At 41.1% G+C, this 288,358-nt stretch overlaps 1 protein-coding gene across 1 annotated transcript; it reads right to left on the bottom strand.

Annotated features, from left to right (window-relative positions):
- Positions 1 to 95,691: 95,691 nt before the first annotated feature.
- Positions 95,692 to 284,721, bottom strand: luzp2 (leucine zipper protein 2). The gene is made up of 12 exons (XM_069657841.1): positions 284,485 to 284,721; positions 193,569 to 193,686; positions 187,059 to 187,129; positions 182,246 to 182,327; positions 175,103 to 175,165; positions 144,744 to 144,806; positions 128,702 to 128,764; positions 122,669 to 122,743; positions 120,843 to 121,010; positions 108,022 to 108,126; positions 103,739 to 103,813; positions 95,692 to 96,619 (listed from the first exon to the last, which is right to left on the bottom strand). Exons 1-12 carry the CDS (start codon positions 284,544 to 284,546, stop codon positions 96,512 to 96,514), a joined length of 1,053 nt encoding a protein of 350 aa, XP_069513942.1. The 5' UTR covers positions 284,547 to 284,721; the 3' UTR covers positions 95,692 to 96,511.
- Positions 284,722 to 288,358: the final 3,637 nt, after the last annotated feature.

The raw sequence follows: 288,358 nt of genomic DNA, 5'->3' as shown, positions 1-288,358 counted from the left end.
GTGTTACACTGTTAGGGCCCAATTTCTTTCACAGTGGTTTTCTTGCAGTGGTTAAGTGGAAGTAATGCAATAAGTACAACCAATTATCTTAGAATTTAGCAATTTAGCATTGTGTTGGATGATCTCTTCACTGGCAATGGTGGCCACTGTGTGGCTGACTTTCATGCTGTAGAAACTGTTCAAATCCTGCCTCAGATCTCAGATTAATGCTCATGATTGTGTTGAGTTCTGAGTTATGTTATCCATCCATCCATCCATCCATCCATCCATCCATCCTCTATAGCCTACCGCCTATCCTGTTCAGGGTCATGAGGGTCTGGAGCCAATCCCTGTCATTGGGTGAGAGGCGGGGTACACCCTGGACTGACCGCCAGTCAATCATAGGGCGGACACAGAGACAGACGACCTTTCACGCTCACACCCACAACCAAGGGCAATTCAAAGTCTCCAATAAACCTGACAAGCATGTCTTTGGACCGTGGGAGGAAGCTGGAGTACCCGGAGGGAACCCACGCATGCACGGGGAGAACATGCAAACTCCACAAAGTTTGATCTGAGGCCCATCTTGGCACGGCTTTTGCAATTTCGCTTGTAGGCTAAAAAATGTGCTGTTTACTGTCTACGCTTTCCATTCTGGTCCCTATACAAATACATATTGTATAGAAATATACAGATCAACCATCACCACAAACATTCCCTGTAGTTAACAATAGGTTCCTTACTTCATTTCCATTACCCAGGTCTGAGATTTCAGCCGCCTGATTCTGTATTCTTGTCTGACATTAAGGTTTTGTCAGAAAGATGGCTGTTCTTGCATGCTGACAAAATGGATAGAGCGCACAAAGTGAATTATGCTGCAAGAGTTAGTAAAAGAATGTAATACTTTAACTGAGTGAGTGTTTCATACTAACACAAAACAGCTCTGACAGAGAATCCTTGTATCGCGCGCCGCTCTTCTTGTTAAGTAAAGCAGCCTCATACAGCATTCGAGTCAAACCAACATGTCTCCCATGCAGTCCAACAAAAGCTGAATATTTTAACCTTTTTTTAAAAGGTCTTAATCGTAATGTTGTTGAACTGGGCTTTAATATAGTGTGGGGGTTTTACCTTGTCTTTTATGTCTATGTAACTCACTAAGTACAAGTGAGCAGAAAGCACTCACTTCTCCAGCGACCTCTCCAGTGCTCTGCTGTGACATTGGCTCTACCAATAGTCACAAGTAAGAGCTGGCAAATCTAAACACAAACTCACTGAAAGCATGCAACTCTATTTTTTAGGCTTCCCTTCTAAAATGTATGAAGCTGTTTGTCCACTGCAGCATTTACCCTTTATTGCTGAGCAGCTCAAACTGAGGGTAGAAGACCAGGAGGGTTGTATTTAAAGGGTTTTCTTCTCCAATTATGGCCAGCCAGTGACTTTTCTAAGCCAGCGACTCTGGTTCTGGCACAGGAATTGTTAAGTCATTGGTATTGATTACAAGCCCTTCAAACCCTGCTGATATAATCTAATGTTTGAATTCACTTTTCTCCCTTGGGGCATAAAATTGTGCCTGATAGATGTTAAGTTAATTTAAAATGTCAGCGTTTAATAATCCTTCAGTTATCAAGTATGCGCTTTACGTATGTGAAGAGTATATTTGGATATGTGAAGATATGAATATAAAATTCAAAGGACCAATGACTTCAGGAGGTGTAAACTGGTGACATATTGAGACAGTTAGCGTCCTCTCGGTTCATCAAGGTTGTTGTGTTTGGAATGTGCGTTCTAGACTTTGTGAGACAATGTCAAAAAGGAGAAGGCGCACTTATATATTTCATTGAAGTAAAAAGGACACTATGAGCTAATAAAGTAATCCAATTGAAAGTCATACATTCAAATTACATTCAGTAACAAATATAAAAGTATTAGTACAAGCATTAATAGGATGTTAATATACTTGTGCAGTCATGTCACAGTTTATTTGATCATATTAGTTCTCCAACATATTAAACCAAATTCAGTCAGGAAAACTCTCGTCATAAATTTAAAGACCCTCCAGTGCAAATCAAGTGTTTAACCTTGTAAACATCTCCATGTTGTGTTATTCATGTGCTACAAGACATATCAGGGACAACATCAGCAGTCATCTCCATGGCTGGGCCTGTCTGCTTTTAAACTGCAGTGTACCAAGGACAGGCTGAACGACACGTTTTCAGATTGGCAGGTTTGAGACGTCACAAAGCTAAGGAGCCAATCCTGTTAATGGACGGGGTGACGTTATGCATATCATTATGTGCAACCTATGGCAACCACTTCAGCGATGTGCGAGCCGGCTGTAACCATCATCGTAATTTTTGCAAACTCACTACTGACTACTAACGTTAACGTTACTGCTACTAATTACTACATTTCAAGCTAGCTAAGTTTCAACAAGTTGCCACTGAACGATGGCAGAGGCGAGTTTTGTTTTCGTGACGGGGCGGGTGTTGGAAATGTGCATAGTGGGCGGGGACTATGCAGTTTGGGGAATTTTTAATGGAGGGAGAAGTAGGAGACGCCTCGGGAGGATTTGTACAAGGTAATTAAACGTATTTTGCAGACACAGTTATTTATTTCAAGCAGAGCATTTTATATGTCGTGAAACATGACTGGAGCTGCTCTTTAAGTATTTATTCCCAAATGGAAATGCAGTTATGCTTGGTGCTTGCTTCTTGGGTCAGCCGAGCAGCATGGAGTGCAATGCAAAACCCCCCTTGGGTATAAAGAGTGGGCAAAAGGCTTCCAAACAGAACGAAGGATTGTACAACAGACCTGCACTGTTCACTGCTCTTTTTTTGGTGAGGACAGTCTCAAAGTTTTAAAGTTGCACAGTACTAACTATGCAAATAGGTCAGAAATGTGCTCCAAATACAGACTTTTGTTTCTTTTTATTCTACATAAATCTACAGAGTGCCTTGGATTGTTTTTTAAAGGACGTTTGCATTTTTACATTTTTGATTGAGCTCACTTTTTCATCCTTGCAATGACCCCTTCACAGATGAATTAAGCACAGTAAACCCGAAGTATCCAGCGAGCACCTGTATGATTACGCCAAAGACCATGCAGCACTTCACACCAGATTTCTGTTTTTTCTTCATTAAACAAGTATAAGGTCTCCAAAGAAAGCACGTCTTTGTAGTAGCGTGATACAGCTGTAGAGTAAATATACTTGTTTACTTTACACCATGTGCTACAAGACATATCAGGGACATAATATCTAATAAGCTTCATATGTAAACAGATATATTAGTAACAGTAGACTTAATATGCTCTTTGGTCGAGAGCAGAGACGAGTATCCCCAAGAAGATAATGTGAAAAAAGTCGAGTCCATGTTTCCTGTCAAAACACCCAAGAGGAGGACATGTTAGACCCCCCTCCTACCAAACACACACACCATCTCATGCGCTCTTTGAAGCTCGGGTACATTGAGTCAACATACAGTACATGCGAGTTTCAGGGCTGTTTTAAATTAAAACAACCCTCGTGAGCATCAACAGACACATCTTATCTCCCGTGGCACCGCAGCGCAAGCACGCTTTACTCCATGGAAACAGCTCTATCTGTTTAATTACCCTCCTCTGAGGCATCAACACATCTCAACTGCCACCCCCACCACTCATGAATTAATGATGCACATCTCTGCTTGTTATTAGTAAGCTGCGTTGGGAAACAGACTGGTCGAAGTTAATTTGAGATTCAGCTTTAGAAAACCTGAGGTGGTTGTTGTTTTCCACTGTAGTGACTGTTAAAACAACAAATACACTCCTTCATTTGTTCCAACAAGATGTGTGGGTCTTCAGGGGCCGCGCTGCGCTCTTTGGATACCAGGCCAGCTGGCACAGACAATCCTCCTGTCTTTGTCACGGTGGATATACATGTAGTCTAAATGAAAAACTGAATTCATCTATAACAAGAACCTTGGAGGTGGTGAAGTGGTCCGGCGTGAATTGAGGATTATTTCTATGTCAGTGTGTGAACGTCAACATGATTGAGTTCGTGTTTGGGGCGAAGACAATGGTTGTAATTACAACACCAACGACATATTGTTTGATGACATTGTTTTATTGTATTTTGTTTATTTTATTAGTTCTCATTAAAATTTCAGAGTCAGCATGGAGGCTGTTTCTTTTTAAGCTTTAATACTCATTGTTTCACGCTCAGAGGAAGTGTGTATTGCCCAGTCTTATTTCACATTGAACATTTGCTATTCATGCTAAGCTGTTTGATATTAGAGTTAATCTCTAAGGCCCTGTGTCCACATTGCGCTGGCAGGGCGCTTGTGCGTTGAGGGGAAAAAAACGCTGCACGGGTTTTGTTTCTATGACTACAATAAGTTTAACTTACTACACAGCTAACAACAAGTTTTCAACGGCGATAAAAGCCTAACACTTCGCAGCAACATTTAACGTCCGTCTCATCTCCCACAGGTCGGCTTTTTGATCTTTATTGTGATACTGTTCATATCATGGTCATATCGTACTGCTCCGGGTAGACAGAAACGGCCAAAACAAGTTTCTCCTCCATGTGCCAGGGCGACGAGTGGCGCCCCATCTGATTGGTTGCCTGAAAACAGGGGCGATGATGACACCAGTGCCTTTCTGAAAAGTTTTTCAACTTGAAGCGCTCGGAGCGGCCGCACAAAGAAGGTGAATTTTCTCTGGGCGGCTGCTCTATACACTCTGTCCTCATTGGGAACAAAAGACACTTGCGCATTGAAAAAGGCGCTATGTGGACAGGGGGCCAATGACTGTCTTTAGTCAAATTTCCACTTTTAATCATATTCATGGGTGTATTTGATCTTTCACTGACAGAGACCGCCCTTTCTGTCTGGCACAGGATTATAATTTCACAAACAAAACAACAAAATATATGCACACCCTTGATGTGGTGCAGAAGACAAAAGCTCATGCATGCAACACATTTCTTGTACAGTGGACAGCAGAGTGCATTCATCAACTACTTCTTCACAGTATTCTTTAGACGTTTTAAACATTGAGCAGTCCTCATAAGCTCATTGCATGTTTGGCTGTGCTTCAAACAGGTTACATGTAGGCAAACATTATTTTGTGGAACATTTGTGTAGCCACTTAAGGCAGTGACTTACAGTGTAATTTCAAACTAAGCACAGGAAGTGAGCTAAACTTGCATTGCTTCAATACACGGCCAATTACTGCCAGTAACAACAGTAAGGAAGACTCTGAAAACAACATTTCTCAGTCAGCCTGAGAGTCTGAAAAGTTTGTTTGTTTATAGTGTTAAACTCTTAAAGGGATAGTTTGGTTTGTTTGAAGTGGGGTTGTATGGCACACTTATCAATAGCAAGTGTATTACATACAGTGGATGCCGGTCAGCACGGAGGCTAGGCTGTATGCCGCTGCAGATAGGGTCAATTCCACACGTAATTTATCCACTTATAAGGACGTCACTTATAATTCACCGCGTTTCACTTTTCAGTAAGAGCGCCTCTTTATTTGGCACTACTTTGTGTGGACCGCAACACGTATGTGTTACTACGCCTGCAGCGTCCGGTGTCGGATCAGCCGTTCGGGTCAGGCTGTGCTGACCCGTGTATTGATAAGCACCGCATACAACCCCACTTCAAACAAACCGAACTATCCCTTTAATAACTCTAAAATAGTTTTATTTTTGTTGCTTTATATGAATTATAATTAATATTGTGAAAATGTGCATAGAACATTTGAAGCCTTTATAGAAGCATCAAAGTGGAAAAAGAGCAATTTGTTAACTTTTGTTTCACTTGTTTTTTTGTTTTTTTTTAATCGGCGCTCTTTTTGTCTTTCCTGCTTCTGTCAGCTGCCGTCATTGCAACGACTTTCGCTGGACTTTGTAGCTTCAGCACGGCTCACTGTCGGCTCCACTCGGTGCCGTGTTTACTGCACAGAATGTCACAGGCAGGCAAAGATTGATCAAGAATAATTGGTTCTTTTTTTGCATCTCGTTGTTTCAATTTGATAAATCAGAATATTTTCCCTTGAAGATAATGGGAAAATGGGAGCTACGGCAGGATTTGCAGATCTTTTATCACCTTCATGTGGGACAGCACTCGTGGGTAAAGCCTTTGTGTGATTATGCGGAGGTGATACATTTGCCAGATTACCTGGTTACCCGTAATGCAGGCAGATGTTATTCATTACAAACCTAACACATTATAAAAAAGGAGACATTTCTGAGGAACAGTGAACTCAGATCTTCCTGAGCTTCAGTGTCGGTGCACAATTTTTCTAACAGCCCATCTGTTTTCGATACTAGGACATGCAGTTCTTTGAAGTGTTGTGTTTCTGCAGGGTTAAGCTGCTCTCACTGTAGATGCTGTGTATCTCTCGAGAGGTGTCTAATGCATCGTAATTACTTACAGGAGAGCACTCGGAATCGATGGCGGCGTAGCGGCTGTGTAATACGCGAAGGATGTTTTCTCACTGAGAGTCTAATATGATTAAAATTAGCGGATGGACAGCTTGCTGAATAATAAGCAGGATGTCATAACATCAAAGGCATCGAGTGCTTGTTTGTTGCACTGTGTCTGTTGACCCTCTGCTTTCTGCCGGCTAAATGGACAAAGATGAAGGAGCAAAGTTTCTGCTTTTGATGCATGAACTGTGGAGATGCTGATCAAATCGCAGATATAATAAGACAAGCATTGTTTTATATTTTATAGTGCAAATACAAGCTGAAAAAAACCAACAAACCAGCCGGTTTAATTTCATGAAACAGATTCTTTTCTGTGTTTGTATAAAGAAACATACACACACTGTTCTGCAGCTATAGTGGGCATGTTTGAGCAAAACAGCATCTAAGCTTCAAGTCTCTTTGTGGGCATTTCCTGCAGAAGTGTTTGACTGACACTTGAGAGCTGGCGTTGCTATGAGACGAGCTGTCAGCCTCCGTGATGTCTTACCAACAGTCCTGTAAATCCTTCAAATGTATATAAAAGATGTTTTTCCCCTCCTGACGTTCAGCAAACAAACATACATGGTTTGCTCTCTGCTTTAAGACATAAACAGCAGACACTAATTGCTTAACATAAAACTTAATTTTGATTTCAGTTTGACTTTTTGTGTATTTCCTAAAATAGCTGGGCACAGTGTTTGTCGGAACAAAAAGAGCATTTGTTAGGGACTATTTTCAGATGTGGATGAACACATGTTTGTGTATCTGAGTGTGTCATTTTTAGGCAGCAACCTCTAGTGGCCATTCAAATTGTGATGGAGGCAAAGGAGGAAGTTACATAAATGGCAAATGGACTACCCTTATATAACGCCTTTCTAGTTTTCCAACCACTTAAGGCGCTTTTACACGACATGTCACATTCACACATTAACACACTAATGTAGTGCCATGGGAGGCCACTAATCGGCTAATCATTCACACACCGCAGGCTTTGCCTTCGGGAGCAATTTGGGGTTCAGTATCTTGTTGATGCTTCGACGTTAAGACAGAAGGAGCTGGGGATCAAACCGCCAACGTTCTGGTTGGAGGGCGACCCACTCTACCTATGAGTCACAGCCACCCATAGAGTGGTAAAAAATTATGATGTCCTCAATTGCAGGGCTCTTAAATGTAACCAAAGTGCAACCACTTCCCAATGTTAACATGTTGCAGGTGTTTGTCTGGGAAACCTGTGGCTGGTAATCTCCAACAATCATAAATGGAGTGACGCTTCACATTTGACACGCGTCATTCTCCACAATAACCTGACAAACACTTCTTCCCAGTTTGGTGTCTATTTAAGCTGCAAGATTTCCTGTCTCTGCTCTCCCTCTGCTCTGTCACTGCCACCGCTGCCCTGCACCAGTACTGTGCTCACACTTTCAGCCCCAGCATCTACCTGCAGGATCCGGCTACGGGGCTTTAAGATATCATCTCATCACTCTTCATTGTAAAATAAATCAGCGAGGAGCGATGAGGTCGAAGCCTAGACGCCGAACACAAGCTATGTTCTGCTGCTGCAATAAACATTTCAAACTATTACAAATGTGAGTTGTCTGACTGAAATGTTGTTTTGGGAGTTATTGAAAATCAACTTGTTCTGTCATTTATGTAAAAAGACATGCTGTAGTTACAAATCACTGCTGGTTTTAGTCTTTACATTAGATTTAATTCCTTTAAAGATGTAATCTTGAAGATTTTCATTTGAATAAATGTCTGTGTCGCCGAATGAGGTAACACAATGGTGATTGAGCCTATGGCCCACTGATGAAAGCCTTTGCATTTGCAGTTTTACAGACTGGGTGTCTGGTGCGACTTTCGCTGAAAAAATCACAAGTAGCGCCCGGTTAGTGACGCGTTTTCCATCACCCAGCAGTGGCTGGTCTGCCAGAGAGGGTAGGCGGAGCTAAGCGGCTGCTTTTCCGGTCTAACAAGTGTTGCGAGTAAACAGTAATCTACTATGGCTGAACAAACAAAGAAAAGATCGATGGCCACAGATACAACTTCAAAAATAAGTGAAAATCCAAAGAAAAAGAAACAAACTCGATGCTCAGATGAGGAGTGATAATCAGAGTCAACCGTGGACGTCACACATGAAACACTGTCTGGATATCTTGGAAGAGTGCTCCCGCAATTTCCGTTTATCGCCATCGGTGCCGCCAAAGAGAACGAAACTGAGATCTTCGAGATTACATCTTTAACCCACAACCGATAATTTACAGTAAATCGAAATCACTTTTTTGTAACTGTGTCATACACCATGAGTGTGGAATATGAATTTAAACTACATTCAGTATAGATAGATTAAACTAGCACTCTTACCAATTAAATAATTATTATTTATAATGAAGAAATTTAAAATGTGACCTGGAAAACTCAAATGTGGGCTTTTTATGGGGGGCTGTTTTGCAGTCACTAGATCGTCTCCGGGCCAGCCCAGCATGACAGTTTGAACAAATAAATATAAGCAAAGCAACACGGTCTTGTCTTTGCTACAGAGCCTCAAGAAAAGCTTGAGTGACTTGGCATTTTTCCTTATCAATTTTTCCCTGATGCTGAAGGAGAATTAGGATGGAGGAAAAAGGCCAAAGTCATTCATGCCTATCTATTTTGCTGTGTGCAAAACACATTACAATTCAAGGCCGGACTGGCAGCAAGTACCCTTGATTACTCTCTCATTTAAAATAGCCTGAAAAACCTCACTAAAATTACAACTCACAAGGTGCACTTGAATATTAAAAACACGGCGACTTTACACTTGCCAGGGTTACAACAGGATCAATGTTATTGTGAGTCCATCAGGGTCACTTTAATATATTCTCCCTCCTTTATTTTGGCTTTGCTTTAATCCACGAACAATGAACAAGGACAATGTCACATTCCTATACGTGAATATTAACAAACACGACGCTTATCTAACAAATTCTCAGGCTGCAGATCAGCTAGAGACCGACCGTTCCCGTGAAACTGCGGGGAGATAAAAGCAAAGGTCAGAGATAATATCCTTGCAACAGATTTTAAACTACTCTGTTGCTTATAATGAAATTCACCTAAGTTAACTCCCCACAGTGGTAGACTTCTGAGGGGGGAAAAATCCTATTGATCGAGAGGGTTGTGGATATTCTCCCAAGCATTTTCACAGCACATTTCACCGCATCAGCACTGCCTCGGGGCATCATAGTGAAAGCAGCAGAGTAGTGTAGCTCTCGAGAAGCAGGGTGGAGGGAACTTGATACAGGTGAAGTGAATATAATGACTTAGCTTTTGACATACCGGGGAGACAGGAGTACTTGAGGGCTCGGTAACAACATCCCCATGCCTTGATCCCTTGTTATAGACTATTGATCCCATGTGTTAGCGCCTGTATTTTAAGGGCATGGAGTTTAAAAGATGTCAGAATATATTTATAGTGTTCTACTGTCTCATTTTGTCATCACTGAAGCTCTGCATGTTTCATATTTCTGCCATTGCTTCCTTTATTCCACTGCACTGCAAAGTCTGTATTGATTAATTAGCATGTCTTGGTGTTTGCAGTGAGAGTAGCAGAGGTAGTCACGGTTGTGTCAGTGGTTTTAATTAGCAGAAACAGGTAGCATTGAAAGCTCTAGAGAGGTTGGCACTATAGTAACAGCTCTTTATCCTGCAGATATACAGTATATCTTCCGTATGGGGATCTGTTTTGGGTGACAGCTGCAGCACCTCCCTCTTCAGCTTGAGACTTTCTTCCTTACTCTGAGCTGTATATTCGTCCAGACATGTTCTTGATAGTAAATTTTATCTGTTGCCATCAGGAGCATCGTTAGCTTTTACCTGCTAGTAAAAGTAACCGTTACCTTAAAACGTTCACCCCCTCTGCAATTCGACTGCTAAGTGCTAGAGTAGGTTCTCTTTATGTTAAAAGACTGATCACTTTATTGTGCTAGCAATTTTTATTTTACTGATTATTTTACATAATTAGCTCTATTGCATCATTTATTAGGGCCCGAGCACTGACTGCGGTGCGAGGACTCTACTGCATGCGAAGAATTCGTTCTTTCTTTCTTTGTCTGAAAGAATCACATTTCTGGAGGCTTAACATGGCCGACATCTCATGAATTTTTTGCACACGCTTTTTATATGCCCCAGGCATGAGTTCGGCAAAATGGCTCCATAGCACCCACTAGAAATTTTTAGAAAGGGCTCCCCATAGAGGTTACTTTCACCTACATGTATGAAATCTGGTATGCATATTTACCATATTAAGACTTACAAAAAATCCTCTAGCACCCATACCTAAAAACCAACAGGAAGTCAGCCATTTTAGTTTGAATTTCAAAATAAGGCGTATTTTTGGCCATACTTTAACAAACTTCTCCTAGGGACTTCATTTGTTGTGTTACAATTTGTGCAAAAGGTGTAAGGGTATGATTCTCGCTTCGAATGCCAGGGGTCTCGGGTTCACATCCTGGACGAGCCCCTGTTATTATGTTACAGCTGGCTCAGACACCGGACATAATAATGGACACAAAAGCAAGAGAGTAGCTTATTACATTTTAGTTTATTTGAATAAATGGATATAGAACTCATAACCGCATACCACAAAGGTGTTGCTGCAGCAGGGTGGAGAGAGAGACAGAGAGAGAGAGAGCTGAACAAAGGCCCAGCCTAAATAGCACTCAACAGGAAACACAGAAATAAAACAGGATGTGGAAGCGAGGGGTAGGACCTAAATTGAGACATCACACTGCAGGATGACTTCAGAGACTAATTGGAGAGTTAGGCTTGTATAAGGTGTGGGCAACAGGCTGGCAGGCAAGCAGGAAACTCTACAGCAAAAATAACACAAGGCAAACAAGCAACAAGGCAGCTAGGACGAACTAGCAATGGCATGTTAAGGGTTCTATACATGGAGCAAGGCTGATGAGTGGGGATACATGAGCTGGTGAGTAGATGTTTTCGGCAGTGTGGGGAAAGGATCTCTGGGGAATGGATTGGAAGTTGCGGTGTCAAGACCAGGGGAGGAACAGGAGGACAGAGAGCGTTTTCTGAACAAGCCTCTACAAACAAATGACCACAAAGGGAATTATTAAAGGTGTTTGTATTGTGTACTGTATTGTAGGGTCTTCCTCCCACAGTCCAAAGACATGCTTGTTAGCTTCATTATTGACTCTTAATTGCTCGTAGGCGTGAATGTAAGCATAAAAGATCTGTCCCAGTGTGTCAGCCCTGTGATAGGATGTACCTCCACCTATCGCCCAGTGACAGCTGGGATAGGCTCCAGCTCCCCGCGACCCTGAGACCCATGAGATAACGGCACAGAGAAAATGAGCACCATAGTGTCTGAAAGTGTTTTTAATTTCGCAAATAAGTTCATAACGTAGGTCTCTACGTTGAAGGGAGTAGTGTAAGGAATGAGAGAATGATTTCGAGCACACAACCAGAGTTTCAGCTGTGCCCGCTTGCCTGTATACCTGCCTGTAAGCAGATACTGATGTATCTATGAGCAGACTCCCTGCCTCTGCCCGCACAGCCTACTATATCGGAGTTAAACATTAAAACAGTAGAGAGTCCCTCTCTGCTGAGTTTGTGAAAGTTTACGTGCGACGACTCTGCTCTCAGTCTGCATGTGTAAAAGTAAGAGAGCTGGTAGCTGTAATAAAAACACTGTAGTGATAACAATGTGAGCTGCATTAATAATGCCAGCTCCGGAGCAGTAATGTGTCATAATAGAAATATAGCAGTAGCATTGGCAATAAAATGTGATCTGTAAGCAACACCAAAACTTCCTGGGTCAGTCGCACTGGCTACATCCCAGCGGGAAGCTACGCTACGTTTCATACTACACCAGATATGTTTAGGTGTTACATTTTAGCGGATATCTGGACTCTATGAAGCCAAAACATATGAGACGGTAAAAATAAGGCATCGTAGCAGTTGGAGAAAGATCTAAAACAGTGCTTAAAAATACATCATGTCTATGTTATGAGCGACAGAACCAGTGTAATCAGTGTTTCTAAGATGCTAAATCCGTGTCTGAAGTGGATTTGTCGCCTGCTGCTCAGTAAACATTTATCAAAGATGTCTTCAATACTACTGTGATAAATGGCTTTAAAGGGTGTTACAACACAATTATATTTTGCAAGAAATAACTTTTTTAGCACAATAATCTCCTACTTGGAGCTACAAGTTGGCACTGATTACTGCTGGCAAAGCAATAAAAGGAAACCCTTGCTGACAAATGCCACGACCCAAAGGTTAAGCAAAACAGTGCTGGCCCCAGAATGGAGCATGAAGACGCATAATAACCAATGCAGAGTAAACAGTTTCTGTCTTGGGTGGCACAAATGAGCAGCCTATCACAGCCATGGCGATACCAAGCTCATCTCCCAGTCTATCAATTACAATAAGATAATTAATCAAATCTGAGGGTGGGTTCGGGTCAAGCAGCGCTAACACTGAACACTTACTGGAGTGTGCATTTATCAGATGATAATTAGTAACCAAGAGAATAGTGCTTCCAATGATATGTGGTGCACAAAAGCCTCTGCAGCCCCCAAATAGAACCAGGATCCCAATTTACACTTGTAATTTAAGTGTCTGCTATCCGGATGACATTTAAGACACTTTAATTTGCACTTGTATGTGTATGTACAACAAACATGCGTCTCCATTGGCCTGATCAAATATTTGTCTGCATTCGATTTTAGTTTTACTTCATGCAGGTCGGCTCTAATCCAGTGGAGGAGTTGTAGTAATGCACATAAAGCTTTGGTACCTGCAACCCCAGAGGAAGAAGAACTTCTGCAGTTCAGCTCCTTCCACACGTATTATTCATTGGTTGCACCGATCACGGCTCACATTAATGCTCCAACACCTCAGTGCACCTTCAGGACGACCATATGTGTGGAAGTCACTGGAGGCATTTATTCCACCGCTTCAACAGAGACAGAGAACAATGGCTAATTCAGTGGAATTAAACTGTAGCTTTAGCTGCTGTTATCGCAGGGGAAAGACCCTACAGAGCCCATTTTCTCTGAATGCTTACTGGCGTGAGGGGTGAAGCTTAGGATGCATTTACAATCATTTACTTTCAATATCAGGTTAAAAGTATTTTAATTTCAATCCATCTTCCTTCTTGGTTACATTAAAGTCTCGATTTTTTTAAATCAGCTCAAGCAGACGAAGGGTAAATGTAGTCAGAGTCAGAAAATGAGCTATGAGCGTCTGTATTGAAACAATAAAGTGTAACAGGAAATTGCTCACTGCAGTGTTACTCATTGAAGTAACTATAGAGATAATTATATCTAAAAGAAAAGAGTCAAGACGGCCTATTTCACTGAAATTGATTCAAAGTGTTTTAACAAGTCAGCCTGGAAGTAAATCATGATGGTAGCAGGGAACCGATGTGCTGATGATTGCACAGTTAATGATCTTTCAGAGAGAACGATCAGGACACAGTCGGCCCAGAGACGACAAAGTGAAACGGGCAAAAGAGGTAAGTTAAGAAAAATGTAATCAAAGTCCAGATGATCCGATTTATATTTCCTGGATGGAGTAATAATCTGCACAGCTGGCTGAAATCATTAACAGATCCATCGTAGGGGAGGCGGCTCTGCTGGCACTCAAACTGACAAAAAAGACAGTTCTTTGGGATGTTCATTACAGACATGAGAGCACACAGTGTGCTTACGTTGTGTAATAGCTGCCATAAAAGAGGAATAAAATAACAATACGCACGTGATCAAAGAGAGAAATGGATGCTCCATTTAAAGAGTGTTTGGACTCAGAGCACGAGCAAGGTTTTGGCATGTCTTTTCATTTTAATTAAAAGTGCGATTGAGAAAAGTACGACAGAAACTCAGCGGTGAAGCTCTCTGCTGTCATTTAGTGCAAGAAAAGACAATTTATAGAGACTGTAAAAAAGTAGAGAGTAGATAAGGGAGGCGTGCAGCTACACAAAATGGTCAAAGTAAATGCTATGCCATTAAAACAAATAGCATTTAATTTAAAATCTACATTAAGCAGGGCCAAAGGAGCTCAGACCGTCCGCTGTTTGCACTTCATCGACCAGGCAGTAAAGAAAGTGAGCAGAGTTCAAATTTAAAGGCTTACTGTATCAACCCATTCAGATTAGCTTAAAAGAAACTTGAATTTTTGTGCTTACAGCCACAACCAGTAAGTCAGCACTGAAGGGAAAAGGAGTCTGAGTTTCTCTACCTGTTCTGCTCCCTGCTCTGTGCTTTGTCTCAGGCCTGAGGCCGTCTGTTGATCGCTGCCTTCCCGACAGTCCCACTCCACCGACCTATGAGTCACATTACTTAGATTTTCTTTTAGCCACGCCACTGACCGGCACTGCTTCTCACAACATGCAACCCTCCAGAGAGACTGTCCTCCCAAGGAAAACACCAGCGAGAGTCCCAAAACAACATGTGTTTACACTCAAGTGACAAAAGGCCTCCAGCAGCATTTATTGTGAAGGGAGCTGAGGAAGGTGACGTTTCCTATTGAGTGATGAAGCCCACACAGGGAGGTCAGTGGAACAGTGAAGCCCTGTAGATACAGGCGTTTGTTTACCCTTTAAACTGACAGCCAGTGTTGTTTTATTAAAGAAAAGTAACTGTACCTGCTATAAAGGGTCCCTAACCTTAAAGAGGGGGTATTTTGCTGTTTCACATTTTAAGACATACGTATAATTTTACAGTGTTGGATGTCCGGACTAAACCTGGGCGAAGTTTCAAATCTCCAGGCATCTCAGCTCAGTCTGCTGTGAACGCCAGGTTTCACACAGTTTTTTCTACACGCTACACTTTGTGATGTCACAGAGTGCAGCCTCGGCAGACTTCGGAGAGCTAGCCAATCAGAAGACAGCGGGCTTGTAGGGGCGGGTTCTCTTAAAGGGACAGAGCTTGCTGAGTCGTTTCAGGCAGAGGCTGTATGAGGGCCTGCAAATGAGAAGGTTTTTAAACTGTAAATTATGCTAAGCTACTCGACAGGTATCACAGCTTGAAATATGAAGCTTGAAATTAGCATAATGCCCCCTTTAACAAAGGAGTCATGTTAAACCAAACCATGATGTTGTTCCCTTAACAAAGTACTCATTCATAAACAAACTGAGATCATCGCCAGGGCCGACTCCAGCCTTATTGGTGCAAAGAAGTGCATCACGATGAAGTGCAATACATACCATATCATAAATCAACAGCTAACTTCTTACTGTTCCGTCTCTTTTGGAACAATCACAATAGAGTCGTGTTTTTTCCACCTGCACCTGAACATCCCAGCATCTATCCTCTCTTTCAGCTGCAACTTTCATCATGCAGTGTGTAGTGACTGAGTGGTTAAGCAAGAGAGAAAGCGAGCTGTGAAAATAATGGAGCAAAGGAAAGCGTTAAAAGTGGAGTTGATAATCTGGCAGTTATAGGTTTACATTTAACAACATATTCCAGGCCACAGTAGAAATGTTGAGGCTTAAGCCAACACCTTCACCTATATCGACTACGCTTTACGCCAGCACTGATCACTGCCTTGGCTTAATCAAGTTTTTTTTGTTGTGCCTAAATTTAACCAAACATTAATCACAGCTTTGTCACATTATAGCCTGATTTAATTTTCAGCATCAATTTGTAACAGTTTTGGAAAGCAGGGACAAATGATGTGTGTTGTTCTCGAAAACTTTAGACAAACAACACACTTTGTCTTAATTATGATCCAGAGGACTTGCTGCTCAACAAGCGCCTAAGCTTCTACACACAAAAGCAAAGCAGGCGGCCTCACAGCGGACAGACCAGAGTGAGCTACATGTTGTGTTTCGAAACAAAAGTCTAAAAAATGGCATATGTTCTCGGACACCTTAACACAGTAGATTAACATTATTGGTTAAATCCCTGTTTCCAAAATAATACTTCATTGTTTACATGATGCAGTTTTACTTTGACGAGGTGTCAATTCTGATAAACAGAAAAAAATCTTCCACATACTGTAAATGCAGCTGTTTGTAAATGCATCCAACCAGGTCAGCAGAGGGCTGGAGCCTATCCCAGCTGTCATTGGATGAGAGGTGGGGTACACCCTGGACTGATTGCCAGTCAATCACAGCATGTCTTTGTACTGTGGGAGGAAGCCGGAGTACCTGGAGGGAACCCAAACATGCACAGGGAGAACATGCAAACTCAGAGAAAGGCCCCCTTCATCTGAGCCAGGACTCAAACTAGGAACCTTCTGGCTGTGAGGCAACAGCGCTAACCACTGCATCATCATTTAGCCTGTTCCCTTCATGTTAAAGACCCCCTCCGGTGAAAATCATGTGTAAACCGTGTAAACATCTCCATGTGGTGTTTTTCATGTGCTACAAGAAATATCAGGGACAACATAATCAATCAATCAAATTGTATTTATATAGCCATAACCAACATCAGCAGTCATCTCCATGGCTTGGCCTGTCTGCTTTTAAACTGCAGTGTACCAAGGACAGGCTGAGCAACACGTTTTCAGATTGGCAGGTTTGAGACGTCACAAACCTAAGGAGCCAATCCCGTTAATGGACGGGGTGACGCTATGCATATCATTATGTGTAACCTATGGCAACCACTTTGGCGATGCACGAGCCAGCTGTAACCGTCGTCGTAATTTTTGCAAACTCACTACTGACTACTAACGTTAACGTTTCTACTACTAATTACTACATTTCAAGCTCGCTATGTTTCAACAAGTTGCCTCTAAACAATGGCTGTTTTGTTGTTGTGACGGAGGGGCCGGTTGGAAATTTGCATAGTGGGCGGGGCCAATGCAGATTCTGGAATTTTTAATGAGGGGGAAGGAGGAGATGTCTCGGGAGGATTAACGTATTATGCAAAGAAAAGATATCAGACACAATTTATTATTTCAAGCAGAGCATATTATGTGTCTTAAAACAGGACTGGAGCCGGTCTTTAATACACCCACACATTCACACACACATCTACACATTCCCAGAATACAAGCCCCTGGCTGAAATTAGTTTGTGATATTAGATTAAAAGTAATTTTGTTTTGAAATATGTGGATATGTTCAATAGCCCAACAGACACGATAAGTCTTTAAAGGGTGCTGCTTATACTACCTTTCTTTAAGGCCCAGTCACAGAGTAGAGAGTTGCAGTTCATATAAAGTTCTAAGAGGGAGCTAAAAAAAGTTTGATTAATACTGTTGAAAATTACAAGTTTCACTTTGGTTTAACAGCAGTTGTACGATATGTCTTTTAATACATTTCACAGCACTATAAATAGAAAGTAAAATTGCCTCCATGACTCGCAAATGAAAATTAAAAAAGAAACAGCCATAAGTTATTTGATTAAATTTGCAAGTGAAGTTCAAGTGCCACATCATCCTCACATGACTAACAAATTAAATTAAGTTCCTGACATGCAATATGTATCTGAGATTTTTCCATTAGTGTGCAGTCCAGAGGTCGTGAAAGTGATATAACTCCTACATGTGCACATCCCCTGTCGTTGATCACGTCGGAGCGCTCGCCAATTTCCTCTTCCCGTGACACACGAGTTTGTCTCTGCTGTGTTTTGTGTGTCTCCTGCCTCGAGCTAGATTTTAGTTTTGCAATTCAAGAGGAAAAGGAAAGCATGTGTAGAATTTTAACTCTCTCTATTTCCCATGAACGTGTCGCTACAATTTCCCAGGAACTCTTTTGTCTGGTGATTTTTATTACTGTTTTACTACTCTATGTAATGTACTTCACTTTTAACCCCTGCTGTATCAGGAAGTCATATTTGTATTGTCACTCCCCTTTCTGTAATCTGCAAAAAGCTGCACACAGATTAACCCTCCACCTAATCACCTAAACATTCTTACATATCTTGACATAGTCCTGAATTTAGCGATGAACTAGTTCGACCTAAAGCAGATTTGTCTTCATACACATCATGTCCACGTCTACTTCTCTGCCTCACTTCTTTTTTTTTTCTGCCCTCGGGTGATTTTACTGCCCGAAGAACGTCTTCCTCTTCCCAACAAAGTCAGGAGAGTCAGCTTTCTCATTGCTTTCAAATCCCTTCCCTTAAATATCCCTCATGTAACGCTGCAAGGTCCCACCTCAATCTGCTGCTCTTCCCCGTCTTGTCTCTGGAAAGTTTGCTTTCAATGCAACGGTGGCCGAAAAAATACTGTCCTCATAAAATCTAATGCCCAGTGTCAGTCAGCCTGGTGAAGTCATCCATCATTCCAACCCACTTTTGTGGGTCCTAAAAATGTTCACTCATTTGTCGAGCGTTGCAGAAAATGCCATTTCTCTAAGGTTATTTCAATTTAGTTTTTCAGATGAACAAAGTGCTTACTGCTGTATGGAGCTAATAGAGGTGGTTTTACATTGGATTAAGGCTGTGAAGGACCACTAAATTATGTTTTGGTAACGTGAGCACTTTGGAGAGATCATGGTTTCAGTTAGCGTAAAATCCAGAATATGAGGTGCAGTCTGTTTTGGGGGGGATACCAGAGGGGAAAAGGTTTTCTATATCTATTTATTAATACAAATAGGTATACAAGTTAATTCAACACTATTTCAATTTATTTTCATTTAAAATACATTCACAACACACATAAATTACTATGGTGCAAGATAAAATTAACACTATTGAGAGGCCGAGGGTGACTATATCCTTGCTGAAGCCAGCTACTGATCTGGCCAATGATAAGCCAGTGCTGGTAGCTGCCATTCATTCGACCAGGGCGGCAAGTCATGCATCTAACATAGCAACTCAATGAATCAGCTACGGGCTAGGCTGGTCATGAGCTTCCGAGGCTGGCGACTAGCATGCCGAAGCTAGCAACCCATTGGATCGGCTACTGGCTAGGCTGGTCATTAGCTTCCAAGGCTGGCAACTAGCAAGCCAAAGCTAGCAACCCATTGGATCGGCTACTGGCTAGGCTGGTCATTAGCTTCCGAGGCTGGCGACTAGCATGCCGAAGCTAGCAACCCATTGTATTGGCTACTGGCTAGGCTGGTCATGAGCTTCCGAGGCTAGCAACAAGCAGGGCAAAGCTAGCAACCCATTGGATTGGCTATTGGCTAGGCTGGTCATTAGCTTCCGAGGCTGGCAACTATCACTCCGAAGCAAGCAACCCATTGGATCGGCTACTGGCTAGGCTGGTCATTAGCTTCCGAGGCTGGCGACTAGCATGGCAAAGCTAGCAACCCAATGTATCAGCTACTGGCTAGGCTGGGAATTAGCTTCTGAGGCTGGCGACTAGCACGGCAAAGCTAGCAACCCACTGGATCGGCTACTGGCTAGGCTGGTCATTAGCTTCCGAGGCTGGCGACTAGCATGGCAAAGCTAGCAACCCAATGTATCAGCTACTGGCTAGGCTGGGAATTAGCTTCCGAGGCTGGCAACTAGCACGCCGAAGCTAGCAACCCAATGGATCAGCTACTGGCTAGGCTGGGAATTAGCTTCCGAGGCTAGCACAGCGGAGCTAGTTCTTATAACGCAGCAAGTCAATGCGTAAAAAATGAGGTAAGAAGATGTTTTGATTTGCAGCCCCGCAGCCCCCTTTGTTCCCTGCCTCATGTGACTCCTTTATTTGTTGCATCTTGTTGGAAAAAAGCTTTCCTGTGTTGTAACTGTCAAACAACCAAAACTTAATCAGCTGCTGCAACTTTATACTTGGCATTACATATTTCTTATTATATTTCTTATATTTATGCATTGGTTATTCAGTCAGTAGTAGCTCCTAATGTCGCTCTAGATTTATTTGTAAATGAGGAGAACCATTATATTAACTTTATAGGGTTGTTTCCAGAGCTTAAAAGATTAGGGTAATGAATGAAGATCTACATAAGACCATAGCAATTCCACCACTGATTGATGGTGTCCGGATGACTTGAGGTAATGGTGATGCACACAGCAGGACAGAAAGGTCCCACAGTTTCTGGCCTTACAGTTTTATAATGGCTCAGTGTTTTGCAGTAAAGAGAGCCTATTAGACAGAAAACATCTCTAATCAGGATGACAGCAAACTGGCCAACTGCCTAAATGTGTGCTGCACAAAACACACGGAGTCTGTTGGACAGCAGATCTAATTACAACACATTCTGGATAACAATTGTTCATTACAGCTAACCCACTGAGCTGGTTCTGTGTTGTGCCATGTTACAGGGAAATGTTCGACTCATAGGAATCTTGTAAATGCTGCAATAAAACCTCTGCCTCTGCATTTCCCTGAGCCTAATAGGAAGATGGTAAGGAGGACATCACAGTAAGAAGGTGCTCAACTTTTGTTGCCCTCTGAACAGATGGCATCAATTATTTCCATCTACTATAGGAACGAGAACGTATCCCAACAAGAAAACCACTGAAGGTGCTGTTAAGAGGAATCCGCCAAATGGATAAACAGCAAAAGATTTCCTTTCCTTCATAATGAGTCCAGTGGATCGTTTTATCTGGAGTTTGCTTTACATTACTTGGATGAATAAGATCCCTCTTTACAGACTGGAGCACACTGAATCCCGTCTCAACTATAACTAATTCATCTCATTAAAAAAAGCAGTGCAGTATTTCCCACAGTATCATGGCTGTACGTGCCAACAGCGCCTGGCTTGGTGTTGCTATATGTTTGAAATCTCTGCTTCATGCCTGCACTCAGCTTCCCAACCAATGACTGTAAATATAGATGGACAACACCTCTCCATTTGCTCACATTATACAAAGTTGAACCAAAAATAGCCCCCGTGTCCGGCGTTGCCATCTTGTGATGGTGATGTCATTTGGAGCCAGAGTTGCACAGTAGAGATCAGCAAGTGGAGCCGCCGTAGCCACTTCTGCTAACCAAAACACACACTTAAATGAAAGAAAAAACCCAACAAAGATCCCACACGTCAGCGTGTTTAACAGCAGAACAGCTTCTTGTGTTGGTCTGAAGCAGACGTTCACAGATATACAACTTCAGTGACTGTAGTGATTGTTTTAGTTACGTCTCCTCTTGTCGATCCTCCTCTACTCTGCTAATCAGGAACAGATAGTCTGCAGGAGCCGTATTGGTCAACAGAGCTGTCAATCATCTTTTTAACAGCATCAAATAAAAAAAAAAAAGAAAAATGAACACTAAATCAGCATGTTAAGAACTAAATATAATGACAGAAACCATGTTTCAGAAAAATGTATTTGGTGTGTATTTTAATTTTATATTTTGACTCATGTCCCATCTGTTAACATGGAGGAGGTGGGCTTTATCACCTATACTGCAGCCAGTCAGCAGAGGGCGCTCGAAATGTTTCGCCTTCACTTTCAGGGAGCTGGCATGTCGTCCATCTTTTTTACAGTCTATGTTCCCAACATTAAAGGTTCTGGCAGAGTATGTTCACCCGGTTAACCCCCGTCCTCACTCGCCCTCGATGTTCACCAAACGTTTCTAATTTATTTATAGGAAAACCTGATGGTGCACTATTTTCTGCTTTGGTGTGACTCTGCGTTCTGCCTCTCTCTGTCACTGTCAACAGTATATTTTGTCCCTATACAATCTTTATTTTTCTCTGTATGTGTCACTTTATCAGTTTGAATATAAAGTTACAGTCAGCAGTTCATTCACAGGAAGTCAGTCGACAACTTAACTGATGACTTCAACTCAATTCTTTACAACACCAGGGCCATTGTTGTGCCCCACAGTGTACGGCACTGTAGTAGCTCATTCAATTCAGATCCCGTGCATAATTGTCTCAGTGAGATTCATCTAATGACTGCTGTGAATATTGCTGCTGACAGCTGTTGGAAGACCATGCAACAATAATAATAGTAATAGCTGATGGGAGGGAGAAGAGCCAACCGAGGATGTAATGGGCTTGCAACCCTCAAGAGCTGCAGTCAAGGCTGGTTCATCGTCTGCTTAAAGCACATCTAATACAGACCATGTGAAGAGTTTAGAAGGAACAGTTTGAGTCTCTTCTTAGATTACAAAATGCAAGAATAAAGAGGAGAAGAGAGAGGAGAAAAAGGGCCAAACACTTTAAGGAAAAGGGGATTAAAAAAAGGTAAAACATGGACCTCACATTGATCAGTAAATCTAAAGAAGTCAAACATTAAAGTTCAGTTAAACATAGCATACTAAGCTGTAGATACAAATGCCAAAATACAAGGGCTATAGGTTCAAGAGTTCAAGCAGCCGAAGCAGGAAAAGACCAGCAGGTATAGAAGCATCCAGAGAAAAATGGCCTTGGGCGACTGACAAAAGGGAATGGTGTAACCTGCTCGCAAACAGCACCAGACAGGCTAAAAGGAAGACTTGAGAGCCGAGGAGATAACATGGAGCATGTCGTCTGTTGTCATACAGTATATGACTCATGAGCAGGAAGGTGGGGAGTTCACAAAAACAAAGAGGCAACATCAGAGCAAAGTGGTGTAAGCGACAGCAAACAGTTGTACTGTGGAAGGGAGAGACAGCTCGGAAAGGCCACAGAGAGGAAGATCACAAAGATCAGAGTAGATGTGTCAATAAACTCCAAGTGAACAAAGCAGCATTTGATAGAACTGACTAGAGGGAGCCTTTGAGGGAAATGAAAAAAAGAGAGAGGACAAAGAAGAAAGGAGTTTACAAGCATCCCTTTAAATATGTAGAGCTGCTCATGAAAGGAAAAAGCTGGTGTTATTTTCTTCTTTTCATTATTAACAACTCTTCCCCCGCAGAGACTAACGCTGTGTCTCGGTGTGGATTCTTCTTTAGTACACTTCCCTGCACTGTGCTCACTGTGTTCAAGTCGTACCTGGGTAAAGCTTTATCGCCAACGTTTGACCGATAATGTCATCTACCAAAATATCTGCCAGCTTGTTTGCTGTTTGTTTAAAGGCAAATAAAAATGTGTTTCTCCCAGTCCGTCTGTCTGTCTCTATCATTCTCTGTCTGTCTGTTTCTCCCTCTATACCTAAGTTAACTTTCTTGGCCCGTCCTGTCGAGGCAGATGGCTTTCGACCAATGACTCTTGTTCTGCTTGAGGTTTCTGCCTGTTAAAAGGAAGTTTTCTTGCCACTGTTGCCAAATGCTCACTTATGGTGGATTAATGTTGGGTCTCTGTAAATAATATAACAAAGAGTCGGTCTAGAGGGGCTCTTTATGTAAAATACAGCGGCTCGTTCAGTCGCCATAAGTGCTGTAAGTGTCTCTCTGGTGATTTATAAGATGATGACCCCTAGCTTATTGTTTTGATGTTGCATTGAAGTCAGGTGATGTAGTATGAAGAGTCTGGTTGGGGCGGGGAAGGATGAGTCACAAGCCTTTTTTACACTGCGGTTCCGCCTCAGCGCTGTAACGAAGCGGCGTCCTCATACCACCTTTGTCATTCTACATTGCACCACGCAACGCCAGCGTAAAGCCGTCCCAGTGTGTGTTTCTAAATAGCGCTCCGGCATTGTGCCGCGAGGTGCAAACGAACACTGCGTGCTTCGCATACACACACACTGCGCTGTTCCGCCCTGCTGGCTCTGCTGTTTACACAGGCGCCCTTTCACCTCTGTTACTACCTCCGATGCCGGTTCAGAGTCGGAACGACTTCGCCCCACCATTCCACCTTCGTGCATTCTACATAGAAGACAGAACGTAACAGAGGCGTAATAATACCGCCTTGAACTGGCAGTGTGTAAGGGCTAAAGAAACACAGGACTATCATCCACGGGATCAGGGTTTGATTCCAGTGGGACCAAATAGTCAATGCTGACTTCTTTCTATCTAATGTGCATACGCAAGCTACATCGTACATGGTGCATTAGCTACGTAACTTATGCCAGTTAACAAAAGTTAAAGTTAGTACTATATTTTCCCAAACCACAAACTTTTTTTCAGAAACCGAACCAACTAGTTTTGGTGCCTAAAATAACCCAACTTGGACCATTTTTCAATGTTAACAATATGTTAATGACTGCTGTCGAAATGTCATAATAAGTGAGATATTTGTCAGCAAGCCATCGAACAAAGAGCTGCACCAAGAGTGGCCTAACGTCACCCAACAGCCCTGTGACAGACTCGTGGAGAGCACGCCAAAACGCATGAAGCTTTAGTTAAAAATCAGGTTATTCCACCAAATATGGGGCGACGCCTGCTAGCTAGTTTAGGCAGACAACTCGAGCTGCACTGATTTAATAATTGATATACGTCACTTCCACATCACCTGACAAACACTTCCTCCCAATTGGCGCTGTAACCAAAGTGCAACCACTTCCCAGTGTTACCACTTTGCAGGTATTTGTCTGGGAAACTGGTGGCTGGTAATGGCCAACAATCATAAATGGACGCTTCACACTTGACACACGTCATTCTCCACAATCACCTGACAAACACTTCTTCCCAGTTTGGTGTCTATTTAAGCTGCAAGATTTCCTGTCTCTCCCTCCGCTCTGTCACTGCCACCGCTGCCCTGCACCAGTACTGTGCTCTTACTTTCAGCCCCACCACCACCCCAGCATCCACCCCAGCATCCTGCAGGCTCCGAATAGGGGGGTTTAAGATATCATCTCATCACTCCTCAATTTCTGCATGTAAAATAAATCAGCGAGGAGTGATGAGGTCAGAGCCTAGACGCCAAACGAGCTATGTTCTGATGCTGCAATAAACATTTCAAACTATAACAACGAGAGTTGTCTGACTGATATTGATTTCTGAATCTCTCACATTATTCGAGGTCTGAAAGACCTTTTTGATTTTCTTAACCGGTTGTCAATTTCTGCGGACAAAAGACCTCAATGAGGATATTTTATTTGGGAACCTTAATAGGACAAGAGAAAAGCATATTTTTGCAGTGGTGTCTTCATCCTTTCCAGAGCTGTATGTTATCGCTGGCTGGACTGCCTTATGTTGAAAGTCTAATAGGAAGTTGCATATTTATTATTGCTAACTTGAACGCAGAGCCCTGAACATGCTGACTGACCCCAGAGTGGTTACTACAGCATCATCTTTTCATATTTTGACACTGACCGGGCTGCAATATTTAACAAGATGTGAATGAAAACAAGTTAATTTTGATATCTTGTAAATGTGTTTTCTTACATAATAAGAATGCATTTCAAAGATATGACCAATGTTTTCCTAAAGACTTTCTTAGAAACAAAACTTTTTTCCTGAAAAGCTGGAGTGTAGTATAGTCAGGAGCGTCTATAGTCGATGTATATTCAAGGCTTTTTCAGGCTCCCTTTGAGCTTTCTTGTGAATAAAGTTACTGTTTACACTCAGCGTTGTGTCCTTGCCGAGTCCTTGAAGCTTTAAAAAAAATGCAATGAATGCATCGACTTTCTCAAAAACACACGCAAGCTGATTTTTTTTGTGTGCAAATTTTAACAGGTTTTTGAACAAACAAAACGTGGGCTCACATATTAAAGCATGCAGCACAGCCCTGCAGCAGCCAGAAGCTCTACAGGGTCCTTTAGAAACAGTTTTACAGTGCAGGGTTACCTTGACATTTCAATGAACTTATTCATGCCTCTGCTTTCTCATGAGCGACTCCTTCGTAGGTGGTCATTCAAAATAGAACAAAGCCCGGCGATATCATACCTGCAGTATGCTAGAAATGGTCTCGCTTTCTGATTATGATCTCATAGTAACACTGTGTATTAATAAATGAAAAAGTGCCCCAGAGGCTGAGGCAATACTGCAAAATCCAGCAAAAATACAGTCTACCCAGAGGCAGCTTGTTTCAGCCGGCAGAGAAACCAGCTCGCCACCTCTGAGCTGCTGCTCTGACACTCAGCTCGTCTGTCGATCTACCACCACTCCATCAATGCGTCTCTCTCTGTGTCTGATCCTCTCTTTACTTTCTGCCACTGCTGGACACCATGAAGCTGCTTCTTCGCACATATTTCTCCCTTTAAAACCTCCGGACGCACAAAAAGAAATACGCACTTACTAATACTTTATTCAACATATTGATACAGGAATTTAGGGGATTGAATATACTCGGATACAATAAGTTCATATATAATACATATGCAATCTCTGGAAATGCTTTTATAAATATACTATTGTACTATATTATAATATACTAGCGGTAGCCGGCAGCCTATAGTAACGTTGATTGTTGTGAGGGTGGCGGCTGCTATGGCGATCATGACGGTGCATGTTCATGACGAAGCGTTAGCAACAATCAAGTAAGTCCAACAGCGATTAAAACACAACAGCTATGCAGCATATTGTAGGAGATGTTGTAGTCCAGTTTAATGCAGAGGTGTGACATCACCACTCAACTGACAACTTAAGCTAGATTATAGCATATATTGGTCGCACTTGTATAAAGGATGCAGCCCACCTTTAACATGAAAAAGTGTATTAAAAGTGCATAAGCCCTATCCCCAGGGACTAGTATCACCTGGGGACCTGTAGTAATTTGTAATAGTTGCGGAGGTCGTCTTTGATCTTAATTCCATACGAATCAGTCATGTCCGCAATTTGTAATGTAAAAATTTCCAGCGCAAATTACCCACCAAAGTTTGGCAAACACTGAGGTCATCTGATAATATGTGAATCGGCAGCTCCGTAATTTGCGGTTGAATATTTTTGTTATCTCCGTGCCTTTTTCCCGCCTCTTTCCCAGTTGAGAATTATGGAGGCTGTGGTGGAAATTATAAACAAAAGTTTTGACAGCATTTTGGGTGCAAATTCAGGAGGCTCATCTCGCTACACAGCATGGGAAGCCATGCACAGACAGGACCCAACACAAGAGCGAAAGACGATGAGATGGATGATATGCATGGCAACATGCGGTGAGGAACGTTTTTCTAGCTTTCAACAGGCTTAAGGCTTTAAGCAGATGTTGTGTGAAGCCTTGACATTATCAATCATATCCGGGGGGGATAATGTCTGTAAATTGTAGTAACATACAGAGTTTGCTTATCCTGTGTGAATACGAAACACAGACGTGAGGGGGTCATTTCTAAATCACACGAGGTCCCAAGGTAATTCTCGTCCCGTGCGAGGAGGGCTTTACACACCAAATTTTACGCTATATAATGTAAAAGATTGTAAAAATGCCATGTATGCCATGCTATTTACTGAGAGACACTCCCACAGCAGAATCATTTCCCACACCTGTGCACACAAAATTGTTCCAGCATTTTCTATTTATAATTGTTGTAATTGTAGCAACACTTGAAGAAGGCACAGAGGAAAACATTTGAATGAATGATTCATACATGGTGATGCTGGGCAGGTACAAAGTGAGTGGGATGGTACATTTCTAACCACTTATGTGAAACTCTAAGACACACCTGTATATGAGCTAGTCGGATGTGTGATTATCTCCTATGGAACGTACCGATGCAACCCCTGACACATGAGAGATGTGTGCTGCAACTATAGCACAGTTGGGTTGATGATGAAAGCATTGGGAAAGTTCCCAATTTCATTGATCTGGTCTTGGATTAAATTGGTTTGCACTGGTTTTTATGAGCATCAGAAAAAACAGATATTTCTCAAACTAATAAATGTTTTAATTCCACCAGCAAACCTGGCAACATTCAGGCTCCTGTTTCAGTTACCCGCCTGGGAACTACCAATGAGAATAACTCTGTATTTTTACACTGATGTTCATTAATGTGCTCTATCCCTAACAAATAGAGAAATAAATAAATTAGCAGAGGTATGGCATGTCCTGGTTATCAATTTGCTTTTCAGCCAATGAGGGAAAAGAGCAGCATGGTCTTTATGAGGATAAAAGACAAATAACAAGAGGCACAAATGCCACAGTCGCATCTGTCACATGGTTTACTGCTGAAACTACTGAGCCACAGCAACATAGACCATTACCCAGTGTGTGTGTGTGTGTGTGTGTGTGTGTGTGTGTGTGTATCCATTTCACAGGTTTGCTTATGATCACTTTGGTTGTCGTTGTCAGCTGCATGTGTCATTATTGGCTGGTGTTCTTTGTGAAGAAATATATGTCAAACTCACTTTTACCAGCACTGTCCACAGAGAAGAAAAGGATCAGACATAAAGTAGGACGTGTGCTTGTGCCAACTACTTGGAAAAGACACAAGAAAAAGTATAAAACCCAACAGCAGCTTGTTCCTATAACTAAGCAGAGCAAGTGCAGCATATTAAATCTTGGTATCCAAAATGTACTGTGTGACCACTCTACTAAATCAGGCGCCTGTGCCTCTACTCCCATTTTGGCACACTTAAGTTCAAGGTGACTTACTGATTCCAAACAGGTGCAGGGAGGATTAAAAAAAAAGAAAGAGCCTTTAGTGTGCCTGATGAAAATGCTACTTTTTTACTGGCACCAATCTTCATCAAGCACCTTCGCTCATAAAGTATCATAAAGTTGGACAGCGTCAGTAACAGCCTTGTATGAAGCTGCCAACACATGAAAAGTGACAGTTATTTTCCCAAGCGGAGATATGTGACACTGAATTCACAACTGCGCTGTCCTTGGCCTCAAACTAGCTGTGAGAGCTTGTTTGCAGCTCACCTTTCAAAGTGTGATCATTGAGCTTATGTTGTGAAACAAGCAGGAGGAGAGAAATACAGTTGTTCATGCCAGAACGTGAGTATGATCATATTACAGCTTTATTATGATAAAAACACGATGCTTGAAGCAATGTCGCTACTCTCAGGGGGCTAACAGGTTAGCTATAGTTAAGGTTTTGAATTGTTTGCATCTTTTCATCGCTTAATGAGCAAAAGTTTGGTGTTTGATCAATTGTATTTTCATATTAACTGATCCATTTATCACTAGGTTGCCTTTAATTCAAAGAACCTTGACCTCTGGTTTACTTTTACCAACATATACACACATGTATAGATTTCATTTTTAATCTCAGAGTTGTACAATTAAATTAACCAATTAGATGTTAGCTAGCTCAACCCACCCATCATAAAAACACATATTTACTTCTTATTGCACTAAAGGCACACATGAAACATATTCCTGTATCAATGACGCTGTTCCATTAAAGGGGACATATTATAGCTATGCAATTAATTTTCTATTATTCTAATGTGTTTTTGAATCACGTTGGTAAAGTTTGTTTCGTTTTTTAAAATTGTTTACATATTTTAATTAAATTATTTTTCAGAGCCTCTCCTTCAAACAAACAAGCCGCTTTGCCATTCAAAGGTCAGACCTGAGCCACGATTGGCTGACAGGATTTGGAGTGACCGCATAGCCCCTCCTCCACATGCGTGAGCGGCACTATCACTCCAAAGTTGGAGAAAACATGGCTGCTCTAGGATTGGTTATTCGGCCTTATATGTACAAGCGAGAATCGCCGGGGGGTATCGGAACGATAAGTTGAAATCCTGACAACGACTCGACTACAAGCAGGTGCAAGAAGGCGGCCTGAGGTGAATGACGGTGAATGGCGATTGGTCGATTTCAGCAAAAGCCAGGTTCTACGTAGAAACCTGCAGCTGCTCTGAACGGCCCATTTCAGAGGCGACCTTTTCAAACACGTAATTCTGGAAAAACTTGAACAATAAAAACCCACAAATGTGAAACCTGTGCAAAATGTGAGAATATCCATTCAAATGTTGTGCCAGTAAGCCAGGTCTATGAACACGTATGCACATTACCAGGACTCTGCAAGTGACATGAAGAAATGCATTTGTTATGAATCCTATTATTTTAATCTGTGCTTTCCCGTTATGACAAGGGCACATTTTTTCTTTGTAAAGAAAAATAAAAGGTCCATTAACTTGTGGGTTGTAGTAATTAGCAGAACAACATTGATCGGAGGTGTGGATTGAAGGTGGCTAATCTAACAATGAGGGTGAGGGAGGTGTGAGGATCCAGCAGTCTTTCACAGCTCCATATCACTGCTTATGGCTACAACAAGCTCACTTATGACTGATCCCAATACATTTCAAGGATTTCAACTGAATTCATTCTGTAACTATATACTAACGTAGATATTGCTGGTATAGTCTTTAAGACGCTTTTCCTTAATAATTACTTTGTGCTGTTTTTAAATACTGCATGACATTATCATATGGAAACATTGTGTTACTATTGTGATCTTTGTTAAGGCAGGGTTGAGACTTGCAGTATACTATTAATATTTCTCCATCCATGATCTATACCACTTATCCTTTTGAGGGTTGTGGTCAGGCTGGAGCCTATCCCAGCTGTCTCTGGCGTTCAGTCTAGGACAGAGGTGGGCAACCCTGCTCCTGGAGGCCCACCTTCCTGCATGTTTTAGGTTTCTCTGCACTCTAACTGCTCGTTATCAACCAACTGAAGCGTCTCAGGGGATTGGTAACGAGCGAAACATTCGAATCAGGTGTGTTAGAGTGCGGAGAAACCTAAAACATGCAGGAAGGTGGTCCTCCAGGAGCAGGGTTGCCCACCCCTGGTACCTAACCTCTTGGCCAGTCAATCACAGGGCTGACACACAGACACAGATCACCTTTTACACTCACATTCACACCTATGGGCACTTTAGAGTGACCAGTTAACCTAACGAGCATGTCTTTGGACTGTAGGAGCAGGCCGGAGTACCCGGAGGGAACCCACACGGATTCAAACCAGGAGCCTTCTAGCTGTGAGGCAAAAGTGCTCACCACTGCACCGACATGCAGGTATACGACGGTTGAAACCCGAATGTCTACCTGATTGAAAAGTTCCTACAATCCACAAAAATGTCAGTGTTGAAGACATTATCTTATAAGACAGAGTTGCAGCGTAACAAAACTATTTACTGATAACAGAAGCTAGTGCACTTATCAGCTCTGGAAACAAAGTGCAGTCGGTCCAGAATAAGAACAAACACACAGCACCAACCAGAGTCAATCTCCTCACCATCCTGATATCTATGATGCTCCACCTGCAGCTGCTTACTGCAGCATCCCTTTTAAACCAAGCACAGAGGCTGTCAGCACCCTGCCGACAGAATAATGACAAGGTGGGGACAAAGGTCAAAGATGGTGGTGGAAATGAAGACAGAGAAGACGTAGGAGCATGATGGAGTAGTAAATGACACAGGTTTGTGGTTTACTAAGAGCAAAGGGGCGGTAAGGACACATCAGAGAATTGGCTGGTGTGCTGTTAGGGCATGAATGGCAAAAGGCTAACTCCTAAGTAACATCTCATACAGCTGGCTGCTGCTTGGATACATCTGTCAGTGTGCAGTGACTGGCGCAATGTCAGATCAGAGCGGAAAACCTATTATTATGGCGGTTGCTATGTATTTGATAGGGGACTATCAACTTTCCATTCCCCTTTTTAGATGGCCTGCTGGGTGCTTGCTATCTGTGACTCTGCACTTTAAATTACAGGAAGTCCAACTTCATGAGCTAAAATTGGTTCCTGGAAAGCATCAGGTCACTGGTCTGTGCTGTGTCCCCGAAAAAACATCCATTCCTTAATTTTCCAACTGAATTCCCACTAATGAAAACTTTAATATTTCAATTACAGTGCAGCACTCTTCTGGAGGCTCAAATTATTTTGCAATTAAAGCATCAATCCTCATTTTCTAACTATATTAGGCTATGTATCTCTAAGTGATTCAATACAGCCTAATGCTGACTCTGCATCTTAAGTGTCCTTGCACAGTGTGCTACCGTATGACCTCTAAACTCTGAGCTACATAAATGTGTTTGAAAAGACTTTGGGAAAACTTGAGGCAACCTGCCTCCTTCTTAAACCACTCGTCCATGCTTGGGTACAAATTTAGTTGAAATTGACATACCTGAGGTCAGTTGAACTTATCCACTGCATGACATGAAATGTGTTCAAACCACTACCACACCTGGTGCAAGCACATACTAAAGATGAATTTGATCACATTTAAAAAAAGTGGAATTTCTTGACACTGCACATGCAAATGTACAGTAGCTGAACTCTAGCCGCCCTCTCACAGCAAACAACCATGAGAAAAAGAAGTGGTGAATAAATTGACTCTGACAGTTGAACCAAGCTGAGGTTCCTCCTGGTTCAGCTGCTTTTCATTTTAGCATGCCAAGTACAGTACACTTAACCAAAAAAGCTACAGACCTGTAAAATACTTACGGTACTGCAGCTAATCGTGGGTTACAGCTTCACTGTAGGAAATTGCAGCTAACTTGGCACATGTGGCTCTGTGAATAAGAGAGAGAAACTCATCTTTTTTCTGGGATGGAAGGTTTCCCAGGAGCTGGATTTTCCTGCAGATCTCGCAGCTAATTGATGTCAGAATCTCTGCAGCTTCAAAGACAATTATGCTGTGATTAAAGAGATGATCGAGACTTATAAAGATTTAAGTACAATCATTGTTTTAAATCTTTTAATGTGCGTGTAAGTTTTTCTTGATGATTAAAATCTGTTCAATTTAGTGAGAATTGACTCGAACAGATTTTTTAAAGTCGAGCTAAGAGATGGAATAAAATAAATGAAGACCTTCAAGTCCTCAACTTTAAAATCATATTGGGAAGCACATGAGCATCACTTTCTGTCTGTGCAGTAATGATCTGTTCACAGAGAAGAAAAAAGTCATTCTGGTGAATTCAAATTGCCATCCATCCATCCATCTATCAATCTGTCATCCATCCATCCATCCATCCATCTATCAATCTATCATCCATCCATCCATCCATCCATCTATCAATCTATCATCCATCCATCCATCTATCAATCTATCATCCATCCATCAATCATCAATCTATCATCCATCCATCCATCAATCTATCATCCATTCATCAATCTATCATCCATCCATCCATCCATCTATCAATCTATTGCCCATCCATCCATCAATCATCCATCTATCAATCTATCATCCATTCATCAATCTATCATCCATCCATCCATCCATCCATCTGTCAATCTATCGCCCATCCATCCATCTATTAATCTATCATCCATCCATCCATCTACCAATCTATCATCCATCCATCCATCCATCCATCAATCTATCATCCATCCATCCATCCATCAATCTATTATCCATCCACCCATCCATCAATCTATCATCCATCCATCCATCCATCAATCTATTATCCATCCATCCATCCATCAATCTATCCATCCATCCATCAATCTATCATCCATCAATCATCCATCTATCAATCTATCATCCATCAATCAATCTATCATCCATCCATCAATCTATCATCCATCCATCCATCCATCCATCCATCCATCCATCCATCAATTAATTAATCTATCATCAGCCATCCATCAATCAATCATCCATCGATCTATTACTCTATCAATCCATCCATCCATCCATCCTTCCATCCATCCTTCCATCCATCAGCATGAAGACACTTGGTTGGCACAGTCCTTGCCCTTCTCTGTTACTCACATTGGAATAGTTTGGATTTAACTTGGTAACAGGAATCTTGATTGCAGGAACAAAGTGACACCTCTTCAGCACTTGAACATATTTTAGGAAACCTGAGTGCTCTCAATAAATGTGTAAAAGTGTACGAATAAAGAGTTGAATGGAGGCTTATGCACTGAAGTGATTAAGAGGTTTCTACGAATGCTCAAAAATACCTTTTAATCAGGGAAATTGTGACACTTCTGGGATGAGGTGACAGCAGATGCTCTCTTTAGTGAAAGAGTGTTCTCCAGACCTTTTATAGCCACCTGTCAAGTGGCTCTGCAGCTGTGCTGAGTGTTTTATATTTAAAAGAGCGGATTTTATGTGGATTATCAGTTTAACTTGTCAGGTAGAGTCAGGAAATACAGTATTACATGATATACATGACAATGTGCCGGGATATATGAAAACCATGAGGTATCTCATCTCTGTAGACACCTCAGAGTATATAACCACTTCTTGACCAAGGCCACTTTTCTTTAATGACTTCACAACATTTTTTTAAATAGGAGCTGAAATAAGATTGGTATGACTGTCCTGTTTATATGATCATTTAGACATGACCATAAGCTGCCATATTAGGGTGGCTGTGGCTCAGTGGTAGAGTCGGTCGTCTCTGAACTGGAAGGTTGGAGGTTCAATCCCTGCCTGCTACGGTCACATGTTGAAGTGTCCTTGGGCAAGACACTGAACCCCAGATTGCTCCTGAAGGCAAAGTCTATCAGGTATGAATGACAATAGATCCTGATTGGAGATTGGAACCAAGGCCTTTGTGATCAATGCGCGAATGTGACATGTCGTGTAAAGGCGCTTTGAGTGTCCGGAAGACAAGAAAAGCGTTTTATGAGTACAGTCCATTTACCATTTATATAACGTAGCTTAGCACAAAGATAAGAAACATGGGGAAACATTACTTAGCTCTTTCCAAAAGCAAACTCTGCCACCTTAAATTTTTTCATCTAATTAAAGTTTAGTTAATAAGCATATTTCCCAAAGTTTAAAACTTTTCCTTTGTAAGTTTGCTCTTAGTTAGCTCGTGTGTTTGACCAGAAAGAGTCAGTGCAGTAAGTTTGCCATGGATATACAGTCTAAAAGTTATTTTGGAATTCACAACAGAGGTTTTAACTGTGGACAGGAACTATGTGACACTTTTTAAATGGACACCTGCCAGGCCATCAAACGCCCACCGAACAAAGATTTAGAGGAAGAGTAAAATATGGTTCAACTGACTGCACATGATGCTTTCACACGCTGCAAAAGGTACAACAGTGGCAGAGGACAAATGTTCCAGCGGTTGCCAATTCCCTCCAGATTGTTGATTGCTGCGGGCCAATCTCCATTACCCAGACAAACAGATACATAGCAATGTGTACATCCATCAAAACTTAAATTGTTACTCTGGCATTCAATTCATTTACAAAGTATGGCACACACACACTTCGGCCAAACCCCTGTCATGTACCAAACCCTGTCTGGCATTCCCTTAATTTGTCACTTGGCCTTTCAAATAATGGTTTGCAGGGACAGAGCGATGAGCAAATCATTTGATTAAAGTGGGACATTACAGGGACTGTGGTAATCGGGCTGACAGGGAAATGTCCCAGATGTTACCGTTTGTACAATGAATATGCAGAGGGGGGGTGAGTCTCCTGGCAGTTGGCACAGGTTCATTCCCCGCATTCAGATGGCCTCATTCCTGTCAGAGCCACAGCCACACAATGTCCGTTTGGAGAGCTAAAAATAGTGACAGAGGCAAAGAACAGTGGAGAATTCTGCTCTCTTGAGGCTGCACTGACCTGACATTCAACTAAGTTGCACTCTCATACATTCGGATCTTGTCCTTACACAGGGTTGGTGTAGAAATCTGTAAAAGTGACCAGACCGGGCAGAAATCTGGAGACCACACATTTGAAGCTACAAAATGTCTTCTTCCATAATGACTTGTAGGAAAAAAAAAAATACAAGAAATTCCCCTCACTATCTTGTGTCTGGAGATGTTTCTACACCATGTTTTCCATCCCAAAATCGCAAACACAACACTCTGTTACTGTTGTTGTTTGCGATTGAAACCAATGATTTACTTTAAGATAGACTTTGGGGGGCTAATTATCTTGGTATTGGTCATGGTCCTCTATGGTATTGGATCCGTGCATTGACTGGCTCACTCGACATCACCTGATAAAGCATTTTAGGCAGTATTGGAGGCGGATACTGGTATTGGAACAACTCCATCTGCTTGGTCCACAGATCACTCATCCTGATCATTACGTCTGCAACATTTGAGCTTATTCAACGGCCTCTTGCCTTCAGCTCTCTCTCTCCAAGTTTTCAGGAGCAGCCATCTCTCAGGTGTGCACGCTGCAGACAGCCGTAAAATGTCCAGCCAGCCCAAGCATCATCGCTACAGTGGTTTTAAGGAATTTGTGCCGCTTTCTTAGGTCAACTTAAGTTACACGATTGGTATTCTTGGCTGAGACAGTAGATTTCCTGCTGCCATTCTCCCTCTGTGCAGATAGAATCTGTTTCATTCTTCACCACCTGCTTGAAGGACCCCCTCCGGTCAAGGTCATTTTGGCTTTCAACCAGATAGTAAAGTGAATAGTTTGGAAGCTGTTAAGTGTTTTTCCTCTGCCACTACCTGCCCCAGTCAATCATGGCACAGTTGAACTTGCTGAGGGGCATCACGTCGCTTTAACTTCCTGTCGCCCCTCAAACTAAAGTGAGATTTCCTAAACTTTATCAGTAGACACAGGCAGCATATGGCTCCTGCTGAAAACCTCAGCCATCCCGAGTGCTGAGATCAAACTACCAGTCTGACTGACAAACATGGCGTGCAGGGAAAGGAGGAATGACTTTTTCAGGCTAGGTTTAACACAAAGCAGCAACAACAAAGCACAAAGAAACAAGTAACTAAAAGTGTTTGGTATGAAGTGAAAGCATGACGTGGGATAGAAACTAAAAAAAGACTGTACTTCTTGGACGCTTCACTAGGCGCAGGTGGAAAGACCTTCTCCTTTGCACGCCATGCAGGGCATGAAGCGTGGTAATAAATGGCCGCAAGGTAAAACTAGTCAGGGTTTGTTTAGTCTGACATGCCTCTGGGCCAAGTGACGGCAGAGCAAGGACCTCTAAATCTGACACTGTGACCATGTGAGAAAATATATAAATGTTTTGTTTTCTGAGTCTGGCATAAGAAACCAGTGAAATGTCTGTCCAAACTAATGAAGGAGAGATTTTAGGTCCTCTACCCAGGGCTTTTGTGGCTCTGACAGCTCTAAACACTGAGAGAAACAATTTTCCAGATGTTCTTTCCTAAGCTTCACAATAGTCTCCCAATATGCCTGATGTCTGTGGATTATCTGGAGCTTAAATCCCAATCAGCCATTTAGGAAGCATGCTCTCATGTTTTTCTTTGTCTGCTCCCCTTGTAAATTTTATTTTTGTTGCGATTTGATTTCATTTATTTGAAGCACTTTTCGACTTGTGTCTGTCATCGGTGCTCTTTAAAGTAGCTTTGCCTGCTTGCTGGTTGATTAACGTCATGCACAGCTCTGTGTAGAGTTTATGTGTGCAACTCGCAGATGCAGCCTAATCTAGCTGATAGCCGGTGTCAGATTGATGGATTTGTAAGAAGAAATGAGTGTTTTAATGTGATTTACTAGTTGTGGTGTGATTTACTGGCAATCATAAACCAGGCATCTCCTCTTCATCTTATTTTAATATACTTGATTATAATCCAGATTGCCACACAGTGCAGGTGCCTGTGCGTGAACATTATCCTGTGTAATACTACAGTAAGAGTTTTTAAGTGTGTGTGCTTTGTTGGCAAACAGCATGCATTTCACAGACCAACAGTATTAAGTTGAGGCTCTGGTGGTCCCTGCTGCTGTGTGTAGGCTCACAGGCCTCTGTCCTATATCTGTGATGGATGACAGCCTCATCTTTTATACCTCTGAGAGAAGGACTCTGCAGAGATGAAGTAAACATTAGAGGAAGTAGAGTTTCTGTGCATGCGGGCGTGCTCTTTTATAATCTGTTTGTGTGTCAGAAAGCAAACTTTGCAAAAAGTTTACGTTGCGGCAAAATATATTCCAAATCTTCTACTATTAGATTATACATTATAGTCCCTTATGTTTCCAGCATAGACGGTATCTATAGATCTGTAAAGTGCTGTCAGAGATTTTATTTAATTGCATTGTGTTTAAGGAAGAACTGAAGAGTATTGGGACCTACTTCTAGTTTGGGGTTTGAGTTCTGTCATTCAGCATATGAGCTTGGTGTAGTCATATTTGGACTGATTATCACACATTTATTAAATGGGCCTTTTTGATCATCCGTGTGTTTTTTGACTAGCTGTAGATTTGTAAGATATTTTAATGAATGTTAATTAAAGCCTTCAGTGTGCAAAAGTCATTTATTTGTCCTTGCCTTTTCGGGAAAATTTGAAATTTGAATCAAAGCATTGAGTTGGAAATCTGAGTTGATACACGAGGAAATGAATACAAGTTAAGAAATTATTTTCTCTTACAGCTGCAATTCACTCTTTAACCATCAGAACAATCCTGGAGCCACCACCAATAGTTTGGCAGGACAACATGATGTTCTCAGAGGCCAGAAGCTTTGACATCAATGCATAAATACGGTACAAGTAAAAAAAAACATGCTTAAAGATATAATAAGTAGGATTTTTCCTTGCATTTTGTCAACAACACATTCAAACTGGGCCCCTCCTCCTGCGCTCTTCGTCACCAGAAGCTCACTCTCACGCTCTCGTGCGAGAACACGCCCACCCCGCCGAGCTAACACCAACAGCATCACAGTTAGCTTTGTGCTAGGTTAGCTTGTCCTACCCAGTTTGAGGCACCTACCTGTCCAACAGAAAGAAGGCCAACTCTGCATCACTCTTTCGCCATGTTCGCCGGTCTGAATGGGGCCCAGTTTGAACCACTCCCACATTCACCTAAAGGCTACGCTGTGATTGGCTCAGGGAACCACAACAGCGCCCCTCCTAAAAATGTCCCGTGCAAAGCAAGACAACAGAATGGATGCAGAGGGAAGGGTCTCACAAGGGTCTGCACACACACTCACACACTTGGACTGGTTACAGCGCCAGGCTTGACCTCCACACTGTGTCTCCATTAGTCTGTTGTCTCCCAATGGAGGAACATCGTTTGCCTCTGAGCCACAGTGAGGCAGGTTAATATCTGTCCACCAATCTCTTATGGTGCCCTGTTTTTGGCTAAGGGCAGGTTTTTGGTGGAACCTTACCTTAGGCATATATCTTTCGTGGAAAAAAGGTAGGTTGCAACTCAGTTGAGTCAAAGGTGATTCTCTAAATAAGATAAAAAAGGTACTAAAATTACTTTTTTAAATCATAAGTTAAGAAGTTTGATGTCAGTGTCTTTGAGTTAAGCAGAGAGTCAAGATGTGTTTAGCCTAGCTTAGCATAACATTTGGAGACGGAGTGATATTGGCAGTCTGCCTCTTTTCAAAGTGATTAAACAGTCAAACGATATGCAAATACCAGAACTCCTCATTCATATAAGATGAAACGGTGAGACAGAGGCTTTCAGTGTATATCAAACTATTTTGTAGCATTTACATGAATTATTACTCTCTGTAGTAATGACATGCATAAAGCAAAGTCTATCATTCTGATCTAAATCTAACTGGGCTTTTAGATAAAGATCAAAGACATCAAAATCATGCATCTAATTCTCAGAAACACACACACATACACACGCACACACACGGCCTGCATTTCATCTGCCGCTCTGAGCCACAGAGGGCCTCACACAGGAAAAAACTTTAGGAAGGGCCCAAATATGAAGTGATGCAATCTATCTGACACATCCTTCAATAGGTGTGATTGAGAGAGCCAACTATTCACTCGTCTTTTTTTTTCCTGCTTGAAGCCTCGCGCTCGTTCCTCTCCCCGCTCTCCCAAAGCCTGGGTGATGCGGGTGCAGCGAGCATTAAAGGCCCGCTTTGAACAAAAAGATTCACTATGAAAAGGAATGGGATATTAGGCACCATGGAGCTGCAGTTCTGCCTCCCTTGAAGCTGTCATATAATTAGATAAAGGTAGACGCTCTGCTGCGAGTCCATCCCCGTTGAGAATTCCCGGCGACCCAGAGGTCATGCCGCAGATAGAACGGGAGCGGGAATGCAAGATGTGTCTACCTTCATGTCAAGGTGACATCACCTCACAACAATGAGGGGGAAGAGGAGAGAGGAACACTCTTAAGAATACTGTATGAGGATAATTTGATGATAATAGAAAAGAGAAGAAACGAGGGCACATCTGAAAGGTAAAAGCAGACACATTGAAGTTGTCTCACTCGTTCCCCTGTGCAGCCGGCTGCTCTGTCACTACAAGTCACAGTGTGCTGATGTCTGTGGCCTCTTTTAACATAAAGTGAGGATTCATTCATTCAAGCTATGTGCTGAGGCAATGTGAATGAGAAATATTTGGTTAAAAACTTCTCGGCGTCTGTAATCTCTCAGATCTCGGCTTCTGCTGTTCTCTGAGAGCAATCGATGTGATGCTCACTGAAATATCTTTATCTAACACTCTCAAAATATAAATGTTCTTGGCCTCAAGTTAGACGCCCCGTGTAGTTCAATCAATCCCCGAGTCTGACGCGCTTTAATAAGCATAGGTGCACATTTTCCACTTCCAAATCTTTTGCCTCATTCTGACCCACTTTTCACAAATTGTGGTGGATGTGCTGACAGGCAAACCCCTCTGCTGCGCACAAAACTGCTCTGAAAGTTGGGAAATTGCAGTCGATGCAGGCCTTTAGGCGCTTGTTTTCTTGGGATAAGTGATTTAAAATCCTGGATATTTAGTGCAGCAAAACATGGAAATAAACCGTAAATCTATTGTAAAACACAACATTTCATATCACTATTATAAGTCAGTTTAAATGAGAAGTAAAGCGAAACAGATATGTGAGGTAAGTTTGCCTCACTGTGTAGGAGGCTGAAGCTGTGATGAAAGTTTACCCCTGAATGAGCTTCCATTCTTCATTATCGTGTGGCAGAAAATGCACTCACATCCTTATTGCCCATAAAAATGATCTCTTATTTCATAATGTTCTGCATAAAGTTTTCCTTTACGACTCTGAGCTGTAGATATTAGGTTTTGGTGTCTTGTTCCTGTGATAGAAAGACTCTTAAGTATATTAATTCTACTGTAACTGAGCTCGCCGACATCTTAGTCATCGAGTATCTAGTTTATAAAATAATTCTTCTTTTTGAAATATGAAATGAAATAAAACACACATCCAGTATGTTGAAATTCTATATATTCAGAATGTGTTCAAATTAAATGACCAAATTTTGACCGACCAACTTCACATTGGTCAGAAGCAGCAAAAGTCAAACAACAAGTGTAGCTGGTTCTTGAGCGAAATGATCAGGAAAATGTGTTTTGTATCTTTTTGGACAAATTAATTTCAATGTCACAGTTTTGAATATTATCCATCCATCCATTATCGATACCGCTTATCCTGTTCATGGTCGCGAGGGGGCTGGAGCCTATCCCAGCTGTCATTGGGCGAAGGGCGGGGTTACACCCTGGACTGGTCGCCAGTCAATCACAGGGCTGACACATAGGGACAGACAACCTTTCACACTCACACCCACACGCAATTTAGAGTCACCAATTAACCTTACAAGCATGTCTTTGGACCGTGGGAGGAAGTCGGAGACCCCGCAGAGAACACGGGGAGAACGTGCAAACTCCACACAGAAAGGCCTCCCTTTACATGCTGCCTAAGTGAAGCAACACCTGCGAGCTTGTTCAGGCAGCCAACTCGAGCTGCGCTGTTTCACACTTGACATGTGTCATTCTCCACAATCACCTGACAAACACTTCCTCCCAGGTCTATTTAAGCTGCAACATTTCCAGTCTCTCCCTCTGCTCTGTCGCTGCCACCGCCACCCTGCACCAGTACTGTGCAGCCCAGCATCCACCTGCAGGCTCCGGCTAGGGGGTCTGACTGAACTGTTTCAATGAATATTAAGTTGTTAATTATTATATAATTCTCTAAATATGAGTGATCATTGTGCCGGACAAATTGTCCGGTATGGTTTATAAACTGTTCTATTTGACAAGCACAGACGTCATACAGACTATTATTAATGATGGTTCTGTTCCAATTAGGTTCCCCATTAAGCCATGCCAGTTATCAAACATGCATCATAGCAGGGAACCAACATTTTAATGTGGTTTTCATTAACGTTTCTTACAATATTAATTAAAACTGAAAGCACCGTTGCACAGGCCCGCACACCTCCGGGCACACCTGTGAGTGCTGCAGATGTGGCGTGATCAGTGTCATTGTGAATGACTTGTTTTAAGTTAATTTGGAAAATGAACAGGTAAATATCCGATACCTTAATATTCATGTTATAAGTGTCCGTCACTTACCTCATGGCTGGGCTGTTTGGCCGAAAAATAAAATCGGAATGTTTTTCACACCAAACCAGGCTAATAACAATTCAACCGATGCACCTTTTTCTCAAGATGCATCATCAAGATCTCCAGGTTTTTCTGAACACATGAAGTGTTTTAGTCAAGAAGAGGCACAGAAAGTATACAGACATGTCGTTCCTGGTTGCCTGTAAGTGGCTTTATGACTGGAAACAAGTTTGGATTAGACGGAACGTAGAATTCAGTAACAACAACTTCCTGCTTGTGGGTGAAACACGAGCTGTGTCTCAATTCAGGGGCTGCATCCTTAGAAGGACGCCGTCTACTAAGGATGAGTCATTCAAAGTCTGCGTAGACCGATAAGGCCTGAAACTGAAATGAGATGGTCTGGTCTACGGAGGATGTCCTGTTTCTATCACCAGCTGTTCCCGGCCTTACCTTGTGTCACCAAAATACTGCTCCTGTCACCTAGCAACAGTTAGCTAGCTAGCTAATTAGCTATCATAACTAACATCACATAACTTAACCTGTTTTTCAAAGATAATTTGTTTCAAAGCCCCTTTAACATTTGTATCTCTAGCTATTTGATGGAGTTGAAACCAAAAACTTTTCAATTTAAAAGTTTATTCCTCTGCAGCTTAAGAATCAGAATCAGAATCTGTGTTTGACAAGAGTCATTTCGTTTGAAATGTCACGCAATTAATCTCAGGATGCGGTGAGCTGCGAAGGATGCACCCAATGGATCCTTCATGGCCCGGGAAAAGGAGGTCACATTTGTAGGCTGCCTCAGAAGGAGACTTCGAAATGGGACAGCCTTCGACGCGCCGCTGTGACGCAATCAGCCTTCAAATACGGCCTTCGAAGGATGCACCCCCATGGTCACAACATGTGGTGAAAACTCAGGATTTAGACATTTATTAAGGTTAATTCTAGATGAAAAACACTTCTGAGATTGGTAAATGATTGAGGACAATTTGATAGAGAATGACCCTGTAAATGGCAAAAAAACCAGTATCATCTAGGTGAAACATACTGCAGGGGCTACTTCATTGAATTGTGTAGGGGGAGTTATGAAGCCATCTTGCTGCGTCTGCATGTGCAGTCTTTTGTGGATTTCCGTGCACGATAACTCCTCAAAAACATTTTTCATTCGGACAAAGATGAAGGACAGAAAGAGACAGGAAATGAACAGTCCTGCACCAGTCGCTGCTCCGGCTCTTATAATCTGTGCCTCCCTTGCGATGACATGTCAGAATGTTGCTGTGAAAAGGTCTAAAGGCATGGACTCTCAGGAAAAGAAACAATGGGGTGCCACTGCTCCTTTGATGCTTGGGCTTCTGGTAATGATCAAAAGTAGAAGATCTCCACCATTGATCTCCATCCTTTTTGTTCTTAAAAGGGTTCTGGGGCTCGACAGCACAAAGAAATAGGAAAGTTAAATAAATTTGACTTTTTTTTTACGTTTTTTATTTTCATGTTTTGGGGAGGAAACCCATCTTCATTTGTGAACTGAGTGCAGTGTGAGTTATAAATATGCACAAAAAAGCAGCCAAAAGACTTCAGTGGAAAGTTTTTTCACTTGGCCGTGCATGAGGAAGTTTTTGATTCTTTACTTCAATGTTTAAAGTTGGGTTTAAGTTACTCAACTCAGGTTTTTGCTATGATAGCCCTTTTACCTGAATGCTCCATTCAATTGAAAACTTTGTGACAGACTTAAGGCCCAGGTAAAAGAGAAGATGATAAACACAATCATGTTTTAAAATGTATATAAAAATGAATAATTAATGACGTGGGTGTGAGTGTGAAAGGTTGTCTGTCTCTATGTGTCAGACTGGCGACCAGTCCAGGCCGCCTTTCACCCAGTGACAGCTGGGATAAGCTCCAGCCCCCCCCGAACAGGATAAGCTAATATATAGATGATGAATGGATGGACTTATATGGAGGCAACTGCACCTGCGTCTCCAGAGCTGGGATAGGTAGCGTGTACTACATCTGATGTTTAACAAAACCAAGATAATCTCATTCTTTGAGGCATTGAGATGGCAAATAAATTTAAACATGAGATTTTGTGACACAGTCTGGAAAGTACTGCCGCGTACAGCCACTAACTTCCCTTGCACAACACCATCTAGGTCGCTTCAGCTGCCCTGTGAGTATTTTATGCAACGTTTGGTGAAGCTCATAAGCTGATTGTTGCATCAAGTGTGACCGACCTCCATGATTTCCCCTGTCATTGTACCAAACGTTGTGTAGTGGGTGTATGGTTTAATATCTTTAAAGTAATGAGCACACAGTGGCAGGTAAGTAGCAGATGTTAGGATGCTCGCTCTTATGAATGACTAGTTTTAAGTAAATTTGTAAAAAAAAACAATAAACAAATTAAGATAGCTTAATATTCACGTTAAAAGGGTCCGTTTTAGTCCATCTGAAATTAAGCAGCATCTTTTGTCTGCTACAGAATACTTACCTCAGGGCTGGGCTGTTTGACCTAAAAATAAAATCTGAATGTTTTTCACACCAAACACCAGACTTAGAATAATAATTAATCTGATGCACCTATTATTATCTGCCCTTTAGCAGGTGTTTCTGTGCTGCCACAGTTCGGTGCAACACTCTTCTCCCTTTCTGTATATTGCAGTTTTAAAGCTGGATGAAAAACATTCTGGCCTCTGTGGTAGAATTTTCCTTATTCAGGGGCTGCATCCTTAGATGCTCTAAGTAAGGAGATATTAGTTAAAGCATCCGCTGAGGCTCAAACGGACTCAGAGGTCAGAGCAAGGAGATAGTATTCCCAAGGTTCAGGGTGACCCTATAACACTGTAGATCGTAAATCCTACTGTGTGCTGATGAAGATATGCACCATCCGCGGGTTGGCCTTCAAGGACAGATTGGCTCCATACCCAGATTACTCCTAACACTTGTTCCCGTCCCTCTGTACGTTTGAGACTGTCTGTCTTTTGTAACTATAAGTGATATTGCTTGTAACTCTAAGATAAGAACTATTGGCTCCAGTGAGGTCCTTGTATGGTAGATAGTAGCTAGACACCATGTCAACCGAAGGGTTAAATACCGAGCATGAGGAGTGGTCTGTTCGAATTGACTTGGCATTACACTACGCCTCAAAGTGTATTGTTTCTGTCACTCCTCCTTGATCAAGTATATAAACTCTTCAATCAAAGCCATCCGAGTCTCCTGAGTCTTCTTCCGCTATACACGAATTCCGTCACAGCCTGTACACTTTTTTCAGTTCATACAAGCAATTGCTAGATACTTAAAAAAAACTTTCAAAGACAGTAACTACCCACGTTAGCTCCAATGCTAAAGTCCCTTTATTTATACCAGTACAGACCTGAACAAAGGTCTTGTCCTGCACCTTAACTTGTTGGATGTGTTGAACTCCGCTAAGGACAAGTGTGCTGCTAACTTCAGTCAGCAAGCGAGACGGCTAATAATACCCTCATGAACAGCACAGAGCACTTGGCAAAGTACCTGCACATGACGCTGGTACGGTCATTACTCTTCAGTCGCTAACAACACACTGTCATGTGTCTCATCACATGAAGACGACAGCACAAGTGTGTTTAATTAGTCTCGAGCTCCCCACAGTGTAACAAGAGCACGCTGGCATCCTGCCAACTGCTGTCACTTACACACCAACACACCCCCCTGCCAGCTGAGAGATAATTAGCATTTCTGATATTCCCACAACCTTTTTTTCCCCCTTTGTCAGTGAAAAGCTATTATGTATTTATTTTATCTCTTACTTCAAAATGTGATCTCAGTTGGTCTCTAAGGTTAATGCAGCTCTTCCACCCACGACTATCTGCAGCCAAATTCACATTCAGGCAGATTGCAAATAAATTGCCTTTTCATTTGGAATCAATCAGGGAAAGATATGTTATTACCAATTACATTGTTACTCTTAATTTCTTAAAAGAAAGTGGACTAAAAAGCCGAAAATATTAAGGCTGGCTCCTCCTTAAAATCTAATGGGAACTGTGCCTTAAAATGAGCAATAATCAGTTTGGTTAGGTTTTGGAGCACATCCATTAGAACTACATGGTGTTTTGATGACATCTTATTCCCAGAATTCATAGCTCCAACCAACCTCAACCAAAGTTTAGGTTCAATCAGCCAGAATAGCAGAAGACTTAAAGTGTTTCTCGAACATTTCAGTTTCGTTCTCTTTGGCGGTACCTATGGCGATAAACTGTAATTGCGGGAGCACACGTCCCAAATATCCAGACAGTGTTTCATGTGTGACGTCCATGGTTGGCTCCGGTTGTCACTCCTCATCTGAGCGTCAAGTTTGTTTCTTTATCTTTGGATTTTCACTTCTTTTTGAAGTTGTATCTGTAGTCATCGATCTTTTCTTTGTTTGTTCAGCCATAGTAGATTACTGTTTACTCGCAACACTTGCAGAGACCGGAAAAGCAGCTGCTTAGCTCCGCCTACCCTCTCTGGCAGACCAACCACTGCTGGCTGATGGAATACACGTCACTAACTGGGCACCGATTGGGATTATTTCCACGAAAGTCGCCACCATAATTTGGCAAATGCAAAGGCTTTCATCAGTGGGCCATAGGCCCATTCACCATTGTGTTACCTCATTCAGAGATAGATAATGACTTAACAGATATTTATTTAAATGAAAATCTTTGTGCTCTCTAACTGCTGCTTTGGCTCGGCAGTGAAAATATCCCACTAGTTCCTACTGTGGTGACCAGCAACAGATTGTTTTAAGCAGTTTAACAAGTGGCAACTGCTGTCGTCTTATTCTGCCAATGTACTGTATATAAATGAAACTCAAATAATAAAGCAATAATGCCATGAAACTTTTGTATGGCAGCTTGGCAGAACATAACACAATTCAGTGTAGATGGAAAAAGAAAAGCTTGGCAATGTCTTCTGAAAACAACTTTATTAAAAGAGTTTCTGTATTTTATCCTAAATGGAACATGTGAGAAAGCTCAGCCTCCTGTTCAAGGACTATAAATGTAGTCATTATGTGAGTTAAAGCTGAATTATTTGAGACATTAACAAGTAATGGTTGTTGATTAAGAAATGCTCGAGGTCACTTTATTGCTTGAGGCATGTCTCAAAATAAAAATACACAAGTAGGGAGTAAAAGCTGCTCCTCTGTCTTGTACAATATTCATCAAATTAAACCTGTCTTAAAAGGGAGGTTTTGCCTACTAATCACTGCAGTTTTGTTTCTCTTTACTTATACTGTATTGTCACAGTACAGAGCTCATCCTATCATGCATCCTTAATGGTTTAATTCCTAAAAAGGAGTGTATATAAAGCTAAGAGACACTTGTATCCAAAGCTCAACATGCTTTAAAACCCCTCGTGGAGATTTGGCTCTGGGTATCACCACCCACTAACAGCATCCTTCAGAGGGTCGGACATTCATGTGCAGGGAACTGTAAAACCTGCCTCTCCAAAGTATAAAAAATCTGTCTAATAATAACTAAGACAGATGCTTCAATTTATCATATGAAGGCAGTGTTGTGCAAGCTAAATTAGGTAGTCACTTGGTCCCGCTGTATTTATATATTTTACATAATTGGAGCTATTGTTTGCCGTTGCAGCGTGGTTCATTAAATGCTGAATTGGCTGTTTTAAGACGACAAATTCAGGTGTTCCATTAGTGTTTGATTGCCAGAACAAAACCCATTGTGTTACCAAGATTTATGTTGGACTCGGAAAATATTGTCCATGGATTGGGGCAGTGGTGAATTTAGGATTAGATGCAGTGTCGGTTCAGTGGTGTGTTTACCTGATCACTATTTGGAGGATGTGAAAGGTTTATCGTGTTGGGAATTACGGCTGTTTGAAGGGAGTCGGATCTTATGGCTCCGTTCCTTTCCGAGAGCCGTTTGAAAGAACCATAAGAACGGCTCTCGGAAAGGAACGGAGCCATAAGATCCAAGGTGAGAAAGTAGTCAGACTCGCAAACATGCCTGCCCTATATTCTCAAGTGTCAACACGTGCTTATTTAAAATTCTGCACTTTTAAAATTGTAAAAAAAAAACAGAATAATGTCGGAACAATTAATCAACGTCATTGATTTGCCAATAATGTCTGATATAACTCTAGATGACTACAGAGATGTCAACAAAAAAACAACAAACTTAGCGGAGGGTTATGATGTTGCTCACTGTCGGCACTACATTGTGGCGACATGATCGTTCGAACCAAAGAGACGTTCAGAAGAATTGGATCATTCGAGATTGTCACGGCACTAAAGGGTTACGTGCTTAGTACACGCTGAATATGATCTACAACAGACCTAACATTGCTGGCACATTATGCCCAATTCATGATCCGATCTTCACTGTAAAGGGCTTTGAATGAAACAGTGTGGGCTAACAATAAATTAGCTCTTTTCCAAGTAGAAATGGGATGAACAACCCCAATCAAAACCACAAACGTGTTAAAGTTTTTAGAATTATATTTAAAAAAAGAAATTATAACAAAACAAAACAAAAAAACTTGTTTCCATTTACCACTGTTTCTGCTGAGTCTTAATTGTGGTCACTTACAGATGCTATAGGGCGCTCACCACTTGGTCAATCACGGTTTTGAACGCAAATTACACTCGGAGGTTCTCCACTTGCTCACTTGCATGAAAATGAGTCGTCACAGCAGTTTAATTGCATGCTTTTATGCTAATCAGGTTCAGCCACATCCTCTTGGTTCAATAGTTGTATTCCTGTTAAACATATACAGCCCTTGAATACAGACACAAGGCCAATTGTAACCTGTGTTTAACATGCTGACATGGAGTGATGAAGCAAATAAATAGCCTATAGAAGAATAGCACTGTGAGAAAATAATGAACACACTGTTTGTGACTGGGAATGCAGTGATAATCTGCGAAATATAATCGCTGTAGGCTCCCAAGCCTATATGTAACTTTAATTATCTTTCTGATTAAATACAAATTTATGGATGTAACTTGGTTATTGTTTAATTAATAATGGATTTAGGTTTAGGTACTTAACTCCTGCATACATTAAAACTAAACAGTGACAATAATCTATATGTTTTACATCTCTAGTAATCACCTTATCTTTTCATTCTTGATTCTTGCTTCGGCTCTGTTTAAGTAAGGCATCTCTCCACGCAACAAGAATGAGGAGAATGGCACTCGCAGCTTCGGGCTAATTTAGCACAGGGTGGGAAGTTAAGAAATGCTTTCAGTGGGCCTTAAATAATGAGAGTCAAACAGCACTTTCTGGGTTTGTAAATCACACAGTTGGAGTGATTTGATTAATCCCAGCACTTATTTTAGTGATTTACAACTGACAAACCCTAAATTTAATATTAATCAGGAAAAATGAACCTCTCATCATCAGTCTTCGTTCCTGGCATCCAATATGTTTGAGCACCTGGTCTGCGGATTATTTCTCCATAAATAGGGCAATAAAATGCTCCTCATTCTGCTGAGTGTTTACAAGATCTGAGTTTAGTTAGTAGGATAAAGACTTAAAGTGGACTTTTGAAAGTAAGTAAATACCAAGTGAATGTCTGAGACGCTGCGCCACCATTCACTTATTTATCTATGTATTTTATCCTCGCTTATACACTATATGTGTTTACTCTGCGATAGAAGTGGTCCACTTGTGCAAACATTGCAATTTATATTTATTTAGTATTTTTAAATGCTTATATACCTGATATCTGAACAACTTTAGCTAAGAGGATGTGTAAATCAATGAAATATATCAATCTTTATTCAAAGATAATAATTCATATTAGTATTGAAACTCTTGTCTTTCAGATGTGTTTTTTTTGTGCTAAGACACTTTAATAGTTTCATCTGCAACACAAGTGTCTTCAAATGCTTCATGTCCCTTAAATCAGTAAAGAGATGTAAGTAATGCTCGAGCTATTTCTGCTTTGGATCAGTGTAAACAGGATTATGTAAACATGGTCTCCTGCGGTAGGGCATGGCCTCCCGTACACAGCAAGTATCTTGACATAATGGTTTCAAAATGAAGCGTTCAATAAAAGACGGATGACAGGAAGTTGAAAGCATTAGCTTTCTGCTGCAACAAGAATGAGCGCTCGAGGTATGGTGGGTTTAATTTGAGATCAATCTAAACAGGATTATGCAAAAAAAAAAGCTTGTTTGACCTTCTGTTGGAGGTCCCTTTTTTAAAGCGTCTTCAGCATTCCACATATACTTTTCAGAACTGACAAAAAGACATGGCATTTTTGGGGAACAAAAACTGGGCCCTGAATGTAGCACTGCAACTTTAGAGGGGGGAAATGCCTGAAAAAAAAGACAAATTGCTTGATTATCTGGCTTATTTGCATACCTGGTTTATACATTTCCTAAAGAGCATCTGATTTTCTCATCAAAGTCTTATCTGAAAGATTGAAAGAGCTTGGTGTAATTTTGCACCTTGTTGCCTGATGAATATGTGACAGACTGACAGGAATCAGGATTAAATATTTAAATGTGAAAAATACCAGATCTTTAATACTATAAACAGCATCTCTGTTATGCGTCTTTATATTTTATGAAACTCAAAATGCTATCGGTGAGCGTGTGGTTTGTTTGGTTGTCCCCCTTTCTTTGATCTTTTTAGTCATGCCATTATTATTCCTTAATTATTATTAATCTGTCCTGCGTAAGGGAAGTTTCAACAAAAGATGTTGATGGATGAGTACAGTTGGAATTGTCATCATTGTCTTGTTTCAGGACTAAAACTAATGCTACTATAGAAAATGTAGCTCCTCTTACAGCTGGTTCTAACACAACAACATCCTGTTAATAATCCTTTTGTGTAGTCGTTCCAGACATCAGAGGATTAAACAGCATAGGCCTACTTTTGGAGCCTTTTATCCAGGGATTGCAAACAGATTTTGGGACACGGGTTTGTAATTGGTATTCATGGATTGTGTCTACAGTATGTTATTTATTGTATATTAAAAATATCCTCTCCGAGATTCCGCGAAAACACAAACTCGTCTGCAGCTGGTTCAGACAATGCCGCATTCTTGGAGCGCTGTGACAGGGGCGGGTTCGGTGTGCTGTGAGGCTGCAGCACTTTGGAAGGAGGCGAGAACAGTAGACTCCTTGTTTCCATGGTAACCCTTGTGTGTGTGTTACGAGAGTGTGAGTGTAAAGGAGGGTGAGCGGTGAAGATGCCTGAGGTGAGTTCATGATGCAAAATGATATGACCACGTTAAACTCTTCCCTAAATAACTGGTGGAATCTAAATTGTCTGCTTTGAATCTTTCTTGTGTTTTATTGACTTCTAGCTCTTATTTTGGCCCACACTTAACCTTAGCTCCACATAGTTTCATTCTTGAGGGTGAAGGTTGCTGATGGTACATTCAAGGTGGAATACTGACACGTCTGATGAGGATATCTTCCCTTTTTTTTCCCCATCCCTCATTATTTCAGAAAGAGGAAGGGCTTTGATCTGTAAGGAAATCCTCCAGAGAGTTGCGAAGAGCGCGTATGTGATGCATAATATATTTAAACTTACCGAATCTCCAAAGACCTACTTAGAAAGTCTTTTATTCATCTCCTATGACCTCTATAAAACTAACATGACTGCACTGTTGTTGCTATATGTTTGTGGCATATGGAACATCAACTGTAAACAGTTCATGTACAGGGTGAAAAAAATATTTAAACTTGACCATATGACCTTTTGACTCTTGTAAATATTAGACCTGCTTGCCAGAGTATATAAATTGCTATACATGTTTCTGAAGTGTCAAGCATGTTAATGTTAAAAAGTTACTTTGTGTTGACTCTTGAGGTTATTTTTTTCAAGTTTGTTACGAATAATAAAAAAAGGAAATAAGTTGGAAGTATGTATCATCGTTCCAGAAATGATGATGATAATTGCTAACATGGATGGGGCATGGTATTGCCAACATAAAAAAAAACAAATAAGAAAAAAACGTAAGCTGATAATCTACTTCTGTCATTTGTTACGAGCCTCAGGCTAATGTAAGCTAACTATTGTGGAGAACCTAAGGGCCTGTGTCCACTAACAGCATTTTTTGTGCTGGCAGCGGCCACAACCTTCATTTCAGGGCGCTTCTCACTGGCGCTTACTGTTGCTAGGTTACGAATGTTGTCTGGCAACACTTCCACTTCCCTCAGTAGTGATCGTTAAGTGCGTTTTAAACCGTTCTGTGTGCTTAATATTTGCTTTTATTGAAGGAAATTTTACAAAGAGTGTGGCGGTGTTCCGAAAGTTGAACTATTTTCAACTTAGAGCAACAAAACAAGAGTATACAAAAAAAAAGGCGCTGCCAGTGCAAAAAATGCCGTAAGTGGACACAGGCCCCAACTTTTGTCGGTGTAAAAACGCAGGGGAGTGGATGATTGGATGACTCACTGACTGCTAACTCCAGCATTGATTATGCTAATTACTAACTTGGGACTTCATATCACCAAACATGGAGGCAAATGAGGACAATAAGGAGGATGGAGGCGACTGTATGCATTAGTATTGTAGTGTAGTGAGCTGAAAGAAAGCTATGTCTGTCATGTGCTGTGTGCCTCGGGCTAACGTTAGCTACAGATAGCATGAGTTGTGTATGGCTGTTTTCATAGTAGATGAATTTAGTTCGGTTAGGTGACTTTATTATTTACCTGTAGGTAGATTTGGTTTACAGTGAGTGAGTCTGCCTCCTTTTACACACACAATCAGCAGCACAAGACAGACAAGTAAACTGTTAAACTGCTAAATTTTCTTTATAATGTATAATTTTGCCAAATCGACAGTCATTTTGCTCCAAACTGCAGTAATTGAAATGATTTCTTAATCCTCAGATGCTTTTTGTGGTGACTTTAATTTGGAGTGTGATTGTTCCTGGTGAAATTAAATATTTAATGATCACAGATTATGAATTTTCTAAAAATGGTGCCATTTATATGCAAATAAGGTGATTAAATTGTCTCCAGAGAAAAGAGAAGTTAAAAGAAATCTTTGACAGTTCAGCTATTCTCTCTGCTTTTCAAGTTGATGAAGAATAGAAAAAGTCAAAAGGAAATAAATAATGAAAGAAAACTCCTTTGTCTAATTTAGGGGTCACAAGCTTAAAAGGTTGAAACCACTGGAGAATTAGCCTCGTGCCAATCAGCTGTCAGACACCAACAGCTAGTCCTTCAGGGTTCACTGAAGTGCTGCTGTTTCATCCCTCCAGCTTTTGGAGAATAATTTAGCTGTCCCTTAGCTTTTAAATTAGAGCATGGTACATTAGGTACAGTTTTGTGTCCGCTCCCCTTGTTGTTGCTGCTCATGCAGTACAACAAATGCTCCGTGCTCATTTGGCTCCACTGCAGGAGAGCAATAAAACGCGCTTTCTAGACATAACTAGTTGGCTTGATGTGGCCTCACCAGGCTGTGCAGATGCAGTTGTCTTAAAAAGCTTCTGGATTTTGTTCGGGAAAGAGACCAAAGTACTTCAAAAGTCCATCTGGAGGCAAATATAGCAGATGGGAATGTTTTTGCAGTGCAATTAACATATGAAAATGTTAATCCTTAGGCCAGATTCAGCCATCATCGGGGCACCATTTATGTATAAATGATTATTGTTTGGAGTGTGCAAGTTGAGATCAAAGAACTGACTTTGAGGTAACACACTGAGTTGTGTTGGGAAAAGCATGGCCGCCCAGCAGTAGGAAACCTAACATAGATTAGAAAAGTAGCAGATGAAAGGGTAAAACAAACACTTTGTTTCAGCATTTTTCTTTGTTCTCTCTTGAGTAACAGGGATGTTGCTGCTTTCTCACGCTCCCACCCACACTCCCATTACAAGATGGGTGCTGTGTTGTTGTTGATGTTTATTGCTCTAGCTGCTGGCCATGTAGCGCTGAGAACTGCGGCTCATCCCTCACCAACACAAAAATCCTGCTCTGAGTTCCCTTTAATGTGCACCCAAAGGACCCAACTTTATCAGAAGGTGCTGCACCATGAGACTTTCTACCGAAGGTGATGTAGAGCTTTGGTGGTGGCAGGGGGAATTTTTATTAAGGATCAACAATTGTGGGATGGAGAGGCTAGGGGTGTCTCAAGCTCACATAGAAAAAGCCTAAGCCCCCACATTGTCCCCCAGTAATTTTGTGATGAAAAATATTTATGGAATTATATTATGTGTTATATTTTTGGATATGAAGACATCAAACTGGTGCTGAACAAACGTATACACAAAGTTGGTCGGTCTTCTCTGACACAGAGGCGTCATAAACACGTTTTATCTATGAATCCCTTATTGGACATTCACTGCCCTACATAAGATCCATGCTGAACTGGACCACTGAAACCCACATAACTCTCTACTGACTGCGTTTACTCTGAACCTGGAAAATCAGCCTTTAGTTTTTGTGCTCCAAATATGTGGAATTACTTAAAACACTCTCAGGACCGACACTCTAATTTCTCTTTGACAAATGCAGGCGATGACCTCAAACTACTTCACCTCAGCTTGCAATTGTTTTTACTGCGTGTTGTGTTTTTGGTTGTTTTAATTGTGTCATTATCTGTATCTAGACATCCTTGCAAATGAGGAAAACCTCAATGATTTTCGAGGCTGAAATGAAGGTTTCGAAATAGTTGAATTATATAAAACTATCATAATATTTGTCTTTTACATAATGATGTTCGAGTAAAAAGAGTGATGATGAATGTTCCCTCGCTGCTGCTTATGGTGATTGTTGGATTCATAACGCTAAAAGTCTGATAGCATGTATCGATTAACATTAACATATGTTTGTCAAAAAGTTTCCCGTCAAGTATGAAATGAAAGTGTCAAGTCAATGTGGTAGAAACCAGTGTTGTGACCAAGTCATCTTTGTTCAAGTCCTAAATAAGTCTCAAGCCATTTTTTCTTGGGCAAGTCAAGTCACAGGTCATGTCAAGTCAAGTCGAGTCCTTAGTTAAGGCAAGTCAAGTCCCGAGTCAAGTCACTTTTTTCCACCCCAGATACAGCACTTTTACCTGTAGTATCCAGTCTTTATAAAGAGAAAAGACAAGGTGTTAGTAGCCCATCTTATAATAATAATATTATTGGCCAATTTATAAAACCTGTTCAAAAAGTATGACAATGAATTGTATCTGTATTATCTTGGCACAGACACAGCCATGATGACGGTCTGGTCAGAGACAGCATTGAGTAGTAACGAGTACAACTGATGAGGCTTCTCTTCAGGGGCTTTGATGTTGCGTGTTGCCATAACGAGGAGTTTGACTGACAGCCAGTCCTCCAATCATGACAATCATGATTCCCAGTTTGCGCTGCGTACATACTTGGTAGTTTGACAGAAACTTGACAACATTGAATTATATCATTTTATATTTATCAGCTAACATTCAAACTAATGAAAACTCGCAAGTCATCCGAGTCATCTTGCCTCAAGTCAAGTCAAGTCAAGTCTACAGTCATTAACTTGCAAGTCCAAGGTTGAGTCTCAGGTCATTTATTTTTTGTCAAGTCGCAGGTCATCAAATTAGTGACTCCAAGTCTCTGCTAAGACTAAGTCTCAAGTCCACATCTTTGGTAGAAAAGTTAGTTTCTGTGTTTTAGAGTTAAAACTAAATAGGTGATTATGGACAATGCTAATTAAGTTATTGCAAAAAAATGGATGATGGATGTGGATGATGTTGCTGGTGATCCTTCACAGACTGTGTTTCCCAGCAATGAGAATGCCGATGGAAAGTTAATTTGCTTATTTTTCCAAGTAATGTTATATGAATTTGCTTAACCATATCTGACTCTTGCAGTGCTGTTATTGTATTTGCATACAGCTGAAGTATTTAAATCCACAATTGCTCTTTGCTGTTAGATGGTCATTTTTCATGGTTGTTGTCAAATCAATTGTGCCTTTATTGGACATTAAGTTATGTCCATTTTCATTTTTATGTCCCGGACAATTCAAATTATTTTTCCTGTAGTTATATTATCTTTTATTGTTTGTTGGTCAAAAATCTTTAACACCTGCTATTAAAATCCAGCCCCCAATTGTTCCCCTCGTGACAATTCTCGGGCACGTCGGCTGTTTAGGATCATGAAATTCTTGGAAGGGAATTGCTTAAAAAAGTTAATATTAGTATTTTACAGTGTGATTCCATTACTCTTGTAGCCAATAAACAGGCATATAATACTGAAATCGAAACAACACCTCCCTCAAGCAACTCTGCACCAACTGGTCCTTCTTGGCCTCATTATAGAGCAAACTCTACTCCAAGGCTCCTCAGATAATAACATTGTAAGTCAGATGAGACCTCATACCTATTGGTCTGTTGCTGAGAGCTCATTGTGTTATTCCATGATGTCCTTGGCTTCTATCACACCAAGACAGTAATGTTGTAGTTTTGGGCTTTTGATTGACAGGGTACGATGAACCATGCAGTCTCTTCTCAGTGTTTGTTATCTCTGCGAGAAAACTTCACAGCGCTTTTGTGTCACCATCTTATTTGGTTTGATCTCATGTCTGATTGCAGTGCACCGTGCTGCTTATGCCAACACAAGCAGATAATTATCACAGTGTGCAGTGCAAATATTGGGGCCCTCTCCTTTAGCAGCCTCAGTTTCATTACATTCAGTGTGACATTTCCCTGCACATTAACCTCTATCAGAACTTCACTGCTGCTGCACCAAACAACATTGTCACTTTACCGATGAGTCAACTTGCTCTTTGACACATTAATGATTTTGCTGTGGCTGAGGCTGAACATAATGCATTACCACTGCTCTTTGGTGTAAGTGCAACCGTGTCTCCAGTTTGAAACTGATGTATTTCGATACTCTGTAATTGCATGCTGGTTTCATTAAGATCAATTTATCAAACTCGGCTGTCTCTCCTATCAGTGTGAGACATGTCTTTGGTATTCTGTTTGATCTTAGAAATCAGCACTTCTGCAAGGAAATGAAACGTCTCTTGGTACGAATGTTTCCATGAATGCAAAAAAAAAAAAAAAGTTTAGGTACGGAGGCAGAAAGGTTCTCAATACAGAAAAGAAGCCTTTTGATTTCACACAAATGAAAGCAGTTCAGTCACGCTTATTCTTGTCTTATGAACTGACAGACTGTCATGTAAAACGTGAACATCCTCCAGTATTTATAAATGAATGTTGTCACTTGGGGTGCCGCTTTAGCTCAGTTGGTATGTATGTACAGAGACTAAGTTCTGCCGCAGCGACCCTGGGGTCAACTCGAGCCCTCCATCCTTTGTTGCATGTCATCCCCACTCTCCTCCACATATTTCTTGTCTCGATCCACTGTCCTATCTATCCATCCATCCATCATCTACACCGCTTATCCTGTTCACGGTGACAGTGGGGCTGGAGCCTATCCCTGCTGTTATTAGGCAACAGGTGGGTTAGAACCTGGACTGATCGCCAGTCAATCACAGGGCTGACACAGAGAGACAGACAACCGGGCAATTTAGAGAGTCACCAAATAAAATAATGAGCATGTCTTTGGCCTGTGGGAGGAAGACACACATGCGCGGGGGAGAACACACAAACTCCACACAGAAAGGCCTCCCACGTTCAAACCGAGATTTGAACCAGGAACCTGTGAGGCGACAGCGCCAACCACTGGCCCACCGTGCAGCTCTGTCCCATCTAAAGAAGGCAAATCCCAAAACATAATGGACGATTGTATTCCTTTTAATGTGCATAGATTTCACATTCTTCAACCTGCATTTACTAGATTTTTTGGCCATTTGGGGTCATCAGAAACAAGCTGTAAACAAACACATCTTAACACTTAATAGAAATAGAAAACAGTGGCTTCTTTTTTTAGCTTTTGGTCTCTACCAACTCTTAAAGGGAGTATGTGGTGTTTAGATGCTAAATGATCTACTGTGTTCAAGAGCCACTTGCTAACTGTGTCCGTTTGCTGTTTGGAACAGGTAGAGCATAGAGGAATAGGAGTTGGGTATTAAATCAGTTAATTTGTCAAAATGAGTGACCAGCTTCACTTGCAAGCGGTCATTGGAGCTGTTTTTACATTCAAAATGTCAATTCACACTTTAATTTACTGAATGTCCTGCACAATATGCAAGAGAAGTCTTTACTTTTTACCTTTTCCACATTACAAACAACATGAAGGACTTGACTTCAGGCTCTACCCAGAGGTGCCTGTAAACCACTAAAAGTATGGCGGGATCTTTATCCGTACATGATCGGAGGTAACACACCTTTGTGGAACAGCCTGTTTTTAAGGGCTTGGTCTTCTACTTGGAATCTGTAGCACATATTCTCTGGCAGACTAAGCATCTCATTTACTTTATTTCAAAGCTGCAGCTTTGAAGGTAAAGGGGGAAAAAAACCCATTGAATTAGTAACATTTCGTATCATCTTCAACAGCAATAAATCCACCTATATTCTCTGTGGATCTGAGTAATTCAGCAGTAACCATACAAATTAGCTTTTTTTAATACCCATGTCTTTTGGGAATCCAATATAAGATAATTAAAAACAAGATGATTGATCTTCTTTCAATCCACTCTGTTGGAGAAGTTGATGTCTAAATGTAATAAATATTAATCTCAGGTCAGGCCCGGCTCTAGCCATTTTGGGGCCCAAGGCAACATTAGGATTTTGTGCCCCCTCCCTAATTTCAGTACGGGTCTGTAACTCTACGTGATGGCTAAACAAGTCCTCAACCCTCCGTGGTAGGTGTAAATCATCAAATGTTAAGCAGCAGAGGGAGAGGTTATCAGGGATTTTGTGATGTTGGCAGTAGGTCTACATTTAACAAAAGACTCTAAGCTACATTCAAAACATCTGAGGCTTCGAGCTGCCCCTCAGAACTTGGCACCCTAGGCGACCGCCTATAACGCCTGTGCCTTAAGCCGGCCCTGTGTCAGGTTGCTGTAAGCTGAAACTGGCGGCAAAATTGATACTTGAATGAAGAAAACAGGGCCAGAAACTAACATGTAGGTTTTTTAACTTTGAAGACTTTGGTGGTTGCTCATACTATAAATAAGGCCTAGATTACAATGTTATATTTGACATCATGTGAACCTTTATTAAGTATGAACAATGAGGTACAAATAGTAGATTAGATTAAAGACAAGCAGCTCCACAGCACTTGGGTGTTGATTCAGATAATCCCCTCGTCTGAAGTCTTCACCAAACACTTCTGATTGTGTGTGCGTTCAGAGGAAGAACAAGCGTCTTCTGTGAATCAAATAACCTTGATGAATTAGAGTACATGCACACAGAGATCTGAGACAGGGTACTTGAAAGATAACAGTAACGTCCATATGCGCATTAAGAATTCTCTGCATGAATATCGCAGCAGTCATGACACACGCACACCCTCCAGGCAGAGGTGGCAGAAGTACACACATTCTGTACTTAAGTAGAAGTACAGATACTTAAAAAAAAAGGCTTTGATTCAACTACTTTACTTAAGTAAACGTAAGAAAGTACAGGCTCTGAAATGTACTTAAGAAAGATACAAAAGAAAAAAGTATTCCTCTGAAGGACATTTTACTGACCACTTCTGTGCAAAGCGAACTAAACCTCACAATAATAATAATAATGATAATGATAATTCAAAGATGATTAAACTTCTAGCTTAAAATAAAATAAAACTATATACTGCCAACAATGAACATTAACTTTGTTCTAGAGTTGTAACAACATCAGAATTGTGAACACACGATACCTCTTTTGTTAACTGGGCAAAACAAAAAAAGTCTATTATCACTGGACACTGTCGGGTTTTGCTGCAAGCCACATTTCAGACAGAATAATAAAGACTGAACCAAACTTAGGTCCCTGAGCACCTGGATAATTTTTTACAGCTTTGAAATCAGTCTTGTTGTTGGGAAGGCAGCGTGCAGAGACCAAAGTAAAAAAAACAACATAATTCCCCTCACATGCATTCAAACTTAAGTAATGAGCTTGTTATGAGAATGTAAGGATCCCAAAGCACAGATTATTGTGTTCAAATGTCGGGAGTAAAAGTTGCCCGAAAAATAAATACTCAAGCACAGACTGAAAAATCTACTGAAGTACAGTAACAAAGTATTTGTACTTGTTCTTCCCACCTCTGCCTCCAGGTACATGAAGGGTTCATGTGATTGATCAGTGAGGCAGACCCCATGCTTCCATGTATGCAATTATTATTAACAGCAGTCTTTAGATACTCATGACAATTACTTTCAAAGGAGCCTACATGAGTGTTATATTCCTTCTTTATTGTTCTGGAAATCTCTGCAGTTGAAATGTTCCTTTTCATCACCAGATTTCTCCCTGCTGACCTTTTGAGCATAACTCAAATAAAATTATAGATTCAATTTCCACTTCTCCATCTTTGGTTAGTAGATTTGGGACTTCAAATCTTACTTCAGTTGCAATGAGCCCAGTAATTTCAGTTAACTACGCTGATTGCTCCACTGATTGTTCCATCCAGCCATCAGTTGGCAGGAGCCACATTGTATGCTGAAACGTTAATATTAGCTAGCTCTCATTCACTGCCAACACTGAGAGCTTAAGCGCCAGACCAAAGAAATTTTTAAATCTCATCAAGTGTTACTTCATATAAAGATTCGCTGATGCTTGCTTGCTTGCTTGGTTAAAGGAAGTGAACAGATGGAAATGTATTCAGCTCACCATCACAAAAGTCTTTACGAGCATATAGCTGTCCAAGGCCATGTTTGGCTGGGTGAGCCCTGAGTGCTCCACGGAAGAGGAGAATCGTATATATCATCTAATCAACACCAACCAGCGAAATCTTTGGGGGACTTTTTAAAACATTTTTCGAGTTATTCTGAGATTTCTTGGGACATTTTGCCCTTTACACTCCTTGATTCCTGATTTTGAAATGTTATTTTTTGTCAGACCTACAGTCAATAACTCAAATATTTTTGAAGTATAAAAGAAGACAAACCTATCTTATAAATATCTTTAAGTTGGAAAAGATGTTACCATTAAATGTTAGCAACAGTTGCTTAAATAATTACTTAAACAACGAATCCATCCATGAATTAATCAAGCGCTGGCGGACGTCCACACTTAGACGGTGTAGAATTGTAGTGCACTGTATGATTATTACACGGCTGTGGTTGGTTAATTATGGCATTCCACGTTGTTATGAAGAACAGAACGTTGCTAAGGATGCGGCTCTAATCACACAATCCAGAGGACTAACTGTAATCAAATCAATCCACCGAAAGAAGTCCGGTAAATTTTGACGTCTGCTTGTTTACAGAGAGAAAAGAGACAAATAGCAGAGAGAAAGCAATGAAGGTTAAAAGACTCAAAAAGTGAACGATACGACAGAGAGATCTACATAACTGAAGACAGTACATGACGTAAACATTAAACAGAACACAGTGCGGGATACGGTGGTGTTTAAAGACGGTGAATGGAAAAGAAAATGGATAACCTCGATCAGGTGCTGCGATGATTCCTGTGGTCTCGTTCACCGTGTCTTATTTTACCATCAGTGGAAATGTTTCTATTTAATATGTAAAAACAGCTAGCTCAGCTCATTTTAAGAAGGCTACAGAGTTAACCAATGGACGCAGCTCTCACTGTGAGTGTAACAGACTATTTTTAAACGCAAAACAGAAATATCATCATTTTTAAAAAATATTAAAATAATTTCCAAATCAATATTTCGTGTCAATTAATTGATTTCGTTAATAAAAAGCCGTGTAATAAGCGGGATAATGTGGGGCTCCATTCTGCAATAACAACCTGCTCACTACATTATCTATTACCTGTGGTTGTGTGTGAATGGCTGCCACTTGGCCTGATCCTTAAATTAAAATTATTTCAGACAGCATGCATTTGTATTTGTCTTAGTACCTTCTCAATGGGTAAGACAGCAAAGCTGTGTTTTTGTTACCAGTCAAACTGACTCATGTCAAAGTCTTCATCAAATACAGAGGCAAAGATATAAGAAGGTGTTTCATTTAATATCCTGCTGAAATGACCGCAGCTGTCTCAGTTTGACTGATCAGCACATTCACGTCTCCACTAAAGAGCAGGTGCACATGTGAGGTTTTCTGATAGGAAGGCTTCTGATTGCAGTGGCTTCAGTTATTTGTACAAAATGGACACATGCTGTGTATCACACATAGATGTGCTGATAGAGTCCAACGCTGAATCTCATTTCAGATAACTGAAAAACACATTGTCGGAGGATACCCATTAAGCAGTCAAGAAGCGCTCAAAGACGATCCAGTGCTTTCAAACAGCCTCCTCATTCACACTCTGTAATAGTCAGGCTCCCTGCTGGCTGACATTTTCCGCTTCCATTTAGACCATTGCAAACACTGCACAATATCCCAGCTGCTATTGGAGGCTATGATTCAGGGCCGGGAACTTCAAACAAATTATAGTCCTATTGCCCATTTCTGACACAGAGGCAGATGATTCCTACATGACTTTAATGATAATACAGTCGCAGTCTGCTACACGGAAAGGTGAATTGGAGAGGTGCAGGTTGAGGACAGCAAGTCAACTGAGGATACAGACAGGCGACTCTGTACACTGCAGTGATGCACCAACCCAATATTAATTCCCATGTTACCCAATATTAATGCCATCGCCATACGCCCCTGTGTGGTTAACTAAATAAGTTGGAGTGTGTGCTGGACAAGACCGATTGGTGTCGGCCCAGAACGATGCACCAATCAGAGAAGAGCACTGCCGTCGCCACTGGTTTGGATGGTAAAGTTTAGTTAGGTATAGGTTATATATTTCTATTTACTTCTTAGAAACATTTGTCTTTCTTAGCCCCAGTTTATAGTCCTCTATTTGTTATAATTATTTATTGATTTGAGCAGCACCCACAGGCCCTTTTTCAGTTTGCATTTTGCCTTTTGTTGTGAAACAATCACACTTTTTTTTTTTTTTACCAAGAACTGCTTTTATGTTGCTTCTTTTATCCCTCATGAGCAGAGTCGTAACAGAAACTTTTTTAGATGGTAACATAAGGCCGGAGATAAGTGTAGCGCTAAAACTGAGTAAATTCACTCTCACAATTATTACATTTTAGCAGAAACACTCAATCGTATAATGACATTAACAGTGCAACAATCCGTTCAAATGGCCGGTGTCGCACAGTTACAATCCAATATATCTGATTAATCTGCAGATGAAGGCACTGTATCAAGTTGGAGATAGTTGGTTGCATGGTTGGACATGATATTCAGATATTGATTCACAGAGTGCCACGTTGTGAGCGACTGTGATTTCCAACGTTCTGCCAAGTTATCTATAAAACTAAAATCGGTTTGATGTTGTTTTTAATACTGGCAGGAAATTGGTTGATTTTATTTGATAATCATCTTCACTCTGCAATGTAGTATTCATCACCGATAAGGACAGTAAGACAATAATGCACTTTAACATACACAAGACAAACCACGCACACATACGAAAGGCTAGAGAATAGTAAGAATAAGTAAAGTAAAGAAATTAAACCTTAAAAAGAAAGTAAAGAATAGTTGTGCTTAAGTGGTCCACACTCATATCTTACAAGTGGCCACAAATACTTGAGTAAACATCCTGTGAAGGACTCCTTTAAGTTGCATGCTCATGATTGGGCAGCAAAATAAAGACTTTGACTGATAAAAAGTAGGGATGCACGGATTGAGAAAATCAGGGCTGATACCGATGTTTAAAACAACAGCTTTGCCGATGGCCGAGGTTTTTTTCAATAGCTGTAATTTTTGTAATTATTAATGCCCTCATCCAGAGACCAGAGACTTCCAGAGACTTATGTCTGTCCCACGCTCTCGGACTACGTGTTATGGGGACAGGGCTTTCCCTGTCACAGCTCCAAAACTGTGGAATTCTCTTCCTCCATCCATCAGAATCTCCCCAACTATTGACATTTTCAAGACTAACCTTAAAACCCACCTGTTCTTGTTAGCTTTCAACTGTCCCTAACTTATCTATCCCAGGTGTTTCCTTTATATTGCTCTGTAGGTTATTACCATTACTTGTTTTTTTTCATCATTATTAGTGGTGGTGGTACTCAATCTGCTTTTCCTCTATCCTCTTCTGTTTTTGTTTTTAAATGTGAAGCACTTTGGATCAACTATGTTGTGTGTAAGGTGCTATATAAATAAAGTTGAGTTGAGCTGAGTTGGATAAGGGGCCAAAAAATAATTATTAAAAAATAAATGTATTCAGGCCTTCATCACACTCTTTGAAAAAGGCCTGAATTAAATCTTTAAAATCCCCAACAGATCTTTTTATTTCAACTTCTTTCACATAAAAATCATCTTTTCTCAGAGAATAACTGCCTCTTTAGCCTCTTCAGCCTGTTGTAGAATCACCTGGTCATAGTACATTTTTCAGTGCTTACATAGCCTCATAAAAATCTTTCTGAAAATATAAATACTTTGTTACAATTAAATTTACTGCACAATTAAAGCAGTTAAATAATAAAAATATCGTCTGCTGCCATCCGCGCATGCCACCTTATTCCGATGTTCTGCCGGCGCATCCCTAGTAAAGAGCACACGAAAACACTGCAAAATTAGCTGAGCTACTGATTGTTGTATTTCTCAGTGTCTTCAATTACTGGAAAGAAGCTTTTTTTTTGTGGTCAGATTCAACACATGGGCTTAATGACGTGTTCGTATTGATCCTGTCAACAAGAGACTGACAAGGGAGTGACTGCAAACAGCACTTCAAATGGACTGTGTCCACTACAAGCAGTGGAGGAGTAATCAAGGCAATTGCGGGAAGCTGGGACTGAAACAACTCAGGATGTGACATATGAAGCAGAGGAGCCAGCCATGGCAGCTTCATAATGGAACATATAGTGCAGGACTTGCAGCTAAATTGGGACAGCAGGGTCTCTGTGCTGAGTGGCACGTTTACTTCAGTTAAGGAAAGAAAAATGTTTGAGTGTATTTCTTTTGTTTATTATTTTTACCCCCCAGAAAATCCAAGAATCTGCTGATGTTCCAGATTTTAGATTCAATTTAAAATTGCAATAATATCAGTGATCATCCCGGGAGGATGTGATTGTTTGGACACGCAGCAGATGGAAAATCAGTGCTGCCGTCTTAAATCCAGTTATTATAAGTCAAATGGGAAAATCTAGAGCTTTACACACACTGTACACTTACTGAACACGTCCTGCTGCAGCACATCGTTCAAAAGCCATCTCTTGATTTCCCCTTGTAAACACCTTTTTTCCATCAGCTTCCCACCTCTGTTTTCATCTCCCCCTGCATGACTTGAGTGAATGAAATCAGTGAAACCGACAAAGAGCGGCAGCTTTCTTTTTCCGCACAGAGCCGCTTCCCTCCATGCTTTGTTCGCTCGCTGTACTGTTGTGTTGTGGTCGTGCAACAGAACAAACAAACACACATTTCAAATCAAACAAAAAAACAACTTTCATGGAGCGGGGATGTTATTAACACCCAAGGTTTTTTCTGTTGTCAGAAGGTCACAACACAGTGACCCTGCTAAAGAGGCTTTGTGATTACTGCTGAATTCTGCCCTGAAGGAAGTACAGCTGCAGTTCAAGGTACTTCTATTTATTTATTTATGTTTTAACATATAGACGAGAAATGAGAAGGCAATGTGAGGAGGAAAGGCCCCGGCTGGGTGCTATGAATCCAGAGTGAGTATCTTTAAATCCATCAAGACTACCATCAGCTGTTTGTGTGCAGATCATTTCCTCTATTAACGGCTTGTCTCTAAAACGTCATGTAGTCGTAATAACTGCCTATTATTGGGATTATGTACTAATATTTTCCCTTGTCAGTGATACAATCCTCGACATTTAGAAGGTCTAACGAGGTAATCTTGTCATTTTAGTTCAAATAAATGACACAACTATTAATATATTTGTGGTTCATAATTGTAGTATTTTCTTTAGAAGATGTAAAACCATTATTGTTCCATCCAGACACCAATCGACCAGAACAAATGTCTGTTATATTACCAGCACACATTTGTGCCAGTGAAGACCGTCTGTGTCGCATCATTATCCAATTATTGCCAAAAACAAAATGGTGTCACAGTGGGTGGCAGGAATGAGGGGATTGTGTGTGTGTGTGTGTGTGTGTGTGTGTGTGTGTGTGTGTGTGTGTGTGTGTAGGAGGCGTTTACAGTCCTCTTTCTGTCGGTCCAGTCAGTGACAATACATCATTATGGGCTTTCATATTGTGAGACAAACCAATAAAGGCTGTTCAGCACTCTGCAGCACAGACTCAGCTCACGGATGGTTGTATACTGCACTTCACCTCCAAACCCCACAGAGGATCTTTGTCTTTCCAAGTCACACGAGGTTCCACATTGTGAGGCACCTTTATCACAATGCTCCAACCTAATTCTGTAAACTTTTTATTTAGAATTTAAATCCAATAAATCAAGTCAAGTCAAATTTACAAACACAGTGAGCTGACCAAAGTGCTTTACAGACAGTGGCAGATAAAACTGTGTAGAAAGACAACTAATTATGAAGATCACACACAAGTATAAAGATAATAAACACAAATTTAAACAGGACATTTAAACAAATTTAGGTAATTTCAAAGGCTCACTAAAAGGAGGTGGGCTTTGAATCGAGTTGGCAATGTGTTCCACAAATGGGGGCCCACAACTGAAAAGGCGCGGTTACCCTGTAGTTTCCTCTGAGCCCGAAGCCCGATCGGAGTGCTCGTGGTGGGGTATAAGGGATTAGAAAGATCAGAGAGGTATGAGGGAACCGATCCATAAAGCGACTTAAAAACAAGTGATACAATTTTAATTTTAAAGTTGACAGGGAGCCAGTGGACGGAGGCGAGTACAGAGAGAGGAGATATGCTCCTCCTGAAATGAACATTCAAAGGTCAGACCTTAGCCACGATTGGAGTCACCGCTCCCCTACGTGGGATCGCATACATGGGGGAGCAGCCACACTGTCACTCCAAAGTTGTAGAAAACATGGCTGCTCTAGGATCTAGGATCGGTTATTCGGCCTTATATGTAAGAGCCAGAATCGCCAAGAGGTATCGGAAAGGTAAGTTGAAATCTTGACAATGACTTGACTACAAGCGAGTGCAAGAAGGCAGCCTGAGGTGAATGACGGTGAATGACGATTGGTCGATCTCAGCGAAAGGAAGGTTCTACGTAGAAACCTACAGCTGTTCTGAACAGCCCATTTCAGAGGCGACCTTTTTAAAAATGTGATTCTGAAAAAACAGAATTATGCAGTTTTCACTTTTTCACTGTGAACAATAAACACCTTAAAATGCGAAACCCATGAAAATATGAGAATATCAATTTAAAAGATACAGCCTCTTTAAAGCTGGCAGCAGGGTTTGGCGCATACTGAAGACATAAGAGGGAGGACTGACTGATCCCGACGTACAGGGAGTTGCAAGCGAGAAGCGATAAAACCATGAATGAGTTTTTCGGTATCATTGAATGTTGGGAGCGGCTTGACTTTGGCTCAGGCTCTCAGTTGGAGGAAGCAGTTTGTTTGTTTGTGGAATTCAAACGATCAATCCAAAATCGCCCCAAGGTTTTTTGCAGAGGATTTTACACACGTTGACAGTGGGCCAAGCTTATGACAGACTGGCTGGTGGAGTCATGGTATATGGAAATAGTATATACTTATCCTTGCAACACTAATAAACATGATATCTATGCATAAATGTCTATATGTGTTACATTGTGTTTGAACAGAGGCATGTTTTTGCCTGCCTCTCATTCAGTCTTGTTTCTTCTGAACGTTCCAAATGGCAGCTGAAACGGGAGCTGCTGCCTGATGCTTTGTCTCGTGGTTCCACCACCCAAAAGTCTCCTGAAGAGAAGTTCAAACATAACGAGGTCATAAAGGTGTGTATCCTGAGAAGAGCTAATGGAAGAATTTGGCACCAGCCTTTTGGTTTAGAAAACCACAGAGAGAAAAAAAAAGGGAAACCACGTACGATATCACTGCGATGTGACTTTTCAGTACACTGAGGCGTGTTGGCACTGGGCCTCGTTCATTGTTTCAGCAGCACCTGAAAGCAGGTGGCAACAGTGCCCACACAATAACAATCTGTTCTCCCATTGTCGGAATATTAAATGTTCTATCTTCTCTTTGTACAAATTTAATTTAAGCGAACAAAGTAACTCAGAATGACAAATTAAGCAATGTAAGGATTTGAATTGTCCTTCATGTCCACACCGGTTATTAACGGATGCTACCAGTTTGTAATTTATATTCAGGAACCCTCACAAAGTTTACCTCTCACACCTGCTGGGCGTCACGGAGCCTGACTCTCTGTGAACATTTTAATAAAGCCTGGAAGTCAAAGCTGGGGAGGTGGGAGCTCTGCTGTGATACGACGCCTGCATCAAGCCGCCTACTTACTGCCAGACTGTCTCAACAAAACACCAGGTATCTGTCAATTAATTCCCCCAGCTGAAGACAGTCTTTTAGGTATGAAAGAGGTAAACAGGTACGTCTTCAGCAGCTTGTTTGTGAAATTATCTCAGCTGGTGCTTAAGTGAGTTTGTGTTGGAATTTATTTCCCTCAGCTTAATTAAAGTCAATCCAATTTATTCTTCTACTGCACAAAAATAACTTCTCCTTTTCAGAAGTCAGTTGACATAAGTCTCCATCTCACAATTATTTTTACTATTACTTTTTCCTTCTTTAATTAAACACGGTCAGAAAATAGTTTATATCTTCCTCGGTCTCGGAACCCATCAGCCGTAGCCCGACGACAATATAGCCTGTGGGGGCAATGGCGAACATTTCAGGCATTCTAGCGTGGCCAGCGTTTAGTGATAAACGACTTCCAGCCAAGACTTCCTTTTCTGCCCGCAGCATTTCTTTACAGTCCAGTTAGCAACCCGAGAAGCGCCCGCGTGTTCAGATCAAAAGTGAAGCGAAATGATCCCCTACAGGTATGTCTGCAAAAAAACCAAAAACTGCGTCATTTCTTGATTCATTAAATCCCACGTTGGAGCGCCTGTTCATCTGTTTCAGGTGAGGTCCGTCCTCGAGAGGAGAAGGAAATAACTTTTTTTTTTTTTTTTTAAGTCAAGCAGATTCGTCTTTCTGCTGAAATGTTTGATCTCGAGCTGATTGTTAGCTGAACTTGCTCCAGATGTCTGTTTATAGAGATTAATAAGAAGCTTAATCGTTATCAAATGATGCCGATGGGAGCCGGGATGGCATTACGGTGCATTACTTCTGTCTGTTGTTGCTCTCCACACGGACTGTTTTTCCTGCATACCCCGCAGCCTGCTGATACGTGATTGGTCAATACTACTCGGGTGACAAATGCTCTACAAATAACCAGAACACTTCCTGTACTAAAATCCGGTCGCGTGCCTACAGATTCCACATTTTCATGTAGAATCTGTAAATAAAGATTGGTTTCTTTTCATCCTATTTAAGACAGAAAAGCTTCAATTCACCATATTGTGCATTACATTTTTTTATGACTACCTAAATAATTAGAATTTTAAGATGATTGATTTATTAATAGATTGATCGATGGTCAACAGGTCACAGAACCTTTCAGATACGTTGAGCAACAAATCTCCCACTGCTGCTAGAATTAATATAAGACATCCCAAACTGATATATTAAAATATGAGCATAACAAAATAAATTGGTCTGTAGACGTGAGTGACGTTCAGTCAGGTCAGGAAATATGTATTTATATATATTTTACATTCCATGTAACTTATTTAGGTCCAGCAGAGGGCTTTATCTGGATTTCTGCTGGAAACATGAGATGATTTATATTCATTTTTGCCTCGAGCTGCAACTAAGAGTCAGTTGCAATTACCGACTGTGCCTGTGAGGTCAAGAAATGAATACGTCCTCAGTGAATAGATCTCTGTGCAGCTTTGGGAAGCAGGTGTGAAGCAAAGCGGTTTAAAAAAAGCAAACTCTTCTGCAGAATACTACATACTAAAATATGTAGCTCATGCACAAACAGTTTTAAGGTAGAATGAAACATTGCAAAACATTTAAGTTAAGGCACAATTGCTTCTTTCAGGTTTTAACAATTCAAATCATGTTTTTTGCTCATGATTGGTCAGATTAAAAATAAATGCTCAATGGATGAAAACACTCAAATCCCAGACTTTGGGCTGTGGGTTTTTGTTAATGCAACTTAAAAGGTTTAAGGTAATCAGTTTCGTCAATTGAAATGAGTCGACACAGCAGAGTTTTAAGTTGAGATAAACTACGTAACCAAGTTCATCTTACTTAATTGATTAGTTCAGAATACTAATTTTAAGTTCAATACACTGAATGGAGTGGGTACTGTTTACTTCATTCATTTAAGTAACCTTAACAATAAATAACAGAGTTGGTTTCTTCAAATGGTTCTTTAAAAAAAAAGTACAGCTAACTCAAATAATGCATGCTCATTCTAAACACATAATCATTTCACATGACTTAATACAGCTCAGTTCTTTTACTGACTTTTCCCAAGGTAATCGGTTTTCTATTATTTTTAAGTAAACTTAACTTGTTAGAGTTGACATTGTACTCGGCAGAAAACCATCTCAAATGTTGGACCTCACTTTGATTTCAGATGCAAATAAACAGATTTTACCCAGCTCATATGAAAAAGCACTCACGGCCAATATTTCCGGGCTTCCGGTGTAGCTACAGGAAAACCAGATAAGATTGTATTGGATATCCACGCTGACACTTCCTCTGCTATTCACTGGTCATTGTTTACAGACTGTCTAACATCATGAAAAGCAAAAAAGGAGTTGGAGTTAAGAGATGACATCTACAACTGGATGAATAAATCAGACAGTAATAAATAAAGACAAATAGCCGATGTGTTCTGGGACCATTCATTTTGTCTATTCCACATGAGCAGTTTCATGCACACAATCAAAGCCTGCTCAATAGAACTCAGCCACCAAAAATGTTGTCCCTCACTCACAGATGTTGCATCCATATGCATACATGTTGTTCTCAGAGATCACACCAGAGGAGGTTGTGACCAGGGAGGTTAAAAGAGCATGACCTAGCCCGGTACCTGTGGACATCCCTCTACTAATACATATGACCTTTAAAAGTCATCAGCCCAGCGGCGTCAAAGATTAAAATGTCCTTTTTTTCTGGATGCACGGCTGCTTGCCGTCCAAATAAAATGTTAGATTGTTTTTCTCTTTCAGCCGAGTTAGTGAGGATGAACAAAGTGGAAGAGACACTGAAATGGTAAGGCTTTGTTCATCTTAGCCAATTTGATGCCAAAATAAGGGCTATAAATAAGGGTTGGATGGGCTGTCGCTGTAGGTCTGGGATCAAATAGCCCATCAGAGGTGGGACATTGAGTTTAGAAAGAGGGACGAAGACGAAGTCCTCTTGACCCAGAAGCTGAACTTTAGTAAATGATGCTTTTCTATGAACTCAGTTTGAACCCAGACAACACAAAGTTGCCAGTCTCCAGAACTGGCCACCTAGTAGAGAGTAGTATGCTGAGAGAGCACAGACGTGGGCCTTTGAATTATTAACTGATGTAAAACAGCTTATAAAAACAGGGTCAACCAGCCCTGGTGTCCAGGGAATAAGATCTAACAGAGTACGGTGAAGACCTGCTCTATCTGTGAAGTGTCCTAAGATGACTTTTATGATTTGGCCTTATTTAAATAAAAAAATGATTGCTTGAATATGCTTTTATGATTTGTCACATAAATATGTTGTATTCAGAACTCTAGGGCCGTAGCTGAAAGTTAAATATTTTTACTTAATGGTTATCAAATAATACCGTTGGTGCATAAAGGACACCAAATTACACAAATGGCAATCACATGTTTGAGTTGGCCTTTCTGAATGTTTGTTTACGACTGATAATTGAGAATTTAATATCCTGGTTATGATGAGGTCTTTCAGGTATTGGGGGTTTTGTGTTGCACCTGAAAGATGTACATGTGACCTGCAGTACCGAGACAGAAACCAGAACACTGGGGCACCTTACCCCTGGATTCCACAGGATCCCTCTCTGGTGCGTTCTGTGTGCGCCGCGACCTCCGGAGTCGATCGCGCCCATTAAAGTCAATGCTTGTGATTCCACAGCACGTGCCGCAGTCTGTCTCCGGCGCGTATCTTTAGCGGAGCAGAGTGGAGGCACACTTCTGGGACGCGCCGGAGACGGACTGCGGCGCGTGCTGTGGAATCACAAGCATTTAGCAGGGTTTATTTTTGACGGAGGCCGCTTCAAACAGCTGCTAAAACGCGTTCTGTCTGATCGGGCCCTTGCTCATGTTTCTGGACATTCTTTGTTGGTACCAAACATAGTGACTAAGCTGGTTAGAAATCAAGACACAACTGTACACAGATAAGACACCTGGAGCTTGTGTAACACAAAGATAAAAGATCAAAACGAACAGTTAATAATCATTATTATTGCATAATACAATTCTCATAGATTGTCAGTTTAATGGCTTTTAGCTCAACAGAACCGTCATGTCACCCATTAATAAAATGTGATAATTTAATACTATAGTGCTCCAATTTATTGATCCAAACAGGCAGAAATAAAGCTGTTTTCGGGTTTATGGTTTAATGTTTCATTAACTGCTCCTGCTACTCCTTCTTAGGGCTGTCATTTCAAAGAAACACATGTCTGAACCACCTTAAGCAAACAGGAACTCCCAGCGCTAATACACCACTTCAGTAGGTCCGTTTTGAGTTCAAACTAGTCATTACCCATTTCCCATGTTTAAATTAAAGTTTAAATTAAACATCTCCTCTCATCAATCATCTTGTACAGTGACAAAGCTGTAGCTGAAGTTGACATTTAGACTCGTTCATGAAGTTACATAATTAACAATGACTGGACTGGAGTTTTTAATACACCTGGGATTTTTAGGTGTTTGAGGCCATGTGTACACGTACGCGGGTAATTTTCAAAATGTAGTTTTTCCTCTGCGTTTTGTCCTTTTGTCCACACACAAACGCCGCTTTAGGTCAAAAGCTCCAGCCAGGGTGAAGACTTTTAGAAACTCCTTTTCCACGGAGACGTGTAGACGGGGTAAACAACGTTTTTTACTCGTGACGTTGTGGGCGTTTTCTCCTTAGTGAGGCGTCACAAATGAGGCCACATTACTTGCAAAATGACGGACGTGACAAAAACTGTGATGCTTCCAACCCTGCTAACAGGACTTTTAACATGTTTACACATGGGGTTAGGGTTAGGGGTTAGGGTTACTCGTCCACTATATTGAGGAACAGAGGCGTCGGGATGCACTACGCCATTGCAGCCCGCCAGGTAGTCTTCCGGCGATGGATTTTTTCAGACATTTCATTTTTCTTCTCTGCCTCTTCTCTGCTTGTTTTTGTCAGCCAATTAAGAATCATTGGAAGTCGATACAGATGAATGTCATCACATATCATTATTACCAACTGAAAACTGTAACAATTTACTCAGTGAAGGATTACAGACTTAAAAGATCAAGTCTCATCTGCAGGTAATTAATCGTAATTATACATACATCGAATACATAGCTTAATGCTTAATTTAAATTTTATTGACATATATCCCAGCTCTTACAAATAAACACTGGGATATACGTCAATGATAATAATATTCCTCCTGCGCAGCGAGAGCGGATGCCAGGATTAATGGGCTGCCAGGTTTGTGTTTGTTTTGTTAATGTTAAGTGATATAAAGCAAATGAGGATTAATTCAGCACAATAAACACTAATCAACACACGTTCCAATGGGGCTTCTTTAAATGCTTGTGTCTGCCGAATAGTAAGACTCCTTAAATTCTCCGTGAGAGCTGCTTTATATTTAAGTTTTCAATATAAGCAACCTCTTCTGGCTATAAAATAATCTTGTGCTCACAGAGAGGTAACAATGTAAGCAGCATGATGTTATTTTACCACAGTGAAACCTCCAAGGATCGCTCCTTTGAGGTTACGGTAGAGGTTAGGAGGTCAGGCGTCTAACCAGAAACCAATGTTTACATTGTGTAATGAAGCTTTTATTTTGTCCAAAACCACAACCGTTCTCTAACTTGACAAATAATTTTAGTTGCCCAAGCTGAAACACTCAGTTCAAGTTCACTAGTCATGTGTAATGTTGGTGGATGGTCATAAACGCTTCTGTCCTGCTGACATCATCAGGGGTTAATATTGCATCATTGTTTATGTCATAAATTGCATTTGTAGTTGAAACACTCTCTCCTGCCAATTTAAGATACCCTGATGTATTGTCACAGCCCTTTTGCAACATGTAGGGACCATACGGTACACCTGTTGCGGATTATACAGAAGCAAATGGCACTTTCTGTTTTCTGTGTAACATAACATGTTTGCTTAGGTTAAGGCAAAATGGTCATGAAACAGAGGCCCAATCCCAATCTCCACACTCACAGACTCACGGTTAAGTGTGTGGGTGCTGTCAGATCAGCAAGTGTGTGAGGGCTCTGATGCGGACTTTACAACGCCAAATTACGTTATCTGCAGACATATCTGCAGACTTTCCTGTGGAACTTACCCAGGGTTCATAGCGAACTTGGTGACGTATACAAACGTGATTGTCCAGCCCCCCGCTAAATGTAAACAAATGTTCGTACATTGAACATGTATTCAATAAAGTTTGACCAAAACATAATAAATGTAAACAGTGCGAGCATGGACGGTGACAGGAACCGCAAATACGTTTATCTGTAAGTGACAACAATTAAATATTCGCAAATGATTAACATTAATGCCTTTTTGACTTTTGATAGTTTGTTAAATAAAGCTTATCTTAAAATAATTAAACACACCAATACATGCTGCAGGTCAGCTTGTTTACTTATGACATTTAATGGCCCATCTGGTTGCCAGGCAACGTGATGCCATGATTGTGTGTCCCATTCCTCATTTTTAGGCCATTAAGGCCATTAAAGTCTGTGAGTGATCAGTGTTCAGGCTTTAGGGTGGAGATTGGGATTGGGCGACAATGGAGGAGAAAGCTACAAACGTGTAGTTTAGTTTTGGATTCACACAGAACTCGAACCCTTGTCTCCTGGGAGAAGACCTTGTGTTGTTTGGCCCAACCACTGCCCCCCCCAGCTGCCACCCAAAGCAGACTTTCTCTGCCTTACTACGTTAATAGGAGCAGTTTCTCTGAGCATCTTATATGGTCGCGGATCAGTTCACATCACATTTAGTTCAAAGCTTGGTGTGTTTCATGCAGATACTGAAGGGGATGTTTTGGGTCTGTATGAGACGCCCGGAGCTGTAACCAACACCTTTGGAATGAGAATGCGCTAGTTTTTTAAAACGCTAAGCTAATGCTCTCCAGGGAAGTCAACTGACCTTAAGGATATGTTTGCACAGCCATAACAGTGATTGTCTTCAACATGTTTTCATGCATACACATCACGGCCACTCAGAGTCTAGACTGTCTTGGCGCAGCGGTCCTGACTTCTGCTCTCTCTAAGAACCACAGGTGGTAAAGAAAACATCATATTTGGAAGATTTCATGCTGAACAGCCTAGAAAACACTTTTGACACAGTAGAAAATGTTGTTTCCACAAACTGAATCTAAAGAGGCTTTTGAAAATACATTACTGGATAGTATACAGTTCATATACTTAAGTTTAAAAGGTATGGGGAGGCTATCTTGTTTCAAGGGTCACAGCTGAAACAGACGAGCCTGCTTCTCTTATCTTGACATCCCATCAAGAACAATTTGTTTCACAGTGTGGCTTACGGTCTCTTTTCTCGCACATGTTAACTGTGAGCGGAAAAAACATTCAGTGATCTTGGTTGACCTTCTCACCTCGAAACATCTCTTACAGTATGAAATCTATTTGAGTCTCCAGATTTTATGCAGTCCAGAACATTGAAATTACTTTGCTGTTTCCTCTGGCTTCCTCAGTATCTGCCTGTTTTTGTTGTTTTATTCCTGACAGTGGGAAAGCTGTGCAATGTTTTCTGCATGTTTTTTGTGCACAGAGCTTGTTTGTTTTTGAAGTCACTGGGTTAATTTCCTAAAATATGGGAGACCATGCTGTGCAGGACTGCAGTATCTGCGGGTCTTCTGCATATTTTTAAAATTCAAATCTACAATTCCATCAAAACAAAAGCAGATGCATTGCATCATTATGCAGTTTTTATTTGTCTCGCTAACAACATCATCACGAACAACGGAAAATATTTGATTACACCTGAGACTCAAAGGGGAGGGGGTCAGGTTGCTTTTGTTTCGTACTGCAGTTTGTGAAAGAGTGTAAAATCTGCTCTGCTATTCAAGTTTACAGTGCATTCATTCAAACAGCCTTAAAGCTGCATTGATCAATATTTCAATGTTAGTAACATTAGTGTAAAAGAGGTTACTTAGACAGTAACCACATACTTCTGCAGGTGTATAGTGCATTTATACCCTGCCATTGTATTTTGGACAACTAGTTATTTTATAGTTTAGTGTCACCACACTGTTTTCTGGCAAAAACAAGCAAATAAAAACACTATTATATTTCCTGTATCTAGCACAAAAGGCAGACAACATTGGTAAATGGTCAGAAGAGTGGCTAAAAAAAAAAATACACCCATATAAACATGTGAAGTAGCCAAAAATCAAACTTTAAGTGGACGATAATGTTGCTCTGCATCTGCTGAACTCTAGAGCTGAAACTAACAATTATATTTACATTGATTAATCTGATAAATAATATCAGTATTATGGATGAATCATTTTGGCTAAAAATAGTGAAGATTTAAGGTGACTGCACCCTGCCCAGACAATGCTATCATACATTTTCCAACACTAGGGACATAGGGCCTTTATAAAAATGAGACATGGTGTCTCCAAATTGGCACGACCAACCCACTGGCTCATGGACTAATTCTAAAGTTGGCAGTTGCTGGTTTCAACCTTTAGAATGTTCTGAAAACCAACAGCCAGCTCCACACTGCCCAGACATCAGCTGACAGGACAGACTTTCGTTGCCTACTTTTTCTTATTTAAGTTTTTGTTTTATTCTGATGTTACGCACGCACGTATAGGCTAGTTGTCAAGGGAACGCACTCTCAGAATGTTGCGGTTTGTTGGGAAAGGGCGCACATTGGTCCACCTTCACCACCAAACCCGACTGGACATGTCAAACTCGAACAACTCCATCCGACAAACGCAGACCGTCGCTGCACACTGACCCGACAGTTGGTGTTGGCTGGAGTTGGTCGGCGTTTGTCTGGGCAGTGTGCAGCCACCTTTAGAAATGTCAGTTAAAATATTCCTCAGCGAAAAGGTGAACTTTTTAGATGGCTTCTTTAAAATAACTAATCCAAAACCAAATACAGTGCTCTGTACTATCATACAGAACAAAGAAAAGCACCAAATTCTGACATTTGAGAAGCTGGAACGAGAGAATGTTTGGCATTTGGAAGGATTTATTGGTTATTACATTTGTGGAGGTAGGAATTGATCCACCTATGACTTATTAATCAGTGCTGCTCTTTTGGTCTCATACATAAGTAAACGTTTGGGAGCTGTAAACTTTGGGCTACACTACCAGAGGTTGGGTCTACCAGTCTGCTTTTGGCGTTCTGGTGCACCACTGTGGCAAAACATCACAAACATCAAAACTCAGCATAAATACAAGGTTTGTACTGTGCTCAGTGTACAGTGTGAATGGAACAACCCTGAGGGCTCTGCAGAAAGCAGCTGTTACGCTGAACAACTAATCAGTTTGTTCTTGTTCCTTCATGTTCACTTATTAGCACTAAAAAATTGGATTTCTGCAGATCCCAGCCATGAGTAAGTTCTGTGTTAAGTTTCATCATGTGAAGCTGATTGTCTGTTTCTGTATTTTGGTTGAGTTGCCTGATTCGACAGCCGCTTAAACCCAGCCTCCTTTTAGGAAACCGTTATTTTCTGTACCCGACACTCTGCACAGTTTTCTCACAAAACATTTTTACTAACAAATAGCTTTTTTATGACCTGGCAAAAACATGCTAATGCCTTCTCACAGCTGCAGCCAGCACTCAGAGGCTCCAGTGCACAACAAGGCAAACGGTTTGTCGAGCTGCTGCTTGATAAAACTTCCATATTAGCTTCATTGGTTTGTGCCTATGAAATATTTAATCTGATATTTTTTGTTCCTGTGATTTAAAGACCTGTAGCTCCTCTTAAAGTAAACATATAATCCTTAAAACATAATGCTGTTAGCCTCTACCACATGAGACATAATATACAAATACACAGTGTTATCTGTTTGACTTATCGTTTGCTTTGTGCTCACAGTATTAAGAAAAGAGACATATTGACCATCACAGTGTTTTGCTGTGCATTGGACCAGTGGAGGTAGCGGTGGACACTGTTCTTACAGTGGTACATAAATGAGGGAGCTGACAGTTGTTATATGTTTGGGACAGCTGAGGGGCCTAATGAGCATTTTCACAGCATCTAAGACAGAGGTGCGCAATTTCCCACTGAGACCTGTAACTGTTGTTTGTGAATTATTCAGAAAGGGTTTGAGCTGCAGCCTATTTTTGAACAGAGTCTTTGGAGAAGGTCTGCTATTAGTGAAATATGGTATTCATCCAAACTTTAATGGTGCCTTGTTGTTTGCTAAGAATATTCAGACTGCTCTCAGGGAGCGCCTGATTATAAAACATTCTCACTGAGAGCTGGACCCTCCGCAGCCTTTTATTCTAACCCTCAGAGAACTTTTGGTCCGACTAAGTGAAAGTGCATCTTCTGGCTGCCTGTTCTTAAGGGCGTCAAAGTGGAGGCTGGCTAATTAAAGAGCAGAAACATGCAAATCATGTAATATTCAAACGGTTTTGCCTGGAGCTGAAAAGGGTTGTTAGTTGATTGATTCACCTCGAGCCTGAATGTTTCTGATTGTTAATGGTGATTAAAGCAGCTCAAGTATCTCAACTTTCACTTTTCAAACAAAGCCAAACATTTCCAAGTTCTCATATGTGATGATTTGATGCTTTTGTTGTCTATAAATGGTATTACATTCATTAAGTTTGAAGGGCTTTTGGAAGGGCTGCATGGTGGTGCAGGGGTTAGCGTGGTTAATCACAGTTCGGGCCTTTCTGTGTGGATGTTCTCCCCGTGCATGCGTGGGTACTCCGGCTTCCTCTCACAGTCCAAAGACCATGCATTGGTGACTCTAAAATTGCCCGTATGTGTGAATGTGAATGGTTGCCTGTCTCTATGCGTCAGCCCCGTGATGGACTGGCCATCAGTCCAGGATGTACACCACCTCTCGCCCAATGACAGCTGGGATAGGCTCCAGCCCCCTGCGACAGGATAACAGGATAATTAGCATAGATAATGGATGGATGGGTTTTTGGACTGTTGTTGGATAAAGTTTGAAAATGGCATCGTGAACTCTGGGGTGGGGTTTTATTTAATTTTTAAATACTTTATTTAAAGATACAATCTTAATATTTTTGTACTCTTGGGCGCCTCCCACTGGAAGTAATTAATATTTAAAAGAGCACTCGTCCCAGTTTATCCAGGCGTCTACTGCTGGCTTCCTTTGTCATGGTTCTAACTCTTGATTTTCCTCGCTTTCGTTTGTAGACTGTTTCTGTGAATGTCGCACCAGACACCCAGTCTGTAATACTGCAAATGCAAAGGCTTTCATCAGTGGGCCATAGGCTCAATCACCATTGTGTTACCTCATTCAGTGATAGATAGTGACTCAACAGAATTTACATGAAAAAGTTCGAGATTGTTACTTAAAATTTAAAGAAAGTTTTATAATAAAGCTTTACAGACGTGTCCAAGGCCCTTAGCAACATCCGTTGTCTCAGTACCATATAATACATGGTTTTGAACTTCACAGGTCAGGAGGAGAGTTTAATTCAGTTCCAAAGTAGTTTAAAGACCGGAAAACGAGTTATGAAAGCCAGAAATGTAACTCGCCTCATTGCTATTGATCAATGAACCTAACCAACCCCGGCAGATATATGAAGGTCATTTTGTGCTTTGAGGCGGTTAAACCTTGAAAAAGCTTCTTTGATATAAGCCGTGCCAGAATCCTGTCAATGCTGTTGCAGCTCCTTGGTCACGAAATGAGGATGATGATCGTTCCTGTCTTACATAACGTCCCCGTGGAGGCTTTTCATCATGGACAGGTTCATTCAGAAGCCGTCCTTGCAATTATAACTCAGTTTGTTGGCCTTGGATTTTAATTTTATCTGAAAGAGTAACTGCACACGTTAGGGAACAAAATTACATCGTGAAATTCATAAGAAAATCAAGAATGTTAACACCTGTCAATCACCACGCTCATTTTCAAATATATCCTGACCGAGACACATCCTTCACTAGTGTTTACACTATATTTGCTAGCACACTGTACATTAGCCTTCTAGCTAACGTTACATTACCATTAAGAGACTGCGCCCATTCTCTCTTCAGAATCAGAAATAACTAACAGGACACGCGGTCGGGAAACGCGCACTTGCGTTGCCTCGGCTCCGAAAGCTCCGGCTTCAGGCATTAGTGGGGCTGGAGCCAACGGCTGGGACTGATAGGGCTCAGGACCACCACACTGAAGTGATCCCACTTAGGGCATTTTTCAAAATTAGTTAGTTATGATCAGACCTGTGGGTGCAGTTACACTTTAATCATGTCAATTGTTTTGTGTTAAATCACATTCATTTTTTGCTTAGTTTTCTCCAATGCTACTGTCCATGCTGTCTCCAAGCCACTTAAGTCAGACATGAGGCAGGGTCAGAAGGTTTCACAGGCCTCAGGTCCATGAGCAGGAACATGCTGCTCTCTGAGAACAGCCACGGTACACTCTGCTACAACAAATGAACTGTTTTTACATGAATGAATCCAGAACATCAGAGCGGAGCCGAGTAGCAGCCTAATGTTTTAAAAACACTCTGAAAATGATTATTATGAGTCTCTTTTGCCTTTCATAGCTCATTTGAAAAGGATACTTCATTTTGTGAGAGCGTCCATTTGCATTAATTGAGGAAAGTGCTCATCACTGATGCTTCAGAAATTCTCAAGGCTGGGAAATGTGTGTGTATTTAACAATGTCAGGCGTAGCTGGTGTGCTTTGAAATGTGAGTTTATGAAAGCAAAATGTGGGGGTGGAGCTGTGACGCAGTTGCAGTTACAGGGGCTTAAGGAGGTATGTTTGTGATACAACTACATTTGTTTGTTGCTGTTTCTGTGTGAAACTAATATCTAACTATGATGTCATGTTATACACATTTTTCTTTTCTTTTCCTAAAACTCTGAGATAAATTAGCTTTAATGTTTGATCAGAAACTAGTGGAAAGGTCAGATGTAGGCCTCGGTGTTTACATTGCACAAAGTTTCCTACAGATCACAAATAATGGTTCAAGCTGAGGCTTTGACATGCAAAGATGAAAAGGGTTTTTATTAAGGTCAGGTTCATTTCTGGCATATGTCCAAAGCAGATGGTCCAGGAGCAGAGAGACAGAGGGGCACTTGGGCTGATCACAGAGGCTCTAAGGTGGCTCAGGTGGCTCTCTGATGTCACATTTAAGCAGTGTGTCATTCGGGCACAAACATATCTTAGTTGAACCAATGGTGTCGCAGAAGAGTCGTGCATGCAAAACCCCCACACATACTTCACTTCAGCCGGAGCAGTACTGGTCATTTGAGGTTGACAGACAGTTGCAGACAGTTTCATCTCAGGTCGTCAAATTCAGATTTCAGAAAAGCATGTCAAGCAGATCATGTGGAAGCGTTCTTTTTTCCCCTAATGGGGTTAATGTAAAATGGCCAGTTCAGATAGGCACAAACAAGTCATGTAATGGGAGAGGTTTAAACAATAACCTCCGACCACAACCCAAATAGCCATTTAATGGCCTTTCTATCTTGCACTAGGAGCAGTTTATCAGAGTGGATGGATCGATTTAAAACATCAGAGTAAACTTAAAGCCTGGGGCTCTCGTGCAGATGCTGCAGATGCATCTGTATGAGGCGCCGAGGGCCTGAGAGAGGGTTAACAAAGATTTTAAAGAGGTGTTAACAACAGATGCACATAGAAATGAGTATTTAAAGGGAAACCACTCAGAGCAATGAGACGTGTGACATAGTGGTCAGCTGCTAGGCTAGGAGAGCTAGCTCAAACATCCAACTTATACAGCTTCTAGTTCAACATAATGCAACAGGCGTTTGCTTTGATTTACTTTAACACTTACCATGTGTCTGTAGCTTGGATAAACATCCAGTTCATTTTCCTGACGTGGTCGTGAATTCAGAATGTTCCACATCAGCGGCAGCCATCTTGTTTTTCAATGAACGGTGCCTTAATGGTGACTTTGTCACATAGTGTATCACAGCCGCCCTTTCAGGCTGGATGGAAATCTGTACAGAACAATCTACGAGAGCAAATTAAAGCAGAATTAAAAGTTTGATATTTCAGCTGACAGTGATTTTTGGATCAAAAACAACATTTTTTTTCAGTATGCAGATTAATAAATAAAGATGTGTGTTATAGGAAACTCACATAAAAGGGGGTCACCAACTGACCCCATGTTCTTCTTCTTCTTCCTTGGTGTTTTACGGCAGCTGGGATCCATGAAGTTGCACTACTGCCCCCTACAGGTTTTACTTTCTCAGTTTCTAATTATTTTAAATCCGTTTGTCAACTCCAATCCTCTTTCAAAAGATATATATCCACTTTCTTCCTTGTGTACCGTTTCCACTCCTAAAATACTTTCAATATTGTCCTCTACTCGCCCCATTGTAATCTACTCATCATTAAATGTCTCTGGTGTATATATTCTGTGCATGTTAAGAGGCCACATGGATCAAACGAAAGCTTTAAATACTTCCTGGTCAAACCACAATGCTACTAGCAAGGGTAAAATGTTAAAGACTGTTAAAGCTATTATAAATATGTGTAGCTTCAATCTTTCTATTTAGGCATTCAAAAGAGCAATAGCTCTACAACATAGTCCTCAAGCCGAAGTTTCTTTTACTACAGCGGGTTTAAAAAGAAGCACAGAAAGGGAAAGCATTGCATCCCCCCCCATCCCAAAGTGTCACTTGGTACAGTCCACATTGCCAACACCTGGTGGAGCAAGGGGCATTTAGGTGCATGCGTTCATGAGAGCGCAATCCTCAACCAGGAAGTGGACCTCAAAGAGAAAAACTATAAGAAACTTAAACACAAGAAAACAGGGAAACAAATACTGGATAGAAGCACATGTATTAATCAACTACATACACATTTTGAAAACAACTCATATCGCATAATAAAAACCTAAATATTCAACTAAATCATGGTAACAATAATAAACATGTGATCAATGTTGTGAAACACTGGTTGTTTGGTTATGTTGAGGCATCCAAAGTTTGTGGTTAGGTTAGGAAAGAAACGTGATTTTAGTTAAAATATGATACTTGAAAGAAACTATAAAGGAAGTCTCTTTAATGTATGTTACGTTACATGAGACTCAAATTCAAACAAAGGTTCAGTAAGAAACTAAACATTGACTTTAGGTCTCATACAAGGTTCAAGGTAACTTTATTATCCCCGAGGGGCAATTCACTGTACAGCCAGCAGTGACCACACAACAATTAACACAGCACACCACACAAAACATCATTAAATAATAAGTAGTATAAACATACCACAAGAACCGCAGTAAGTACAAATCTATGTTGTTTAACCATTTCAAAAGCCAATGGCAGCAGGGACAAAGGAGTGTTTGTGTGTGTTGATTCTACATCCCGGCATAATATATCTGCGGCCTGACGGAAGCAGCAAGAACTCACTGGCCAAGGGGTGGCTCGGATCAGCTAAAACCCAACGGGCCTTTCTTAGAGTTGTGACCTTGTGCAGGTCTGTGAGGTCGTTCAGGTTAATACCTGCAATTCTGCCGCACACTTTTACAATACCCTGCAGTCTGTTTTTGTTTTAGAAGGAAAAAACAGATTTGATTAAAACAACAATAAAACGTCTTCATAAAAGTGCTGTCAACATTAAAACATTGAAGTTTCCTATAAAAATACATACGCTGATGTGCTTTCTTACACACAGCATCAACATGGAAATCAAAGGACAGCTTGTCATCAATGTTGGTGCAGAGGTATTTATAATTATGCACCAACTCAACTGCCTGGTTTGCAATAATAACAGGAGAGGTGACTGAAGGATTCTTCCTAAAATCAATGAGCATCTCTTTTGTTTTGGAAACATTAATGTCCAAAAAGGACGACCTGCACCAGTCAGTGAATTCCCCCACTACAGGACCATGATCGGTCAACACTGCTGAGCAAGGACACAATGACAGAATCATCCGCAAATGTAATAATATGACGCCCAACATGTTGGCTTCGGCACTCATTTGTGTACAGGACAGATAAAAGCGGACAGGCGGGGTTATTACAGGACTTGAACCTGCGTCTGCTGGGTGAAAGTGGTGAAAGCACTTTGAAGGGAGCCAGATCTTGTGGCTCCGTTCCTTTCTGTCGTTCTTTTTTTTTATAGGTTACTAGGTTTGTCTGCAAAATAATCACTAGGATAATGATAGGGTAAGATGTGGATTAGATTCGAACTTAGACATCCCACCTATATAATTTCAATTCACATGTGTGGACTAGGTTTCGCAGCACTAAATTACTTGACCTGCAGGCGGGGAAATTTGGGCAACTATAAAAAGAACGGCTCTCGCCTTCGTCTCGGTTCCCGTCGTTCGCACCAAAGAGCCGTTCAAAAGAATCAGATCGTTCGCGAAAGTCACAGCATTAAAAAGTGGTGTGTTTGTTTAACCCATTCATTCAACCCAACCAACTCCTAGTGCGTCTTCCCAGCTCTTTATTTACCTCATATCTGAATGACAACTGTAAAGGCCATTTAATGGGCCGATAACCCCAGAATCAGCCGCATTAGATATTCTTGCCTACGTCTACTCCGTGTGTCAAAGATAATGCTCACACTTTGAATTTAGCAGAAACCAGAATGCTTTTGTTTCCGGAGTCCTTGCCTCTGGTGGCAGCATCATTAATCTGAATTTTAATGTGAGATAAAGGGGCTTCTGAGCAGTTAAAGGTCACGTATCACACGCTGCTTTAAAACTTGTCAAATCAGAACAGCGGGGAGGATCTTCGGCATCGCAGTAATTTGAATAGTGATTGACCCTGTAAATCTCTTCACCATCTTCTCCTTGACTTGAGAAAGATGGTGTTAAAAGGCCTTTTACAGTCGGACAGGGAGCGAGGGTGGGGAGTGGGAAAGTGCTGATATTTGCAAAAGCAGAGTAGTAGAGATGGATTGAAGTGACATCATACTTAAATAGATATGGGAGAAGATCAAAAACCAGTCGGGTCAGCAAGTAGAGAGACGGCTGACAGAGAGGTTGGATGTGTTTGGTCCAATTTAACTTCATTGTTTTCAGGGACAAGATGCTGAGCTCCGCTTAAATGTTGTCTTAAAAAAACATTCCTTCTTTCAGGAACAATTTTTGCTGCCTTTTGTGACAGAAAAGGTTCGGTTTCAAAATTAGAAAATAATGACTTTCATAAAAAAGTAAACAACCTAAATAATGCCACATAAAGCTGATGTTTTCATATGTCAATATTTAAAGTAACTTCAGATGCACAGCATAAATGTCAGACCAACACACACAGCCATTTCATAACTTAAAGAGGGGGTATTATGCTGTTTCGTACTTCAAGACATACATATAATGTTACAATGTACGATGTCAATGTGGGTGAAGTTTCAAATCTGGAGGTAAAAGTATGTTGGAGTAATCCCCAGGCTTCTCAGTTCAGTCTGCAGGCTGCTGTGAGCGCCAGGTTTCACACAGCTGCACTTTGTGACACCACAAAGGCTTGTCGGGGCGGGGTTTCTTAAAGGGACAGAGCTGACTGAGTCGTTTCAGGCAGAGGCTGTATGAGGGCCTGCACAGAGCACCAGTGTGTTAAAAGTTTTTTAACTGTAAATTGTGCTAAGCTACTCCACAGGTGTCGCAGTGTGAAATATGAAGCTTGGAATTAGCATAATGTGCCCCCTTTAAGGCTGGCCCACACTAAAATGTGTTGAAAATGTGAGAGACCCCACACATGACAAATAATGATAGATTTAACAGTTTTGATCCTGTTGTGTGTGGAGAGCAACGATATGACCCAAACAGCACACCACACACTTACAGATTCATTCACCAAAAACCAGAGTCCGACTCTGTCGGGGTTTGTGGTAAACCAAAAAGGTGAGGACCCAGATGCAGACTTGGATATTTTATGATTTAATTAACAAAAGGCAAAAACAAAATCTAAATACCAACAAAAGACAAAACAAGGAAAATCACAAGGCAGAGCAAAAAGTCTTACAAACAAATACAGGAAACAGATAATCCAAGGGAACACGAGGAGCCACAAGGAAACTAGGAGCAGGTACAAGACGAGGTAGATGTATGTTGGTTACGCAAAGACAAGGAACCAGCCCTGAGTGAAAACAATAAGGGCAGGACACATAATCAAACAAGTGGGAAACACAAAGGCAGGAAGTGGACCAACACAAGAACCAAGGTGACAAGGTAAAACAGGAAATGATCTAACCAAAGAGGCACAAGTGAAATACTTAACTACAAGACTAAATTGTGACCAGAACATGGAATACACTAAACACAAAACTAAACAATAAGAATACAAGACAACAAGAGACAAAGTGACCAAGTAAAACAGGAAATAATATCTGAACCCCAAAATACAAATCAAAACCAGAACTAAACTAGAATTTTTACTGAAAATTTAACAAAAAAACCCAGTGAAGTTGTGGAGACGGCGTATCGGAGGACTTAAAATCACTCTTTATTTATGTCTTTATTTATTTGGCCTTTTATTCCTTTATTAAGAGAGAGAGAGGACAGAGAATAATGTCAAAAACAGGGGAGGAGAGAGTGTAGCCTCTGTATAAGAGACGTGTGATTTAACCACTGAGCTAAACTGGCACCCTAGTGAAATTACTGTTAACATACCTCTCAACACAGAACAATCTGGGAAGATACTCTTTGGAACCATCAAACAATCTGTACTTTTTGTCAGAAAGTATCAGCTTGATCATGTTGTCGTGTGTACCCCGCGTTATCAGATAATAAGTAAACGTTTGACTAACCTGAAAAAAGGTCAATTCTGAGAATATATCCCACAAATCGTCAGATTTATAACACGCAAAAACATTGTGTTTAAATCAGCCGCCTCGTTCAGGATAAATGACCTCAATTAAATTCTGTTTGTTCCTACGAAGGAAGAGAAATTAAATTCTTATCTGCAACCCGTGTCCTGCTAATAATTTTGCCTAATTGGTTGGAGCTCCTGATAAACTGAATACATTTGAGGAAATGAACACATTTTTACCACCTGGGGTTCTGGGAGGTAGAAGAAATTTGTATTTGTAAATAGTTTCCTACTGCTGGGGTTTAATTAGGTGCCAAGTGGTCGCTGTTTGCCAAATGGGAGTCCTTCTGCTAATGAGTGCTCGACAGGAATAGGAGAATATTAGAAGTCAGTCAGTGCTAATCTGTGACTGACTTCTAACCACTGGGCTCGTGCTTATGTGGTCCTTATTCTGGCACTCGACCCAAGTTTGAAATAACTGCTTAGAAAAATGTATCCGCACCGCTTTTTAACCCGTGTTTACTTCCACACCGTTTAGAATTGATGGCGGCGCAAAGCAGCTCCTCCATCACAACCCTCCACCTCATTAAAATCATTTACTCTCTCAGCGCATTAGCAAGCCGAGTTTTAAGAGCTGTGGATAAAAGAGCAGATGAAGAGGGCCATCTTTAGACACTTGTGCACGCTCTGTAAAGATTTTGCATTCGTTCGTGTGTGTCTCAATCCAGCGTGAACCCTGAACAGAAGAAGAGGCAGCTCCGGGCTGTGCGAGTGTTTAATTAGATCTGTGTGCTTAAGCAGTCGGGGCTATTCACTGTCATAATACAGCTGACCTTTGCGGTCTTGAGACTTAGCCGCACACCTAGTTCCACATTTGTAATTGTAATAGAATCCTATTCTGTAATGGAGACTTGGGGGGCAGGTGTGCTCCCATTCCTATGCACACATTCAGGGTTGATTTAATTAAAGCAGTACAGCTGTATAAGTACTTATGCATATTTAATGATCCAGTTAGATAGAAAATTGCATGCAAAACACACAAAATTGAACTTAAAGTTTGAGCCAGTCAAAGATTTGCTCTTTTCCAGCCACTTGCTCGGTCGCTCTCTTTTCTTTGTTGCGGCAACATCCTTTTCAGCACCTCTGCCATGATGTCTGTACTAAGAAAACAGAGCTTAGGCCGGTAACAGGAGGTGTTTGCCTTCAGGTGTTTGCCATTCTCTTCCCAGGAGATCATCACGTTCTCCACCACAGTTATACAGCACAAGGACAGGCGTTCAAGTCTCGCAGTGGGGATGAAAGAGGCTCCATTCTCCCCAAAAAAAGTCTGAAGTCAAATCTGAAGCTGTTATTTAATGTTTTAAAACAGGAAGAGCATCACTTCACTTCATGACTCTGGGTTATGAAACATCTTGTTCACTCATGATGCTGGCACCATTGTGAGTCATATAGCAGCGCTGGATGGTTAACACTGACTTCTACAAGGCCTCATGCCTGGATCCCGGAGGATCCGCGTCCGGCAGCTGGATTCGCGAGATCACAAGCTCGCGGGAGAATTGCAACACCACGCTATAACATCAATGTTAAACAGAGCAACGCACAAACAACAGTTCAGTTTACATCTGCTTTTTTTTATCTGCTCATTTGGAGATCATTCTGCGATTTTTGTGCTTCTTCCATGGCTGAGTACACCACTTAATTAAAAGTGCTCTTTTTTCAAGATGTGTTGTTGTTATCAAAACGGAAAAAAACGGGAGTCTGTACATGGTGTTTTATTTCGAAATGACCGGATGCTGTATGCTGTTTTCGTGTATGACTTCCTGTTTGGAACAATCTGCTCTGTTCAGATTAACGCGTGCTTGAAGCGGCCTCCGTCAAAAATAGACCCGGCACAGACCCAGAGCAGAGCGGAGAGAAGCTTCTGGGACGCGCCGTAGATGGACCGCGGCGCTTGCTGTGGAATCCCAAGCATTGACTTGAATGGGCGGGATCGACTCCGGAGGTCGCGGCGCACACGGAACGCGCCGGAGATGGATCCTGTGGAATTGGAGCGTCAGGATAGCTCTGGTTACATTTGTAAGGGCTTTAAACCTGCTGTTAGCCAAGTGCAGGGCACCGGACACACCTGATGTGAGGTTGCACAAGCTAGACAACTCAGACAGGGTGTACTGCGGGGAGGGGGTTTACACCACATCACGAGGCAGATGTAGATGGAGGAAAGAGAGATAAAGTAAACTCCTCTGAAATTTCACTGACATTTGACACAGAGTAAGGAAGCCATAAAAATATCTACAGAGAGCTACATAGTTAACTGAAAATACAGCCATGGTCTTTAGCTAACAGAAATCTAGGGGGAAGAAAACTAAACACTGTTTTTACTGCAATTCAAAGGAAACAGCCATGACACACGAGAACCTTACCACAGGATATGTTTGCTCTAAGAGCCTTGTTTCACAGGAGACCTTTTGGAAGGTCACAAAGGAATAACACAAGTATAAATACTAATATGAATAATGGCTGAATTCCATTCAGCTGCTTCTGTTTCAAGGCCCTGGTATTGTGCTGCATGCTGGCTCACTGTCATGGCTGCCTGTGTCGCTTTTATTCAGCAGGGAAATTGTTACTGATATTATTGAAACCTTGATTTTCTTTCTATGAGAAGTTAAAATGTGGGCCGTGAAAAAGGCCTGTTTACTTCATAACTGAAACATTCTGAAGGGATAGTTCGGGTTTTTTAAAGTGGGGTTGTATGAGGTGCTTATCAATAGTAAGTGTACTATGTGCAGTACATTACAGCTGTTCAGGTGTGCTGCTTGTGTACGTATACAGGGCAGTTGAGTAAGACATTACTCTTGCACTGTAACTCTTATCTTGTATTTAACTTTATTCTGGCTGTTAAATTTAATTCTAACACTCATATTTAGATCACCTTAGAGCCAGCATTTAATCTTTATTATTATTACACATATTGACATATTTCTTACTTCTATTTGTACGCCCTATATCTCTTTATGCTTCTCTCTGTATCAGAGAAACTGATATCCGTATTTCTGATTCTGACATAGTACTGAGGGAAAGGGCCGTCTGACGTAGATGTGAAGCGGTGACAAAAAACTAGAACAGTGCACACATGAACTGAAATGTTTGTTTATATCTAGGACTCATTTAAGTGCATAATGTATGCGTGCTCACCCTGTCTGCAGCTATGCTTAGCTCTGCTTAGCTTAAATTCAGGAACTCCGGCCGGCTTCTCCTGACAGGGCCGTGCTAACTGTTATCTGCTGTAGTGCACTTACTATTGATAAGTACCTCATACAACCCCACTTTAAAAAATCCAAACTATCCCTTTAGTGCAACTTGAAGAATTCACCCAGGGAGATGTGAAGAAGAAGAAGATATACTTCATTAGTCCCGGAGGAGAAATGCAATGTTTTCACTGTATTACAAACATACTGCACACACATAGGCCCGAAATACACACACGCACAAACAGGACTCTATGGACATGCATTAGTTTAGAGGTATCAGAGTGAGGGGGCTGCACATGGACATGCAGCACGAGCAGTTGGGGGATACGGTGCCTTGCTCAAGGAAATAACACAGCACCTCTCCAGCTACGAGCCCCAATGCCATGTGTGGGCTGTACCGGTACTTGAACTGGCCACCTTCCGGTTCCCAAGCCAAGTCCCTACAGACAGAGCGACATCCACCCCAGAAGTTTTCCACTAAAGTATTCGTGACTGCACAATTAGCTTGTGTGTGTGTGTAAGTGTGTGTGTGTGCATTGGAATAAATGGAAAATAAATAATTAATTGGAATAAATGTGATTGCAGTCCACTAATTCTACAGCTAATCATGTTGAAATGTTTTCCCTTCATTCAACTCAGTGGCTCTGATACAAAGCTGGTGATAAAAAAAGGTTACCTGTATCCTCAGTTGTGCCTTTTATGTAAGAAGTTCAAAGCTTCCACCAGTGATGAAGGGGTTAAGGTTTGTTGGCCCTGATACTGATACGAGTTCTCTGATGTTTGGTACATCTTACACTCAGCACAATATGATACTTACATTAACTGGATCCACTTGATTTTTGAACAGAGGCTTTCAGTGTTTGGATCTTGGAGCTTGTGAAAAATCAGGTGTGTCACATTTAGTGGCTTCAGCTGTTATTCCAAAGTGTCCGGTACACCTTTAATCAACATTTTGCTTAAATTATTGCTATCATCAGTGGGAGAATGTGACTCCTAACATTTATGAGAAGAGATCCGCTGCAGAGAGGTCGTTTTATTCTTTTGGGACTACGGAAACTCTGTTCACTCTGCGTTGTACAGCAGTTTTAAAGAGTGATGCATCTCTTACCTACTAAACAATCTTTGGCAGAGAGCAGACACCAGCTTGCAGAGAGCACACAAACCGACAACAGCCAAGTTTCTCTTTGGCCTCACATCAAGGTGCTCACTCAATTAATGTTAATTAGCAGCAGCTGAGCCAAAGCCACTGACTTTTGTCAGTTTAACAGGTGAAAGCAGCAGTCTGCTCTGACAATAATGGAGAAGTCCAAGTTGATGTTTCTCTTTTCACATACTTTTTCACATCAAAACACTTCAGTTTTCGTTCACATATGTGTTAGTGTTTTAAAAAGAGCAGCGCTGCAACAATAGCAGGTTGACATGAACAAAACACAGTGAACTTAAGATTTTGTCTGCTGTTTTTTTTAGCCGATATCGATCCATTGCAATATGCATGAATCTGCCCCGATACCAATTCTTAGGCTCGGTTTGGGACGTCTTTAGCTTCCACACATAACTTCTCAGGTGGTTTGCTATTGTAATAATTCATTCAGCACCGCTCGCTAGTTTCCACCGCTGTGCTTTCAGGATGAGAACAACAACATCTTTTTTTAATGATCGAGTAAGAGGACTCGGGAATAGGTCAGACTGACCCCCCCCTGGAGTACAAGGAGCGGCCTGTTGCACTTGTTCTATAAATCCTTAGCTTGGGTGGAATCGTCAGGGATTAAATACTTGACTTTATTTTTTGACAGATGACTTCAGTTTAAGAGGGAAAGTTCAATCCTGCATTAATGCCTTTTTTTCTCAGGTCTCTATGACTCTATACTAAGTTAGTAGTCAGTCATTGAACACTGCCACAGTCCATACTGTGTTTCGTTTAGTGTTTACTTCATGTGTCTTTTTATACTCAGTCCATGTCCCTGCCCTCCTCGTCTTTGTGTCTACTTGTTTTCCTCTCTTTGCTTTTCTTTCTAGTCACAGTGTAAAAAGGCTAAAGTCAAATTTAACAGTTTCAAAGAGCTGTTCTTTCATTAGCGGATTGCTAAGCGGATGCCAACCTTAAAATGCTATTAATGACCAATCAGAACGGTAGAGGCATAAAGAGTGCAAAAATTGTTTGCAACTAAAAGTAAAAGGTAGCTCAGTTAAAAAGTACTTAAAGTAAAAGTTACTTTCTTACCCCGCTGAGTTTTATGGTGTTTTCACATTAGGCACGATTGTACCGTACCCTGCCAGTCAGCTTTCACTTAAGTAATTTCGTTCCGTACCCGTAAAGACTGCGAACCAAAAGGTGGCGGTAATGCACCTCAAAAACAGGGAGAAGAAGATAATACGATTAGCCTGTTTTTGATGCGATGCATTTGATTGGTGTCTGGTCCAAGTGAGTTTTTCTATATCCGTAGATACACATTTTGCTCAGTAACGGATGGAGTACTCTACAAAGGGGTGTGGTAAATAGAGCCGAACAACGTGAAGGCCGTGGGCTCTTTAACGCTCTCAGCACTGCACGTGTGAATGTGCTCACTGAGCGGGAGTCCACCACCTTCTTTTGTAATCCTATCATATTGTGCAAAGAGAACCTCTCAGGATTTGATGCTAATTTGAGGCGTCTTATGACTCATCTCTCCGTAATAGTTAAGCAAATGAAATTCATCATCTCTACAACAGGCAGTGTTTGTAATGCATGAAACCATTGAGATGAAACAGAAACCATTTTCCCATTGGCTGCTTGCATTTAAAACCAGGTTTCCAGCGTAGCTCAGCAAGAAATTAAGTCTGAGTGATTGTCCTGAAAAGAAAAAATTTTAAAAAAGCATTTCACAAGCTGTGACTGTGAGGCACTAAAATGAAGATGGCACACACAAACCACACTGTCACTTTGATCACGTCCCAAGCCTGTTTACTTCATAGCGAGCTCGAGCATCTTTCTTCTCTCCTATCGCTCCGGCCACTGGCAGCTTTGAGGTTTAATGGCAGCGTTTGCAAGATCTGCCGTCGCTTTCCAAATCCTGGCGACAGGCCCTTTTGTTTGCTGCTCAGCAAGACGTAGACCCGACCTGTAGGAGGCTCTCCAACTTGGAAAAGAAAAGATGGATTACAGGCCTTAAAATAGAGCCGTGCACCTGTCGCCTAACATTTTCCAGCACGGACACTGTTGGAAGCAGTGACCGCACCAAATGTCACGAAGAGAGGAAGCTGTGAACACAAAGCTCATTAAATAAGTTGGTAGAATTCAAAACCAAGAGAGAAGCTAGAGAAATAATAATGGACTCAGAATATGAGTGTGATTTTATTATAAAGCTGGGGAATGATGGGTTTTAAGGTGTAAAGACATTTGAAGGTGAAGGAGTGTCTTTGCCTTCATGCTATTTTCCCTCTTTATTTGCACAGTTTCTCTGAGCTGAACTACTTTTTAATTCTTTGTTTATCCACCTGTGTTTATTGTGTGACTGCTCTGTTTTTCTGAAGGATCCAAGAACTCCCCTGAGAACTGCTGTTCTTCTGTTTCCTCCAGTTTTATTTTCCTTTTTTTCTCCTGCAAGACTTTTAAAAAATGAAGACAAACATCTTTGGAATAAGCAAATATTTTTTTTTGCTAAATTTGAAGACAATTTTAATGGTAAGTCCTTGGCAAAGTCTGTGCCTTGCATGGGTTATTCAGCGAACAATCAGGACTCCTTTTAAATTTGTATTAGTGCAAAATGAGATTTATTTTTGTGAAGTTTTATGTTGCAGAAATAATTTTAATTAAGGGTAAACATATTTATTTAAATGGTATTCTGTTCCTTTTATTCTGAAAGGTAACTACTTGACAGGGTGCAGTCTACCTGTAATGTTTCTGTTGATTAAGATTGGGGGAGTGACATGGTTTAGCACAGTGAAGTGAGGTATCACAGTTGTCCTGCGGTCGAGACGGACATTCAATTTGTACCAAGACACGCAGCAGATGTCGTCCCTGTGCTCTTGCTTTACCCACATCCCAAAGGTATACTTAATTTAAAATATAAAGTTAATATAGTTAACGCTAAGGTAACCCAGTGATATTCAGTTTCCCAGCATTTCACGGGGGCGGCGTAGATACATTAATGTGTTAATTATACTTGTTTGTTCACAATTCCAATCGTATAAATAGATTATCATGGGCTCAAGAGCTGCAATAAATTTCTCTTTCTGTTAGTTGATTGACCGAGACTATTTTGTTGATCCATTAGTTGTTGAGCTCATTTGTAAAACCTTACTCCTGATCATTTATTGTTTCCAGCTTCCTTAAAAGTGAGAACTTTTTGATTTCCTTTGTCTTACAGGAGAGTCGAACGCTTTTTAAAAACAAGACAATCGATCACATCCCCCTGGGCTCTTTGATTTAGTGAAGAGCATATTTCTTATTTTATGTTTTCTACAGCAAGTGATTAATCCGATTATTGAAAAAATACCCAACAGATTTACAGAATTAATAGTTAGTTACAGCTCAAATGGACATATTGTGCATGACTACATGCAGGATATATGGAGCGACGCCTGCAAGCTTAACTCAAGGTGCACTGTTGAACACACTTGACATGTCTCATTTTGCCTCCCAATTGGCCGGTCTTTTTAAGCTGCAAAATTTCAAAGTCATTGCCACCGCTGCCCTGCACCAGTACTGCTTTCAGCCTCTCAGTCCACCACCACCCCAGCATCCACCTGTGGTCTCGGGCTAGGAGGGGGGTGGGGGTTACGCTATAATCTCATCACTCCTCAAATTTCTGCTTGTAAAACAAATCAGTGAGGAGGGATGAGGTCGGCGCCTAGACGCCAAAGTCAAACATCGTTCTGCTGCTGCATTAAACATTTCTAACGTGAGTTTTCTGACTGCAATAAATGAACGCCTGCATTCGGCTGGTGTCAAACTTTTACTGTAGTGTTTTACAGATCAGTAATGTTTCAGTGATCAGAACCGTAAAAATTACAGTCTGTGAAATGGAGCTTATAAGACCATTTCAATAACTTGTGCATGAAGATTCAAAGTCATTCAGGTCAAAGAATGTCGAGAAGTACTCGACAAAAGAAGCTGGATTTGTAGTTTGAAAACAGTTTGACGTCCTGGATGAGTTCCCTTTTGAAAAATTTGGATTTGTTCTGACCTCAGATGTCACGCCTCTCTGCTAACCTCTCTTAGTCACATGTAATTAATATTTACGAGCCATAAGTTTGGATTGCACTCTGCTCCGCGTAACCTTTTCCTCCGTTGTTCACAAACATATTCACTCATTTCTTTCCCACAAAGAACCATTTATTCTTCACACATTTACTGAAAATTACAGTTTATTGAAAGGACACAGAAAGGTCAGAGAACACAGATACATGTAGCTAGGAGTTACTACTCAGTGCATGGCACATTCTCAGGGAGACGACCCATTGTGAGTCTTTGGCTCTTTGCCTCAGGAGTGTTAAAGGCAGAAAGAGTGCTGAAATATTAAATGTTGAACAGTTGGCCAGCCAACTTGAGCCTCTATATTTCAAAATGTGGAGGAGTAAATTAACCTTGCTACAATGAGTGACAAACAATATTCTAAGTTGGGTAGTAGAAGTAGTAGTAGTAGTAGTAAGAGTAGTAGTAGGAGTACTTTTTTATTTGTCAATTGATATACTTATCACAGGATACAGTGTCAGACCTCACCAGTGCAAAGGGAATTTTCTAGAAAGATCACACATTTAGAAAGCAGTGTCCTCACTCAGAATAAAACTCAGATAAGTAAACAACAAATGAACAATCATGAAACAAGTTACCAGTGCCATTGCTACCTTTTAAAAAAGAAACTTCTAGAATGCATGCCATTTTACTATGGAAGTTTTCAGATGACAGTTGTTGACAATTCCAGTGTCTCAGCTTTTGCAAACAATGCAGACTTGAGTTTGTGTAGCAGTGTATGTGTGTGTGAGTGTTTGAAAGTATGTCTGTGTGTCTGTATGTGTGTGTGAGAGAGAGAGAGAGCGCACATATGTTTTGTGAGAGTGCGCCAGTGTGTGCTCTTAGAAAGATCCTCCAGGCGATGCAGGAGCTCTGCATTTTGGATGATCGGCCGTCCGCTCAGTCGGATTTATGCTGCTCTGTCTTTTTGCTGCCGCCTCCCTCTGGCTCCTTGCTGTCGTCTGAGAGCTTCGTGTCGACTTTCCCGGTCTGCGTTTGGATCCTTTGCTGTTCAGAAGATAAAGACTGATAATCAGCAAGACTGATGCAACAATATTCCACACGTGATGATTTGTAAGTCAAGCAGGAAAAGCTCCTAAATATCTGTGGGATGCAAAGGAAGTAGAAAGATGTATTTGTTGCTTATAGATTAAACTGATTACAATCAGACAGTTCCTGATTCCTCTGTCAGTCATGATTCTCATAACCACACAACTTTTGTACCATTTCAGGGCCTTTAACTTCGGCTGATGCAGCCAGAGAAGGTGCTGCCTTTGAAAGATTGAATGCTATTACGCTGAACTCTCTTATCCTCCCTGAACAGGATGATTGGAAAAATTCACCATAGTGTTGTTTGCTTTTCCTCAGCAGCACAGATTTCTAAAGTTAATAGTGCATTAAGGCAATCATCTTCGGTTGAAATGGAAACTTGGCCAGAAAGTTGCAATAAACAGACAACATCAACCTGAAAATGCCCTTTTCATTCTATAAACAAAAGCTCTGTTTACATTCATCGCTACACTGGGGAAACGTTGCTCTGGGCCAATAAACTGACAATGGCAGTGTTAGCGATGATATCCGGTGCTCTACATGTTTGGCAATGACGCTCATTGTCTGCAGCGGCGTGACTACCATTGATGCAGGTAATGCTACTGTGAAGGGGCCCGCGGCAGAGGAGGGCCCAGAATCGGATAATCTCTATTTACAGATTGTACATAGAAATGTAGAATCTGTAGGCAGGGACGTGGATTTCTGGGAAGGCAAGTGTTCTGTTTGAACTACGCTTGTAGTCCGAGTAATATTGACCAATCACGCATCAGCAGGCTGCAGCGTATGCGGGGAAAACAGTCTGTGAGGAGAGCAAAAGCAGGCAGAACGTAATTCGCCGTAATGACATCCCAGCTCCCATCAGCATCATCTGACGATGATTTACCTTCTTATTAATTCTTACAAATCTGCATCATGATGTTGAAATTTTGGCAAAGGTAAGACCCGTTAAAAATTACGAGAAAACAGTGTCTCTTCCTGTAACAATGACGCACACAGAAAAGGAAGTCTTGACGGGAAGTCGATTATAGCTTACCGCCCGGCACGTTCACCGGTGTGACTATAGCTGATGGGATCCGAGATTGAGAATATGATGGTCGGGCTGTTGTTTTAAGCTGCATTTTTACACTTCTTACATTCGTTGCTGACATTACCTTATGTCACATCTGATAGTGATATTGTGAGATTGAGCAGGCTGCTGGTGAGCAGCGCAAAGGGCCACTGATGGCTAATTTATGCATTAATCATGCTTTATTCACTTGTCATGATGTAAAACAAACTTGAGGACAGAACTGCTGAGCTTTCAGGCGCTGTCCGTGGTGCTGAAGTTGTAAATGCACAGAAACAGGTTTATGAAACAGTCTCTAACATTCTATCTATTCTGTCTAACATTTATGAAGTATGTTTATGACATTCTTTAAAATGTATTCAGACTAAATTTTATGTGAGATAAGGCTGTTATCGTAACTGAACAATCTGTACTTAAGGGCGGGGGAGAGGCAAACTGACAGGAGAACATTATGATGCATTGTGACTGACATGACCTGCTTTTAGCCTTGCATTGGGGCCCGGAGCTGACATGTTGTGCCACTGATCGTCTGTAAAGCTTAAACTGACAGTCTCGAAGATTTCAGTTCGGTCTCTTGGGCGCTGCCTAACGGCGATATACAGTGATTGAGGGAGGACACTTCCCAATTTACACATGTCCACAGTTGCCTCCCTTTGTTACGGTTGTAATTCTTAATCTGAGCGGCGAATTTGTTTCTTTTTCTTTGGATTTTCACTTACTTTTGGAAGTTGTATCTGTAGTCATCGATCTTTTCTCTGTTTGTTCAGCCATAGTAGATTATTGTTTACTCGCAATACTTGCAGAGACCGAAAAAGCAGCCGCTTAGCTCCGTCTACCCTCTCTGGCAGACCAACCACTGCTGGGTGATGGAAAACGTGTCACTAACTGGGCGCTGCCTGTGATGTTTTCCTTTAATGTCGCCACAGACACCCAGTTCATAATAATACTATATACTGCAAATGCAAAGGCGCAGTGGGCCATAGGCTCAATCACAATGATGTTACCTCAGCGATTGATAGTGACTTAGACATTTATTTAAATGAAAATGTTGTGCATGTTCTTTATCGTGTTCACAAATAAAACGGAGGCCCACTCATGTAAACACTGACCCATGGCACCACGAGAGGTCAAAAGTCCACAGGCGGCCTTTAAGTTCAATGGCTGCCGAGTTTACAGTGCAAATTGTGATATTTTACATAACTTATGGTTTGAGCAGCCCCCCTTTACAAATTCCAAGAATTGGGGTTAACAAGATGTTACCTTGTTAATTTGTGGGCGTGAAGAACAAGCACATTTCATTATCTCATTCTTTGCGCACAAGGAAGCAAAACTTGACTTTCTTTGTAAAGGCCAAATAAATACAGTCTTTTAAAGTTTAATTGAGTGGGAAACAGCTAAAGGTTCCTGCTGGTTTTTATGCTAGCTATCAAGAAAATGAGTTACACTTTGGAGAGAATGCAATTAAGTACCTGGTGAGATGGAAAACCTTCTCACAGTTTTGAGGAACGATGACAGCAGTCTCTTTTTAATTCGGTGGCACATTGAAACACAACGCAGGTTAAGAAAATGTGTGTTTGTGTGATTTGCATTATAGATATCCTGCTGTTTTCACACATTCAAGGATCCATTTTAAAGATAATTATTGGGCTCCAGTGCACTTTTTTAATAGAATACAATTTTCTTTGTTTTTCTAAATACTTTGTCTTTTCAGCAATGGCATGTTTAAGTACTGCACACAGGCATTGGAAGCCAATTCCCCAAGCAAAGCATCTGTTTGTGTTTACCAATGTCACTTTGGAGAATGCCTCCAGGCGTTCTGGCTGCTTGCAAATTATCCAGTTACACATCACTCTGCGTGGCACTGGGTTACAGCTCTATCACCTGGCTGGGAGCTGTGTGATTACAAAAAACAAGCAGTATGTTTGTGGCTGAGCCTTGGTATTCTACGACTCTCACTTCCATCTGCAGGCACACCATGCCTCACTTAATGCACTCTCATGGCTGCTTGCCAAACTCAGTTGCCGCCCACTTTGATGTGGGTTTGGGATTTTCCTTCTTTGTTTGTATCTTATTTATCGCAGCAAAAAAAACCCTTAAGGACATCCAGAAGATTTTGTGACAAGGCGGATTTTTGGAAAAACTTTCAGCAGCTTTGTTGGTCCCAGCAGCAGCCCTCCCAATGTCGGCTGTCAAGTTGATTTAAAACAAATGTGTTATATATCTGAGTCAGATTCTGACCTTAGTTTGACCCATGTTGTCACTGTGTTTAATTTATGAATACCAAGAAAACTAGAGTGCAACCGGTATGGGCTTTTTGAGACAATATACCAAGTCTGATTTGACACAAAAAGTCACATTTATGAGCTGCAATGAAAGTAGACCTTTACTTTAGGGAGTGGGTGCAACTGTTTTCGGGTGACTGCAGCGGTGCTGAGTGTATTATAAACTATGGAGTTGGGGCACCGTCAACAGTACAAACTGCATGTCCCCAGGCATGGTTTGCAGCATTATATATTATAAATAAGTTTTTATATCGTTGCATAATGGAAAACATATATGCCTTTACTGATATACAGTATGTATGTGATAGACACATATAAGACCAATATTGGCTGACTGATAAATCCAATCCACTTTTTTATACAGCACATTTAAAAATTTTTTTTGTAAACTGACAGAAGGCCCGCCTCTCCTTTCATCTGACTGGATAATGAGAAAAAACACCTATGACGTCGAGCGCTTTTCTGCGTTGAGTTGAAGTTTTTTCAACTCGAGGTGCTCGGAGCGTTTCCTCAAAAATGCGAGATGCACAGAGCGGAAAAACGCGAGGCGCTCAGCAACGCAAAAGCGGCGCGCAAAAAGTGTCCCTCTCATTGAAAACAACGACAAAAAGCCGCCCCCAGCTGCTAAAACAAGCTCTGTCAGATCGGGTCCTGAGAGTGCTGAAGTGATGCAGAGTTGTATATTTTTGATTTAATAAATAAAAACAGAAACGTTACTCTCAGTGAATCTTAATGATGGATACACCTCATTTCAATGAATGTTCGACAGGTTAGATTGCATACTGTTGGTTGTACAGCCTGCATAGTGTATTCAGAAGGATGTAACAGTGTTATTGTTTCTCTTGTTGAAACTCCCTGACGGCCGCGTTTTATTGCTCTGTTAGACTGTCGATGTCGAGGCCACTTTGATACGAAGTCTGATCAGTCTATCTGGGGACACTGATCAGAAAAAAGAGACGTAATATTCTGTCTGACACCTTAAAAGTGCACATGTGCCTCTGCTTTCATCCAAATCGTTGCACAACAGGTGCAGCTCTACAAGAAGAGCTTCTTTTTCCCCGAGAACATTCGAACAGAAGGACCGATGCCACTCAGGTTCAGTCTCACAAATCGAACAGGAGAACACATAATGAAGGAGGAGCAGTGACAGGAATGGAGGGCACTTTAATGCAGATTGATCCACCGAGACCGAAATGCCAATCATTACTAATCAAATTGTTTACTAGTCTGAGGGAAAGAGAGTCGATTGTAGATTCAGGGCTGCAACACAATGTGAGAATTTACCAATTAATGAGACATATATAAAAGTGACAGTCTGGAAAGTCGCATCACAAGTCGTCGCTCCTTATTTGTGAAGCTTGCTGCCGCTCTTAAAAACCTGAATAATTAAAAGGAAAAGTTGAACTTTAAAGAAACTTCTGATAAGATATACAATGTTGACTCAGATTTCTCCCTCTGATTGTATTTTCTGCTCCTCTTGCATCTTGTTGTGATACACAGCCGAACGCCGCGGGGACTTAACTGCTCCTGACTTCAAAAACATGTAACATAATATGTACAACTGTTCCACCACATTGAATCTTAAACAGAATACTATTATCTTGTCCCGCTTTGAATCGCTGACACATTGCGATGTTGTACTTCTTGCAATTGTCAGACTCCCTCACTGAGAATCTGTCTGGCAGGAAGCAAACCAGTGAAGTCAAATCTGCACCATTTTGTCGAGATCTCCTTTGAAATAATCTCACATTCTGGTGCAAATAGTCTGTGTGTTTCTAAAAATGGATCAATGCCACTTGGAATGCAAGACAGTCGCTCAGTTACACAGTATTGCACAGCGCTCAAATGAGATGCATTGTTTTTGTTGTACCATCTGCCACCGCCAAACAGGTGTGACTCAATTCAATAATAAGATGAGGGAGGCAGTTATGCATCGGCCTTGGCAGGGCGCTGAATATCACACACTATATGTGACACTGGCACACTGAATATTAGGTTTTAGGAGATTGGTTATTTTTCAGGGATGTGATGCAGGCGGTGTTTGTCTTCCCATCACTTTGTATCATTTGCATTGCTTTGTTTCACTTCTTTTGTGTCGTACTTTGATGCACACTGAGCTGAATCTTTCAAAGTTATTAGTTGTCAGTCACTGTGTGGTTAAACTGAGGAGGGAACATCTGGACAAAGTCCTTTAAAACTTGCTTGTCAAGGCACATCATTTTCATATGTTGATAATCACATTGTTGTGTAAAGCATCAATTATATCTTAAAAATTGCAAAAAATTAAATTGCTTATTGTCAAGAATCCGCATCCAAAGATTTTCTTCTGAAGAATAATAAAATGTGCCATTTTTATTTCCCTGTGTAGATAACACCTGATACAGCTCATTCCTCTGTGCCTGTTCTGTTCCTCATAGAGCTCCATTATTGTCCAAAAACCATTGAAACGAGGGATGCACCGATGCAGAGGCCGACCATCAGAATCGGCCCTGTTGACAGACATCGGCCCATCTGCAAATAAGGTGGCACGTGTTGATGTTTTTCTTAAATTGTGCAGGAGATGTGATTGTAACATAAAAGCATTTATGTTTTTAGAAATATTTTTGTGAGGTTATGTAAGCACTGAAAAATGTTTGTACTCTGACCGGGTGATTCTAAAAACTCTGAAGAGGCTTTTCAGGTTATTCTTTGAAAAAAGAAGATTTTTAACTGAAAGAAGTTTAAATAAAAACATGTTTTGGGAATTTGACAGATTGAATTCATGCTTTTTCAAAGACTGTGATGAAGGCCTGAATAAGTTTTTAAGTATATAATTAAAGTTAATTTTGGCCCCTTATCCAGACGAGAGCATGAATAATTACAAAAATTACAGTTATTGAAAACACATCGGTATCGGCCCTGATTTTCTCAATCGGTGCATTCCTAATTGAAACACATCAATTGGCCACAAAGTAGCAGTGGCGACCTTCTTTATCATTGCCATGAACGCACACTCTGTACTCACTGACATTAATACTGATGCCTCTATACGACCTACAAAAGCAAACAAGACCATCAGCGACAAGATTGATTATATCTCAACAGTTATTTTTGATGCCCGTAAGCACTGCCAGAGGGGTAGGTGTCAGACAAGGCCATTAACTTAGCGCTGATAAATCAGCCTTTTTCTGTATTTCCCATGCTAAAGATTCACAGCAAGTGATACGTTTGAATGTGAAAAGAAAGCAGGATGAGATATTCTGTTAAAAAACACGTCTGACACATGTACAGGACAAGATCAGCAAAGAGAAAAGAGATATCACTTTGTCCACAGGGGGCGCCAGAATCAACACAAACTGAAAGTTCCTCACAGGAGCTTTAAGCAGTGCACCACAGTAATCCACAACAGAAAATAGTGCCCAACAATTTTTTTAAAGGAGCCATTTAAAAAAATTACACTTTTTATTTCTGACCCAGTTTTAAAGGGTTCCATAGTAGTGGCTGAGTGCCACAGACGGGAGAGGGAAGTCATAGTTAGCAGGAAGTAATTATAGTTGTTTTTTTATGTAGTAAATTGGTAACAAGAAAAATACAGAACACACCAGCCTTTACTACGTGAGACAAATCCCCTGATGAACTGATTAAAATGTTCTGTGAGGGCATGAACCAGAAGTCACAGCATCAGCCTGCCTAAATGTTCAAAATGCCTGCATCTGTCATTATTTGCACTTAAATCCGAGCGGGGCTCACCTGCTCTGGCTCTGGTAGCTTTTTACTCTCCGGGGCTGATTCCTCCGTCTGATTCTTGGAGCAGTCGCCCCCGGCCTGGAGGAGTAGAGGGAAAACATCTCGGATCAGAGCAAGAGAGTGCATGCTGGGAAGTTGTGTCGACTTCCCAGCTGTGTGTATTCAATGAAAACACATGACATGAATAGTCCCATAGCGAAGACGTGAATGTGCCATTTAATTTGACTAAAAAGCTGAGTGAAGTTTCACTGACTTCTTCTTACCATAGAATCATCCAATTAACTCTCTCATTCAGTTAATCACAGTCATTTTGTACACTGTTTACATGTTTATGGGCTCAAATCTGCTTTGAGGGTTATTTTTCAGTCAGTTAACAGAAAATGTAGTAAAAACAAGACAGAATGATGATTGTGAACAAGAAGCGATATGCTGCTAACATGATAAATGGAATACCTTTGGGTTTTCTGGTTTTGTCGAGCGGAAAACAACGAGCAATTTGAAGACGTCACCTCGGGCTCTCTGAATTTGAGATGCTCATTTTTCGGCTTTTCTGACATTTTATGGATTAAACAATTAATCATGAAGCAATCAATAGAGAAAAAATCATTAACAGAAGCCCTACAGGATGTGTTATTCTTTAAAGTATTGTACATCTGGCTACAGGCTATGTCCATCATTTCTCTGTTGTGGTGAAGCCATTTTACACCCATGTAGAAATGTTGCTCTCCTGTTAAACTGCTGCGAAACGCTTGGAACTTTACACGGGAAGAACACAAAATAATGTCACTACAGAGTCCATTAAATACTCATGAATTAAGTACTTATAGCTCGCTCTGTTAACAAGAATATTTGGATGTATCCGACCACATGCAGGAGAAGAGATGAGTGTTGGGATACTTGGTACCATAATAAGTGTCACTGTGAAGCCTAATGCACACTGTATGAAATTTATGTTTCAAATAGTTAAGGTCCTATTTAAGAGTCTATTAATAGTTAAGAGACATAAACCCTTCAGCATTAATGTAAGACACTCAGAGAAACTGCTGTTAGCAGAAAGACAGAGAAAGTCTGTAGAGGGCGGAGATTGGGGGCGATGGAGGGCTAAACAACTCTTTAATCAGGAGACCGGGAATCGACTCCCGTGTGAAACAGCTTGAAATTATGTTATCGTTTAAATCATAGACTGTATAAAAGGAAAAGAAGCTCCCCAAAAGTGAAGCCAAAACCCTCTCTATCGCCCCCTGCTGACTGGCTGCAGTATAGCTCATAAAGCCCGCCTCCTCCATGTTAACAGATGGGACATGAGTCAAACTATAAAATCAAAACACAAGTCAAATAAATGTTTCTCAAACATGGTTTCTGTCATTTTAGTTAGTTATTATCATGCTGATTTATTTTTCTGACAAGTGTATTTTTAATTAGTTATTTGATGCTGTCAAAAGGATGATTGACAGCTCTGCTGACAAATCTGGCTCCTGCAGCCGATCTGTTCCGGATTAGCAGAGTGGAGGAGGAACGGCGAGAGGAAACATAACCAACACTAACACTACAGTCACTGAACTTTCCATAACTGTGAATATCTGCTTCAGCAGAAGGGGCAGGACGTTATTACCGTGGCTCCACCAGCTGATCTCTACTGCGCAGACTCTGGCTCCAAACACGTGACAGACAAAAGAATATGTGCGCTACCATTTGCCTCTGAATGACACACAATGCACATGACCTGGGGCGTCTGTGTAAGAAAGCAAATAATTCGTTGATTTGCAGACAGACAAATTTCATTCCCAAACTGAGGCAGAGACTGTTCACACTCACACAGTGTCCCTCCTCATTTCCTCCCTTCCTACAGGGGGGGAGGGGGATGGGTGTGTGTGTGTGTGTGTGTGTGTGATGTGGCAGTGTTCACCAGCAAACAATATCTGAGTGTCTGTTTCAAATATGTCTCCTCTTATCTGGATCAGAATGTTTCCCTCTCTTGCTGCAGGATTTTTACAACCCAGCCAAAATTATATAATCAATTTTGGGACACCAGCGAACATTGTTTTTGGCACAATTTCATTAAAGAACAATCTCTTGGACACGGTTTCCACAGAGGGTAATTTCCTCTCTGGGTGGGATCCCTCCATACTCCCCTGTCTGCAGCGCTCTATCAGCTTATATCTGTAATAGTTCTTGATAGCCACTTGTCAGAAATCCTTATGGACCCTGTTCGCTTCCCCTTCTTTCTTCACATCCTCTTACTTTTGACAGGCTCGGAGACACTCATTCGGAGTTTCCCTGATAGCTGAGTGCCCCGGATGCTTGGATCTTAGAGAAGTAACTCTGCGACTATCAGGTACCAAAGACCTTCACCAATAATCTGAATTGCAGAGGTCACAGACTTATTCCCTCTTTCCTCCCACAATAACTGCTTTCGAAGAGCCGGCGAGGCACTCAGCTCCGTTCCAATGAAGATCCTCGGTGGAAAACTATGTTTGCACTGTGGGAAAGTACTAGTGAGTGAGAGTGTCTGAGGAGTGAGTGAGAAGGTGCAAACTGTATCTTCGCTGAAATTACAGAACTTCTCCATGCAGATGAAGTTAGTGAGCTTTAAAGCTGCACCAAACAATCATTCTTAGATGTAAATGTTTTTATGATTGATTCACTAATGTACCAACAAATTGCACAATCACTAGGCCTCTCAGCCCCAAATGATGTCTTTCGATTGGGTTTTGTAATGTTGGTCAGGTAAAATGAACAAAGATGTGCAATTTACAATGTTAAAAGAAAAGAGGACACAAAATCAGACACAAAATAAATTGTGTCTGATATGATTTACAACCGCCCCCACCGTCACGAAAACAAAACACGTCTCTGCTGTCGTTTAGTGGCAACTTGTTGTAACTTAGCTAGCTTGAAATGTAGTAATTAGTAGTAGTAACGTTAATGTTAGTAGTCGGTAGTGAGTTTGCAAAAATGACGCTGACGGTTACAGCTGGCTTGCGCATCTCGGAAGTGGTTGCCATAGGTTACACATAATGATATGCATAGCGTCACCCAATCCATTAACGGGATTGGCTCCTTAGGTTTTTGACGTCTCAAACCTGCCAATCTGAAAACGTGTTGTTCAGCCTGTCCTTGGTACATTGCAGTTTAAAAGCAGACAGGCCCAGCCATGGAGTTGCACACTTTGTCAAACATTTCTATGAACTACGTATAGTTTCTACGGAAACCCTGAGGGGTCACTGCCAGACATTTTTTCAGGGATACTTTCCCTCTCAATATATATTGCGTTACCTCCTTCTCCTTCTGAGCAATACATCCACTTCCGCCCAGCTCCTCCCAGTGCAGCGCACCAGTATGTATCAGCTCATTGAATTTTACTTTGAACTAGGCATTAAGTATGATATAGCATACTTAATTGCAAGCTAACGCAAAACCATTGAGAGAGGACGCAATGGTATCCCTCAAAAAGATTCTCCCCGTGGACCCCTAGTGCTGAAACTACGCTCCCTGATATGATAGTAGTCAATGTTTGATATTCCATAAATAATTAAGCTACATTAAAGTCATGTAGGGAGGCGCAGTCGTGCTGTGGTTAGCGCTGACGCCTCACAGCTAGAAGGTTCCTGGTTTGAATTTCTGTTCGGACATAGTGGGCCTTTCTGTGTGGACACAGACATGCTCGTTAGGTTCACTGGTGACTCTAAATTGCCCGTTGGTGTGAATGTGAGCGTGAAAAGGTTGTCTCTATGTGTCAGCCCTGTGACTGAGTGGCGAGTCCACACAGGGCTGTCCACACAGGACTGTCAGTCCACGGTGTACCCCACTCGCCCAATGACAGCTGGGATAGTTCTCCAGCCCTGTGTAACCCTGAACAGGATAAGCAGTATAGATGATTGATTGATGGAAATGTCATGGAAGAAAAAGTTCTTCAAACAACTGTATTTTTTAAACCCTAAGACAATTCAACTTTTGTGTTTGTTTGCTTGAATAATGACTTTATTTGGACACATTTGCTATTATTCAACAAATACACTAATTATTTTACCACCAGTGAGACACAAAAGTTAACCAAACATTTTAATTTAAGAATGTGTCATTAAGTTGAAACTTGTCGCCCTTCTTGCACAACCTCTTTAGACTAATGAACCTAATGAAGACTCTTGGAGTCAAACTGGAGTCAGAGTGGCTTGTCTGATTTCTGATGAGGGACTCGAGCATGAATTCAGTGAACAGATGAACGTCGTGGAGACGGGCCCTCGGGTCACCCAGGCCATTTCAGTTTAATTACTCCAAAGGCTCACCTTTTCCATCTGGCACTCTTTAGCTCCGCCACTCTCTCTCCTCATTACTCCGATGTTCACGGGTGATTTACTGGCTGTGACAATTCTCTGAACTTTAGAGATATCCTGTCAAAGAAAAGAGAGAGAACATTTCAACAGGGGGGTTAAAACGTAAATGTGCAAACGGCTTGTTGATGCAGAAGAGACTCTGGGCTTCTTTAAAACAGTTCTGACTCCGATGTTCACAGCTGTTTATATTATACTTTCTCCATTCAGACTAATTCAGCTTATTTATTTGTAGTAAATAAATCATGTCTGGAATAACTGCTTTTGCCCTTCATGCTGCTTTTTATGAAAGAGAGTGCTGACTAACTAAAAAGAGAATTATTGAAATACTACTGCACTGAGACTCATAGAGAGTTATAAGTGGTAGCATACAGACGTATTCAGATCATACAAGTTTCTCACTGAGCTTGGAGGTGAACCCAGAAATATTCAACATCACACATCCAGCACAGAGATCAAAAACCTTTCCTCACTCAGATTTTACTTTTCAAATATGAACCACTGCAGTCAGAAAGAAGTCGCCATGCGGGCTGGATAATCTGCTTGAAATAAATTGAAAATCATCTCAAACTAAACAACGACTGGGATTATACATTCTTCTTTGATCAGTTACATTGAAACAAGGCTGTACTCAGCCACAGCCGTGCCCAGAGTAACATACTAAGGCCCACAGAGACACATTTGCAATGCAATAAAGCACGATCAAACATAAGTTGAATCTCCTCCATGCCAACGCAATGTCTCCTTTTTGTCAGACTTTTAACAAGCCAACATTTGCTCACAATAAAAAACAAAAAGAACATCTTGGGCTGATGGGAATATCATTAGTTTTGCAGATATTGGGGCATAAACTAAAATACTGGACAAAGTGGATTTTTCTCCTGTTGATGGCGTTAGAAGAAAAGTCATTAGTTAACCACAGTGATAACAACTCATCTGACTGCTGCACAATTAACAAACATATTAAAATCACAGTTTGGCCAGATGCAATATCCTAATCCCAGAAGCAGCAAAGTAAAGTAGAAAAGTAAATTGTGTCACTAAACAGCTTCATAATGAGGCACTGCAGTGCTGCGCAGATGCCCTAGCCTGACAACCCTGTTCTCCAGATGACAAAAACATGTTTGTTTGTTTTTACAGACCCCGACAAATCTAATATCATCATTATTTTACCAGTGAAACAAAAAATGTGAAACACATTGCCACTAATAGTGAATAATAATTGAGTCATACTCTAGTTCCTCCTGAAGCAGACAGCCATTAAAAAGTTGTTGAAACATTTGAGTGTGGACTGAAGCGGTCGAACACCTGGAAGGACCATCTGTGGTAATCTGGGTCGTGTTCTACGGTAGCTCAGTCTGGAGGGACTTGGCTCAGGAACCAGAGGGTAGCCGGTTCAAGTCCCGGTGCGGACCAAGCGTGGAATTGTGGCTGGTAGCTGGAGAGGTGCCAGTTCCTTTCCTGGGCTCCGTCCAGGTGTCCTTGAGCAAGACACAGAATTCCCCACCGCTCGGAGCGCATGTCCATGTACAGCCCCCTCACTCTGACATCTCTCTATTAGTGCATGTCCATGAGATCCTGTTGCATGTGTGTAGTTCGGGCCTTTGTGTGTGTAGCATGTTTGTAAAAAACAGTGAAAAGATTGAATTTCTCGGGGATTAATAAAGTACACCTTTTTCTTCTTTCTGATCGGATGGTTGGTGGTTCGCTGCCACTCCCCTCCAGTCAACATGTCAAAGTGTCCTTCATGAAGACACTGAACCCCGAATTAATGAGTGTGTGAATGATTAGCAAAGTTCCTGATGGGCAGGAACTTATCTACTCTGATGCATAGCAGTCTCTCCTATTATTGTGTAAGTGTAATTGTGAGTGGTTGGAGGACTTTATAACTCAACCAACATTGTCGTCTTTAGAGCCAGACTGTTAGCGTGGATAGAAAAAAAATCACCTCATCTACACATTACATGACGTGCCTCTATTTAAGTTTAGAATGTCACCTGTCAAAAATACCACCTGCATTTTTCCACGTTATGAATGAGACGATGATATTGGCTGGATTGTCTGTGAAGGTTCTCAGTCATTCAGGTCATGGCAATGCAAGCATTTATTCCAAAAGGCTGCTGGACTTGATTGAAGTTCTTGAAGACAGCTCCTCTCCTTCACTTCTAAAGTTTAGTTCTCAGGCTTAGAAGTGAAGAAGCCTTTAGGATGAGAGCCAATCATATTCAAGAACTTCAACAAAGTCCAGCTGCCTTTTGGATAAAACCTTTGAATTATTGGCTGGATGGGGATTTAACTTTTTTAATGGTAAAGTAAAAACAAGAACATATATGAACTTGCTCATTCATTAAATCTAGTTGTCCAGGTTTTTAGAAGCAAAGAACGCAAATGGTTGGTGCTGTTAATGTGTAATTTAGTTATGAAGACTGAATCAGAGTCACAGGTGCAGGGCCTTTAAACCAGCATGCAATCCAAGTCTTGATAAACATAGACAGATCGGCTCTGAGTGAGAAGTGAGCATATTTCAGAGCAGCAGATTTGGGATTTTCTGCTGTGAGAGCTGCACATGATGGACAATGATGCTTCAGTGAACTGAGCCAGCGCGAAAACAGCCGAAGATGGTGGGAGGAAAACAAGATTGACAGTCAGAGATGAGAATGTTCTCTCTGGAGATTGTGGAGCAATCTATATCACTACCACCTGAAATGTTGTCCAAATGATAAAACATGACTCCAGCAGGATGTGCTTTGAATCAGCAGTGTCGGAAACGCTCTGTTCCAGGAGACAAAAAGTAGTAAATGAAAACTCTGCAGGAAGATATCGTATCATATATCGGCAGTCGAATAATGATGAGCATTGTTACGGCTTTACTCTGGAAACTTCTCTCTTACTGGGAATCGACACCGACACTGCAGCGTCAGACGGACGTGCATCTATTTTGCAATGTACACCGGCTGCGACTACAGCAAAGATGAGTCTCAAATTCAGCCAATGGTAGTTGCAATTCCTGGCCATAAATAGGGGTGGCAATGACGCCAGTGAGTGTGCAGTCTGCCGGAAACAGTACAAGAGGAAAACTTTGCAACCGACTTGTAGACTTATTTCTGAATTGTGCATAAACGTTGTATTTATGGAAGTCAAATGAGAATGAATTAATAGGACTGGTACCCACATGTTGAGGAAATGTCATTGCTCTTTGAAATCAATCTTGCCTCCTCATGTAGCCGATCAATAACGTCAATAGGAAACGGAAGTTTGCCAAAATGAAGAGATCACATTGTTTAACATGATTCCTTGGTTGTGGGCGTGTGTTTACATAGCAGCAGAGCAGGCCCTGACCAACTTGGTGCCCGAGGCAAGATTTCAGCTGGCGCCAAAACACTCTGCCCAAAATAATGGGCATAACTCATGAACAGTCGGAGCGAGAAGCTTCAAATCAGTTCTAGAACAATCCTAACACACGTGCAATTTTCAGCATTGAGTTTGTTTTCTCGATCATATGGTTTGTAGGATGGTTTTCAATAAAATATAGACTGATATAGGCTGATATCCCTTATTATAGTGTAGTGAACTTTCTATTGAGTGACATATACAGTTAGCTGAGGTTCTGATTCTGGGAATATGTGACACATGATGACTGTAAAAAGTGACAACGTTCCGTCTGCACCGTGGTTCTGGTCCATCAGACGGCGCGAGCCCTCGCCCACAGGAAGCTTCTGATCCACAGTGGAGCGGAGCGCTGGCCCAAGCAGCTGGATTGCGAAATCACGCGATAACATCAATGTTAAACAGAGCAACACACAAACAACATTTCAGTTTGCACCTCCGAGGTTGATTATCTGCTCGTTTGGGGATCATTATGTGATTTTTGTGCTTTGTGTGCAGCATACGCCGCTGGTGGAAACAGCAGCATTGAATAACATTGTAGCGGTTCTGTCCCGGCACATGCGTGTCACAACTACTTCTTCAAATACATTGCCTGTGTAGATCCCCCTTCAGGCAGGTGTCAGACTTCTTCAAGGGGCCCTCAATGTGTGTGTGACTATATATTTCTGTTTCCTTTTGTTTCAATGAACTCCTAATATGGCTTGAAATCATTTTTAAAGCCTTTTTTTGCATAATATTCCAGAACAATGGACAGAACATTTTATAACTTATCTGCCCTCGCTGGAAGTAGGATTAAAATATACTTCAACAGAAATCTTCATGGCAAATAGGGTCAAGGCTGTATTAAACTTCAGAATTACATAATTTATCCTTGGGGTCTTTATAAGGATAGAAGACGCACAGCAGCAGCGTAACCGAAGGCCAGATACTGCTTTTTGGAGACCTTGGACTTCATGCAAAGAGACATCATTGAGAACAGTGTCGTTCCATACTGACTGACTCCCTTGGCAACTTTTCGTGTTGATGTTTTGAAGAGCAACCTCCAATGCAAAAAGGTTAGTGGACATTCTTAGCCTGCGGACTCTCCGACAGTGTGTTTTGGAGAAGGCTTTTGGCCCTGAGTGCAGCCGGTGCCATCTGCTTGACCCTCTTGCATGGAGAATGTTGACATTATTTGGGGTCAGCTCAACATCTTCACTCACAACGACTAACAAACTGCTCACTACTCCAGCTACAAGCCATGGGAAAGTCAGAAGCGTATATTTGGAGCACTCTGTTCGCGCTAACTGTGCTGTCGATCTATAAGTCAGTGACTCATGTAGGCGTCGAGACCAAAATATGACACTACAAAGGCCATCCTGTCAACTGACATTTACAGGCAGCGCAGAAAATGTACATCTTTGACTTTTCCTTCTTCTTTTTATTGACTCACATCATACATGGCCATCCTCTATTTACGTAACACCAACAGTATTATTTGGACACTGTTTCAACAGCTTCCAGACTCAGTCATAGAAAAACAATCGAACAGTATAACACAAAGGTCATAGAAGAACTTATGCTTGGATCTGCCGTCTGAATCAAATTGTCAAGTGAGCACCAAACAGTTGAAGATAAACTGACTTCCTAAAGCACATATCTTTCTAAAAGTTGAGTCTGTCCGCTGCAGTCAGTCTCCAGCACAGGGGCTACTACATCGTGACTTCCTTAACTGGGTCAAAAGTGGCCTCCTGAGAGCACAAAGCAAGATGGTTCCAAGATGAACACCCTGTCGCTGTCAGCCTCCATTCTTACGTTGTCAGCTGAAACAACATGTTTTTAGACAGCTTTGGCGGAATTGGCTGAACTTGTGGAAGTGACCACTTTTGGGTGAAGATTTCATGCATTATTTCTCAACTTTGACAGCAACCGTCTGAATTTTACAGTACAGAGATACAAGAGCAAGGTCTCCACGAGGCCAGGCATCCTCCAGTGGAAACGCGATAAAGAACTTAAACTGGCAACAAATATGAACATGGGATGTTCTATTAAAATATATAATATATATCCATTAAAAAACAATTGAGAGACATGTTATATAATTCATTAAAAGTACTAGAAAATAACTTTTAATCTAAATTCAAAATATAGTCATTTAAAAACTTTCCTGATAGTGGGGTTTGAATCAGCCGTGGCTGAGATAAGATATTTATTACAAAAATGACGCCAAGCGTCGCCCTCGGGTGATTAACAGGTAGGTTTTGAGTGTGAACTGCAGTTGTCTATTTTCAGCTGCTGGAGTTCAGTGCGGGCAGCAGATGATCCATGTCAAGTGACAGACAAGAGCAGAGATTGTTTGGCTCCTTGATATCGTATATAGATAGATGTTTATTGCTATTTGCACAGGTACAGGACAGTACAGGTACTTCAGAATTTCTGTGTTCTCATCAAGCCAGCTTTACAAAATATAAAATAAGATAGAAGAGCATCAGAATAAATACACTTAATTAGAATAGAATAAAGAATAAAAAGTATACACTATGTAAAAAATACACACTTTCTAAAATATAAAAGTAGAGACTGTATAAAACTATAAAAAAAAATAGAGGTACTCTTGCCCTATGAAAACTTTGCATATCTGTTGTCGCACATCATATTTTAACAATTGCTTCGGCTACATAGTCATCGTTTAGCATTGCATAGCTTTGAGAGCAAATGGGGCATCACAGCTAATGCTACATGTGGATGCTAACTAGGTAGCCAAGCATTTTGTAACTCACAATTCAAATGAATAAATGGTGAATGAATCATTCTCAGATGGCAGGGCTGACGACTCAAACACACTGTGCTCATACGTGCTTCACAACCTTGATTTTTTTGTTTCCCACACAGGAAGCAAACTACGTTTTTAGTATTGAAGGTTAATTTTCACTCTTTCTTATGGATGCTTAATGAGATTTGTAACTTTAATATCACTTGTGCATTTTTACTATTTTAAGCCACATGTCACAAACACCATATTTAGTTAGCTGATTTTCAACCTCAGTCCTATCATGCTATTATGGGACGCTAAAGCCATTATGTAACGAAAAAATGCAGTTTCACTCTGTGCCTTTGGAGGATGCTATCCGCTTCTCCAACGAGCCCTGGAAAACCTCCAACAGACCACGTAAAATGCGTCATCTGGCGGAGGCCAGGGAGCTGGCTAAACTACACTTCCTCAGTCTAGGACGCCCGCCTCTGATGTCACATCTCGTTCAGAATCGTCAGGTTTGAAATGTAGACTGCAGACCTGAAGATTTATTAGACCAGATCCACCGGTATATTCTCATCATATTTTGGATTCTGTCCCGCTCTGAGCCATTGCCTGCAGCAAAACGGTAGTATTTCACTCCAGCGTCTGGCTGGGACGTTCCTTTCAGAGGGAGGGGCGCAATGCATGCTGGGTGTTGTAGGAATGTAGAATTGGCGAAACCACGAGCTGTTTGTACAACTTTCTCCACAGCTATGGCGCCAATTTCAAACATTATTGTTTCTATTGATTACAAAGAACATCAGCTTTCACTGACAGAGGCTTTTTCCAGGGGTGGATTGCTCCTTTAAGAATTACATTTAAAGACAGAGCGTCATTACAAACCAATAAGTAAATGTACTTTGAAGAAACATTTGATGTGCATGATGCACACATAATTCTACCATCCAAATTCAGCTGATAAAATCTTGCAGCCACATTTTTTGCACTGTCAACCACCTATTATCCTGTCCCTGTGTGGCAGAGATGAATATCCCTTCGATTTATACAGACAAGGAAACAATCATAAAAGTAAATAGCAAGTGCTGAGAGCAGGGCAATGAAATGCCTGCTTCCCCCTCCGGCACGGTGCTCCCAGCATCTTAGGCATCATCTCCCATTACTCTGATGAAAATTGCATGCTATCGGACCACAAGCCTTGGCTCTCTCCCCGAGACTGTTAAATATGAAGCAACTTCCACTCCAATCTTGCTGATCTCTGCATCCTCACACTAATGAATCTTTCACCAGCAACAGCAGAGCTTTGTGCGAGTGTGTGTGTGAGAGGCGAGGTCTGGGAGAGTCTTATCTGTAGCGTCTACCAGAGCTTAAGGCCCATTATGTTAAGTCAAACTAGGAGTGTGACGCTAAAAGTGGTGTCAGTGAGTGCTTGAACAAACATCCCTGCACTTACCCAATCTAAGTTTCCAAAACACAAAGCACATTTTACTCTGAGTGTATTCAGGAAACCCAAATGTATGTTTCATAAGCTGGTTAGTAGATAAAGGCTTTCCCATATGCTTCCTCCATTATTCTTTTCACAGCGGCAGCAGTGCTTTAACACCCTGCTGGGTGTGCAATAATTGCCTTTTGATTACCAACAATGATTAGCATGATGATTAGCAATGCGTTTTCAGAGATAGACTAATGCACTGCCTGCTAATACAGTGCCTTGCACACGTATTTACCCCCTTTGAACTTAAACATATGTTTTGCAAATTAAAAGTGATTATATTGCTGTTGTATGTGTGAATTAAAGTATGAAAATCTTTGACTGCTTTGCTGTGAAGCCTCTAACTTAGATCAGATGCAACCACTTGCTTCAGGTTAGCTTGTGCATCCAACTGATACAGCTTTTTGGACTACTTTTATTTGTTATTCAAACAATAAAAAGGCCAAATTCAACCGTTTGATTTCTGGGTTGTAACGCTGTTAAATGTGGAAAAGTCCACAGGATATGAATAATTATCCAAAGCACTGTATGTCAGGTTCAAAACTAAACAAAAGAAACACGGCTAACGGATGTAATAATCACACTTCTGAGCACTTTCATGCTGTCAATGAGCATAATGAGGAACACCATGTGGTCATCAAAAAGCCCAGTTCTTGACATTTGCCTCTCTGTCAGTGGATTGTTCCCTTACCTCTCCGCTGTTTGGCTGTTTCACGCGCAGTAAGAGCTATCGTGTGTTGTTTTTCTACAGTTTCATTTGAGATAAATTTGGCAGCGATTGAAACGAGATCTGACACACCTCCACACACACGCGGGCAGGAGTGGACAGATGGAGCACCACAGTCATCTTTACAGTGAGGGCCGGTCAGATTTATCAGACTGTCAGAGCGTGCAGAGGCAATGGGAGACAATGGAGCTAGCAACTGCTCACAAATGGAGTGCTGCTGTTTGTATGCTAATGAAGTGAGAAGTCTAAACTTCATTAGCATAAAGAAATCAACCCACACCCACCTTCACTTCCTGTACGTGTGTTTTCTACTGTGAGACGTTTGTTTCGTCCATGTGCTTGAATTTATTTGCTTCACAGTAATGAAGGGAAGACGACGGGGAAACACACACTTGTTGAAATGGGATTGTCTTGTTTCCTGTTTTTTCCACACACGCTGACAAAAGCTTGAATATGCAAAGGATATTGTTTTGTATGATGCAACAGTGGAGGGACAGTGGTGATGCTGCAACTTAAACATGGTGAGAAATAATGTAAAGTAAATCCCCTAAGTAGCATGTCAAATCTCTTGGACGCCATGAAAGGGACGCAGAGGAAATCGTGACTGCTTTAAGGAGAGCAAAGCCTCTTAAAGGCAGAATTGCTCACCAGGATCATGGCAGATAAGGCACGGCGCCGCTGTGGCCGACTTGATGATTACAAAGTGACTGCAGCGACTGCTTTTCAGAAATCAGAACGAACACATTCTGTGATTGGGGATGACATGACTGCTGGCTGGAGGGGGGAAATAACTGTAGGTACTATGAAGTATATTTTGAAGAAACAAAAGTGATGTCTACATTCTGCTGCTTTTCACTTCTGTTTTGTTTTCTTGGTCAATTGAGTCGCAGAAATACTCGTTTTAAAAGCGCAAAAAGAACAAGGAGATATTGACTGTGTAAAACCTTGACACGCATTAGTTTGAAAATGTCAGAGTGTTTTACTGGAGAAACAAGAAGCAATATCTACACTGAAGGCATAATCCTATTTTTAACAAATCCACTCTGCAGTCGCCTTTTTTTTACTCCTAAAAGGGATTAAATCCTGAGCCCTGACTTGAGTCTATTGTGACCTTGACTTTGAGAGGCTCCAAACAAAGGCTGTGTCACATTGAGTTAATCATTTCATAGAGAATAAACTAAGTCCAACATACCAAAAGTCACACAATGCCCTCAAGCAAGTGGGCTTTACCTCCAAAGCTGCAGGACCGTAGAATATAAAGAATGACATAAATTACTTTGAGTGCTTCTTGATTTCAACATGTTGTTATCCGGAACAACCTCTGCAAATGTGTTTGCCCGACTGTTATATTTGGTGGTAATTATTTCCTGGGTGATTTCTCCCTGGAGAGTGATTCGCAGGGCATCAGATTGACAAATAGGTGCTCGAAAAAGGAGGTAATAATGGGCCAACACTTAAACACTTAAATTCATATCACACACAGTGCATGTGTGCTGTGATGTGCAGTGAGGTGAGTATTTTGGCACCAGGTGATACTCCATGATGTCATCACGCTCAGAGTGACAGTGTGAAATGAATTTCAATCTGTGTTTACAGAAGAGAGAAAGACGAGCAGGAAAACTAGCAGCATGCTTTATCTTATCTGGAGAGTCACGGCGAATATTATACCTCGCCATTACAGACGCAAATCCCAAATCCAGCTTACTTCCATTTTCACTTTGCAAAACAAACTTATCTCATTTCCATCCTGAGACATTGGGTCTGTTGTGTTCAAACTGAGGTCACTGACAATCAAAATGCACAGATATTGTGCAGCAAAGTCAACACTATAGGCCTGTTCCCCATTGCAAAACCTTTGACATGCAGAGCAAGAAAACCACAGGTGGAGTTAATAAGATTAATAAGAGCTGCACTCCATTTAACTCCAACTGCTCCAGGGCAGTACCACTTTGCATGCTGGCTCTCTGACATGGCCTGCACTTAATGGAATGGAGCCATTGTGATTAATTGGTATATATGCACCTGTGCTTTCCCTGCTATGGCGAGTCAAAAGGTTCTCTTTGATAAAAGGCCCACAGGTCATGTTTGTGGTAACATCAAAGCGCTGAGGAAATGCTTTTTGCATATAGTCGGCACTTAATTCAAAGCCTCTGTGAATGAAGCTGCCTTAATTAAAAAGGAAAGGTTCCACTTTGCAATCAACCATAATTAGGATACATAATGGACTGTATTTATCGCAAAAAGTGTATGTGCAGAAGGTGGGAATTGAGGGTGAAATCGTGTAACCCCAAACTGATCTCTTGCTGTTATTGTGTACTTCTGTAATGTGTCACCAGGACTAATGTTGTTTCCATAAAAACTAAAAAAGAGTCTAGACTGAGCCATTATGCAAATATTTATATATTTTGCACATGCAATAATGTCAGATTTGAAAGGTGTTGTTTAAGTGCTATTTGGTGTGTGTATTTCTTTTGCTAAATTCAATTTAAAGTTATGATCTCAAAGATCTCAGTTTCGTTCTCTTTGGCGGCATCGATGGTGATAAACAGTAATTGCAGGAGCACACTTCCCAGATATCCAGACAGTGTTGCATGTGTGACGTCCACGGTTGGCTCCGGTTGTAACTCTTGATTTTCCTTGCTGACGGTCGCTTTCCTTTTTAGACTGTTTGCCTTCATCTGAGCGTCGAGTTTGTTTCTTTTTCTTTGGATTTTCACTTATTTTTGAAGTTGTATCTGTAGTCATCCATCTTTTCTTTGTTTGTTCAACCATAGTAGATTACTGTTTACTCGCAACACTTGCAGAGACGGGAAAAGCAGCCGCTTAGCTCCGCCTACCCTCTCTGGCAGACCAACCACTGCTGGGTGATGGAAAACCTGTCACTAACTGGGCGCCGCTTGTGACACTCTGTAATACTGCAAAAGCAAAGGCTTTCATCAGTGGGCCATCGGCTCAATCACCATTGTGTTGCCTCATTCGGCGATAGATAGTGACTTAACAGACATTTATTTAGATGAAAATCTTCGAGATTATTACTTTAAAGTGACAACTTTAACAATTATTAACTAAATGAAACAAACAGAGATCTTAATTTTGTCCCTACAAGTTTACAGTATACAACTACAAATGTTCTTATGGATTAAAAATTTGCTGGGTTTTTTTTTATAATATAGTGAATAGATGGTGAAAATAAGGTTAACTAAAACGATTTCTCAACCAAGGCTAAATTATTTGCCTCACAATCAGTGATTCATCATGATTTTTATAAAAAAAAACTAGTTTCTGTCATTTTGTCTCAAACAACATCTGTCCTTTATTTAAAACAAAGCAGGAAAACGTGAAACATCTGAAACTTCCAGGACTGGTGCTCTACTTTTACTACTTTTGGTTTGAGCTCATTCTGTTATTACAGCCAAATTCTCCCTCATATTTCTTAATATTAATTATTGTACACAGAACAACGCAGGAGCAACAGCATGGCTCGCTCTTAACTTTAAAAACCAAGTCTCAGAATGACCACAAACCACGAAACCTTTTTTGATAAAAGCACAGAAGCGTGATGGAAACAGAGAGCAGCGTGACGCCGGGCGGTGTGAGGCAGAGCAGAGCGGCTCCAGTCTGATAGCTGCTCCGACTCTCTCTGCTCAGGTGACGACTGTCACTGACTGTTGGACAAACAACTTTTAACCAGATGGCGGTAGCTACAACTTGCTCTGCTGTCTTCCACTGTGAGAGACAGTTCGAGCGACAGCGCTGTCAGGACAGACTCCAGGCTGAGGTGGGATTTGTTACTGAATAAGAGCAGATGGCAAACTTTTACCTTCTCTAATAGTGTGGAAATCTGATGCTCTGATGACACTGATGATGGAGAAAGGTGTGAAAACATGAGCCTTAATAGAAGTTGAGGCTGTATTGGTTTAGTTTACTTTAGTGTGGCACTGGTGTGAAGAAAAGGAAAGATAGCTTGCAGGAGGGATCTTTACATTGTGATCGAATTGTTCGTGTATTTGCTTGCAATGCTCACCTCCATCGTCAATATGTGTGAGGTTAATTTTTCAGGTGTGTGTGCTCTCAGTTCTTTTGAGCCATCTTCACATCAAGACAAGTCGGACTGTAAGCATGTTAGACATGTTCGTCAAGGCGTTTACACGGCTTATTCTCTCCATGGTGAACAATATAAACACTTCACATTGTATAAATGTTAAATTTAGATGCTTGTCCTTGTGTCACCTGAACAATGTTGACACATGTTGACCTCTTTCAATAGGACGTTACGCTGGTTGAAGGACAGCAGGACCTTTTTCAATGGCAGATAAGTGGTGGGCTGCGCATATCACTCGAATTATTCATCTAATACAAAAAAAGGATCTTAAAACGAACACAGGCCTGCTTCTGGATAAACATGAAATAAGATGGAAGTGAGCAGAATGCTGAATTACCTTGGCATGTGGCTGCTGAAAGGTGACTCTGGAGCTGTTGATGAGCGATGAGTATCTGAACAAGTGGGTGGGGGAGGTGGGAAATCTGTGGCTGCTGCTGGGCTGGTTGTGCAGGACAGCTGAGAAGCAGATGTGAACTGTGTCCTTCAGCGCCTTCAGCTGAGACTCCTGTCCCCAAACACGATAACACACACACACACACACACGCACACACACACACAGAAGAAGATTTGTGAATCCCTCCATCCCTCCTTTTATGCATCCACATGAGAAATTTACTTAAGCATTAAAGCCATCTGAGGGCACGCTTTAAAGTGACTTTAAAACAGCTGGGAAGCATCGTTAGGCGAGACATGAAGCGGAACTCACCGGGGTAATAAAGCAGAAGTAATGCTCAAAAGATCATTTACTTTTAATCAATAATAATAAGGGACAGAATGATTGGTTTAATTATTCTGCAGCCTCTGATGCCAAATCTCCTGAGCTGAGTCCGGGAAGCTCCTGTTTTCCTAATCAGCACTTTTCTGCCCCTGCATTTTTAACTCATCTAACGCGCCTCCAGTGATGGAGTGTCAATAACCACATACAAAAATAACATCATAACCTCATAAATTAAAGCTGCTGCATGCGTTCAACCTGCTGAGGCTAAACATTTAGAAAATACATCCTCGGTATTAAGAAATGTGCCATGAAAATGCTGATTTTGTGTTATTTTACCTTGAAAGTGACCCACCGTCCTGAAAGCTATACTCTCTGACAGTATTATTACACATACACTGTTCTGTGCTTGCATTTTAGGTTTAAATCGGTCAAATGAGAGAGACGAGATGAGGTCAAAGTTGTACATCCGATAGGAATAAAGAAATTATTATAAAGTATTACGATTTGACTAACTGACTAAGCCCCTCTCTTAAAAGGCCACTGTCCAATCCTATGTTAGCAACCGTAACTAGTCGCGGGAGGACTGTCAAGCTCTCACAACAAGGAGAAATGCAGAAACGGTATGCATACTGAATCTGCAAGTCCAACAGCAGATATCCTCAAAGTTTAGAGCGGGGTGTCATATTTTTCGCTTTTCCGAAGCCAAAATACGTAAGAGGAGATGGATTAAAACTTGTTGAAGACCGCACTCGCAGCTTAGGTCAACAGCTGTTTGCTCCAAGGTAAGACGCTAACTAACTTGGCTAGGTTAGCATGTTAGCAAACAAAGACGGTTGAATATTAATTATAAGATCCAGATCCAATTTTTGGAATAAGCCCACGATATGCGAGCAATATCCTGACGCGCTTTAAACTAAATGAAAAAGTGGGATAAATTAGTTTTGCTAGCAATGGGCTAAAACATATTAGATAATGAAAGTTATAGGGAGACATAACTAAACATTAGCTTAAAATAAAACAATATATTGACCTGCTGTGCAAGAACATTGTTGTTCCTGTATATGACTGTCCTTAACATGAATAGTCAAAACGTGGGGTGCCTGACGCTTGCATTGGGACCGGTGAGCTCATGCCTCCATTTTTATGTCCTCTTCATTCTCAACACTCCGCTGACACATTATATTCTGGATGCAGTTTTCAAATGCGTGTTGTCGTCCTTTCTGTCGACCTCTCTCTGATATTTGGGAGCTATTTTTTCAGAAATTTGCTATTATTTCCCTTGGAACATCTCTAGTTGAAAACGCCATAATATTTAGATGCCGGTGCGAACACTTGACAGGCATAGCAACAGTAACCAAGGGGGGGTGACTTAGCACAGGGTCAGTTACAGCATGGGAAATGTCATAAAAGCATTACTTATCCGTGTTATTTCCCCTGTTGTTCACCTTGTCCAGTGCTGTCTTCTCCAGCTCCTCCTTTGCGATGGTTAATTTGTGCTCCAGGTCCATTAGCTGCTGCCCCTGTGAAAAGACATGACTTTTAAATCAGCTGAACCCTCTTTGTTCTGTGCAAACAAAGCATTTCTCCATCCCCACCTCGTCCTCCCAGCACCATCAATAACACAGATCTATAGCCCAAAAGGATTGAGACTCCTCTTATTATTTTGCCAATCTTCACTTTTGTCCTGACTTTTTAAATCTGCATTTCACACACACTCATACTCATTGATCCAGCACTAAAACTCGTGTACATTATGCGCCCTTAGCACTCGATGATCCTCTTTTCTATAAACAGGAGTGTACTGGGATCTCATAAAGCTTCATAATCACATCTGTATTCTATTGAAAAGGCCTTCATTTAAGTAGTAAAATGCTTTAGTGCATATTACCTCTGGTCGAATCTCTATTTACAGGTTCTACATAGAAATGTAGAATCAGCAGGCAAGGACGTGGATTTTAGGGATGGCAAGTGTTCTGGTTTCCGTTTGTAGTATGCTTGTAGTCCGAATAATATTGACCAATCAACAGTCCGTGTGGAGAGCAAAAGCAGGTGCCGTAATGACATCCCGGCTCCCATCAGCGTCATCTGAAGATGATTTAGCTTCTGATTAATCTCTATCAACAGACATCTGCATGCTAACAGCTAACAATCGGTTCTAGAAATAAAATTCAACTTGAGATAAATTCACTCACGCTCTATCACAATAGCCGTTCGGCGTTCAGATTTCCGGACTTCCTCGAATGCATCAGAAATGATCGATCCGACCTCCGTTCAACAAACGAGCATTTTAAAAGTAGTTTTCTTCTCCTCTTGAGGACAGACCTGACAAAGCTTCATTTTTACTTGTTACTAATCTGTATCATGATGTTGAAATTTTGGCAAAGGTAAGACCCGTTAATTAAAATCAATCACAAGAAAAATTGTTTCTTTTTCTGTCAAGAATGCAGCACGCAGAAAAAGGAAGTCTTGACTGGAAGACGTTACCCGCTGGCTACACGCCCGGCATGTTCACCGTTGTCCCCAGAGGCTATATCGTCGTCAGACTATAGCTGATGGGATCTGAGATAGTACTTTTCTGTTCTATGAAACAGACCAGAGGCAGAATCCAGAGGGTAAATTCAGATAAGCATACGTTAATTCCAACCCACATTCAAAGAGATCAAATCTGTCCTTTACAGAGCAGAAAGGTTTAGTCCTGACAGCTCTGAAAGCAGGCCCCCTGAAACCATCAAAGCCCTTAATGAGCATCATTGCTACAGTTTAATCTGAACAACACACACAAAAAGACTTCTTTTCTCTGTAAATGAGCCCATCTAACCCCGCATGAGGATCAGCAGAGGTCCCACTGAGGATCTTTTATTATTGATAGATTCATCAGCGTGAAGAAAAGAAACTCTTATTGGGATAATTTGCATGCAGTCTGTGTGAAAGCGGACTCGGTGATGGACTCTGAGCCATGAACTTTTATTGGGTGTCTTTTACAGGCCTCTCAAAATGATAAAGTGCACGGGCTTAGACTCTTCAAACACTCAAGGTCAGCTTACCCAACAAACTGCATCCACAAACTCCGGGAAAAATGTGTATGAAAATTTACAGATGGGCAATAAGCCCGACTGATGGGTTTCAGCGAGTTTTACAGACTTATGAGGTACCTCGTTGCGTTTTGTGACACAAGCAGTGGGGACACTTGGCATGTTTGTTCATTCCATCTCATTTCCATCCTCTTTTCTGCCACCAGTCTGGTGATTCTTATGATGAACGTGTCTGTCACTTCCACCACTCTACAGGGCGACTTGGACCCATGCTTAAGTTTTCCCTGACAGATGAGTCGTGCAGTGACAGTCAAGGACAGGGCAACATTCAACCACTCTGGGTTTTCAAAGGAGCCAAAGAATCAGATCCATCTCTCAGAAGTTCCTTCTTCATTTCAGAGTTTGGAACAATCGCACGGAGTCATTTGTCGCTGTCGGGCTGAGCTCAAGAGGGAATCCAAAGGTAATAAAGTTTGAGGAACAGATCTTTAATCATGGACACAAAGGCTGGTGTGTTATCTCTTTGTGTCAAATGGCAAATGAAGTGTATACGTGTTCGCTGATACTGATCATTAGTCACTGATTGAGGATGCTGAAGGGTACTGATACAGACTCAAGACATATTTTTGGATGTTTCCCACTGAAGTGCAGACAGTGGCTATTACAGTATGATGTTACAAGTGGCCAAAATATTTTCCACTATTCTTCAGAATATAGCATAAACCTGCACTCTATCTACCCCTGAGGAGAGGATAAAGCCGGATTTATACTTCTGGGTTGAATCTAAGCCATCGGTACACTTGTACCCGAGGACCCGACACTGTCGTTTCAAAGCAGCCTCGTGCACCTACACAAAAATGTAACTTAACAAGGCAGCGATGCAGACAGCAACAAAAGTGATTTGTCCGCTTGCACCAAAACAATAGAAGACGCTGTGCTTGATGATGGTTTGTGAGAAGCTATTACAGCCTGTTAGCTCCCACATGAAACTTGAATGATGACTGCACCTTCTCAATGTCTATAAATGTGTTGTGTGTGCATATTTTTGGAATTGCAGTATTAAATATAAAAGTTACACAACACACGGATAGAAACTTACAGTGCATAAAAACCTCACCCCTCGCTGTCTGATGTAGTTGTTGAGCGGCTCAGACACACGACCGCAAAAGTATAAATGCTCACTGTGACGTTAGCTCTGCATAGATTCAGCGCGCAGTTATTGATCCTGCTTTGAATGCATTAAGCAAAGATGGATGATTTACTTTTCCAAAGTTGTTCAATCCCTTGAATGACATGTATTGCAAATTACACTGTAAAACCATACAGTCTCTCTTAATAACTTGAATGATTATTGTTGTACTTAATCATTTTGAGTGGTACTCATTTTGGAAACACTTTAAGCTGATTACAGTTAGTTACATTAACTTAATTAGTCAAAGAAGTGCGGTAGCTAGCGGTAGCTGGCAGCCTATGGTTATGTTGATTGTTGTAAGGGTGACGGCTGCAATGGTGATCATGACGGTGCATGTCCACTGAAAAATTGTTTTAAAAAAATGTTTACAATTTTACATAAAAATATTAATATAAAGTATTTGCAGCAATCAAATCCAATACAATGAGGTGTGTCTTATTTGTCCGAGTATTAACATCTGACATTGATTTCACGCTATTGAAAAAAAACTATAAATGTTTCTATAAATAGATTTTAAAAATTTGATTAAAAGTGCATCTTATACATTGTTACGAATTTTACAGTTTTTGTTTTGTGTTAATGCAACTTCAAAGGTTTAAGTTGACATAATCTACTTAAGTTCATCTTACTTCATTGATTAGTTCAGAATACTCATTTTAAGTGCAATACACTGAATGGAATGGGTACTGTTTACTTCATTTATTTAAGCTATCTTAACAGTAAATAAAATAATTAGTTTCTTCAAATGGTTTCATTCAGTGCTCACATCCTTAAAAAGCACAGCTAACTCAAATAACACATGTTCATTCTAAACACAATCATTTCACATGACTTAAAACAGTTAAGTTCTTTTACTTTCTAGGTTTTTTTTAAAGTAAAATTTACAGTTTACAAAAATACTAATAATGCCCAAACATCCAGTGACTACAGCCAGACTACTAGCAAAGAAGTCAGAGTCTTCTCTGCAGGACAAATTATTTGATGGCTTAGTTTCTTATTTAATCAAGCGTCTTTTTCTGCATTCTGGTGTTTAAAAAATGAAAGCTATGATTTAGCTGCACATATATAAAAGGCTAATATGGTATTTAATCTGCCCTACGTGCCTCCCTTGCACTGAATAGTCAAGAGTCCAGGTTGTATTGACTCAAAAGCATGCAAAAAAAAAATCTGCCTGCTCTTATTTTCTCTTATAAAAGGATCTGAAGAATGTGTGTGTTTGTTCTTGCATGCATGAGTGTGATGCATTACAGTAGCGAGCCATTACATCCATTACACAAAGCATCATCAGCACAGAGTCCTCTGAGGACTGCGGGCGTACGGCCGCTGACCCAGAAATGCTGACTTTCAGGGTTAGTGCCTCTAAGTCTGAAGCTCCATATTGCTGTGCTGAGTCCATTATAAAGGTGTGGGGTCAGTCGGGTACTCGCCGCTGCCAGACAAGGCGTGCAACTACATCAAGCCGTCATTTTTCTTTTCTGATTTTTTTCCCCCTCCAAGCTGGAGGAGAAACAGCTCAGGGGGTCCATTTAAAAGTGGACTGACTGAAGGGAGAGGATGTGAAGGATGAATGCGGCTCCTCTGCCAAAAATATTGTCTCGTAGGGAAACGCTGGGAAGGCGCCGTCAGTTTCTCTGAAGGCTTTAATGTTACGGCTGAGCAGGCGAGGGGGAACCTGTCTGTGTACTGTTTACAGTTAAGTAGTGGGACTGCAGGGTTTGGAGACTCTTTTTTAAGTTGTCCTTCAAATCTGAGGACTATTAATGGAAAATTATCCGCTGGAGAAGAAATTGTCAGAGTGTCTTATTTTCTGCTACTGTAGCTGCAGTGTGTCCTCATTTCTGAATCTGCGTTGTTGCATTTTTCGCCTCCTGAGGTTTCACAACCCTTTTCCTTTCATGGCCGTACCTGTCAATTCTAAGAAACACTGAATAGTTCCCAATATAAAATAATTATGTTCTGAGTCTCCCGTCTTGTCAGGTGGTTGTATTTTTGTGCACTGTGACATCGGGCTGCAAAATGCAGTTTGATTTTGTTACAACAGTTGTCACAACCATCTCAGTTGCCTCCCGGTCAAGGTGCCTTGACTGACATCCCCCCTGTGAAGCTGATGACATTTCTGTATCTTGAGTGACTCTGCTCGGTGCCTCCTGCTCCCTCATCGCACCGCTGGGCTTTTGATCACTGCACATGTGGAATACATATGAGTTTTCAAGGAAAAGTCAGAGGGGGTCAGAGGGACATGATGCATTTCCCTCTGACGTATCCATCAGGAAAAAAAAAACCCTGACTGTGTGTGTCATTCCCCAGAGATGACAGATTCGACAAGACAAAGAGTGTGATCGCATCAATCTAATCCTTCTGCAAGAACATAATGTTTTAAAAAGGTCCACATTAAATGCATGCTGACATTGAGCAATAAGGTTGTGTTTTCTAAGTGACTGATGCAATTTAGAGACAGAGATTTACGAACAGCAAACAAGTCAATGCATCCATCATTCACGGGGCTGGAAATAGAACAACCAACAGCACATCCAGGGACAATATATTCAGGCACCGGGCTTGAAGCCGAAAATTCAGTCTGTGAGGATTGAGCCCTTTTTCTATTCATTTATGGGTGACACAGCTTTACGAATGATGGGTCTGAGAGATCCAAACATACATTTAAGAAGTGGAATTACAGGGAATTCTGGCAGAAGAGACGACTGACATTTTAACACCGCGAACAAGGCCGTAAAGGTCAGGCCATGTAGCTGTAAATGCCAATAAATATTATGTAAGCACTCAGTTTTAAGAATATTTAGTCCTCGAAATACAAGAAGCAGTGGAGAATGCACAATACAGAACATTTTCCTTTTGGAAGAATGTGAGGAGGAGACACATTTCTGGTGCCCGCTGAATTCCAGCGATGCACAGTGTCATCTGTGATTTGAGCCTTTGAGATTCCCTTATATGATCTAATGCATAATTCTGTATGAACCTCCTCCACTGCTGTCCGCTTCATTTACCCACATAGTTCCCGTGATTAAAAGGGAAGGGGTGGATGTTGCAGAGGGGAAAACAGAGGACAGCAGTATGAGAAATAAAGGATGGTCAATTGACTCTGCAGGCTGCTGATTTGAAGGCACTTTGTAATTGCAGCCCGACTTAATTGGAGTATTCCCTGTGATGGGATCATCGCTTCAAGGTGGTCTGAGTTACCTGTTTACTCCTAGCAACCATAAAGCCCCCCAACTCCCCTTCAGTTTTTAACTTACCTTAAAAATTAAATCCTTTTTCCCGTACCGCAGTTCTTTCAGTTGAGCCTGGATTTTTTTGGACTGCAAGAGAAAGATAAGGAAATAAGTGTTAGCTTATTCAAATAGCGAAATTGGTTTTAGATCACGTAGCTGGATTCTGCCAGCTGCAGCAGAAGACTCCTTTGTGAGTGTTCCCTGGGCAAAGCTCTGGCTTAAAGCAAAAGGCTCTGGTGAGAGGAAGAAAATATCAAATCTCCCCTTCACTGAACTGCATAGTCCACACAATGATGCAGTCATGCACTGGCTTCTTGCCCACTGTTTAAACCTGAATTCTCCCTCCCACTACACACATTACCGCCAACATCGCCACACACATGCAGGTTCCTAGGTTACACCGTGCTCTCGCCTGTCATCTGTAAGCAGCGCGCACACACACACACACACACACACACACACACACTCGCGCCCAAACAGAGCAGATCTTCACTGCCGCCCCCAAACAGACACGGTGACCAGCTCTGCCTGACATTCACTCTGCGGCTCCACATCAGTGGGCACATGGAGCACAGAGGCTGCCTCCTAGATAGCTTGATACACAGCCGTCCTCAAAGCTGCTCATGATGTAAGCGTGAACACTGAAAGCCTCCACACGGGAGTCTGCAGCCGTTCGCAGTGTTTCTCTCTGTGTCTTTAGTTAGGCTGGAGGATGTTTCACAGAGGTTTCATACTGAGGGCGTTATTGTGAAGCCTTGCAGGACTTTGATTAAGTATGCAAATAAAATGGCTCTAACTTCAAGTTATAAATGACAAGAATGAAAGGTTAGGGCTTCATATTTCATGCCCTGTGAGAGGTGATTGAAAGAATATAATGTAATAAAACAGTGATATAAATCTATCCTTCCGCTTTGTGTGTTTAAGTCAGCCTTTCTACATTTCATTTCAATCCATCTACATCTCTTTTTTACACTTCCCTATTTATATTTCCTGCTCTGTATCTGTACAGACATTTTTTTCCATCCATTTTAAATGTGCACAGAAATAGCATTAATAGTAACTCTGAAAATTTGAAATAAAATACCAGAATATCCCAGAAAGGTTTTCACCAAGATTCTGTATCTCTTATCTGTATTCACATAAAATGACCTTGACTTGAAGTTTCAAAAGAAAAGAATAAAAGTTAAGCACATCATATTTCAGGCATTATGAGAGATTATCATAATATAGTGTTATACATCCTTATACATCCAGCTATCCAGAGAGTTTATGTCACTTTTAGTCAACAGCTTTCTAATTTCCATCTACAGTTCTTCTGAAGCTGCTCCTGAACCTCTCTCCAGATATATCCAAAGACAGGACAGTCAGAGCGTCACTAGGAGCATCATGAACGGCATCGTGGATCTAAATCTGGACAACAATGCCAGCTATAAAAACTTTCCTTACTTTGAAGGGGTGTGCATAAGACTGACATGACATGACACCTGTCATTAACATGAATGAGTCCTTATGAATGTTCAGTACTGTTGTCATTAAGTGTCATTCGGTCGATTGTGTCATTTTTAATGCAAAGTTTAACTCAAATTGATCTCAAACAAAGTCAGCTTTACATTAAAAGTGACATAATTGATCGAATGACACTCAATGACAACAGTCATGAACTTTCATAAAGACTTTCAAAACAAATGTGAGATGCTGGCTCAAAGCAAATCAGCATTTTAGCTTATTGTATTTTAGAGGGTTCCTAAACACAACAGTACAGTAAAGACTCATTTACAGCAAGAGAAACATAATACGATCATTAAAACTATACAAAATGTGACAAACAAACTGGAGACAGAAACAATAAGATGATACGCCAAGCAGAGCAAAAACCGGATCATTCATTCATGGATCATGTAAGTCAGTATGTAGGTGGGTAGGTCAGTAGGTCAGTGATAGCATTTGGTAATAAAGCAACAGCAATGGAGCGTGAGTAAGCTTTAGATTTGGATTTTCATGACACTGTATACATAAAGGCTCAACCAGGGACAAGAGATGAAAATGAGCAGAAGCTATCAACTCTCTGTGCAACACATCGTGCTCTGTACTTCGACTATGTCAAATTACATCGTCCCTATCAAATCAAATCAATTCAACTCACTCGGCTACCTCTACCTCCTGCTGTGTTTCTATCTGTACGGGCCACATGGCCCTATGCTGCAGTATGATGATGTAGGCTCCCGTAGTGTCAGATTTTAGTGTAAAATGAAGTTAACAACAACAAATATGCAACTTTTTATTTTATTTTGATCCTCTTCTATTTGTATGTGCCTTCTTGCTAATTGTCTTTGGGCTGTTGCAACAACTGAATTCCCCCTCTGGGGATCAATAAAGTACTGTCTATCATATCTTATCTTAACTTCTACAAATAAATAAGCAACTTCTGTTTAAATGTCATAATAAAGCTTGCTGAAAAACATTTTAATCATGATTAATCGCATTTTGCTCCATTAGGCCACCGTCCAAGCTGCCGCACTGGAAAATTACGGAGTAACAACGGATGTGAATAAAAGTTTCTATCCAATTATTTTGATTTTGCATTTTCAGTTGGAGAAGAAAAAGTCACAATCATGATCAAAAAAAAAAAGTTTACATAAAGTTCTCACGCCTGGCTAAGGTGGAAAAGTTGGTATGCAACAGATAACAAAATGGGACAGAGTGCGATGGAAACAATTTCAGGGAATAAATCACAGCATGGATGATGCATCCGACTTCTGCTGCGTTCACATGGATTCAGGCAGTTGGACAACACCTTTTGGACGGCATGGGAAAGCAAACAAACACTCCGACGGAATGGCAGGCCGCTTGATGTTGCTATGGTGATGTTGAATAAACTATGTGATCAATACATTTATTTAGTGTCATCATTTTATGTAATTATCCTAATATTTGTAGCTATAAATGCAGCTTTCTCTTGGTATTCTATTGCAAACATAAAATTATTGTTAGATTGACAGGAGAACTGCACTTAGTGCATCCCTTGTTTATCTTTGTCTGAAACAGAGATAACAAAAACAAAAGCGCATATGGGCTCACCCTATTCTGCAAGAGTGCAGAATACACGGGGAATTTCATCAGCTCATCCAGGAGCTGAAGATGGATGAAGACCGGTTTCATGCACATTTTCTCAGCTCAGCAACTTGCTCCATCTGCAGGATTTTAAACGCTGGTCATAAAGTTCCGGGTGTTGTTGTGCCAAAATGATCAGCTTCTCGTTGTCCAGATCGCCCATGTTTTCTTGCGGTGTGAGGGAGGTACGTAAAAAGTTGCTGTCTACCGTTGCCGGCAACCTCTGCCGGCCTCACCACATTTTACCGTCCCTCTCTCGTCCACTAAAATGATATCCGGTTGGTCGTCTACCGTCTGCCTGAACCCATGTGAACGCAGCGTTAAACATCACACGGATTTACACTGAAGAGACGGGGGAAAAAAAGCCATCTCATCTGTGGATGGATTTAGAGACTGCAATGTTCCTCTACTAAAAGCATGAAGCACATGCAGACGTGATATTTCCATCACGCTTCCACATGGTTTTCCTTTGTTTACTTTGGAGCTCTTCCAACTATTTAATTCCATTGCACCATCTTACCGCAAGGGTTTAATGGGAAGCGACTGATTGGTGCCAACTGTGCATTTCATGAAATTTGCTTACATTTGAATGTCAACATAAAACGTCTCTCTCTTTGTTACGACCCATCTGTCTATATCTCCATCTTTATATCTATATACTCCTACCAATCTGCTGTATATCTGTGTTTCTATCTGGCTGTCGATCTCTATAAACCTCTCCTACTCCCTTTCTATCTATCTGTCTCTTTCCATCTCTGTGCTCCCTCGACACAGGCAGTAAAAATGTGACATGAGGTCTAATCTTTCACCAAAGCACACCGAACACGCTGCTGAGGGACAAATTCACTTCAAAGGGTTTTGTGTACTTGACAAGCACCTGTGCCTTTTTTATTTTTATGAGAATCTTTATCTTGTTATTCCTCTTCCCAGGGTGCCTCCATGTCCCAAGACACCCATCTCTGTCAAGTGTAACTGGATTCAAAAACTGCATCCTGAGGCTCCTCATAAAAGAAGGCAAGGTTAAACAAACACTGAGCTCTTAAAAACCCAACTCACAGAGGACAAGCCGTGTATTTGACTTGAGATGGTTAAGTCTGGTTTTCATTGGCCATAAAATCTTAACAAATTAATTGTTTGTATCCGTTACGTGGAGCCTTTGAGAGACTCTCCTGTAATAGAATGAATCTTATTAAGAGGCAACTGAGTCACACTGTCGAGTGTTAACTTATAAATGCAAATATCTGACTCTCCAAATGTGCTGAGCGCTCAGAATTGCCAAAGCATCGGTCTATTATTTACTCAGAATAAATCATGTGCGCTGTCTGCTCGGCCCGGGGGAATCACAGCAGCATCTCTGCCTTGTTGTTGCTGATGGTTTCAGTCCTGCGAGGGTGGGGTCTGCATTTCAAAATGTACAGAATAAAAAAATAGTGTCACAGTATTTTATGATGCTGGTGCAGTTTAATAGCTCTCCCTAACCCTGTCAAATATTTTTATGATGTATCACTGTGAGTCATCGGGTTTTTGTGAGAATGCTTCCAACATTGTGAAATTTCAGTCCCCAAGACAGACAGACTTGTCAAAACAGACATGTTTTTGACAATTGTTTTTTCTGGCTTGGTATATTAAGTGTTAATTCCATTAAGGAAAACTCTGACGAGACAAATGTTTTGTTGCCATTAACGAGGCGAGATGGGACTAAAACATTAGCGGTAGGCTGACATATAAAATCCATCACATTTCCCCCAACTGAGCGTCTACTCTGTCTGTCCACGTACAAGCAATGCATTCCTGTAACTAGCTGTACAGGTTGAGGGGCGTGTGCAGAAACCCTAAATCCGACCCAACCATAGTGATGACGTCCGAAAGCGGCAGAAACAGGTTTGGTTGGAAAAAAAAGCAGATAGACACACTTTTCATTTAATGAAATGTACTGTAGTAACATGAGACGGAGAGACGCCATGTGCCTACAAATTAGGTGGAAGTAAGTCGTGCTAAGATTGTACTTACTTATTTGCATGAATGCTGTTTGCTCATATATTCTGCCTAGAAAATGATTGTTATGTATTCATTTTATAATTATTATTCATTATTACTTCCTCTTTTTTTTTTTCTTGTTACTGCCATTCTAGTGTTGTATGATTATCTGTGTGTAAGGCAAATACACAGTGACTAATTGTTTGACTGATATTGTTTGAGGAGTATATTATGGTGGGGACGAAATTGATTGGTGGATTGGTTGATTTAATTATTTTAAAGTAAAAAGTAAAGACTAAAATGTGATGACTTTTTATTGACTAAAACTGGACTAAAAGGTTTAAAGTTGTCGTCAACTTAAACTAGACTAACTATACTGTGTAAAAATGACTCAAATGTGACTCAAACTAAAAAACATTTTCGTCGAAAGACTAAATCTAAAACAGCTGCACACTGGTTTATTATTTATCTGGTCTTAACGAGAAGAACTGACAAACAGAAGATGCATCAGTCTGACACATTCTGGAAGGATGCGGTCTTCTGAGATTCTTATATATCTTTATTATTTATGCACTCTTGTTAACTGTCAGCTGAACCAACTCTTTTAACTTACTTAACTTCCTGCAACTTAGTATATTGTGTAGCTATATAAATGAAAGTTTATAAACCTTCAATGTATCTTTTTTTCCACTTTGGGACGTTGCAACAAAATAAATACCCCTAAAAAGTTGATGTAGCAAACATGCTAGCAGACTGTTGCCTAATTACATATCCAGCAGCATGAGCAACGTTAGCATTCATCTACAATCACATCTTTGTCTGTCCCACAATTAATACAAGTAATGGTAATTCTTCTTCTACTGTTGTACTCCTGATAAATGCTGCACTTTGTTCAGCAGCTAGTTGCTAACTGAGTGCTCCTGACTCTCGGTGCTGGGCCTGTGGTGAATGTGGGTTTATCAGAGGTGGAAACAGCTTCCTGCCTCTGCTGCAAAAGCAATCCCAAAGAGAGCAGCGAGGTTAGCTAAAAGGCGCTAAAAGGCCCTGTCGAGTTCAGGGGAAGGGCAGAGATGGTTGATAATGGTCTGCAGAGTCATTAGTATTTTTACTATTATTACAGCTGTGCTTTTAACATTGCACAAGCCACAGGATATTTCATCCCTCAGTTTTTTTTAAAAATATAGCTGCCTGGGCATCTTAAACTTCCTTAATGGAAATGTTTCTGAACCCACAAGAAAGTAGGCATTGTTAGGTCATTGTTATCCAACAGCATCCAAATGTTTAATCTATTTTTAACCTTTAATTCTCTTTTTCCTTCTTCATCAGTCACGTTTCCTCTGCTTTTCCTCACAATCTAGACACATTGTATCCGCTAGTTTGTCAAAATCCATTTCAGTTTTCAAACATTGTCAATAACTTTGAGTCAAAGCTGAGCCACACCATCCAGCTCTGCATCTTAAGACATATTTCCAAAAGTATGGCTCAGATGCCTTTTAAGGGTTTCTCATTATCCAAGTTCAAATAGCCTGCGGTATATAGGACACCAAGTGTGAGAGCATCTTGAATTGGAAGCATGGAGATCATTAAAAAATAGCGGTTAGAATAAAAAAAAAAACAAGTACAATCATGCAGAGGCAGGCAGAGCTCGGTTTGGTCACGAAGCAATTTTTGTCAGGTAGATGAGATACTGTCAAAACTTAAATAAGAGGATGTGTTTCGTCAGTATTGTGACGTCTTTAAAAATGTTTGTTCATCTCGTGTCAAAGCTTTCCGTCAGGAAGGACAACCAACAAATGGCTTACATTGTTACAGGGAAACATGAAAGACAAAGCTTGGTTCACTTTTGGCAAAGAATAGATCTGTTGTTATCTATTGTTCCATAAACCCTCAGTGTTAGAGAACAACACAGCAGCTCCATGTTCTATAAAAGCAGAGACAAACAGGTGACATGACACCACAGGGAGGGTGCAAAAGCCTCCCAACATGCTCAGCATACATCTGTATGTGCATTCAGCATCATCGACCTGCTTGGTCTCACAGTTCAAACACATTGCCCTGTTTGTGAGGTGTGTCTGATTGGCTGAAGCTTACGAGCTAAGGTAGAGCGAGGGCTGGCTGGCAGCCAAAACTTAACTGAGTGAGGTATATATTTTATTTCAATCATTCCGCTCAGGGTAATTCTCCTCATTCGATATGGAGAGTAATTGAAGTAGAGCAGCACGGTAATACATCTGTTTTATTTAAAGGATCTGCTCCTTGTGCACACAGCTAATTGTATTGTAGGTATATCACTGAAGCTGGGAGCACACAAAAACAAGGTTCAATCAAAGAGGCCAAACATCAAACATTAACGTGCAGAAACTCTGCTTTCCTTATTTCTGATCACCGGCTGAGGCCTGAGAAACTCTAATTTGACATGGCAGGTAACTACACATAGGCTATGTAATGTTTTTACTGCTTCCAGGTAGGGTAGAAAAATGTGTCTGATTTGTTTTTCTAAGGCATAGAGCTGCATATTGGGAGAGACAGTTAAGACACATGAGGTCATGTGACCAACACAGCAACTCTGAATGTCAGTGGTGATCTTTCTCTCCTGGCTCTCATATAACACCCACAACCACCATCCTGTTCTGTCCAAGTTTATTGTTGTTATTTTAATCAATTTAGATTTTTTGCTTTCACTAAAACTTCCTGTTTTTCTTTGCCTGTGCTGCTTTAAAGTCGTACCAAAGCATGTTGCCTGCCCTGGGAGATGAAGCTGCACTAGAAATTGACGGATACTCGTAGTTTGATATTGTTTTAGGGGTGCACTAAAAACATAGTTAAGATTTGTTAATTTTTGTACATGTTTAAAATTGTTGTAAGCCAAAATACAACAGAAGCAGGCGCTGGCTGTCCCGCTCCTTCCACTTACCAAAAAAACTTGCAAATTAGCGTATTCAACAGCAGAACAGCTTCTTGTGTTGGTCTGAGGTTAACGTTAACAGATATGGAAACTTCAGTGACTGTGGTGATTGTTTTAGTTACGTCTCCTCTCACTGATCCTCCTCTGCTCTGCTAATCAGGAACGGATCGGCTGCAGGAGCCTGATTTGTCAACAGAGCTGTCAATCATCATTTTTACAGCATCAAATAACTAATTAAAAATAAACTTGTCAGAAAAATTAACACTTGGACGTAAATCAGCATGATAAGAATGAGCTAATGACAGAAACCATGTTTGAGAAACATTTATTTGGCTTGTGTTTTGATTTTATGGTTTGACTCATGTCCCATCTGTTAACATGGAGGAGGCGGGCTTTATGACCTATACTGCAGCCAGTCAGCAGGGGGCGATAGAGAGGGTTTTGGCTTCACTTTTAGGGAGCTGTCATGTCGTCCATAAAATAAAAAAAATAATGATAATGTGACAAAACATATATCAGACCCACGCCGATACTAGCATCTCCATTCTACTACATGCTGTGAACATGACTAGTGCTTCAACTAAAGCATTTCATTGATTGTGATTACATGCACATGCACGTCACAGATACACAATGACTTTAGTTCCATCTCTATCCAGCAAACATTGGAATTAGATTTTAGAATAAATATTAATTTAAGATCACCAGCAGGCAGTGTGTTTAAGCACAGAACATACTGTATAACTGTCTCTCTCTCTCTCTCCCACACATCTGAAGTCTACAGACTAATGGGATCTGTTTGCTCGATCGTTAATCACCCCTTCAAGACACAAGATGACGATGGCATTCTGCTCCATTCCAAAGGCCCTGTCGAACTAATAACACAGTGCCTCTCACCTTGAAATCCGTCATTACAGGAAAACCTCCCAAATCCAGCGTGCTATATTTTATCTGCATACAGTTCAGGTAACTTGATGTTCCCATTAAATCCTGATGCAAGATCGAAATGTAATTCAAGTCATAGCTGATCTGAAATATTGGAGCGTAACAACCTCCTCCACCCGACTGACGACTCTGCAGAAACACCATAAATTTGTCTGAACAGAAAATCTGCAGATTAAATGCCACGGGTCACTCTCCTTGACTGAACGGTCTTAACCTTGACTTTGACTCGGGGTTTTCCGAGCTTCCAGACGTTTCCCCTGCGGACATCACCCTCTGCTTCAGAAAAGGTTGCATGGAAAATTTCCAATGAAGCGGATAAAGAGCAAAAATGGGCAGATAGGTATGGCATTTAGCGTCAGCTAATAGCAGCAGCATTCTGAACAGCAGCACAGACCTGGAGAGATTTGTTATCTAAATGGACAAATACAATGTGTTTTATTCTAAATATTTTTCAATTTTATTATCAATTACATGCTTGCTTGCTTACTTATTTAGACTATTATACATATATACTATCATGTACCTTCTTTGGTAACTACTTTATGTATACTTTCGGCTATTTGGGCAGATGTCAGCACAGAGGATTGGATTTCTCGGTAACTTTGGGATTGGATTGGGAGGATCGGGTATGTTTTTTGTGTTGTATTGTTTGGTTGGTGGTTCTTGTTTTGTGTATTTTCATTCCATTTTTTTTGTCTATCACTGCCTGAGCTTAGTTTGTGGGGTTAGAGGCTGGGGGTTGGATGGGATGGTGGAACGCGAACAAGAAATATTAAGGGCAAGGAAACGGTGGAGGTTTGCTCTACTTGCCTTCTGACAAGTTGGTGACTGTGATGCTTTCATACTTTCTTTGTTTCCTTGCATAAACGATTAATAATTTACAATAAAAAAAGAGTTAAAATGGCCGGATATGTATAGCAGGCAGCAGTAGCTTCACCAGCAGCAGCAGCAGCTGGAAAGCAGCAGAGACCTGGTTGGTTTTCTTTCCATTTTAAATGGACTGCTGAATTTGTCAAGTGTTTGTGATTGTTGAAGTGAACAAACACACAGCTGAGTCAGGCCTGTGGCTGCCTGCCAGCTCTGCTAAGCCTGTGATACATTTTTCTTAGTGACCTATCCCCATTCAAACGGTCATGTTTGAACATTTACAATTCGTCTATTGTCTTTCCAAATTGTTTTTCAGATTCACAAAAGAAACCGGCAAGGACGAGTGCTTCCATCCGTCCTGCTATAAAATATCTCTCCGAGGTTTACAAAATACAACCATTCTTAATGGTCTGAAATCCTTTTAGTGCAAACAATGACACATCCTTGAACTGCCTTCACGGAGGCTATGGCAACTGGGATAACAAGGCCAGAGCCTATTAGCCCTGTTAACCCCCATAGCAGCTAATGAAGTCCAAACTGATCCTGAGAGATGAAATGAGTTTGAACCAACAGACCAACAACTTGGCAACAACACAATGGTTTGACCATTCTTAAAGCCCCCCATGCTCTCACAAAGGCTAAACAAAATGAGACATGAAGATTAAACAATATTAAAGACATGAGGCAGAGAGGTTAAATGGTGATTAACTCTTTGATAGCGGTGGAAGCAATTTGCTGCTTTCAAACCTGTGATTTATGCTTCTAACTTATAGATGATGCAGTTCTGTGGATAAATGATAAAACCCTTCTGTGCTCTTAACATGAAACAGTTAATCAGTTATTTATTCGACAGAAAATTAACTATTTTGATAATATTTCTTTATTTTTCAGGTAACAAAGCCAAATATTCTGTGCTTCTAGATTTTGTTTGTAGTTTGTAGGATTTGCAAGTTTTTGTGATGGTGAATTGAACAGATTTGTTGCTTTTTCAACTTAATGTTCAATGTTGTGCACATATTTCATCTTTCAGCAATTAAAATAGTTTTTTAATGTTAGTCGGACCAAGAAGATCAACTTCAAGTACATTTCATGGTATTGATTTTTCCATTTTCCACTTGGTTCCACACAAAATAACATCGTTACTATTCCCTGTCCCCTATCCCCAAATAATATCCAATTTAATGTGGAGTCAGGCAACTACACTAAGTTATCAATTTACCAGTTTGTGAAGATAAAGGATTAGCATGTTACTGTAACAGCAACCTTCTTCTCAGCGTTGTTAAAATGTAATTTTAGCAGTTTAAAGCCCGGTCCTCCACCTCACACAGCAAGCAAAAAGCAAAGCAGCTTTCTAAAAGCGATTACCTCACCACATGAAATGTGTTCCTGTTCACAATGCAGGAATTCCCAAAGCAAATTTTCACAAGATGAGGACGCAAATAACCCATAAAGGAAAGCTGCTGATTACTCATACAGAAATCTTAAACTGCGTCATGAGCAGCTCGTGCATAGAAAGTTTATCCAGCTGAAATATATCGGGGCCTAATCTCAGTTCTTGGCCACGGCTTCAAAGAAGTGATTTAAGATTCAAAGATTTTATCACAAGGATCTTTTTTTTTTAGCTCTGACTCACACGAAGCTCTGAGGAAATCTCTAATTGAAAATATCTCTGAAGCATGAAAGGATGATTTCTAGAACACAATTCAGAGAAAGTTTAAGGGTAAACATGTTCGTGAGGTTAATCTGAGTTTAATCGGGGCGCGTCCACTGTCTTGACTTTTGTAAAACTCAATTGTACAATAGCTTCATAAAAACTGCTCATACATACTGTTTTATCCAGGCAGGGCATATGTTAGAATCTAGACTGCATAAACAGGAGCTATGTTTGACTTCCTTACCAACAGACTCACTCGTAGGAGAATAATGTTGTTTGCAATTTCCTGGTCTGGTGGCCATTGTTTTGCAGCTTTAGTATCCGTTTCTTTCTGTCAGACTGCAGTAATTGCAGTGTGATTACAGGTTCAGTCTGTAACCTTTTCGTTTAAACATAAATAACCTTCCTGGATTAAAGTAGAGCCATGGAACAATGCTCCTCTCACTGATTTACTTCAACTTTTATAGCCTCCTGTGGGAATTGAAGACAGTGACCTCCAATGATCTACCCGTGTTTGAGAGAATTCTTGTAGCTACTCGCTCCCTAAAGACCTTGAAGTCTACCTGCCTTGATAACAAGAGAGGAGACAGGAAAGGCAGTGGACAAGAACAAATCCCACTATTACAGAGCACTCAGAGTGAGGTATTATCCTCTACAATTACAAAAGCCAGCCAGACATATTTTATAGGCATAAAGATAATTTCCTGTCCTGTTGCTGGGAAAATTCTGGCTCGGCGTCGGCTGACCGACAACTTCAATCAGGACCTCTTCATAGCCTTTGTGCTCCTTCCAACTCGCGAAGTGTTATAATCAGACTCGGCTGCACAGCTGCCAAATGTTCCATCATCTCATCTCAGAGTTTGAATATGTGATGATGGCTTGGATGAGCTTAGCTTTGGTGAAATGTCAGGGATGTTCAGCTGGAGGATTTGCGGCCAGTAGGAGGAGTGGGTTTTTAAAACACCAATTTCCCGCATCTCAATAGGAGCTAAAAAATAATCCCTGTGGTGGAGTGAACTTCAGGGTCCATGAAAAGCTCTTCAACATCAAGAGCTTCCAAACACTACATTTTCTTTGTGGTTCTCTGCGTTGTGGTGTGAATATATCAATACGAATTTTTACACCGATTGGATTCTGGGCTCAAGACACAACAGTAGATGAAGACTTTCGCTCCTGAGTCTATTTATTCTCCTGTATTAATCATGTTGCATACCCTCAGATAAACAATTCTTGTCCTTAAGTTAATTCACTTAGTTAAATAATAGCCTTCAGTTATTGTAACAACAAGAGCTGAGGTCACAGTTTGTGGTTCGCGAGGTCAGTTAGGGAAAGCAGCCATGCTAAACAGACAGTTAGCAGCTCAGTGCTGAGGAGGCCAGCTAATTATTAAACTAATATCCTTAAGGGTTACCCTTTCTTAACGTTTGTCCTTGTCTGTTTCACACACTGCTTTCAAGCTTCACTGGATATTGTGCAGCACTCTTTGCTGTTAGTTTTGGCTGCCAGGGGATGAATACAGCTATGCTAATTGCTGAACAAAACAAAACATGGGAGCTGATCAGTCCTGGATAATGTAATGACATCAAATTAATTGGACCTAGAACATTATTTAGCCAAGTATTGAAACATGAAAGTGCCTTGGGCACTTGAAGCACAATAGAGAGGCCTGTTTTTAAGCTAATGTGTGTTAGCATCTGTCTGACTTTGTACACTAAGTTGCCAGTTAATAAGGCACACCTAGCTAAAAGCCAACAATTATTCATTCCTCCATGAAGGCTATAATGTTCTGCCTTTGTTGAAACAAACTGTTTTGGAGCGGTGTCTCAAAGATATGATTATTATCAAGGTTGTAGTTGGTGGTGCTGTTAGCTTGTAGCCTATTGCAGAGGTACAATTTAGCCCACCCTATGTGCTATATTATACAATTCAACAGCAACGCTAAATTTAGCTTCAAAATGCTAAAATGACAAAGTTAAATGAACACATCTGTAATACTTTCACCAAAAAAGGAACATTAGAATCTTCATAGAGGTAACATTTATTGAAGGACTGCTATGTTAAGCTAGGTGTACCTAGCATTTTCATTTTGGAACAGAACACGGTGAATTTTAAGAGTTGCTCAAATTGAACAGAAAACATAGACAGTCGGAGACCCAAAAGTTAATGAAAGAAAGGCTAATCTCATAACTGATGTAATGTGCTATATGTGGATGGCAACCTCTGCCACATGCACTATCTCCAAGGACCTGAAGTGGACCTCTCACACTATCAGGAAAAAGGCCCACCAGAGGATGTACTTCCCGAGACAGCTCGGGAAGTTCAACCTGCCTCAGGAGCTGCCGATCCAATTCTACTCTCGCCTTATTCAGTCTGTTATCTGCACGTCCGTCACTGTTTGGTTTGGATCTGCCACCAAACAGGACAGCAACAGACTACAACGGACAATCAGGTCTGCAGAGAGGATCATTGGAACCGACCTGCCCTCTATTCAGGACTTATACCGGTCCAGGGTCAGGAAGCGGGCAGGTAACATCACTGCAGACCCATCACTGCCTTGACACAAACTGTTTTGAACTCCCCTCTGGTAGACGTTACAGAGCAGCATCTACCTCTTGTACATAACAACCTGATCCATAACATTATTTATCTCAGCACCTTTCCTTGGATGTGCCCACACACTTGGCCAATTAAACTGATTCTGATTCTGAGATGCACATGGGAGATGCCAGCTAGAACAGGCTCAAAAACACCGCAATAAGACATTTTGAGGTAAAAGCCAAATTGGAATACACAATAAACTTAATTAAAATGACAAATCCCAAATGAAGCAAGAGAAATAAAAAATAATCTATTATGATCACTTAACTTTACAGGGATGTTTTTTCATTGCTAAAATATAGGAAAAATAATAATATCAACTGTCAACTAAACTTGAGAGAACTTACACTTGCAGAATGAATTACCACTATAGAGAATGAACAATATAATCTACATTTCATTTGGGATTGCGGAGGATGTTTTTAAATGAATCCGCAATCAGCAGTTTCCCTGACATCATTAGTCAGAGCTGAAAGACAAGCAGATCTAACGGCACAGGTTGGGGAATATTCATAAGTACCTCAATGTAGATTTTTTTTTCCAAGAGGGTATTTTTTATTGCACCACAGTGCTGGCACAGTTGGAAAGTTTTTGTGTATGTCAGTCAAAAGTAAGGTGTGTAGGCACCAAAGAAAGATGTGCATCTGGTATGGAAAGACGGGGCGGGGGGACTTATTTTAAAAGGGTACGGATGACTAATTTGAGGGACTTAGATATCACATCAATTTCCCATTGGATACCTGCCAGGCTGCATACTTGCTTGTCTACACCTGGAAATTCAAACTACTAACAATTGTTCTGCCATTCAAAAACCTTGACAACATCCTCTGTAGCATCGATCGAACAAGCCTCAGCTGCCTCGGGGGACGTCTAGCCCAGGGTCTCTGTATAGAAAAATACCCATCTCCGTGCAAAGGTTCCCATCCATCAATCTGTTTCTGTTCTATGTTGTAAAGTTGGAAAAAAAAATTCAACATACTGTGGCCTGGAAATAGGAAATTTCTTGGAATCACCAACTTCCCAACTGCATACCTGCTGAACCCCATGATTAAACAGCACCAGCTGCACTCCCTTGGTCATGTCATCATGACGCCTGGAGGACCCGCTGCCTTGTAAGAAGCTGCGTGGCTGAATTACAGCATGACCATTGGTCAGCATGAAGGCAAAAGCAAGAGTTCAAAGCTCAGCTCAAGGCTTCACTAAGGATGTGCAGCTGCTGGACGCTGCTGACCGTAACGACCGGCAGCAGAAGAGAAAAGTAGAAAAAGAGGAAAAGTAGGTGACAGCAGAAATGACACAGGCGGAATGTACTCGAGGTGCTCTCACTACAACCTAAAAATTGCGCTGTACCGCCATCAAAGAGCTCGCTGTTGGACACAAGTTGCTCTGAGATTCACTGAGCAGCCAAAATCAAGCAAGTGTGTGTGTGTGTGTGTGTGTGCGTGTGTAAGAGCAACAGAGAGAGAGGGACAGGAATGGGCTCTTTCTTACATTTAGGCGTCTTTTTGTGAATTTTTTCACCATGCACGAGTTCTCTAATCGTTAATGCCCTTGCACATAGGAAACATGGTGTAGGAAAATGTTCGTGTTAGGATCATGTAAATTACACTTTTCTATATGTAGTCCATATTTTGCAGTTAGTTAGTAAATGTAATTACATGCTGAAAATGGGGAATTCATGTGTATTTTCTTTTCTGAAAGGGTGATTTAAATAATAGTGAATCATTTAATATTAAGGCATAATACAAAATACAGACGGTGGATTATTATAATTACAGTAATAAAACACTTATTTCACTTTCATTGATGGTGATTTCTGCATTCAGTTCTCATTTAGTACAGTAATTAGTATTTTGCTAACATCACTTTGCTCGTAAGAGAACCTAATTTTTCTCTGCATCTTATCGTGAATTGCACCTATTCTGCAAACAATGAACAATTAAGTAGCCGGAGCAGAGAAATAATTATGCATGTGATAAAAACAGAATGTACTGATTGAAAACCCTTACCTCTTCAGCATAGGCGTCACAAAGTTTGTGTCCCGACAGCAGCTTATTTTTCAAGCTCTTATTCTGAAAGAGAGAACAGAGGGAAAGAAGTGATGCCATTGGTGTTTATTCTGTGTTCTGCACTGCATGTTCCCTTAACATTTCTCCGGGTTTATAAAAAGAACTATTGACTCGGAGGGCCTCGGTTTTACCAGCAGGGCATTTGGCTGTTGAGGAGCTCTGACAGCAAGTGCTTGGTTGCCTCTTGATTTGAGACGAGACCGAGGAGCAGACAGGAGTGCCCTGTCTGAGCATCTGAAAGTGCACTCGGGCTCACAGGCATCAGAAAGGTCAGACATGAAGCTCAGGGCCAGACCCCCAGTGAACTTTAAACGTGATCAGTAAAGCCTCACAATCAGTGACTGGCAGCCGGTGGAGTGATGCCAGAGCAGAGGTCATAGGTCTTCTTGTTTGTGCCATTTAAGACGCTCGCTGCAGTTTTAAAAACAATATGGCCGCCTGAGAGTGATTCGTGACCTAGAAAGCTTTACAGTGTCTTACAATGATTTACATGAGATCATAATGATTTTGTCCAGGTTACATGGGGATCTGGGGAATTTGTCTTAGTAATTTGGTGCCAAACGAAAAACAGCCATACTCTTCTGTCAGAATAAACCATAATAACGAAAGAATATAATAAAAAATATGTCCAATATATCATTTTTGTTATGTAAATGAAGAGTTGTTAGTGCAGGAATGTGCAAGATGATTCCATGGAAGTGTGCAAAAGTTGGCATTGTGATATAGATAATAAAAAGAGACAGTAGTCCAGTGTGCGTCAGTGTAGCAGAGTCAGATGTAGAGGCTAAAAGTTAATGTAACGTTAAGGAAACAAGCACCGTATCGACAGTGCAGCCCCGGTTTCTATTAGGGAAGGCAGCAGCCAACACAGGGGTTTCCAGCCACAGCCTCGGTGTAAGAGGCAATGCGACTGGGATCTTTATGTGTAAATTCAGTCTGAGTCAAAGGCACAACAATATATTTGACAGAAAAGTCGGCCAATGACCAAGAGGGGCATGTAAAAACACAGGAGAATGGGGTCTAAGGGCAATAACAGCATTCGAGGGGAAGGGATTTTCCTTTTTAATTGACAATGATCTGTTAGTAAGATTGGCCTCAAACCAACTTAACGTTCCACCCAAAGTGCCCATCCAGATCTCAAGATGACCCAATAAAACAGCACAATGGACCATGACAAAAAGCTTGGCTGCGGTCTAAAAGAACTAAAATTGTGCAGTCTCCTGCATTGGCAGTTAAGAGAAGGTCATTGGAGGCAGAATGTCTCTGCTGTGATTTAAAACAAGCCTGACTGTCGCAGCAATGTAATTACATTGCAAAAGGTACAGTACACAGTACAGTGCTATGCACTAAAGACAACAAACTGCACTATTAAACATAATGTATGCAACAAAAATGATACATATGGTGATGATATTTGATGATGCATGAGGGTGTTTGAGGGCACGCTTGGTTATGTTGCTATGTGAAAAAAATAAAAATAAAAGAAAACATCAAACTGTGGAATTCACTTCACACTCGCATATACATCCTTAAAATTGTTTACAACAGCTCGGTGCAGGCCTGCAGAATTTTTACACTGCTTCTTAGAATATGAACATGGGTAGATTCAAACAATAACACGTCGATTTCACATGGGACTCAATCCTCTTCTGCAGCTTCTGCATTGTTTGGCCCTTCCATCGCCCCTTACCTCCAACCTATAGGGGCCTTCCTTGGTTTTTCTACTATATCACAAAATGCAGTTTCCCTGAGTATCTAATATTGACACAAAAGGGATTATGTAACAGTCAGTTTAAATATGGTGTGTCTAACAAAGACACTTAACATAAAAATAAATTAAAATAGTGTTGAAATAACTTGTATACACGTTTTTATTCATCTGGGATGCCCGCAAAAGCGTCTGCGTCTCATATTCCAGTGCGATTTATATTCTGGATTTTACAGTACATTGTATTTGATAGAAAGACATTCACTGACATTCACAGTAACTGAAGTACAGGGGAAATATCACGCATTAAGCATTAACAAATGTTTAGGGTGATAAGGGGACTAAAGTTACCCCATTGGCTCAGGAAACCTAAAGAAGGTCTCATATTGGATGGCAGGAATTTGCCTCCACTGTTACCTTACTTAGCTTGATGTCACTTCTGTTTTATCTAGAGAAACAAATGTAATTGGATGCAACTTCATCAACAGAACCAGTGAAGATTTATTAACCCTTTTCATCGACTCAGCAGCACATTTTCAAATTCTTAATGAGTTTATCAATGGGCTAATTACCTGTAGCTCAGGGTCTATTCTTCAAACCCAACCAGCAGAACTCAAGTGACAGCAATGAATATTCATCGAAGACAACTAAACTCTACTATCCAGAGAACAGAAATAGAAACCATGCATAAGAAGTTGGCTGTTGCTCTTCTTAGACATACAAACAGTATGCTACATAAACAAGTGTATGCCACAGCAACTACTTTTCCACATGTTTTGCATGTGAAGGATTACAGTGCATGGGCTTAGAGTTTGATCTAACAGACTTTGAAACAGCATGACGGCTGATGCCAGGAGGGTGGTCCTGAGCGAGGCCAAGACTGTGCTGTCTCTGGGCTTTTCAGAGGCAGTAATCTGCTAACTGTGCAGAGAATGGACCAGAAAACCTCATCACAATGTGGGCTCTGTGGGAGGCAGGCCTGGACAGATCCACATGGGAGATGACGGGTGGAACAGGCTATAAACAGTTCATCTTCATGCCACAGTATGACAATGTGGGCAACAGTCGGCTTGGGACCACACAATGCACTTCATTAAAATGACAAATATCAGATAAAGGAAGGAAAATCACTTATGTGATGTTCTTATCATGCCGACAATCAGGGAAAAAACGATTTAAACTTTCATAAAACTTGAGAGAACTAAAACCTCAAGAGTTAATTAACAGAGAATGAACAATATGAACTACTTTTCTTTTGGGATTGTGGAGGATGTTTAAAAACCAGAAATCAGAAATCAGATGTTTTCCTGTTTTCATGAATCAGAATTAAAAGACAAGCAGATCTAACAACACAGATTGGGGAATATTCATGAGTGCTGACAGCAAGTTTTTGTAATTTTTTGAAACAGACTTTTTTATTGCAACACATTTCAGGCACAGTTGGGAAGTCTGTCTGCATGTCAGCCTGCTCTCCAGAATCAGCTGCAGTTGGTGCGATTCTGGCTGCAGTGCAAGTGAAGTTTGTTTTTATCAACACGTCACACCACTTGTAGCAGCCATTATTGAAAATATGATACTGCCATAAGCAATTACGGCTTATAAATGGTGCATTAAATTAATTTAGGTGGAGATAACACATTTGGCTATTATGTCGCTGTGCTCTGGTGATAGATTTGCTGCTTGATGTTGGAGACAGCTCAATGTTATTAGGTGTCGAGCTGGCTGTGAAGCTCGGGGACAGTGTGGATACAGATGGAGAGGAGTACTGCGCATCCACCAGCTGGCCCCTTGACATCTACTTATAAATGATGACACCACCTCCACAATTCTCAATCTGTGTCGTGGCACAAACTGACTGCATTAGGGCTTAATACTGAATGACAATCATTCACAACACAGCTGCAACTCAATCAGTTTGTCACATATCATCAGCCATGCTAGCTTCATGGTTAGCATGGCTGGTTGTTTGGTCGAGATCAAAATATATATCCAACTAGTCATCAGGTTGACACTAAAATGTGTACAAAAAGCAATGTTCCAAAGCTGTTGTATTCAACTAACTTTGTTGATCCCTTCAGCAACACCATGAGGTAATGTATTCAGTGGAATGTCTCAGCAACTATTGGTTGTATTGCTACGGTTTTAGAATTGGTAGGCTACAGACAACCCTGATTACTAGTAAGCAAATGTTAGCAAGCTACCACTCTACACTTATATAGTGAATATGGCATAGCTGCTAAACATCAGCATTATTGACATTGTGAGCCTGTTGTAATGCTAGCTTTAGCATTTTGCTCAAAATACTGCTATGCCAAAGTACAGCATCACAGAGCCATTAGCCTGGCTTTAGACCCTTAGACTCGTTTCAACTTAAGATTTAGATAGTATACAACAAGTGGATGTAGCCACCTACACGCCATCGGTTGTTTTGTGAACCCCCCCTTTTGAAGCAGTGTGTCATTGTGGCCGTCGCCATCTTGTTTTTTTTTTAAACCAGAAGTGAAACCTATTGGACGATTAGGATGCATCTGTATCCTGGTTGAGAGGCTGCCATGTCAGGGGCTAGTCAATCACAGGTGGCAATGTGAAACTGTTTATTGTGCTGATGAATCCAATTTAGAAGTAGGTTCATTTTACCTTCTGGTTCATACAATCAGACTTCTTTTTGCCACCAATGGAGTTGACCAGGGCTGCACGGTGGTGCAGTGGTTAGCGCTGTTGCCTCACAGCTAATCTAATTGGCACCTCACTGCTGCCAATTAGAAGGAAGGTTTAAGGTATGTTTGAGGCATTGGCTTTACTTTAGCGGTTTCATTTACTCCTATATAAAGTCTATGACATATATTATTGTCAAAGTGGCTTGTACCATGACCAGCTGGTTCAGACTAGAGACCAGATAAGAGAGCATCGTCTACTCTTTAGGACAGTACATATACTTCAGCCACACATAACTATTTTGTATTTTATTTTATTTGCACATAAACACACATACAAAAAGAGACGATAACAATATTAGTAAAAAAATTAACATTGTGCCGGAGAGGTTAGAAGCCAAAAAACACTTGTGAAGATACCTCCCCTAGTAAATATCAATAAAAGATAAAAAACTAAAAATTCCTAAGTGATCAAAATTTTGAGACTAAGCTGTAGTAATACAACGTTATTAAAGATATATTGACTTGACTGAAGATTGTTTTTTACACAGTGGAATGCATTAAAATGATATCCATAAAGTGTTGAAAGCCTTGGCTGAGCTACTATCAACTGATAAAACAGCCACAGAAACTTGAACATGGTGCTGAAACAAGCTACAGGGTGAGAGTACCATAATTTTGCAGGCAGCAAAAAGCTACATTCAGTTTAAAAAGTGGCAGTTTCTCACACACAAGACATTCTGGCCTCTGAATCGTTCCTTTGCAATTCAATTCTCACTCCCACTCACACCTGTACAGTGCACTATACAGTACAGTACATGCACACTGAGCAGAGGTAACGAGCTGGGAATGCTGTTGTTGTGAGATTCAGTGGGGCAAAACTGGCCGAGAATCAGTCCTTTACTGTTTCACCTCCCTCATGCGTACAGACGGACCACCTCTCGAGGACGTGTAGAACTGGCAGCTGTCATAAAATGTGATGTATTTAAGCCTCAGGGCGCACTCAGAGTGCAAATAAGATCCTCTGGAGCTTATGTGTCACGGTGCATTATGCCAAATTAGATACACTGAGCCACATATGTCTTCACTTGTTGTTTTCACAGTGCTGTCATGGGCATATAGGAATGTTTTCACATTTACATGCTGCTCATATTTTTTCATTTAGATAAAATCATGCACACACACACACACTACAAAACAGATCCATGACTATTGAGGTGTCTTTGACTGCAAACCACACAAAGGAATAATGCGCTGCTCGTGTTGTTATGACGATGAGAGGATCTTAAATGCACATCTCGTTTAGTTTTATCTCTAGCACGATTTGCATAAATGAACAATAAAAGTTGTGTGAAATAAAATTAAAAGTAAATAACAAAATCGCAGGGATAAACAGCAATCTCTAACCATCGAGTGGACATCTGCACTCACAACATGCCTATCTGGCTCAACTCACCAGAATTACTTTCACACTTTCAAAGCGCTGATGTGTCGACAGCCCCCGAGTGTTGATATTTACTGTCCATCTAGGTCAGCTTTCTCACTTCACCACACATCAGCGTTGGCTCCTTTTAGCCTTGTGATAACACGTTTCATTATTTAATTCTGGTCAAAACTTTCCCACATTAACACCATGGAGTGTAAATGTGTCATTAGCTCTGCCTAATTACATATTCATGTCTTAAACGGATTCAATTTCTCCGTGCATGCAGCTCCTGCCCCTTCTGCAACTACTAAGTTTAAACGAATCACTGATAGTACGGTTGGAGTTGACATTTTTATTTTCTACTTGTAGGGTCACCCTGGGCATGGCAGCCACATGGCCTGACACCACTCAGGGGTGTAAGTGGGGCACAGTTGTCACAACGTATTTCAGCTTAAAAGGTCAATAATCTTCATTGTGGAGACGGAAAAACCAAGATGACAAAATGTTTCTGTTGCATCGCTGCTTTGACAGCTTTCACGTCTCAACTGTTAAAATATGACTTCATTATTTCAATTTTTGTCAATTAAAGGCCAAAATGAACTGAGCCCACATGACGACACTGTTTATACTGGATGTTAATTAAAGGAAAAAGATCACAAAGTTTTTTCAAAGGTTCGGTTTAGTTATGAAAACACATATTTTAGCAATACAATCAATTTTCTATCATTCTGTTTTTGAATCATGTTCGTGAAGTTTGTTTGGTTTTCAAAGTTGTACACATATTTTAATCAAATTATTTTTCGGAGCATTTCCTTCCTCCTGAAATGAACAAGCCGTTTTGCCATTCAAAGGTTAGACCTGAGCCACGACCAGGCTCGGACTGGCAATCTGGACACTCTGGCAAATATGCCCACATAGTGGGCTGCCAGGCCACCATAAATGTGTGTGGGAGGAAAGAAATCGACTTGCCAGTCGCAGGCCCACTACTCTAAAAAGACACCGCAGTTCAGGCTGGATTACAGAGCTTCTGAAAGGGGTAGGATCGCACCGGAGCGCTAATTGGAACGGCACAACGGTAACGGTCTGCTCTCCGGTCTCTTCAAAAGTAGCCCAACTCCGGTGGAACCGCGGACCTGGCAACCCTGGCAACCCTGGCTTCGCATCACATGACGTGATATGAAACTTTGTTTGATCATGCCCCTCAACAGCTCTGTGTTTGTGAAATATATGAACTACACAGCATATGGACATATGACAGCCTGTGGAGACGATGTTTATACTTTAACTGTGCGCGAAAAATACGGACAGATCGCGATGTTACTGATTCAGGTACAGAGCATCAAAACACACACATAAGCACATCTGTGTCATATCTGCTCCTCTCCTAACGTCTGTCTCCTCCCTGCGCTCATGATAACTCTGTTAAACTACGCATGGATCACCTCCAGCTTTCTTTATAAAGGTTGTTCACAGAAATACAGGAGCGATCGTGACCCTATTGAGTCAGGGGCAGAGCATGAGTACCACACACAGATCGGTGTCCTCACTGCACTGCATGATTAGAAACTGCTCACTGCTGGATCACACTGTTATAAATTCCACTAAACTGCTCTTAGATCACACCCTGGATCAACTGTCTCTGACCACGATTGGCTGACAGTATTTGGAGTGGCCACACTGCACTGTCTCTCCAAAGTTGTAGAAAACATGGCTGCTCTAGGATCGGTTATTCTGCCTTAAATGCACGAGCCAGATTCCCCAGGAGATATCAGACTGGTAAGTTGAAATCTTGACGACGACTTTACCACAAGCTCGTGCAAGAAGGCAGCCTGAGGTGAATGACGGTGAATAATGATTGGTCGATTTAGGCGAAAGCAAGGTTCTACGTAGAAACCTGCAGCTGTTCTGAACGGCCCATTTCAGAGGCAACCTTTTTTTCCTCATTCTGGAAAAACACAGAATTACACAGTTTTCGCTTTTTCACTGTGATCAATTAACAGCCAAAACCCATGCAAAATATGAGAATCCATTCAAAAGATACTGCCCCTTTAAGAGATTTATGTTTTACAAGTTTCTTCAGAAAGAGGTGCTTCAACACCTAGAAGCAGTGGAGGCAGAGAAAGCTGCATCTTTAACCCCGAGCAGTATCAAATGAACAAAGGCTGTTGTACTGATGGTTCATGGGAAACACACCACTCGTGTATGACTTACTTTGCATACGTTCTGCTGGATGAGACCCAAGAAAAGGAGCTCGCTAAACCTGTCTTGTCATTTAAAAGATTTGCTATGAAAGAATCCAACAGCTTTGAAGCGTGCGTCTCTTATTCACTTTGTTGAGTCACAGTGGTGGGAGTGATGTTTGATACAAATCTGGCTAGAGAGAAAAAAACAGTCTCCCTACAGATGGACCTGGAAAGACTCGAGCCACAAAGCAATTTTAGAATATTTCTCAAATGATTAAAATCATGTAGAATTGCTGCTCAACTTTTCTGCTCTCTAAGTTTTGACATGAGCCATGTTTAATGAGGGCGGTTGATCAAGCAGAATGTACTTTGGAAAAGAAGCAGTAACTTGGCCTGTCGTTCAATGTCAGCTCAGATATGAACTCCTAAAACTTAATCATAAATAATTAGGATAAAATAATACCCAGGGGATCTTCTATGTACAGGGTCTCCATAATGGTACTTGTGAATTGCAGATAAAGTCAACTGACTTTTCAGCCTGGGTCTTGATCTTACTTATAGGTCAAAAGTGCATTAATATAATAGAATAAAATCCCATTCCGGGCTCTTTCTATTTGGCAGCCTCTGTCATATATTAATGAGCAGCCTCCACACACAACATAATCAATTACAGTCTCTGTCTGTACATCCAGCAGGCTTGTCTGCTTTCTCAAGGCAAGAGAAAAAATAAACTCACATCACAGGAAAATAGTGGCGGGGCAGTTATCTCGCTGTTGAACGCGTTTTAAATAAATTACTTGCATTAGCAAAGCAAACGTTCAGCGTGGATGAGCTATTAAATATGACATACCCCCAGACATCTGAGGAGGCTTTTGGCAGCCTGAGCTGAGCGCGTCTTGGCAGTTTCTTAAGGACTCTTTAGGTCAAAGGGGGGATTATACATAAGTGAATAGATTGCTTTCTCGTATCCGTTTCATTGTGTTGACACATCATCGTATACATGAGGCATGCATTGGAAGCATGGTGGTCTAGTGGTTGGAAGATTTCCACATACTTGTCATTGCTCTCGGTTTACATTCGAGTAAGATATTGGACCGCTTTATGAACCCAAGCAGAGGGCGTACATGTGAGCGAAACACTGCACGATCAAACATTGCTCTAATTTGTTTAGCTATGATCTCATAATCTCTTGCTTATAACTGTGCCAGAACATTAAGGAGAAATACTGAAGTGCAAGACACGAGCCAAGATATCTGTAAAATTTCCTGTCCCCAGAAGACATTCAGCCTTCTGCTTTTCCAACCTTAAATTAGTTTATTCATTATTCTTTTAGATGTACATCCCATCATGTGATTAGCTGTTTCTTAACTCACTCATTTGCATATGAGGTTGCAGACCCGCAGACTGAGATGTGGTTTGTCAATATCTCATAGCATAGATAGTTTGTCTAGATAGATGCCACATATATTGTTTTTTTATTTATTACAAAAAAAGCTATAATTGTGCACAAGGTGTTACATCTTTACACTGTAAAGATCCGGACGGGAGGAAGCTACAGCAATTCTTAATTTTGCTAATGCTCATCAAAAGGTTTGGTTTTACTTTCCAGGATTACATTAAAGTAATTATTCATTAAACCTTTAATCTCGAAGATCTCAGTTTCGTTCTCTTTGGCGGCACTATGGTGTTAAACGGTAATTACGGGAACACACTTCCCAGATATCCAGACAGTGTCGCATGTGTGACGTCCACAAATCTGATTTTCCTCGCTGATGGTCGCTTTCCTTTTTAGACTGTTTGCCTTCATCTGAGCGTCCAATTTGTTTCTTTTTCTTTGGATTTTCACTTATTGTTGAAGTTGTATCTGTAGTCATCGATCTTTTCTTTGTTTGTTCAGCCATAGTAGATTACTGTTTACTCGCAACACTTGCAGAGACCGGAAAAGCAGCCGCTTAGCTCCGCCTACCCTCCCTGGCAGACCAACCACTGCTGGGTGATGGAAAACGCGTCACTAACTGGGCGCCGCTTGTGATTTTTGTCGCCACAGACACCCAGTCTGTAATACTGCAAATGCAAAGGCTTTCATCAGTGGGCCATAGGCTCAATCACCATTGTGTTACCTCATTCGGAGATAGATAGAGACTTAACAGACATTTATTCAAATGAAAATCTTTGAGATTATTACTTTAAGGTAAAGCAAGACAGCTTAATTCAGAAAGCATAGTTCAAACACACAAGACATTTTTAAAACATAATTATTTGAATCTTTAAGCCTTTAAGTCTAAACTGCATTTAATGTATCAAGTGAATTTGCTTGTCTAATCTCAGACTGGTGTAAAGTAATGAATGTACCTTAGCACATATTAAAGGTACTAGTATTTAACATCACTATTTTTCTCTTTGATATGACCTTATACTCCTACTTCACCACAGTCCAGATGAAAGCATTGTCCTTTCCCTCCACCACATTTAACTGTGAGCTGTGGTTATCACTTCCTCTACAGATCATCCTTTTACATTCAAAGCATATGAGCTCATAAAACAGGATGCACTGGTATAGATAATGCATCACATTTTACCAGCAGTCATTTTATATGACCACCCAACAGTAGCTGAATGGAATTATTCGCCTCAACCAACTTTAACAGCAAAATGCTACAAACATATTAACGCATCAGTTGAACAAATAGTATGTCAGAGAACACGAACAGGGCGAGTTTCTTAATTATGAACACTTTTACTTTTATAATAAGATTCATCAATTCGACACTAATATGGTTGTGATACATTTTGAATGCAGGACATATACTTGTATTTTTTGATATTGCAGTATTTCTACTTTAAATGAAGGTTGTGATTACTTCCTCCACCGCTGCCATAGGTTGAATAAAACTATTACAGCATGCACTCCATGCTGCAGACAGTAGAGTAAAAAGTTATCTGTCTTTTTCAGAGTGTTTTAGGTGTCTGTCAGTCTGGATGCACTGCTCTATTATTATCATGCATGAGATTTTGCTTTGATGGAAATATTGCCCACATCCTCATTTGACCTGACCACATGTGTCAGATTAGTTTTTCTTTATACATATTGCCTCTCCCCATCCCTCATCAAATAGCTGTTGAGTAGTTGTGTAAGATGCTTGACAAGGCTTCAGGCTATTCGGAGAAGAGAGATAAGATGAACTCTATTGATCTTCGCAGGGAAATTGGGAACGCCTGGCGTTTCAAAGAAGAGATGAAATATTCCATGTGAAGTAGACTGAATTACTGTCAGCATAATAATAGAGCCCATCCCTGCACCAACCCTCCCACCTGAACACTAATGTTTTCTGGCCATCGGAATCATTAGCATTCCTCGCATTTGTTTCAGCGGAATTAAATAAAATTGGCCAAACAATCTGATGTCCGATGGAAACAATGATAGTGAAGCCTCTTATGCTGAGTGTCAATTGTAAGTCAAGTAATGCACTACAACTGTAAAATAGGAGGAATGCCTATACAAATTGATGTTATGATATCCCTCCATGCATCCATTATCTATACCATTTATCATCTTAAGGGTCGCAGGACGCTGGAGGCTATCCCAGCTGTCATTGGGCGAGAGGCGGGGTACACACTGTACTGGTCGCCATTCAATCACAGGGCTGACACACGGAGACAGACAACCTTTCACACTCAATGTGATGACATGTCAAATTAAAAGATTCAAACTCTGACATCCATGATCGGTCAAAAGCATTGCTGTGTACTCTGCATATAAGGCGGAACAAAAAGCTCTAATGATGCCTCGCATTGGCCCACTCGACACTTTGTTGGTTGTTTGAGAAAATAGGCTCGTACGAGATGAGCGAGGCCTGTGCAGAATCGATCGCCGCCTTGCCAAGCACATTGCATGACTGTTAGAATGTTGTCCGACTGTCCGAGCTGAAGTTGCTCTCCACCGACTGCACAACTGCGTGCATGATGGGAAACGACTTGCTCTGGTTTGAGTGAAGCGCCTACTGGCTGAAAAAGCTTTGACACCCCCCACAAGGAAGTGGTGAGACTTCTGTCTTATTCATCATTATTCATTAAACTTCATGAAGTGTCAGACAGACACCGAACTGTTTTAACAAAGTACTCACAATGTAATGCTTTACACATGCATATCTCCAATGGTGTTTATATTATTGAAATAACTGTCAAAACCCCTGAATAAAATATAATGAGCAATTATTTGAAGGTCTTGGTATACAAACTTGTGTATCCAATTAAAATAATAATAACAACAACACCAAATGAAGACTTTATTCAAATCAATTTGCAGTGAGGTGTTTGTATTATAGATGCTCGACTAGGCGAGCTGCAAGTTGGTTAACAAAGAAGCGTCTGACTTTATGACTCCTCCCCCGACTGCAATTGGCAACTCTCGCCTGTTGTCGAGGCGAGCCGGCAGTCATCTGGAACGAGCCTATTGCCTCAACCTGCCCTATATTAGACAAACAGTTATGATTGGTCTGACCTGAATTAGGGCAGGTGGATATCTGTCTAAACAGGAAGGGGGCTGGACCGATCTACCCGAGCAAATGAAACTCATCTTGCTTCCCAGATCAAGGCAATAAAAGATGCTTATGTTGTAAAGATAGCCAACATTTCAAAATTCCTGTACTGGCATTTGAAAATGCTACATCCTGAACTTTGTATGCAGAATTGTCCAACATAAGGGAAGGCCTGGGTTTGATACTTTGCCAAAATTGCTCAGGAGTAATTGCAAATCAGAGTTTGGAACCATTTATGGACAACTGATTTAATGGTTTGAGCATTCATGTGGCTACAAAGTTTTTAAATACCTCAGGTTTTAAAACTGCCCTGATCAATAAGCTGAAGATGTGAGTATTGATTATGCTTAATGGCGTTTAAAAAAATCTTCTGCTCTGATACCAAAAGATAATATTCTGTTCAGTTTGTTTCATTACGAGAAACGTTGATAACATGAGTTGGAATAACAACGGCAGCATCTGTGGGTGTGATGTGGTCTCACTACGGTGTACTGTACAGTAAGACAGTACATTACTTCCTTCTACTTAACAACAGCCTAATGACCCTCTTGCTTACAAGGGTGTCATGTAACATCACATGGAAAGTAAACTAATTGAATGTACTAAGTGAGGCACTAAGCTGGTGATGTCAAGAGATGTGACAACAATTCCTGTCGCCGTGCTCATTATGTAAATGGCGCTGCTTCTCATTGAGAACTGAGCTGTTTGTTTATGAGCTACACAACAATATTTGCAAGCAGAAAATAAAGAATAGAAGTCAACACGATTGGCTTTGTGTTTTCAGTTATGATGGTGCATCAGCAAAAGGATCTTATTGTCATCAGTGAGCAGCGTAATGTGACCACCATCATCTTGAATTGAGTTTTAAATCACAGCTGTGCTTGTTGTTCCAACACTGTGTAAAGGACCCAAAGTGAACGATATGTAAGAACGAAAAATAACTTAACTAATATATTTTGTTGTTTTAAGACAAAAATTGTAAAATAAGTTTTTATTGTCATTAAAGACAGTTCACAGTAATAGTTATATCAAAGAAAATTCATAGTCCTTCAGGTTGCTTTCACACCTGACGACTTTAGTCCGGACTTTGGGACTGTACTCGGAAAGTCTGGTTCGTTTGGACAGGTGAGAACACGCATTCAAACTCTGGTGCAGACCAAACCACCGGACCATGTTCCACCAGAAAAGATGCGACCTGGTCCGTTTCCAAATGAACCATGGCCTGGTTCGATTCAGGTTAGAACATAAACAGACTTAAAGTAGGACCTAATATAGGAAGCAAACCAAAACACTGTGCATTGTGGGTTGTTAACAGATGCTGACACTTGCAGAGAGAGATGCAGCCATGCAGCAAGATGAGTAGAGGTCAGACGTGGGGGAGCGACGAGGTGAGGGCTCTAACAGAAATATGGTGACCAAACTATTTCACAAATGCTTGTGGAAACGCACAAGAAAACGGAGGTTTTCAAACTGTTCAGTGAAAACTAAAGGAGATCGAGCTGTGGAAAAATGTCGGTTAACAGAAAAAGCTCTCCCTTCATGTTTACATCAGGGAGTTTGCCCACGTGGAAATTCTGACCAATCAGAGAGCAGTTTCCTCACGCATCAAAACTTTCAGTCCGCTGGTAAAAGCTGCCGTCTGAACACAAACCAAACTCGAGACAAAATGCAACATAGTAACAATTTGGTCTTTGATTCGGCTCAAACTTTAGGTGTGACAGCACCCTGAGAGAAGAGGCATGAAGAAGTAGTTTTGCTCATGTTGACACAGTTTGGGTTTAAAAGCTTACACTTGCAAGATATTTTTGGCCACTTGGGGGCCGCATAAAAAAGTTTTTATATCAGCATTTTTTGATGTTGACTCAGAAAATGGAGCAACATTATCTTTCACTTGGCGTCGGAGTTGTTGGCAACCTTGCAATTGCATGTTGAATATTCACCATATTTAAGTGTTTTGTCCCCACCAACACATATCTTGATTTTTCTTAACACTCCACTGTGTTCAGCAGGTCGTCTGTTACTGTGTCTGTCTGCATTATAGGGCTAAGGAGGTAATGTACTGTTAAGTCAATTGCAGGCCATTTCACTAACCAATGAGCTGAAGCTGGTTATTCATTTTCTTAGGTTCATTGCTACAAGCGACGCCTCTCACATCTTTGAATTTTGTTATTTTATATATTAATTATAGCCTTTGTAAGCTCTACATGCTCTATAGACTACCTGAGGATGTATGCGACTCAAAAAGTTGAGTCTACATTTATGATCAGTGTGGTTTATTTACACAGGATACATAAATATGTGTTTCCGTCAAATAAATAGCAGAAATACAAATGACTATCTCTGGCTGTGACGGCAAAATAAAAGCACTAAAAACAGCTTCAATAATTGTCAAACAAGGAGAGGAAAAACGTGTGACAATACCAAGACAGCCAATTCTCACAGGTAACACTTTTAGATGACTCTGTCTTCAGTCTTGTTTCCACGTAATCATTCACGCTGGATTTACACGGGATACGATAAATCTTGGTAGATGGGAGCATGGCCAATATTTTATCATCATTACCTCACTTGAATATCAATGTCATTCCATTTTCCAGCTTCAGCCTGAGTAAACGCGACTGTGCAAACAAAACAAAGTGATAATTATCTCACAGTTTTACCAATTACAAAGTCACATTGAACCAAAATTTTTACTTCAATGAGCAAAGGCACACAATCTGCATGCTTGGACATGAGTCTATTCATGAGTCATTTACTCCTCTAATGCTGGTCCATGATCTGGAGGTCCAGCTGTCAGTGTCCAGCACAGCCTCCGTAGTGATGTAGAAGAAGAGTTAGGCAAACGTGGAAATGGTAGCTTCATGGTTGATGTCTTTATATGGGACGCCATCAGATTAATCTGTTTGTTTCAGACAAACAGAACGTAGTAACATGGCACTGTTCCAAATAAAATAAAACGCAAAACTAAAATATTTGTTTCTGAACAAGAAATATCTAAAACGGCAGCCTTCATAAGTCCTGTAGGGCTTGGATGTATTTCTGTATAAAAAATGCACCATCCAATTTATAATGTCACAGCGGAATATCACAGAAAACCGGTCACTTGTCTGGAAGCCGAGGGCCAGAAATCAATATCCAGTCAGGCTGTGTGGAATAAGGCAAAGCTGCTAAGTGACAGCATGACACCAGTCCCCTGAACACATGCGGCCTGTCTGTAGCGCTCTCAAACAAGTTTCTATGATTCGGGTTCAGCTCCAGTATCCATGAAACCGCACAGGGTGAAAATTTGGTATTATGTGCAAAACAATGTGGAGAGTGACACAAATTTAATCCCACTCCTAGAAGAAATTCAAAGACTTATGCATAAATGTAGGAGCTGCCAGCAGGTGGCTGAGTTGCCCCGACAGACATCCCACACAGTGCAAATGAGGAAGTATAATTTTTCACTTCAAGTTGACGCAAAGCTCAGACAGAAGCGTCTCTGTGATGGCGGGGGAACTTTGGGGCTGATTGTTACCTCACTTTCAGTGTGCAGCCGAGGGTCGATATGATTCGGAGTTCTCTGATGGCTTCAAAATGCGACAGTATGTTAAACTCTGGATCATCAAAGCCTCTTTGCTAAAATCAGGCTGTCTGCTCTGCAGTCAGAGTTCCTACTGTGTAAATAGGGACATTTGACTATACATCACAGAAAGTACTGAACTGGTGATTTGCAGGTCAAAAGATGTCTAGACGCTGAGGTTAAAGCAGACTACGTTTTAAAATTGTGGGTCTGTAAAGAATATGAAGTCCTTTCAAAAGTCCTTTCACTACAATTCAAAGAGTTTGGATCTTCTTTCAACAAGAATGAAGTCATTTAAATGCTGTTGAGACAACATTTATATGTATCCTACGGGTCCATTGTCCAACTAATCCCAAACTTTTAGGACTGAGCAGGAGTTAAGATTGTCCTAGTCGACCAGCGGTCTTTAGTTTAAGCCAGTAGTCGATTGGTTGTCGCTCATCTTTAAATAGATCATCTCCAGGTCTGAAAAAGAATGTTATAGCCTAAGTAACATTGTTTACACTGTTCTGCATTACAGGGAAATAGAAAGCTGAATTAATCAGCCTCTACTCACGTTAATGTCAAATCTTGAAAGTTAATGACTCTGAATATGTCGGAAAAATCAACAAGGAGACTTAACATTACATTAAGGAAGTATAACACAGCTTGCCTGCCCTGCCCCTGCTTTGGCCCTCTTAACTCTAGTTGGGAGTCCCCTGGTTTCTCTGGGCTGATTGAGTTGGCTTTGGTTTGGCTTGTAGCTGCTACCTAGCCAACATAATAAATGTCATAAGATGTGTTAATGTTTCAAAAACCAGGTTCTTTAGTCACTCAGTGCAGCGGTCCCAACACAAAGCCCTTTTAAAGTAAGATATGAAAAGCATACTCCCACTTTCCTGTACATCACACAATCACACTGCAATTCCCGACCACTGAAAACTTGGCCGACGTTTGGTCCCCTTTCAGGGCGCAGTGATTGGAGCAAGTAGAACTTCATGTATCTGCAGTTATTGCACTCATTATATGCATTGTAAAGCTGCAGAAGAGGGAATGAGAGCATCTTTCATCTCAGAAGTCTGTATCTATCGGCTGTATGGTAAAATGAGGCTGTGATAGTTTATGTTCTGCCTTACCCACAACAGAAAATGTAATGTTTCCTTCTGATTGTTTCATATGAAACTGCAGAGACAATTAAGGATCCGAAGAGTTCTATGTGTAAGAGGGAACATTTTGGAACAGCAAGTGCTGCTAAATGTGGAATATTCTTTGGAAGTAACAATTCATTATATATGAAGCTTCCCCTCGGCTGTACGTGCAGGGCGACAATAGATGAGAGACTTGTTCCTGTGATTGCTAATATTGTTAGGAAATGGTTTATAGTTTCAAAGTAATTGGACAATCCCAGGCTATGAGAATAATATGGGAATTCTGAAAGTGAGAAATATTACCTGTAAATAAAAGGAGATTGCTGTGTTGGCTGCATCACAGACGGTAATTTGTCTTTTGCATATTACAGCACATTGGCAGTGTTGGGAGGAAATGCAGATTGAATAGAAGCCGCCCCCCCGGCTCTCCCGTAGGAACACGCCCTCTTGTTGGAGACACTGAACCAGCACGCTCTGCTTTCAGGTTTACCTGCTACTCCAGATTTCAACACAGACAAGCTAGTGCAGGATTACTGTACTTCATGGTTTGCATATTCTCTAAATAGGCTTTTCCCCTCTCACAGGCTCTGTTACATTTACTCACTGTGTACAAACTCTGTGCTCATGGAAGACCCAATGTTTAGTTCTCATGCAGGGATTTTATAAGCCCTTACTATATTTGGCTGTTCCCTGGCTTAAGGTTATCAGTTCTAATTAAAACAGCACATTACAAAGTTACTCACCCTGACGTCATCTCTTGCATAAGAGGCCCTGCTGATAATGAATTAACAAACAACAATGCCAGAAAACATCTCCAGCACAGCAGCCCCTCTAGACGCCTCTGCTATAGATGACAGTGTCGCAGTCTAAGCATGGACTAAATAAAAGAAGCGGATGTAGTCACCACGACAACGCCCATTGGTTTGTGAAATCCCCCTTTAAAGCCTTCTGTATTTTGGCTGTTGCCATCTTGATTTTTGTTTTTTTTATCGCAGCCAGGACTGAACGTGTTGAAAGACGGGTTGATATGCATTGTTACCTCTGTATCCTGGTTGACAGCCCCCGTTTGTGGCAACCTGTCAAAGGGCTAAACTTGAGATCATACATGCATTAGGAAATGTTTACTGAAGTAATAAATCGAGGGAGAAGAAGGCCCATTTTAATATCTTGTTTCATACAATCAGACTGCTTTTTGCAACCATTGTAGACGCCCCCTGCTGGCCATTAGACAGAATGCAGGTTTAAGACACTAGCATGGTCTACTGTATGCCCACTTTATAAGCCGTCAATGAGCCTAACCCATCTCATAAAAACACTCGCTTTAGAATCCACTGAGGTTACATTATACATAATGCTACTATCGCTTATATCTAACCCTAACCCTCACCCTAACCCTACAGTATATCCAAACAGGACAACAACTAAATCCATAAATACATCATTCCATCATCTATACCACTTATCCTCTTCAGGGTCGTGGGGGGCTGGAGCCTATCCCAGCTGTCATTGGGCGAGAAGCGGGGTACACCCTGGACTGACCGCCAGTCAATCACAGGGCTGACACACAGGGACAGACAACCTTTCACTCACATTCACACCTACGGGGCAATTTAGAATCACACATTAACCTAATGAGCATGTCTTTGGACTGTGGGAGGAAGCCAAAGTACCTGGAGCGAACCCACGCATGCATGGGGAGAACATGCAAACTCACACACAGAAAGGCCCACTTCGCCTGGACTGGGGTTCGTACTAGGAAGCTTCTAGCTGTGAGGTGACAGCGCTAACCACTGCATCACCGTGCAGCCCTCCATAAATACAGTGAAAGGAAATGTTCCCACCTTTAATGTGAATGTGGTATGTGTTGGGTGTGTGCTATACCAACAGAGATAGCTGAGTTCTCCTGCTCATAGAGCTCAGCTAGAGTTGCCAACATGTCCCAGGATGCATTGCTTGTTAGCATCTGCAACAGCAGCCTTGTTCTGCTGCGTTCTTTTGGCCTTAAACCAGCCAAGTTAAGTCAAGTTAACCGAGCCAACGTCAAATGTATCCTTGTCCACAACACCCTGCAGACCACCTGCTGCTGTCAACCTGCTTGACGCACACCACTACTATTATTATTGATATATGTCAAACCTGACCTGAGGTTGTACCAAAACCTGTCCCTCACTCTGTCTCTCTCTCACTGTCTCGGCCCAGCCGGTCAAGGCAGATGGCCGTCTGCCAATGAGTCTGGTTGTGCTCGAGGTTTCTGCCTCTTAAAAGGCAGTTTGTCCTTGCCACTGTTTTAAGTGCTTGTTCAGTGGTGGATTAATGTTGGGTCTCTGGTCTAGACAGTCTAGACCTACTCTATATGTTAATACGTTTTTGCGCTATAAGAATAAAACAGATTGCTGCTAGTTCATAATACAAGCAAAGGTGGAGACTACAAATCCAAGCTTAGACAGCCTGTTGCTCTTCAAAGCCAACAACTAGCTGGTGACCAGAAGAAATACAGATTTTGCAGCTGCATTGAACTGCACCCCATTTCCCCCATTTTCATTTTATAAACTGAGAAATGTAGCGATAATTTTGTTTCCTCCAGCAGTGATTTCAGCACTGCCCTTATACAGTGCTGCAGGAGACAGTGGGAGTGCTTCCCCATTTGGAACAAGCTTCCTGGTGATGCTAGAAGGCAAACACTGACTCATTACTTTAGCTTGAATTCTAGACTCATTTATTTAATGCAGCACACAGTAAAAAGTGGTTCCATGATTCCAACAAAACCATTCTCTCTCGTCTTCACCCGGCTCGACAGTAAAAGAGCAGCATCACCAGAGTAGCTCAAGGAGCTGTCGGGTGTTTGATTCAAATTAGCAGACAATAATGTGAATTTTCTCCTGAACACGTCTTTGACACGGATTGAGTAGAAGAGACAGGTCCACAATCTGTTAACCCACTGGCTCACCCCAGAGCCACATTCAATCAAACTCTAAGCTGTCCAATGAAAAGGCGAAAAACACAGATCCACTTACAAGCTTTTTGAGTTTCATGCTGATCTCAGTGGAGAAAGAATCAATGCTCCATGTGGAGGAAGCTTAGATCAGAGCTGGTTTGATGCTGGAAAGTGTGTGAAATGAGCATGATGTCAGAAATTACAAGAACATGCTCACTGTGAAAGACATGGAAAGGGATTATGTGAAAGAAAGAGGTCTGACACTGAACTAGCAGGATGATAGGCTGTCGGACATACGGTGCACTCATCGGCCTTCGATTCGCACACATCCTAAAACTCGATTCTATGATATATTACTCCCAATCAAAGGTTAAGTTTACTGATCATACCCTTGCACATTTGGCTTTTACTTCCATCTTACCATCAGCTCCATAAAATGTCATCAATAGATGTTGATTGAAGCAATGTTTGTTTCCTACTAAATTCTATCTTCATTTCTTGGCTGCGTGCAGGACAGATCTGGCTGTTATCTCTGATGTCTGATTGACGGTCATTTGGCAGTTAAACTTTTTGTGTCAGTTTTTGCTCGGGCTGTTGAGGGCTCATCTGGCTAGCTTATGTCTGTGAGATTCTTGTGCTTCTTCCACACTGTGCGCCATGTTTGCATATTGCTATAGCAACCTAGGACACTTGGATTTGTTGCCCTGATTTTATTTGCATCTAAATGAAATGCCCATACCGTCCCAGCGTCTAGAGTTCAGTGAGAGCAGTCAGGATGAACTGAGTTTTTGCTGATACTTGTTCATGTATATCCACATCGGTACGGGGGGAAATAGTTCTACATCATATTATCTGTACATTTTGCTTGATGTTTTTGCCTGGGTCCAACCGATCAGCGCCACATGTGGGATTAACGACACTGTCAAGGAGTTGTCAAGCTGTGTGTTTGAACCAAGGAGGAGTTATAACAACAAAGGCGACCGCTATGGACAAGATAGACGCTGCATATTGCCCAACATCAAAGTCTGTAGTCTGAAGTTTGTCCTTCCCTCAGCTCCACTTTAAAACCCAGAGAAACCAGAACTTGTGCAAGGTAAGGTATAAGTTTCCACTTACATTGACATTAGATGTAAGCGGATACGTTGGTCCCTACTGATTGGTTAATGCAAATCAAACCCACCCACACTGAAATGGTTCAGAGTGGAGGTGATGGGAGAATATAATAACGTTTGGATTCGCATCGCACCGTGTGGATTTTGCATGTTCTTCCCCTGCATGCGTGGGTTCCCTCCAGCTTCCTCCCACAGTTCAAAGACATGCTCGTTAGGGTTTCTGGTGACTCTAAATTGCCCGTAGATGTGAGGGTGAGGCTGAAGCTGCCATACACGGGCTGCAGCCTTCAAAGGAGGCGGTCCACGGAGGATGCTCCATTCATAGCCTGTGTACACTGTCAAAGCCGAGCTAAAATGAGCCTGGTCTACCCTTGCGTCACCAAACGGCGCTCCTGTCGTCTAGCAACAGGTAGCTAGTGGGCTAACTAGCTAATTCATTCGAATTAGCGCACAATGCATCTTGGCATATGGTGGGCCGCGAATCCGCGGATGTACCCGATGGATCCTTTGCGGCCGGAAAACTGGAGGACGCATTTGTCGGCCACATCTGAAGGAGCCTTCGAATTGGGACAGCCTTCGACGCGCATCGCAATCGGCCTTCAAATACGGCCTTCAACGGCTGCGGCCACTGGATTGGGACACAGCTTGAGTGTGAAAGGTTGTCTGTCTCTATGTGTCAGCCCTGTGATTGACTGGAGATCAGTGCAGGGTGTAACCTTGCCTCTCGCTCAATGACAGCTGGGATAGACTCCAGCCCCCCCTGACCGTGAACAGGATAAGCGGTATAGATAATAGATGGATGGATCATGTAATTATTTTAAGGTATCATTTTTAGTCCCCATTTTTGTATGTGTGCTTTCTTCTAATGTTAAGTGCCCAAAGCATACTAATGTCTACATGGGTTTCAGTTGCACAGATCTATCACCACATGCTTTTGGGGGACGTTGGCAACATTTTACTAGTTCACATTTTACTAGTTTACGTCTGAAGAAAAAAAGGAAGACACTGTACATAGTTTAGCTAAGTAGCTGTAGGGGTTGGGTTCAAGGGGTCAAAAGGTATATCAAGGGGTTATGAGATTATTGACAGCACAGGGTCGAGAAAGAAAATGGAGCGACACCTGCGAGCTAGTTCAGGCAGGCAACTCGACCTGCGCTGACTTCACACTTGACATGCGTCATTCTCCACAATCACCTGACAAGCACTCCCTTCCAATGTGGTGGTCTATTTAAGCTGCAAGATTTCCAGTGTCTCTCTCGCTGCTCTGTCACTGCCACTGCTGCCCCGCACAGGTACTGCGCTCATACTTGCTCATTACAAATTTCTGCATGTAAAACAAATCTGCGAGGAGAGATGAGGTCGGACACCAAACACGGTAGTGCAGTAAACATCTCAAACTATTACAAACAAGGGTTGTCAGACTGAACTATATTTCTGACACAAAAAAGGTGGCTTCAGTCTTTGCATTAGTGAATAACTGGATAAATTGAAATCATCATGCCTGTAAAACTTCATCACCTTAACATTTGTAGACCATTGCAACATGCAAGCAAGGGCAGCAAATGGACTTTGCTTTGTTTTAAGGAGTCACAAGCTTAAAAGCGACACACATCTATTGCAAAGTATTACTGTGTACCATTATAAAGTTGCTGATGAAGCCAAAAACTCAGCACCAGCTTACATTACATTGTCAGTAAATGAAATACCTGCAGAGTTCAGCAGGCAGTAACATAAGAGGTAAATCCAACATTTTGCTGCACTTCAGTTCAATGGCAATGATAGATTACAGCTTTCTCATTCACAAAAAAAGTCTCCCACTCTTGCCAGATGTCAGGTACACCATTGCTCTTGCGTAAAAAGTCGGGTCTGCTGTCTCTGATATGCGACAGTGGACGATCAGGCTGTACATCACCTGTCTGTTCTGTGCAAAATGTGACATCACCTGTCATCACCCGCCTCACCCCATTTCACTGAAAGCTCCTTTTCTGTCTGCAAACTCTTGCTCTTATTGCATGTCGGTGATCATACGTGTGGAAAAAAGTCCCCGACGGAGTCTTGATGGTGTTGAGAGTGGTTGAATAATGCACTTGAGGAGCAGGGAGGTGGACAGTTATTTTTCAAGGCCATGCAGCTTGGTGATTATTATAGTTAAGTTGTTTAATAAGACGGAAAGTGCAGACATTTAGTGCCAAGAAAGAAGGTGACACTGGGTTTAATGTGTTACGGTACACATTGCCTTTGCTTAGTAAATTTAATCTGTGCATCTGCTATATTTTTATAATCAGCCATCACATCATTCTAAATGTTGGTGTTTAATGTCGGTTTCATCACATTCTGAAGATCACAAACAAGAAACTTTATGCCATCATTCAGGGGTAATAACTACAATTTGCAATACCACAATATTAAAGTTGTAATCTCGAAGATCTCAGTTTCGTTCTCTTTGGCGGCACCTATGATGATAAACGGTAATTGCGGGAGCACACTTCCCAGATATCCGGACAGTGTTGCATGTGTGACGTCCACGGTTGGCTCCGGTTGTAACTCTTGACTTTCCTCGCTGACGGTCGCTTTCCTTTTCAGACTATTTGCTTCATCTGAGCGTCCAATTTGTTTCTTTTTCTTTGGATTTTCACTTATTTTTGAAGACGTATCTGTAGTCATCGATCTTTTCTTTGTTTGTTCAGCCCAATGATGTATATATAGATGGATGACATCACTTGGAGCTAGAATCTGCGCAGTAGAGATCGGCAGGTGGCGCCGCTGTAGCCACTTCCGCTAACCCAAACACACACTTAACTTACCGAGAAGACAGCAAGGATCCAGCACACCGGTGTGTTTAACAGCAGAACAGCTTCTCTGTGTTGGTCTGAGGTTAACGTTCACAGGTATGGAAACTTCAGTGACTGTAGTGATCGTTTTAGTTAAGTTTCCTCTCGCCGATCCTCCTCTACTCTGCTAATCAGGAACAGATCGGCTGCAGGAGCCGCATTTGTCAACAGAGCTGTCAATCATCCTTTTTACAGTATCAAATAACTAATTAAAAGTAAACTTGTAAGAAAAAATTATTTGGCGTGTATTTTGATTTTATAGTTTGACTCATGTCCCATCTGTTAACATGGAGGAGGCGGGCTTTATGAGCTATACTGCAGCCAGTCAGCAGGGCGCGCTTGAACTGTTCTGGCTTCACTTTTAGGGAGCTGTCGTGTCGTCCATCTTTTTATACAGTCTATGGCCATAGTAGATTAGTGTTTACTCGCAACACTTGCAGAGACTGGAAAAGCAGTCGCTTAGCTCCGCCTACCCTCTCTGGCAGACCAACCACTGCTGGCTGATGGAAAACGCGTCACTAACTGGGCCCCGCTTGTGATTTTTTTCACCCAGTCTGTAACACTGCAAATGCAAAGGCTTTCATCAGTGGGCCATAGGCTCAGTCACCATTGTGTTACCTCATTCGGCGATAGATAGTGACTTAACAGACATTTGTTTAAATGAAAATCTTCGAGAATATACCTTTGAGATTGTATTTACTTTAATGGTTTCATCTGCTTTGTCTTTGTCGACGCACATAATGATAAGGTGTCAGTTCTCTGCCTCCATTCACCTTCCTGTCACTTTGTCCCCGTAAGATCATCGCAGAGAGATCCAGTAAACGCCCCGCTGCATGATATTTTGCCACCATTTAGCCGGTTAAATGACATCAGGAAGACATGAAAGGAAGACAGTGTCGGAAAGCCATTTTAGCCTGAAAAACATCAGCAGCGTGGAGCGGAGCGGAGTGTGGCAAAGCTGTCTATTACAATGCTCCGTTAGAATCTGATGAATGCCAGCAGGATCCGAGTCTGTCTGTAAATCTTTCTCCCTGAAAATACTCATAATAAGCCCTGAAAGCAAATCATTGATGATGACTTCACAGTGGATTGCGGCCGTAAAGATTCCCCGCTGACACCAAATCACAACTCACAGTGATGTGCAACATAAAAAAACATTTTAAAAACTAATACTGGTGTAAAGACAGGATACTGTGGCTTACAGATATTCACTTCAGCTCTATCAGGGATTTGTACACCCATGGCTCAGAATAATAACTCGGAATAATGTTATTATAAGACAACAATACCTTCAGTCTGAGTTAAAGGGAACAATTTATTACACACATTGTTTGTTATATGGAGGGATATTTCAAGAGCACCACAAACCGCAACATATGACAAAGTTGAATCAAAACTCTCTCAGATGTGAAAATATTCAAAAGTTTTTATGTATATTCTTTTATTTTTAGCTGAAGAGGGGCTGTTTTTTCTGTGGCATTACTTGAAAACATAAATTAGCACTGCTCAAAACTGCTGAAACAACAGCATGGCAGCCTGCAAACGTAATAAACACAGTCGCCAAACTGAGCGGTGTGATAGCAGGAAGCGTTACTCTAGTCTGTTGGCTGCTCTGAGGCGACTGGCAGTGACGTTGGAACCACTTTTAAATCTGTCGATGGTAACTCCATTTCCACTGAGTGACTCATCGACAGCTTTTTCATAGTTTTAAATAATTAACGTTACATACATTCTATAGCAGCAGTAAGCAGCAGTAGTTATTTGACGCAATAAAAAGAGTCGAACACCATGATTGACAGCTCTATATCTTGCACTACAGTCATTAAACTTTCCATATCCGTTAATATCTGCTTCAGACTATAGACTGTATAAAAAGATGGACGACACGACAACTCCCTAAAAGTGAAGCCAAAACAGTTTGAGCGCCCCCTGCTGACTGGCTGCAATATAGGTCATAAAGCCCGCCTCCTCCATGTTAATAGATGGGACATGAGTCAAACTATAAAATCAAAATACACGCCAGATAATTTTTTCTCAAACATGGTTTCTGTCATTATAGTTAGTTCTTATCATGCTGATTTACGTCCAAGTGTTCATTTTTCTGACAAGTGTATTTTTAATTAGTTATTTGATGCTGTAAAAAGGATGATTGACAGCTCTGTTGACAAATACGGCTCCTGCAGCCGATCTGTTCCTGATTAGCAGAGTGGAGGACGATCCGCAAGAGAAAAGTGGCTACGGGGGCACCACCCGCCGATCTCTACTGTGCAGTCTCTAGCTCCGAAATGACGTCACCATCGCAAGATGGCAGCGCCTATCACGGGGGCTATTTTGGCATTTGGCACTTTCGTACAATAGGAGCAGATGGAGTCGTCCATCTATATATACAGTCATTGCTTCAGACCAACATATAAAGCTGTTCTGATGTTGACTGCGCCGATGTGAGGGATCTTGGTTAGCGGCAGATGAGGTAGGTCAATACCGCGGCTCTACCAGCCGATCCCTACTGCGCAGACTGGCAGACTGGCTCTAAAGGTGCAAGATGGCAGCGCCTGCTGCGGGGCGTATTTTGGCTTCACTTAGTACAATGAGAGGAGGTGGAGACACGTCATTGTGCTGTATGCGTTGCTGTGACTAACAGTCTATACCCCAACAACTGTAGCTTTTAAAGCAAGATGGAATACCTTATGTGTCTCCACCAGCTTTATTATTAACATATTTTAGCCTATATGGTCTTATTTTTTTTTAATATTATTTTGTATGCCAGCTGTGTTGTTTTAACTTCATTGCATTGCAACAAATGTCTTTGCACAGGACCTTTAACCTTCCTCTGTGCATGACACCCAAACTGCTCCTTATTTCTGCTCTCAAGAAGTTCTAATTTTCTAAATTTTCTTCTCAACTGACTCATGATTCCCCGCATCTAGTAGCAGCGTAAATGTCAGTGTGTCACAGGCGTCAGGGAGGTTCCCAGACTTCTGTTGGCCGCAAATGACCTCTTCAGTGTGTAATTATAAAGGCCCTCAAACCTAGAGAGGCCTTTCTCTGAGATATGCAAATCTGGAGGAGAGAAAGGCAAAGCTCAAAATCTCAACAAAGATACAGTCATCCGATAGGGGAGCAGCGGGTCTATGAGAAGTGCTTCTCCCTCTTCCTACCTGTACAGTAAATCCCAGTAACTAAGGAAAGGTGTTTACATGGTAATTACACCTAAAAACTATTGTTATTATTTTGAGTCTCCTCAATTACACTTCTGCTCACTCTAATTCAGGTCAAATTGTTGGCACTGCTATTCGCCAGCTCTTTGTTTTGGCAGGATTAGAGTGAACATTGAGGATTGACTTATGCTAATAAGGTTGAGCAGAAGTGCGTGTGACAAACATTGGAGCAAAGATCATTTTCTTGTCTCCTTGTCAGTGTCTCAGCACTTGTTCTATTTCCAGATCAGGATGTTTAAGAGTAAAGGAATCCCTAATTGTTCATTAGAAAGTCAAATCATGGCCTGCTTTATGGGTCATTTAGTCTGTTAAAGGGATCTGCCAACATATCCGACCTCCCACTGTGAAAACCACTTGACTGATTAAGGAAGTGCCTCTACATTTACCTCTGATTACCCCCCACAGAGCGAGCATGCAAGTACAAATTTAATACCTAACAGTCACAGAGATTCATTTAAATTTGAGCGCTACCTGAGAGATGACTTTTTAAATGCCTTCATAAAAATCTTTCAGGGCTCATCTGCTTTGAATCTTAAATCTTTGTCTTCACTGGAGTTACACAATGACAGCCAATGATCCCATGATACGGTGGTTCACTGCAGAAGGGACTCTTGTTATGGTTACATAATGAAAACTTGTGCATCAAAGTGGAGAAGATGGATGTTAAAATGAAGGTGAAGATCCACTCAGTGGCATTACAAGTAAAAATCATGGCTGTTTAAGACGTTGGTTTCTATATCACTTAAATGTAACAAACTGCTTTGTCTTTGCCATTTATAGTGTAATCAGAATCAGCTTAGTAAAGCAGACAGTTGTGCACAAGACAAATAAATAGGGATTGACTCATTGTTACGGCCATAACAAAGGAAATGTTTGGCTCACCATGTGGCCAGTAACACATGAAGCAGGACGCCATAAACGAGTACAAGTTTCAAAAAGATAAGGAGTTTTTATTTACGAAGAAACAATACTTTGATAATTACCAAAACTATGGGAGTCTGGGCCAACCACACAATGGGCCGTAGGACCCAGCTCTTCCCCCCCAACCTGGTAAAAGTTCTTAGTAAACTAAACTGGAAAGGAAGCCGCGAAAACTAGACTACCAGACCTCCAGCATCAAAAGGAAAAGAAAAACCCAAAGTAACTTAGGTTCTGAACTAGCGTGGTGTGCAGGCTTGCAGGATCAGGGAGAGAGACTGAGCTCCTGCTCCCGCCTCCCTTATATAGGAGGGGCAGGGCCAACAGCAAGGGGCAGCATCACAGCTAGAATGTTCCTGGTTCGAATCCCAGTTCAGACGTAGGGGGCCTTCTATGTTCTCCCTGTCCAACTTCCTTCCACAGTCCAAGGACATGCTGTTACTAATTTGAGGTGTGAATGTGAGCGTGACAGGTTGTCTGTCTCTAAGTGTCAGCTCTGTGAGTGACTGCCAATCAGTCAAGAGTGTACCCCGCCTCTCACCCAATGACAGCCGCGACCCTGAACAGGATAAGCGGTGGAGATAACGGATGGAACCTGATATTATGATTTTGACAGAAACACATTTAAAAAAAAAACTACACATCTTACCTAAGTGGGTAACATCAAGAAGATTCATGTGATCTGTCCCACTGTCTAATTGTGAAATTCAAACCTGTGATTTGGCAGGTACTACACCATAAAGTTTGATTGCAGGAAATTGATGTTATTATGTGGGTTGGGTTCTGCATTCAGAGCCTTAATCAGGTTACAAATGCAGAATTCAGTCACAATTGGTGTCAAATTAATTCGAACATCTGGCAAAAGTCAGTTTTCTCACTGCAGCAGAGAGCAACATGGCACGGTGTCGCCATTGTCAATAGCCTGCCTGCTTTTCAAAGCGCCGATGAAAAGGAAAAGAAACAAAACAACAAAAACGTCTAGTGTACTGTGACCCTGAGGTGTCATATTTAAGTGTCCTGTTTTTTTCAAATTCCAGATGACATGTTAATCACCTGAAAGGCCTATCAACTTAAAAACACAACATATGCAGCTGAAGCTTCAATTCCGTTGCTTTTCTTCATCTGAAAAATGACTCAAATGATAAAAAATGATATAAAAAGCTGTCTGATTCAGCAACGGGCTTTATATAACGGGTCTACCGTCAAATCAATAAAGTAGGCAGCACTGCGTGATTTCATTTCATTTGTCACAGTGTTGGTCTGCTGACGTTTCATTTTGACATTTGTCTTCTGCTTGTTTCATGTTACATAGCTGTCAGACAAAGATAACAATGCAAACATCCAGCCTTAATGTGTGAGTGTCTTTAAAGGCAGCTGTTGCAGATGCAGCTACAGTATGTTGCATTTAATGGGCCCATGTTGTTTTGATGTTTTTTTGTTGGTGTGTTTTTTTTTCTCTCCTCTTACAGATAACAAGCCAAACAGTAGATAATGTGGTGTCACATATTTTCAGTGCAGCTATAATGGTATTTTCCAGCAGAACTTTTTCTCAGCTGTCTGAGGCATCAGCCGTATATGTCAGATTTCGGTGTCAGCCCCTCAGAATCAAAGAGAAAAAACTTCTTTTTAGGCAAACTATGCTGCACTGATGTTCAACAATCATGCAGGAAGAAATCCACGGCAGAAGAGAAAGAAGAGGAAGAAGAAGAGAGATCAATTTCAGAACCAACACAAGCCACGACAGTTGTGATCACAATCATGATCAAAGGCACACTCCAGTGTTTGCAAAGTGCTCGCTAAAATAGATGTATTCCTGCCAGCACATGTCCACCTTTGATTGAAAGCAACCAGCTCTCCCCCGACTGTCCCTGGAGATTTCAGAGGGCTTTTGGCAGACATGAAAATCATTACAAAGGAAATATGAAAGGACGAGGGCAGGGAAATGTGCTCCTGCTCGGTAAATTAGAGTAAAGTCCTCCTATGTGGCCGCATATATAAAATGAAATGATCAACCGAGAACTCATAATGTGGAATGTAGGATATTTTTTATATCCAAACCAGTGTGGAATGAAACTTTGATGACTCACCTCTTGCTGTAAATCCTTGATGATTTTGGTCTTTTTCTCCATCTCCACTTTCAGAAATTTGATCTGGAGAGAAAAAGGACAAAAGTCAGATTCTCCTAGTGAATGAAAAGATTCTTTTTGTGTGTGTTTTTCAAACGTTGTGAACATACTATATGACGATGTTGGGCATGGTGATTTTAGAGGTCTATGTCAATTTAAGTGCGTTGATTTATGGTGATTATATCAATTAACAAGGAGGCCAGTCAGTGTCTGATAAACTATCCTACACGATTTAAAGGGGGTATTATGCTAATTTCAAGCTTCATATTTCACTCTGTGATACCCGTGGAGTACCTTAGCATAATTTAGAGTTTAAAAAACTCCTAACCTTTCTCACACTGGTGCTCTGTGCAGGCCCTCATACAGCCTCTGCCTGAAACAACTCAGTCAGCTCTGTTTCTTTAAGAAAGCCTGCCTCTACAAGCCCTCTTTCTTCTGACTGGCCAGTTACAGCGTTGTCGGCAAGGAGTAAGCTTCACCTTTTGGATTTGAAATGAATGTCTGGTGCTCTTGTCCTTTGGAAAAGTAAACACTGATGTCTTTCTGTCAGAGCCAAAGAAACACTTTCTCCAAGACATTCTTAATCGACTTGACGAGCAGAGCCGTTGAGCAGAGCGGTAGAGTGAAAGACATTTCCGAGGCAGACTGAGCTGCTGGGTGGGCGTGTCCTTGAACTGTGCCAGCGGCAGGAAGTTCTGTGGCAGATGCCCAAATATAGAGTTCCTCCACTTTGTGACATCACAGTCTGTCTGAAAGCTAGCGTTCACAGCAGCCTGCACACTGAGACTTTTTAGCTGGGGATTACTCCAACATACTTTTACCTACAGATTTGAAACTACACCCACGTTTAGTTTGGACATCAAACATTGTAACATTGTATACATGTGTTAAACTGTGAAACAGCATAATACCCCCTCTTTAAGTAAAAGGCAGGGAATACTCTGTATTTTTTGTCAACAGACTGCATGAATGCACCAGTCCCAAAATACTGTCCAACATCCCCAGCATGTGGTGAGTGCCACTGCAGTCTAATGGCTTATCGAGCAACAGCTTATAACAAACATTAACCAAACCTGATACAGAAAAATCTACTTTTTACTGCTGGTAGATTGTGTGTTTTTGGAGGACTAGTTTCAGTGACAGATAAATCCACAGTTGTTCATCTATCAGATAAACAACTGCAGAACGACGTATACGGGATTGACTCAGAATACACTACAGTGCTGGCATTCATCGTAATGAAGAAACATGTCATTCAGTGCAACAGTGAAGCTTATTGATGTGACGTTTGTTTAGAGTCTCTGGATAACAATACAGCTTTATGGCACAGAAGAAAATGCTACACCAGGCTTTGGACAAACACGACACTTGTTATAGAATCAAATGATTGTTGGTTTGGTCTTTACATAGGTCGGTCCACAACATTAAACATATAATATCACCAGACTTATCCACCTCTTTTACTGTTCTACAATGAGTGTCATCATGTCGTGCAGGGGCACGTCACCCGAAGCAAACGTCACTCCACTTTTTAGTCTCACTTTTTTTTTTTTTACTTTCTAGCAAAGCACCCGGAGGATCTGTGAACCAGACCGCGTATGTTGACTCACCTCCCCAGCAGGGCATTATAATATCAAACGTCATGTTCAGTCACTGCCCCCAAAACACAGACTCACAGAACATTCTTGCGCAACATTTACTGTAGTTTGCTAATTAATTTCAGTGGAGAAAAAAGGAGGATTAAAGCAGCCTCTTTGCATTAAAGTGAACTGAAGCCTTGTGACGATTCCAGTGCTAGTAGCAAAAGCAGCGTTAGCATTTGATTTATGGTCTTTAATTTAACCAGTATGGGTGGTGTTTACATTCAGGCAATATATTGAGCCTCCTATCATAAATGAAACTGTTTCTTATATGATGACAGAGGCGCAGAGGCCCCCTCACTGTAATGAAACCACTTTTTCAGCCGGCCACCCATCAGGCGTTAAAAACCTCCGTCACATATTATCTCCCTCTCTTTGCTGACAAAGATAGTTTAATATTAAAGTGTTCAGAATTGTTCCGTCTGAGAATCTCTGATTGCGGCACATATGATCCTCCGAGGCATGTATTCCTGCAGTGAGCGACTCACCATTTCCTCTGTGTGCCTGATTTAATAGACCATACGCTTATCATGCCAGAGTGATATCTTTGTTTATCGCAGTCCTTCTATCATGAGCTCAGCACGTCTTGCTGGTGCAGGCCTGTGGCTCGATTTTGTGCAGCCAGACAGAGGTTCAAACACCAACTGCGGATGGGAAACCTTGGCTGCCATGGGCTACAGTATATATTTAAAAGATTGAATTCTCTGTGTGCAAGAGAGAAAGCCAGCCCAAGGTTTCTCCTTTATTTCCTGTATTTTATTCTGAAGAGACGTTTTTAATGCGCCGTGTGTCCTTGAGAGAGGTCATCGAGATAGGAGGACAAAAAGGGAAAAAGATTCACGGGGCTGGTGACCTCAGAGCAGGTATGCACCTCAGGGAACTGTAAACTAAGCCTCGCCAGTTGACTCACATACCCGAGCAGGCATGATAACATCAGGGTTTGATGTTTGAGCCTTCAGTCAGCGCCAGAGCCCCTGGCAATGGTTAAAAAACACATCCTGCTGCAGCATTTGGGTTTTTAGTTAAAAGGGGCAAATCGTGGAGCAACATAACAACTGCTCCTGTGCATTAGCGGCTCAGTGTGCTGAATGCAACTGTTTTTGTCATTATATAAAGGAATTCTAATCTACAAAAATCAGCCCGCCCCGGCAGCTCCTACAGTAATGGATTTTGAAATGTAAGCGTAAAGGTGAGTAGAAAAATAATGCATTGCATGAGGTGATGTGAGACTGTTCCACTTGGGCTGTTGAGCCGGACTAAATGAAACAAAAACATTGGTCTAATTTTGCCTGAAATATAAGTTCTGTGGTGATGAAATGTTTTTTGTTCAAGTAATATATGGAAGTCAATTTCCAGAAAAATGTATCTACAACTATTTTGAATCATTAGACATTAATTAAACATTAAATAGCTATGCTGCTGTACTTAAAGTGATAATCTCAAAGATTTTCATTTAACTAATGTCTGTTAAGTCTCTATCTATCGCCGAATGAGGTAACACAATGGTGACTGAGCCTATGGCCCACTGATGAAAGCCTTTGCATTTGCAGTATCACAGACTGGGTGTCTGGTGCGACTTTTGCGGAGAAAATCACAAGCAGCGCCCAGTAAGTAACGTGTTTTCCATCAGCCAGCAGTGGTTTGTCTGCCAGAGAGGGTAGGCGGAGCTAAGCGGCTGCTTTTCCTGTCTCTGCAAGTGTTGCGAGTTAACAGTAATCTACTATGGCTGAACAAACAAAGAAAAGATCTCTGACTACAGATACAACTTCAAAAATAAGTGAAAATTCAAAGTAAAAGAAACATATTGGACGCTCAGATGAAGCAAACAGTCTAAAAAGGAAAGCAACCGCCAGCGAGGAAAATCAAGAGTTACAACCGGAGCCAACCGTGGATGTCTGGATATCTGGGAAGTGTGCTCCTGAAATGACCGTTTATCGCCATAGGTGCCCCCAAAGAGAGCGAGACTGAGATTTTCAAGATTACAACTTTAAGCACAGTGTTGGCTTTGAACGATATGCTTACATCGGCATGCGGACATGCTAACAATGACTGCTAACATACTGTGATTGTAGGCATGTTAGCCTGCTAAGTAGGACTACAGACAGCTAAGGCTCATTGGCAATTATAAACAGAAAGTATTGGATTAATTGTTTTTCCATCCAACACTTGATGAGACATTTCAGTACTGATCAAAGTAGGGGACACTAGGCAACAGACTAATGAGCCGAACATCTGCTTTTATGTATCATTGTTGTTTGATATCGTTCAGTTCATGGCTGTTAAATCACTAATATTAAAATGGCAAGTGACACAAAATATCTTGTGTGAAAAATTGATGTCCAAGGTCAATGAAAATAGTGCAGCACTAAAATTGTTTCATATGCTCTTTTTGACTCTAGCATTATAAAACTAGAAGTTAGAAAGGCACCTTGCTTGCTAAACTAAAAATATTTGTTGCATATTCTGATGTGCAGAATCACACCACACTCTGAAATCTTCCTCATGCAAGTTGAGACAGATTTCCAATCTCGTTGCTCACACTTATCAGCATATTTTAACACTTTTCCCTCTTCTGCTTCACGTCTTCTTTTTTGGCTATTTTTTGCACAACATAATCCGCAATAAATATTTACATTTTAACAAGAAGGTGCTTTTAATATCTTTGATTCACCCTGGGAGCCCAGTTTTCCCACAGAATCCCACAGCATGTGAGAATTCTGAAGCGGATACAGTATTTCAGTGTTATGCTAAACGTCTGTGGCATTTGCATGCTGCAGGGTGTTCATTTTAATCTTGTATCTCGGCAGGTGTGATAAATACCATTTAACAGAACATAAATGTCAAATGCACACTATAAAACGTGCAACAGGGATTTGCCAGAGGTCTTGGGAAAATGGCAGGAATGTCACTTTAAACGTTGCTGGACTATTGTTTTTCTCAGTTTAGCCGGTTTGGATGATGAACAGAAAACCATGTGACTGTGCATAATAATATTAATAATAACAGGAGTAATATATTTTATAGTACAAGAAGTGCAGCTCCAAGGACTTTACAATGAGGAAAATACATGCACCATGCACTCCAGAGAAAAGGGGAAATAATGAACATAACACTGGGTCGAAAGCCATGATTAATGGAAAATAAAACCCACATGATAGTAATAGAAACATTACATGCACCAAGTGCTTCATGTAAGAAGCAAGGACGATTACAGGACAGGCTTTTCATTAGCATGCATTGAAAGTCCCAGAAGAATTCCAGGGCTACTGTTGCGCTCTCAATGCAGCCAAACAGGCTTCATGCAGATTTGTTGATAAGCAGTTTAGTAGCAGAACAAGCCGTGTTCTTTATGAATAGTATGAGGATACCAATTTGGGACAATACAGTAAAATAGAGCATGTGCATTACCAATAACACAACATCTCCGCAGTGGATGTTTCTACCAGCCGACTTGGGCTCCGGTTTAGACACAGCAGCTTGCAGCTGTTTGGTGTAAGATTCTGTTTGAGCTCAGTTTATTCAACAGACATCCAGATGTGCCTGTGAAGCATGACCACTTTCCTGCAAAGCCACATTGGCAACAGGAGCGCCATTTAACGTGATTTTATGTCTTGGATGTATCAGTAGTTATTTATGTTTTATTTTGAGATCATTTTTCTTGGCTTTTGCCTTTATTTATAGGACAGCTGCAGAGAGACAGGACGTGGTGGGAGTAGAGAGTGGGGGGATGACATGCACCAAATGATCGGCAGACCGGGAGTCGAGCCTGCGCCCAGTGCTTCGAGGACTGTATCCTCTGTTTATGGGACACCTGCTCTACCAACTGAGCGAAAAAAAGTGCCCCATTTATTAGTATTTACATGCATATTCATATGCTTTCACTATAATTACTGTTCCTTCTGGGTTTCAAGCAGAAAAACAATCTACTTTTATGTGCCATTTAAATTCTATTAGAAGACAGATTTTATGAAAGCAACAAGATCATTTCTAAAATGATGAAAATCAACCTGTTTTCCGTGTCGTACTGCTGACAACAAAAGTCGGACAGGTTTTAATTATATTTGTCATAATTGCCAGAATGAGTAAAGTGAACATTTCCTGTTGCCACTGAATGCCTCTCATGAATTGAGTTATTACACTTTCTAAAACCTAAATCAAAATAACCTATCATTACGAGCAGAGTATCATCTGCATGCGTAGTTATCTTTTTGTCGACAACAAAAGCTTTGGTTTACACATAATTGCACTTGAAATGACTGGAGCTCAAATCATAACTTGATAAATTGATTTGTAGCTCAATGGAAAAACTAATCAGCAAATGTTTTGACATAATAATAATCACTTCTCATTAGGCACAAACATGTCAAACATTCACTGATTCCAGCTCCTCAAATGTGACGATTTGCTTCTTTTTCTTAAATGACAGTAACCTTAAAAGGCCAGTTCGCTGATTTTTAACCTCACTCCTATCATGCTAGTATGGGGAGCTAATGCCGTTATGGTGGAAAAAAACGCAATTTCACTCTTTGCCTTTGGAGGACGCTAAACACCTCTCCAATGGGCCCAAGAAAACCTCCACCAGACTACGTAAAACGCACCATCTGGCGGAGGCCAGGGAGCTTGCTAAACACCCGCCAGTGACTTCATGTCTTGTTCAAAATCGTCAGGTTTTTAGATCCACCGGAATATTCTCGTCGTATTTTGAATTCTGTACCGCTCTGACCTATTGCCTGCAGCGAAACGGTAGTATTTCACTCCAGCGTCTCTCGCTGGGCTGTTCCCTTTAGAGAGAGGGGCGCAATGCATTCTGGGTGTTGTAGAATGGGTGAAACCACAAGCTGGTTTTACAACTTTCTCCACAGCTATGGCGCCAATTTCAAATATTATTGCTTCTATCGATTATAGAGAACACCAGCTTTGACTGACAGAGGCTTTTTCCAGGGGTGAATTGCTTCTTTAATATCTTTGGGTTTTTACTGCTGGTGAAACAAAAGAAGCTGCTTCAACACATCAGCTTTGGCTCTTAGAAGTGGTGACAGCAATTTTCAACATTTTATTTTTAGATTGTTATAATAAATTGATTTAATTTGCCGAATAGCTTTTAAGATACCTGTTTGACTATAATCAGAATTACAGGGACGGTCCAGTGGGTAGCATAGATGAATAGATAATGAAGATACTGTGGCTGGAATGCCAGGTAGATAGATGATAGATAAGTACATGTGCTCGGCTTATTATGCCTTTGTCCAATCTTATTAATTTTTGTGTGGGGGGTTGGGGGAGGAGGAGAAGGACACAAAGCTTTCTACAGCTATTCCTGAGAGTTTCAATTAAGTGTTGAGGCGAGGAGGCGAGAGAGCCGGCTGCTGGGTGATGAGCGTGGATCACTGAGGGGCTCGTGTGACAGGTGACGGAGCTGGTTAGTGCAGGCCGGATGTTGATGGTCAGGTCAGCTCTGTCTTACCGTGGCCTGCTGCTTCTCCGCTCTCTCATTTGCCTCATCCAGCTGCTTCTGCAAGGCTGCCTGGAGGGACTTCATCTCCTCTCTGTCAAGTGAGAGAGAAGTGAGAAACACTCGGTTAGCACAGCCTCCTCTCACCCTCAGAGGCCTCCACCACACTGCTATAAAATGACTTTCTTAAATATATAACTGTTGAGAGACACTTCACTCTTACGTTAACTTCTGTTAAAAAAACCCCACAGAAATCTATTACATTGCATGAAATCACGTCTTGTTTTTTAACAACACATTTTGGTTTTACCTTTCCACACAGTGCTCGGGCCACACTACCAACCCTTAGCTGTGTTTGATGGCTAACAAGCTGAACTGTTGACTCTCCCATGTGTGTGAGCTGCAAGCCCTATCCTAGTTTGCCTTTGATAAGAGCCATTAAGAACCAAATGTCTTGTTTAATCTCATTATAAACTCATGAGGTTTTTTTTTCTTTGAGTCAGTGACAGAATCAGCTTTATTTTCCAAGTAATTGTTCAAATACAAGGCATTTTAGTCCAGTTTAACTTTAGCTCTTTGGACACTTAAGACAAGGACAACAAGCTGAACAAGGTAACACAATCAATAAAAATAACATTACTATGTACAAGCCTACAAATAAAAATGTATTTAATAACAGTTCCTCTCTGGTGAATGTGACCAGAGAGGAGAGCAGGAGACAAATGTACAAAAACACAAAAATTACAAGAAAGTGCAGCACTGAGGCTGTGTCCCAACCAAGGGGCTGCAGCCTTCAAAGGAGGCGGTCTACTGAGGATGCTCCATTCGTAGCCTGCATAGATCGCTAAAGCCGAACTGAAATGAGACGGTCTGGTCTACGGAGGATTTCCTGTTCGTGTCACCAGCTTCTCCTGCCCTTATCCTTACATCACCAAACGCTACTCCTGTCGCCTAGCAACAGGTAGCTAAAGGGCTAACTAGCTAGCATAACTAACGTTATGTAACTTGACCTATTGTTTTAAAGATAATGTGTTTTGGGGCAAGTTGAAACCAAAATATTTTACATCTAAAGTGTATTCCTCGGCCGCGTAAGAGTCCACCATCTCGTTTGAAATGGTGCCCAATGCATCTCTGGATAGGTTGGGCATCCTCTTTTTCCCAGGCCGCAAAGGATCCATCAGGTGCATCCTTTGTGGCCCAACAAAAGGACGCATTTGTCAGCCGCATCGGAAGGACAGCCTTCGATGTGCCACTGTGACGCAATCAGCCTTCAAATACAGCCTTCGAAGGCTGCAGCCCCTGGATTGGGACACAGCTATAGACTTGTAACATTAGTGAAAGGTGCGATATTGGTGGTATGATAACAATCTGAGTAACCAAACTCATTTTCAAATTTCTGCTGAGTATTCTGCAGGAAAAATATGTTTTGTGTGAGCCATAGCGCTCTGAAATGAAAACTAAGAGATTCTGTGACGTACAGCCGCTGCTCAGGTTTGCAGCTAAACCTTTTGCCAAGAGTTGCTTTTGTCTCATTGTCTAATCCTCATTTAAATTCACGTTTTAAAATCTGAAAGACTTTTGTAACATTTTTCTTTCTTTGGTCCTAAGACGTCATGTTTGAAACTTTAATGTGTCCATGTTTACTTTAAAGGTCGAGCTGCAGCTAACCTTTCACACAAACGGCTGGCTATACCCAACATAATGCACTGATTAACAAACTCACCAAGACAAATAAAGCCCACATGGAAAAGACGACTACATTTAAGTTTAATGTATAAAGAAAATACAGTGTGCAGTTTTCATTGTGTTGCATAATGTAGCAGCCTTTGAGCATTTGTCACACTCCACACTGATTTTATGCATTCTGTATGAAGAGTGCTTCTGCATTCATTATGCCTTTAACATAAATGTTAATGCATTTGAATGCAATTGGTATTTCAGCGCCGTTTGAAGCTCCTGTGCAGGGATAACAGCAATGCACACTGAATTATGAATCAAGTGGGCAAGTGATGTGGGTCAGTGGATTCAAAAACGCTTGTAGAAATCACATCACAAGGCAGCCCAGTTAAATTCGAGGTAACAGTCTATTTACTGTTTCCAAGCCTGGCTGTAAGTTTGAAAGTATGTGACGTGGCTGCAGACGGGCAGCGGTGTAGTCATGCGGAAGCCTCTTTGAAGGGAATACAGCAACACTCAATGTTTGTGTGGAAAGGATCTCACTGCTCAACAGCCAGATACTCTTACATTTCATATGCCAATGGGCTTGTCTCTTGGCATAAGTTCAGCCTAGCAAACATTTTTCTCCACGGCGACCAGCCAACCACCCCTGCTTTGGCATTTCATTGATATTCCTATCTGCTGCATCCAAGGCTTGGAAACATTTTGCATAAACAAGATTCACACTGGCCAAACTGACAGGAAAGGGCACAGTAAAATGTGAGATTGAGTAGCGATTATACAACAAGTGAGTACAAACAGATTGACAGCTGGTTGAAAATCGCAGCTGAATAAATTGATTCTATTTTAAAACCTTAACATGTATATTTTTACTGTCTGCACCGTCTCTGTGGGGAAATATTTTTGTTGCTTTACAGTTTGTAGCAAAATTATTCCCAGAAAGCAATCAAACACCCGTTAAGAGTTGTCAAAAATAAACGAGTTGCAATGAATCACCTGTCTGAATCCCCCATGATGCAGTCAGCTGGTAATCACACTTGGCAGACATGGAACTCCAAAGATGGATTAATACCACTTTGAAAAAATAGCACCTCACAAATGCTAGCTAGGCAACATTGACTAAAGCTGCTGCTTTATGGTTTTTAGCTTGATGACATGTGAGAGCTGCCACGGGCCGTTGATAGGCTATTGATTGGCTATCAAGATACTGCACACAGGAGGGCTGGACTTCAATCTGGCTGACATTACAGAGAGCATGAAGGCCACAAATGACTCCTAATCATTAAAAGTCTCATTACACACAACATTAATCAGACAAGCCTAACAGGTAAAGCACTTTAGGTAAACACTTTTAAAGATCACCTGCGAGAAGATAAAGCGCCTGATGTTTCATGCGCTTATTCATGAAAAAGGAGGCACTTGTTTTATTTCATACTAGAAGGTTTTATGATTGGAAGACATTGCCCACCTGCATGTGTGTGTAAACTGCCTTGTATAAGCAGAGCAGGTAACACCTTAGAACAGCACTAACAATGAATGGTCCATTATTTAAAGGCGCTGAAACCTTATTTTGTCAACCTGTTTCTTGCCTCAAGTGATACAATCTAATAAAACCACTCGACTTTCTCCCAAAGGTACAACAATGTTGTTTATTTTACATTTGAAGGGGTCGGGAGGCCGTTAGACAACAGTGATGTCACTTACTTGCACTCACTGAAAGGATTTACCAACATTTGAATCAGAATGTGATGGTCGTTGTGGTGTAGTTGATGCCAGGGCAATATTAATTAACTTTTGATCAGATATTTGATGATATTAAGATTTTGTTGTTGTTTGTGGAGTACAGGACCCCCCCCCTTCCTCAGGGGTTCCTCAGGGAGTTCTGTGTGGTCCTCAGCTATTTATTTGTTTCAAAAATTCCAGCCTTTGGTACCACTATGACAGAATGTAGGAATATTTTGGTCACTGGTTCAATATACTTGCTGTGATAAAATATCTTAAAGCAAAATCCTTTAAATGTGGGATCATGACACACATTTTTACCAAGTACAGATTAAATGTGTGTGTTTAGAGGTCTTTGAGGTGAAAAAGTTTGAAAACCGTCTGGTTGTTGAACTGCACTGACATATCCATGTTGTATTAACAGTATTTTGTGACTGATTGCGACCAGCAAATTCAGCACTTTATACTTGCAATTGGATGATTGGAAAATGTCAACATGGGACCAATGTTGTTTTTCCTGAGTCTGCAACATGCAATGACCTCCCTTTGACACACCCTATGTAGGCTCTTTGTAGTTTATCGTCTTGTGTCTGTGTCTCCCTGCAAGGCCAATTGCCCTTTGGGGACAAATAAAGTTTACAGTGAAAGAGGAAGACCACACACACACACACACACACACACACAGAGCCCTGAAGAAACAGACTACCTGAGTTAACATAGAAATATACGACTCTCCTGGACAATGTAACAAACCTGTAGGTATTATGGTTTAAACATCGGTTTAACTCCTTCAGTTTGATGTCTGAGAAATCGTGTTTTTCTGTGGCGGCTTTGACGGCCCAAAACACAACAGAAACCGTGAGCTTTGGCTGCTTCCACCAGCTGTTAGCCATGTCTGCAACACATTTTTAAACTTTGATTGGATGCGTCTTGAAGTAATGCATCTTGGGAAACATAGCTGACGTCTACCCTGAAGTTTTTATGTAACCAGACTTTTACCTCTGACTTTTTATCAAAGGACCAGATATTTTCTGAAACCTTTGTTCATCTTTGGTACAGATGACTCAAGCTGGAGAGTTTCATGCCAATCCAAGCTGTGAAAAGCTCCATCTGTGAGTCATGTAACATTGTCTGACTTTTGGATCCAGGTGTGTCTAAAATAGCTCCGTCTTCTTCACAGCTCTATCGAGATTTTGTTGGGATTTGAAGCAAAGTTTTTGCAGGTTTAAATATGTTATAACTACAATGTAACGCTTGCATAACACTTAATTCACAGTGGAGGTGCTGATGTTGCTTTAGATTTAAATAATTCATCAGCCATTACGGAGGGTGTAATAAATTCCTAACCTACATTGAGACGACATTTGTAAGCAGCACGGTACTGTTGGTAACTCGTGTCAAAGTCATTCATGTTGCCTCACTTTACCTCTGTTTGTGGCTGAGCTCCAGAATCCTCTGCACATCCTTCTTGGCCACTGAGTCATCATTTTTCAGCGACTGAAAGAGAACAGAAGACACGCTGTCATGTAATATGCAGAAGTATGTGTTTCCTAGAAAACAAACTCCAAAATAGGAGTTATTTCAAAGCACCTACAGTAGACAGGGCGGGGTAAATATACTGCACTCGCTTGCCTTGAAGTGTAAAGTAAATGTTTCCAAATTTAACCAGGTTTCTTCAAGGTTGCAAGTTCCTTCAAGGAACATTAGAAAGCTTCTGTGTTAACTGTGCGAGTCATCAGGGGATTTAAAAACTGTAACGCAATGTCAAAAGCACAGAAACATGAAGTAATTGAACCAGATATTGTAAAATAATGAAGCAGATGTAAAATGTTGTTGATGCCTGAAAACATCACATAGCCTATAACAATCTGGAAAGCTAACGAGGGCGCAGGCAGGCGAGCAGACCGGGTTCACATGGCGCCTCAGCACCTGCCTGATGGGTAATTATAGATTAGTGAAGTCTCTGATCGCCCAACAAGCCCTCCAAGATATTTTGTATTTGTTATGAGCTGAACAGTAATTTCCAGACTTCTGAGAAAATGTGGACTCAAAGGGAGTGATATCTTCTCTTTAAATTGTGCTTGAAGGAGGTAATTAACACCGCATTTCCATAAACCCTGTTCCCTCCTGTCGCAGAGGAGATGTTTCTCCCCCTCCCTCCCCCATCCCTCGTTTCACTTCATCTACATTTATGTTAAAGAGTAAGAATAGTGAAAGGAGCCAACTCTGTACTGTATATTCCCTTCAGATAAGTTCATGTTATGCTGAAACCGTGCAGTTAGATATAAAAACACTTTGGGATTGATATTAAAATCAGTTCCTGTCTTCGCTCTCTGGCGATATCCTCTGAAATTCAATGATTTGTATCATTAGTCGTAGAGTCCCTCCTGCATCACCGTCAACAAAACATTTTATAGTTTTTAACAAGGCTTTTTTGGCTTCTGAAAACTGCTTACTGTTGCCAAAAAGTTTACAGTTTGGATGTCAGAATCCCTCAAATATACATTCTGGACATTTTCCAATGCAGACCATAGATTGGTGGAGTGAAGCAGTCAACAAGCTCACAGAGAGCTCATGGTGTCATGATGTCAAACCAACCATCCATCCTGCTTATCCTGTTCAGGGTTATGGGGGGGCTGGAGCCTATCCCAGCTGTCATTGGGCGAGTGGGGGTTGTACACCCTGGACTGATCTCCAGTCAATCACAGGGCTGACACATAGAGAGATGCTGTGTTTCGAAATGCCATACTATACTAGCAGTACGTCCTGATGTAGTATGCAGTATGCAAACAAAAGCAAAATGTGCAGTATGCCAAAAATGCCAGGATGTTGTACTGATTGAGTAGTGAGATAATCTCCAGTATGCATCGGACCAGTCTACCTCGCCTGCTGTATCCCACAATGCAAAGCGCTGGAACTTTACAGCAGCAGTTGAAATGAGGGACAGCAGCAGCATTCCAGCAGAAGGGGGCGCTATAGCTAAACAAGTGGCATTATTGTTTACTTCCGCCTGGCGTAGAATACTGCAAAATTAATTTGAAAAGCTCCTCCATACTACAGACTACCGCTGAACGCAGTGTGCAGTATATAGCATATAGTGTATAGTATGTAGTATATAGTACGGCATTTCGAACACAGCCACAGACAACCTTACACACTCACTCTCACACCTGCGGGCAATTTAGAATCACTAATGAACCTAACGAGCATCTTTGGACTGTGGGAGGAAGCCGGAGGGAACCCACACATGCACGGAGAGGACATGCAAACTCCACACAGAAAGGCCCACTGTGTGAGAACTGGGATTCAAACTAGGAACCTTCTAGCTGTGAGGCGACAGAGCTAACCACTGCACCACTATGCAGCCACATTCCACTGTCATGAAATTTAAATCATAGTTAAAGCATGCTAGATATCTTCAGCATAAATTATTGTAGTTTTTTGATATTTTTCATGTGTTGTAGTTATTTTAGTTGCGTGATTTCAGTGTTTAATCATGTTGGCAGTTCCTTAAAAACCTCTTCTTATTGAGTTGTAGTGCTTTGAAAGTCCAACATAAAAGAAATGAAGTGTTAATTACCTGTTTTAAGTACAGTTTTGAGGAACTGAAGATTGTTGTGACTTCAATGAGTACTTAGTTGTGAGTATGTGCTGATAATTTCAGTTTCATTGTTTTTTTTTTAAGTTTACTGGATCACATAACTAAGTCAGTCAGTCAGTAAGTAAAGCTTTATTTATAGAGCACTTTTTAAAACACCAGGTTACAAAGTGCTTTACAAACACAGGAATAAAAACACAACACAAATCAAGTTAAACAAGGAAAAAAATAAGAAAAACAAGAACAAACTTAAACACAACAAAGGGATGGAGAGCTACAAGAAGGCTTGTCTATACAAATGAGTTTTTAGCAGCTTCTTGAAACTGTCCACAGATTCAGCAGATCTGATGGATTGTGGGAGATGATTCCAGAGAGTCGGGGTTAAAACAACAAATGCGCGATCACCTTTTGTTCTGGTATTAGAACGTCGGATTGATAGCAGGCCGAGGCTAGAGGATCGGAGTAGAATATGGGACGAGAAGGTCCTGAAATGTAACTGGGGGCGAGGTCATGCAGGGCTTTATATGTAATTGACAGTAGTTTATTCTGAATTTTACAGGAAGCCTCCAATGCATCCCTCCATTGGCTTCTTATATGTGCTTGTCCATCACATATATCGCTGTTCTATTGTCATACTCCTGTTTGTTGAAAGTACACGAGGATCTTCTTCATAAGACTGAAGAGGTAGTGGCCCCTAAAGGAAGGGTCTACAATCTCTTTCATGCGCAAATCCCTGCAGGCTACGTGACTACGACATTGAATATCACCGTCAAGACAGCTACTTTTAACTTCCGTGCACATGTCACATGAAGTTACTTCTCAAAGTACAATCCAAATTGTTGCTTAAGCCTGCAGTAAGGTGCGGGGTGAAAGAAGTCCTGTTATTGTACTTGCTTCATAAGATCTCACCCCCGAGCTGCTGCCAAGACTGATTCCCCATCACACAGGGCTTCATTATTAGGGTCCCTGACCTCCACCTGTGGGCAACTCATTAAAACTATAAACACTTGCTCCATCAAATCTTTCCAGAAATACTTAATGCCTCCCCCTGTTGACTTGACTCTCTTTTTAAAGTTGATTATTTTTATGTAGATGATGTTTCCCCCCCTGAAGAATAGATTAATTCACCAGCACACTTTCCAAATCTGAACCAACCTCTGGCCTGCCCAGCGTGCTGGCTCAGGGCCCGGGGCCAAGATGGATGCCAACCCAGCAAGCCTGGAGTGAATAGACATCAAAGCGTGCCCCGGGGATGATGATAGCCAGACTACATGATCTGTTTCCCCAACGCACGGGTCATCTCACCCAAACACACACACACACACACACATGCAGGAAAAAAAAAGTCTGCATATCAATTTTCTGATTATTGATTTTCCGACAATTCTATTGGCCGTAAAAAGTTGCCTGAAGCCTGAAAACATCAACACCCTGCAAAGACGAAAACATCAGTCGAAGTGCAGCTTTGGGAGCGATGCACAGAAATTGCTCCCAAGGGCTAAATGTCAAACAGGGAAGCATGTTTTGCAAGATCATTGTTGCGTAAACTAACACGACCCCAAAATACTAAATGATTAAATATCTGAATGTTTAATTGGGTTTCTGTTCATTTCTTGTCATTGCCAAGAGCTGTAATGAAGTTGACCTAAAGTGACTGGTGAGAAGTGATGTGCAGTATCTGGCACAGAGATAATTGTATTTTGCAAAATGCTCACAGAATTGTAATATCTACAGTATAATAAGGTGCTTTACTTGATAAAATGTCCAAGCCTGGTATTTGGGGGAACCAACAGATTCCTCCCTCTGCAGCCGGGTTAGTAATCCTCATTATCCTCCAACTAAATTTGTCTTAACAACCTATTTTTATTCTTTATGCAAAATCACCCTCTCGCTGTGAGAGGTGGGTATATATTTTTGTTTTCAGGCTGAATTTAATAAGGCCAAAAACATTCGTAGCACAGATGTAAGTAGGGTTTGGTTGTATGAAAAACACTTTTAATTTAACACTAGAACCGCCAACGGGTAAAATTTACCCGCAGCTGTCTTTTGATTGTTTGTAACTTTTTTTCCAGGACATATTCAAGCCCCACCAGTGTTTGACTTTTCCTAAAAGTGTGTTCAGTAGCGCCCCCTATTGTTAAAAAATGTCAACATAAAGCCAGATTTTAAATTTATACCTATAACTGCCAGCGGGTCAAATTTACCCAGATGTAGAACGCTGTCATTTTCACGCTATTCAGTTCATGCGTCTAGATTGATACATTGTCTGTTGCTATGGCAACGCCTTTATTTCTACTACTGCATGTCATCAAGTTGCTCGTCAAGTCATAAACTCCAATTCAGCATGGATAAGAGGAAGAGATGCATGAATGTAAATCAGGCCTCAGATTGACTCCGTGCTTTGAGTGAAGGTGAGTCTGATGGTGGGGAGCTCTCTGGACTGTCTGCTGTTCCTTGGTTTGTTCTCTGCGAAGCACCTTGTTCACAAAGTGCTTTGCAAATAAAGTTTGTTATATATATATTTAATTGTCATGTTGTCGTTTTGTAAGCTGCATAAAGACACCACATCTAGCATTTCATTACACAACTTTGTGATGTAAAATGATAAATAAATGAACCTTGTACCTTGAAAATCAATACATTCTAATAGTGGGTAAATTTTACCCATTGGAGGTTTTAAGTATACTGAGACCCCTGGCGGTTCTAGTATAATTAAAATAAAACATAAAAAAGTTAAAATTGTATTTTAATTTTAAATCATGTTTTTTAGAATACATGTGTACCATTCAGCTTCCTGGTTCCAATCCCGGGTCTGACACGGGGGGCCTTTCTGTGTAGAGTTAGCATGTTCTCTCCGTGCATTCATGCGTTCCCTCCTGGTACTCCAGCATCCTCCCACAGTGCAAAGACATGCTCATTAGGTAAATTAGTGACTCTAAAATAATTGCCCGTAGGTGTTAATGGTTGTCTGTCTCTTTGCATCAGCCCTGTGATTGATAGGTGTACCCCACCTCTCACCCAGTGAAAGCTAGGACAGGCTCCAGCCCCCTGCGACCCTGAACAGGAAAAGCGGTATAGATAATGGACGGATGTGTACCATTCATTAATGAGAAATACAAGATATCTACACTTTTGAACATCCATGGCTTTTAGAGCTTTTTAAAGTAAAATCCGATCTAAATCTGATCTAGTTATTTACAATAACTGGTGTGTGCAGTGGCCCTCATGATGCCAGGTTGAGCTTACACCAGAGGTGGAACATAACAAAAAAACCTTTTCATTATCGTGACTCATCAGTCAGCCAAGCTCCACACAGTCTGGTATAATATCAGGAGACAAACAACTATGATGATTGGATTGTTTCATTGCAAATCAAATGACTGACTGTGTATCGGAAACATGAGATAATGTTGAAAACGATGAATAAATACCTTCATTTTCTTTACCTTGACAAGAGAAAAGCTAAAAGTAGCAGTTTCAGAACTTTCTAGACTCACGACATCTTGGGTATTATTTTTGTTGCTCAAACCATCAGTTTATGATATCATCTTTTCCTCAAAGGCGCCAGCTAAGAAGAGGTCACACAGGGCAAGAAACAAGTTGTTAAATCACACCACTGCATGTAAACAAGCAGACAGTTATATAAGACTTTTAAATATGAGAACTGAAAGGGATTGGACAAGTAATGCCGCTAATTATCCTTCATTTCAGAGGTGACACATGAACACAACACAACTATGTGTTGCAGATCAAAGTTGAACAAAAGTTGGGATGCAGACGCGTTTGAATGGCCAATTAGTGGTGATGCTATGTTCATAGAACTTTGCAATTATTTTGGTGAGGACAATGAAACTGATGAAGCTTTAAAAATAAAACACAAGTTGTAGAAACCGATAGTTTCCTTCTTGATGCAGTGTTAATATTTAAAGTTTAAGACTTTGAGGCCCTGCCAATCTTTCCCATTTCCTCTTTCATTCCCCTCTTCTCTAGAGCTCCTTGTTACTCCTGTTTTATTCAGGGCTAGAAAAGGTGGCTCACTACTAATTGATCTTCTTTCCCATCTGTGCATTGCTTATTCAGCAGCTCCATTTCCAGTAACATATCACATACAAAACAATGAGAGGGCTTACCAAATTGAAAAACATTTACACATTAATATTTTATGACAGCGAGTTCTTGTACAGCAGGTTGATTGGAAAATAAGCGAGAAGAGGCATTGGTTTCCTCAGACCACAGATGAAAACAGAGGCCGGTTATTATCTCCGGCCCAGAACTCGCGTCCTTCTAAGCCTTCTGGCTTTGCTGTATCTTTCAAAAGGAAACAGTAAAAAGTCCAACCTGAAGGTTGCCTTTTATGCTGTCCAACTCCTTTGATGTCTTGGAGAGCTGGTGCAGGATGCTGCTTCGTTCACTGAAGACTTCCTTTAGCTTCTTCTCCAGCCCATCGTAGCTTTGTCTGTGGAGAGAATGAGGGAGAGAGAATTCGCCATTAAACGGGTGCCACCGGCTGAGAGAATTGGTTCTTTATTGGCACCCTTGGGAGAAAAGGTGTTTTAAACTGGATTAAAAGCACCATCGTTAAAGCTAAAGGCTAGAGCAATAGGGGAGAAAACTAATATCTACTCAGCACAGTCCCAGGATGAATAAAAGAGGAAAAAAAAAAAGTCTTCCTTTCAATCAACCAATTTAGTGAGGGCTCGTTTTACAGAGATAGGTCTTTTGACCAGAGGTATGCCCCTTCAGATCCTTTTAAATATTCATGTAGTCCATCCAATTATTAAGAGAAAAACTGTACGAGGCACATTTTTCTTTTTGCAGAACCAAACTCCTTTTGAATGGCCTGCAAAGTTCTTGTCTTTTGTTTCTGAACTTCCAGAGAGGCTTCTATCACTCGCTATCATGCTTGTAGGAAGTGTATATAGCAATTATAAAAGATGTTCTTTTATTGTGAAGGACGTCCTGTTATCTCCACTGAGTGATGTACAGAAAAACTGGGCACAAAGAACCTCAGGGCACTAAAATAAGAGCTCAAGGGACCGGGTGTGCCGTGAGTGAACAGACAGAAGGAAGGAAAGGTCAGGAGTTGGCTAAAATATGACCCGACACATTTGGCATTTGGTGGCTCCGTTTCCTTTTTACCCTTTTAATTGACTCGATCGGAGATAAAGAGTTTACGAGTTACCATATGTTTCCTTTCACTGCCTGACACTAATATAAAAACTGAAGAATCTGTTTTTGGTTTAATCTGACATCCTTGTTTACTGACTCAAGGACAGCAGCAGCTCATCAGGGAGGTGTTTGTATCTGAATGTGGTTACTGGGCTAATAAAAAGAGCCTCCAAAGCTATAAATTTCCCCTAACGCCCATCAATTTGATTACTTTGAAGAGCCTTCTTATTGTAATTTTTTATATTAGCAGAAAAGACCCCTTCCACTCTTGTGTTCTGCAGATATCAGGGAGCTGACATGTAAAAAGAAAGGTCACGCACAAGTGACAGAATGTAATCCTGATAATAGAACTGGAATCAATTTGTTTTTTATGCTAGAAACTAGGTGTGTTTATGAGGAGAGAGGTGATTGAGGACAATTGCTCTCCCTCACAATCATCCTCATAAACGTCCTTTTCTTTTGGCCGTCGCTCTGCAACTATCGAAGAACAAACCTGACGGACAGCTCACGCAAAATGAGCCCCTGATCGAGGTGCACAAAGAATAAGCTCATTTCTCTTTCCATTTGGTCTGACACATAACATATTATTTAAATTAGAGAATGACGTATTGGGAAATACGCACACATCTGCTGTGTACATGAACCTCTTAGAAACATTCTTTACAAACATATCCCCACATATTGTAGGGATATTTCACCAACTTCTCAGTTTGGGATCAGTAAAGTCCATCCAGCCATCTGTCCATCTCTGCATATTAAATATATCAATGGTGGTTTTGCGCTGTTTCAGTATATCTTTACTTTCATACTTATTCTACCCTGATTGTTATAGCTTTATGATAAAATGTGGTCTACTTGCATTTCTATCAGTGTTAGATCGTCATATTTCCATTATTGATCTGTGTTCGATTGTCGTTTATTTCCAGCATAGTTTATAGATTATTCATATTTATATTGTGTTTCTTTACCGTAACCTTTCTGTAAGTTTTCATTTAATTTTTCAGGGTCACCTTTCATTTACTCGTGTGTTCATTTCTTGTTTAGTTTGGTTGACCTTTAGATTTTTTATATTTGTGACATTTGGTAACATTGACATTCATGTTTTAAACCTTCTTTTCTTTAAAATTTCTTCTTCTTTTCTTAGTCATGTGACCGGTGTCACACGACTTGATCAGGGTTAAATTGCTGCAGCTAGCAGCTTTTTTCATTTATGTCCTGATGAAGACTCTGCTGAGTCGAAACGCGTTGACTTAATCCAAGTTATAATAAAGGATCTTTATTCTACACCAGAGTGCCTCAGAGGCCTGTTGACAGCCTCGCCACACCTTGGATTTATTTACCGTCAGATAGCTGGACAGTCATTTTTTCTTTGTCTCTATCAAATATATTGATGTTGAAGATTTTGCTTACCAAACAGGCAAATGACAAATATTTTCATAAAATGCGATTTAATGGCATATTAATGTTATTACTAGCAAACAGGGTTGAGACTATAGTAAACCCAATTGGGGTGCACCATATAGACTCTTTTCAGCCAATACCGATACTGATCGGTATTGGCTGAAAAGATGAGATGAGATGAGAGAACAGATATTTCACATTTCAAAATAAGTTGATAACCAGTAGTGCTGATTTGAGGGTCAGAAAAGGTCAAGATGTAGGGAGCAAAGATGGAGGATTTCATATTTCATGCAGAATGTGCAGCCTTTAAGTGAAAATGACTGTTCTCCTCAGAAACTGTAAAAAGCATCCACATTTTGTTAGAGGACAACTAATCTTGCAACTCCCTTCCTTATTCACTCAAGCATATGTTTATGCACTATGGTGTAACAGAAGAAGTAAATACATAAGTTCATGTGGGACAACATATTATCAGGTATCAACATATACCAACCTAACTGTAATAAAGGTCAATAATTCATGTCCTGATATGGTTCAGTCTGAATACCCAATCAAAGCTCAAAGTGTTAGTTATTGATGAAGACATAACCACAACCCCGGCACGCACCAACAGCTTGTTTAATATTCACTTCTTTCTATATAACAAAATTCAAACGATCAGAAGCATCCTCTGTGTTTACCCTCTTATGTAATCATAAACTCCAAATGACAGCAGCAGCTTTAAGCAAAGCATCTGTACTTGATAGAGCTGAATAATTCCTCACTAGATCCGTGCTGGTGGTCACAAACACTCTCACTGATAGGAGAATCTGGCTGACCGTTTCTCACTTCTTACTCGCCATCTTAAAAAAAAAAAAAGAAAACGTACATGCACACGGATGAGTCCAAGTGCTGCCACATAACTCAGCGTCCATGGCTTTGTTTCAGCCCGGGCTGCCTTCCAAAAACCCTGCACCCCCCATGTCAGAGATGCCAGCAGCAGATCATACACAATAACACATAAATCACTGATAAAAAAAGCAACACCTGGGAAATAAATAAATAACACGGCACACTGAATCCCACACTCGACTCGCCACCATATGGCATTGGCGGGGAATTTATTGCAGGTTCATGCAACGGTGGAAGATGAGGTGAGAGATTCCTCCCTGTCTGCCATATTATTCATCATCCAATGGAACAGGCCCTGGGGTATCTGTGGAATAAATAAGACCCGTCATTTGGGGCCCACTGACACAGAAACGCGTACATCACAAGGTTCTTAGATAAAGTCTGGATTTTTTTTCTGCAAATCCACTATAAACGGCTCATTAGAAACTAACACTTGGTACCAGCTGCATGATTACACCATGACCTCCTAAGGGTCCAATGTTCCAGCAGCCTCCTCCCAAACAAAGACCCCCCTTTTCAAGACAGAGGGGAGTAATACTGAGGACCAGAACGCCTGACAAAAAGGCTTATGATCAGAAATGGCACCACCAGGCACTTGGTCATAAAGCAGCAGTGATGAGATAATGAAATCTTTCATTTCAGACATCTGCCGTTTGAAATCAGTCCCCGACCGTCCTCACAAAACTCATCAAACTCCCGACACTGAGTGGGAGGCATCATTTATTGGATCCGATTGAGAACAAATATTTCTTTACCCTTGGAGTCACAGCAGGTCTCTGAGTTATATGAGGCTGACCCTGCAGTGTGAAATAGAACCGCTGAGGCTAAAGGAAATGCCACTGAACACTACAGTCAACAATCAAGCAATGGCTCAATAAAGGAAGCCAAGGCTGTGGCATCAGGACCCACAGAGAGAGCTGCAGGAGCTCATGGTCCATTGTGGACAAAGGTTAACCTGTAAATACTGTGAACGTGTACAAATACTGTTACAGTGCACATATCGTAAAACAGTAGTGCAGCTTTTATGGACAGCCTCATTACGTATTTTCAACTACTCAGATACCCTGGACACTCTAATAAGGTCTTTGATAGAGACTCAAATCACAAGATTCAGTCTTATGTCCAGAGAGTGTAAGTAAAAGTCGTAGTAGCCACCTGGATGTCACCCATTGGTTTGTGGACAATGATTTTGTAGCCTTGAGTTGGGCATCTGGCCCTCGCCTTCTTGTTTTTTTGAAGACTAATTTTTGGACAAGAGGGTGGAGCTGGAGAGGTGCAAGGGGTTAGCGAACGCTAGTTAACTGCTAATGCGAGAGCTAGTTTAGTTAGCAAGGTGTATCTGTATTTCAAAGTAACTGTGATCAACAAAAACACGCTATATAGTTACAGACAAACATAACATAGACAGCCTAATCCCAAGTGTGTCTTTTAGTACAAACAAGGTTTCAGGTTGTTTTGGTAGTCACAAGTTACTGCCCCAAAGCACACTCTGCTTTATCATTTATTTATCCCTAAAAATGGTCATCCATCCTTCCATTATGTATACCGCTTATCCTGTTCAGGGTCGGGTGGGTTCAGTCAATCACAGGGCTGACACATAGAGACAGAGAACCTTTCACGCTCACATTCACAACGACGGGCAATTTAAAGTCACCAATGAACCTGATGAGCATGTCTTTGGACTGTGGGAGGAAGTCACGCACGGGGAGAACATGCAAACTCCACACAGAAAGTCTGGACCAGGGTTCGAACTTTCTAGGAACCTTCTAAGCTGTGAGGCAACAGTGCTAACCACCGCACCACTGTACAGCCCTAAAAATGGTCATCATTAACAAAATGGAACATGGAAAGAGGAAATAAGGGAGACCATCTAATTACCGACCTCTCAGACAACCACTATTTTACATCCCGCTAACAGACATTTTCTTAAAGTAAGACTGTAATATGTAAGAAGGCAAAGGTGCTATGCTTGGAAGGCTAGAAGGTAAAGGTAAATGTCTCATCTCATTCTGTTGATACTAAAATTAATTAATGGATTAATAAAAAGTTGTTTATACACTCATAAAAAGATGGCGCCGCATTTGCAGAGACCGGTTAAACTTAACACAAGGGCATTCATGATATCACCCGCCGTCTTCCTGCTCAGCAATTAGCTGCAGTAAAATAATCATGGCGGAGCCGAGTGTGGAAGCAGGTTGAGTAATCAGACGTCTCCGCCTCTCAGACATAAACTCTCGCTGCTATTTTTGGAGAGTTTGCAGGAGACAGTCGAGGGGGTTCAGAGAAGGACAAATTAAAGGATTCCCCTGGGCTCTGTGTCTTTGGAGGCCCCTTCACTACCAGGCCTGTTTTTTTTTCTAATACCCACCCAGAGCTATCAATCATTCATCTCACACGTCATATAATCCAATGACCGTGACAAACACACGCCAAGTATCAGTTTTGCATATTTGTGTGGCGCCTCTGAAACAAAGCAAGTTACTCTCCAACCTTACTCTGCCTCTCTGGCTTTTCTGTTGTTAGTAGTGAAACAGCTATGATGCTAAACAAATTTAGAACATCTAAAACTACATTTCCCATGAGCTGTTTGAGAAAATAAGCCTTGTAGCTGCAAACCAAACCCTACTTCATATTTCAGTTATTTAGTTTGAAACCACCTCACTGCTATGGCTCTGTCAGCAGCAGTTCATGTAATCTTACTTGAGAAATCTAAATCTGATCACATTTTATGTAACTTATTTAGTCTTATTTCAGGAAGCACTACTTGGTCGGGTCAATTCAGGGCAAGAAAGTCTCTTAAATAAACTCTGTTATCCTTGAAGTCGACCCTCAAAGTGCCGCCAGGAAGCCTTGAAGCCAGCTTCTCCCTCTGGGGTTATGTGCTGTCCCAGTGCATCCTTGGTTATCAATTTATGAACCAGAGTCACCAAATGCAGCACACAGGGACAGAAAACAATATTTCCCCTCAGTTATTAAACCAATTTTAGATCTAAATTGTGCAATACATGCTGTAATTTGTTTTTGGATGAGTTGTGATTGAACAGAAATGAGTTTGAATGCGGAAAAACAAAGCTACGCTTAGGAGCTGCAGCCACATGTAGTCCCAATCTTCACTCTTTCATTACATGAACATCTAATGAAAGTGAATGTGCCGGTCTTCATCAGAGGCTCCAGTGACCACAGTTCCAAGACTTGAAAGTGAAAACACAGCACAAACAGTGAGTGCACAGCCAGTGTTAAGCACGCTAACGCAGCGCACCACGCCCCTGATATCGGATCAAAGTTAAATATTCAATATTTCACAAGGCAACAGCCACAGAAAGCAACAGCTAGCGAGCATAAAAGGCGTTTATTTGCCGTCATGCAGATTATAGGCAGACAGCGGTTTATGTGGTACTTCCAATTTCAGGCTGGATTAATTATGCCATTAGGAGGGGGAAAATAAATAGTTTTAATAAGGGGGACTGCCCAAGGCCTGTCAGCAAATTAATATATTCCTCTAGCAGAGCATGACCACCATCCAACATCTGCATCCAAAGGCAGCCATGTTTACCAACTGTTGTCTAAACATGGCAGACGGCAGGGAATATTAATTGTATGCATGTCGGGGGACGTCTGGCGTTAAATCTTTAATTGTTAAGTGGTGGTGGGGGGGGCAACTGATGGAGAGTAAACCGATCTCTGCTTTGTCAACTGAGGTCAACGTGACAAATGACATGCAAAGGACATCGACTGAACACATATGAAGACTTCCACTGCAAAAGAACAGAAAAACATCAGAAAACCTGAGCAGTTAAATGATACGAAACAAGTGTAATGTGAGATGCCGCTTGTGTTATTTGTACCGAATGCAAAGTCTTTTCATTCCCTCAAACTTTTGCCCTTTTCTCGCTTATGCCGCCGTGTTTTTGGCAAATTTAAGATGATTATCCCTCTTTCATCATGTATTTTATCCAGCTGAGTGCAAACCACATCAAAGAAATCATTTATGTTCTTGCAGCGCCTAAAACTTCTAAAATTATCCCTCAGCTTGGCTTGTTTGGAGGTTTTTCACAGGGAGTTTTGGCATTTATGGACACCGTTGGACTTGATAACAAAGTAAGAGCATGTAATTTGAGGAAACTTATTTCCTTTTCATGTGTTACCGGCTGCATTCTTTGCCACAATTATGGGTAATTGTGTGTTTTGACAGGCATTATCTCACTATGGTATGCCCCCCTTGGGTATAATTGCCGCACTGTGTTGGATAGCACAATGTTCCCAGCAGGTCGTGGACTCTGAAATAGTTGAGAATTATTTCCTCTTTTCAGCCCCGACTAAAGAAGCGCTTAGATTAAAGGATCCGTTAACATTTAATTCCACTGAACAAATGATTTAAGTGAAAAATGTTTAATATATCTTGATAAAGCGGAGCGGCGAAATAGTAAATTGTTTCAAATCAGTCGAGTTAAAATGTCAATGTAATCATAGTCAAAATAATGATTTGAAAATAAGTACCATCCAACAGCGAGAGCCAGGATGCATCCATTACTAAATAATTAAGTGCAAAGCATTCAAGTATTTTATCATTTAGAAAGATGGAATTAAAGTAGTGTAAACCAATTTTACACATGAGCAACAAATGCAGTTATGTGCGTGTGTCGCCCTTTCTTAAATTACAGCGTTGAAATTGAAAACGTGCAGAAAAGTAATGAATTCACTGGTTTAAAGATCACAGGAGAGAAATGTGACCTCTGGTTAAACACTTGTCCAGTGAGCATCTAACCGCACTTTATATATTTAGCGTGGCAGCGAATTGTGATACGAAAATGATATAAGATCCCTCCATTTTCTGATCCTTGAAAAGTGAGTCCTTCTAATTTGTTCATCACTTAAGTTATGTAATTTTCCACTGAGGGAGGTTTAAGGCATCGAAATAGAAATAGTTAGCATATTAAATGAATAATTCAATGATTACTCGGAGGCATTTTCATGCATAAGTAGATGCCAATTACTTTCCCTCGACATTTTAACACTCTATCATTCTCTGCCTGTACTTGGGAACAATATTGTTTTCCAGACAGATCGGCACTTTCCAGCCAAACCAAATGCAACCGTCAAAGAAGTACAAATGAGACGAAATACGTTTCAGAAGCTTAAGCTTGAAACTCAAATTAAAAGCACATCAATTTATAAAAAAATCCACTCACAGACACAGAATGATGCCTACATGACGCTCGCTCGTCACTGTGAAACATGAATTTCAGTCTCGCAGCAATAATAAATAAAACACGTCCACGTCTCGTGCTTTCGCCTTCAGCCGTACGCAAAGAGAAAAGTAAATCCCCTGTGTATTTCTCTATTTTCTGCCTCAGCTGAGCTCATCACACAATCCACTTTGCTCCCACCGTTGTCATGTACAATCCAAATCATTTCCACTGTGACATGACACCCTCTCAATCAGTCTACCAGCGAGCCTGGAAGAGCTGCATTTGATTTAAAATTAACCAGGTCAAAACCAAACCCCCTTTATTTTCTGGCTGATTATCCATTCACACGTTGTTTGTTTTCCACACATCCCTGTATTCTACATAAAACATACATTTGGCATTATGAGTTTCTTCAGCTTGATGTACGATGTTGACTCATTCTGTCTTCCTATGGCAGAATCTCTCATCTCAGGCCCTGAATCACACAAATTACAGCTTTAAAAGCATCCAAGGATCCTCTTATGGTTGCCAGACTCAATTAAATCCAGGATTTGAGTGTATCTAATGCAATTCCGCCCCATCCTTGCTTTTCAAAGCTGTGCAAAAACAGCATTTCCAGCTTCAGTAATTGTTGTGCTATAATCAAGCTGGATTGAGCTCGGACTTTTTTGTTTACTCTGAAAGGCCTCCTCTGCCAGACATCGATGCTTAGTGCCACTGCGAACGATTAAGCAATCGCTTTCTGTGTTGGAGAGCCTCACCTTTTCCCTCTGAGACACTTTATGACAACATCTAATCCAGCTTTGTTTCCAGTGTAGTCAGAAACGCTACAAGAAGTAAGCTGTTCCACACCGGAGGGAACATCCTCAGGACATTAACTCTACAAGTTCAATGCTGAATGTTTACATCTCAGTCTGTTGGAGCAGCAGCAAAGTGAGACAAAGTGCCCAACATGAGAGACACTACAACATTTGGCACAGCGCTCCGCAGATCCAGGCCAACACATAATCCAGTCTTATTGTATGTAAATGTAAACGTGATCTGACGCAAGTCCTCTAAAATAACACCCTGTATAATTTAAATGTCCTGTCAATCATTCATGAAGAGCACGCGCCATGCAATGATGTGATTTACCCAGTTCAGGGTGGGTAAAGTGCTGTTTGATGTAGTTTGTGGCAGGGTAAGACAGGAGAAGACGAGCAAAACACTTAGCATCACAAAATAATGAATTTTTCACTAAGCTCTGATATCATTTAAGGACGCTTAAAAACATCTTCAACTCAAACCTTCAGATGATGTTCAACATGGATTTGCAACGTTTTCCCCTCCGGATATAGGTTAGAAGTGGAAAGTGGATTTATAGCCACAGGATGACTCAAAGCACTTCTTAAAGTTGTAATCTTGAAGATCTCAGTTTCGTTCTCTTTGGCAGCACCTATAGCGATAAACAGTAATTGCGGGAGCACACTTCCCAGAAATCCAGACAGTGTTGCATGTGTGACCTCCACGGTTGGCTTTCCTGGCTGACGGTCGCTTTCCTTTTTTTGCCTTCATCTGAGCGTCCAATTATTTCTTCTTCTTTGGATTTTCACTTATTTTTGAAGTTGTATCTGTAGTCATCCATCTTTTCTTTGTTTGTTCAGCCATAGTAGATTACTGTTTACTCGCAACACATGCAGAGACCGGAAAAGCAGCTCCGCCTACCCTCTCTGGCAGACCAATCACTGCTGGCTGATGGAAAACGCGTCACTAACTGGGCGCCGCTTGTGATTTTTTTCTGTGAAAGTCGCCACAGACACCCAGTCTGTAATACTGCAAATGCAAAGGCTTTCATCAGTGGGCCATAGGCTCAATCACCATTGTGTTACCTCATTCGGAGATAGTGACTTAACAGACATTAACACAACAACACAGAGCGACCGTCTCCAGCAGGTCAACATGAACTGTAAGAACAGGTACGTTTTATATTATGTCGGTAAATAGGGCAAATCCAGCGCTGTCACCTCAAGGTTCCTGGTTCCAATCCCAGTTTGGAAATAGGGAGCCTTTGTGTGTGGAGTTTGCATGTTCTCCCTGTGCATGCGTGGGTTCCCTCCAGGTACCCTGGCTTCCTTCCACAGTCCAAAGACATGCTTGTTAGGTTTGTTGGTGACTCCAAAAATTAAATGTGAAATGTTGTCTGTCTCTGTGTGCCAGCCCTGTGATTGACTGGCAACCAGTCCAGGGTGTACCCCGCCTCTTGCCCAATGACAGCTGGGACAGGCTCCACCCCCCCTGCGACCCTGAACAGGATAAGCGGTGTAGATAATGGATGGATGGATGGATGGAATAGGGCAAATCCTGCATCACATTTCCAAAAGCCCAAGGATAGGAGTTGTTTAGATACTGATACCAGTCTCAGTGGCCTCTGACAACATAAAATGCAATATTAGGTATTGAGGACTTCCCCTATCAGCCACCAGAGAGATCTACTGGTTTCAGGTCATGTGTCATCACAGTTATCATGTGATAATAACAAACGTACAAAGTGTACAGTATGCAAAGCTTGAAAAATGTGAGCATACAACATTTCTATATCAAAAAAATTAAACACTTTGCACTGGCATCAGCGAGGTATTCTGTATAGGAATCTAAGTGATATTTGTAAGACAAAAATGGGATCAGATTGTTTTATCCGACTTACAGCCCAGAACCAAAAGTATTCTGTTTCCTATCATATAAGAGAAAGAAAGGCAGGAAATCCTAACAAATGAGAAATGTCTTAAATGATTACTGAAAATAATTAATGGACTAATTGTGTCAGCTCCAGTATTAATGTCCTCTGATGTCAGCGAAGACGCTCTTCATTTAAGGCTGGGCAGTACACCTTCATTCCAATACACTGTAGGAGCCCCTAATTTGTATTGTGGCACATAAAATGGGGTGGTAATGGTGAAAAATAACGCTGGTCCACCAGCAGCTCGGTGCCTCTTTGTCTTGTTTCCCCTCCGTCTGACCAACGACTTAGAAGTTTGGAACTGGCAACACGCAGGCAGATGCATCTGATTCACATCAAGGGCAATCAGTGAAGCTGCTCCCCAACTTCCAAGTGTCACTCAGGGAAAACACAAGAGGACGAGTTAAGCCAGGCGGAGGCGGAGGGAGGCGGGGGGGGAGTGTGAGGTGGAGAATTTGGAATTGGATGACGGATGTGACTTGATTGCTGGTTAACTACCCTGCTGGTGCACCACTCCGATCTGGATGAGAAACCTGCTGGCGGCTGGATTATCAATTTGGAGTAGGCAAGACTCTATTCGAATCTATTGTTTCATTCCAGGCAGGCTGACAGTAACAGGGCATCTTCCTTTGACTGATTGTACGAGTTGGCTATCCGGCTTTTACTTGCCTCGGTGATTTTCCACCTCACCAGCTCTTTAATAAAATCTCCCATCGAGCTTTTCATCAAATTTATTGGGTGTGCTAGTTTATTGATGCACCTGCACCTGGCGCAAGAGTCTGGTTCCTACATAAACCAGCTAACAGCAACATGATGCAAGTGGAGCATCATGTTGTGAGTGAAACAGGCGGGGAGGACTCTGTTCTTACCGCAGCCAACTTAAAGAGGAAAGTTGGAAAGAATGAGATGGCTGACAAACGGAGATTTTGATCAGCTTTAAAATCACAAATTCAGACAGACGGGGACTCAAGTTTTGTCTGATATATTCTACGAACCATGACTTACAGTCTATTTTCTGATAAAGCTGGTCCAACCGAAGTTCACTGAGGAGGATCACAGAAACCTCTACAATCAGAGAGCCTTCTTGAAGAGAATATATCTCTATGAAGAAGACATTTGGTGAATACATGACGGGTGTGAACAGTTTGGGAGAAAGAGATTAAAAGAAAGTATTTTCAAGTGTTCATATTTAACAGTACAGGCCTGGATCATACATCCATCCAGCCAGAATCTAATATAACACATTTTTAAAACAGACCTAAGCTAGAGAACGTCCTGCACCAAGAACGACAGCATCAGCTGTTTGATTCAGTGCCGCAAACATCATATGTTACGAGGTCAAGTGACACAACTCCCCAGTGGCTGTGGTGATTATGACAGGGGGCAGAGCAAGTCAGGTGATGTTGTTAAAGAACGGCGAAATCTGTGCTGGCAGGAGGTCGGGGTGGATGAGCGGGTCAACAAAACATCGGACCTGAACATGGGAGGACAACTGGAAGGCCCAGACCAATAACTTCAACCTGCCGATACGGAGCATCAGATAAGAAGACACAATATAAGTGTCTGCCTCGAGGGCATGGATGGAGACTTTATTTGCTGTTTATCTTGGAGGACTCTTTGGAACGTATAGTGATTATACATTTGGCTTCAATCTCAGTTTTTCTTTTCTCTTCTTTTTACATAGAAAGCCTGAGAAAAACAATGATGTCTTCAATGGCTCCCGAGCAGCTGTGACTCGTGGCTGTGTCCAAAATCACTTCCTTATTCACTCGTTGACTATTCCCTATGTCCTGTGTCTGTGTGGTTGGTCTGTCAAAGAGGGTAGGCAGCTGCTTTTTCGACGCTCAGATGAAGGCAAACAGTCTAAAAAGGAAAGCGACTGTCGGCCAGGAAAATCAAGAGTTAAAACCGGAGCCAACCGTGAACGTCACACTGACTGGATATCTGGGAAGTGTTCTCCTGTAATTACCGTTTATCACCATAGGTGCCGCCAAAGAGAACGAAACTGAGATCTTTACCGCTCTAATGAACACATGATCGTTACATGAGCATTATATTTAGATTTTTGACGACTGTCTGTTGTCATTTACATTAATAACAGACAACATTGCAATGTGGGATAGGTAGCAGAAAGTATTGACACATTTTTGGCTGTACTGTGGGGGTCACTCAGGCCGCTCAGTAGTGCATATCACACTGGAATATAAGGCAGGCAGTTCATGCAGTACACTTTAGCAAACAGGGATTTTGAAAAGAGCCTGTCTGAGAAAATAACTCGTCCTGTAATTGAGGCTATCTCAGGTTTGGCTTAGAGAAAACAAATGTTTTACTAAGCGCCTTTGGAACAAATAGGTGTAGTTTGGAAGAGAAGAGCACTTACAGAGGGGGTAAATGCTCTTTCAAGTGACATTATGGGAAATGTAAGGTTCTGTTGTTTTAGGAGAATAATGTGGACTGTAAGTCAGGGTGTCTGTTGTTAGCCGGAGTAGCCGTCTTTGTCGAGCTATTTCTGAAAAAAGGGTAAAAAAAAAATCTCTTTCCATCAGGGAAAATAACAAATATTACATAAATATATAAAATATTGAGATGTAATTTATTTTGACATATCGCCCAGCTCTACAACACATGCTTTGCTTTGCTGTGTTGGGAATGAGCCATGGCCTTAAACACCCACATGCGTACCACCCTGGAAGGGATTTATGCTTACAATTATCAGAAGAAAAAAACTTGTGTCAGAAAAAGATGTTATAACCTTGTGTCTTTCCCACTAGCCTTCCTACAGTACTCCTGCAAGTTCATTCTCATTCCTCCTCTGTTACAAATCGTATTAAATGTGCTGTTTTTAAGCTCCAGAAAGCTGCGCTGTCTCTGGTGGATACTTGTTTGGGTATATTGTCTCTGATGTTGTTGCTAGTTTTCCAAAAAATCCTCCTCAGGCAAAGAACCAACCTACACACAAGTAGCAGGACTGTGATTTCATCAACACTTACAAGCTTAAAGCTGCTTTTTGTCTCACCTCAACAGCAGATTTGACATTGCTTCAGCTGCTAATTGAGTGTTCTGAGTTTACAGGCATTTCACAAAGGACGCTCATCTGTTGAGTTCATAAAAACATCAAATCACTGGATTTAATTCAACATTTATTAACATAAAACTGCATTTCTGAGATCGGCTAATTAGGTAAGAAATGATACTCTAGTCAGTCTGGCACTGATAAACAGCAAGTGTATATGATGCTGCCAGCAGTGTTGCCAGATCAGATTGACAGTTTCCAGCTCAATTCATTAAAAAACAGCCCAAATCATAACCTTGCCAGAAACCCATGTAAAACGTTAAAACCATTACATATGCAAGAAAACAAATTATAAATATAGCAAAGCTTCATATCTGCCTCAAATAACCAAAGATAAAATGTTAGATAAATACGCTATTGAAACCAAAAAAAGAGTGCAGCCATGAAATTTGAGCAACAAAATCCAACCTATTTAAAGACTATATGATTATGGAGGAATGAAACTGGCAAAATCATCCATCCATTATCTATACCGCTTATCCTGTTCAGGGTTGCGGCAGGGCTGGAGCCTATCCCAGCTGTCATTGGGCAGAAGGCGGGAACACCCTGGACTGGTCGCCAGTCAATCACAGGGCGGACACATAGAGACAGACAACCTTTCGCACCCACACCTACGGGCAATTTAGAGTCACCAATAAACCTTACGAGCATGTCTTTGGACTGTGGGAGGAAGCCGGAGTACCTGGAGAGAACCCACGCATGCACGGGGAGAACATGCACACTCCACACAGAAAGTTTGCCAACAAACCGGGATTTGAACCAGTGACCTTCTAGCTGTCAGGCAACGGCCAAAATCAAACATAAATCAATCAAAAATATAATAGAATATGCCATGATGGTTACGTCTAAGCAAATAGGTCCTCCCTTATTCATACACTTGTATACAAGTCGTGTCAATCAAAAGGGTAAACAATGAATGAACGAACAATTTTGACCATAAAATAACTGATTGTTTGGTGTTCAAAACCCCGCCAAATGTTGACAGAAGCAGCCCAAAATGTATCTACCAGCCCAACCCTATGTTCCCCAGCCCCAGGGTAATCAAAAGACGCCCAATTGGGTGGAAACCCGCCCAATCTGGCAACACTGACTGCCAGTTGACAGAGAACATACATAATCCAGTGGAAGGCAGTTTATAACCTTAAAATAGATTATACCAGATAAGGATTTGCACAGATTATAATTTCCATTCCAATGCTTATTTTGTATTACTAGTGCTTCATGGTGTACTGAATGGGAACACGTGTAAGCAATCAACAACCACTACAGCTGCTGCAGGATCTGTGTATTTAACACAACATGAATGTTAGCATGGATTGGGAGGTTGATTAGATATTTGCCCGCTGGAAAAAATCTGTTTCTCTGTAGGAGTCATGGTGCGTTTGTCCCCATACTGTGATGTTGCTTTTACATTAAACACAGCAACAGGAATAACACAGAAAAACCTTAACTAACAACTGTTTGTATGTAAGACAAATCATAATCATAGCCTGGAATATCTCTCAGCTTATCTGAACCATCTCATGTATACAATAATTATGCTATAAACTGGGATCAAGCAGACTTCAGGTGATGGCGGGGATGATGACACGGTTTCTGAAGTGCGCCTTTAATGCACAGCTGTGCGCCTCTGCTGTTCAGGGACTCAGAAGGTAGGTGGAGGGTGGGGGAGGTGGGGGCATTATGATGACACCTGTTAAACACCAAAGGGTTTCATATCAAAGTGTTGCTGTAAAAAAGAGCGCATTTTGTTTCATTAATGCATTGATGCAGCCATTGCAGTCAGACAAGCTTTCCCCCAGCAGAGCACTCATGTCCTCAAGCTCTAAAGTGATGCGGGTGAGTACGGAATATTGTGACTATAGGGTTCGCCAATGTCTACCAAAGTGCTGTCAATATCCAGAGTGAAACATCGCCATGGACAATGATATTATTGCATTTTAAAGGAGGGGGGCTTTGACAGTGCAAGCAGCAGCACAACAGGCAGTAAACTTTACAAACCAAGAAACAAAGGCAAAGAAGGACAATGCTACTCCAGGCTGTCTGCTGCTCCGACACTCTCTGCTCAGGCAATGCTCGAACCAGATTTAAGGCCAGGCCCAGACTCAGCCACATTTGAACCAGATGGTGGTTACATTATGTTCAGTAATGTTATAACCTTCTCCACTGCCATCCGATGCTCCTTATAGTGGGCAGTGCAGTCAGCAAACTAGCAAGCTAGCACGCTCCAAGGTGGGCTGGGATTGTATAACTGAATACAAGCAAGATGCACACTTTTTAAATGTCCCTGTGAGTAAGTCTGATTATGTGGAAATGATGAACAAAGCCATTAAAACAAAAATATACTCTAAAGCAAGCTGATAAAGGAGTAAAGTCTGGTGCTGTTCTGGATCGTCAGTGGGCCAAACCTTAATTCTGATCTGTTGACCAGGAACCAAAGATTTAAGCCCGGGGTTTAAGCCAACAAAAACACTGTGAACCACTAACTAACATCCAGAATAAAGTGGAAATATTTTTGTCCAGATTGTGTGACTTTAACAAAATCTAATTTGTATTGGAGGAACATCATGTTCACGACACAATCTCTGGCTCCTTCAAATGTGTGTGACTGTGTGGCTCTTAAACTGCCTGTTGGTGATTATGTACACACAGTGTTTCTGCTAAAAGGAGGCTCCTGGGAGGCTGCACAAACTGTTCAAAGCGTCTCATTAAAGTGCTGACCAGGACGAGCTATTGTCTGATGAGTGCGATGACAGACGGCTGCGTGCTGATACAGGCATTCAGGTCAGAGGGACAACCTTGATGTAAGCATGTAAACAGCAACAAATCACCTCAACCTTCAACAAAAGCCATTTTCCAGGGACCAAAGCCATCAGTCATTTAGGTGAAAGCAGGTTATTGTGATGCAAACACGCAAACATTGCCCAATCTCCCTTTTAATTCAAGACATGTTCAGGGAACTTCTATTAAAAGTGACAAACTGGCAGTGAAATAAGACACACTCAGTGTGGTGATAAATGACATGGAAAAGGAAAAGATTCCCCACTTAAGCTGCATGGATTTCCTATCAAGTTTATAATTACACTTATTAGCATATTAAGTACAAAATTCAACTCTAATCTGCAGGTCATTTGCATTGCTTTTCATGAACTGGGCCACATTATGCTGCATTAAAACAGAAATTATCTAATGTGCCTACAAATACGAGCGATCTGACGAAGGAGTGAAATGAACTGAGGTTAATGGAGGTCCCTGCCCTCAGTTGATAAGAAGGAAAGTGAGCATCTGTGGCATTGCGCAATGTGACAGGAAAACCATTGAAAAATATGATTTCTATTATGGCCGTACTTAGATAATTATCCAGCTTCCATGATACGTTGCTTCATATGAAATATATTAGACAAAGCGATGACAGCCATGGGGTCGTCTGATCATTGGTGAATACCAGCAGAGTTTTTACAGTAACTCAAGTGTACAAGACATAAGTCTTATTCAAATTGACTATTTTAAGAGCAGACAGAGAAGGAATAAGAACATAACAAAAAAAAAACATGGCTCATCATCCTTTAACAGTCTGGATTAAAACAAAACCATTTGAGGACGAGCTTCAAACAGCATATCAAACGCTACTTCGTAGTATTTTTAGAAGACATCCATAAAAACCCAATACAGAGAATTACATTGACCCAAATACTGTCACTGAGTATACACAGACGATTCGTTCCACAAATCATTGGGAGAATAAATACGACTCCAGTGTTAATGGTTTTTGTTGAACTGCAAGTTCGGAAGATCTTTTGTCTTTCAGGAGAAGTCTACCAGAGATGTTTTGAACAACTACTGAGAGGCACCTGAGTGTGGAGCTGCTTTTGTCAGTCAGAAACAGTAATGATGAAAACTGTGAAACACAAAAGCAAATGGTTGCTTTCAGGCAGACATTTTCAGGTAGTTTCCTCAGCACAAAGCACATTTCTCACTGCCTTTGTGTCGGCATAACTCATAGCTCCTGTTTATTGTGCTATTTCAGGGAAACCGTCGATCAAACCGTTTGTTGCTATGCTCTCAGGTACCTGGCCTCTCAAGCTTTGCCATCTGTTAACATGCTTAATGTGCTGGATTCTCTTCCAGCTTGACCCTGTCTCAAAACACATTTCTGCATTGAAAAAGCATCCATCTCTTTGTGTTGCTGGCTCAGTATCTTTTTCACTTGAGTAACGCTGCGATGGAAGTTTTCTCGGAAGAATAAACCACTACTTGATTATTTTTGTTGGGGGGAAGCCACTTTGCCCTGAGGCAGGCAGTTTGAAATGGGTTCATCATTCATTTCTCTGAATCTCCTGCAAAAGCCCTTCTTGTCCATGAATATTAATAGCATAAAAAAATATCATATCTTGCAGCTAAACGCTAATGAAAATGCAATTTCAGTGTCCATTTGCATAACAGTGAGGTAGGATATGGGCCTCATGTGCTGTCTAACCGGGCATGAAACAGGATTAGACAGACTTATTTCTAAATGGAAAGATTATGGTCACACTTATTTGCTGGATTAGATTTTATAGTATAAACCCACACGTTGTATATGATTACTTGAGGTGTTCTAGTGATCACTTGCAGACAGATATTATACTCCATGTGAACCTCCTGTTTTTGTCATTTTACGTCAATACACCATGGACGTTGAGGTACATATATTATTTAAAGTCATAATCTCGACTGTTAAGTCACTATCTATTGCTGAATGAGGTAACACAGTGGTGATTGAGCCTATGGCCCACTGATGAAAGCCTTTGCATTTGCAGTATTACACACTGGGTGTCTGGTGCGACTTTCGCAGAAAAAATCACAAGCAGCGCCCAGTTAGTGACGTGTTTCATCACCCAGCAGTGGTTGGTCTGCCAGAGAGGGTAGGCGGAGCTTAGCGGCTGCTTTTCCGGTCTCTGCAAGTGTTGCGAGTAAACAGTAATCTACCATGGCTGAACAAACAAAGAAAAGATGGATGACTACAGATACAACTTCAAAAATAAGTGAAAATCCAAAGAAAAAGAAACACATTCGACGCTCAGATGAAGGCAAACAGTCTAAAAAGGGAAGCGAACGTCGGCAAGGAAAATAATGAGTTACAACCGGAGCCAACCGTGGACGTCACACATGCAACACTGTCTGGATATCTGGGAAGTGTGCTCCGCAATTACTGTTTATAACAATAGGTGCTGCCAAAGAGAATGAAACTCAGATCTTCAAGATTATAACTTTAAGTATTAAACTTATTAAAAGCTGTTTTCTTTTTTTGGTTTTGCAAACAGAGCCAAACATGTTGTGCACAAACCCTGAAAGAGGCGGAGGTAAAATTGGATTGTGAGGTGCCTTCTTCTTGTCTTGGCAGATTAGTGCTGGCCATGCACAGTGATAAATTCTCGAGTTTAAATCCTGTCCGGGACCTTTGCTGCATGTCACGGCCTCCATCTCCTATCTTTTTGTCTCTCCTCACTGTGAACTGTATAATAAAGCAGAAACGCCATAAAAAAGCCTTTAAAAGGGCACTTAACCCAAACTTTTAGAGGGTTCTGCAGTCATGAATCTCCCAAAGTCGGCCTGTCTGGAGGGCTTTAAATGGCCGAATACAAAACTCCTTTAATAAAAGAAGTATGTCTTACGTTCAGGTATTAAATGCAAAGCAACACTGAAGTAAACTTTGAAACAACAAACAGAGCCCCTCCGCAGCGTCTCCTTTGTTTCCTTCATCAGGTTCCATCAACAAACAAATTAGACGGGTCAATAGATGTATGCTTGGGCTCAATTCCTCCTAATCGTGGCCTCAGCACACACCGGATAAAAACGGAAAGCAAGTGTCCTTTCACTTAATGGAGAGAATGAAAACAGTCAGGTGCCCTTTAAATGCTCACCACTTACTGATGTAAGCTCTTGAAGTCTGCTTGAATAGCCTATACACTGTATAGCGGCACTGCTTATAGGTTCAATAGACTTATTACGGGTCTCTTTGGCCTTGAAGCTCTTCAAGCAGTTAATGCAATTTCCCTTTCTAAAGTCCCTTTATTCAATCTTCAGCAGGCGTAGAAGACGAACATGTGGATATGGAAATAAAGAAATAATCAGGGAGCTAACAATAAAATTATGACTGTCATCTATAGTTTCTCTCCAGAACACAAACAGCTAAAAGGTGACAACTTCATAATACTAACAACAAAAAGTCTGCTGAAAAATTGCTTTCAAGGAAGTCAGATTATATGAAACCAAAGAAGGAAAACAGCCGACTTCTCTCTTGATTTATGACCTCAGTTAACTTTTTCCTGATGAGTTTAAAGCGTTGGCAGGTGTTCTCAACACAGCATGATGTTCACTTTGTAAATTATGGTCCCATTTAGAGTAAAATAGGTGACCTGCCAATCGGGATGTACCTATCGACCCTGTTGTCCAAATATGGTCACTTCTGGCTTCATAAAAAAAAAAGGCGTCGGCCAAAATGCTAAATGGGCGACATCAAGGTGGCTACAACCACTTTTATCTATCTTGATGGGCTTTCTAAGACTCTCTGCAATGGTATGGAAATATCATCGAAAATATCAAGTAACATTCTCGATCAGGGAGTGAGGAAAGAATAATGACTGTTAAGCACATCACAGTTTACCTTAAGTTACACTGAGTGCTGCCTTCTCACATTCTGTAGTTCTTGCATTTGCGGCTCAGTTTCCCACACTTTGCTCCCTCCTGATCATCATTCTGCTGCGTGTTTACCATACATTTAACCAAGCACACAGAGTCGAAGCTAAAACAACTTGCATGCAAAGATCTTTCACAATATTTCTTTATCCATACCAACACGTCCATATTTGGTATCACTGTTGGTGTTGACTGAGTCAAGCCTGTTTCAACACTCAGTGCTGTTGCTGACTTGTTCTAAGCTTATCCATCCTCTTCAATGACATTAATTAGCTGAGCATGGAGGAGCACTAGCTAATCCGTTGCACTTGGATTGCAAACACCAGTTCAGAGGAGAACATGAAAGGCTCATGAGAGGTTGTTTCTTAGAGGCACCATGACACCTTTTTTTTATCAAACAGCAGGCGGTGTCTAATAAACAGGTTCACTGCACACGTGTTCATGGCTAATCCCAGGAGATGTTCTCATTTATTTTGAACGTTTGTTTTGACATTGAAGCACGTGTTCTGTTGGGAGAGAATGGAACATGAGCATGATTTCAGTTCAGATTGATGGCAGTCATAGACTGTAAAAGAGGGGATGTAGGGGGCGATCCAATGTTTGTAAAAAGGAAGCCATGGGAAAAAAGTCTACTTCAACCTTGATTTACTTCCTCAGTAAACATTTTCTTAGTGAGTTATGGCTTTCATTTTTAGTTTCAAGTCTCCTTCAACACGTTACGATGTTTATTTAGTCAATTATGGTCCCATTTAGACTGAAACAAATGATAAAGTGAGGTATGCTGTTGGGCATTGGTACTTTGCAATGTGTTGCTGCTAACTTAGCAACCTCTCAATCAGTATAGAGGCAACTTCCCCTACCGACTTCCAAATATGGTGGCTTCTGACTCCCAAGCATCAATATAGTGACACCCAAAACGGCAACAAGTGTTGGCGTTGCACATTTTAAATGGTTGAGTGTTTTATCTAAATGTATCATTGTTAGGCATGATTTTATATACTTTAAAAGTCTTGATAAACATTATTAATGCATCATATACTTGGAGGTATTTTTTTACCTTTAAGGTTTTTCTTTGAAGTTTAAGGGCATCGTCATAATAATAAATGGTCACTTAAACCACAAACAAGTACAGTGTACTTACACAGCACTTCAGTGTCGATGCAAATAGTTGTATATCAATACTTTTACCAGCACACTAAAAACTTTGAGATTAAAAATGAACCTAGAGTTCAGAAAGGTTCTTTGATCCAGTAATGCTACACTAATATACAAGTAATAATAATAATATTAGTCATATCAACCATGTGTCAAAACTAGAGGTGGGACAACATAGAGATATGACAATATATCGTTGTCCTGACTGGTGTAATACAATTATCATCAGACTTTTAATTTACAAATATATGGCGCTCTAAACAGATTTCCCTGTGATTTTGACTCACTGCGTCACTACTTCATGACTCCTGGCGGTGGCGCTCATGACATGAATGAGGGTAACTTGAACGGAAATGGCCAAAGAAGAAGTTAATCAGATATTGTGATATTATCGTAATCGTGGGCCCAATAAAGGTCTTGATAAACATTATTAATACATCATATACTTGGAGGTCTTTTTTTTACTTTAAAGGCTTTCTGGCATCACCATTATAAAGGGTCATTAAAACCACAAACAAGTACAATAATGTACTTATGTATAATAAGAAAAATTATGTATAAAAGAAATAATGTTGCATCAAGTAGCGCCAACCCAAAACCCAATAGCCTGTACATATATGTAGAAAACCACTGAGCAGGAAGGTTGTTTTAATGCAGCTATCCAACACTAATGTACAAGTAACACCAACACTATGTCAAAACACTCCATTAGTACTGTGTTAACTCAACCCATTATTGCATCTGCCCTATTGACCCACACTGGATCAATTTGTAGTGATTCTTCATGTGTCTAACTCTCTCTGCAGTAGGAAGAAGTGTAGCAGAACCTTAACTTCATATGAACATAAAACGTGGCTTAAACCAGCACCAGTGAAGTTCATTAATTCCACATCTCAGACTTGACACCGGAAACAATGAGCACACATGCTGGTTGTGAATCAGAGACAATGACTTTTATCACCATAGAATTGATTTAAATTGTCATCTTACATTGGAGACCCGCACAATGTGCTTCTACAGTGAATGGCAATAAATGTGACGTATGCCTGATGAGCCACATTTTTCCTCCCAAATTGGACAAATGGAGGAAGAATTGCGCGCCGGGCACGAGAGACAATTTCATCACAGACAAGTCTTTAATGATGTCTCATCTGCATTTTTCAATTTGAACAGGGACAAAAATAGATCAGTGGCCAGACTGTGTTGAAATGAGTCATGTTTAATGGACGGCACTGAGACAATCACTGATCTAAGTCTACGTGTCTGATTTACTAATGTCTCATTTATATGTTTATCAAATCTGAACTTTTGATTAAATGATCATTTGCTGTTGAACAAAGTAAATGCTACCTGAGGGGATCGGATCACTTATCTTATTTTATTCTGAGTCGTCTTTTTATGGAAACAGATTGGATTTATTTCGGTTTGGCTTTTGTTCAGATGGAGGTAAGAGGGGCGATAATTAAAATGACTCACAACTAAACAGGACAAACAAAAGGTATAATAATTCTCACAACACTTCAAATTATAACAAAGATGGATGAGAAATCTTTCAAGTCTTGTAATCAGTGAAAATTTAAAAATATGAACTGTTTCAAGCGTCTTAAGTGTGAGAATTTGCAGCCTTTCTCAGATTTCTATCCCTATAACTTGTAGGGTGTGAATCTTTCAGTATCTCACAATTCAATTAAGTTTCGATTCTTAACACTGAACCGACGCCATTTGGCGTTGTGGTCGCAAAATTTAAGTTATGCCGTCATTGTGTGTGATACATTTCCCTTCTGCCCTGACCTTTCCTAAATACATATCCTGCACATGCCTGCATTGTCACAATGATGTAATTCCATTTTAAAAAACACAGATTCCTTTCGTTGTCGTTTTTCAACCTCAACTGCCAACCTCAACCTTTGCCGCCAACGTTGTTGAGCGGTACTTTCATCCAGGAGGAGAACAGACGCATTTGCGTAATGGTCTGATAAGCGCACCGACAATGGCTCAGACATCGAAACTAATTATGCACACCAGCACCTAAAATCAGTCACGTGGATTCTGCAGATAGATTAGATAGAATAGATTGGTCACATTGCAGTGGTAAATTATCATATGACTTTGACGCACAGTAAAATGTCTTCAAGATTTTGCCGCTTTTATATTTGATACAATAATGTAAATACACAGACAAGACAAGAGATAATGTATTTTTGCTTAACTTGCAAAAATAAAAAATTGTTCAGTACTTGACTTCAACTGTAACATTTTAAGAAAAACAAGTTCAAGTTAAGCAAAGTAAGAAATTCTTTAACTTAAATAAGACCAGCTACCTCTGGATTTATCAGAAACCTGCCGTTTAAAATCAGATTGTTATCTCTAATCGATTTTTAGCTCGCGTGTGGACAACTGCAGATACACGCTCACAGACGTGTCGCTTTCCTGCATCACTCGCGTTTGTATACGAGACTCGTGCCGTGAATGTCACGAATGACTGGGTGTCTTGAGAGGTCCACGCATCGCAGGTGAGAGCTATTCTGTGGGCATTGTTTAGGGCTTCCTCCGTACATTACCAACATGGAGAGCTAGCTAACGTTAGCAGCGCTACTGACAAGCCAGGACCGACACACTCCTCGCTGGAACTGTGTACAATGGAAGCCGGACACGGTTCACAGCAAACAATGCATGCAGCGGGTTTGCCATGCACGAACTGGCTGATGTTGACACTTAGGATGAAAAAAACCTTTCTAAAAATCGATTTTTGGACGCTTTAAATCGATTCAGAATTGTAGAAATGTACAATTCTGACATGAATTGATTCTTTCAGCATCCCTAATAATTTGCAGAATTTGTAGGTTCTGAAATATTGGTCACACGAAGTAAGCGATTCGGTGCAACTTCAGGTTCTGGAGAGTTATTATGGACATGTTTCTTAAATTATTTTAACATTGTATAGACTCAGTGATTACTCAAGTTTCCCAGAAATATATGTAGTAGTATAATAATAGTTATAATGAATTATCTTTAATTGCAGCTCTGTTTGATAGATATAAAATTACCACAGGAAAATAAATAGTGTAAAGTGTACTGCATTGTAGTAATTATGTGAATGCTTGTAGCTAAGACTAAACTAGAAAGCCATTATGTTTTCAATTGCACACATTAATTTAATGCAGTCTCTTTATACAAATTAATGCAAACTAAAACTTTACTTCCAAGGACTCTGCCTGTTGCTGGCAACTGATCTCTTCCTCTGCTTCTGCATCTTATTTGCATAAAACAGACGGGCTATTTGAATATGTCATGTGCAATATCAAGAACTATGCGTACAGAAAGTGTGACTTTCCCCGAGGAGTCCCCGGCCCTGCTAAAAGCTGGGGCAGAAGCTTGGCCCTCCACTTCACATATTGGCTGAGCCAGTGACAACACGGAGGCTCTTTTGCCGCTGCCACGCTGCCAACACCATTAACATTTGGACAAATTCTGCTGGGAGACTGAAGAGCACAGGATCATAAGCTGAAGCCTGTGATGAAGGGAGACAGATAGCGGCTAAGGCTCACACTACGTCGGAGGTCAGGCCGGCCTGTTTGTCGCTCTGGATTTTGCATTCTTTTCTTAACGTGCGTGGCTCACGCTTTAAGCTCCTCACAGTGTCTCCTCTTCCTCCCAAAGGCAGAGCGGGGAGTGGTGGCTTAGACTCAACCCTCCCTCCTTCCTGCTTTGTTCGTTTGTCTCTTTATGTGAGCGTCAAAGTCAGGAGAATCTCTTATTCTTGTTGCTCAGAGTCCTCAGTTCATTCATGACCTTTAAGATTAAAGATAAGCCACAAAGAGTTAGCTTCAGTTCACCGTCGCTTTTTGCTCTTTATGTGCTCGTTGCTTTTTCATTTAAGATGTAGGAAAGCATTTGAAGGAGCTTCAAAGTGGGCTGATGTGCAAATGACACATTATGTGCTGATAAATCAATCCTGGGAAATAGGTGTGAAGAATAAAGTCGTGGCTGATGAAGGGAACCGTGATGGAGGGATGATGAATTCCCTCTGGAAGGACAGAAACATCACACATCTTCTTGCACACATATTCTGTTGTTGTTAATTTGTTGAGTAATTAAGCAGAAATGTGTCGTTCCCACCAGCTTTTCAAAATAAAGCATCAACAAAGCTTTAATCAGTGCAGGCTTAACCAGCACCAATGCCCGCCATTACTTGTTTTCAGAGAACAGAAAAAACTCTACAGCAAGCACAAAAAATAACTTTGAATTTTACTCCAGAGACTCTACGCACACAGTCAAATGTTGCTCCACTTTTGCAGTCAAAAATAAGTCGGCTCCACCTTTTAAACAAATATGTTCACACACTGTACCCCAGCTGTTGCAATAAAACTGAACTTAAGAAAATATTTGGCAAATGTCAGAGAGGTTTACTTTATGTTGCTGGATGATAAGAAATGAAATGAAATATGCCTCCAGCCAAATAAAGGCAGAGTAAGACCTCCAGTTGAGGTGACACTCTGCTGCCAAAACAGTGTGTTACTCTGGCATGTGCACATCCTTCTTACACAACCGGTACGCTCACATTGGGTGCTTTTTATCAGTCTAGGAAATTTGCTGTTCCGAGTATATGTGAACTTTGATTTGATGCGGCTAATCTCACTTAAAAGCATATTTTATAAACTAAAATATAAAGTTATACATTTTTTTTAAAGATTATTTTTTGGGGCTTTTTTTGCCTTTAATCGACAGGACAGCTGAAGATAGACAGGAAATGTTGGGAAGAGAGAGTGGGGGACGACCTGCGATCAGTGCAACGGGGACTGTAGCCTCTGGATATGGGGCGCCTGCTCTACCAACTCAGATAAACCAGCGCCCCAATATAAAGTTATTTTGGTAAGAAATGAGGGTTTACATATACAGAGAAAGAAGACACTCCTTCAAACATTCCTTTAATTGTTTGCATGACAACAGTCTGAAAAGTCTTTATTAATTTAATTTGTTAAGCTTGTCCTCTTAATTAAAGTCCTCTATTAATGGACCACATGACCAGTGTGTACGAGTTTTCAATAAGCTTCCAGCTCACGTTGTCACGATTCTATGCTCTTATAGCTACAGGCTACAGGGATGCTTCGACTGTCAGTCAAAAACCCGTGAAGCTGCACATACATGACTGACATATAAGATGTCATTCTGTGTCACTATGGTGCATTATGGAGACACTGATGTAAAAGACCTCTCAGGAGGTATTGAGCTTTTCCTTCTCTGCACCTTAAAGCCCACCAGGAAAACAGATTATTCACAATGTAAATGCATTCATACCGTACCATACCGGATGTTTATACGTAAACAAGTTTAAGGTCCCTTTCAGAGGGATGAAGGATACCAGGATATAAGCTTTTATCACAGACAGGGTATAAAAACACACAAGATAAGTTGATTTAGCTGACTTTCCATTACAGGGATAATCATGAATATCCTCAGGAGTAACTTAAAAAAAGTATCGAGACACTTACATACAGTTGTATAGCGATTTATTATCGACAAATGTATCCTTTGTTTATAGAGGTGGTCCTTATGATTTATTATTACCTTATTTAATATTGTTTTTCACTTAAAAACATGTTCTTTGACAATCAGTAGATGTCCTATCTGTGTTAAAACGCTTGCTCCTGAACTAAATAAAGGCTAAATATAAGCTGTGTCCCAATCCAGGGGCTGCAGCCTTTCAAGGAGGCGGTCTACAGAGGATGCACCATCCTCCCGTTCCGCTAAAGAAATGTCTATGGAGGATTTCCTGTTTGCGTCACCAGCTGTTCCCGCCCTTACCCTTGCGCCAATGCCACTCCTGTCACCTAGCAAGGTAGCACAGGTAGCTAGCGGGCTAACTAGCTAGCATAACTAACGTCACGTAACTTTCACTCTCTTTTTTTTAAAAACACATCTATCTCTTTTTGATTGAGTTGAAACCAAAAACTTTTACATTTAAAAGTGTATTCCTCGGCCGTGTAAGAGTCCACCATCTCGTTTGAATTGGCGCACAATGCATTCATTTTTCAGCCCATCCAGTCGAAGCAGACGCCTGTTCAACATGAGCCTGGTTCTGCTCGAGGTTTCTGCCTGTTAAAAGGATGTTTTTCTTTGCCACTGTGCAGGATGTTGCTAAGTGCGGCTCATGGTGATTCATGTTGGGTCTCTCTCTAACTAACATAACAAAGAGTTCGGTCTAGACCTGCTCTTTTTGTAAAGTGTCTTGAGATAACTTTGGTTGTGATTTATCCCTATACAAATATATATATAAATATTTTCTTAGATTATTTTTTATGTTCTTTATTTTAGAGAGGACAATGGATAGTGGGGGAAACAGGGGAAGAGAGAGTGGGGATGACACGCGGCAAAGGGCCGAGGGTGGGAGTTGAACCCGGGGCTGCCACCTCAAGGACTACAGCTTCTATATATGGTCGCCAATTTAACCGCTAAGCTAAACCAAATCAGCGCCTTACAAATAAAATTTGATTGGTTGATTGATTGAATGCAACCGACGGATCCTTCCAGGGCCGGGAAAAGGAGGACGCATTTGTCGGCCGCTTCTGAAGGAGACTTCGTATTAAGACAGCCTTCAACGCACCGCTGTGACGCAAACAGCCTTTAAATACGCCCTTCAAAAGGCAGCAGCCCCTGGATTGGGACACAGCTATAGGGTGAGTCGGTCACGTGCTAGCGGTTGGTCGCCTACTAATCGGAAGGTCGGCAGTTTGATCCCTGACTGCTACAGTCTATATGTCTAAGTGTCCTTGGGCAAGACACTGAAGCCCAAATGGTTCCGTAGCGCGTAGTGTATGAATGTTCCTGCTATCAGTGTGTGAATGTGTGTGTGAAAGGGTAAATGTGACATGTAGTGTAAAAGAGCTTTGAGTTGAAGACTAGATAAGCGCTATGCAAGTGCAGCTCATTTACCATTTACAAGATTTAAGCAGTGTGTGGTGTAACATATGTCATGTTGTTTGGCCTTGGTAATCCTTACATGAAATTCTCAGCGCTAATTCCTATGAGGATATGTCTTTCAGCAGCAGAAAACTGTAGAGGTTATAGATGAAATATTAATAACATAAAATAGATATCTATTAAAATTTAACACTTCTGTATTTAGTTTCAGCAAGTTAATATCTTTTTTCAAATTGTAGTACAGATTTTGAATAATAATGCACGCAAACGCTCAGCTGCCCAACACCCACGTACACACCCACACACACACACGGAACCACGAAATGCCTTTAACACAGTCTCCAGTGAACAACCACGATTATAAAATGGTTTATATGGCTGCAACACACACACACAACCTGAGAACAGCTCTCAAATCCCAATAACAAAATGACAACCAATGAGCAGAGAATTGTCACCGTGGTTCATGTTTTTATGTGCTCTGTCCAAAGAGCCAGAAATACCACCTCCAACACTGATAATGGCGACAGTAACAGACTGGCATATTGTGTCGGCAGCATCACACTGTGTCCTCAGTCAGCATCACAAATAAACCTGAGACACTTTCTAACTGAGCGCGGCAAAACTCTTCCCCTCTTTGAGTTAAGCCCATCGACTTCTCTCCAAAGAGCGGGAGCAATATGTTGCCAGCTCTCCAGCGCTGCAATTTGTAAAGAGGCCTCGGCGGAGAGTGGCAAATAGAAAGACGAGAGAACAAAACAACATTCATGATTAATCCTTATTTAAAATTACATTGTCGGGGTTCAGCTGGTGGGAGTGTTTACCAGGAGAGAAAAAAAGGAAAACGCTGAGTAACACAGAAAAGAGTTGTTAAACTGGTAAGTGTCCAAGCCCACATTAAGCCTTCAGATGCTGCAGTCTTGTTGTAATCCAACTCTGCGTTCAGAAACTTATAGTGGAATGTGTGGTCCTTTGCACTGCTCATATTGTTCTGTGTAAAAGGCGAATAAAGAGGATGATTTGGAACGTGACGGGAAGGACGTGGCGACGATCAGATAAACTTGATGAGATGAGGGTCGGCACACACAACACTCTCCCCACACGGAGTGCTACTCCAGCTACTAATGCGACTTATTGAGTTCATCACAACATCAATGAACAACTGAACACGACAAAACATAATATAGACACATCAATCTATCCACACATTCCCAGTTCCTGCTACATGTGATGTGTGAGGGGGCATGTGCAGGGAGTTAGCACAATAGCAATGCTTGCTTTGCTCTCATTTTCAATGACTAACGAGCAAAGAAAAGTCCTTCTGAAATCACCTTCATGCAGCCATTCACCAGAGCACATAAAGGAGTGACCCCTGTGCATGCAGAGTCTGTGTATCGCCTGCTTGTAGAAGTGCATGCATGAAGCTGCTCCAGTCACAGATAATGTCGGCTGGATGCTCGAGGCATGTGGACAATTACATGAAGTAACAAAGCCTGTTTGCGTAGTAGATGCCTCGCATAGCATCATTTCAGCGGCTACAGCTGCAGTAGACAAACAGCATATAGTTGTGTGAGTCACAGGCAGAACATGAAAGTGAACTTTCATTTCAAGAAGTTACGTTCTCAAGGCTGGTCTGCGCCCTAAAGAAAGACATGCCGAACACACAAAACACATATTCTATTCATCTCGACATCTTCCAGGCATATAGATACATCTGTTTGTTGCTTGAAAAGACGCTGAAGTTTATTAGAAACTTTTTGCTTTTTATCTCTCCTTCTGTTCTATCTCTACTTGTTACTGGGACAGGGCTGAAGCAAGTGCGTAGTAGAAGTAGGGGCAGGGGTTTGTTTGTTAGATGTGGATACACTCTTTAGTACTCAAAAGATAAAAAAAAGATTGTTAAATGTTTATCTGTACATAAATAACACACTGCATGTATCTGGAGAAAAGTCCTGTGTTGTTTCGTATCACAATATACTCTATATTGCAGATGTAAAAGATATAGCAATGTCTGTTTTTCTTTATATCTCGCAGCCCCAGTGTGTGGAGGCAGTGTGTACGCAGAGAGCGAGCAACATAGCAATCCTTGCCCTTTCAACTAGTGGTGTAAACATGCTTTTCTGCACACCCACTGGAGCAGTGACGCAGCATTTGCATGAGTTTTAGCAAAGTTTACCCTCCAACCAACTCAAAAAAAAATAAACTCAGTGCAACAGCCTGACTCCTCGTCCTCTGTTTTTCCCCCAATTTATATTCTATATTCCTCACAGCATGGAACACATTATTATTTCATGAGGCCAGGGACTGCTGTGACACTTTAAAGTGAGTTGGCGAACTGTCATTCCACTAACTGAATGTAACTGATCGGGGAAACTAAATATTTTATTATGACATTCACAAAGAAACAGTTTTCAATGGGGATCAGTTAGACCATGGCCAAAAGCCAATCTGCTTAAAAGCCTTGAAAACATTTTTATACCATTAGCCTCTTTTAGTGAGCGACAGAGTCTGGCATTACTCTAATGTAGATGTGAATAATTAATACACTAAAACATCCTAAACGATACTTGAGAGGGACAGAGTCCACTCTGACGGTGCATCGCTACAGTAGAGGTCATTGAAACTGTGCACTTCCTTCATGTAAGATCCAGCATGGAGCTACTGAAGGCCCCGTCCCTCCAAGCAGACTGTCAACCCGCGTTCGTCAGACACAGAGGCCGAAGCACGTCCCAGTGACAGCCCATCATCTGGAGTTTTCGTGATGAGCCTTATCAGTAGCTGTTCGGCCAATTGAGCATGTTGAAGAAGACATTCAGGCTTTTTCTCTGTTCCTTACTGGAAGCAACGAAGTGGACTGCAATTTGTTGCCCAGCATTGTGGGCAACAAATTGCACTCTGCTCTTCCTCTAAAAGGAAGTTCTCCAGCAGCCATTAGCGGAGGAAGTGATTTTGTTTTGATGAACAATCCATAAGAAAATAGATCAGTGGTTTCAAACTACAGTTACTGCCTCTTTTGTCTAGTACAGACGGTTGTTCCTACAGACTGTATAAAAAGATGGACGACATGACAGCTCCCTAAAAGTGAAGCCAAAACATTTAGAGCGCCCCCTGCTGACTGGCTGTAGTATAGGTCATAAAGCCCGCCTCCTCCATGTTAACAGATGGGACATGAGTCAAACTATAAAATCAAAATACACGCCAAATAGTTTCTGTCATTATAGCTCGTTCTTATCATGTTGATTTACATCCAAGTGTTCATTTTTCTGACAAGTTTATTTTTTAATTAGTTATTTGATGCTGTAAAAAGGATGATTGACAGCTCTGTCGACAAATCCGGCTCCTGCAGCCGATCTGTTCCTGATGAGCAGATTGGAGGAGGAACGGCGAGAAGAGACGTAACTAAAACAATCACTACAGTCACTGAAGTTAACATATCTGTGAACATCTGCTTCAGACCAACACAAGAAGCTGCTCTACTGTTAAAATGCTGTATTGTTTTGTAATTTCATTGTGTGTTTTGGTTAGCGGAAGTGGCTACTCTGGCTCCGAATGACATCACCATCACAAGCACTTGTCACGGCGGCTATTTGGGCTTCAATTTCGTACAGTGAGAGCAGATGGAGACGCGTCGTCCATCTTTATATACAGTCAATTGTTGTTCCAATGAAATCTGAGTGTCTCTGGATTCACAAGGCTTCTCATGAGAGGGTCAGCACACAGGTTCATCTGGAGGACAAGTGCTGCTCAACACACTGGATAAAACATATATTTGGCCATCCATAAAGTCGTACAATCGCTCACAAACGAGGCCCAGTGCATGCTTTAATGCTGTGAAGTATTGCTTTGATTTCAAGTTATTGCTGCATCAAATGGTTTGCCAGTTATTCCATAATGCATGACGGAACATGGCAACACAGTGGCATTGTGGGTAGAGGATTTTCAAAGCAAACACGCCTTTTGTCTTTTTTAAAACCTTGTTAACTCTGATGGACAGTCTCCCCAGATGAATGGTGACGTTGTCTGCCTTTGTCGAACTAAGTACATTTTGTTGTTCTGCATCTCATTTGCATGACTATATATACCGTCTAAAAGCAGTTCACAAGTGACAGTGAAGACTTCAAAAATAAATGAGTACGCAAAGCTGACGAAAATAGTCTGAAGGCTCTTTTTATACCGCTCGCGTGCCAAAGACAATATTGCTCAGAAAGTTGCACACTTCCACGGCTAATTCTGAGTTTGGTGGAACATGACGTGTAATTTGCAGCTCTGAGTAACAGCTGATTTTAAGAGACACACTAATGAATGCTTGCACAGGTGTTCATATCCATTTTATTAATTAAATACAGACATCTTAACAATGTAGCAGCCTGCTTGAATAAAAAGAATGAACCAAATGACCGGGCCCCTCGAGACGGTGTGAGGAGAAGAACCTGTTTCAGTACAAGACAAGCCCGTCTGCTGGTCTGACTCTTACATGTGTGTCAGGCGGAGGAAGATGCTACATAATTGATGTGTGCAACCTTGTGGTTGACCTTGTTTTGACCACCACACAACCACACGCACAGCCGGACCATTTCTTTCCGTCTTTATCCTGCAGATAAGGCTTTAATTTTTTAAAGCAATGCTTTTTACTTATTTACTTTCTCTTAGCTTTCTTCACTGCACTGCTTTACATCCACATTGAAAATGACCCTGAGATAATTACATTGCTGACACTTCAGTTTTTGTATCCATGGTGTTAATTGCTTTCCTGTCTTTTGCGCGCCTTAACTTTGTTTTTTAAGGAGTGTTATAAAAATAAAGTTATATATTATTAAATCCACCTAATTCAGTGATCCTTCTCCATATTCTAACCATTTGTGCAAATGTGTCTTATGTGTGAGAGAAGAGGGGATTAAGCAGCACTGCTCTGACCCAAGCACCCACTGAAACAGATCTTAATGAGAGACAGTTAGTATGGGCGGAAATTTAGCTGTTAATATCCAGTGTTGGATTTTGCATGAAATCATGTTTAAATATGTCAGGGGACGGATATCGCAGCTAATTCCAGCGACAGGCCTTCAATGCGGCACGCTCAGGGGGCTGAATGTTAACGCGAATGTACAATATCGCCTTTTGTCTTAATTACTGGCAACACAAAAAGGCCAGCCATGCCAAGAAACCTTATTCAAAGAGACAATTAGACTGTCGTAAAAATATATATATATAAATAAGTACAAGAAATTTATGTAATGACAAACACCCTTGGGTGGATAAATTGACATAAGAGTCTGCAGAAACTATAAATACAGCGAGAGGGCTGGAAAGGTTTGCTCAGCTGAATCGCAGCCTCTCGTGCTCACTGGGATGCGCATGATAAACAACATGCATGCAGCTCTGTTCATTTGTTATATTAATGGACCACAATGAGGTCTAGACCATACAGTGTTGCACATTTGTAACCTCAAGGGAACTGACAAAAGAGTATGCATATAGACCCAAGGCAAGCTTTTCCAAGTCTGCTGGTTTTTCAGATTGCTCGTGTAAAATGTGTTTCATTTAATATTGAAAATAAATCTTAGGGCAGAGTTTTGCTGCGACTGTAATACACTGCCCTTTGGCCTTGTTGGCATAAGTTCAACTTTTCCACGTAGCGAAAGCATTGATATTACAACTGCTGAATAACAATTACTGCTGAGTCTCAGTGTAATAGCATAAAACTAAAACAGGAGGAAACTAAAAATGTCAATCATGATTGAGTACGTCTGAGAGGATAATGAGGACGCAAACGTTGTATTAATCAAACAGAGACACCTGCCATGTCGCTGTGACCGAGCACATTGAGAGGAGCTCTGCTGTCTGTACATGCCTGGATGCAGTGGTGTACTCAGGCTTCTTGAAGGGCTGGGGCAAAAGGAATGGAAAGGGCACCAGGTGTATGCCATGGGGCACAAGCATGCAAAAAGTTGTGATGCAAAACGGCAGGAGCATTTTCAACTATAGGGGCATCACAAGAGGGCAAACTGTCTCACATGTAGGAGTGTGCGGAGGCCAGATAACACTTTATGTCTGCCTGTATGTCGGCAGGGAAAGCTGGGCAGTAAATTCTAAGAGTTCAGTATGTGGTTGGTTATTTTTCCTCTCAATAAGCATCGATTAATATTTCGTATCTTTTTTTTTATCTCGCCTCTCCTCCCCAGTGTAAAATCTCCTCCCGTTTAAGTGGGTGTGTCTGTATCAATTCTAATCTCCAATAATATTCATAAGTGAATCGTCTGATTGCCCCCTGAACGCACACAAATGCACACATAGACACACACCTCCAGTAAAATGTGCCTCTGATGACTCATGAACACTCTGGCAGAGGTGGTGGAGAGATGTTTGATAAGGGAATGAGGGGGACTATACCAAAGTACTGACAGACCCAGAGTAAGCAATGGATATCAGTCAAAAATGACCTGAAAAAAAGGGGGAAAAAATCTTTATTTTTATTAAGTCAGTATTTGTAGTTGTGATTACGGTGCTTTGTACACTACAATGATGCAGGTACATTTTGGAACTAGAACTTGCAACCACATTATGTTGTTTGCATTGGCTGCTGGGGTTTGGTCAGTTGGTCATGAAGCTGGATCAGTTGGCATCACATGACCCAAGTACCATACTTTGGCGTAGGTCATGTGATATCAACAGAGCTGACGCGCTCAACTCAAAAACTCTACCAAGGTTATCGGTGCCGACTCGAAGGTAATACTGTAAGCTCAGAGACGTCAGCACTTGCAATAAAGTATGTACGTTTTAATGAAAAAATAATAAGCAAAGAATAATTAGACAGAAATGGCCTTCTGCACCATTTATTTCTAATTGTCCCTGTTGCTTGCTTACAAAACAGCAAAAAAACGGCTCCTGCCTACCTGAACGCCCTCATCCAGGTCTACACTCCGTCCCGCCCACTGCGCTCTGCCAATGAAAGGCACCTGGTACTCCCATCACAACAGGGCCCTAAGTCTTTAACTAGACTCTTCTCCTCTGTCGTCCCCCGGTGGTGGAACGAGCTACCAAACTCCATTCGGTCCGCAGAGTCCCTTTCACCTTTAAGAAGAAGCTAAAGACCCAGCTCTTTATGAACACCTCTGACCTTAATGATATTGATGCTATTGATGATGATGACATTGAGGATGTTGTGTATGCTGACTTGGATTTTCATGATGATGATGATGAGTATACTGATCTTGTTGATGTTGCTGATGATGATTATTATTAAAAAACGCCCTATACACTTCCTGTTGACACCAGCGTCCGATCGCACCTGAAGCTGTTTGTTGGCTCTTACTGACTTCATTCCCTCCTGTCTCCATCGTTGCTCGTGTTGTATTAACTCTCAGATGTACGTCACTGTGGACAAAAGTGTCTGCTAAATGAAACTGTATCATTGTACCATTGTAATTATTCTTTGGCAAGTCCCCCTGGCATTGATTGTTTAAAAAGGTCTCACACCCACTTTTACTTGCGAAACGCTGAGGGAAGCTTTGGGCTGAAACACGTTTGTTTCATTCAGCGGCTGGATATCAACAGAGCTATCACAATTAAGACTGTTAAAAGCAGCTGAGAGCCATGAAAAAATACTTGTATGACCTCGAGCTACAATTTCAAAACAATACAGACAACAATCAATCAATCAGTTAATCAATAAATATTTAAATCACGCCAAATCATGAAAAAAGTTATCTCAGGACACTTTACTGGAAATACATGAAGGTGTACTTCCATTTCTACAGACATGTTTAGATCTAATTTACAGATATGTACTCAATTGTCAGTATCAGTCGATCCCCTAAAGATGCAGGCTTAAGTTCAATTCTGTCGATCACACTGTCAATTTCTACATTCTTTACCACAAGAGTTTATCCTGGGAATAACCAAAACAGACTTGAGAAAATTAAACTTGTCGAACTTTATTCATTAAGAAGTGAGAAAATAGAACATGCCAGGGATAACAATCCACTGTGTGTAATTATTTATTTCACCCTTGCTGGTTAACCTGCCATCATATCACTGTGCACATGGCCGAGATAAGGCATATCAAGCTACTCTGGAGTTCATTTAATTACACCGCTAAACTTTTCCGGTTTCCTGCCTGTCAAACTGCAGTAAACCACCTGTCAATTAAACTGAAAAATAAAGATAAGCAAGTGGGATCTAGATTAGTGTTAGTTATATGCCTGTCAGCTGTGTGCATCCTGGCAAATTAAGTAGTCCTCGAGTGTGATTTTCATTAAAAAAGACGTGTATTCAGACACACTCGAGTTTTACACTGATGACAAAAGCTTTGGAGAAGAAATATGCCAGGCGTGGATGTCATGAAAGTAAAGAGCCCTGACAGTTTACTACAGGCAATATGGTACCTGTCATTACAGCATCAAGAGCTTTTTGATTGAGGACCTAATTCTGTACATTTACAGGGAATAGTATCAAAACTAAGAACAGTCCTCAGATTACACACAGGCATCAATCACACAGATGACTCCTCTTCATTTTCAAAGTAAGAAACATCTCATCACAAGCCAAGGAGGGATTCATCGTTCCATTTCGAACGCCTTTACACATCATGTCAGTGATCCCCTTTCAGAGAGAGACTGTTGCCAGGTGTGAAAAAAAAATGGAAGCAAAGGCAAGAAGTGGCCAGAGGGAGAGTGCTTTTATCCACCTGGATAAAGACAACTGCAGGTGACAGGGAGACAGTCACAGGAGCATGTAGGCCCGGGCAGGCTATCAAAAGTGAAATCCCAGGTACAGTACGGCTCTGACCCGGTTCAGGAGTGTGGCATTCCCGTTTCTAAAATAAGAAACGTGACATTAAGACTGATCGAGTAGCACGGCAAATACAGAGGCCTGCAAACGCCACCTGAATGTTAACAGGCGAGGAGAGGAGTGGCAGCTTCGAGGTCATTTTTATTTAAGATATGATGATTATTTGAAGAGAAATTTGGGCTTTAAGATTCTTTTTGTAATCAAATTCTCTGTTGATTCATTTTCCATTTAACCAGATAGTCCTTGGCTTTTAAAAGTGTCCTAAAATAACAAAAACTGAACATTTTCAAGCTCAGATGTTTTGTTTTTGACCAGTAGTCCAAAATCCAAATATATTTAGTTTAATCAAAGACCAAACAAACAAGCAAACATCACATTAAAGTTGTAATCTTGAAGATCTCAGTTTCGTTCTCTTTGGCGGCACCTATGGCGATAAACGGTTATTGCAGGAGCTTGCCAGTGATGCATGTGTGACGTTCACAGTTGACTCCAGTTGTAACTCTTGATTTTCCTCGCTGATGCTTGTTTTTTCTTTTAAGACTGTTTGCCTTCATCTGAGCTTTGAATTTGTTTCTTTTTCTTTGGATTTTCACTTATTTTTGAAGTTGTATCTGTAGTCATCCATCTTTTCTGCAGAAGTCGCCACAGACACCCAGTCTGTAACACTGCAAATCACCATTGTGTTACCTCATTCAGCGATAGATAGTGACTTAACATTTTATGATAGACATTTTATGTTTTTAAACTGACAAACAATTAATTGAACATCAAAAAAGTTGCTTATTTGTTGTTTATTTTCCGTTATCAGCTCTCACAGAGAATATTGCAGACAAAGAGCCTCAAAAATATGAGGCATGAAGGAAACAGAAGCAGACAATACAAAAAAAACTTACAAAAGGTAATAGAGGCTCGACAGTTTTCCTAAATAATTGGAGACATTGACGGAAACTGGGCCCGCTGCTATTATTTTGGCTGATTACCAGGCGCCTTTAAACACAGGACGTGCTGGGTTGCATATCCTGTTGCAATCTGCATAATACTGGCAGGTAAAAAAGAATCCCTCACCATGGGCAGGAGGTCTTTTATCTGCTCTCATTACCGTTCTTTGGGTTAAAGAAGAATACGGGGTGTTTTTTCTGAAGAATGAGAGAATGAAATTGCTGCCCTCCTCTGTATTCCTGCTAGTGCCTGTGCTGAGCGTAGTTGGATATCAGGGCTCATTTCCCTCCTCTTAGAAGAAGTCATTGGCTGTCAGTCATTCTTCAATCGCAGGAAAAAAACAACCCCAGAGACTTGAAAGTAAGATTATCTACTTCAGTCAACATGAAGCTCTAATTAGGTTTATTTTTCCGCTCCTCTTTGCCGGGGTTATACTCCGCTTACACCTGACATCCGCATAAAGGCTGGCTGGGAGAGAAAGTACACTCACGCAGTCACCAGTTTAAGCACACCTACCTAAAACTCACGCAACAGCTCTGCAATAAATCCTGCTGTCTTTAAGGTTTGGATGTTCAGTTTTGTGCAAACTGTTTCAGAGAGTAAAGATAAAAAGTTCATTCCTGACCTCAATCTCAACTTTTAAGTCAACATGTAGCAGAGAGAAGTCCTTAAAATGCTCTGAAAACACAACTGTGAAAGTCTACTGTTCCAGGACAAGCCAGCAAACTTCATCCGCTGAGGAAGAGTGGGTAGTATATATGTGAAAGCTCTATAACAGCTACTGATGGACCCTGTGGTGAGACTGTTTTGCGAATTGAGGAGAGGTGATTCAACTTTATGGTCATTTCGGAGGCTGCACGCTGAGGTGCTCTCAAATTGTGTTGCTTTTGTACACTGAGGTGTTTCTAATGTTTGTCCAAGACAGATTACAGGACCTCACATGCTCTTTGCTATTTTTCTTTTTTTTAAGGTTTTTATTTTTGGCTTTTGCCTTTTTTTAATAGGACAGCTGAAGAGAGAGGAAATAAGGGGAGGAGAGAGGAGGATGATATGATATAACTAAATGATCGTCAGTCCGCAAGTTGAGCCTGCTATCAGTGCGACAGTAGCCTGTGTACATGGGGCTTGCTCTACCAACTAAGCTAAACCAGCGTCTGCTCTTCTTTGTAGTTTTGGTCGCCAAAATTCAAAGCTGTATTTATGTATTTCTACAAGAAAATACACAAGCTGTCTGCAGCCATGCTAACAGATCTGCAAGTCTGCACAAGAAATGGGAGAGATGCTGAGATGAATTTCCTGTAACCCCTTTAGGAGAGTGTAGGCATAATCCAGTTCAGCGAACTGAAGAAGCCTTTCGGATGAGAGGTGAAACGTCTTCAAGAACTTCAACCAAGTCCAGCTGCCTTTTGGATTAAGCATTGAATTACCATGACCTGGATGACTGAGAGAGTATAGGCAGGTCCTCAGTCTAGTAAGTCAAACCATAAAACTGAACGTAAGCAAAGATTATGTCCGATTTTTGCACCTCAAAATCACCAAAGTAAGCCACAGATCCTCCAAACATTCTGACACTAAAAAGGCATTTCAGAGAGACAAATCAGGAGTTTAGTTAAAGCTTCTGTGAGGTTTGTGTCAATCTTTGCGACCCCTGTCCTGTACATGTGTGAGTAGTGTTCGCTCACAGAATCTCACCCTGCTTTATTTTAACCGCCAAATGCATCAGTTTTTGTAAATATCTGCTGTGGAAAATGCAAACAAAGGCGTTAAAATTTGAAACAGAAATAATTAATCTTCTCACTCACGGTCTCGTTTGCTTGCTTAATATAGGCATCAGCATTAATTTCAGTCTGTTTGATAACCAGCTAAAAACTCCTCACAGGAGCTTTAAATTAAGTCTCTTTATAGATATAATCTCAAAGATTTTCATTTAAATAAATACAATGGTGACTGAGCCTATGGCCGACTGATGAAAGCCTTTGCATTTGCAATATTACAGACTGGGTGTCTGTGGCGACTTTTCCTGAAAATAAAAATCACAAGCGGCACCTAGTTAGTGACGTATTTTCCATCACCCAGCAGGCAGGCGGAGCTAAGCGGCTGCTTTTCCGGTCTCTGCAAGTGTTGCGAGTAAACAGTAATCTACTATGGCTGAACAAACAAAGAAAAGATGGATGACTACAGATACAACTTCAAAAATAAGTGAAAATCCGAAGAAAAAGAAACAAAATTGGACGCTCAGATGAAGACAAACAGTCTGAAAAGGAAAGCGACCGTGAGCCAGGAAAATCAAGAGTTACAACCGGAGCCAACCGTGGACGTCACACATGCAGCACTGTCTGGATATCTGGGAAGTGTGCTCCCGCAATTACTGTTTATCACCATAGGTGCCGCCAAAGAGAACAAAACGGAGATCTTCCAGATTATAACTTTAAAAAAAGCCCCAATTAGACTGAAAGTCATGGCTACTTAACACGGCCTCTGGCTACACTAAGGCACTGCTATGCTTTGAGTGAAATGCTAATATCAGAATGCTAACATGACTGCAATGACAGTGTTAACATGCTGATGTGTAGAAGGTATATTTGCAATTTTCACCATTTTAGTTAGGTGTATAAGAAGGCTAACATTTGCAGATATTCATCATCAAGGCAGGTATTAGACAGAGTTTGATCTGATGATGGCAATCTCATCAATAGTTGTTGAGATGTTTTACTGAAAACCACAGTTGTGATTGTAACGGTGGCACTAAAGGTCAAGGAAAAGTCAAAGAATCACTTTGATACCTCTTCTACAAACCCTATGAACGACTGTATATAATTTTCTGCTAATCCATCTGGTAAACACTAGACTTGTACGCGGTAGCTCAGTCTGTAGGGACCTGGCTTGGGAACCGGAGGGTGGTCGGTGCAGGTTTGGTACAGATCAAACACGGAAATAGGGGCTGGTAGCTGAAGAGGTGCCGTGTCATTTCCTGGGCTCGGTTGAGGTGTCCTTGAGTAAGGCACCAAATCCCCCAACTGCTGGGGGAACTTGTCCACGTGCAGCCCCCTCACTCTGACATCTCTCCGTTAATGCATGTCCATAGAGTCCTGTGTGTGTAGCATGTTTGTAATAATACAGAGTGAAAACATCGGATTTCCCTTCAGGGATGAATAAAGTATATCCTCTTCCTCTTCTAAATGTTGATCTTCTTCACAGCATATGTGAACACAATGACCTGCTGGTAGCTCGATATGAAAAGCCAGGAGATCAATCATTCGGGAATCATTATTACATAAAACATTGTTGGCAGTTGGTCCAAGTGGTCAACAGCTCAATGTTTCACTGGCATATTTCCTAAAAAGCAGCAAGCTATCCATGAAAACATCATCTGCAGTGTAGTAAAGACGATTCCACGCCATATCTAGGGTGCAGTGTGTATTGATTTTCCAGCTCTGTGCTTGTGTGTCCGCTGCTGATGCCCTTTTTTTCCTTTTGAGCCAGTGGCCTTCAGGTACGGTCTGAATGTCCACAGTATCACCAGAGAGCAGACGACTACATCAGGAAAAAGAGACACGCTGCACGCTCGTTTAGCACGGCCCGTTTTAAACGGAGACTTTCACCCTGAAATGAGGCATCATGGGGCGCTCCTGAAGAGAGCTGCTGAGTTATGTATCTGTCTACTTTGATCAAAAAGCACTCATGAGATAAGACTGTTGGCTTTCCACACACACACTGCACGCTATCTATTGACCAACTCTTACCTTTAAATGATGATTCAGCCGGCTGAGATGGGAGTTATTTGCTCTGCCTCTCCATCTCTTGGAGTCTTAGCAGGTGTTAGTGTGCTGCTCTGTGGCGATATCGACTGAATGTTCTGTTTTTAGTGTTTACTAAATGAGACAAACAACTAAATTCCACTGGTTTAGCACTGAAGATTATTTTCTCTGTTCATTTACTTTCATTTAATCTGTTGGTTTTGCTTTATAAGAATTCAGAAAATCCTAAAATATGCACATCATCACAATTCCCCAAAGGTAAAGGTGACGTCTTAAGATGCCTTTTTTTGTTCCCCTAAACAGCCAAGAAACCAGAAGTGTTGAGTTTACCATCACAAAAGTACGGAAGCCCTAAGCGGACATGCATTCATACATTTTATTTGCTCCATTTTCCTGTGATAACGAATACTATACATTTGTTTTCTTGAGATTCATCTTGTTATCGTAAATGGTAAATGGACTGCACCAATATAGCTCAAAGCTGCTTTCACACTACATGTCACATTCACCCATTCACACTCACACTAACAGACTGATGGCAGGGGCCTAAGTGCCAATCTCCAATCAGATCTTTGCCCATTCATGCACCGATGGCTGTGCCACCGGGAGCCATTTGGGGTTCAGTGTCATGCCCAGGGACATTTCCACATGTGACTGTAGCAGTCAGGGATCGAACCAACAACCTTCCGATTGAGCAAAGCCCACTAAGCCACCACCGTAACGTCAGATGATCTTAACTGGTATCAGAGTTGCAAAATCGCAAAACAAACATCGAAACAGGATTAACTTACCTCATTAGTGTGGGCAATGGCAGCATGGCATTTCCTGGTCTGTATATATAACAGTGAGCAGTTTTGTTTTCTGGATCGCCCAAAAATGATCCCGTTATCATGAGAAAACAAGCTTTGTTATCCCGAGATAACAAGAAAAATAAGTTGAGATCTCGAGAAAACAACTAAAATTAAGTCCTAATCACGGGAAAACTGAGTTGATTAAATGTATGGATGCATGTCGCTTAGGGCTTCCATAAAAACGACTCACTGCGCCTTCTTTTTTTACTGTTGTTAAGGCAACCACCAATTCATAGCTGTCATTAACCTGTTATATTGTCTACTGACAGAAGGCCTGCCTCCCCTTTCACCCAATTGGACAATGAGAAAAAACCCATGACGTCGGATGCTTTTCTGCTTTGACTTGAAGTTTTTCAACTCGAGGCCCTCAGAGCGTTTCTTCAAAAAATGCGAGGCGCACAGAGCGGAGAAATGCGAGGCACTCTGCAACGCAAAAGCAGCGCGCAAAAAGCGTCGCTCTCATTGAAAACATGACAAAAACGGCGCCCCCAGCTGCTAAAACGCGCTCTGTCTGATCGAGCCCTCAGGATGCAAAGATTTACTTTTGACGAGCTGGAGCCACTATGTTACTTGTATTGCTGCTTAAAAACAACTCACATGATTAATTGATTATCCAAACTGTTGAAGATGAACTTTCTGTTGATGGATGAATCAATCAGCAGACTGTTTGAGCTCTAATGTGTCTTAGAAGGTACAATCCCAAACTACAAAGGTAAAATCAGGATTGTTATTATTAATAGAAGAAGTATTATTAGTAGAACTGGCAATTAAAGCAGTTTTGAGTCTGTGCCTCAGGCAGTTAAAGAGTCTGCAAAAAAAGAAATTCACTACATTAAGTTTAAAGCTTAAAGATCATGCTGTTCACTATAGTACATTTATTATGATGCTACATGAAGGGTTGCCCATATAATCATTAAAGTCACATTAGGCTGTGAAATTATATGAAATGGGTGAAATTCAGCTGAAATGAAAATATAATTTTCGATTACTGATTAATTACAAATGCAGGATGAGGTTAGACACTGTTAACTTGCAGCTCCCCCCCTCTCTGTCTCTGACTCCCCCTCCTGTGTTATTTTAGACCCTGTGATGCCACACCTGCCCACTGAACGCCTCCAGGCATTTTTCTCCTTCTGTGACTCCTCCTGTGATCTACACGGCTGCTTTGCATTGGCTCATGGGGCTCATAAAGTATATATAGATGACATATTTCTCCTAACCTTTTGTCAGACTGTCGAAGCTGTCTTAATGTTCTTGCTCTTTACATCCATATTCTTCTTCCCGTCTGCTGTTCTTACTGAGTTTTATCTGTCTGCTTTTAAAGTCTGTAAACCTGCCAGACCAACGAGGAAGCCATTTGTTAGTCTGATCTGCTTAAGGCCCTTTATTTGTGCGAGTGTACTGCTGATTTATTTTACTTATTACGCTGATTAGCATTAGGAAGGCACTGATTCTGATTCTGTTTTTTTGGTTACTTGTTTTGTTATGTGTTTCTGCCTCATACACATGTATGAAACTTCAACAGAGCTTTCAGGTGAAACATTCTCTTTTTTTTTTAAATAACTTTCTCTTTGTCTTTTAGCCTGCCTTTAAAGTAATAATCTCGAAGATTTTTATTTAAACAAATGTCTGTTAAATTACAATCTATCGCCGAATGAGGTAACACAATGGTGATTGAGCCTATGGCCCACTGATGAAAGCCTCCGCATTTGCAGTATTACAGACTGGGTGTTGGTGGCAACTTTCCCCGAAAATAAAAATCACAAGCGGCGCCAAATTAGTTACCATCACCCAGCAGGTAGGCGGAGCTAAGCGGCTGCTTTTCCGGTCTGCAAGTAAACAGTAATCTACTATGGCTGAATAAACAAAGAAAAGATCGAAGACTACAGATACAACTTCAAAAATAAGTGAAAATCCAAAGAAAAAGAAACAAATTTGACACTCAGATGAAGGCAAACAGTCTAAAAAGGAAAGCGACCGTCAGCCAGGAAAATCAAGAGTTACAACCGGAGCCAACCGTGGACGTCACACATGCAACACTGTCTGGATATCTGGGAAGTGTGCTCCTGCAATTACCGTTTATCGCTATAGGTGCTGCCAAAGAGAACGAAACTGAGGTCTTCGAGATTACCACTTTAACTACTTAGGATATTTTCTGTATTTAACAAAAACTTTAGGTGTGTGAAAATGTATGCTCATATTACCTCCTCTTGAAATGTCCCTGGAACATTCAGTACAAACAGACTGAAAACAGACTTTTTTTTTTTTACAAAGTGTAACACTTCCACAGGTAATACTTCCCATTTTCTTTCAGTCTTTTTAAAAATCAACATCTGAAATCAACAAATCTTCTGATCATCAGCTGGTAATGCTAACAGAACATTTAGCTGTGCTAAATTGATGCTACACCAGAGATAAACATTGGCCACTACCATCTCTGAATGTCATCTTATTTGCTGTTAGCCCCCGGCAGTCAGTGAAGTGAATATCAGCCGATATAGATTTCAGCGGATAAATCAGTGCATCCCTAAGTATCATGTTTTCACACTCTGACAGTCTCACTCGACAGCTGGCATATGATCATGTCAGAGTGCAAAACACCCACAAAGAGGAGGGAATATAGCAGTAAAATGTTTACGTGTCTATATAAGTTATATTGCTTATTTAATGCACTGCAATGCAATCACAGTGATGCCAAGGACTCGTGTTAAAACATGTCTGCTATTTTAATACAACAAATGCACACATCTGTACCTACAGAGCAGAAATTCATTAGCTAAATGAGGCTCAGACGCCGAGTGCAAAGTGGGAATGATATTTACATGTCAGCGACAGCCTGCAGGCCCACAGCATGGTCACATTTCACTAAATTAAATCTGAGGGCATGTGTAATCTTCAGAAAGGTCAATAAAGCGACACGGCTGGACCTGGGGATCGAGCTCTCCTGATCAGAGTGTTTGCTGAAACCTGAAGCCTTTTTATGTTTGTTGTCTTTGGGCTATAATCTTTTATAACAGCTAGTGTGACATTGAACGAATTCCACCCCCGTTGCCCAAATCCCTCAAAGTGATTCACCATTAACCTTGAAATGGTGACTGTGTTTCCTTAGATGACAGCGTGAGCTTGCAGCAATAATTCCTGCTCGCTGCTTGATGAGGAAGCAAATGGCCGAGAGTCTTACATTAGTCAGCGTGCAAGAACAAATGTAAGATGTGAGGAGTGCATGAATATTAGCTCCAAGAACACTTACAGCATATGCAGCAGTACTTTGTAGATTAAAAATGATCTGTTAGTTTACTCTATGCTATTGAAGTTGTTTTATTTATGCAACAACTCAGTTCAGAGAAAGGTCATGGGGAGATTACATTGTACATGTCAAATCCAAAAGGTTATTCTCATTCATTCCACATGGATTTCTCCTGCCAAGCAATATGACTGAATACATGGGCAATTAAAGACAGCCTGACGTAGTTCATTGCAGGCAGTTGCAGTCGTACTTGGACTGGTATGACCAGTGGCTTATGATGGTTAAAACCAGTTTCACTAACATATAGCTGTGTTTAGGGATGCACCGATCGATCGGACGCCGATCCAAAACGGCCGATAAAGGCTCTAATTAGGGGATCGGTGATCTGCCAATCACCCTTCAAAAAGCCGATCACAGTGACAGCGAAGGCAAATAAAACACTCGCTTGTGTGTAATCAGGGGAGATTGCTGCAGAGGCGATTGTCATTTGGTTTTGTGTCTTTGCCTCGGACTCAAAGTCGAGCTGAAACGGCATTTCGAGAGAATCTAGCTTCCGTATCGTGACGTATTTCTGAGTGAAACACGACATGCAGGCGGGACATATCATTAGAGGGATTTGATTTGACCGTTGAGAAGTGGGCGTAGACAGACGTTCTCCACAGCGCAGTAGCTAGCTAACTGACCGAGCGTTCTTGGTGCTCTGTGGCTAAATGTTGCAGATTGAGTGGTTGAAATTGTTTGGTGCTAACTTACGTAAGCACGCGTGAAATTTAGTTTTACCGGAAGAAGAAATGATCAGATTTTGATATAAGAATACGAAGAAATGGATTTTCTGTATTTTTTTGGCCTATATTGTCACATAGATGCAAAATATTACTGGGGATTTGATCTAAAAGGATTAAAATGACATTTTTCATTTCACCTTGACTTTAAAACCTCTCATATTCAAAGCCTGAACCCGCGCTCTGCTGGAATTACCTGCGCCACTTGAGCCAAAGTTTAGAAGTCGGGCCACATTTATCCCTGGGAAGTGATAAGAAGTTAGCAAGATTCGCTCAACGGGTGCAAGCGCTCACTTTACCAGGAGGAATATCCGCAGCATGCGCTCCTCCTGCCCCAGCGGAGCGCTGACCCACGCAGCTGGATTTCGCGAGATTGCGGGAGAACTACATTGTGGCGTGAGAATTGTGAAATCACACGACATCAACATCAATGTTAAACAGAGCAAAACAGAAACAACAGTTTAGTTTGCACATCAGAGGTTGATCATCTGCTCATTTTGATATCATTCTGTGATTTTTGTGCTTCTACCACAGCTGAGTACACTGAGCGTTCTTCTGTTGCTGCTATGAAAACGATAAAAAACGGGAGTCTGTACCGGCCTGTTTATTTTGAAATGACTGGATGCTGTATGCTGTTTTCGTGTGTGACTTCCTGTTTGGAACGATCTGCTCTGTTCAGCTTGACGCGTGCTTGAAGCGGCCTTCGTCACAAATAGACTTGGCGCGTATCTTTAGGATAGGAGATGGACCACGGCGCGCGCTGTGGAATCACGATCATTGACTTGAATGGGCGCGATCGACTCAGGAGGTCGCGGCGCACACGAATCGCACCGGAGACGGATCCTGTGGAATTTGAGGGGAAGTCTGTTTGCTGATAGTACAGCATACTGTGTCAAAGATAGCTACTGTAATTGGTGTCATCACAAAAGTAAAAACACTCAGTTACGTTGCCAACATACTGTAATTGTAACTTCTGGTTAAGATAAGATAAGATAAACTTTATTGCCCCAGAGGGTAAATTTGCCTTGGGCAATAGTGCAACTTGAAATAACATAAAACAAACACATCAACAACACAACTAGCAACCACACAACCTGGTAAGTGTGCACTGTAACGGACAATAGAGCAAAAAAGAGACAAATACATAAGATTCATTAAGATGCACAATGATGCATAAAATATGGTATAAAAGACTAAATTGGCTTCCAGGTCCGCTGTGCATGCGGCTGGTTCAGCAGGGGTCAAACTGAGCTGCCTAATTGTTCAGCAGTGTGACTAAAGTAGGAAGAAAAGAAAGCTTAAACCGGTTATCCTTGCACCTACCGGCTCTATACGGTTTGTATTCAGTGGAATACAATGTGTGAAGGGTCCCTTATGATTCTACGTGCTGTTCTGACAACCGTCCTTCATAAATAGCCTGAGGGGACGACTGTTCCTTCCTCCCAATCACTTTCATAGCCGCTTTTACCAAGTTGTTGATTTTAGCTGAACTGTGAGGGTGCCGTACCAAGAAATATCCAGTCTTTAAGAGGTGGGTGTATCAGGAGAAATGGATACAACCTTTCTGTGAAAGCTGCTCAGTGGCGCAAGAAGCAAACAAAGGTTTGACTAAACTACCCAGATCTTCAGGACACTTCTGCAGTGTGGGGCCAACAGAGCAAGCATTTTCTTTAAACCGCCTTCTGTGGCTCTAATGCATTATGCCAAGTAATATAGCTCTATATTTGGCTGATAGTTCATTTACAACGTAAGTCAGTTTGAATTCTAATAACCAGCTAGAGAGAGACACAGACTTGGAAAAGAAGAGGGGAGACAGCTGGGTTTTACAGGTTGAATGATCGTCCTTGAGACGAGTAAATTGATGTTTATGTGTAAAATCTAAGGAGTGCCTATTCGTGTTGCACATTTCCAGAGGATCATTCATTTTGAACAAACGTCCAATAGAAATATCTATCCAATATGCAGAAACATCAATCCCTGAAAATGATTCCAGTCAAATAAAATGTCTGTGCCAGAGTTCCTCTGAAGGTCAGTCTCCGAGAGTTAAGCGACAGTCTGACCTTCACGGCTTCTGCAGAATCAATAAAGAAATCTAATCAAGGAATGTTAGCCGAGGTTCAAAACCAAATTATGTCTGAAGAAAGGAGCTCAGGATTTGTGGGCAACCTGTTAAATCGGGGCAGAATGTTAAGTATAATTTCATTAATTGGCCAGCACATCAATGTTTGCTCCATCTGTTATAGATTACAAGAACATTTGGGGCCTCCTGTGCGTTCATGGTTGCTAATCATCTCTGAGTAATGCATGCAAGCAAAGAAAGCCACTTAGAAGAAGTAATCCTCAAGCAAAACAACAGACACGCACACAGTTCCCTTACTACTGCACAAATATTTCAAGTTGCACAGATTGCAAAGGTTCGTTTAATGTCCCGATTTACTGCAAGCTCAGAGTGTTTATTAATCAAGAACACTGTCATGTACCGAACCACATCGTCCTGGCAACAAGCGTCATCAATCATGTCCATCCCGTCATAAACAGCAGTCATGCTGCTGCCCTGGAATTTATGTTACATCCATGTAACTTAATCTCAATTTGTCAGACAGACTCCGGGCATGAAGGCTGCATATAAAGAGAGATAGCTGCGTGTAAAATTTAACAACTGGAGAAATCATATCTTCATTCACCAAAGAGCGCTTTTATGATGCGTCTAATTGTTCAGTATTTCATGATACTTGTCACAATATGCTCAAAATATTCACATAACACCTCAATTGGAAGGACATAACCAGGTTGAAACATTGAAAGCAATTTGTATGTAAACCGATGGATGAATGGCCCAATTTGTTGTGTGTACTCTCGTAGAAAAGCGGTTTAGTTGTCTCGATATCACGTCTTTTTTTGCAGCTAGATTCCAAAAGAACATTAGAAAGATTAGTCCGTCTACTGTTGGTGGTTTTCAGCTTTTTCAGGCAAGGAACTTGGCAACCAAGATGGTGTTTAAAGATGATATTTAAATGTCACCGACTGAGAAACTCAAACAGCTTTGGAAAGAAGTCACTAATATTTGGTAATCTGCCTTTTAGTAGCAATTAACTGAATTACAATCACTTTGGTTTTGAGAGGTTTCAAATGACACACTTCAGGAAAATAAGAACGCTTTATTGTGATCCGCAGTTTAAAATTAAGCCATTACTTCGGGTTTCATGTAACATGGCATTCCAATTTCCCAAAAAGCCCAAGGTTACAGGGGGTACTTAAGAAACAAAACACAAAATACCAGCTTAATAAGAGCATTAATAATAGCTGAAAAAGACCAGTGTAATAAGCTTCAGCGCACAGTTAAAGGCAAAAAAAAAGCAGCACCTCCCTGTGGAAAATTCTTTGCCTTGCCCGTGGCGGATTGATTTGAGGGATTGATTGCCCGGGACGGAGAACATTCCACCTTGGTAATTCAGTTCTTAGGTGAGTGTTTAGCTTTTTGTGGATCAGGCTTGGTATTCATAGCCGGCTGCATCGCCATGTGTGATAACATGGTGGGTGTGCACGAGTTACAGATGTGAGGCAGCGCTCAATCAAGACCTCGCTCACTCGGTCAACTTACAAGGTTCCAATTTTCACACGTATCTGCCTACGACCGGGAGCCCGAGCTGCTGACTTGGTATTTCGATCACATTCGAGGCAGCTCGTCTTTCTCATCAGTTTTCCAAAGCAGCTGCTCTATCGAGTATCTCCTCCGCTGCATCTCTCCAGCTCCTTGAACAGAACTCCTCCATTAAGAGATCGTCACTCCAGGGTTCTTAACCAGACTGAAGCATGTGATTTCATTGGAGCCTGGGAGGTAGTCAACACACTATCAAATAGTCAATACACATTCTGAGCCGAGCTGAGCATCGGCTGATCACAGCTATCGGAGGTGTGTGAGATCAAAACCCAGACTGAAGGCTGGGAAAGCGCTTTCACTGAAGGGAGCACAGAGGCAGTGATTTCGAATCTAAAGGGCCATTAAATGTTCCTCCTGCCCCACAATTTTTCATTTTCACAGCTCACATATCCTTTTTTTTTGCCACATGCTCAGAGCACCTATTGCCCGGTTCAATGTGCTTCCCTTTTTTCCTCCAGGCCAGTTTTCTTTGAAGTTACTCCATTTCATGTTTTCACTCAGGGTCTAGGGTTAATACCGGGCTACAAAGGTTAGGTGGACCTGTTTTCTCTCTACTGTATGTGATACTCTGTGTTTTGATTCTATTTGTCTTCCTTTGTAGAAGATTGTATTATATTTTTTGGTTTGTTAATTCTAAGTAAGTCTAAACATGGTAAATTATATCTTTAGCTGACGCATCTGCGTTTGAGGTTACAGCAAAAAAATACAACGACCAAAATTATAATGGGAAGAAAGATATAACGTAGTATAAACATCAACAAAGGAATATATACACAAATGTCCTTGAGTAAACACATTTCTGTTATTTAAAGTCATAATCTCTAAGATTTTCATTTAAATAAATGTCTGGTAGGTCACTATCTATCGCCTCTGGCGCACTGATGTAAGCCTTTTTATCTGCATTATTACAGACTGGGTGTCTGTGGCGACTTTTGTGGCAAAAAAATCACAAGCAGCGCCCACTTAGTGACGCGTTTTCCATCAGCCAGCAGTGGTTGGTCTGCCAGAGAGGGTAGACGGAGCTAAGCGGCTGATTTTCCGCTCTCTGCAAGTATTTCGAGTAAACAGTAACCTACTATGGCTGAACAAACAGAAAAGATGAATGACTACAGATACAACTTCAGAAATAAGTGAAAATCCAAAGAAAAAGAAACAAACTCGACGCTCAGATGAAGGCAAACAGTCTAAAAAGGAAAGCGACCGTCAGCCAGGAAATCTTCTAGATGACCACTTTTTTCCCAGAGGTGAAACATGCAGTTAATAAAGAGGTCAATTGGAAATTGAATCTGCAGTTGCTTTCGATTTTTTGATACATTTTGGAAACACGAGGGACAAATTGTTTTTCTTTCAAACTAAAAATAATTGATGCAAAATTGTCACATAATGTCCTTGGACTGTAATGGACAGTTTTCTGACGGTTTATGAACAAAACAGTGAATCTGCAGATAAATAGATGATTGTTGAGAACTGATTTTTAATATATTAGTGTGCATCATTAAGTGAGAGTTTTTACTGTCTGTAGTCATATTTGACAATACTTTCAGACTACTAAAATAATGCATAAGTACCACCAGGGACTACATAGCCTACAGGAAGAAACAGGTAAGAAGAGAATACATATGAACTATTTAAGTGATAAAGGTTTGATTCAGAGATGGTTTGGATTTTAACTCTTCTTTTGTTCACTTCTAAGAGACTTTATCAAATAGTATTAGTCTGAGAGGTATTTAGCACACGCTTGTTTCAGGGGAGGGCATTGGATATATTGTGACTGAGATAACTTACTTTGACACCTTGAACTCTTCAGCCATAATGCACTGCCAACACTTATAAAGATGACGGTGAAGCCGACATTAGAAACCGCCTCTCAGCCTCTTGATTCTTTTATTCAGGCTGCAGCTCTAATAAAAATTGAATTCAACTTGTGTTAGATCTTAAGAGGAAAAGATCTTGGAGCCCCATTAAATTATAATAGGTCTGAGATGTCATTCATTTTTTAGAATGACTCTTAGATATCATTCATTTTTAGGAGAGGAGTCGAGTAATGGGAGGCAGATTGCAGAGGACTTGGAAGAGAATAGCATCTGCAAGCTATGCTTAATGCAGGCTTGTCTATCCAGAGTCTTGTGGGGGTTGCTGCAGGATGTATCATCTATAATATAAAATGTATAATGTCAGTTCTTCTGGGGAAATTGAATAAAATGTCTCCCAGGAGACAACGCTACAATCAATCCGTTGATGCTCAACACTTTTGTGTTTTCTTGTCACTAAAAGTAGAAATACAAACACACACTGGTTCACAAAGCCCCCCGGGCTAGTGGATGTTTTCTGGCTTTGAAATTACTTCAGTGCCGTTCAAGAAGTAAATCAACACCAAACCCTGAACTACAGACATGATAAACTAGATGTGATTACTTAAGGAGTTATGTTTGTGCATGATATGAGCACACTGCCATTCCACAGGTGCAAATTCGGTTGCTTTGTATCAGCCCTTGGCATCTCCTACAGACACACAAGGCACCCTTCAGAATCTGCATGAGATGCACCAGTATAACAAATAACTGTAATGCAAAGCTGCTTGCAGAAACTGCTGTTAGTGATGTAGTAGAAGGCGGATAAAGTGTGCTTGGGGTGGTGGTCAAGGGTTATGGATGGGCCAAACAACACAGGACCTTCATTCAAGAGTTTGGGGTTCAAGTGAAAGCCTCAAATTATTGTTTATAATTACCGCATGTTGCTTTCCCTAACGTTAACCATCTTCTTATTTGTACTTAACCCTAACCGAGCAGATCAAGACATCATGTGCACCTATATCAGGTGCAAAATGATACCTGTTGTGTCTGAATGAGTGTGGTAAAGTGATGGTATTTGACGAACAGGAATGAAAACATGTTTGTAATACCTGCCGATTGCGTGCTGCCTGTATATGGCTTCTTCTATGGCAAAAGCAGGCGCTGTTGGTTTACTGAAGTGTAACAAAAGTCATGTTATCCTTCAAAAGTGTCTGCTTTGACTTTCTCCAGTTAGGCAACAATTAAGTCAGGGAAAGTTTGGCTGCCACAAAGTTTGCTCTTCATGTATTGATTTGTGTGATTAACTTTAAATTAAAGCATAATTGAATTCCCAGCAAAGAGCCAAGTCAGGCCTGTGAGCCAAACGTTTCCTAGCCCTGCGGTTAGACGAAAAAGACACAGCAACTTATAGTTTGTCCAAACCTTAAAAACAGCAACATATTAATGTTTTATCGTGCTTATCCTTTCCATTGGGATTGTATCACCGCTGGTCATGGTATGGTACAATAAAGGTATACAACACAGGTTGCCTAGTCTCGTTCATTTCCTCTCATCCTGTGACTTGATTTCATTACGACAAAACAATCTTTTCGGTGAAGCCCTGAGGGTGGCAAAATGAAAAAGTGCAATCCAATGCAGGCCTTTCCAATTAGCTCTATGAAATCCGTGTGAATGCTGACGGCTGAAAATGATGACGGATGCTCTTGATTTCTCCTTCCCACCATCCGTATCAATCAATCGTGGGACCCAATTGAGGTCAGAGTGCTCCCACGTCCCCCTTCCTTCACCCTTGTGAAAGTTTCTCTCTTTTCCCAGTATCATGAGCCAACCCAACAGTCTCTCTGGGGAGGTCTAGATGATGTGCCAAGCACAGGCTGGGGGATAATTAACTCAGCTTTCCAATTAGGACAAAGCAATCCACTGAGGATACAAGTAGAAGCAGGATAAATACTCAGGCATCAGTATGGGAGGAGGACGGGGACAGGAAGACAGATAAATAATGAGGGGGAGGCAAACAGGCTAATGCTAAACACATAATCCAATGCCAGAGTGTGAGATTGATGCTGTGTTGTGTGCAGATTTCAGTGTGTACTATGTAATATAAGTTTTTCAGCAATTATCCTCAATTCTGAAAAATGCATTTTTAGAATTGAGAACATTCTCGTGGGGCGGCTGTGGCTCAGTGGTAGAGTGGGTTGTCTCTCAATTGTAGGGTTTGGCAGTTCGACATGTAGATCAGGGATCGAAGTGTCATTGGGCGAGACACTGAACCCCCAATTGCTCCCAAAGACATTCACTGTTTAAATGTACATAGATCCTGATTGGAGATTGGCATAGCAGCCTTTGCATTCGTTGTGTGAATGGGTGAATGAGACATGTAGTGTAAAAGCGCTTTGAGTGGTCTAAAGACTGGAAAAGCTCTTTATAAGTGCAGTCATTTACCATTTTACCATCTATATTTTGTAAGTTTGCCACAATGACTGTATATATAGATGGACGATGCGTCACCATCTGCTCTCATTGTACGAAATTGAAGCCAAAATACATACACTGAACTCACCGAAAAAACCAGCACGGATCCCGCACGCCGGCGTGTTTAACAGCAGAACAGCTTATTAGTGTTGGTCTGAGGTTAACAGTCACAGGTATGGAAACTTCAATGACTGTTTAGTTAGGTCTACTTTCGCCGTTTGTCCTCCACTCTGCTAATCCGAAACAGATCGGCTACAGGAGCCATATTTGTAAACAGAGCTGTCAATCATTTTGACAGCATCAAATAACTAGTTAAAAGTAAACTTGTCAGAAAAATGAACACTTGGACATATATCAGCATGATAAGAACTAACTATAGCGACAGGAACCATGTTAGAGAAACATTTATTTGACGTGTATTTTGATTTTATAGTTTGACTCATGTCCTATCTGTTAACATGGAGGAGGCAGGCTTTATGACCTATGCTGCAGCCAGTCAGCAGGGGGCGCTCGAAATGTTTTGGCTTCACTTTTAAAGAGCTGTCATGTCGTCCATCTAAAATAATTACAAGTCTTGCACTTGATTTTCAGTCCTTTTTGCCTCTGTGGTACGGCAAAGGAGAGCCAGAATTACACATAATGGATGAATGTTAATCTGAAAGGAAGACATTTTTCCCTGTAAGTGTAAAACTTACACTGCTGAAAGGAATAGTCCTTCTGAGGGCAGAATGCTTTGTTCAGTTTAGCTAAACAGACTCTGTACACCACTGAATATAAGAGTTCTCTTGCAGTAGTACAGGCGTATGTCTTAAACTGTACAGCATTTACTTGCTATAATGACTGTACATAGCCCTGAGGCAAAATTTGTTTACCTTTTCTCCAAATTAGAAATGCTATGGTGTGCAAATTGCACAAAAAAAGGATTTAGTTGTTTTCAGGCGAAGTAAAAATTCCTTTGGGCTGACTTATATTGCAGTTTCAGGAGGTTGTAATCATTTAAAGTGTTACTAATGACATTATTAAAGTTGCCTTGTTTCCATTCCCTGCCACTATAGATCACATCACTTTTAGCCTCTGCTTTTTATGTAATGATTTCACTGAGAGGGTTCAGCTGTGGTCAATGTGTTTGCTAGCTGCTGAGCTTTCAGAGGAAAAGTGTTCACCGAGGAATAGAAACATTTGGCACACTCCAGTTGATGCTCTTTTCTTCCTCTTAGCGAGATACCAAACAAATCCGGTCTCGTGTGGAGCGAGGACAATTTCAAAGGAATAAACACACTAAACAAGATTCATATTGTTCCAATCATGTTACACACCACAGTCTTAGATTCTGCTGGCAGTGAAGACGAGCCTGGCAGTGAAAAATAGACCTTCATCGTATTAACTGTTTAACACCTGAAAAACTCTCAATTAAATAAAGCCAGCGGGATTTAGGACACAAAAGTACTCAGTTTAAAAGAGTTACACCTTAATCGATGCTTTGTATTTCATCAAGTCAAATCCTGGGTGTCCTGTCTTTTAGGTTTCGAGAGGCGAGCATCATGTTGAAGCTGATAACAGTGCTGTCTGTTGGAGCAGATTGTTTGTGAATACCTGGAGCGGTTGCTGGCTTCATTTTATCCGCTGACAGTGACTAATTTATTTATGGCTATTTATCATCATATCCACATCCACTGACAGTGGCTAAAGGCAGATGAGTTTCTATAAGAGAATCATCAATACAAATTAGTTTGAGGACATACACTCACAAGTCGGCAACGATGAGGCTAAATGAGAGAGCTGTTCAAGGGTCTCTTAACACTTCCATTATTCATTTCCAGCTATAAGATTGGGGCACACGTTTTCCCATCAAACACAAATGTACAACGTCAATTTAACCATCGTATTTTTTCCACTTTTCCTTTGGGACTGGAGGGAATTTTTTGCAAACTTCTTTGTGAACGTGCAGGGCCAGAAATGTGGGTATGAAAATATGAAAAAAATATGAAACAGCTGTGACAACGTGGTGCGTTTTCTCACTTGTCTTCATTGCAACAGGACATTGTGTACTGCAATGTGGGGGAACAATGTGTTTTTCTAAAAGGAAACATGTTTGCAACAATTGTGGGTGAAAACTTCACTAAACCGATCTGCTACCTTTCAATAAATCCAGGTGTCATGGAGAGCTGGAGTGAAACAGGGTTCTGTTCCGGAGGTAAGAAAACCCTTACTCTAAAGCAGTGGTTCTCAACTGGTCTCAGGACCAACCACCACCTCCTTAAAGACGAATCCCAACCCACATTTCTGAATGTTTCAACCACGCAAAGGTCTTTAATGGAAAATGTTGCAGTTTGGACCTGAGATGGAAAAAACATCACAGTATGTCAACATCACAAAACACAACAGAATAATAGTCAAGCAAAATGACATCAGTGCATAAGAGGAAAATATTCGCTCTCCAAATCATTTAATAAACAGCCTTTTTTCAATAAAGAATAAAGTTGACTCAAAGTGCAACATAAATGCAACTACTGTCGGGCTCATCAAGTTCCACGATAGTAACTGTAGCTGTGATTACCCAATCAGTGAATAAACTACTTCTACTATTTATTCTGCACGCACATCATAAGACCCACGTCCTTCAAAACAAAAGCAACAATTTCTCTTGTTTTCCAGCAAACATCCACGACCCATTGAAAACAGCTTTGGACCCACTTTTGGGTTCTGACCCACCAGTTGAGAACCACGGTTTTAAAGCTTATGTTAGAAAGCAAATTACTGATCCAGCATTTGTCAACTGAATGTTGATGTTGAACAGTAACTTTGAACATCTTTATAATCTCATCATTAATTAAATATTTCTGTTTTTTGTAGGGTCTTTTGACAAACACCTTTTCCCATAATGCCAAAATACTCACAGGCTCGCGGCAGACCAACAAGTCCGAATGAGTTCTCACCGTAGCTGAAAGGGTAGCGGTATTTTTTTTCCCTGATACCCACAAAATAATATATATATTTTTTTATAAATAACTAAATATAAATATAATAAGAGAATTGTATTAAGTAACAAAAACTTTAAACGATGAAAACCAGCAGTGATAATAATAATAGGGGGCGCTGGTTTAGCTCAGTTGGTAGAGGAAATGCTGTTACCATTTGGTGCATGTCACCCCCCACTCTCTCCTCCCCACAAGTCCTTTCTCTATTCCGCTGTACTATTAAATATAGGCAAAGAAAAAAATAAATAAAAATGAAATAAAAATAATAATAACAAGTTTGAAAAGAGCTCACCATTATTGACATAAATATAATATAAAAGTGTATAACTCTATCTCAAATGAGCCTTCCTGCACCTGGTGAAGCTACTTTGATAGAACCAAAGCAAGACGCAGGAGGCCATACCTGAGCACATTAGAGGCATGTTAGAGGGGGAAGGGTCAGAGAATCAGGGTGTTACATGACAGTGAGACAGCCTGAGAATGGAAGTAAAAATCTATCAGCCTGAGGGTTTAGTGTTCAGTGACAGCCTGTCAGTGTCTGACTCCCTTTTTTTATTTTTACTTGGCAGGGCAAATCAAGCACGCTTCATTCACAGGGTGTCATCGCCTATCATTAAAACTGAAGAGTCTGATTCTGAAAGCACTCGATGGAAAATGTATTTTGGAGACGTGAGAAAAAACACAACACGTGAGAAAAACTGCAGGGGTAGAATAGATGTATCTACGACTGCGTGTTCGGTCGAATAATCTCTAAAGTATGAGTGCCCAAAGTGTTCTTGGCAACGACCGTGTCGTTCCTAAATAATCACTCTGAAGTGTCGTTCTTTCGTTTCTTAACATAATGACACGTGGATTCTGGTTATATATAAAATTCATTACTTTCTTTTGCTTCAGATCTAATGTGACAATCCACGAAGCAGAGTTAATGAGCTGCTTTTTTAACACTTAGAATCATGAATGTTGATGATTTCCTCTACTATGTCCCATATCTGTAATTTAGCTCACATGTACCCAAACAGAATAAATCAATACGTCAATAAAAGTTATGAATTTAGGATTTTAAGGTGCAGCACTGTCCTCTACTGTGCTGTTTTAGCATACAGAAATGATTTTGAAAAGGGGCATTTTGAGCTCTTTTCTGTTTGAGAAACTTTTCCAGGAACCCGAGTAACTATTAAGAGACATAATCTGCTTTGACAGCGGGACACTTTCACCGCCAATGCCCCCAAATCCCTGCTGCCTGAATAGCACGGCCCGCCTTCCCCCGGAATTATCTCTAAAAAGAGTTTTAAGGGCATCACTGAAGCCGTCTGACTGCCACTACATGTGAAAGCGCATTCATTCAGACTGTAAACACACAGTGCCACTAGACCTTGTGTGTGCCTGTCTTGTTATGTTTAGATGTTGAAACAGAGTCATGCAACAAGTTTAAAAAAGAAAAATAACTGGATGAGAGAGTGTGGACCAAAACAAGTGAATGTCTTACTACTTACAGGCACTCAGCAGACTGACTCTGTCCTGCAGAAACACGTCTTGCCTTTCTGGTTAATTTAATACTCTTCATCGCTGTTCAAACATCCACTCTGTCTCCAGCAAGATACAAAATATTAGAATCACTCTGCTTGCAAAGATTGTCTCCAACAAGGCTGTAACCTTCATGCTTCTTTGGATACAGAGAAAACTCAGACATTCAAACCTGCATTGTTAGTGCACCAAAGGGATTTTTAGATCCTAAATAAGTGCCCGAGTTAGTTTCTCATTATTCAGTCGACGGGTATCCGAGCTTATAGCTGATGAAAAAGAGCTATATGATGTCAAACCATTCTGTGTAGACTCCTGAAATCCGCATCTAATACTCTAAGAGTTCAGAGCAAAGGTTAAGAATCATCACAATGACAAGGTTAGCATTCAGGTTAGCAACAGACTGGACCTTGTGTTTTTTAGTTAACTTATGATTGCCACGAAAGTAATACTGCCAAACAAGTTACAGTACAAAGTCCAGAGTATGAAGCGAAACCTGCGAGCTTGTTCAAGCAGGCATCTCGAGCTGCACTGATTCACACCTGACATGCGTCATTCTCCACCAGACAAACACTTCCTTCCGGTCTATTTAAGCTGCAACATTTCCAGTCTCTTCCTGCACTCTGTCACTGCCACCGCAGCCGTGCACTAGTACTGCGCTCTAACTTTCAGCCCCAGCATCCACCTGCAGGCTCCGGCTAGGGGGGGTTTAAGATATTATCTCATCACTCCTCAAATTTCTGCATGTAAAATAAATCAGCGAGGAGAGATGAGGTCGGAGCCGAGACTCCAAACACAAGCTATGTGCTGCTGCTGCTGCAATAAACATTTCAAACTGTTACAAACATGAGTTGTCTGACTGAACTACTTTTCCTCTGCAAGTCCTTAATGTATAACAGCTGGTAGTTAAAGCATGGACCATGGTGATGTTGAAGATACAGTATATGCTCCAAAGTTAGTAAATAACACAAACAGGTGTAAGATTTCATCCAAGAGTTTTTACAATCCTTTGATGAAAGGGGTGATTGTTATCGACTAGTTTGAATATTAGACTCAAGCTAGTCCATTTTTTTAATGCTAATTTTAAAGTTGAATTTGTTTGTCAGGTACATACAGCTTATAACGGACTCCCTCCTCCGTGTGTCAGGTCTGTAAATACATGTGAACCCACATTAGGAAATCTGCCTCGTCATGTTTCTGCTACGAGATGATGCTTTAAGTGGTTTCTGCTCTCAGGCCAAGGCAGACTCAGCAGGGGCTCTGACGCTCAACAACGACAACAACAACGACGCTTTTATCGGAAATAAAGTGTGTGTGCTTGTGTGTGTGATTCTGGGCAAGCGGTGAAGGGTAGCAATGGATGTTGGCAACGTTAGAAACTGTGAAATAATGAAAAATCTCCATAATATAAAAAGTGACAGATTATGACTCAAGCAGAAAAAGAAGGTAGGCTACAATTAGAAGTTATTAAATCCCCAATTTTATGCATTTCTTTGCATAAATCTGAAGGGCTTTTTGAAGCACTGTTGTTTACTTCCATGACTGCCAAAAGTATGCCTCATACATGCAAACAATGTTTCTTCACAGCCACTATTCCGCATGCTTTCAAACATGTATGATTCTCTCAGCTCACGTGTGACCTTTCTGCAGCCTGCAGGCGTTTTGATTCACTGAGGAGAAGCAGGAGTCATTGTAAATGCCACACCAACATGGAGCCACACCAATGTGGGGGGAAATGTGTCCTCCAAAGTGTTTCTTTCTTCATCAGCTGAGATACAAATCAAGTCAGCTTTCCATCTGCTAAAATGTCAGCTGATCTTGGCATTGTTTTTTAATGAGCTTGGTTGGCAGGAGATTTTATCACTCACGTTCATTTGCGACGAGGCTGTTTAAGATGAAAATGCTTTCTGTCTGTTACGTGCCTTCAAATGGAAACACCTTGAATTTGTACACATAATTTCATGCTTTGATTTTTATAAATTGAACATCTTTCATCACATGCTGTCTTTGATGTATCCGGCAGTGAAACAAATGCTTTACATAAGACACATAAAAGGGCACGCTCTTTAATGTGGCAACATGATGCTGAGCTCTTTGCAGAAGCCTGACACGTCCATCCTTCACCTCTGACGCCTCCAATGAAGACATTTTTGGAACAGTTGTCTTTGACAACACTTGACATTGCAAATCTCATTATGTAAATAGCACTGATAGGGGGCACATTTAAATCATCAGGGGTGGCCCCCGAGGTCAAGCTGATAAACTAATTCAAAGTGAATCTAAATTTTGTCAAGAGACGAAGGTGATGATGCAGGCAGTCCATCGCCCCTGGAGCAGCCACTTTTCACTGTCAGTGTGTGTCTCTGTGGCCTCCATTACATTATTCTTAAGGACAGCTGTCTACTGCCACATAAATATGTACCCCTCACTCCCATAGGGGTCACTGCAATCAATGCTCCCCTGAGGACTGGCTGTCACATTCGATGTTGGGGTAAAAGCACACTTAAGTGAATGAAGTGGAATGCCTCACGTAGACTCAACAGGAGTTCTTGCTGTTTGAAGGGCAAGGAGGATGCAGCCATTGATTCAGGATGTTTAAAATGTTCTATACAGGGAATATCGTGTTTGTGTTAATGTGACTGCAACACGCGCAGCGGAAATAACACAACATGACACATCTGACCAGAGTGGAACAGAAATCTCCCCTGTTTGACGAGAGGTCTGTTTACTCTGACGCCACATAGCCATACAACAAGTGCACAAAACTGTATAAATAAACTGCAGGCATCCTCTGGAAAACAGACGTTCCTGTTGGAGGTGCCTGCAACAGGGCACCATATGTGCTTGCTGAGATAAAACGGAAGGGATGAGCATACCCCCTGTAGGTAAATACTCATCAGACCAGAGTATTGGCTGCTGTGTTTTCAGATTATTCCATCATTTACAGGCAGTGCCAGGCACTGTCCTGCAGGCCCCGATATCCTCTGAAGAGTTTGGACCCTGGTGGGCTGGAAACTGGCTCAAAGAAATCCTTCCGCATCCCTGGAAGGAGCACATATGTCTTATTTTGTGGCAGTTTAATGGTTTGTCTTGTTGTAGGGACTTGCCTCTCCGACACTAGCGCCATCATTTCAGTGCAGTTTTTAGTTTTGCTCATAAAAAGGTCCCTGGAATTATTAATTTCGCTCTGTGCCCATAAATTGTTCTCTTGCTTTTCTTTCTTTTTTAGCTTTTTATGTTGCCGATATCAATTTTGTGGCTAAATTCAGTGTGAAATTACCTTCACAGTAAACAACTACGTCAATATCTGCTCGTGAAAATCTCTTGGATGTCTGTACAGATTTAATGGATAAACTGAAAAATGAAGTCACTTCCCATGGCAGCTGGGCATGCAGCATGCATGAACCATGTTATTTTCTGTTTGCATGCTGTTAAGCAGGGGCTGCCCTGCTGCTCACACGGACCAGCATAAAAATTCAATTAGAAGCAATTCCATATTCTCACACATAGCACATTGGATTGTTCAATGAACTTCAATACAATCACCTCACATGCAATGAGGTCTTCATGCCCCAATGAAGATTTAATAATAGCAATTCAATAACAGACTTTGGTGTAGTCGGCTCTCTGTGAAGATAAGTACTGTACCGTGGATGGAGCAGAGGAAGATGAGATCTGCACAGATACGACACATACACGCCCTTCACCTGACCATTTCAATTCACCCACACAGGATGTCGGCCATTACGTCTGCTGCGTTACTGCCGGTGTCCTTTATGACTGATGTGATTATGTTGTCATCCGACTGCTGCTATCTGCAGGTGTGTGCTACAAGTCAAAGACACCATAACTCAGATAGTGTGCATGCTGTTTTTTTGTGGCGCAGGAAGGACACAGTCGGAATTTTTGACTCGTAGATTCGTCAAAACTGCAGCTGATGAATCTAATCATTTCCACCACCAGACATTTTCCATTAAAGTCACAATAAAAATGACTTTTGTTTACAGATTCTCCACAGCACGCTGCACACCTGCTTTTAACAATCAGAGCTAAATTATGCACTTAATATTTTTTTCACAGAGTGTTTTTCTTCTCAGTGGTATTTTCTTTCCAGGAAAAATGAAGACTTAAACCTTGCCAATAATACCATCCCAGATTTCTCGACACCCTCCCCGCCCCTCCCAGCACGTGAAGTATCATGGAGATGTGTTTGGCACATGTTTGCATCCTGGTGTGACAGCACGAGATTATGCACAAAGCACGTCACAGAGGATTGGCTCAGCCACTACACTATGCAGCGGGCTCCACTGACTGTGTTTGTTATTGTCCAGCCCTCCCACCCACCCACCCAGCCGTGTTCAAGCCAGAATAACGCTATTTACTGAAGCAAGATACTGAAGAGGATGGTTTGACTGGTTTGTGAATTAAACAATGAAACAAGGTTGTATTTGTAGATTAATCTGAAAATAAAATTAAACAGAGGCCTTTATATTTACATTGCAGGAATATGCAGAGGCGAGTTCTCGACGCACTGATTGCAGGTTTGATACAACTTTTTGCACAATTAGTTTGACTGCAAAGCGTGCTGAAATTACAAAATCAAACCTTATTTTGAAAAGTAAACAAACATTTGAAACACCCATCAACCCATTTTCTATACCCATTATCCTGTTCAGGGTCGCTGCATGGCTGGAACCTATCCCAGCTGTCATTGGATGAGAGGGGAGGGTACACCTTGGACTCATCGCCAGCCAATCGCAGGGCTGACACATAGAGACAGACAACTTTTCACACTCACATTCACACCTAAGGGAAATTCAGAGTTGCCAGTGAACTTGATGAGCACGTGTGTGGACTGAGGGAGAAAGCCGGAGTACACGGAGAGAACCCATGCATGCACTGGGAGAACATGCAAACTCCACACAGAAAGGCCAACTTCAAACTAGTGCTGTGTTCGAAATGCTATAGTAGCAGTTCGTACTGATTTGGCCAAAATGTAGTCTGTAGTATGCAAAGAAATGCAAAATGTGCAGTCTGCCAAAAATACCCGAAAGTCTTACTGATTCGGAGATAATCTTCTGTATGCATCGGACCAGTCTATCTCGCCTACTGTATCCCACAATGCAAAGCGTTGGAACGTCACAGCGGCAGTTGAAATGACGGACAGCAGCATCATTCCAGCAGAAGGGGGCGCTATAGCTAAAGAAGCGGTGGTTATTGTTTCCTTCCGCCTGGCGTAGCATACCGCAAAATGAATTAGAAGAGCTCCTCTATACTACATACTACCGCTGAACGCAGTATGCAGTATATAGCATGTAGTATGTAGTATATAGTACAGCATTTCGAACACAGCCTAGGAATCTTGTAGCTGTGACAGTGCTAACCACCACACCACCGTGCAGCCCCCATACTCAACATTTTAAAATAAAATATGTAAAGAAATTCAGTAAGAAAAAAAACACACCTTTTATAAAACCACATTTACATTTTCTGTTAGCTTTCTTTTATCGTACCACTAAAATTGATTCATCAATTTTACACACATCCATGCGCCTCACATGCTACTCCATTAACTCCTGCAATTAGGCAGAGATGGTGAATGATGTGCTCCTCATGAATATTCATCTGCATGTTAATGAACATGTTATTTTTATCTTTTTTTCTTTAAATGAAAAAGTTCGAGCACATGAGACCACTTAATGTTCACATCCTAAAACTGAGTGTTATGTGAAGGGGACGTGATGTATATAATTTCTAATACTACTAAGTACTGTACATTTTAATATGCTGCCGTTTCTGAGAGCCAGCCCCTTTATTAAAACAGAAATAAAAAAGAAATGTACCCATATAAAGGTTAACTCTGAGAGGCACGTGGCTGCACATCTACCGAGTGTCATGTGGGAGGCAGAGCTGACAGACATCTCATCTCGGTAATGGGAAACCCCAATTAGTGGAATTGTGCCAGGAAATGAGGGTGACATGAACACGGCGTCAGAGACACAAGTCTGCTGCAGGTGCCTGAGGGAAAATCTGCCTTTTGCATTTGAAGAGGCTGACGCTAACCACTAATTCCATATGTCACGTTCATTAGTGTCGACTTAAAACCCCTAATAGACTAAATAATGCACTTGAAAGGTTTAAATGCTTGTTTTGATAATGTTGCATTGCTGTGACGGGTTTTACCCGCATTTGCAGAACATGCAGTGATAGAGTTTGCATATCTATTCCACATTTCGAAGAATACTTGATGGACGTCGCACAAATGTCCAATGAAATTACAGTTATTTTTAGTACAATGTAGTTTCTGGTAGTTAGTCCTTGTGGCAGCTTTCCAGCCATGAATTGGTTTTCCTTTCTGTCTCAGTTTGACTCCACAATCCCAAAAGTTGTCCAAAAATCTGCGAGTTCCAGTGACTTCTCACTAATGCGCTGTCCTCTTTCTTTCAGCTTCTTTCGACATTCCTTCGCTCTCCGGCAGATAAATCTTTGATAGACTTAAACTGACCCTGTTCTTTCATTTATTTCCTTCTTCTTGTTTAAATATTTTCATACTTCAGGGGCTCAGCTCTCATCCCCTGCAATCCCTAACAGTGTCCCTCTGTCCTTGCGCGACTCTTTAACCAACTGTCAGCTCCGTGCGATCGTTTGCAGAGCATCATTTTAGTTTATTCCCTAATAAAACGGTTTAGATCTCTTAATTATGTTCTTGAGAGAAACTGTTTTAACTTTCAGTCCTGCAGAATAACGGTCCTACCATTGGCTGCAGTTGTGACACATTGTGAGATGGGTGATGGTGGCTTTACAGAAATGGTTGTGTGGTAATGTATAAATAAAAATGATATAGGAATCTATGGGAATCTCAGCTCCATGGTGCACTAATGTGGACTATTAGATTAATTCCTGATTAAAAATAATGTACTTGGATTGGTGCCGGTGTATGTGTTGGAGATTAAACTATGGGTGAAGTAATTACCACATCAAATGATTAAAATGTACTAGTTTCTTATAAAACTGGAAATTACCAATAAAAAAGAACACTTCCTCTCAAGGCCAAAAACACTATAATATATTCATCAATGGTTAGGCTACTTTCAAGAATAATCATATATTTATAAGGAAAATGCACTTAAATTATCCATTATTTAGCCCTTTTACTGTATTCAGGCCAAAAGACTTTACTCACATCTCCTAAGGAAATAGTGTTGCTCTGTTTTTTGTTATTGTTTATGATGATAATAAAGGGTTCTACTCTGTCATTGATTGGATTTATATTGTGTTTATACATCATGTTGGTGCATCCTATTTTAAGTGAAGTTCAAATTTCATTATCATATTGATATTGTGTTATAAGCTGATTTGTGCAACATTATTAAACTCCTAATGATGAATGTGTCCAGCAGTTTAACGTTGTTAAGTCTTGCTGTTTTGTTATTGGATTCAGTATTGCAAAATTGCAGCATGAATTTGGCTTCCCTCAACGGACATAAGAAAAATACAGTTTGATAGTGTAAAAAAGAATTGCCTAAGCATCTTTGACCTTCACTTTGTGAGCTTGGGCTTGCTTCCAAACAGAAACCGACCTTTGGACAGAGATATTTTGGTAGATAGCTTAGTTTTAATTTATGATTTCCTGAAAATAACCCACGTTGGCAGATGCAAACCTATTCAGATGAGACTCCAGCACTACTATGGAAGCAGATGCATCAAGCTGTGGCTCCTAACAAGCTGCAGATCAATTAACATACAGGGAAGATATATTTTGATAGCTAACTGTTTCAGTTTGAACATTCAGATCCTATACTTGACCTGTGTTCAATTACAGAGTCCCCTACATTAGTAAGAACCTGCCGATTCAAACGTGAGGACCGAGGAGGTCACTCTTCAACCACAATTACTGCGCTTCCTGCTAAAGGTATCGCTCTATCTGCTCCGTGTGTTGGCCCACTGGAGCGCTGTGACTGGAATGTTAAATGTGCATCTCTGCAGTAAGAACCCCAGTTATGATTCTGCAGGGCAAACACGACTACCTTTACCTGTCCGCATGGCAGTTCTCAGTGCTGTCACATCATGTTACCACTGGGAGCTTAAATTCATTAACTAATAGAGAAAAATCTGATGTAACTACCATGTGTATTGTGAAACTAGGCATAAAGGCAATGGAATTTGAAATGTGGCTTGGATGCTGGAATGAAGGATGGGCATGAACGGGAGTCTCAGTAGGCCTCTCAAGTGGTCGACTATGCTCATGTACGTTTCATTAAATTAGGCCCATGATACCTCCAGAAGCCTCTGCAGTGACATACACCATCTCTGAATTACGCATATCGATACATGCACATGGATCACACATATCAGAACTAGAACTAATTAGAATTAGAACTAGAACTGGAACATGCCCTGTGTGTGTGTGTGTGTGTTTTTATGTGATATATATATATTTTTATTTTTATACTGTATTTTTTACTGTTTTAAGTGTTCTGTCTGCACAAATAAGGTTTCCACTCAATTTCGTTGTACATGTACAATGACAATAAAGATATCCTATTCTATTCTATTCTATATCATGTGTCTATTACACAGTGGAAACGCGTGTTGTAGATTTAATGAGTCTGAAACGTGCATGATTTGATACGTAGTTCTCTTATTATGACTTAAGAGACGAAGCACAGTTCATGCTAATTATAAGATCAATACGTTTTGGAGCGCTGGATTGTTTCTTTTTAGTCCAATCTCCTGGATCCACCTCGGTTTCTTCCAAATCAAGCTGAAAAAAATCTCAAGGGAAATCTCCCTGAACTATCACTGCCCTCTTCCAAGCAAAGCTACTTTGTTTATTCCCAGTAGAGGCTTTTTAAAAGACTGTTAAGTGCCTGTTGAAACCATGCTCGTTTTTTTTTACACATAATCTGTGCCCCAGTTCTACTTTAAGCAGTAATTCCATGAGGGATTTTAGTGTATATCCATACCAAGCTCACTTGTTTTTTTTTGTTGTACGATATGGTCCCACATTGTGATGCGCAGGTAGGAGCTGCTGAACATCGTCGCAGTGAGGCAGCTCCAGGAAGATTTCTGAAAACAAACCTGCATTTTCTCTTTAGCATAAAATTGCTTAAGCATATTTCTGCATACGAGTTCTCACTGTTCCACTCATAAACAGGTTGCAACAGTAATGTGACATGAAACAAAGCAATGTATCGGTAAAAACAGTGAATAAAAAGACTACAAATATGGATGTTAAGAAAGCAGGTCGTCAGATCAATTCCTGTACTGGTGCACTTCTCTCTCATACCACAAACTTAAATTCACTCAAGCTGCTAAATGCACACCTGAGTCTAGTTCGTTGACAGTGGAGAGCCCTCTTCTGAAGCCCTCCATTGTTGTTCATAGGACTTCATATTTGATCAAAGACAGCTTGAAAGGATGCTGAGCAGATCCAGGCTTTGTAAAGTCAGGTAAACAACGTTCAAGCCTGATTGGCTGCCTGGTTCAAGGCTTCATCTCAAGGGATCTTTAAACAATTTTGGCTCTTCAACGTCCTCTCCAGTGAAGAGAACAGTTAAGAGCTTCAAAGATGAACTTGCTGGTGATCTTGCTTCTCATGAACATGAGTGATCTTGACTTTGCTTGCTTAAAGCTCATCATGGCCCGAGTGATGAGCTTCTCTGGCCCACGCAGAAGCCATCTGCATCCTGGCATTGATGTTGTCTTTTCTGTGAGGTTGTCCATAACGCTCTTACTGGGGGGTTGGCACATCCCCAATGCGGGTAAAGGGCCTCTGCACTCAAACCCTGCAGCCTTCACCAGCATGTTCATCGACAAGGCAAAGAATCGGACAGGAATCGTGAATCTTACATTTCCCTCAACCTGTTTGGAACATGGAAACTTTCCATCAGCTTTGGTATCGTACCTTAAGCATTAGCTTGGTCAAGCGAATGTACCACTAGATCACCTTGCTGTCTCAGGCATATCAACAGAGCTGGCTCACCACTCCTGCATGTTCCAAAACAAGGGTAAATTATGGAGTGCGCTCTGAAATGAGGTGTTTGTGTACTTGTTGCTAAGCTCCACACTGAGCAGCAAGATGGTTCCAATCTGCTCGATGGTTTGGGAGTTTTCCTTCCGAGGAATCCACGGTCCTATGGATTACTCAATGTTGTGTTCTAAAAGTAATAAGGCTATCCTATGAAGGTGTAGCACATACACTTATGTGTGTGTATAGAGTATGGCACCAGACAGCTATAAATCTAATGATCTCACTTCAGGACTCTGAATTTGGTGGAAGTGCCATAAACCTGGATATTTTCTAACGGCCATTAAAAAGAAGTCCAACTGTATGACACCAGACAGGAAAGTGACCTGATTTACTACCTCAGCAGTCTCAGTTCCCATCAGCTATAGTCTGAGATGAAACAGCCTCTGGGGACACCACTGAACGTACCAGGCGGTAAGCGATAATCGACTTCTCGTTAAGACTTCCTTTTCCGCGTGCTGCATTGTTACAGAAAGAGAAACCGTTTCCTTGTGATTGACTTTAATTAACGGGTCTTACCTTTGCCAAAATTCAAACATCATGATGCAGATTTGTAAGAAGTAAAAATTCAAGCTTTGTCAGGTCTGTCCTCAAGAGCAACAGAGTCTAGATTTCTATGTAGAATCTGCGAATAGAGATTACTACCTTAGTAATGTACAAAAAAGGTACCCACTAAGTTCATGGATAAATCGCCCGGTAGACGATAAAGCAGGATATGCTTTAGGGCGTGGCTATCAGTGAAATTTCCTACCAAAAAAACAGGATGGTGATTGCCAAAATGCCGTACTCAAGAAGTGAGTTTACAAACCAATGGGTGATGAAAGGGGTGGCTTCATCCATTTCTTATTTACAGTCTTTGTATCAGCCTCTAAAATCAAATTGTACGAGGTTCTGTGCAAACAATCACACAGAAAGAGAACATTGAAGAAGAAGCAGAGATACCAATCAGCCTAAACAGACCAGAGTCCTGTGCAGAGTGTGCCACAATGTTCAGACTCTGCTGATTCAGTGTGTCTCACCCTGTTTGTTCATCTGCATCGTCACTGGCGTGAAGTCTACAAACTGCTTATATTTTCCTCTGCTTTCATTCCCATGCTGACATAACTTGTGAGTACTTCGCATTAATTCGGGTTTACAGTGTGGTGCAGCACCAAGCGAGTGTTTAGAAAGCCCTGCCTTGTTTCCCTTGCTTGTATGTCCAGCATGCATTTATTATCCCCTTCCTTCCATGAGCACAAAGCAGCGGGAGCAAAATTCACTTGCTTGAAAGCTTTGTATATAAAAGGTGTCTATGTGAAAAGGCAGCTCAACAAATTCCCAAGAGCACGAGATCATTGTTAATCCGTTTAGGTTGGAAGTAATATTTTATTATTAGTGCTATCCATTTAAGTAATGGGATTCTGCTCGCTATGCAGCCAAGCGCTATATTCAGAGCAACCTGTTGTCGGCTCAGGTTGGGAGGTGTTGGATTAATGTAAGTTGTATAACATATTACACAAGCTTGGAAAGGCTCACGGGATGAACAGTGAGCCAACCTATTATGCTGCTGAGGCTCTGCTAAACACTATTTTTGCTGATGGACTCAGAGATGAGTGTGTTAAGTTATGTCTCATAATGAAAAAGGTTTCTCCACCGCCTTTTTTAAAATTAAATATGGGACTACTTATTCATATCTAACACTGTACTGTACTATTATCTATTTTAGTTTAACATTTTTATTTTATCATAGTTGTATCTTTTTTTTATTTTACCCTTAAGTCCCATTTAAATACACTTTTATATTGCTGTGCATTCCTCATCTTAATGCATTTTATGTGCTTTGTAAACAACTTTGAATTGCCTTGTTGTTGAAAGGTGCCTCACTAATAATCTTGCCTCGCCTTGAAAATGGTCTATAGCACATTAGGAGCCTCTGTAGAAAAAAATGGACTCACAGATGTATTTTTTAATACACGGTGCCCTGGTTTCCTATCTATGAAGTACATCTGAATGGAGGGGGGAGTATATCAAGTGCCGGCCCTCTGAGCATCTTCTGAAACTCAAGGACAGACGGGCATGCGTAATGTGCTCCTTCTCGCAGTCGGCGCAGTCAAAGCCCACAGCAGGTGACTCTGCAGACCCTTTGTCTGGATTTAGACAGATAAGGAGAAGATTGACAAGGTCGAGTTCAGCCGGGACGATATTTAACTCCCACAGGTGACCACTGTTCATGTCTTTTTAAACAGCATGTAGGGGATCAGACTAAGAGCTTTTGTTATTCTATTATTTGAGATGATTTTTTTATTTGGTTTCAAAAAATGTTCTCTCACATATAGATTTCTTAAATTACTTATAGATGTATTTGTAAACCCCTTTCCATTTCATTTCATCATCACAAGAGAATAGGACAACCAACGCATTATCATCATTGGGAAGCTGGATTCAGAGGTCACATAAACAGATGCAGCTCTATAATTTTATAATTGAATTATGATCATCATCTATCATTTAGGTATGTTATTAATAAGATATGTGCATCTCTACAGTTAATCTAAAAGATCCACGTGAAAACAACACCGATGTATTCGCAGTGAGGGTTTCACAGAAGCAGCACGCATAATAAGCTCGCCAGAATGAACACGTTTAAAACACTCCTGGAAACAGAGTAAATTATTCACCATGCCTGCAGGTGGGCAGACACAATGCGCTTTGTAGTGCAGATTCACACTAAGTACACGTTACTGTATCCTAACACACATGACTCTGGGATGAGACTAATTAGCCTACATACTGAACATCCTGAACATACGGGAAGCATACAACACCCTGCACAATTTATTGACTTACATTGCTTGTTGAAGCGTATATCTATATATATATATGTCATTCTGCAGGCAAGATAATAATATATTCTCACCAGATACTCTGTCAAGCTAAAGCAATAAGGACTAAACTAATGCAAGATCATTTTAAAGCACTGTGTGCTGGCAGCCCGGAAAATATCTCCTTAAAGATGTCAAAAAGTCAAGGGGAGATTTGGGGCGGCTGTTGCTCAGTGGCAGAGTCGGTCGTCTTTTAATCGGAAGGTTGGTGGTTCGATCCCCAACGCCCTCAGTCTACATGTGGAAGTGTCCTTGAGCAAGACACCGAACCCCAAATTGCTCCCGCTGGCATAGCCATCGGGATTGACGGTTGGGCACTCTATGTAGCAACCTCTGCCATCAGTGTGTGAACGTGTGTGTGAATGGGTGAATGTGATGTGAAGTGTAAAAGCAGCTTTGAGTGGTGGCAGGAATAGAAAAGTGCTTCATAGGTACAGTCCATTTACAATTCATATCTAAATGCTAATCTTTAAGTTTCAGTGCTTGAATGCACCGATGTGACAACTGGAGGTCACAAAAGGTGCATTTCTATTCCGACCCACTTTAAACCATAATAATAAATGTTGACTGTAGGAAGCAGCATGATTGCAGACCATACATTGTATGTTGCTATGCCTTTTTTTCTACTACTGTGTGTGTGTTGCTCATCAAGGCATAAACTCCAATTAAACATGGATAAGAGGAAGAGATTCATTTGTTGTTATGTACACATTTCATTGTCATGTTGTCATTTTGTAAGCTGCATAAGGCACTTCGTTATACATCCTTGTGTTGTAAAATGATAAATGAATGAAGCTTGTTCCTTGAAAATCAATACATTCTAATCGCGGGTAAATTTTACCGTTGGCCGTTTTAGGTATACTGTGACCCCTGGCGGTTCTAGTGTTAAATGTATTAATGTGATGATACCGACACAAGATGTCAGTGAAGATGACAGACTTATGGTTCTCTAACTGAGCGCTGCCTTAAAATCAGCTTCCCAAATAAATGTCAAAACATCAGGGCTACCTCAGAGACTGCTGTCGTGTAAAAGGACCTTGAGACTGAATTTCCAATTAAGCCTGTCATCAAGATAAAGAATGCAATCATGACAGACATTTTACAAAGATGCATCCAAAGGAATCTCCCGTTTGTGGCACACACAGAGAGATCCACATCTGTGCAACAAAGGCATCTATTTCACTGGCACATGTGAAAGCGTCGGTGTAATGTTGTTCCACTGTTCCTGATGGGGTTTAAGTAGGTAACGACATGGAAACATTTTAATGGATTTGAAACAGAGATTTTCATTTGCCCGTCTTAAACAGTATCCTGGAAGTAGGTAATCCCAAAACCCTGCATTCATCCTCCAGGGACTTTCATAAAGCTCATTAAATCAGTGTTAATCCATACACCTGTCATCAAATGCTAATTTGCTCAACCCGCCAGGGAGGTTGTTTGGTATAACTTATTTAACATGTGAGGTGAGTTTTTGGATGCAGCTCCAGACATATCATGCAGCGGTAAACAGGAATACTCTGTGAATTCTGATGTCTAGATTATAGATTCAGATCGGCACTAAATGTCCCCAATCACTTCCACGGTCCCCAAAGTTAGTCTGTGTTTATGTTTTAAAGGGCTCCAGTGTAACTGCGCCCCCTATTAGACAGATTAGGAGATTAGAGACACATTAGAATGCATCTCTAATCCCACCAGTCAAGTCAGGACAGTAAGCAAGGCAAGGGGAGCTCTGATAACACAGGATCTGTGCGAACGAACGACACTGAATCTGTGTTTGATACACACCATCGTCAGCTTGTCATAATTCTTCCACATGGCAGCTAATTGCAGCTGCAGGGATGTAATTTCAGTCACAGTGTGTGCACATTATGCTTGTATAAGAGCAGCGACTGCATGGTGTACATTGTTATGCATGCATGTGACAGTTTTTTATGTTAATATCCCGTTCTGTGGGGCGTTCCTTTTATAAACCAGAGCTCTCTCCATTTTCTCTTTCTGTGTGTGGGAGCTTCAGCGCTCCTGGGGAGGCGCCGCTTTGCAACCAAATTGACATTCACCGGAGTGTGCCCCCCTCCTGTCATTTTGTCAACACCATCACTGTGTGGAGCTCAGCCAAGCAAGAAATCTGACAGACAGGCAAATGGGAGTGGTTGACTTTAGCAACATAACACCCTCTCGCTGCCCCCTCTGTGCCCAGCGGTGAGGTTCAATGCACAGACATACACAGACGAAGAAGAAAGGCCACATTTTGTAACAAGGTCTTCTTTGCTCTCGAGAAGTTTGCGGTTGTCTTGGGCAAAATAAAAATAAGAAGAGGGAGAAAATGAAATCGGGGACAAGGATTGATCAGAGATGCAATCAGCAAGAGGCTGCTCTGCATGAGTGAGTTCCCATTTGATGCCAAATAGTGAACCTGACACTAAAAACTGATTGGCAAGTGACAGAACTCCTTTATTCCTGGCACCATCATCCGGTAGAGCACTGTTTCAGGGTCGAGAAATATGAGTAGGTGTGTGAGTAGGATGTTGACTAGTTTATTTTTTGTAACGCCAGGCTGAATCCCAAAAAACAAGGGAAGGATATTTCAATCGGTTTGGAGAATTGCCAAGCTAAAAGCTGGCAGATTGCTTATTTAGTGTCAAAAATGCACAATAAAATTACATTTCCACTAAGGCAGAAACATAGCTCTGATTTAGATCTGGCTTTGGGTTTCATCATGGCCACAAATCCAAGCGAACTGTGGCTCTGTCGGCCAAAGTCTGTGGATTAATGACATTTCTGACACTTCTCTTTTCCTCAAGACACTATTTTTCTTTTCCAGTGAATAAGCTGGAGTCTCGGAAGTGCTGTAAACTGCTGAGGTCTGCAGGCATAAAATCCTCAATCAAAATATAAAACAAAAACATTTACGAGATAAACTGCCACCACGGGCACCACTGAACTGCTTCCTCTATGCTAAATGCCGCGTGTCACTGCTGAAATCCTCCCCTTCTGCATACACACCGAACGCCACAGTTATCAGTCAGGTGTCATGGCAAAACATTGGAAACACACCGATAGGGGCTCAAATGGAACCAGCACTTGTCAGCCAGGATGGATCCTGACACCAGAATATGCTCAGGAAATGATTAGATAAAAATATCAGAATCCGCCCAGGTGTCTTGGAAGAGGTGTGCTGGTGGCTGATAAAGGATTCAGATTTATGTAGCCTTCACCAAAAGACGCAGATATTATGTTTCTTGAAAATGGTACATCGCAGCTTGGCTGGAACGTACAGTATCCTGCCGAGAGAGCAGAACAAATACGGAGGGGTTAATAAAAGACAGGAAATGAAAAACACTGCAGCAGTTTGGCAGCTCACAGGGATCTCTATGAAAATCTCTTTCAGCTCTTGAACGTAACTTTTGTTTTGTTTGTCCTTGAAGATCGACAGTTCTTCTCTGTCACACACCGCTCTTCTGACTTGTGCGACATTATCACATGACGTATAGAAGTAAGTCTGTAGATACTGTTGGTGGCTCATACATTAGGGGGGGGAAGCTTAGTACTCAAGTGTGCAACTCACATCTAACATGTTTTGTTGAGTCACGCTCAAGACCACTGACAGCTGTGGAGTTAACTCTGGCGGCTCAGACGCTCATCTGATCCGTGCTCTCAAAACTGATCAGACCTCAATTACTCAACGACAGGGTACCTAAACGCAGGCTTAAACTTAGTCCAATTTACTTTCAAATTCATTTCAACTTTGCTTCAGTCTCAACATCGATAACATATACAAGGGACAACTCTCAAAGATCTGTCGCTTGAAATGCCTCACAACAGTTCACAAACTGTACCCGGCAGAGACGGCTCTCGGAGCTGATGAAGCTCACTTGAAACAGACTTCTCTGTAATAGTTCCTACAGGGAGACGGGGACATGGATCCCCCTGAAATGCTGTAAGAGAGAAAATCCCCACCCCTTAATATCTGATTGTGCTCGCACACTATGAGGCAAGCTTAAATGATTGTTCACTTATAACTTCTGAAACGGGCTCTGTTGGGCATTTTAACAACGTTTAGAGGACAGGGAAAAGACAGCTGTTAATTGTCAACAACTCTACCACAACATTAATACCAATGTACAGTATCTGCTCCTTTAAAACTCTGGTTATCTCTTGATCAGGTGACAGTCCTGTGTTTGTTCGCACCAAACTTGATAAGGTGATGGGAAACATAAATGTTTGAGTTTATAACATAATGAACATGAAGGTAGGATTTAATTTGTGCCTGCTAATGACAAATTAACGGATATCTATATCAGCACGCTCTCCCAAGCTGGCTGGGAATAAGACAAGTTTTACACTTAGAAAATGTATGTAATGCATACGCCAAAGTCCAACTTTAAAGCTTGGAGATAAGCCAATCCTTGGCATTAACATTAAAGGAGAGCAGATTTTTCCAAATGCCACAAAGTCCAGTGATGTAGTATAAGAACGAGAAAGTCGATGTTGGGTAAAGGTTGGGTTCAGTGGATGGGTCAATCAAATGTAGGACTTTCACCCAGGAGACCAGTGCTCATGTCCTATTTCAAGCCAAAATCAATGCTGATTCATTTTAATTTGCATATGTAAAATATTTAAGTAACATCATATAGTAAGTACTCCATAAGTGAAGCATTGCATAAATGTGGGTGTATAAAGTTTTGAGAAAATAGGTTGACTTGGGGTTGAGTATTTAAAGTATGTTACATGGGAAAGATTGTGCAACCAGTTCCTTTGTGATGGATTCATACTATACATCCACTGTGGTGTGCTTGTGTTTTCTGTACCTGCCAGACTGTGTGAACAGATAAAGAGTGACACTCCTGAGGGAAGCACTACATTGTTTTTACCCGTTGGCACTTTAGCTGTGAGTGGTTGGTAACTCTGTGGGAACAGGATATTATTGGATACAAAAGAAATATTTTTGCATCATAGTTATGAAAGGCGGCATAGGGCACAGTTTAAAACAATGTTATCTGCAGGTGTTGGTGTATTACTGTTCTTTAGAAAAAAAGAATAAAGTGCTGAAGGCTTCAAGCAGCAATTCACATCACAGTGGTTTGACTGAGCAGCAATATTTTGCACAGGTGTTCCTGGTACTGTTCCCAGCGTTTCAGCTGGAACAGATCTGCCTTTGTTTTCTTAACACTTATTATAAGTGAAGTCTATAATTGGGGGAACTTTTGGGCCTTTCTGCTTGAATTCTACTTGAAGTAGCGATTTACCATTTTCTCACAGTGGCCATTTTTCTCTGTCACGCAAAGGAAGGGAATCTCAAATTCTGTTATGTCGTACTGCTCTGTTCCAGGTTTTTAGGTCGTAAGTGACAACTTGTTATCATTCCACCACTTCCTGATCCACCAGCAACTGAAAAACAATGCACAGGGCAAATTTGGAGAGCCATATTTCAGGGTAACCCATGAGGTACCATCAGCTAGCCAATGGAAGCAATTCCTCGTTAACATTCCTGTTGACTAGCAAACATTACGGCAAGCTGGCAATTTACATCTTTCATATAGTACAGCAGACACGTACTGTATCACACAATCAAGCGGTACTGTTAGCTACTAGGTGTTTGAATGCTTCCGTTAGCGGTCGTCTGATGAGCTTATTGGTTATCAAATATTTTGTTTAAACTTGAATTATGGCCCAATGTCCCCCAATTTTTTTGCTACCCACTGCTTTCCCAGTTGCTGATCGAAAGAAAAGCAGTGAAATGACAACAATTGCTCAGATTCCCAAGGTTTCTATGATTTTCAAAGCTGGAATAGCAGTAGATTATAACAGCCTCTCAACCTGAACGTGATGTCAGAGGAAAATGGCCGCCGAGTAAATATGGTTATTGGCTTACTCTAATCTCGAAGCCATACTCAAACAACAAGCCAACATTCCCCTTCAGTTTATAGATTCAGCTGGCAAGAGTTTATGAAGCATGTTTTTTTTTTGTCAGAGATTAAATCAGGTTTGAATGAATGACATCCTAAAAATGCTTCTTTGGTTTTCACAATCTGGATAAATCAGAACATTTGAATATAAATGATGGGGGGAAATAATGAAAGAACAATTAGTGACAGCTTTTACAAAACAGAGCTGTCTCAATAGGCAGCAGCAGAACTGGAGCACAGGCAGATGCGGAGACATGATAAATATATTGATAAAAAGGAGGAAAGCACTGAGATTTCTCGGCCTTTTTCTCACACGATCTAAGCTTATTTTGTGTAACTGCGTTATTTATGATCCCCATCTTCTGTCCATGCCAGAACCAATATCTCTACATCCTCTGATCCCTCTAATATAGTGTAATATAGTAATGCCTTTGAGCACTTTGATTCATTCCACAGTGAACCAATTAAACAGCAGAAAAGAATGAAATTGGGAAATGGATAGATTGCTCGTGGCAGCTTAATGATTAGAGAATTAGCTTATAACAGATAGATGAATCCCGAGGAAGGCTGAGAATATCAAGGTGGGGAAGGTGAGAATGTTCCCTCCTCCCCGTTTGATCCCCGATAACTACTGGAGAGGTAGTCCTACAGCCAGCACTAAACTACCCGCTTCAGTGGAGCTGTTCAATCGAAGACCATGCAACCTGTGAAGGGCAGCTCCCGGGTGTCAGAGAGTGTAACTTTATGAATGTGAAAACATGCTGAGGAAGACCTTGTCTGCTTAGCAGCTCCTCTGTGGATAGAAAAGGTGGAAAAAAAACAAACAAGCAGCAGGGAAGCATGGAAACAAGAAAATCAGCCCAAACACAGGTTTTGTCTATCTTCCTCCTCCTAAATCTCATGTATGCTTGTTATCTAAACTCTATGAACTGTTGCTATTCCAATTAAAGAATACCCTCTTTCTATAATGGTGTGAAATAAATGTCTTTATAAATGTCATTTTATCAAGAATGTATTTACAGGAGGTTTTACCCGTCAGGAAAGTGTGTTTGCAATGCCACAATTGTCCTTCCTTTGTCACTTGACCCACTGTGTTGGTCAAACAATCATATGGAAAATATTTTCACTCAACTTGCCCCCAGACATTGTAGCTATATTCTGGGCATGTCCTTGTGTTGCCACATATAATAGACATTCAAGGTGTTCCTACTATTATCTAAATCTCTGTATTTAAGATGTTATTGCAACACTGCCTGGAAACACAATTTAATATCATTCAGTAATCAATCTATAACCTTACGTCTCTTCATTCTCATCCTGCTTGTTTTCATCACCGTTTGAAACAAGTCTCAAGACATTAGAATTGGTTAAATTAAAATGTTAAATGACTCATTTCTGATGAAAAATGCTGGAGTAGTTTAGATGTTTTAGCTACAGAGGGAAAAGAACAGTTTGGTAACCATTTAAATCAGCTGAGGGACATTTTCAGCAACTTCAGCCCATTTGGTGACTGGCCATTCAGAGCTGTGTCCATTTCCCACTGAACAAGTCCAAGTTGGGCCCACATGGGTTGCACCCGGGCTGATCAGGACCCAGCCAGTTCTATCCTCAGTTTTAATTGAGGACCCACATGGGAAAGCCCAGATGGACTAATAAAGGGCCCTTGATGGGCTCCATATAGGTCCTATATGGGTACATTAATCCTAGTAGGGACCTATCCATTATCCCTATTCACTGTTTGAAAGGTATGAGAATTTATAGCCCATGTATACTCTTCTGGCTGACCATGCGTTCCCCAAAACCAGCCAACTTAATATCCACCGCGAGCCCATGCCCAGTTGAAGCCCACCTAACCCAGGTGGGCTATGTTGGCCTTTGGCATTTGGACGTGTTGGGACTTGGGCTGATTCATTAGCTACCAGTTTGGCTGCTTACAGCGTTGTCAGGGGGTTTTCATGATTGAGTGTGTGGCTGTTTTAAATGCATGGCCGTTGGGAAGGGCCAACTGCTGCGTGAAATGTTGCAGAGAAAACCTTGATGTGGCTACTTCCATGGCGCTTGAGATTCCGCTTGTCCAATCTACTTCAATGTTCCTGGGTTTACAGCAGTACGCTCACCAAGTGTGAATTAATGGGATGAACGGCTCTTGAGTAGGGACAAACAGCCAGACGCACAAGACGGAAAGAGTTTCCTTTTTAGTTAGATAATGCAGTCCATAATGTAAATGCTTGTTTGGGACAATATGCTAACATCCTAATCATACGTGTAGACTTTGCATTAATATTTTACTGTTTGCTTATTAAGAGATTCAGAAAACGAGATGTATTGACGGACAGATAAAGAAATATTCTGCCCTGGTACCTGAGAATGTCATCACCATAAAATCTAAACGCAACCTAGAAATTTGCAGGCTCAGCTTCTCATCTGATATTACTTGTCAAGCTTTAATAGCATTAAGAGCCGCAATGGTTGATTGATCGGTCGACTGATCGGTCGACTGACAATAAATATCCACAGCTACTTTGCTTCTTCAATGTTGAATTTATTTGTCAGTTTATCTTCATTTTTAAGCAACAACGCCAAACATTTTTTGGACCCAGCTTCTCAGAGGTGATGATATGCTGCTTTTCTCAGTTTGATCTCATCGTAAGCTCAGTGGGTTTTTGGAGTGCTGGTTGCACAACGCATGAAACACCATGGCATCACCAAGGGGGGTATTTGAAGGGCATTACTCACTCATTTCCTGACGTCATAGACCAAGCGCTTAACTTGATTAATAATATAGGATTAGTCAGTAATGGAAATAATCACCAGTTGCTGCTTGGATGGTAATTAGCTAAAAATAAATTGTTATGACTGAATGTTTCCTCTCCTGGGGGTTCAGAGCACAGATGCTGAGAAATCATATATAAAGCTTGGGACATAAATACACTTTGACTTAAATCTAATTCCATGACTGACATCTACATTAAAGGACATATGGACGGCCCTGCACGTCAGTTTTCATACACAAGCAAACAACTGATGCTTTCTCCTCCATGCTTCTCTTCAAAGACAATATCTGCTCGGGAACAGTCCCATGTAAACAACAGACATTTTATAAGAGGAGCCACTGTGACGAGGGATGCTGCTCAGCTTTTGTGTATTATGGTTATACATCTTGCAGTACAGTGTAAAACAAAGAGCCAAGTCTTCCAGTAATGACTCATCACTGAAAGGACACGAGCACCATGTTTACAGGGACTGAGCAATTAAGTCCCTGCCAATTACAACAACGACTGTGACAAGCGAACACAAATATCTACAGTGACAGCAGGAAAGCAGAGATATGAAGAGGTTGATCAGCAATAGAGATTCACATCTAACTTCAACCACGGCTTCTCTTAATCAACAGCTATATTAAATTGGAGATGCATTGAGAGGGCAATGAGAAGAAATCAATTCTTTGAGCAGAAAGTGGGAAAAAAGTAAGGTCCCTTAGGACACTAATAATTGTTTTGTATCTTTGAAGTTATCACTGTATTGAACAGGGTAAAAGCGTATTAATAAAATTGTTTTTTGAGTTAGCTTGAAGGGCTAATTTTATCTGTAGTCCCTGGGTCGATAATAGTTGAAAGAACAAACATTAAAAATAAAAGTACTGCAAATAAAATCCAGATAAAAGCAGTAAAAATATGCAGATTAAAACGGAGGTTGCACTAAATAAAGATTTTAAAAACATGCCTGACTACCTAATGACCCATTTGGACACTTGAAAGCTGCACAAATCAATATTTTTTATTTTAGCACCTTTGGGCTTTTTGTTTTGATTTTTCTGTGAGAAAACTCAACTTTCAACCTCATGCTCAAGTGCACCAGCTGTTTCCCACCCACTGTTAAACCCACTCTGTGCTTCCTGCTCAACAGCAAACAGCAGCAGATACATTTAATGACTAGCTATGTGAATATCTACCAAGCTCAAGTGCCTAATCTATTTTCAAATAGTGAGGACCAAACCAGAGCTCGTAGGATAGTGAACATTTATCGGGTGGCAGGAACAAATCAATGTACATGCTGCTCTGTGGCTGTTGGCTGTGTAAATTAGCGAATGCATCACAAAACAAATGCTGCCATCTTCATGCGGTGGTAATACGTTAATACTGTGCTTTTGGCACAAATAAAGAACTTTATGCAAGTTTTACTTTAAATATTTGACTAAAATCACATTTTGTCAACTTTTACTGTGGACAAATCTATACACCACTATACAAACAAACATAATGTCAACCTTTTTTAATGTATGGTAGATAGTTGTTTTTTTTCATAACAAAAAGGAAGAAAAGAGGGCTTCAGGGAAATATCAGACATGCCTATGTCTCAGACGACTGGAGGGGCGTGTCACTGTCTGTTTGATTGGCAGCAGCCAGCGTGGTGCCTTTGTTACATCGTGAGAATGAGAGACAAAGTAAACAAACTGACACTCCAGCCCACATGTGATGGGAAGACAGCGTGCTTTTCGTGCCACTGAAGAGTGAGGACCATGGCTGAATGTAATTGGACCAGAGTAAGATTGAAGGTACATACACACATTTTTTTAATGTGCTGCACATGAGCTTCTTATGAGCCATCGAGCCTGCAAACTGACCAACTGGATACCAGACAGGTTCTGAATTTATCTCAAAGGAGATCATAGGACAAGTGATATAAATAGCTTTTTATGTCTGCTAAAACAAACTTAACTGCTATTTAATATCATTTGAACTTGAGCATATTTTAACTGTACTTCAGAGTTAATAAATTTGCATTTTGCACAGCTCATTGCCTTTAATGACTTAATTGTGCATATTTATGTTTGGAAAATACTCTCAGTTGCAGTTTATTAGTTGCACCAAGCTCAGAGTAATGCAGTGTAACACCACAACTCTGCAATAAATCCTACGTCCCCGAAGTTAGGAGTGTTCAGTGTTTGTTGAGATTGCTTTAGAGAGGTGTTGATTCGACTTTATGGTGAAGTTGGCAGCTACAGTCACAGCATAATGCTGGGGAATTATACCACATTACTCTGACAACTGCTCTGATATTTTGTCCAATGTGCTTAACAAGGGTAGACTAAATAATATAAACACTCAGTGTTACACAATAATATCACTGCAAAACACAATCTTCGAAATGTCCATAAAGGCTAAAACAATTTCCCTAAAAACCGAACATTAAAACCTGGATGAATGTGGAACTAACTGCAGGATTGTTGTATAAGACTGCATTTGTTTAGGTTTGTTCGACCTAATAAACAGGCCACTGAGTGTTCGGACATTTAGGTCTTTTACAAATGCTAATTAACTAATTAATTGACCAGTATTATGTTGTTTGATAAAACCACATATTTAGAGGGGCCTTTTTTGTGACCAGCCAAAAGCCCATCTGTGAAATAATCATGCTGTTTAATCAGCATCTCAAAACGCCACACCTGACAGGTGGAGGGATTATCTATGCAAAGAAGTGCTCAGTCACACAGATCAAACAAATGTATGCAGGAAATTTCACAAAAATATGTATTTTGTGTGCACAAAAAAAGAGCTTAAGATCTTTAATATAAACTCTTCAAAATGGGACCAAATTTCAAAGTTCTATTTTTTATATTTTTGGACAATGTGAATTTTGTAATTTGACTAATTGTGTGTAATATCAGTTCTCCAGTGGAAAGGAATTACTGCAGAAAATGTCCTACCATTACAAACATCTGAATTAAGCATCAGCACATTATTTTACCCACTGAGAAAACACTGAGCTGCTGAAATAGTTAAAGGGCCAGTTTGCCTATTTTTAACCTCAGTCCTATCACGCTGTTATGGGAGCTAATGTCATTATGGTAGAAAAAAAATGTAATTTCGCTCTGTGCATTTGGAGGATGTTATCCGCTTCTCCAGTCCCCGTCTCCGATGTCATGTCTCGTTCAAAATCGTCAGGTTTGAAATGTAGACTGCAGACCTGAAGATTTTTTAGACGATCCACCGGTATATTCTCGACGTATTTCGGATTCTGTCCCGCTCTGACCCATTGCCTGCAGCAAAATGGTAATATTTTACTCCAGCATCTCTCCTTGGGTCGTTCCTTTCAGAGGGAAGAGCGCAATGCACGCTGGGTGTTGTAGGAATGTAGAATGGGCGAAACCGCAAGCTGTTGGCGCAACATTCTCCACAGCTATGGCGCCAATTTCAAATATTACTGCTTCTATCGATTACAGAGAACACCAGCTTTGACCGACAGTGGCTTTTTACAGGGGATAACTGCACCTTTAATAAATGTTTTTTTATTATTAGGTTAGGATAGTTTGGAATAGGCAGTTCATTTAAACTGTATATGTAAGTGTTATATGCAGTGATGTAACCGTTTCTAAGCTGATATTAATGTCAAGGAGAATGATGGGTTTTTTTTAGCCTTGTAAAATATCAAGTTAATTCCAGGTCAGAATCCTTTCAATGCAGAAGTCAAGCCTACATTACATTCACAGTTCAGTCCTTCATACATATCTCTGACTGTAAAACTACCACATCTCTTTATCGCATTTTGAGACGAAACCAAACCTACACATGTCACAGCATCCCAAACGTTCTTGTTTTCACACCAAGCAAATATCCAGCATCTGGTATTCCACATCAGAGCATGACGCCATGCGATGATAAAACTTTGTGTTCCAGGAAGCACGGAAACAAGTATTCTATGACACACACTCTGTGTTTGAAGAATAAACACTGCTGTCATTTCAAATGTCTACTGAGAGCAATGAGAGCACCAGCGCAGTACCTGAAATGTGGCCTTGAATATAAAACGTCTGTCTCCTCTTCACCCTGCACTGATCCTGGTCCTTTTAATTACTTTCTCATTTGTAGGAGCCACCCAAGGTTCTGTTTATTGTGGCCCACTTCATTACTGTCATGTGGCCAATGTGGTTGCCATGGTGTGACCATTACGCCATGTCCTTTGAATTTCAATTATCGTTCACCGTCTGATTTGTGCTGAGGACATTACCGGGTGGCACAAATATCAATTTCTCTCATCTCAAGTAGTCCAACCACACCTCTGAAAGTCATATCTGGAATCATGTCCGCATTAGATGCTATTTGCCTGCATGAAAAACAGAGTGCAGATGGGTAATTTCCACACATACAAATGTTTTATGTTGCATGGGACCATTGGAGACACAGATTACTGCTGCATGTTAAAAGCAACTCTTTGGTTGCCTTTGCATGGTAATCAAGCAGATGGCCATCTGTTAGGTGCGCCATCACTGCAGTCAGACACTTTAACCACTTTCCACCGAACTCCTGCTCTACAAAAGGCATAAATGTTTATGCACAGCTTCCAGCTGAAACATGCAAAACCTCTATGATGTCTGTCGGTGTTAATAAAGCACCAGTTCATTTAGATAATGATGGAGCTCTGGCTCAATAACAATCATGACAAATGGCAACACAGCCAAGCCCGACTTAAAGAAAGAAAATTTACCTTCCAACGTAAGACTTAGTCATTAGAAATACTCTTTCATTCCCCTAGTGCAAAACAATGCCCAGGGATAAGAGGCGGATTGTCTCCACTTAGCCATTATCCCTGATAACCATTTGCGGTCCATCAATGTATGGATCGACATCACCAGCTCCCCCTGCTCAATAGTGAGGTCTAATTCCACATTTGCTTCACTCTTGACCACTAAACCAATTCCTACGCTTCAAATGTGTGAGAAAATATAAGCGAACAACTTCACTTTACACAGCAGGTTTCAACCCGGCATCATTAAAGTGCAAATCAAAACAAACTTCAGACTGCGAGCGCTCGCTCAATGAGGCGTCATGTGGAGTTTCTCTCCGCTGCTGTACATCTCCATTGCATTTATTCATTGTCACTTGTGAGAAAGTATTGATCGGATGTAAATGATGATCTGTGGGATGTTTTCAACTCGGCAAACATGTGACAGATTGAGACAGAGACGGCATCTGCTGTTGTGATGAATGAATGGGAGGCCGAGCACCATTTAGCGGTTGTTTGAGATACAGAAATCCACAGAGAAAACAGCCGCACAAAGACATGTGGCAGTATCTATGACAGCAAATACTGACATGTCTCCTCCCACATTTAGTTGATCCTTTTAATGTGATATCCTAACATTAAATGTGGTTTATCCATTCATGTTGCTACAAAAGGTTATACAAAGGAATGACCTTGGTCACCAATATCATGTACCATTTATTGTAATAGCCGGCGCCATCATTAATTGCTACACCTCATAAACTATCCTCCTTTTCATGTGTGACCCTATAGAAGATTAAAGACATACTCCACTTAATGCACAATATGTTCATATCCACAGGCAGATGTTAAGATATAAAGCAATGCCGCTGCGTCTCTGCACTCTATGTATAATCCAGGGCTCTCTGTAGTCCTTCTAATTGCCGTCCAAAATACTCATAAATATTTGATGTGGTGGAGATCCCACCAGATATCACTGTTTCCAAGAAGAGTCTGCGAAGGTAAGACACATCAAAGATAGTGTCAAGAAAATGTGTCAAATATGTTTCGAGAAAAGCTCTGAAAGGGAATATTTGAAAGTGGAAAAAGGTGGAACTGTTTGATCTTTATAGAGGAGGAAAAAAAACAAATGCAGAAATCCGTCTTACTCCACTGTACTGTACTGTAGGAGCTCCTCCACCCACCACCCCCAACCCTGACCCAGACGTGGGCAGTCATATCTCATGGGAGCAGTGTCAATGCAGCCTTGTGTTCTGCCTGAGTACGAATTGATTTCTACAATGACACATAGCCCTGCGCTACCATCATGTGGCCCGAGTAATCCACTCCATTCATTACACTCAAATCCTTTTTAATCAAAGTTGGCGTCAGAAGAGTTAATCTTACCAATCTTCTACAGATAATGGGAAATAGGGCTGGGCGATAAGGCCAAAATCCTCTCCATAAAGATATAGCAGGTTTTTCGGGTAATTTAACAAATAATGAGTCTATATGAAATAACCACACGGTAAGGCCTGTTTATGTTTTGAATTAAATACTTGACAAATAAGAGTCCTGAGTTTCTGTTTTTGCTTGGGCTGAGACCGAGTCCTTTCCTGCACATTGTGTGTGTGTGTGTCCACCCTCTCCATGTTAATAAACAGCGCCTCCCTCTATGGTTCGCTCCAGGTTCTTTCCCACGTGAGCGTCAGGCGTTGTCAGAATTATGTAAAAATTGCTGTAAAGCAGTTCAGACGCTGGTTTTGCAACATCACGATCACAAGACGATACAGAAAAACACACACAATAGACATTCTGATATTGATTTTACGACTTATATTGTCATATTGTGCAGCCCTAATGGGAAATGACGTTCCATAATGTTCAAAAATGGGAATTCTTGAAAAAATGTGAATGTGTATGGAAGGTCTATGCATGTTTTAGAATTCCTTATAACAGTGCAGCAGCCGACAGGATGCTTGATTTTAAGGCTATAAAGTGGAATTAACCGTGGACCAAAGGCTTGACAAAATGCTGCTATAATACATGAAAAAATGAAACGGTTCCTGTTTCATTAACTCGGGTTCCTTAAGGCGACTCTATCAGGTCACACAATGGAGGTTGCAGCTAACATAGAAAATGGATTCTCTCACGCACCACTGATGTGATGATAGCGGATCAAGCAAAGGCGCGGAGGAGCAATACGAAGACCAGACAGCTCTGGTCACAATTCATTTTCCTCATGCAGATGCACCTTGCAGTCAGTCTCTTCAGTGTTACCCCATTGCGACAAAAAGTGAGGATGTCACAGAAGATAAGGCTCGTGTGACCTACAGAGTAACAACCAAAAACAAGGTGTTTCGAGGAAGCGAGCCAAATCTGAAGACCATCTCTGTCTTTTCTTTAATGAGAACGAAAAGAAAGACAAATAAAAGCTGCATGTTTCCAAGATTTTAGTTGTAGAAAGTAAGTCGACATATTCTGCTCTGCTTTCAATAAAATCTGACAGTGTCAGCAGTAACAGAACCAATTCCAAGACCTTTATGTTAAATGCATCACTGCCAACTGTTACAGCCTCAGCAGAAGCGCTCCAGGGTGGCAGAAGATCAAAAGACAATATCGCTGGATATTACGCTGTGGCTAATTACCAGCAGCTATTAAAAGCATAGCTAATTCCGTGCATATGACAGAGATAAGGACATGTCAACCGCTGTAGGAGGAGGGGAAGAATGGTGAAGCATACAGGTGTTATGGATCAACGCGTTTCCCTTCTCAGCTGCAGCCTTTCATTGAATCCATTCATGGATTCTTGCGGTGATGAATCTTTGGAAACGGGAAAATAATATTAAGATGTCCTTGTTGACGTCTTATTTCTGTCCTCTTCATGAAAAATCCATCAACGACTCAGCCATGACTCATTTCAGGTTATGTTTTGTACAAACAGAGGCTGCCACCAAACTAAGGCGAAATATATAAGAAACACATTTTGTATGAGAGTCGGAGTTCATTTTTGACCTTGAAATCTGAACATTAGATCCAATAAAAAGCCTTTTCTTTACTAAGTTCACATATTGAAGGCTGAGAAAACTTCTTTTTTGTGGGGGAGACGCTCTGTAGTTAAGATGTCCTTTGTCAAAGATTTCAGTGAATTCGTGATTCAATGCAACACCAGTTCAATCAACACCTCTCAAATACAATGCCGACAAATTGGTTAAAAAGATGGGACTTGATCCAACGTTGTTTTTCGACTGAAAAAATTATCTTCATGTACAAAGTTACAGATGAAGGGATTGCGTTAATTACAGTTTGTAAGACTTTATTCAAAGTGTTGCCTTTTTTCAACTGCAGAACTTCAACACTAGCCGGTCATATTGCTGGTGTGTTAAGGACGAGGCACAAGTTTAATCTGGAATAAATTCAGCTTCAGTAGGTCACACTCCAGGCATCACCTCTTCCCGGAAAACCCCCTCTACCCTCTACGAAACCCTGCTTTCTGAGCGCATCACATTTTATGCAGAGTTTAGACAAACAAACTATCTAATAAAAGCTGATTATATCTGTGTGTTTGGGTAATTACTTTTCATGACATTCCCCCTGAAGAGGTAGCGTACAATCTGCGCTGACCTCCCAAATTACCGCCATAATGCCTCCCTCTTCAATTAGCACCCCCCAAAGATCACCTTTAAGGCCGATGATGGCACGCACTATTAAAAAATAAACCTTGAGAATCAAGGCGTCTCTTAATAAATCAAACCTTAAAGAGAGCATGACTCGTTTCATAGGCTAAACAAGTCTGTCTGTACGCAGCATCAAAACAGAAGAAGGTGATAAAACAGGTTGAAGCGGTTGCCTGGAGGTTATTTATGTATTTGCCTTTTAAGAGCAGTAAAATGTTTGTGTGTTAAAGGCTGTGCGAGTGCTTAATTTGCTGACTACTAAGTGCTGGAGGTTAATACATCAATGCAGCCCCTAGTTATGTGACTCATGCATCATCAGTGTACCTCTCTAATACTGACAAATATGCTGGATGTAGGGAATAACCTTGACTCCTTTCTCTACTAGTCTTTCGACTCTTTCTCCCAAGGCATAATTCAATAATTCATTCATTCATGTTTGGCATCACACCACGACAATGTAGGTACTTGTCCGTTTAGTTAACATCAACAACCAAACAATGAGTTCAGAGCCGTCATCCTTTCTCTGCGTGCATCTCTCAGCCACAGGATTCAACTAATCACCAAGAAAAGATAACAACAGCATCAAGATATTTCTGCGCCGAGCAGAAAAAGGAAAGGCAAGTTTTATAATGCATGCCTTCCTGCGTGTGATGTCTCCATGGTATAGTCAAAGCCCCCGAATTTCCTCTCCCGGCTCTCATTAAGGCAGCGGTGTCAGGCACTGGCAGAGAAGAAGGACGATTTTATCAATGGTTTAATTAATCATCAAAACTCTCCCTCTTCACACATTTCTCCCCCGATCATTCTTCTCCCGCAGAACTCTTCCTTCTGCTTCTCTTCCCAAAGCCTTATATATATCACACACATATATTCTCAGACGCACACACACACCTGCTCTTTTTTCAATATACCGCAACACAAGTAGCCTTGTCCTTTTACTTTAACTTGCTCCTTCCAGACGAGCAGGCAGCAGAAAAGTCCCAAAAAGCAATGTCACCACTATTCAGGAGGCATCGCATTCAGTGAATTAGCACCACAAAAGGACAACTGTCTCTCAGCCTGCACAGAACTGAGAGAGAGATAATAGCCTAGTTCAACAGATAAGCTCTTGCTTCCTCCTTTCAAGTCTTTCAGTCTCCAACATGCTTAGCGCACACAGAGCCGGACGAATTAAGGCTTCAGTGTTTGGCAGGACTGAGCAGACCTTCAGATTAGTGATCTAAGATTGTTCGCTTTGAACCCCCTGTTTGTTCCAGAGTCTCGTGCAGGCTGAAACAGACAAACAGACAAAATAAAAACTGTTATTAATCTCTTACCTGGTGTTGAGGCTTAAAGCTGGACAGAGAAGCAGTAAGCAAATAGCCTGGATGAATTTCATTCTCACACTCCCGTCTCCTTTCTCCCTTCTCAGATGCTTTTTGCCTTTCCCCCGCGTCTCTCTCCCCGCTCTCTAGCTCTCCCACTGGCTGCCTGGGTTTTTTAGCGCACTCTCACACACACACACACACACACACACACACGTACCAGACACACATGCGGCGAGGCAGACAGATGCAACACAGTGGCTCAGCGAGAGAGGGAGGATCTCTGGCTTTAAATAACACAGGGACACGGACCGACTTGCTAATGGAAAGGAGCGGGTGGGGGCTGAAATCAAGAGAGGGAGATGTGGGAGTGATATGATGTCAGCGCCCGTGCAGCTCCAGCTATTGGTGCGAGGCGTTGTTCTAGGTGCCGCTCGTTCCTCCAACAATACACCTCTTCATTCATCTCATGCTGCCTGTTTACTACCTGCAGTGTGATAGGAGGAGATACAACAAAGCATTTAGTGCAAACACTGGGCAGCACAAGCTCAGAGGGGTTAACAGTTAGAGTCACAGTTCAGTTAAAGCAAGACACTAATAGATTTAAAGTGTAATTAGCAATGAAGCTCTGTACTTAAAAGAGAAAGCAAGGTTAGGTTGTTGAATGGGGAAAAAAATCAATTACCTTCAGCAGGAGAACAAATCCCAAACTAATTGAAATAATAAACTGCAGTGCCAACTATTATTCTAATTTGTCTCTATTTGTTCTTTTTCTTTATTAGGCTGGAGTGATTTTCCCTCCCAGATAAGTCCAATTACACAGAAGTAAAAATGCACATTTTTTAATTAAGCGATGACTGGCGAAAGGGAAAGTTTCCAAAAGTAAAAACTCGCTGAAGAAGAATTGTATAAACCAAGACTGATGACAGTCATCTCATTAAAGAAGGACAACAAATAATAAAATAAAATCTCACTGAAACAGAGTTAAATGAAAAGTAGTAGTTCAAACAGTGCAGACGCAGTTGGCATTTCACCGTCTAGACTTTACATTTCAACACAGATGAATAATAACTTTAAAGCTCCTGTGAGGAACTTTCAGTTTGTGTTGATTTTGGCGCCCCCTGTGGACAAAGATGTACCTATTATCCCTCTTCTGATCTTGTGCTGTACACATGTAAGATGTGTTATCTGGTGAAATGTCTCCTCCTGCTTTCTTTTATCATTTAAACATATCACTCATCGAGAGCAAACAAAGGCTGTTTCACCCACATGCTGTGAAACTGACAATCTAGAAGATCTCAGTGTCGTTCTCTTTGGCACCGCCTAATGGTGATAAACAGTAACTGCAGGAGGACACAATTTTACCAGACGTATATGGTTGGATCCCTTTGTCACGGTTGTAACTCTTGATTTTCCTGGCTGACGGTCGCTTTCCTTTTCAGACTGTTTGCCTTCACCTGAGCATCGAATTTGTTTCTTTTTCCTTGGATTTTCCAGTATGGATTTTGTATCTGTAGTCATCGATCTTTTCTTTGTTTGTTCAGCCATATTAGATTACTAGCAGAGACCGGAAAAGCAGCCGCTTAGCTCCGCCTACTCTCTCTGGCAGACCAACCACTGCTGGGTGATGGAAAACGCATCACTAATTGGGCACCACTTGTGATTTTTTTCTGTGTAAGTCACCACCATATTCCCAGTCTGTAATTCTACTATATACTGCAAATGAAAAGGCTTTCATCAGTGGGCCAGAGGCTCAATCACCATTGTGTTACCTCATTCGTCGATAAATAGTGACTTAACAAACATTTATTTACATGAAAATCTTCGAGATTATCACTTTAAGTGAGATAAGATAGAACTTTATAAATCACGAAGGAAATTATAGCTCCAAAAACACATGGAGCTTACATGGGTTAATGCAAAAGAGACAGAGCCTAGTAGAAAAACAATATTAGTTATTTACAGAAGTAGGCAGGAAGTAAAGGTGGCAGTTAAACTGACAGTAGTATTGACAGTTATCAAGTTTATGAATTCAAAGACAGTGCATGATATAGAATGTAATTGTACACAATGTAAAGATTATATTGCTACTGAAACTGTACATGGTACTAATAAATAAGCAGAGGTATTGCGCCTGATTATGCACATTGATCTCCTCGTCTGACATCGACCCCGCAGCAGCATTTAGAGGCATTCAAAATATCTATACAGAAATAATCAATCTTGTCACTATTGGTCTTGTTTGCTTTTGTAGGTCACAGAGATGCATCACTATTATTTTCAGTTTCATAACCACCAAAAAAACTCCTCACAGGAGAATTCAGAATAAATTGATACAATGAGGCAGTACGGATTAAATATTAAATTAGAGGATATGTACAATTATTTAGCAATATGAATATACAGCATATTGTGTTACAGTACTGTTTAATTAAACTCCTCTAAAAACAGGACTGAAAATGTATTTGTCAAGTTACATGAATTTAATACCCGACTAATCAAGAAATTACTTCTCATTGATGCAGAAATTGCACCAAATTCCAGAGTTGCCTTCACAGGTTACAGGTTTGTGCTACATTGCTTAAGTTGAGTCCATTTCTTGTTTTATCGTTCCAGTCCAGTGAAAGATAGATGATTGGATTTCATGGCAATTTGTGTCGGCGCTCTTTATTATGACATCAAAACATCTTGGCAAATTAAAAGGTAGTCTACATCTGCAACCTACCATCATGATTTATGTAGTATTATGTCATTTTATAAACGGACAAACTGCTACTAGCGTCTCACAGAAAGTGTCCAATATATTGCCAAGCCAAGACACGCACAGCGCAACACTCTCGTGGGTACGCTCTGCCTCAATATGTTCCCCTTGAAAAATGTTTTTCCGTCAAGTATGACACCTGGCGGTTAAATGAAATAAACCAGGCAAACCTGTGGTTAAACTAAATATTAAACTGGTTTAAGAAGTTACACCGGCCCCGCTTCATTTGCCCACTCATTTACACTGCATTCAAAATGTCCCAGTTCCTAAATAAATTATTGTTTTGTTTCTTGTCAGCGCAGAATGTTAACGATAAAAATAAAACCCATTCATGGCTGGAACAGGTTACGACATCATGTCACTCCTCGTCCTCGGCCTCTCTTGTCCTGTGAATCGCTTTAAAGTTGGAGGTTATCGTCATGAAAGTAAGAACAGCTCAAGAACAAAGTCTTGAGGACAGAGGGGATGTTCCAAGTGCGACTCTAAGCCATGTAATACAGGTAGAATATTAAGCAGTCCGTACAAAAGGTGGAGGTCACACACCGCAGGCATGATAAATGATTTCCATTACAGCTTTAATAGAGTTTGGAGTATATTGTACCCTTCTATAGTCGTAGCCCATTTTCCGTACTGAAAGATTTCCACCCGTTCATTTGGTCTAATTAGAAGTTCATGCATGGGAACCCATGGTGACCAGCTGTAATGAGTCTGCTAGACCGCAGCTCGCCTGGGTTACCGGGGAGAGCGTCCTCAGCAGACCTCCGTAATCCGTCTCAATCATGGACCACGTCAGCCAGAAACTTGTAGTCCCAGTGCTGTGAGCCAACCTGTTGAGCATCTCAGCATAATGAAGAATAATCACCATGAAACGAGCATGCATTGTTGATATTATGCAAGATTACATTTGGAAAAATCCCCATAGCTAAGCCTGAATGTCACATCAATTGATTTGTATATTTTGTTTATGAATGCTTCATTTGAATTTTGATGGTGCCTAAGTGGGATGCTCTGATTTAGCCAGAGCCAAGTCTTATTTAATGTGTTTTTATGAATTCTGCATGGGAAGAACACATCTTTGTGAGCCTGCAGTTTGTTTATGTAACAGTTACACAACCAAACTGAGTC

The sequence above is a fragment of the Semicossyphus pulcher genome, unplaced genomic scaffold, assembly GCF_022749685.1.
Source record: "Semicossyphus pulcher isolate SPU_LCO1_2020_fin unplaced genomic scaffold, fSemPul1.0.p SCAF_1, whole genome shotgun sequence".
NCBI lineage: Eukaryota > Metazoa > Chordata > Actinopteri > Labriformes > Labridae > Semicossyphus > Semicossyphus pulcher.
This window is presented reverse-complemented; position numbering and strand designations above follow the sequence as displayed.

Coding starts and splice junctions, on each gene's coding strand:
- luzp2 (XM_069657841.1), bottom strand. CDS start 284,546: ATGAAATTCATCCAGGCTATTTGCTTACTGCTTCTCTGTCCAGCTTTA. Junction 122,744..128,701: donor AAAAGGATTTAATTTTTAAG/GTAAGTTAAAAA, acceptor GTCTTTTCACAG/GGGCAGCAGCTAATGGACCT. Junction 96,620..103,738: donor AGCTACCAGAGCCAGAGCAG/GTGAGCCCCGCT, acceptor TCTTCTGAACAG/CAAAGGATCCAAACGCAGAC.